The sequence below is a fragment of the Heterocephalus glaber genome, unplaced genomic scaffold, assembly GCF_053883595.1.
Source record: "Heterocephalus glaber isolate CG9 unplaced genomic scaffold, H.glaber_assembly_v1.0 deba00001428, whole genome shotgun sequence".
In the NCBI taxonomy this organism is placed as follows: Eukaryota; Metazoa; Chordata; class Mammalia; order Rodentia; family Bathyergidae; genus Heterocephalus; species Heterocephalus glaber.
In genome coordinates this window covers 21,303,319-21,591,676 of record NW_028258293.1, presented here as the reverse complement: position 1 = coordinate 21,591,676, position 288,358 = coordinate 21,303,319, and the positions used below count along the sequence as shown (strand labels likewise).

Here is a 288,358-nt window from a genome sequence, read left to right as displayed (position 1 = left end):
CAAATTTCCATCCAACAACCTGAGAAGATTCTAATTCTAATGGGCATTGTTTAAGTCATGCTCATATTTGTATGCTAATTATTGTTCCTTGTAGAATGGAGTATTCTTATTGTTCTAGGCATGCACTTAGATTACAGATCTCAATCACTCAGTCATCTTTACTCAAACCACATAGAACTGATCCTCACCTGAGAGAAGAATTCTGTTCCTAGAAATGAGAAGTAACCCCAAGAAGGCAAAAACAACTGAAGCCTACCTGAAGTGTGAGACCACTTTGCATTTGAGAAACTACATCTGTTTGGTGTAACTGGAGGGTATGATGAGGGGAATGTGACCAGAAGGAGGCTGGGGAGGTGACAGAGATGTGAAACATGTGAACAATCAAGTTTTATTTTATCTTAAGCATCCCAGGTGTTTTGCAGTAACTAAAGTAGGCAGTAAAAAGTTCAAATCTTCATTTTAGAAGAATTCTCAAGATAAGGAGGGACTAGAATGCAAAGACTGTTATAATAATCCTGGTGAGGAGCCTGGAATGAAGCAGACAGAAAGGCAACCTTGTGGGGTAGGGGTTAGGGAATGATCATGTAGAAAATTAGGAAGGGAAAAACCATAGAGTGGGGTAACAAAGCGTGGAAAGATGAAAGAGAAGTCACCTGATATCTTCCTGGCTCATCTGGGTATCAGGTATGCGTGTGTGTGGGTAGGGGACATGCTGTTCTCCCTAACTTCCTCTAGCTCTGTGCTGGATACACAATAGGTTCTTGAAAACCCCTTATGGATAGAATAATTAGGAGTCAAACGAAAATGTAAGTGTTATATTTGGCATATGTGTCAAGCTGTGGGTCTCCCTGGGGCACCATTGCCAAGGCCCTGATAGCCCCATTGAAGAAGGCAGGGGCTGGTCCTTCCTGTGTGTGCATGTGTGTTTATGTCAGTCAACTTTGCATCACTGTAACTAAGAGATTAACCAATTTTAAAAGAAGGAAATGGTTATCTTGGTTCACAGTTTTAGAGGTCTCAGTCCATGGTGAGTTGGCTCCATTATTTTTGGGCTTGTGGTAAGGCAGGATTTGTGGCATCATGGTGGAAGGGCATGGCAGAAGAGGCCTATTCACCTCACAGTGGCCAGGAAGCAAAGAGAGCCAGGAAGGAACCAGGGTCCCAATAGCCCCTTCAAGGAAACTCCTCCAATAACCTCCAATGATCTAACTTCCTTCCACTAAGGCCCACCTCTTAAAGCTTCCGTCACTTTCCAATAGCACCATAGTTTGGCAGCCATGTCTTTAATTAGGCCTTTGGAGGGACAGTTCCAAAAGTAGCATCTGTGTGCCTGTTCCTATCCTTTTGTCTGCTCGTGTGGAAAGACTTTCTGCATGTATCCCTTCACCGCTCCATACCTGATACCCATGCTGCCAAGCTGGGCATCCTATTGGCCAGTCCAGATAGGTTCCTTCCCTGGTACCCACCTGGGAATAGGTGAGTTTCCTGAGACAATCTCCTCCCCAAACATTCTAGAGCAAATCCTGGAGAGGTTAGAGTGCCAGAACCCATGTCCTGATACCCTCACCACACACCCCAGATAGCATGTTTCAAAGAAGGACTTGGCCACAGATACTGCGCTTCCTGAGTATCAGGTGCTCTACAATGCCTCACACCCACTCTCCTCACCACACTCTCAGAGCATAAAGCAGCATTACCCCCAGCTTAGAGATGAGGAAAATGAAGTCCAGAGAAGCAAACCGAGTTGTCTTTCCCCCTCATTGGTAAGTATGGACTCCAAGAGTAGGTCTGATCATAATCTTAGAAGTCTCAACCTTCCCAGGAATCTGTCAGGAGGCAGGCAGCCTAAAGACATAGAGTCACAGGCTCTTTGGAAAAGAGGCCCAGAAGCCCAGTCTTGCAGGAAGCCCGCCCTACCGCCTCCTTCCTGGGTTCCCACACAGTTGATGGTGCCTGGCCAGAAAAGGCTGGCAGAAATGGTGAGATTGAAGGAGTGGGTGGCTGGGGTGGGTTAACACTGCTGCCTTATGAAGGACATTTTTCAATTGAGCCAGTAACTGGAGGCCCTGAGAGTGCATTCTGTCTCAGCAACTCTACAATCAGAGGATATGAACTGGCTGTGCGAAAGCCGTCAGGGGCTGGCTATTCCCAAACTCTTGGAAAGTACAGAGCTAGATTTAATAAAAGGGGAAAATGGAACATTTTCATTAGCACCAAATTTTCCATTTAATTTGGACTTTTGCAAAATAAGTGGCCTAATTACTGCCTTGATTTGAGCTTCTCAATAGAGTTTTCCTCTAAGAAGCTGCAGACTCCACTGAGCTCTGCTCTCCAGAGCTTGCCCTCATGCCAACACCCCTCCCAAGCTTTCCCTGCAAGGGACGAGCGCACAAGTCTGTAGTGTCACCTGACCCTGCTCTGTCCCAGCCCCAAGCAGCCAGTGAAGTCACCATTCTGGGACCTGTGCACCCTCCACACTGGCCTAGACTGTGTCTAAGCTCTGGACTGATCTTGTTAAAGTCTCAGTTCAGAGCTAGGAAGTTCGCTGTTCTGAGCAAACCCATACAGCACCTTCTCCGCAGTTGTCTGGCTTTTGCCCTTGGTGTTGCTCACTCCAAAGCTCTTTTCTCAACCTTGTAAAAATAACTGCAGCCCTGCAAGCTTGGCACACAGACGGTTCACACTGACCTCCTATGCTGGAGAGGTTAAGGAGGAGGCCACCTCAGCCCTGGGTCTCACAGCTCCAGTCTGGATCCTCCCAGATCTTTGCTGTCCCCCAGTGCATCAGGCCTCTTGGTGTCTCAGGCTGAGCCACTCCCTCCATTTCTGTTTGCTGCCCACCCCTCACCTTGGGGCTTCTGCTTTTGCCTCTGCCTTCTGCGCTTGAAGAGAATTAGGGATTAAAGAAACGGAGCAAGAAATTGCCAAAAACTAGCCTAGCGGACAATCAGATAGAGTGATGGAGGCAAGGGGCCCTGCCCCCAAGAGGAGCCTGCAAGTGCAGCCCTAAGGGGCCCTGAGACAGGCAGTGGATTCCCATGGGCAGGGTCCATGTCCTGGGTGTGCACAGGGTCCCCCTGGCCTAGGCCCCAAGTTGTCTTCCTTCCAGAGAGCCAGTCCCAGTGAGGGTCTCACTGCTGGGTCTTCCAGCAGCTCAGCTTTTCAACTGCACCTCACCCTGCCAAAGATAGCACAGCCCTCTCTGGCTATCTCCAAGCTAGTCTCCATGCTCAATACCTCCAAGGACTCTAGGCCTTGCCTCAGCCTCTGCACCCCAGTTCTGGCTTCATTCCCCCACCCGCTGTGGAAGAACAGCTGTGAGAGAGACACCAAAATGGGGATTATAACTGGAGTATTGGTAAAACATGGTAAAATGTTTTCCTGGGAAGCAATGAGGTTCCTCAGACCTGCTGCCCCCAAACTGGGGAGAGGAGCCTCTCATATGACCAGTTTTTTGAGCCAGACCCTTAGCAGGAGCCAGGAAGGATTCAGTGGAGAGTCAGACATGGTCCCTATTCCCTTCCAGTGAGTGCTCAGCCCACTGAGGAGAAGGTAGGTGATATCTGCATACAGCAGAGCATGTAAGTAGGTGGTTTGGTATGTCTCCTCATGTAACCATCACCACATCAAGGTCTAGATTTCCAAGCATTCCAAAGGGCTCCTTTGTGCTACTCCCCCAAACTCACCTCTATTTGGCAAATCAGCACTTTCCGTATGTATGATGGGATGTGGAATTTGATGGCCCAGTGGGGCTTACCCTGGTGCTGTGACTCTGCTATTGCCCAAAAGCAACACGGCCCGGGCTCAGCAGCACACAGAAGGAGACCCTGGCACCCTGGGGAGTGAAAAGAGGGGCTGTTGCTAGATAATGCACGGACAACGGAAGTTACCGGGAACTATCCCAATCTCCCTTGTTATGGGGCCCTGCATCCTGGCTAGAGTGCTCAGAGGCTGAGCCAAGATTTGGTGGGAGGTGGGAGGGGCGTGGGCAGGTGGGGCTCACCTAGGCAAGACCCTGACCTGCCCACCGATGCCTTCAACGTGTACATCAACCTGAGGACTCAGTGGGGTGGGGGCTGCTGGAGGGGCTAAGACTCCTTGGAGGCCTGGAACAGGTCACAGGAGACTCCTATCTGCCACTCGCAGTCAGTGGAGACTGTGAGGAGGCCCCCGGGGCCCCAGAACCACCCCCAGCCACCCCCATCCAGACCATGCCCACCCCATCCCACCCAGCATCTCAGATCCTCCCTGCCCTTTGGTCCTGGCCCTGACCCCAGCATGACCTCTTTGTCTCTGAGCTAGGCCAGCCAGTTCAGTGTTCAAGCCTCGGGGAGTGTCCAAGGAGACATAAAGGAAGTTTAGAGACTTTTAATTTGCCAGCACAGCCCTCCCGCCCGGCCAGCAGGTTGAGTGTCTGAGGAGAAGGGCAGCCACAATAAAGGCTCATTGTTCCTCCTCTGAGCCACTGCTGGGGGACTCTTTTCTTAAGTGAGACAAAAGGAACCCAAGGCCCACAGGCTTCCACAGGCCTAGCAGGCCTAGAGAATGGGGCCCACAATTAGCGGGTGTCCCCATAGCCATCCCAGAGCCAGGCCCCGAGGGTGGGGCCCAACTCCTCCACCTCTGTCTGGGCTGCACTTACAGGGGTGGGGGTTCAGTCCTGGGGTTCTTTCTGCTGGGAGGGACCCACACTTCATCAGGGGTCCTGGGGAACCCCAGAGCTCCAGGAGGCAGGCATCTAACAGGGAGGACCCAGAAATCTGCTGCAGGAAGCTGCTCGATGAGTGAAGCAAGAGACCCTGGGGACCCCATGGGAGGCGGGGGACCCTGGAGGAGGGTGCCAACATCCACAGAGGCCACCCCAGGAGACAGCGGGGTCCCCACGCAGGAAGTGTATGAGCACAGGTCAGAAGCCAGGAGGGTGCTCAGAGTGAAGGCTGGGCTCTGGCCAAGGAGGGTACCTTAGGACCCCCAGGCAGGCCTTCTTGGCTGGACAGTGAGGAGGTGGGGCAGAGGGTCCCTGAGGTGGCCCAGGCCCTGGGGGAGTGGGGCTGAAAGGGGGCACTGGGGTCTGAGGTGGCCTCTGCTGGGAGCAGAACTGCATGTCCCACAGGCAGCAGTCCCGGGAGCCCAGAGGGGAGCCTGCACAGTCTCTGCCATCATGTGCTCACCCACCATGAGGCCTGCGCTGATAAATGCATCCTAGCAGATAGTGGTAGGAGAACATCCTTTCCCACTCCTCATAGTCCCCTCTGGAGACCCCCTACTTCATTGCCCAGGACATTAATGGTTTTGGAGACTTTGTCCAGCCAACAAGTTCCTGAAATAATGCTATTTCAGGCCATGAGGCTGCTGGAGGGAGTAGGGCTTACATGTACAGTTGTACACTTGTACAGTTGTATAGGTTGTTCACTTCACAAGGGCTAAGGGGGCCAATGAGGGTTGGAATCCAGACTTTGCTCTGCTCACCAATCCATGGGCTCTGCATGGCCTGCCCCTGCCTAGAGGAAGGGATACCTCCTTCTTATTTAATACTCATAGGGACACTGAAAGGGATGTGGAGTCCCTGGAGGGAAAGAGATATTTTTACTCAGAAGCAGCTACCTGACCCATGAAGATTGGTTTTGTACTGTTCAGCTCTTCCCTCTCCAGGACATGTGGACCACAAATCACGTTTCCATTTTTGTGACAGTCTAAGATTCAGCTCTGATGCCCCTAGGTTGGGCACTGTGCCTTTCTGGGAATGGCTGTGACTTTTAAGTCTGCACAGGAGCCTGCAGCCCTTGTTGCATGGGGAGCTGCGGCCTGGCCTCCCACCTCCTGAGCCTCTCTGCCTTGGGTAATTGGATTGGGGAAAGGGAGTGTTATTTACTAGTCCTGTGGACCTGTTCCTTTCAGGTCCACCCACTCCTCCTCCCATTTCTCTGCCTCACCAGAGAACAAAGATTGGGGATGAAATAAATTTGATAATAACCAATAAGGACCCCCAGAGAAAATAAAACAGCTTTTATTAAACTTCTTCCAAGACCTTTTGCTCTGAGCTTCTGCTGCCTTTCTCTGTGGAGCCCTCGAAGGCCTGGCTCCTTTCCCCACCAGCAGGGGAGTCCCAGGGGTGGCCCTTATGACCAGTCCCCAAAGCACCCTGCCGTTGCTCGGGGCCTGTCCTTCCCGTCATTGTCCTGAGTCAACTTCGATTTGAAAGGCAGCTGGAGCTGCAGAAAAGACGCCTGGCCGTGTAGCATGGGGCTCTGAGGTTTTGGCAGAGTGGCCAGCTTCGGCCAGGTCAGGGCCCCAAGTGGCCAGGGCCGGTGGGCCCTCAGCTCCTAAAAGGACAGACTGGAGGATCGGAGCCTGCTGCCATTCATCCCCCGAGTCATCTCTCCAGGTTGAATATGGCACGATTTAATGCCCCTGTTCCTCTATTCCTGCTCTGCATGACAAATTGTTTTAATAAACATAAACCGGGTAATAATAAAGTCATAATAAGCCCGCGACTCACCTTATATCACTGCAGTTAAATCCTCCCATAAGCCGGCGCTGGTTACAATGACAATTACGGCCGGGCCAATCCGCAGGCAGGCCTGCGTGTGGACAGATTTAATATCGTTTGTAAATATGATTAGTGGGCTGTCATGTTATTGCAGGCTGCTATTTACATTTCTCTCCGGGGTTATACACTCTGCCAAATCAACATTAAGTAGTGGGTCTCTCTTTCCTCCTTAAATCATACATTCCCTCTGCCTGTGCCTATGCCGCGTAATGAAGAAAGGGAACCTGATGGCAGGCGCTGGGCAGAATGGAGCTGAGCCTCGGCATTTTTCCCAAGACAGATGGGCACGGGGAGCCCAAGAAAGCTCCACCCCGCATCTCCGAATCTCCAGTGGGTGCACAGGCCCTGCCCGCCAGCACCCTCCCTCCCACCCACTGCCCCTGCCCCTGGCCCTCTCCCTGCTTGCTGGTTTATGAAAAATGTTCAAATAATGAATGGTTGTTGTTTACAGAAGTAATTTCATGCTACATTTCCATTATTGCCTGGATTTGTTTAGCTTCGCACACTACCCCATTGCCTACGATGAACTTTTAAGGAAATATTGCTTGCACTTCCCGCTCTGCCGTTCTGCTTCTAATGGAAGCCGCTTGCATTTGAGACATATTGTGACACTTCATAACTGTGTGCAAATAAGCATTCTTAAACTGCTAGGGCCAATTAATCATTGTTGTGGGGACACAAGAATCCACCCCTCTGAGGAGCAAGGGTGGGTGGAGAGGGCTGGAAAACGGACGGAAGATGCAGGGGCCACGGGAGAGCAAGGCGCCACACTTGTACCTACAGCTCATCCTAAATCACTGGAGACCACACAGGTGCATCTCTCTCCTGGCTTCCAGATAGTTTAGTGTGGGCCCATAGGCCAGAGTGTGCAGGGATGGGGGCCACTTGGAAGAACTGGATAGAAAATAAATATCACACACTTTCTTAAAGAGAGCACTCCAGATGGCATTTAATCTTCTGGTGACAACCAAGGTGACCACTATGTTTCCAGGTTTAATATATTGGTGCACTTTGAGGCTATCATGGCTACAGAGCTGGTTGTCCCTGGATGGAATCATTACCCCAGCACTAGGGTGTCTGAGCTCCATAGATGGATGCCTATGGGGTCTCTGTCTCCTCTCCTGATACACATCCAGACCACAGTTTTCAGCATCCTGTCCATAGCATCCTCACTTCCTCATGCTATTCCTCATCTTCAGTGAGCTCAGAGTCAACTTTAGAGCATGAAGACTAGAAATCCAAACTTCATGATTTATTTGTGAAAAAGGATCAAACACGCTTTAGCCAAGAGCATGAGAATTCCCCTCAAAGTAAGTTTTGGGTGGGACATGGATATTATTCAGAGCACTCTGTCTTCTTCTAGATTCTCGGCTGAGCTGGAGCCAGAAGAGTGTCTAGAGGCTATGAGAAGTTATATCTTCAGGGAGAAGCACATTTATTAATTTATTCAACAAACACCATATATGTTAGACATCTGCTGTATACCAGGCCTTCTTATGGACACTGGATCAGTTATGAAGCTTGCATTTTAATGAAAGAAGGCAGCAGGGCAGCTGAATGTGGTTACAGAGGTTGCACACTGCACCACTCTGGAGAAAGGGTATACACTGTGCACAAAGACTGATGTGAACAGCAAGGATGAACACCCCCTTCTCAGGCCACAGGGCTCACCCTCATCAAGCCCATGTGTGTGCACACCTGTGTACATGTCCTTCCCCTTCAATGGGTCCTGAATGGCTTCATAATCACCTACAGTTACCACATTTTCACCTTGCAGCTTTATTATTTTAATACAAAGAAATAAAAATACAGATTGTCAAGGGAGATTTGAAAACATTTAGGGAAGATTTTTCCTTTAAAGTGTTAAAATGATAAATAGTTTGTGCTTAAATGGCCACACTTCCACGATCTGGAAAATGTGGGTGACTTGAAAACTCGTGAGAGGTGTGTGCATGTGTGTGTGTGGGGGGGGTGCACGCTCACACACATGTGCAAGCACAGGAAGGACAGGCAGGCACGAGTGTGCCTAAGGGTGGAGCCCAGGTTCGAGGCAGAGTCCAGAAGCTGTGTTAACTAGGGTTACAGGACAGAGCTCAGGTTAGGGCAGGGACCACAGCCAGAGAATCATCTCAGTCCTCAGCAGCATGGAGCAAGCAGGAGGAGGCATAACAGAAGGAGTCACCACACTGACAGTGGAAATCGGTTTTGATTTTCCTGTCAGGAGAGCCAGCAGGTCCAACCTGTCTGGTGCTGCCTCTCCTGGAGGGTCCTGGGTCGGTGGCGCCCCCTGCCTGCTGCCTTGCGTGTCCCCTCCACAGGCTGGCTCTCCAGCCATCTCAGAACACTGTAATGAAATGCCTGGTCCTCTGTCCCCTTTCCCTGTTCAGAGAGTGGAAAGGGAGTTGACAGTGGGTCTAAAAACTTCCAGGCAGGCACAGCCTGGGATGCTGAACAAATTGGTATGTAAACCAAAGTCAGACCACTGCCCGCACAGGTCAGGCTGCTCCCCAGCTCTGGTTCCCCGCCCTAGCCAATCACCAGCTCCCTCCAGGCTTCCACCAGGGTTCCAGGCGAGAGTCCAGCCCTGACCCTGTCCCCACGGGAAGAAGGCCAAGCCACCCAGAAGCAAGGAGTGGAGGACAGAGGTAGAACCCCAGCACGCAGGCACCAAGATGGAGTGGGGAGGGGATTAAAATGCTGTAATGATCGAGGAGACTTGAGTACATACAGTTGCCTATTGATTTCAATTTATATCCTGTTTCTTTTCCAAAACAATTTAAGGCAGCTGAGGAAATGTGATCATATGTAGAGGCAGAGAAAGAACATATAAGTGGAGCCAGACAGTTCTTTCATGACGCCCCGAAGCTCAGTTCACCTCCAAGACAGGCCTGCAGTGACGATGGCCCTCAGCAGGCACAGGGCAAGAGCTTGTGGCCCAAGAGAGGACGAACGCGCAACCAGAGATGCCTGAGGTCAACATAAGGCCAGGAAGCGTGAAGTCAGGATGCGCTACTAGGAGTGGGGAGGTGAGATCAGGATTGATGAAAACAGGATGAGGATGAGACTGGAAGGTAGGGTTGAAGAGGGAGTGAGGTTTGGATGCGTGAAAACCCCGAGGGGACAGGGTGAGGTCAAAATCACGCACTGAGGAGTACGGTCGGGTGGGTCATGGTGGATGGGACCGCAGCAGAAGCAGGGTGGCCGTAGTCACTCTGGGTGGTGGCTGTGATGAGAGCGGCCCTGTCCCTTGCTCCTCCCCTGTGTGTGCATGTTGTACACAGAGTTCGGTGGTGTACAGAGTTGGGTGGCACATGTGACATGTCCTTTAGTGAATGCGTTGTGTATCCACTTGCGTACATGGTACATAGGTACATATTAGATACTGTGTACGCACATATGTAATCTTTTTCTAAAACCCGCAAAATAGATCAAGTATTACAACCAGAAGCCAAATAAATGCCCTGAAAATCTAGAACCAAACATCTCATTTCATGCTGTTACATTTCCTAATAGTTTGTGAAGGTCAGCGAACTTTGGAAGCCACATGGGGAGAGATGAAGCCTGGTCCTCCTTGGTTTTAGAAGGACGCGTTCCCAGTGGCTGGGCACAGGCCAGGGGGAAGTGATAGAGAATGGATCCCCCTGGGTCTGGAATATTCTCCTCAGCTCCCACCCTGCAACTCTCATGCCCTTGCAACTAATCTTGCTGAGCCCAAACTGCTTACTTTCCCTCCTACATCAGTATTGGCATGAATGAATTTCCCCTATCTTTGCCCTGTACCCTTCAACTCATCTTATGGTAGGACCCACATCCACAGCCTAACACAAAGTCAAGTCACAATTACTACCTGAAACCTTCAGTGGCTCCCCATTGCTTCCAAGGCAATACAGACCCTGCCCTCTCTGGTGCCTGCCCACTTTTCCTTCCTCTGCCTCCCAACCTCTGCTGCTTGCCCCAGGTGCTCTACTCAAAGCCCACCTGCCCCAACAGGCCACCACCTTATGCCTCCAAGCCATGGTGACCAGGTGCTGGTCCAAAATGCTGTCTTTAAATATCAGTAGACGTGGGCCTGGAAGAGTAGGGGTGATCTCGGCTAGATATCCATTCATTCACCCTGTAACAAAATATTTATTAGTTGCCTCCAGGCTCTGAGGCTATGAAGATAACTAGAAGTCAGATAGTGACCTGTGGGAGCTGGTTATTTCTCAAGGGAGAGTCAGAATATCAGTAAGGCTATAACCAAATATAGTAGATGCTCAATGAATACATATTGAACAAGTAAGTGACTGAATGTGGAAATGTACGCATAATGTTCAGCAAGAGGAAAGAAATGGAATAGTCACCACCTTCTTAGAGGTCAGGAAAGATATCACAAGGCTGATGACCAACTGGACAAATGCCTTGCAATAGGAGGTGCCGGGGAAGGACACTCGGCAGACGGCAGTGCAGGCAAAAGTAGGGGAGGCAAAAAAGAATGGTGAAGGGCATGTTGGTTGGTTTGGCTGGAGCTCAGGGTGGGGCACAAGGTGGCAGATGGGACTAGGGAGGAGATGATGAAGCAAGAGGCCTGGTGAAGTGGAGGTGCAGATCGAGGACACCCAGTTGTTGAGCAGAGTGCTGCAGCCTGAATGTGGTGGACTAGGCCCAGGCGGGCTCTGTGCTTTGGGTTTCAGGCCCTATGTCTGCTGCCTTGAAATTCTTAGAGTTTTATCTTTGAGTTTATGTTTTGTGTGTGAAGTCTAACAGAACAGTGAAGCATGCACTGGAGACTCGAGGCACAGTTCTGCTTCCACTACCTTCCTGGAACCGTGCTCAGCAGCCTGCTCCCTGCAGCCTTGGGCCTGGGCTGCTCAGGCTTGAACCTTCTGGCCCGCCCTGCACATGCTGCCCCCTCCACACCAGGTGGGGCCATCCCAGGGGCAGGGGAGCTCTCATTCTGCTATTGCTTTCTGTCCTAGCTGGGGTCTGTGCAGCCACAGGGGACCCAGGTGCACATGCTAGCACTTCCAGGGCAGAGCAAGGTGGCAGCCATCCCCATCCTGTTCTGACAGCACCAAGGTGAATCCACAGTCAGTAAATTATTTAGTGGGTCCTGGCTGGACAGGTGGTCCTCTAAGTGGGGTGCTTGTGCTCTGCAGGCTTCAGTGATTCACATTAATAAAACAGTTTGGCCATCACTGATATGAGCAACATCCCACAGACGGAGACCCCAGGGAGAAGGATGTGGTTGAGGACAGAGGTCTGACCCATGACTGAAGAAAGAAACAGTTTGAAACAAGATCCCAGATGGCCATGAATGTCCTAGGCTCAGCCACATGAAATTCTTGCCAGCAGGACAGGCTCCATCCCAAACATCCCCATGCCTGGGTCACCAGATAACACAGGAGTGACAGATGAGGTACATGCGGTTTCAAAACAAGGTGGGCCCTTTCCTGGCTGTCCCACCATTTGTTCTGACTTCTCATTTGCTGTGTGGCCACTGCAGAATGAGTAAGAGAGAGATGTATCATTGCCACTTCTTGCAGATTTTAGGGAGGTCTTGAAGGTTCAATGTCTTTGGATTTGATCATTGAAGAAAAGGCTATTGTAGACAGGCGTAGTGTCGCATACTTATAATCCCAACACTCTAAGAAGCTCAGGCAGGAGGATCACAAGTTTGAGCCCAGCCCAGGGAAACTTAGCAACTTGGTGAGACTCTGTCTCAAAATAGGAAAATAAAAAGGGCCTGGGAACATAGCTCAGTGCAAAGGCACTGGGTTCAATCAATCCCCAGTACCAGATTTTTTTAAAAGTAAAAGAAAATAAAAGAAAAAGACTTTGCATTCTGCCTATGGCTTAGATTGCTACTAGGAACTTCACCTTCACTTCAGGCACCTCCAGAAATCGAGTTCAAGGTTTGTCTCTGCTACTTATGTCTGTGGGACCTAGAGAAAGTCACTTACCCTCTCTGAACTTCAGACTCTGAGTCTATGGACAGGGACTAGTAATAGCACCAACTTCATGGCATTGTTTCAAGGATTAAATTAAATAAACTCCAAAATTTGCTTAGTTGAACGTCTGAGATTGAGTGGACTATTGAACAATGAGAATAATACAGTTGGCCCTCTGTATCTGTGGGTCCAAATCTGCAGAGTCAACCAGTGTGGACCAAAAATATTTGAGGAAAAATTACATAGATACGGAGCAAATGCAGACTTTTTCCACTTGTCATTATTCCCCAAACAATACAGTAGAACAACTACTTACATAGTGTTTACACTGTACAAGTATTGTAAGTGGTATAGAGATGATTAAAAGTGTACAGGAGGATGTGCTGTGCAAATACAACACCATTTTATATAAAGGATTTGAACATCCATGGATTTTGGTATCCTTAGGAGTGGGAGAGCCAATCCTTGCCCCACTCGACTGTAATAGCAACAGCTGACACTGTGTCACACTTCCTTTGTACCAGGTCCTGTTCTTAGAGTTTTAACATGTGCAGCAACTCCTTTAGTCTTTGTCATAACTCTCAAGCAGCTCCTATTCTTATAGACCCATTTTATAGGTGGATAAAATGAGGCTCAGAGACAAAAGGAACTTACCCCGGATCATATAGCTGGTAAATGCAAGAAGCAGGCTATGACCCCAGGCACTCTGGCTTCTGGGTCTCTGTTCATATCCATTGTACTACTCTGCCTCATTTGTTAAAATAAGTGCTCTGTAGAGCATTAGAGACCATTTCTTGAAATTATTTTCCTTTACATCTGTCCACACATTTCTGCATTCATCATCTCCCATGTATCTGTCCTTTAGTGGGCTGTCAGCCAAGAATGTGCCTCGGAGCCAATGCAAGACCAGGTACCTGGGACGGTGCTGGGAAGAGCACCTCCAGGGAGCATGGACCCTGCAGGAAAATTAGGATAGGTGAGGCAGATTAGGCTGCAGCCAAACGCTGCCTGATGTGCACAGCTACCCCCACGTCCAGCTCCTGTGAGGCCCAACTAAGGGCCAGAGACCAGAGGAAGGGCCCTGGCTTTCAGCGACAACTACCTGGGCAGCAGAGTCTCCACCACTGAAAGCTGTTTCCTACTTCCGGAAGCTGAATCAAGAACAACTCAAGGCCTCTATTACTCTGTGATATGATTTGGGGGCAGAAGACCTGAGAGTGGGCTTCCGGGAATGGATTAAGAGAAGGTAGGTATGAACCTCTCCTCAGCTGGCCCTGATCAGACCTCAGTGACAATAAACCCAGCGCCCTTGGGGTGGCTGTAATAATGGTATTTATTTGTTCAGCTCCCAATCTACCTGCCTGTAGCTCCTCCCCTCAGAGCCTACCTGGGCCCTTGAAGCCTCTCAGGGCTTATAGGATCCTCACTGGCTGGGAACTCAGTGACTCCCTCCTCCACAGCAAGTTTAGGCTCCAGGTTAAAACCTTTCCTTGCTTTCCTATCTTCTCAGACCACCTCAGCCAAGTCACTCCCATAGCAGCCAGAACTGGACAGGAAGGCACAGTGTCCTAAAGATAGTGATGCATTCGAGTCAGCAAGAGCCAACTGGTAAGTAGTCAGAAATGTTGTGAGTTGGTTATCAAACTGCTAGTAGCTTAAAAGCTGCCACAGTGTGAGTATCATATCCAGTGTTTGGGAGGGGCGCGTGCATGAGGGACTGCCTGGTTCATGGTGCACAGAGTGTATATGTGCATGTGTGTCTGTTTGTGTGGGTATCTCTGTGTGCATCTATATGTGTGTATGAGTCCATGCATGATGTGTGTGAGCCTCTGTGTGTTCAGCAGAATAGGTTCTCCGATGACCAAAACCATGTGGCAAGAGTTGCCCATGGTAGGGGAACTGTCCCTCTGTCCGAGGCCCTGCACAGAAAGCCTGCCTGTGACTGCAAAGTCTCTCCCCACCCAATCACAGAGGTCCCACCCACAGCTTAATTATATCAGAAAGGGCTGGGGCTTTTGTGCAAAGAAATCCAGAAGCCCCTGAAGTATAGCAGCTGGTCTAAACACTTGCTAACTCTGTTTGTGCACTATGTTCTGATGCATCTGGTTGCCATTATTTTTTTTAACACTCACAGAAAATAAAGCTTGATCTGCTTGGAAAGTCTAAAGTAGGAAACAGTTAAAAATACTGGAAATTAGTTAAGGAATAATCTTAGCTTTTCATGCAAATCCAAAGCAGATCAATGAGAAGGTGGAAATGGAGATGACTGGTTACCATGGCAACAAGCCTGTTTACTAGGAGAGGAGGGGCCATGCCAGGACTCAGTTGGGCCGGGCACTTGTGAAAGAAAGTGAGAACTTTTTTCTCTGTCCGAAGAGGTCATGAGGCACACCTGGGAGCACTCAAACTAGGCAGGCTGATGAGTAACCTGTCATTTCCCCATACACAGTAGGTGCTCAATAAATTTGTTGTTGTGTTGCATTATTTTGTGGATTTTTTATTTTTACTTAGTGAAAAAAGAACTAAAAACCCAGAAATCTGCATATTTTGGGTTCCCTGCACCCAGGTCAGAGCCCAGGATGTGAAGACAATGATGCAGGCCCTTCCTCCCATCTTCCTGAAGAGCCGAGAGGGAGGACTTCATTGCCATGACCCCAGAGGAAAGAAGCCAGGGAAGGCCTCTGCTCCGCAAGAGGGCAAGGCCTATTCACTCTCTAATCCCTAACTGGTGGCTTCTTCCTGGGAATTCCCTGAGAATTTAGTTATAAACTTTCTGAGAAAGAGTAAGGCCAACCCTGACCATCAGCTGGACCAGCCCTCCAGGACATAGCGACTGTCCCGGGCAGCCCTGGATGGACATGGCTTTGCCTCTACTTGTTGCAGCCCTGGTACTTAGCAGCACAGTCAACTGGCTGGACCTATCAATGAGGGGGCCTTTGAGAGGAGAAATCTGGGTACTCAGAGCTAGAGAATCAACTTCCCATCCCAGCCATTATGGGATGCTCCATATGGCTGTTCCATTATGGAATTCTAGGGCTTCCCTGGGAGGTGACTCAGGAGGTGGGAGGCCGGGATGGAAAATTAAGACATTTAACATGGACTTTGCTTTTATTTGCTTTGCATAAAGGCCTTGTACAAGATTTTTTTTTTTTTTCAAAGAAAGGGCTCAATCACTTTTTAAAATGTCAAAGCATTGGTCTAGGAAGAGCAACTTCATTGTGCAGGTTGGCTAATAACCCTTAGAGGATTCCACGTGTCTAGGGGGAGTGTTTTATAAAAGATCACAGCGGGTCCTCATACACCCTGTTTGAGGCCCAGACCTCATAAGTCAGAGAGAGCTGACAGGGCAGGTCCAAAGGTGGGCAGGACACACCCTTTCTGTCCTCCCACACCATCTTCCTCTGCCTGGAAAGTGGGCCCCTGGCCTGCCTGTCTGGCCTCTGTTTATGTGGGGCACTGTGACCTGGGCCAGGCCCTCCTGTGATTCCAACCTCAGTATGTCCAGGTGGGGAGTCATGGTTGGAGCCACCCCCACCTCTCAGGTCGGCCCCATAGGCCAGCAGGTCTTCTTGGCATGGCGTCATTGGGCCGCAGGGAGACCTCTGACAGGAAAGGGAGGAAGCTCTGAAGAGGGCAGGCAGCCCTTGTGCTTCCCAGCTTCCCCCCATCTACCCTCCCTTGGCTTGGGATTTGGCTCAGGAGAGGACCCCTGAGACAAAGGGAGGAAGGCAGCTGCCCCAGAGGAGGCTGTGCCTGAGGCTGGTGCCAGGCTTGGAACTGGCATGCTGAGGGACAGAAGGGTGAGGACCTAGACTGCAGGCCACGACCCAACATCGCCCTCCCTTCTCAGTCTACCAGGTTGATCCGGCTCCCCCAACCTGCAGGCCCCTCTCCCCACAGCACCTTCTTCCTAGGCTGGGCCCATGGTCTGTCATCCCGTTCCACCCTCCGTCCTCTCTGCTGAGCCAGCCTGCTCACTCTTAACGGGGCTCAGCGCCTCTTTCCTTCCTCACTCCTGCCTGTGTCTGCACACTCTGTGCCCTTCCTCAGTGTGAGCCTGTGCTAGAACTCCGTGTCCTCCAGGGGGCAGCAGAGAGAGCACAGGCGGAACAGCCAAGCAGCCCTGTTCTGGATTCATTTCTCTCCCAGAAGGGCTGGGGGCCTTGGGACAGCCCATGGGCCTCTCTGGGCCTCTGTTCCCACATTTGCTTATTGGGGCCATGACTCACCCTGTCAGCTGCACAGCTGTGGGCTGCTTCGGAGAATCAAGGAGGAGAGGGAAGGAATGTAGGGGGGTGAGCCGCAGGGGCCCAGCCCAGCCATGTGTGTGTGCTGGGGTGAGGGCTCCACCAGAAGCTGAATGTGGGCAGCCACATCTCCACAAAAGCAGACCAGTGCCATAGCCAGGCCAGAGTGGCATGGTGGTTAGGGACCTGGCCTGGGTACAAGGGCCCAAGAACTCATAGTGCTCCGAGTACCCCAGGAGCAGGGAGTGGCCACCAGCTGTCTCTCCCTCTTCACCCCTGCCTGGGTTTTCCCAGCACGGTCTGAGTTTGGCACTGATGGACTGGGGATATCTCTCTGCAAAGAAATATACGGCCAGCACATGGGGGCCAGGGTCCCTGGCGACCCCCTATGCCTAAGCCCCATGTCCCCTTCCTTTTCCCCTGGCAGGGCCGTGGTTTGGGCCACAGGAAGTGGCTGGCCCTGCCTGGGAGGGCTGAGAAGCAGAGGAAGCTGAAGGGCTCAGCTCTGGCCTCTGCCAGGCTGCACCAGGAGGCTCAGAGGGGTTTATTTGGATTTTTTAATTATCATTTTTTTACTTTTTTTCTCCTCATGAAAAAGTTTTAATATACACAGTAAATTAGGCCCAGAAAAAGGGAGGGGGCCACATTTCATCTTTAATCTATTTACTTCTGAATATTTAACATACAATTCTGGCACCAATCACCAAATTTAACTGGAAAATTACTCACTAATCTGTTTGCTTATTTGGAATAATTGGGTCGGCTGCCAGCGCGAGGATTTCCCCCCCGTTTAATATCTCAGTTAGTAGTCCAATTTCAGCTTGGCGGCATAATTACACTGACAGAGCTGTAGCCACGGGGCCTGTGAGTGGGGCTGCTTTTAAACCGTAAATTATGAAGGATTAGCATTTATGAATTTTAAATCAGGGCTGGGGTAGGAGACACTAAAGCTGCTTAACGCTGGGGAACAGCAGCCTCCACTCAGCAGCAGAAGCCGTAACCCTTACGCTCCCAGGACAGCCACAGGATGACGGGACAGGAACCTGAGATGTGGAGGGTGGTGACCCTGCGACAGGCACACCTACAAGTGTGTGACACGGAGGGCATGGGGGGAACCTGAAGCAGCGGTGGAGCCCCCGGGGGTTAGAACACCTGGATGTCATGAATTGGGAACAGGCGTCTCTTCTGTCTGTGGGGTGCAGTCCTCTGCTCATCAGCAACAGGCTTCCACTCCTCGCTGCCGCAGAGGAAGCTTGGAGTGACAGCCAGGAGCTGAGGTCAATCCCTGCAGCCCTGTGGCCTCCACACAGGCCTCCCTTCAGCCATAGGCTGGGTCTCTACTTCCCTTTAAAGTCCACATCTGCCTTTAAGTGTGATTTTCTGGCATGCCAGCAATACACCCCCAAGGGATTGTCATCTGAGCTCTCACTGGCCCACTCCTGACCCCGTCCGCCTGTCCCTGACACTTGGTGACAGGGACCCAGCTTTGACACTAGAGAGACCTTGTTGAAACCCAGCTGTGCTCCATATTAGCCATGTGACCTTGGGCAAGTTACTTAACCTCAAGAGTCTCCGTCTTATCAGCTTGGTGAAGGCAGTAGTCCCTACCCTTCGGGGCTGCCACGTTTGTGAACTAATGTAGAAGTGCGGGACATAGTATATGGCACACACAGGCCTTACAGAGTCAGCTCCTTGTTCTCTGGGGTCTCCTCAAACCTGAGTCAATACCCTGTGCCCACTGCCCTCTCCCTGGCCCTATCCCTCATAAAGCAGAGGAAACCGCAATGCCTGCACTCAGGGCCCAATAGGTTGGCCAAAGTGGCTCCTCCTGAGAGAATCCCTCTGCCCAGGCATCTGCCTTTCTGTCCTTGGCCTGGTCTTACAGGGTGGGACAGGAAGGGATGAGCATGGGTCTCTGGACAGCAGCAGCTACGAAAGAACCCAGCCTGGAGTCAGGCTGGGTGGATTTGAACTCTTACTCTGTCATTAGCCTTTTACACCTCAGTTTCCTCATCTGCAAAATGGGAACAATAGCAATAGTATCTCATCATACTACTGTTAAGAGGAGTAGTCAGTTAATCACCACACAGTCCTCAGAAGCACACTTGGCGCACAGTCAGCACCAGCTGCATTGTCATTTATCAGCCATGGAAGGGAAGTGACTGTCGCCCTCTTAGTGGGCGCCCCCTATTCTGAGGTTCCAGGTTAATTTTCCCTGGGTTTGAGGGATTCCTTGGATGCCTACAAAAAAAGGAGGAAAAGAAGCAGGACCAGAGTGGATGGGACATGGCCACACTGGGGACCAATTTGGACCACATCACACTAGGTTTGGGATCACACAGTCCCTCCAGAAGCCAGACCTCTAGCTGTCCCACTGCTGATCTGGGGGCCTTGCTATGACCTGCAGCTCTGGCAAAGGCCCAGTCAGGGACCCAGTGAGACAGATCCCCAGGGTCCAGTGGAGATCAATGGGGCAGAAAAAATGGCACAGGGCCACCACTGCCCAGAGAGGCCTGTGCACGGGCTAGACCTCCTTCCCTAGCTGCCCTGAGTCTCTGTCCTGAGCTAGAGCAGGGCAGCAGGTAACCAGGCAGGGAAGAAGGGGACCCCAGCACGAAGGATGAGCAGGTTGGTTGGGTCCGAAGGCCTGGCCTGTTGGATGGACCCCCTAGACCTTGCTCTTCCTACTGCTCCCTGCTGTCCCCCAGCATCAACCACACTCTGTCCTAGACCATGGTGTACACAGTATGACAAGCTGCCAGGCCTTCACTTGAGTCCTATGGAAATTTGTGTCCCCTTTTGAGACCTCACTGTGAACTTCTGAAGGAGGATTGGGGGATGGTCTATGGGTTTATGATTCACGTTCACAGCCTGCTGTCTCCACATAGTGGACTCTTAGCATGTCACCTGTTCTCTGAAGAGGATACCGTAGGCCTAACCCTAGGTCCAGGTGGAGTTTGTCATCATGGAACACACTGGATGGATTTAACATCATCCCTAACAGGCTTAAGGATGCACCAAGTCATAGCTCAGCAGCCCTGGCACAGACTGGCAGTAGCCATCCTGGGCAAACGTCACCATACACTCATGCTTTAGTGGACCTCACATGATACTAATGCTCTTTTAAAAAACCACCTGCATGATAATTTGCTTCATCAAATAAATCCTTATGTTTCTCCTCTTTTATTTCCACACACCTCACACTACCACCCAGGTCGCCTGGCCCTTAAGAACCACGATTTGGGTGATGGAGCAAAGGGAGCAGGAGGTGGTGGCAGTGGCTGCTGGGGGTGTGCACGTCCAGGCAAAGGCGCGGCTGTGTTCCCAGGGGCCTCACAAGATTTCTGGCCCTGCTGGTCTTCGACCACGCTAGGATGCTTGATGGATGGGAAGTGCCTGGTTTGTAGAGTCCTTGCTGGGCTTTGTGATAACTCATTATATTTCTTTCTTTACAAATTGCCCCATTAGCACTCCTGAATTGAACAGAATCATAAAGCCAGGAGCGTCCCAGCCTGGGCTGAGCCGGAGGCATGAATTACCTGTGGAGCTAAGGCCTGTGTTTTGGGGAGGAGGCTGGGGGCAGCTGGTTGGAGTGGGTCTTAAATTCTGCAAGGGAAGTGGGTTTGTTTTCTTTAAACTTAAGAGAATAAAAGAGTCCTAACCAAGTCCTGCTGGATTTAAATAGCCAGATCTGTCTCCTTGCTCATTGGCTTTCAAGCTGGGGGCTCTGATCCCCGTTTGAGGGGTTAAACTCTAACCCCATTAAGCCATTTATGGAAAGCTGACCACCAGGGAGGGAGACAGCCCTTCTTCCTGCAGTCTCCCTAAACCCCACAGATTCTGAAATTGGTTGTCACTCTCAGTCTGAGGATTCTAAACAAGTAGGCACTAATCCCCTCTGTTAAGGAGATACTTATTTTGTCTGAAAAACTTCAAAGAGCCCATGACAGACACTCAAAATCAAAATTAGCATTCCAATGAGGATTTAAAAAATAATAATTCTTACAGTTCTGCAGAGAGGAGGAGAGGTGAGGTGACTGGCCCGCAGGCTGAGGGAGGGAGGTGGAGGCGAACGCCTTTCATCTGCTCAGGCCAGGAGCTCTTGGGGTTTGCACCCACTGGCCGAGAGGCTCAACTACCTCTCCTCAAAGGGACAAGGCTGGGCCACAGCCTGGACTCTCCAGGGTAGACTCACAGAGGCCCTGACCTCCAAGGATTCTGCAGTTGAGTCCAAGGCTTAGAGAGGGTGGTGGTGTATCGGGCCATGGGCGACCTACCTGCACTGGGGGCCAGGTGTCTGCTGCCCCTAGGGTGGCCACGATGGTGTTCTCTGCTCCCCAGGCTGGTAGGAGTGTGGAGATGTTGACAGGTGTCCCGGGGTAAGTGAGTGGCCGAGCATGGTGCCCAGCTGCTTTGCAAGCACATCTGCCCCATGTCAGAGCCACATCTGTGGCCTGCTCTAGGGGTTCTAACATTTTCCTCGAGTCCCACAGCCTCACTTCCTAGGCCCAGTGAGTCTCTGCCCACACCCAGGGCTGCTCTGTCCCCTTGCTGGACTGCTTCACCCCAGTCTATCATACGACCTAGCCTCCCCAGAGCCTCTCCAGCCCTCTCACCAGTCACTCCACACTCTCATCTCCCAAGTGATCCTGCTGTTTCAGACCCCAGGCTCCAAAGCCATTGGGAGCCACCCATCTCCAGACAGGGCACTCCTCTCTCCCAGTGTCTAGCCATTTCCTTTCTGAAGTAGCCCAGGTGCCGCAGGGCTCCTGGGACTCCTGGGCTCCTGACCCAGCTTCCCCACTTCCTCTGTTGGCTCCTACAGGAAGCCAAGCGGCAGGACGTATTGAGAGGCACAAAGCTCCCTCATGCATCCCTTGGCCAGGCTGCCCCAGCCTGTTTGCGTCACCCCTGCAGGGAGGATCTTGCACCTCAGAGATGGTCAGTGCAAGGGCCAGGGAAGTTTCCTGGACCCTCAGTCTTCCTCCTTTGCCCCTCTCCAACACACACTGCTTTTCTGTGTCATCCTGCTCTGTCCATCCCTGTCTTCTGCCCCCTCCAAGGCTGACCCAAATCTACTGTCTGTTCATTTGCTCCTACAGTGTGGACCTTCTCTGTGCCCAGGCTTGTACTGGGCACAGGGCACAATGTCCAGTCCTACTCTTGGGCTGCTGCTGCCAGGCAAATGGGAGACACAAGCAGGAGGGTAGGGCCACCCCAGCAGAGAGGTGGGAGCCTTTGACAGAGGAGCAGAAAGTTCCACTGGGCAGAGTGACCCCTGAGGAGGTGCCAGTAAGCTGGGCCTCAGAGCTTTAGGAGGATGTCACCACAAAGGGGCAAGGGAACAAAGGGCCTCCCAGTTGGAGAGTTGAATGCAAGTAGAGAGGCCAGAGGAGCCTGGGGCGGAGGGGTCCAGACTTTCAGTCAGACCACTGTGGTATCCCTTCCTGCTTTCTAGTAGGCATCCCCAGGCCCTTATGGAGACCAGGTGGTCCTGGTTACCTGTTCTGGCAACGTATTGGACAGCAGATGAACTTCAGAGAGGAAAGAAGGAAGTGCCGGGAGGATCCACCTCTGCTCACCAGTGACATCCTCAGCCACCAATGAGAGAGCCCTTGCGAGCATTACCTCATCTGGGTCAATGGCCATTGGCTCTTGGTACTAGAAGAGCCTGAAGACTTCCAAAAGGCCCAGTTTTGGGTGTTAACCCTTCCTCAGGCAGCTCTGGCCTCTCTTAGTAGCCAGTGTCATCCCTGTGAAAATGGCTCTGTTCACATCTGCTACCTTGCATCATGGATGCCCAGGACATTCACACACAGAGACTGTGTAGACCAGGGTTGGGCAGAGCTACACTGAGAGCCACATGTGTAATTCTGAAGTTTTCAGTAGCCACATTAAAAAAGATTAAATCAATCTTAATAATTTATTTCACCCGATATTATTATTGGGTTATGAAATCTAAAACATTGTCATTTCAATGTGTGAGCCATGTAATTGTGTGTATATGTGGTGCTGGGAATCTAACTAGCTACCCCCCAAATTTTAATGAAATTTTTTTTTCTGTAGTCAGTCTTAGAAATCTAATGTGTAGTTTACACTTTCATCACATCTGAGCTCCGACTAGCCATGTTGCAAGGGCTGCAAGGCCACATGTGCCTGGTGACTGCTGTACCAGACATAGACAGCACCACACGGGTCCAAGGGCAGGAAACTGGGAAGGGGGAGAAGGGACTTGCTCAGGATCAAGCACAAACTAGGCTCAGGGATGAAATCCCCTGACTCCAGCTCCTGGATCTCCTCTACTGCCCTAGGGGAACTTGAGGGGGCCCAGGTCACTGAGACGGAAGAGCCTCAAGGTGAAGCTAGACCTCATCACATGCTGGGCCTGCAGCTCACCCAACCACGTGTGACTTTGGCAGAACTGGAAGCTCTTTGCGCACACAACCCCATCTGTTCCTGCCCCCTGCCATCCAGACATAACAGCAGCTGTTGTGCTCCACTCTGGAGGAGCCTGTGGTCAGGGCTGAGTCAGTGATAGCACAGTGCGGCAAGGGCTGGGTCAGTGACAGTGTGATAAGGACTGCAGCAGAGGGAGCACAGGGCATGAGGAGGACACTGAAGACCGGGTATTTTTCTTTCATGGTGAGATGAGAAAGATGACACAGAGGGTCTGTGAAGAGGGACAGACTCAAGGTTTTCCTGTCAGGGTGGACAGCCCAGGTGAGAGAGCCCACTCAATAGCACAAAGTGCTGGCCAGCCCTCCCCACAGTCCTGCTAGGCAGGCAAAGCTCTGCCCTCCCACAGATGGCAGCAGAGCCCTCGGAGGCCAGGACTCATCCCTTCTCCTTTCCTGTGGACATTCTAGACTTGATGGCAGAAATCCATGGCAAAAGGGGATGAACTGGGTGTGCTCATTGGCCAAGCTCGGGCAGGAGAGGCAGCCTGAGCCCTGCCTGCCACAGCCTGAGGTTGGAGGCCACTTGCCTCTTGGGCGGAAGTTGGGTGTGGGCTGTCGGCCTGCAGTCTGGGCCCAGATTCTGCAGGCAGAGCCCCACTGCCTCCTGCCCCCACCTGGCCACTGAGTCCCTCGGCCAGTAATGAGCATCTCTCTCACTGCTGTGGCTCAGAGGAGGCCTCCTGGCAGCCTGGCCTTGTTCTCATTGTCCCGCCCCAGCCCAAATGCACCAGGCCCAGGCCTCCATCGTGATCAATGGGCCGAGGATGTGCTGATGCGGCACTTTCATCTTTTCTCAAGGCCGCTGTTTGAACTTCTCCGAGCAAGCGGCCTTCCCAAACGGGCTTGTCTTCTAAGAAGGCGGCCAATCTCCTTTCCTTGCTTCCTAAGCAGGCTGATCCTAAGTTATTGAGGCACAAAAAAGGAGACGTTCAAAGACAAATCTAAATTACCGTCCTCTTCAAACTGGGGGAAAGTCTTATTAAGTCGCCTGCGTGTGAATCCTGGCCTATTTCTGTCTGCAGACCTTTCTTCCTTTGTGCCACATAAATGGACACATCTTATTGATTTTCTTTCAACCTGGATCACCTCCATGGCTGTGAATATGGGCGGACAAGCACTGTTCCTTCTTTTCCTGTGGGGATGAGGAAGAATGGGGGTGGCAGCCGGAGGGGGACAGCTGACTGGGGCTCTGTACCCCTCACCACCTTCTCTGTGCCTCTTTCCCACAGGACTCCATAGAACCGCCTGAGAGCCAGCACCTACCTCAGAGGAGCCAGGGGGCACCACTGCGGGCCTGTGGGGAGGCTTAGGAAGGTGGACAGTGAAGCCACCAGGCCATAAGGCAGCCTGTGGCAGTGTCTAACCTAACAGGGACACCAGAAAACAAAACCCTTGCCCTCAGCTTGTTCCCCCACTTTCTGTGTCCTGCCATCTCTTCCTCTGTGACTCCTGCCCCCAGCCTTCACCGCTTTCCTCACTCCACCAGCCCTGACCTCTGAGCCTAATATACCTCACAGCACTGCTGCCTCAGGGACTTCTGTTCTCAGGCCCAGAAAGCTCTTCCACTTCACCCTCTTAGCTCACCCTCTTCACTACCTTCAAGACTATGGAAATGCCAACTTCCCAGTGAAACTTTCCCTGGCCACACCCTCCATGACTGTGACCCAGCCCTCATGCACCCCAGCCGTTCCCCCATTGCACTTTTCTGGACACTGCTTGTTACAGCTGACACACTGTTTCCTTTGCTTGTGCTGATTGTCTCCCCACACTAAACTCAACACTCACATCAGCAGGGATCTATGTCCCTGTTGTCGTCATGGTGTGACCTGTACTTAGAACGGAATTCAGTGTACAGAGGTGCTCAATGAGTCACTGTTCAATGCAAGAACAGCTATGGTGGGCCAACGTCCTGCTCATCCAGGACTGGCACCCTACTTCCTGTGGTCCAGGCGCCAGTTTCCAAAGGGCACCATACAGGATGCCCAGACGAAGCCACAGGTTCCCAGAAAACAAGTTCAGACCATTGCCGAGGCCGGTGGTTTAGCATAGACACTGTCCGTGGAAAGGAAAGTACCCTCAGAAAAGATGGCTTCTACATCCAGGACAAGGTCTCTGATCCCTTCCTACAGGGACAGGCCCATTGTGCTAGTGTTTCACACCATCAGACCCAGCTGGCCAGAATGGTGCCACAGAAATCCTCTGATCCCTCAGCTGCCCTCCATGAGCCATTCCCAGAGGACTGAGCTTCTTGTGGGGGCCCACAGGGCTGCCACCTACAGTGGTACCTCAGCTTGTGAATTGAATTCTTTCCACCATTCTTGTAGCAAATCGAATTGGACAAGAACCAAGTCAGGTTCAATGTTTTGGGGAAATCTGATTTGGTCTGAGAGTCAATGGACTTTTTATATGTCCTTCTCTCACTGAACTGAGTCATCTCTGAGGGACGGAGCTACGTCTGATTTTTCTCTTCATCCAGCCCAGGGCCTGGTTCAGAGGAAGTTCTCAGTAGGTGTTTGTTGATTGAATGGATGAATGAAAGAACAAACCCATAAGTGCACAGGCTATAAAACAATCGCCCAGTTAGCCCCAGCATAGTGTGCGGGTCCCAGCCGAGAAACCCATGCATCGCTTGCTGGAGAAATTCAGACAGACAGATGGAAGCAAAGCCTAGGAATTCTTTGGGGGAAAGAAGCTCATTTCCAAATGGGAGGCTATAGGCTGTGGGAAGACAAAAAAATTTCTCAAAATTAAACCAAAGGAGGGGCTTGGGGAGCGACGGGGCTCTGAGGGATTTATTAATGCACGCCTCCGAGTGATTCTTCCTTCTGCAATCCAGCCACTGGGTTAGCACTGACTTCCAAATTATATTTAATTGGACAATTATTCAAACTGAAAAACCTGCACAGGAAACGAAGGCGGTCCTTAATAAACACCTTGTCTCCTCAGCCCCAAACAGGCAAGTCGTTTACTGACCCAAGAGGCACAATTTTGTCTTTGGTAAATTTATTTTGAAGTAATTGCCGACTCTGGGAGTAACCATTTTTCAAAGAGAAACTTGGCTCTAGCCAGCAGAATAATAAATTGTTCCCTGACCCGTGTGAAGCCTAATCCCATTAGAAAAGTATGGAGCTTCACGAGGTGGAGGGCGATGTGCAGAGGATGGCAGACTGCCCTGCGTGGAGCAGACTCACCAGCTGGTGGCTGGCGGGAACCTCCCGGGCTGACCAGGCTGGGCCACTGGGACCAGCCAGGCTTTTTCTGCACAAGAGGCTGCAGGGTGGGGAGGGGTGGCTGGAGGTCCTTACCCGGCCTGGATTGGATTGCGGAGCTGAGGGTGAGAGGGCCAGTGCTAGCCCAGCTGCCCCTGGCACTGCCTGGGGTCAGGGCGCAGCCTGGGAGCCCCACCTGCCACCAGGCCTCCAGCGCCCAGCCCCGCTGCCTGGCCCTGCGCCAGGTTAGTCCTCTTTTCATCTCTTGGCCCCTGACCGGCCACCTCATTGCTGCAGCTGGTGAAGTTGTGCAGAACTGGAGGGCGCGAGGCTGGCTCTCCAGCGCAGCCAGCACCTTGTTGAGCAGCTGAGGGCCTTGGGGAAGCTGCTTTAATGAATAGACGTGCGTTTATAAATAGCATATCCGTATGCAAATGAGCACCTCCAACAGCCTGGAAACAGGCTGGTCTCTGATCGTTTTCCTTTAAGCAAATACAATTTATAAAAGCTGGGGTTTCTTTCTCTTTTTTTTTCAGGAAAGAAATGAAGGGGTTTCCCTTGACTTACAAAAGGGATTCCAACGTGGCTGCCTTTGAATAAAGAGCAAGGTACCTGCCTTCCATGATGCACACTGCAATCCAATGCCCCAAATCCTTGCCTGGACTAGGTGACCTTTACCATGACAAGGACCTTCCTTCCTGGGCACTAGTGTGTGTGTCCACATGCCTACCACAGTGCCTGCCTTGAAATGGTGCATGCCAGCTCCCTCACAGCAGAGGCTGGGTGCCCCTCACTTGCTCACATAGCCTGTCTTCCGAGCTCCAGCAGGGTGGATAGGAGGGTTGGGGAACTGGAGCTGTGATTACTTCTCTTCTCTCTTTTATTCTCCACTTTAAAAAATGGAACCCCTGGAGAAACTAAGTAATTTGTCCCACCTACAAAGCAGGAGGAAGCAGGGCAGCAACCCCAGGTCTTCAACTTCCAGGGCCTGATCTCTCTGGTCCAGGCCACTTCTGAACATCAGCCTGGCCTCTTCTGAGTGCAATGTGTTCAAAAGACCCCTAGCAGTGAGCAGGCCCTTGGAGTGTACTTTTGGCTCCACGTCCCTATTTTATAGTCAGGGACACTGAGGCTCCAGGGCTGGGGTCTTGCCCCTGGTCAAACTTTGAGGCACATATTTCCCAGGCTCTAGGCATTGACGTGTAGCCTAGGCACCTGATCACCATCATTGTTGGTCTTCTTGGAGGTCCCTGGGCTTGGGCCCCTTATATCCTGCAAGGCCATTTTGTTGGAGGACAGACACACAGGGCAAGGAGACTGCCTCTGTTGGATTCTAATTCCAGGGCCATTCCACTGTCCCACCCATCCCAGGCAGCTTCTGCACAGTCTAAGGGCACCTGGCCCACAACCTCCTGTTGTCCCTCTGAGCCTCTGCTCCTGCCCTGGGCTTCCAGATCCACTCCCTGCATGTCCTCTGTCACACTCTACCCATTGCTTCCTTCAACCTTCAAAGACTGTGGCCTCACCCGCTTTAGAAAGGAAACACAGTTGGAAACTACCCCCTTGTGTCCTATATCTACCCAAACAAACTGAGGACAACAGCTAGAAGAATTGGTGGTATTTTGCCCAGAGGAGACCAGATTCTGTATGGGGAAGCATTTGATCAGTTAGACCAGTGATGGTGAACCATTCAGAGCTTTCAATGATACAAACAGCCCTCTGCTACATGCATGCCGTGGTTTGCCACCACTGAGTTAGAGGTTAGGAGAACCAGTTGTTTTAAAGGACAAGGAGTCACAAGAAATTCAGGCTGGAATTCAGGGTTTGGAGAGTTATGATGATGTTCCAGAAGATGACACAACTGTATTTGAATAGATGGTTGTAGGTTGTTATACAAGAAAAAAATAAGATATTCCCTGAAATAGGCCCTATTGTGTCTTTTGGTCTTACTTTTGGGGAAAATATGACAACAGGCTTGGCACACTCTAAGTGCTAGATAAATATCATTATGCCTATTGGTTAAGAACTGACTTTCGCTGTACCAGGCCAAAGAGCAGAAGGAGGCCAGGGACTGCGGAATCAAGATAGCAAGGTATGTATCCAGGAAAGTGCAATGGCAGGAGCAAGAGCTGCCTCTGCTCTTCTGCCTGGAGCATCAGAGCCTGCACTAAGCAAACACATGCATTCAAGGGGGGAAGGACTTGAACTTAGACCACAATCATTTCTTATGGGGCTCTGGGGCAGAGTCCAGTGACATGATTCAGGTGAGAGCTCCTGGAGGGCCTATCTAGCCAAGGAGGAGCCCCAGCAAGAACATGGGATGTGGTCTTACAGCTGGAGGGGAAGCCCATGCAGCCAGCCACCCAGGAGCAGAGTGTGCTGTGCCCTGGGAAGGAAACTCTTGCACACTGCAGCACTCCATGTGCACCCTGAAGCCCAAGCCACCTGGCTTCAGGACCTCCAGGAGGGCATTGCATGGAGGGTCAGATGATGGGAGTGGGAGAATGTTTCATTTGCCCATGACTGGCAGCGGGGGCAGAAGCCTGGCACAATGAGCTCCAAGGTGACTATTGTGGTGCCCATGATAGTGAAAGGCTGGCCAGGAGTTTAGCTCAGTCAGCTGCCCTGTGAGCGCTAAATCACATATAGTGCCACTGAAAATCCCCCAAACCACTTAGGGGTGGAAAGTCCCCAGAGACCTGAGCTTTCTGGGGAAGTTCGAGTATTTTGCTAAGACACGTGTCACACAAGGAAGAACTCACTAACTTCCAAGAGTCTAACAGCAAATCAAGTAATCTGAAAAGGATGAGTTTCCCATTCCTGGAAGTCTACAGGTGGAGGCTAAGGCAGCTTGTCAGCATTGCTGCTGAGTGTCTTCTTGTCCAGTCTGAAGAGACTGAGGTGAGCCTTCATCATCCATCCTTTGTTTGTCTTTGCTTTCTCCTCTCTTTCCCCTCTCCCACCCTAGTACACCAAACTCCCAGGCAACGTCTTCGCTACTGGACCAGTCACTACTCACACATGGTCAAGTCTCCATATATCCAGGAGCAGAAAAATAGCACAGTAACAATAGCTAACACTTACACAGGAGTCTCTGTGTACCCAGTGTTGCAGGTACTGCTGACCCATTCAGAGCCAGGTGAGCCAGGGCATGGTTATTCCCACTTTACAGAGGGGGAAATGGAGACCCAGGCAGGCAAGTTCATCATCTCACCGCTAGAAAGTAGTGGCATCAGGAGCAGACCCAGATGGCTAGCCCTGGGTACCTACATGTTGTCCTCATTCTAGGCTGCCTCCTGCCATATAGGATCATGCACGTGGGTGTCCTTCATGGCTGGGCTGAGGCCCCAAGCCTTGGGTGGATCTCACTACAGGGGGGGCTCAGGAATGCTGTCCAGGGTCTAAAAAATCCCTGCTGTACTGGCTGGCTGGCCTCCTGCTGGACATGGTTTGCCTCTATACAGGCAAAATGTGGGTGAATGAGTGCCAGCCACAGGAGGGAAGTGGAGGCCCACGAGCATTCAGTTCCCACACAGCCAGGCACCTCACTGGTCAGGGGGAGTGGAAGGATGGGGGAACCTCATGGCTGCTCTCTCTGTCCCTGCTCCCCACCCCAATGTGAAAATCCCCTTACCCAGCACCACCTCCAGGCTGATCATCCCAGAATACAGTTCTGACCATGTCTGGGCCCTGGCACCAACCTTCAGGAAGCTCCTTACCCCCCTGAGGGAAGTGCCCCCACCCCTCAGCTTAGCCTCATTTCCCACTTGAGCTTCGGTTACCTCACATCCTCCCTGTTCCCCCAAAGGGCAATCTAATTATGAATCTCAGCTCTGTCCTCTGCTTTGAATGTCCTTCCACTCACTCTCTTCTCCTGCATAGGAGATCATATTAATCCTTCAAAGCTTCAATGAAGCCTGGTCCAAGCCCCTTTCTTCCTCTTCCAGATCCAGCTACCTCTGAAAAATCCAACTTATGACCACATGAGGCTTTGGAGGAACATTTCAATACAAGCCATAACAGTCACTTAGTAGCTATCTGAGTTAGCAGACTGACTGTCCTGGTATTGCAGTGCTGTTTGGGTAGCTATTATTTTACTTAACAAGGTCCCCGAAGCACATGGGGAGTGATGCAGAGGGAGTACTAGGGCATAAAACATGGAAGGACAGACTAACACTGGTGTTATGTGACAATATTGCAGGGTATATAAAAGAAAATATGGTACATATATGTGGGGTTTGGTACTATATGAGATTTCAGGCACTTACTAGGGGCCTTAGGATGTATCCTCCACCTGCAGAGGGCCTACTACATTTTATGCTCATAGGGTTTGGATGTTGCTTCCTTCTAGGGTGTGGAAAGGAGCCCTTGAATCTGTATCTGTGTTATTACAAACCTCTTTTCCTAGGAGTGGGGTCAGATCCCATGGTTTCCTGATACCTCTGGAGGTGGGGGGGGGGGCTCTGATCCCTGCCCGCCAAGGCCATGTTGCTCCATAGGAGCATCCTGAAAGGGGCAGGTCCTCCCGGGCACCACCGGCAGCCTCTGACCCTCTCTCAGCTCCTGGGCTTTTCCACTCCCATGTGCCTCTGGGGCTGCCTAGCCCCTGCCTGGCCAAGACCCTCAGGTTGGACCCAACAGCCCCAAGTTAGACTAAAGTCGCTGAAAGGAGAGCTGGGGGTCCCCATGAGCTAGGCTAAGGAGGCTGGGCTCCACCGATGTACTGGAGGGCTGCACATATGTAGGGGTGAGACGGAGCTTCAGACACAGGAGGATCATTCTGAAGGGGAGGAGGGGGAAAGACTAGAGACCAGGAGACCGAGAAGACAAGATGGGCAGAATAAGGCACCAGAGAGCTCTCCCAGGAAAGAGGCAGTGAAAATGGAGAGCAATGGTCCTTGTAGATGGACTTAGGAAGTAAGAGTTAATTACAGCTTCCTCAAAAGCATCAAGGGACAACTGTGCACTAGTGTTTGATCTTCAAGCTTTAGATTTATTATGTTCATTCCCTATTGAAATCCTTCTTCTGTGTGTCACATCCTGGCAGAAAACAGGTGGCACCATCAAACTGAACACTACAAGAGGAGTTTCATCAATGGACTATTTGCCCAGGTGTGACCAGACTTAAGAGGAATGGTAGGGCCGGGGATTTAGCTCAGTAGTTCCACCACCTGCCTATAAGCACAAGGTCCCAAGTTTGATCCCTGGTACCAAAAAGTGAAGAAGAGGAAGGAGAAGGAGAAGGAGAAGAAGAATGGTAAAGATTGACATTGTACTCTAGAGGTAGGAACAGTGTAGAGCCACTACTATTCTAAACCAGAGAGGATATGGGGGGGGAACAGAACCTGGAACCCAAGAGGGGATCAAGTAATATCACACAGATAGTGTTGCCCTTCAGCTGAGGGACACAGTAAACCTCTGGTGACCATGCTGGGGTGGGGAGCTAGGGAAGAATAATGACAACATGAAGGCAGTCCATGGCATCAGCCTCCTGGGGCAGGGAGACACGGTAGCCCTTGGGAGTCAAGTACCTAGTCACAGCCAGAGGGCTGGGGACAAAATGTGGGGACTGTGAGTGGGAAGAGGGATCAAGGGTGACCCAGGTTAGAGGGATGGGCTTTGGTGGCACGTGGTGGTGTGCTATTCTGAGATAGAGTCCAAGAGAAAGGAAGGCAGGATAGTTTCGGGGGAAGCCCTGCATCTACCTTGAGGCTCCGCATGGCCCTTGCTGGCTCTGCGACCCCATGGAACTGTCTCATCTTGTCCTAGGTCTCTTTATTTCTGGAACAAAGGACTTATCACCCACCTGGAAGGGCCTCCTTTTGTCTTGCTACCCCCCCCCCCCCAGCGCTCATCTTTCTTGGCATCATAATTCTCAGCCAGACGCATGCATGGCCCCTTGGAGCCCCATGGGGGCAGCACTTAGGGGGAACAGGAGCTATCTGAGGACAAGATGGAGGCAAGATAGATGGGGAAAGGAAGGGGCAAACAGGCTCAGACTCTGGAATCAGACCCAACTGAGTTTGTCGTGCACAAAGTTGCAAAATTTTATATATTCAGGTCTATGTAAAATCAGACCTTTGTTTTCTATAATTCATCTCATCTTGTTCTTGAGCTTGTGTTCTCCCCGATGACTGGGGAAAGAGTAGAAGAAACACTTTCACTTGCCAATTAAAGAGAGTTCAGCCTTTTCCAGGTGAAAACTGTCTCTTTCAGGTTAACTCAGCATCTTGAGCCTAAATACTCAGTCCTTCAGATTCAAACTCCCCTTGAGGATGGTTTCTCCTTTCAATACAGCTTCATTCTACTTCCTTCTTCCTAGGTTGGCAGCCACCTGCAGGGGCAGCTCGTGTTGCTCATGGTGGTGGGGAAAATGTGTCAGGGCCACAAGTTGTCCTTTGGCCTTCACTGGTCTCGGGCAGTGTAGTTGGACCACTCCTGGTACCCACTGAAGTGCTGAGTCCTGAACCCACTCCAAGCCCAGGTCATGAAGTCTGTATCTGCCACATATCAGCCAGGTTATGCTGTGATGACAACCCCAACCACCACCACTACCATGACATTCGACAAAAGTTTGCTTCTTGTCCACGTTACACCTCAGCATAAGTCAGCTGTGGACTCTGTCCCATGTTGTCATTGTCTTCACTCCAGGCCCCAGGCTGATGCAGCAGAGGGAAGGAGGTGCCTCGGAAGACTTCCTGTCAGCAGTTTGAAATGCTCCACCCTGGAAGTGGCTCGTGTCATTTCTACCCACAGTGCTTTGGCCAGAAACTTGTCATGTGGCCCCATGATGGAGCAGAAGCTTAGCCTTACCCCGTGCCAGGAAGGGGAGAGAAATCATAATCAGTACTTGACAAACAGCACTAACATTCTGCAGCCTCCAGCCCCTGACCAGACCTCAGACCTCTGAATTGATCGTCACTTTCCCTGGGGCCCCTTCAAGGCCCGGGAATACAGTGCTTTCTCCTCCCGTGCCTGAGTGCACAAGTGTGTGGAGGCCGTATGAGGCTGCCCTTTGGCTCACACACCTAGACTACCCCTCCCTCCTACTGCCATTTCCAGACACTGCCTGGGTGGTGCATCCTGCCGGACCCTTGGGGAGCTGGAAGCTTCACTGAGGAGCTGACCTTGTTCCTTGTCTGGGTCCTGAGAGGACAGAGGGCAACTCCACTCGCTGGCAAGGCCCAAACCTATCTGGGCAATGGACTCAACTCCTCCTGGGCTTCTAGCCTTTGCCTCCCTTCCTGCTCCACTTCCTCTTCCTGTCTGAGGGGCTTCCTGTGTGTTTCGCCCTCTACCTTCTGTATGCTATGACTTGTGGTAAAGCTTTAAGACCTGAGTCCAATAAGCCTGACTCAGTTGTGTAAAAGGGGCTCTAGGAACGTAGAAAACCTTTCTCAACTAAGCCTGACTAGTGATGTATCCATCAGGAGTCTGCCTGCCGAGTCTGCCTCAGCCTTGCATCTCACCACCGTGAGCATCCCTCAAACAGCTGGTACCTCTGGTCCAGAGCAGTGGGTGAGCATGGATTGGGGTGGGGTCACAAGAAATAGGAGAAAGCCACATGATTCCATTTAGCACCATCATCCCTTTAATTTACCAGGTGTGTGGCCCTGAGTGAGTCACTTAATCCAGCATCCCAGGGCCTCTACAGACTGAGCTGGGTCCAGGCCAGCTCCCCACCAGCCATAGAGCATGCTCTTGCTACACAGCCACTCGGGGGATTTGACTCTTGCTGCTGATGCCCTCTGTTTTCTCTCTGGTGAGTCTTGCTGCTCGTGTCCCCTTCTACTTGTGTGGCCTCAGGCATGTTGGTTGCTTAGCCAGGTCTCATTTTCTTCATCCGTGAATTGGGGAAAGCAATAGCCTCTACCTCATGGGATTGTTGTACTAAATTACCTCTAATAGTGCCTGGTGTAGGGAGTGATATGCGAGTGTTAGCTACTCTCATTGTTGTTATTTTCCAATTCTCCCTCCTTGGAGAACCATCTGTTCTTTGGAGGCCTGGCTCCCAGTATCTGTGTCTGTCCAGTATGGAGTTAGCTCATTCCTGCCTGAGCTGGCAGCCACCCCAGGCCTCACACACTGGACCCCATAGTCAAAATCATCACAGCAGGCTCTAGGGGTGCTCTTCTCAGGTCTCCTCACATCATCTCCACCATTTCTGTGAGCTCCTTCCGGCTTTGGTGTCCACACTGCTCTGAGCACCTTACAAGCATCTCTGCAACGACCTCTCCACTCTGTAACGACCTCTCCACTCTGTGGAGCCAGGCATCTGGAGCAATGTCCCCAGGGTGGGCCTTGGCCGGTGACTGACGGGGCTTGGAGGGTGAAAGCACAGCTCCCTTGCACCCATGAAGGACGAGTGGGAAGGACAGTTTCACTCCCGACTCCTCTCCACAGGATTAGCCTGCCCCTCCTTCCAGGAACTGTGCTTGCCCACAGGTAAGGGCAAGAGGACAGCTGCCTGGTGAGCGCCTATTGTGTGCGTGGTACTTCACATGCAGTATCTCACTGAATCCTCAAAATTGCACTGCCCCATAGCACTCCCACTTTAGAGATGGGGAAACTGAGGCTTAGTGGAGCCAAGTGACTTACTGAAGGCCATCCAGTGGTTACGTGGTAGAGAAGGATTTGGGTGCAGGCCAGAGAAACTCTGCAGCCTGCGCTCCCACCCCCCTACCGGGATGCACAGTGGACAGGAATGGGGCCCAGACACACGTATATCTCAACTCTGCCCAGGACAGACGTTGGTCTTCTCCGTGCCATGCTCGTCTTGTACTAGAAGCCTCTGAGAATGGCCTGGTGTTCCAAGGGGAAGGGAGAGCCTGGGCCACGCAGTTCAGGAAGGGTGAGCAAAGACAGGAGTATCATGGCTGGTCACAGAAGAACCTCCACCAGAGCCGAGGACAGTTTGCAGCAGAGCTGCTGGCCAGGGCTGGTGTGACTGTGGGCAGAGAGGGGAAGAGAAGAGGGAAGTGACAAGCTGCCCATGCTGGTACAATCAAATGACTGGGGGCCTCTGGGCTCCGGGATTTCCATGGGGTTATCAGCCCCTAGCATCCCTGGCCCAGGAAGTTGTACAGAAGAGGGGCCTGGGACAAGGACAGGGGAGGAGAGCATAGAACAAACACTGGGCTGGAAAGAAGGGGAGGGAACCTAAGGATTCCTGAGCTGACACCTGGGAATAACATTCCCATCTTCTGTGTAGCCCCCCAGACAAGATACTAAGTAAGTATTACCTAAATGAGGAGCCCCATGCCCTGAGGTACACATAACACCCAATTCTACCCCCATCTATCAAAGAATACCTTCCCTCCAAAGCCAAACACCAATTCTATTCTCTCATCATAACCTGTCTCCTAGGTTCAGCTGGCAGCCTCCCTTGACCTCTGACCTGATCCAGCCTTACCCTAAAACATATCCTCACTGACCTCGGACCAAACTGCACCCCTTACTCTGCCCCGGCTCCTACTTTTAATGCTCTCACCCTGAGACCTTGGCCCCGACATCCAGCTTGGCCGGATGTGTGTACAGCTTCATCAGGACCACTCTGGGGATCCAGTGGCCAACAGCCTCTGCCTGCCCTGGCCTGAGGGCTGCGAGAAACCCCTTCGAGCCGCTGGTGCTCTGAACGGTTCTGGCTGTGCCTTCGTGGATGGTGGATGAGCTCAGTGTTATCAGCACCGTGAGAGGGAGTCACCAATTTCCCTGCCTGTCACTTCCTCATCATTTCTAAAGCACAAGAAGCTGGTTCTATCACTCGACACCATTTGACTCTGTCCCTGCCCCTTGGGCTTCCTCGGGGCGAGGTCCAAGCAGGGAAGCCCTAGGTGTGCGATTGCTTTGCAGATGCTGTCAGTGATTCTCTGCTGGTCTCCTGGGTTTATCTCACACTGGGCCTATTGGGCCCTGCATCATCCCTCCACTGAAGGAGACAGGTGGAGCAACACCCCGGGGCTCCCTGCAGCACCATGCCTTCAGCCCCACCCCAAGATGACCAAAATCCTAAATAACCTGCATGCTCAGAGACAGGACTGACACCTGCCCAGACAGGCAGGAAAGATAACAAGCAGGCGCACTGTGGCCTCTGTCCCAGCAGACTGAACATGAGCCACCTCCTGGCTCACAGGACCCAGGGCAGGGCCAAAGCCGGTGGGGAGTGGCTCTGTGACCCATGTAGATCTGGATGCATCTGAGGGAAACATGGTTCAGAAACAGACTTACAGGTGCCAGGGAAGGTGGACGCTGCAGCCGGAGCCCAGCAGGATCACTCCGGGTAACCGCAAAGGTCGAAAGCTCTCCACTCACTACCCAGAAGACTGAGACCACCAAGGAGAGAGCTGCAGGGCATCAGCCTGGAGCTCAGAGGCAGAACCTGCCATGAAGAGAAGAGTGTTGTCAGGCTGGGGAGCTTGGCCTGCAGTACTGTCTGGGGCTGGCAAGCCCAAGGTGCACAGCCTCAGGATGGCCCTCCTCGGCCCCAAAGCTAGGAGACCAGGTGCTCCAGGCAGGCTTAATGGGGAAGGAGGGAAAGGGTGCTGATGGGGAGATTTTTATCTCAATATCAGAAAAACCTTCTAGCCATCACAGCATCCAATTTGAAAGAAGACAACCCATCAACTCTCTGATTGTTTGTGGGCTTTGAAGACTGCCTGTAAAACCTCCTCGGTAATTAAGTAGAACGACTCCATTTTGCCACATAAGTATGGTTATTGCTCCTGGGTGGCTGCAATTAATATAAAAGCAGATTAAGGAAGCCATCATCAAGGCATAATGAGTTTTTAAATATTAATTAATATGTTAATAACCATTCTAGGTTGAGGGTGAGGTTTTGGTGCTATTACAGAGTTTTTCTGCCAGAGACCCAGGAGTGCCCGCATCCCACCCCGCACACCACCACCTTGCCAGCAGGGACCCTAGGGAGCAATAGCAGAATAACAGAGCTCATTTTTTTTTTTTTTTGGTACCGGGGATCGAACTCAGGTCCTTGTGCTTGCACAGCAGGCGGAGAAACCACTGAGCTAAATCCCCGGCCCAATAATTTTGCTAAAGATGTTTATTTAGTTAGTTAGTTTTTTGGTACTGGGGATCGAACTCAGGTCCTTGCGCTTTCAAGGCAAGTGGCAGAACCACTGAGCTAAATCTCCGGCCCTAGCAGAGCTCATTTGATTGACAGCTGGATGAATGCCCAATATCCTCTCCCAGAGTGCTCTTACTGGAACATGGAACTGTCACTCAAGGTCCCTACCAGGGCCTATCACTCCCCTAAATATAAGGGTAGCCTCAGTAGCTCCAGGTGGGCCCCGATGAAAGGGACCCTGGGGGATGTTCTGGGGTCTCTTCACACCAGCCTGGACCCAGAGGGATGAGCAGAGGAGAGATGGCCACAGGACTCAGGGCTCATGACCTGCCTGGGTCACCAAGAGGCCATACACCTGCTAGGGCTGTTCCTCTGGCCCTGCGAGGCCCCCATGGGAGGAGCTGGAAAGACAGGGAGATGTGACTTGGGAAGGCAGAGTGAACCATTTCCTTCTCCAGACCCTCAGGTTCTGTCTCTCTCAGCTTCTGCTCTGTCCAGCAGGGACACAGCTGCCTCCCTCTGGACCAGCAGCAGCCCACCCTACAGCTCTGTCCCCAGCTCCTGAAGGCCCTCTTCTGGACCTGAGGGAGCACTGCTGCACACCCCCATCCCCATAGCCCCCGAAATAGGTTAGGACAGGACAATAATAGACCCAGCCATCTACATCCTTAGGCCAAAAATTCACCATCTCAAGGTACAATCAGCCGCACTGTGCAGGCTAAATCACCTGACGAACCCCACAGAAAAGATGCTGTGGAAGCTTAGCTAAGCAGTGATAGAAAAAGCCCCCCAAATCTGAACTTCACATTCTTCTCCTGAGGTCCTACAGAGCAATTGACAACCAAAATGAAATCCTTCCCATGTGTTAATCTACATCCCAAACTCTCCTTTCCCTATTGCTTTTGGCTGCCTCTGGTGCAGGGGCCTCCTTGGAGGAGTCCTGGGGGTCCCAGGGTACCCTTTTACCCTCGAAGCCGCATGGCATACTTCTGGAGTCATTTTTAAGGTTGCATTGAGATAACTCAAAATCAAATGAGCTAGTTTTCCTACAGTGAAGTACAATATGACCCACAGCCCCAAGTCCAGGTCTACTGAGGCCAAGTGTGACCGCTGTCGCAGTGTCTGTCCTGGAGCAAAGTGAAGCTCTGCACCCCTACCTGCAGCCAGGCACTTCTGCCCGGTGGTGGAGGCCTGTGCAGCAGAGTGAAGAGACAGGGTCAGGCTCCACGAGGTCCGTGACAGTGTGGCACTACACAGATGAGTTCCCTTCTGCACAATGAGAATGACAGTCCTACCCTGCATGTCCACGAAGGTTGTAGAGACAATCAAGAGGAAGCCCCTTTGTAAACCGAAGAGCAACATGCCAAGAGAAGGCAGCTGCAAACCGCCACCACCACCCCACCCCCCACCGCCCACCTTCCAAACACTTTCTCCATGTGGACCAGCTCCAAAGATGAGGTGATATTGGTGAGGAATGGCCCCTGCCAGGCTTTGCCTGTACTGCCTCCGGGAATCCCCACCCCCCGCCCTCCTCCAAGCTCACCTTCATCTTCCTTTCTCATCCCTGTGTGCAGCTGAAGGGAGCATCACATTCTCACACCCAGAGCCAGAAGCCTTCGGTTTTTGGCAGACCCGCACTCTAGAACACATGTCTCTAAAACCTCACAAAGAAGCCAGGTGTGGTGGGACACATCTGTAATGTCAGCACTTTGAGAGGCGGAGGCAGGAGGTTTGCAAATTCAAGACCAGCCTCAGCAACTTAGCAATTTAGCAAGACCCTGTCTCAAAAGGGTTGAGGATGTACCAAAGGCCCTGAATTCAGTCCTCAGGGGGGCCAATCCACACAGAGACACATCCCTGAAACACCCACACTTGAGCATTCTGTGCCAGCAGTCTCCTCCAGGGCTACGAAAAAAGTCTGGACTCCAGATGGTTTCAAACTTGCTGGGGCAAAGGCCTGAGGCCCTTCTGAGGAGCATCACCTGGGGCCAGCAGAATTAAGGGGAGCTCTGCAGAGCATGCTCCGTATCAAATAGTCCCTCATTAGTGGGGAGTGGGTCAGGTGGGCTGCTGGCTGGACGCCGGTCCCTGCGTGCTAAAGCTTCACTTCCATAATTGGAAGCCCACCCTGGCAGGACTGGGCACAGACTTCATGCCTAGGGACGAGCCAGCCGAGAGCAGCCTGAGTGCTTGCTTCTCATCTCTTCTTGCAGGGAAAGGCACAAAGCTGCTGGGAGCTGTGGCTCTCGGAGGAGAGAACTTTGGGCTCCAGGCTCAAGCCTGCTGCAGCAGCTAATTGCAGCTCCTAAGGCTTGAGCGGGAGGCAGCTGTGTGTGTGTGGGTGGGTGGGTAGGGGGGGTCTTTCTGCCACCTTTTGCACAGAGCCCTTGCCCCTGCTCCCCCGAAGGTAGCTAGTGCTCTGAGGCCCCAAGGGCCCTTGAGAGAAGAGTCCTGTAGGTTCTGGGCTGGGCGCTGTACTGCAAGCTTGGCAGGCCACATGTGTTCAGATCCGGCTTATGGCAGCGGCATGTAACTATTGTGCATAAAAACGTGGCTAATGTGAGTGAGGAACCAAACTTGTGATTTTATTTCATTCATTAAATAGCCACATAGGGTCAGTGGCTGTAAGATTGGACAACACAGCTGTAGGCAGAAGAGAGAAAAATCTTGTGTAGATTCACAGTTGGTTGAGCCTCTGAGGAATGACAAGCTGTCCCCTGATCCTGTCCTCTCCACCCACCAATACAGGGATACAGGAGGGACAGGACTAGGGGCCCTAAGCTGCTGAGAGACCCTAACTGGGGAGGGAGGACAGAGGTTTTCCCAAGAGAGAAGGGTGGGATTCCAGACAGATTTAAAGGAGACCCCTGGTGGACGGAAGGGACATCAGAACTGGGAAGGCAGATTTGAACCAGGAGAAGCCCAGGGAGTCAACACTTCCTCTAAAGGACTGAAGACTTGAGGGACACAGGGGAGATTGTGTGGACTGCACTGGAAAGAGCCCTAACCTTGTCTTCTTCCCACCAGCCCCAGTCTGGGGAGCCTGAGGTCCCTCATCTCTGCAGACTCTGAGGAAGAGGGGCATCAGCCGTCAGAGAGCTGGGCCATATCCCATCCACTGTTTAAGGCAGTGTGGCTGTCAGTGACCATCACCCGGCCTATTAGGCCTTCGGTAGAGCTGGAAGCACCTAGCACCCCCAGGATGCCAGGGAAGCCCTCTGGCGCTGAGGCGCCTGACCCCAAATTGGCTTCTGTGGCAGAGGAAGTGGCCCCCTTGGTGGGGGAGGTCACACAGCCGGAAGGCATTAAACAAAATAAAGGTGGAGGCGCAGCCCCACCCCAGCCCGCCCCCCCACTCCAGACCCCCCGCCTGGTGCCCCTGGCCGGCTGCTCCCGCCTTCTCTCCACCCTCCTCCAAGCAGGGCTGTCATCAGACTCATTGGCTCCCAAGTTCTGAAATGAACTCTGCTCCAAGTAATTACAGCTCTTCAAGTTTCCCGTCCTCTGTTTAAAGAATTTGTCCTCTCGCCCTCAATGCCCCATCAGCTCCCTAATTAGCAGCGCACAGCACGATTACACATTCTCTGCAGCTCGCTGGGTCCGGGCCCCCCTAATGAGTGTTTGTGGACAGCTGGGAGCCCGCCCCAGGCCCTCCAGCCAGGAGTCAGGGCCCAGGAGTAAGAGCTGTCAGCACCGTGATGGGGCTGGAGCTGGTCACAGCCCTGCGGGCCTCCAGGAGGAAAGGCCTTGAAATATAAATGAAGATGAATATTCATATTTGGTTCAATAAGTGCCAACTATTAATATACATGTCTGTCGGGAAGAGGAGCCAGTGTGGAGCCAATTGTGGCGGGCATAATTGGGCTCCTAATTCACAATTAGCCTGGAGCTCCAGACCTCTGCACAGCCAAAACCTGGGCTCAGGACTGAGGACGGGGCAAGGGCTGGTGTCCAGGGCCAGCCCGACACCTGAGGGGCCTCCTGCCGAGACCTCTCCCCCAAAGGAGAGGGCTCAAGAAGGAAGAGGAAGCCTGCAACCTTCCTCCAGGAGTTCCACAGGCACTTCGGGGAGTTACAGTCTTCAGAGGGACACCTGCCTAGTCACACCTGAGCCATGCACACTGACCCTGGAAGCTGGGGTCCCGCCAGGTCTGTAACCTCTAAAGGCTTGAAGACTTTAGGGGACACAGAAAATGTCTGCAGATTCATGGGAATGGATGGCAGAAAATGTTAGGCAGTGGGCTCAGCTTCTGAAATCTAGCTTCCCAGGGCCCAGCCTGTATGGCCTTAGGGACATCAGTCCCCTCCTCAGCCAGGCTCTTGATGTCACTCACCCTTTTTTCCTAGATCTGGCTCAAAGAAGCCTTCTCTTGATTCCGCAGACTCTGCTCACAGGTCTTCCATTATGACAGGGCTGCCATCAGATGCAGCCTTCTCCGTTCTCTACAAATCACAGGCGGCCTGCCTGCAAGTGGTCACAAAGCCATGCTGAGCAGGGTCCCCTCCTGAGTCAACAGGGAAGACCCACACCAGCAGACATCAGGGCTGAGCCAAACCCAAGGGAGGGCAGCTCAGCCCCACGGAATGAGCCAGGACCCCACCTGACCACACCTGAAGAAGCTGAGAAACCCTTTGGAGCCAATAGCCCTGTCCTGACTTGGGCGCATTGGTGGGTGGGGCACCGGCAGGCACTGGCTGAGTTCAGGTCGACTCCAGCCAGGTTGCAGGGGCCAAAGTGTGCTCTGCTCATCTCCATCTCACAGACGAGGAGACTGAGCACAAGCAAAGCCACTCACTGGTCTCACACCCCAGGGTCTGCAAAAACCAGTGCCTTGTGGGGCCAGCAGCAAAGAGGGTGGCCTCCCATCCCAGACTGGTGAGGTGGAGTGCAGAAGAGATTTTCACTTTTCCTCTTTTCTTTTCCTTCTTTTTATGAAAAATTTTATCCAAAACTACTGGGGGAAGTCAAGCAAGGTCAGTGTTTGCAGCAGAGGTCAGGGGGCCATGGTGGCCCAGATCCTGAGCTGGACAGGGGTGTCCACCATGGTGGGCAGAGCAGAAGGGGTGAGGAGGGCACCCGTGTGGGTGGCTGGAGCAGCCAGGGGGCTGAGCACACTCAGGGCTTGATCCAATTCATAAATAAAGCTAATAGGGTCCATGTTTCTCTCCATAGAGGAAGGGAGTGACCACAAGGCAAAGAAGACTCTTTTGAATCATGTGATATACACAATCCAAAATCTGATCCTTCCAGAGAAGGAACTCAGGATTATAATTCTAGGTATCAATGTGAACTCGTGGCTTTCAATACACAGACCATCCCCAACTATAACTTTTTCAGCTTTATGGTAATGAAAAAGGGATGAGCACTCAGTAAAAACCATAGTTTGAATTTTGATTCTTTCCCTGCCTGGTAATCTTCAGTACAAGACTCTCTGGAGCTGGGCTGGGCAGAAGCAGGGAACAGGACGTAACCCATCTTAAGTTGAGGCACATCTGCAGAGATAGATTAGGCAGAACAAAAAGATAGATGTGAATGTGATCTCTGGGTCAGGAGATCCACGTTCACACACTCCCTAGCTCAGTCCACTGAGCAGCAACACCCAAAAGCAGAAGCGTACCCCGCCCCCCAGCTCCTGGATTCTAAATGTACTTGTCCACTCAATGACCCAGGGCTTTGAGGAACGGCTGATCCCAGGGCTGGGGCAGAAAAGCAGAAGATGAGCCTGGGACACCTTACTGTCCCCAAAGTGAGTAGGTATGCAAAGAATAATGGGAACATGTCAAAAGGACATGATGCCAGCCTGAAGGGGCTCCCACTGCCCAAGTCTGGGGCAATTTGAACATCAAAATAAATAATAATTTTTAGCCATTTATAACCTGAAAATAATAAGAAGCCATGAATCCAGACTGACATGAATTAATAATTGAAATTTTAATGAGGGATGGTATATTTGCTGTCTCAAAGACCTTCCCAACATAGTTATTAATTACAAAGGAAAAGGTAATTTTACAGTGGGGATGCCTGCAGACAGCACCTTGTACCCTGAGGAGAAGGAGGGAGGCAAGCCACAGCCACAGCCCTGCCCCCAGTGCAACCCGAATCGGATCCTGTGAAAAGTTAGACTGACTCAGATTGAGGACATTCTACCAAACACTGACCTGTCATCTCAAAAGTGCAAGGAAAAGTGTGGTCCCATATTGAAGGAGAATAAAGAAACATGACAACTAAGTGAGACACATCATCCAAAAAGTTGATCCTTTTGCTACACAGGACATCATGGGAATAACCAGAGAAACTTGAGAGGGATCTGAAGGCGACAGTTGTGTATCTATGACACTTTGCAGGTGCTGCTGCCGTATTGAAGGAGAATGTAGTGAAGGGAAAACACTGAAGCATGGATGGGGGGCTATGTGGCTTCCCAAGCCACCTTATTATCAAGTGGCTCAGTGGACAAGACTATTATGTGTACTAGATTTGCCACGTTTCTGTGAAGTTGAGGTTATTTCAAAGTAAATCTTCGAAGAGGAGAGAGATGTCTCTGTCTTGGCTAAGGCTCAAAGCTGGCAAAACAGAAACTCAGATGCTCAAATTCTAAGGGAGACGCTGAGTAGCCTGGGCCTGGCTTGCTAAGAAGATGCCCACACCGGCCCTTCCTGGTCCTGGGCCCTCACCCAGCCACTCGCTCACCATCGGCAGGGGAGCGAAGCCAGAGACCAGTGATTTGGGAGTGAAAGTTTCTCTGGAAAGATCAGGTAGTTCCGTGTTTCTCCTCTGCCCTCCAGTCCCCCAGTGTTGTTAAAGTGTTTCCTGGCAAGCACAGGGGTTCTTGAGGGAACACAGTGAGTTCTAGGACAGGTACTAGAAACTTTCCTGGAAAGTCTGAAGGCCAGAGGCCAGCTGGAGCTGCCTGGGCTGTGGAGAGAAAAGAACCCACCACTTTTGGAATACAGGGTCTGTGCTGGCAGAGTTTGGCTGGGCAGAGGCAAGGATGTCCCTAGCAGCAAGGAAAAGGCCAGAGGGCTCCACTAGAGGAGCCCTCCCCACGGAGACTGCTGGCGGTGCATGGTGACTTCAGGAAGCGATGCTGATACAAGGGGCGTACAGATACCCCGGGTGGCTACGAGAACACTGAATACTCAGACAGGCCTGTGCCTCCCGGGGTCACCCCAGCCAGGGGCTGTTCAGAATCCCTGCACAGATTCCCCTGTCCCAGCCTGCTCCTGGCTGCTGCTCACATGAAGGTGTCTGTAATGCTCCTGCGACATCACCACATGACAAAGCACCCCCAGGGAAAGGCCCAGCAGGGCCTACTGCCACAGTGTTTATTTTCTTGCTGACTCCTCTGCAGGAGGCAGGTCTGCAGCACAGGGCTGCAGGGCTCTGCTGGGTCCAGGACTGCTCCTCCAGACCAGCAAAGGAGTCACATCTCCCTGGGCATGTGCTCTTCAGACTTTCGCCGTTCAAGAGAAGTTCCAGGGTGTATCAGTTTTCTGTTGCTGCGTAAGAAATTACTATCTACTTACTGGTTTCAAAAAACGCCCATGTGCTAGTGCGTAGAAGCCCCATGTAATGGGTTCTCTGCCCAGGCTTAGAATCAAGGTGTCAAAAGGTTGTGTTTCATCTGGAGCTGGGACTCCTTTTCCAAGCTCATTCCTGCCACTGCAGGGCTGCCCATGTCCCCAGAGTACTGAAGCAGGGCCCCCAGCTTCCCGGCCACCCTCATTCCTCGCCCTGTGGTTCCTCCATCTTTAAGCCACAAACACTACCTAAAAAAATCCTTCTTGTGCTTTGAATCTTTCTGACTTTCCTTTCTGCTACTATCCAGAGAAACTACTCTGTTTTTAAAGAGCTCACCCGATGGGCTCAAACCGATGATCTCTGCATCGTAAGCTCAGCTGATGGGGGACTTTAGTTACATGGGCAAGACCTTTCCACAGCAGCACCCAGATTGAAGTTTCACTGAATAACTAGCGTCAGGGATCTTATGGGACATCTGTAGAATTCTGCTTACCACACACAGCCAAGCCCAGTGTCTGTGGATGGGAAAATACACACCTTCTTGAGGGAGAGGGAAACAAAAAGTACTGATGCATTTTCCTATCCATTCTCGAGGCTTGGAAAACCTGAAAATCCATCCACCTATCCTCCAGACAGCAGTGTCTGGCAAGGCCCAAGGGATCCTCATCTGTTCCCCAGAGGCCCTGTTGCTGTCCTCTTCCCGTGATAGCTAGGGCTCTACCTGGTGTCTGAGCCTCACCTGGCCCCAGGTCCCTCCTGAGCCTCCCTCCTTGGGCTCCCTGTTGTGTCTCTCTATGGGCAGTTATCCAGCCTCCAGTCTTCTTTCCCCCTCACAGCCAGCTCCTCCTGGGCAGCCACCGCCTCAGGGCTGACCAGAGCCCTCCAGCCCTCAGATGGCCATAGATACTCACCCTTCTCGGGCTAGAAACTGAGGTCAGGCCCCTTCTCCAGGCCCCATCCCTCCACCCTCCCTCCAGCTTCCTCACTGCCCTCCTCACCCTTGTCCCTGACCGAGTACCAGGCTCCTCCCAACCACCAGGCCCCTCTCACACGGGTCTCCCCTCCTGGTGAATTTCAGGGCTCTCGTCTCATCCCTAGCCCTATCCCTATTCCCAAATCCTCCCAGCCTTTCAAGGCCTGGTTTGTCTGCTCTACTCCTCCAGGGAGCCCCGGCAGACTGCCCTCTGGCCTGTCTCCTCTGCCCCAGGGCTGGGGGATCTCTTCTGGGAGGGGTCAGGACAGTGGCAGCCCACACCCATCATAGCACAGTGGATGTAGGGGTGCTCCAAGGTAGGGAGTGGGCACCCCAAAGTGCTGATGTGCCCCATGTCATGGCTGGATACCTCATTCTATAGGAAGGGGTCAGCAAAGTGGCCACTCATCCCCTGGATGCTAATGCCACCTCTCACATGCTGGCTCCTACGTGTTCTGGGATGCTCTCCCAGGGTGGCTCAATGCTGGGGCAGCCTCTGTCGCCCACCTGTGACATCTTCTGTGGACTGTGCTGCCCAGGGCCCCAGGAGCTGAGTCAACTTGACTCCAGAGGACAACCTGGCATCGGGAGTCTGGTGCTGATGGTTCCCAGCCAGCATAGGCTTGGGCAGGGCAAGGTCACATCTCGGCAAGTGAAAGCCAGTTGAGCTCCTTCCATCAAGATTTTAACTAGAAAAATAGTGTGCCCATTTCTCTGTAATACACCTCTGGGCTTTTTTATTATGACTTCATTTCCCCTTGTAATATTGGAACATCTCTATAATTGTAAAAGTGTAATAGAATCTAATAGAATTTCATTTGGTGCCCGGAATGCTCTGTGCCATGGCTGCTCATTCAGAGTGAAATAATGATGTCTAATGCCCACATGCGGCTCCCCGTGACCTTATTCAATCTTGGGGCTGATCAGGAAATATATTGATTCAATTATACACTGATGACAAATGAACTCAAAGAAAGAGGAAAAAAAGGTCAGCATATATTTGAAAATGTAAATCTTAGCAATGTCTTTGGGGTTCGTCCCAAAAAGAAAGCCATTTCAAAATGCCATTTGAGGCTAATAGTGTGGAGTTTCAGACTCTGTCAGGGAGACGTGTTGGGTGGCTGGGGAGGTGTTAATGCAGTGTCACTTCTCTAGGGCTGGGATCAGGCCTAAATCCTCCCTGAGACCCTCCTGCCCCGCACAATGCCTTCCAAGGCTCCCTCTCTCCCTCCTTTCCACCTTCCCTTTCTTCCTTCCAGGATGAGAGAAGCAGATGGAGTGGCAGAATCAACTACTGACCTCATGTGAGTGACACAGTGAGGGTGCAGGGCTCCAGGTGAGCTTGAGCTCCAAGGTGGCGGACATCCTCAGGTAGGACAAGCCCCGCCAGTGGCAGGAGAGAAGGGGAAGAGCAACACGTAGAAGCCAGGTGCAGGGGACAAAAGAGCAGCCAGAGAGAAAAGAGAAAAGCCAGGAGAGAGGAATTACAGAAGACAGGTGAGGAAAAAGTCTGAAGGAGGAAAAGGCCAGTCATACCTAACAGAGGATTGGGCCATATAACACCCCAAGGCGTTCACAGAATTTTTCCACTTTTAAAAATATATATTAGACTGGGACTGTAGCTCAGCGATAGAGCGCTTGTCTAGCAAGTGAGGCCCTGTATTCAATCCTCATCATTGCGAAACAATTATGCATTTAGGAATATCTTACATACAGTAAAATGTACGTATCTCAAGTATACAGCTTGAAGACTTTTTTTGGGTAATGAATAAATACAAACCTGAAATCTCCACCACCCAAAGCAAGATGTAGAATATATCAGCACCCTAAATAGCCTTCATGAACTTTTTTCCCTCACTTTTTATTGTTGTACTGGTACATGTTTGCAGTACATAATGATAACATCCCTCACAGGGAGTCGGTACATGTATATAACATAACCTGCATAAATTTATTTGTCTGCTTCAGACTTATAAAGTATGTACCTTTGGTGCCTGACTTTTCTCCCTCCGCACTGGGTCGGCGAGATTCATCTATGCTACTGCGGGTACCCGCGGTCCTCATTTTGGGGGGGCAGTGGTGTGGGCTGTGGACGGTTGTGCAGCTTGAAATCACACAGAGTGAACTTCATAATCAGTGGGAGAAATTATGATTGCTTTGTGACTTTTAAATCTTAAAAACACGAAAACTCTGTTCCAGTGGGTTATAAATGTATAATTAAATTTTAAAATGGTAATACGAATACTTCTTTAGTGCTTTGCAATTTGAAACACCAGAATCATTAAGAATTAAAGTGTCTGTATCTTTGTAAAAACAAAACAGAACAAGGTAAGAGCGGCCGGAGCAGTGCTTGTTGTGTGAGTTACGGCGTGGGCTTTTCTGCTTTTCCACGGCAAATTGCCACACTGTGTGCTACGTCTGGGTCAGCTGCCAACATTTTATCCCGCGTGTGTTCGGCGTGGTGAGTTATCTCCAAAAACGCCAGGAAAGTGTTTTGTGAGTGTCATTTTCTGTGGGACAGCTTCTCCCTCTATGTTGCACTCACTCGTGTCTCTCGCTCCTTTGCCACAAGAGTGCAATGAGATGCAGCACCCGCATCCCCACAGCCAGCTGTTCTCTGGCAACTCTGTGTGCCTTTTATTCCAATTTTGCTCCCCGCAATCAGCTCTCATTTCTTTTCCTGGTCACTAATTGCAATCTTATCTTCTATACCTGAAATTCTGTCCTCACACTGGCTCATTCTGCTGTGTAGACTTTCAATGGAGTTTTTCATTTCCTGGAAATCTATTTGCATCTGTTTTATGGATTCCATTTGTTTCTTATGTTGGGATTCCATCATGTCCCTCAGCTCCTCTCTAGATTTATTAATCATGTCTTGCACTAAGGGCACAATTTCTCCTGTTATCTGAGAAATTATTTCTGATTTCATTTTTTCCAGGTCCCCTTTTGTTGCCAGTTCAGTGGGTCCAGGTGGTTGAGTATCAGAGGGTTCCATCTCATTTCCCTTTGGGGTTGCTGTAGGTGATCTGCAAGTCTGGTTTTGAGACTTATTTACGTGTTTTCTCATTTCGACTGGGGCGGGGGGGCTGTTAGCGCCTGCACGGATTACCTCCTCTGAGCTGGGTGAGGTGGGACAGGGGCCGGGAGCAGCGGTAGGGATGGTGACCCAAAAGCCCTTTCCTGTGGGCTGGGAGCAGCGGGAGGGATGGTGGCTGGGAAGCCCCTTCCTCTGGACCAGGAGCAGTGGGAAGGCGGCTCAAAAGCCCCTCCCTCTGGGCCAGGAGCGGTGGGAAGGATGGTGTCCCGGAAGCCCCTTCCTCTGGGCCAGGAGCAGCAGGACAGAAGGTGGCCCAAAAGCCCTTTCCTCTGGGCTGGGAGCAGCGGGAGGGATGGTGACCGGGAAGCCCCTTCTTCTGGACCAGGAGCAGTGGGACGACAGCTCAGAAGCCCCTACCTCTGGGCCGGGAACAGTGGGACTCAGTACCTTGTTCTGGTGGTCTGGTGTCCTCTGCACCTTGGTAATGTGGAATCAGGTGGCTGCCTGCAGTGGGGTGACTCGGTGTCTTCCGTGTGACTCAGGACCTCGGTAGGGCGTGCCCAGCTCTCATTTCTTGACTGCATTTTCATCTCTGTTAACTAAGTCATTCTTTCCATTAGTGAGTTGTTGTAAAAGTCACAAGGGTTTCTAACTTGGAGATAAGGAGGCAGCACAACAACACACTTTGCTGTCGTGTGTGAAACGAAGAGCAGATGCTCAGTGTCCAATCCCTGGCAGACTTCGAACGGAGTGACGTCACTGGTCACAGCTCTTGATGGACATCTGCCATTTACATAAAACCTGTAGACTGAAGATCTGGCAGGGAAGTTTGTGCCTCATCCCATTACTCAGCTTAACAATGCACTGTTGTGACTGACATTTGAATGTCTTCCTGGGGAAGAAGTATTATTTAGCTAAGCTGTAGTAACTGAAATTCATGCTTATTACAACCACATAAACTAAAGACGGCCCATGTAATAATAATCAGTTTCTTTTTCACTGCTGTGTACTACTCCATTGCCTAATGTCACAATTTCTTTATCCCTTCTTCTTCTTCTGTTGAGGGATAGTCTTCTGTTTTCAGTTTAGCTCTATTATGAATAAAACTGCTATGAATATTCTTGCACCTGTCTTTATCAAGACATGCATTCATTTCTGTTGGCCAAAGATTTTTCTACTTGGGCTCACTAGTTATTCCATGTGGCAAGCCCCACCCTCATAGAGCCGGAGCCACTTGAGCCAGTCTGTAAACTGAGTCATGACTGGGCTGAGATGGAGGGCAGGCCTGCAGAGATGGCCTGGTTTGGCCCTTCTCCTCCTCCAGATTCACATTGCAGATAGAAAGACTGACCCTAGACCCCAGGAGACTCTCCCAAGGTCACACAGGGGATCAGACCTCGGCTCCTCAGCCACCCTATGAAGCCAGATTGCCTCCCCGAAGCTGCCCTGGGCACCACACCTCTCCAGACGTGGGGCTGGAGCTCGCCTTTACTCGGGGCTGCTGGAGCTCTCTGAGTGAGTTTGCAGGGCAAAAACCTCCCTCCCACCTGAAGGCAGCTGGTGGGAACCTTTCCTCCTCCTGGTACCCAGAAGCTCTTAGCAAAATCTCGGCTCAGCCTGGCTGCCCCATTCAATTCTCATAATTAGCTGACAGCTCATTAGCAGCTCATTAGAAGCCCTGGAAATGCAGTGACAGTAACAAATTCAGTGCAGCCAGGCAGTCTAGGGGTGTCCCCAGGGGCCCGACCCAGGCCGGGCTTCAGGGGGCTGCTAGGAAAGAGCTCACTTCCGCATCTGTGCCTGGCTCCTTGGTGTCTGGATCCTATCCCTCAGATTCCACAAAAATGTCCCCTCCCTGCCACGCCTGCATGCTGCCACTTCTCAGGCCACCTCACAGCTACCCCTCCTGGGCTCCCCTCTTGAGGGACCAGACAGAGGGGGGAGCCTGGCTCCCAGAGAGGAAGATGGACCCTGAGCTCTCTAGAGGGCCAGGGTGCCGGACTCCCCATCACCGGGAGACAGGCCAAGCCCTTGGGGACTGCGTGACCCCCCTCCCTCAGGCTGGCGCTGGATCTCCCCAACACTCCTGGCCACTTGTCCCTCCAGCTCTGGTCTCTGCCTTTCTGTCCACCTCTCTGTCTCAGTTCATCTCCATCTATTCAACACCCATCAGGCACCGCTATTTGTCTGTTCTGAGCTGAGTCTGAAGTGGCTGCAAAGAGCAGTTGGATGAAGTCCAGCCGCGTGACGGGGAAGCGGACAGACCCCGTGGGAAGGGCTGGGGTGCAGCCAGTGCTGCGGACCACTGGAAGAGGGACCCCAGCAGGGTCTGTGGGAGGCCACCAGGGAGGCTGCTGGGGGCAGGCAGGAGCTTGCTGGCCTGTCTGTCCTCCCCAGACCACTCTGGACTGCATCCTTGTCCCAGCAGCCCAGCAGGCTTCCCACAGCCAAGCTTCTCCACCTCCTGAGAAGCCCCAAGGGACAGAGGACAGAGGTGAACAGTCAGCCCCAGGGAGATGCTTAGTGCCTGGTGGACAAGGAGGGACAGAGTGACTCCCCACAGAAGGGGAAGGGACAGGAAAAAGAGAACAGGAGGAAGAGTGGAGAGGGGCCCAGTGGGAGGTCCAGAGTGCTGGGGATCTCGGCAGGCCAGGTGACCACTGGCAAGTTGCTTATGTCCCCTGGATTTCCACTTCCCTTCCTTCTCTGTGCTCCGTGAAGAAGGCCGAAAGGTGGAGTCTCACCAAGTTTTGCATGGAAGAACAGGGGCTGCTGGTGTGGCCGCCAAAGATCAGGGCACTGTGGGGAGATTGGACCCCAATCCTGAGCTCCCAGCTCCACCTCAGGGCAGCCATACATCTGCCACCGGGATCGATGGGAAGTCATTACCATTGCCACATGTTAATGACACCAATTAATTCCCCATCTGTGGGTCCAATGCAGCCTTCAGCGCTGAAGGTGAAAGGGGGGGGGACTGGCTCAGGGTGATCTCCCCAGGATGACAGTTACAGGCCTGTCTGTGTGGCGTGGGAGAATCTGGGACCTCGAATTTAGGCTGTACGGTGTGTCCACATGTGTGCATGCACGTGTGTTCATTACCCTGCATTGTCTTGTGTATAGAGGACATTACGTGTGTACACATATGTGCCTGCCTTGGATATACATGAAGTATTTATGTGTATAAAGTGTAAATTTTGTGTTTATGTTGAAAGTACTGGATATGTGTCCTACCTGTGTGCCTCATCTGTGTACAAAGCAGGTGTATAGAAGTTATGTCTCTATATTCAGTTTGTTCATGATGGAGAGTTTAAACCAGTGTGTATTGTGTGTGTGAGCAAAGGTCATCGATATGAGTCCTACCTCTGTGAATGCTGAGGACACCCCCTGCAGATTGTGTGGGAACCCGGGGGTGCACTGTTTCTACAACACTGTGCATGTGCACAAGCCTAGAGCGATGTGTGTTTATTTGTATGTATGTGTCTGTGAGTTAGAGGCCCAGAGTCTCCTCTCTGCTTTAGGGACGGAGGTTCTGCCCTTGAGCATAAGATTCTAAAGACATGTTCTTATTCTGCAACATGGACCTGATGACTCCCAACCTTCTGCTGGGTCTTGAAGGATGAATAGGAGTTTAGCAATCAAATGGAGTAGTAGAGGAGGGAAGGAAATTCCAGGAGAAAAAAACTGCTTGAGCAAAATAAGAAAATAAGCACTTCCATTGCACTTACACATGGCTGGGAATGTTCTAAGTACGTCACACACATTTATATCATCTTCACAGATAAGTGGGTACTGTCCTCTTTCCACTGTACAAATGAGGAAAATGAGTTTTAGAGAAGGGAGAGGCTTTGTCCAAAGACACATAGCTTCAGTGCCGGTGCGGTCAGGACTGGAACCAACACTTACATCCACAGCATCCCCAAGCACACATTTGCACACCACGTTTGTAGACCAGACAACTGTGGACACACTCGTCACCACCCAGGCACACCTGCGTACACTCACACATGTACACGCGCGTGCCCACCCACGCCTGCGCTGTCTCCTGGTGTCATCTGTCTGGCTCAGCCCAGCTTCTTAGGGGTGGTGGAGAGGAGGGAAGGGAGCCTGAGGTGAAGCAATTGGAGGGTGGTGCCTGGAGCAGCATGGTCTTGTGATCCTTCTTCCCCTCCAGCCAGCAAGGGGAGACTGGGCTCCCCCTCCCCGTCACCCAGGGAAGTGGACTGCCTTGCAATCCTCTGCTCAGCTGCGTTTTCTCCCTCAGCTATGAGGGAAGGATGCTGTCCACCTGCCCCTCCAACCCAGCCTGTAGAAATGGGAGACCCTAACCCCCCATGCAGGCCTCATGTGTCCCCAGCCTCCTCAAGAGCTTTCAGCTACTGAAGCCTAGAGCTGCTGTCCATCCCTTGCACGATGCTGCCTCCTGGCCAGGGAGGCCCCTTGAGGGCAGGCCGTTCCAGGCCTGTACCCTAAAGGTCAGGCTACGCCCCGGCTTCTCCTTACCCCCAGAAGCTGAAGGATGGGCAGGCACCAGAACGCCTGGTCGGCTGCCTCCCCTGGGCTCTGGCTCTTCTTAATTAACAGAACCTCATTGTGAACACTAAAGGAGAAATTAGCACATGTCAGTCATTTCCAGGTGTTTTTAAATGTCTCAGTCCACTGCAGTTCTGAAGCCCTGCCTGAGGGCCAGGTGGCTGCCCCCGTTGATGGGAGCCCGGCTTGCCCTCAAGGAGCCCAGTCTGGTTGGTCCTGTTTCCCGGCTTGCAAGTGACTTCCCATTCCTCTTGGATGGGGCACATTCCACGCTCCAAGCAAGTCCCAGCCAGCCTAGGATGTGGGGCAGCCAGATCCAGAGGAGAAAGGTATGTGCATGCCCTTTTACCTCAAAGTTCAGGAACTGATGGAAAGGAGGGAATCACTCAAAGGAGCACTGTGCAGAAGATCTATCACAGAGCTGTTTATCCTGAGCCCTGGACAGCCTGTCAGTGCTACTGGGCGGCCCCAGAATACCAGGGGTGTGGACCTGGATTGACTGCCGTGGGAAAACGACACTTACACAGAACTTTGCCAAAACTGCAGGTTACTGAAGGGTATTTATAATATAACATTTCTGTAAAATTATATTCACTGAGAGAGTGAGAAAAAGAAAGCACAAGAAATGGATCTTTTGAAGTCACTGACACAGTAACAGTTATCTCTGCACAGTGACATCTCAGATGATTTTTTAAAGTTTCATTTTACACTTTCTTTGTAGTGTTTGAGTTCTCTCTCTCTCTCCATCTTCCTTCCTTTCTCTCACTCTTCTTCCTCCTTTTCCTCCTCTTCTTCTTCTTCCTCTCTCTCTCTCCTTATTTATTTATAATCAGAAAATCCAGTTGACATACACTAATTAGCACCATGGCAAGCTGAAGCTGACTGGCTCTTCTAACCTAAAGGGGGCTGAGGGGAGCTTCAAGAGGGTGGGAAGCCCAGGGAGGCCTGCTTGGTGACTTGGCTTCTGAATTTTTGTGGAAAGCTAGATTTTTGTAGTCAGGGAGCAAGGGTGGGGAAGGGATGGACCCCTGAATCGTGTCTGCCCCCTGTCCACTTGGAGCCTCAGAATGTGACCTTATTTGGAAGCAGATAACACTTAGCTAAGGATCAAGATGAAATCCTCCTAGATGTAGCGTGATTCCAATATCTAATGACTGGAATCTTTCCAAGAAGACGAGAGAACACACAGAGACACAGGGGAAAGGCTGTGTGATGCCACCACAAGCCAAGGAACACAGGGAGCCCCTGGAACCAGGGGGAGGAAGGAAGAGGCCTGCCCTGAAGGCCTCAGAGAGACAGTGACTCAGCAAGCACCTGGATTGGACCCTGGCCTCCTGAACTGTGAGGGAAACACTTCTGTGGGGCTAAGCTGCTGCAGGTATGGAATCTGTCACCCAGGTTGGCCTGCAGAGTGAATGCTTCCACTGACTGAGAGCCCACTGTCCCTTCCCCGGGGCCCCGTAGAACAGACCCAAATCTGGCGTGTGTGGGTGCCCCTGACCTGGCTGGGTCTTCTCATATAACTGCAGCCTTGGCTGGGACAACTGGGCTCCGTGCCACACGATCCCTCCTCTCCCCCCACAAGCCAGTCTGGCCTGTTCTCACAGCAACACTGAGTGGAGGCCCATGAGACCTCCAGAAGCTTAAGCTCAGACCTGGTCCATGTCCCAGCCACAGGACTCCAGTGGCCACAGTAAGTCACAAGGACAGCCCAGACGCAAGGGCTAGGTCTTAGTGAAAGGGGATGCAAAGTCATACTTTTGATGGGGGAGACTCCATGGAGAGAAAGCTGCCCGGGCAACTTTGTGACACATCACCCCCCCATCCCTTCTAAGAAGCCCTGGATTAAGGCACAGGATGATGCTGGCAGATGGCCTAGGAGCTGAGGGGAGCAGGCCATAAACCATTCACTCAATAAAATGATAAAGGGAAGACATGGAAACAGTGGCAGTGTAAGGGCCGGGCTGGACCCAGGCATGGATGGGAAGAGGATGATGGAAGAAAAGGAGGGAATGGCAGGAGGCAGCCTCCCCTGGGGGTGGGGGGAGGCAGATGACCCTACCACCTTCAGCAGATTAACAGGTGACACTGGCTCTGCTGCCACCAGGACAGACCCACCCATAAGCAGAACTTTCCCAGGAGGCCACAGGACTGAGGCCTCATATTGAGGGCAGAACCCCTAGAAGAGCACGGCTTATACTGAGCTGAAAAATCTGAGCTGAAATCTTCCTGGGGCAGTGGATCCCAAAGAGGGAGCTCTGGTAGCAGCTTTGGGGGCCTGGAGGCTCCCCCTGCCTCTCACTTCCAGTCCTGTTCTTTCCTGTCTTCCTTCTTCTCCAGCCTCCTTCCCAGAACCAGTTAGGGAAACATCGGGAGCAGCTCCTGGGAGAGGCCCTGACTCTCAGTCTAGCTCTGCTGCCTCCAAGCCTGTGGGAGTCCAGAGCTCTGGCTGGTTCCGAGTCCCTGGCTAACTTTCCAGTGCTTCCCTTTGCCTCTGGGCTCCTTCACCCCTCACTGCCCTGAGGTCCTCCTAAGCCCACCCAGGGGCCTCTGAGAGCCACAGCGCTGCCCCCTTTCCTGCCTCAGGCACTTGCTCTGCTAGGAGGTAGAGGATCTGTGGAGACAGGGAATTGTCTTCTGCTCAAGGTGCCATAACAAATTGCCACAGATCAGGCAGCTTAAACAATAGCACTTTAAAAGGGCTGATTGAAACATACAGTGAATGTTTAAATTTTTAAAAATTTATTACTGTAAAAGACACATTGCCAAAAATGAGGGGATGTGTCTGAAGCAAGGGGAAATGTTTTGAGGGGAATCAATGGCAAGGTGTGTTTTACTGTAATTAAAAAAATTTAAGCATCCATCATAGTTTTTGATCACCACTTACTGATCAAATGTTTATGGCAATTTATGTCAAATAAAAGCATTATACAATGTGTCCTCCTCTATCTTATTCACCAGAGCTGGGGCTGTGTGACTTCTGGATCTTCCCCAAAGTCAAAATAACCACAAAAAAATAAACGTTTTGAATCAATTTAGGCAGGGAGGCAGCCATGACAGTGCAACTAAAGACATTCACAAAGGAGGACTTCTAGAATTGCTTCAGAAAGTGGCAAGAATGCTGGGATTACATGTGTTTGAAGCAGGGAGGAGTATTTTGAGAGGCATTACAGACACTCCTGCGACTAGGTCGTTAAATGAATTGGTCATTAAATGAGGAATTGTATATAGTATGTCCATTACAATGTTCAGAACAAAGAAATGGTCAAAGGAAAGTCCATTGGATGACTTTACTTTATTTGTGTAACTTACATGCAGTGCTGTAATGTAAAACAGCACATAAAACTATAGTACTAAGTAGTACAATCAGTAAAATTTATAGTACTGTATAAATAAGGTATACTGTACAAAAAAGACCTTGAGGCTCTATAAACAAGATGAACAGAACTGTACAAAAAAAAATGAGTGGCAAGTCTGAGCAGCTGAGTCGTAAGTCCAAATAGTTGCTAAATAAGCAGTTCAATTAGCAAGGAATATCTGTAATGGCAATGTGTTTTCTGATCAAAACAATATTTTTAACTATCCACTATATTTTTAAATACAATTTAAAATCACATCTTGTATTTTCTCACCGTTCTGTAGGTTAGAAGTCCAAGATCAAGGACCACAGGGTTCTGCTTCTGGTGAGGGGCCTTTTCCTAGTGTGCAGATGGCTGTCTTCTCACTGTGTCTTGACATGGGATGGGGGAACCCATAGGAGAGCTCTTGGTATCTTTTTATAAGGACACTAATCCAACTGAAATAGAGCCTTGAAGGGAGGGCTAGGAATGGGGAAAAAATAAGAACCAAGATGCATCATGTAAAGGTACAATTCCCAATGAGAAATGTAATTGTGTTGTATACCTACAATGTACCAATAAAAGAATTAAAAAAAAAAAAAGAAAGAAAGAAATAGAGCCAGCCCACCCTTAGGACCTCACTTAACCTTAATTACCTCCATAAATGGCTGGCCCCAGTCACAACGGGATTTGAAGCTTCAAAACAGGAATGGGGGGCACAAACATTCAGCCTATAACAGGGACCTTTACACAGAGAGGTCACATTATAAATGGAGGATTTCAGCATCCCAAGTTCTCCTCTTGACTTCTAACCCATTCTCCTACGCCTTTCTCTCCCTCACGCTCCACCCAGATTCAGTCCTGTGGGCCTCTCATCTTTTAGGCCAGGGACCCATCATAAATTATTTTGCAAGCAAGTGTGTTTCCCTTCCTAGGTGGACTTTTAACAAATAACATTTTCAGACAGTAAATTTTTTTCAGTATTAGGAATTGAACCCAGAGTCTTTTCATTGAGCTCCCTTTTTTATTTCTTAGTTTTGAGGCAAGTTCTTGTTAAGTTGTTAAATTGTCTGGCCCGCCCTCAAACTTACAATCCTCCTGCCCCAGCATCCCAGAGTACTGGTATTATACGTTAATTTTAACAATATTGTCCTAGACTAAATTTACTAACACGTTTGCATTGCCAAGCCCTCCTAAGACATCTGGAAGCACTCATTTAGGACAGAGTTCCCTGTGAATGACACTTGAAGAGTCTGAAGGCAGCTATCCTGAGTGGTTGAGGTTTTAATTAGCTGCTATTCTGCCTTTTAACTACAGGCTCCTATTAATGTAGTTTCATCATTATCAATTTAGCTGCTTGTCGGTCAACTCTACCATGTGTAGTAGCACTTATCTGTAACAACAGGATTTCCAAGGTATAACTTTTCTTCTCAGAGCATTTAAGACCAACATTCAAGTCGGTTCACACATAAAACATTTGCATCCTATGCTACCTCTCAGGTACATATTTTTCACCACTCCCCATTGCTTGTACAGAAAGAAACTCATTATTGGTGATGTTCCTCTTGTGTTTGTTACATAAGGAACTAATAATACACCAGCACGGGGAAATAATAGAACTACTAGTTGGTTTTCAAGTTCACAGAGAATTGTTTTATAATGTGTTTAAGCTTTTATTCTTTAATAGCATATAAGCAGCTCCTAAACTGCCAGTAGCATGCTCTCCTCAACTTATTTATTTGCAAACTACTTTTTGACAGTGGTGGAAGCAGATAGGTGAGCTTTGGGGTTCATCAGTTCTTGTCCAGAGAGTTGGGAAACCCAGCTTGGAAAACATGGCCTAATCCCTAGCCACTCGGGCCACTTAGACTTCCACACTTCTGGAAGACAAATGTATTCAGTGCTTCCTTCCCTCCTTCCTGAGACAGCCACTTTCTGCATGTTCCAAAGAGGCAGCACGGGCAGGAGCCCTTGGAGCTGTGCTTCTCACCCTGACCCCACTGTGAGCTCCACCCAGCAGGGTGGGGCCCCGAAGACAGGGATCTTGGTGGAGCCTCGGCATCCTGGGTCCTGGGAAGGAGGAGCAGAAGCAAATGCCAGTTCATGTGAATCTAAGCATGTCAAGTGGACGGGTTGTGATCTGTACCTGCAGCAGTGAGGGTCAGCAGGTGCACATGCACACGTTCACATGTGCATTTGGAGGATGGGGAATATTATTGAGAACCTTCAGCCTGAGCCAGGAGAAAGCAGGAAGCTGGCGACAGAGTTTGACTCTCAGAGCTCTCCTTGCTCCATCTGTCCTGTGCCTTTCTTCATCAGCTCTCATCTCTGCAAGTGGAGCAACACTTGCAGTAAAGCCCTGCCTGGAAGCCTTTGAGTCTGCATTTCTTTCACAGAAGGAGATCACATCTTCTGGCTGTGCCTATTGGCACCTACAGTCCCCGGTGTCACCTGAAACCTGAAGTTCTAACAGTCTGATGGGGCAGAAAGTCTCCTCTGACCTTGGAAGCAGACTCTAAATGGTTTCCCTGGTTCTCTCCTCCTGGTTGTCCCATTTCCTGATTAAATGTATTCATGAATCAACACCAGTGACCTGACTGTGCCCCTTTGCACCTTGTAAAATCCTCCATTTTCCTCCAACCATGTCACATACAAAGCAAAAACTAGAAGTCAGAGGTGGTGTCCTGGTAGACTAAGACTGACCAGTAAGCTGTCCTGGGGTTGATGCTGCTGTCCTTGTTGTCTCGTTGGGGGTAATTGCAGATCTTTATCTCAGACAAACCCCAAACTGGCTAGTTAAAACACACCCCATTTTAAATCCCTGAACACCTGAAGGCAGTGTTGGGGACCTTCACGTGATTGGTGAAGGGTATGCCAAGAAATCCAGCCCGCTGAGGGTCTCCCTGCCCTCCTCTTTCCCTCTTCATGGTAGGTAAGGACTGGGGCTTCTGCTAACAATGTTAGAGAATGGAGGTGCAAAAGTGAAGGGCAAAAACATCAGAAGCAACATTGGGTTTGAGGGTCACCTCTGAGCTTCTGCTCCAAGGACATGGTGAGCACTCCTGGGAAGTCTGAGATGTTTGGGTACAGCTCAGACTCTGCTGAAACACCACTCAGGTTCCTGCTACGCTTGCCGCAGGGCCCGGAGCCATTCCATTCAGGCATAGATGTTAATGTACCTGCAGATGGGAGGCAGGACGCCCAGGACGCACTGACACAGGCAACTCATGTTTGCCCTGTTGGAGGGGGGACAGGTGCCATCCAAGGTGGCTGGGCCCGTCTTCTTCTCACTGCCCCTCCTGCAGTGGCCAGGCCACTAATGCATCCTTTGGCAAGCAGGCCTGTAATTCACTCTGTGTCTTCTCCCCTCTCCGTATAGTTCAGTGCATAATTAGCAAGACAGACACTTAAGGAAAATGAGTCTGTCTTCCTCGGTAATCTCAGGGCTCTAACCCAGGCACATCAACATACTCTGTGTCACTTGTGCAGGCATCACACTGAGAAAGGGCTCTTTAGTGGTCACTGGGAGTTCGCCAGAAGGACATTGATAGGAAAATAAGGATGCTTCAGGGACACATTGTCATTAAAGCCTGTCCTAGTAAACTCAAGCCAAATTGCCACAAATCCTTGTTAATAGGAACATGAGGGGCCACATGACAGAGGCATGGCACTCCATACTGGGGTACAGGGCACCCTTGGAGAAAGACCCAGATGGACTAGTCTGGAGGGCCTGGAAAATGTCTGAGCAGAAACAGCCTTTACATGGCTCCAGAGGGGCCAGGGAGGAGCAGATGTCAGGTAATGTGCAGAATTTTCTAGCATTTGTGAGTTTTAGGAGTGGAATTCACCTGCCCTGAGAGGTGGGCAGCCCTAGACCCAGAAGCATGTCGTGGTGGTGAAAGTTCATTGGGGACCCTGGGGAGCAGGTACCTGAACACACAGTTCTGATGGCCCGTGATCCTGCAAGTTCGCATTTGGAGAAAGTATGTGATCCACCCTCTTCTAATTTATTGCTGATGGGAGGCTGTGGCGTTATGGTTTAGCTCCTGAGGGCTTGTTACCTGTCACCATTCCTGTTCAATTAATCAAACTAGAAGGCAGTTTGGTCACATTTCCCAGAGATATTTCTCCAAAAGGTGTTTCGTGCCATACTCACACTATTCTCCTCTTTGTTCTTGCTGAAGAATAGTCACTGCCAAGCCCTTGAGTGTCTGGTGCTCTGGGAGCCCTGTTAAGTGTCAGAAGCCCCAGCACACCATTTCACTATGGACTTCGGGTCTCTCTTCACACCCCAAGACCTAGCCCTCTTTTCTTTCCATTCATCTCAGCCCACTCCAGCCTTCACATCCATCTCAGGCAGCCATCTCTAATTTGAGGTCAGCTAGGCATCTCAAACTTCATGGGGCCAGGTAGAAGTCTTCATTACCGTGCTGACCTCCGAATTGGTCTTCCCAGCAAGCGAGACTAGCACCAAACTGGTACTGAAGCCAAAAGTTATTCTTAGTCCCTGTCTAATCCATCACTGGATGCCATCAATTCTATCTCCAACAGATATTTCATAGAACCCCATTTCTCTCCATCTTCTCTGCCACCACCTCACTTGATGTCTTCTAACCATCTCCTTCTTCCCCTTTTGCTCCTCTTTAAGTCATTCCTTACACAGAAGACAGAGAAGTGCTTTAAACACATGATCAGATGTCATCCCCAGCTGAGAGCCTGATGATGGCTTCTCAGTGCCATTATTTATTATTAGAATAAATGCAGTCCCTAAGGACCTGCAGGGCCTCCCCACTTCCCCTTCCTGGCCTTTGGTCCAAGTCCTGGAACCCATCAAGCTCTTTCTCTGTTTCCTCTGCCTAAAACATTCCTCCTCTGGTTCTTCACACGATTGGCTCTTCTTTAGTTTTCAAGCTTCCTAAGAAAGGCTCTCCCCAAGTATCTACCTTGGTATTTCTATTACAATGTTATGTACATTTTGTTCCTAGATCTAATCACAACAGAATCTTTTTCACATATTTGTATAGATTGCTATCTTCTGTTCCTGTACCTCTAAGACTACCAGCCCTTTAAGGGCAACCATCTTGACTCTGTTTCACATCATTTTATATCCACTGCCTATCACAATAGATGGTAAATAAGTATTTCTTGAAAGGGTGACTGAGTCTCTCAATCTAATTCTACTTGGTGAACATCATCTGTGCAGCTCTGTCCTTCATGCTGGTGCCCCAGGGCCTGATACCGGTCACCCTGGAGGAAGAGTATGTGGCAGTGGTCACCATGTTGTTTCCCTCCAAGCAACAGGACATAGTGTAGGAAAGACACTCCTGATAAAATTGAACACGGGTCAGGGTACACAGTAATGTTTCACGGTCAGGGACTGGTACAAAACAACAGTGAGTAGAAAGTTGACAAGAATCTGAAGTAGCTGAATGGCTAAGGTCTCGTGCTAAGTTTCTGTACTGCTGGAGAAAAGGAAGCAAAGTTAACACCAAGCACCTGCTTCTGGAAGGATAACAACTCTTGTGAAAAATTACCCATTTCACTGTATTTATTTAGGAGCTTTCCCATTAGAAGCCCTTCCTTCTAAAGTTCCAAACCAGCAACGAGGATCTGAAGTAAGAATGCAGAAGAATTTTTTCTCCCAGCACCAATGAGCCAGTGACAACTGAGAGATAGACAAGTGGGAGGGAGGGTACCACGGTGGTGCTGGATTTGTTCCAGAGCGGAAGTCTCCCCTGTTGGGCACCACGAATGGGCCTGGGCCTGCAGGCACCATGTGTGCTCCTGAGCTGGGAGGATGTCAGTAGGGCAGAGGAAAACATCCCTGAGCTGAACATTATCCTAAAGCAGGAGTGATGGCAAAAGCTAGAGCCACACAAGCAAGAGAACAGAGAACAGCTCCAGCAGTGGACCTCTGAGCTCCACCTCCTCAGCCACACAGCTGCCCATGCCATCTGATGAAGAAACACAGGAAGCCAAAACAGCGATTCTTAACCCCCAGTGCCCTGTGATGGGAATGCAACACCTGGCTCCTGGTAAACATAGTCCACTGGGTCTACACAGGAAGGACTGTCCCTGTGGTCTGAGGAGGCAATGGAGCCTCTTTCTTTGGCCAGAAAACACTGAAAATTATATTTATCATGCTACATCCTTCAGAATGCAGTTTCCCTGTTTACTCAAATTTATCCCAGTACCATTTCAAACTTCAAGCCCCAAACTTGCCAAAATCACCACTTGCTAGAAGAGAGAAATGTGTTCAGGAGCTCCTCAGCCTTTTGGAATTCTGGGATCAAACTTTATCGATGTTTCAGGCCCAAAGAGGAGGAAAGAGAGAGGCGTGCAGTGCCACAGGGACAAACTCAAGCCTGGTAGCTGGGTTTAACTCCTGGTTCTGCTACCACTTGGCTATGTGACTTTGAATTCTTAATCTCTCTGTGCCTCAATTTGTTCCTCTATAGAGATAATAATAGTACCAAGTTCACAGGTTATAAGGATTAAAGAATCAAGACATGTAAAATACTTAGCATGATGTCTGGCACATGGTAAGTGCTGTGTAAATGCTGCTGCTATTATTACATCACAACTCCAGAGAGGGCTTAAATAAAAGACCCCTAACTCTAATAGAGCCTGAAATACAGCTTACAGGAAGACTATGGTGTCAAGTAAACTCAATGTAAACCAATGCCAGGGCCCTGGTATACCAGTTGGCACCTCCCCACCAGGGTTGCTTCCTCAGAGCCCTAGGAAGTCAGTGGCACTGCATCTTTTGTTGCACCCTTGTCCCTTGAGCGGGCTGGAAATGCTGCCTCTCTGAGGTTGCAATTGCTCCTGGGAATGGAAGCAACTTTCTGTGCAGATGAAGAAGACTTTTCCTAAACCATAGCTTGCCTGGAAAGAAAGACTGTGTTTTAGATCCCCAAGGGCAGAGGACCTTTGGAACCCTGGTATCAATAGCATGGATAGGGTGTGAAGTAGCTGCAGAATCTCACCAGGAGAGGGACAGGGGTCACGCTGAAGTCTGTGCAGCAGTGAGGGGGCTGCACTGCATCTGTGGCCCTGTCCTGGAGCCAGGCCAGAGACCTGGGGTGGGGGGGGTACATTAAGGTCTTCTGCACCCTGTGTCCCAGACTGCAGCTAATGTAACTGACAGGCAGCAGTCAGGGGAAGGTCTCTGAGACTGCAACGGTAACCTGCAGTGGACCAATTTGGATTTCCAGGGTCACACTGCCAACTGGGTGCCACTGCTGGGCCAGAGGCTGAAGGGCCACTCCTGCTGGGAATAACTTTTGGTAATTTAGGGAAATGTAGAAGACTGACACAGAACAGAGTTGAGTTGATTATGCTAGTAGCACACACAAAATGCAAGGCGTCCACTGAATAGGGCCTTCCTTTGAAGAACAAAGGCAAAGAGAATTGGTTCATCAAGGAGAATTAAGTGATAACAATACACTGAACAGAAATCAAAATCAGTTCACAGCCAGCTGACTCAGAAAAATACAGGATCCTGAAGAGCAACGCTGAACTATGTGAAACATTCCAATAGTGGGAATTTTACTTTAAAATGTTTCGTAAAGTGATTTGAGTGCTTCTAGAGATGAACAAAGGCGAAGCCCAGGGAGACTCCATGTCTTCAGGCTGCCCAAGCTCCTGTCCTGCACACAGGTCCCCAGGAAGCCTCTCCATGGCCTTCATCGGAAACCGGAAGACAGAGGGGCCGCTCACAACCCAGGCTGTGGGCTTCTAGCCCACTGCTTTCTTTAGGCTCCCAAAGCCAAGGTTGGAATTTAAGACCTACATGGAAAACTTCTGGGTTTAGACCTTTTCCAATTTCAGATTTAGCTGGGCAATGCTGGATTTACCTTGTTCCCTCTGGGTTCCAATGCCAGAGGCTGTCCCTGTACTCCCTCCAGTCCCCAGAGAACACGCAACCAAGCACATCATGTATGCAGGAGGAGCTCATTTAGGTTCTGGGCTCCTCGTTTTCCTGTAATTTGATAGCCTGGCAATCAGAGACCAACTGTCCTGGGTCAAGAACAGTGCAGAGCTCACAAGGGAAGGGTCTGGTCACTTTGAGTGGCAGCAGAAGACATATGTACGTTCAGGTGGGGCAGGAGAGAGTTCAATGAGAGAATTTATAAAGGGACTGAGAGGGCCTAGGGAAACCCACAGCGGAAGATGCAGCACCCCAGGGCATTAACCCTAGTCTTGGCCTGAAGAAGCCAGGGACATAGCTAAGTGAAGAGGTAAGGGGAGCCTGGGCCAGAAAAGGAGGGTACAGCAAAACCCTGGCAGCCCAGAGTGGGAGGCACCGGGGGAACCAATGCCTGGACCTTGCTCTCCCACCCTCTGACCTCCTGTCAGTGCCTCCACTGACAGAATCCCAACAAATCCAGGGGCCAGGGGGCGCCTGATAATACAGTCCCTGTAGATCAGCCTCTGAGTGGAGAGGGCAGAACAGGCAGAGGGGTCCTGGAGGGGCAGATGGAAAACATCCAGCCCAGGGTCATTTCCCAGAGGCCACAGCTTCTTGGTCTCCAGCCAAGCACAGCCATTATAGGACACAACTTCCCTGGCCAATTTCAAAGCCTTGCTTACTGCTGGGAATGCATGTTTGAACAAAGCCTTTATTCTCTATTCCAACAGCAGGGCTGGAATTTAAAAAGCTTCATTTTCAAGACTGGCTGCTTTTGATCTGTCTAACCTGGAACTTACATTTTGGAGTCAAATAGAATTATTTAAACAAAGCATTGCAGTGATAAGCACAAAATGTTTTTATTTTTTTCTCCCACTCCCCCAAACACCATATAACATTCCTACTTGATCAAAATGTAAGGACTGTTCCATGGCCAACTCTTCAAATCACAGCCTCTCCCCGCTTCCCTTTCCCAGGACCTTTGTTTTTAAGCCTGTCTTTAGCTTTGCTTGTGAAGAGGCCACAGAGGGGCTAATTTTACCTCAGACTCGCCTGGAGCGACAAACTGTTTTAGGAGCAACACTTCCGCCCTCTGACTCTGTTTCCAGGTTTGGCAACTGTGCCCTGGCATTCAGTTTTATGGAATACCCTGTGTTTTCATCTTGCTTTCCCAACTCAATCGTTTTCCTTTCTTCTCAAATATCATCGGCTCTGCTCCTCAGAAGAGCTTGTCCCCAAGCTCCAAGCCTGTGTTCCTTTTTTTTCCCCATACTCCTTCTGCCTTGACTTACCTGCTATTCCAGTCGAAGTGTTGATCAGCATTTGTATTCCTTGGAAATAACACCTGCTCTGTACTACCCTAGACAGTGTGTGTCCCTCCACTTCATGGCAAAGCCCAGCTGCGGGGAACAGGAGGCATCAGAAAAATTGGTGTTGGTTGTCAAAAGCCAATCTGAAATGGAAGGGCTGCTTTTTCACAGCCATGGAGTACATGGAGAGAGAAGGCTGCACACTTCCAGCAATTAAAGAGGTGTATCAGCTGGAAAACTTTAGAGATGGCCTGGTCTAAGTGTATTTCATACAAACAAACAGCACACAGAAATAACACGGATATTCTCTCTAGAAACTAAAGTAAGCTAAATTTCTTATCAGAATGATTCTATACAAATAATGTGAAAGTACGTGATAGAATACCTTCTATTATTGGGGAGCTAAGAGAATGCACCTTATAATAGAAACCTTCCCTGGTGTGTGGTAGGAAAATGTGCAACTTTAAAATGTTATAAAATTACGTCGACTCTCAGTAGGTGGCTAGTTCTAGACCTTTGCTCAAGATTAGTGGCAGAATTCTAATTTAGGGCCAAGAGAAATGAGAATAGCACTTGATTTACAAGCGTTAATCACAAAAGAGCCAATCACTGTAAAAGGAAGGGCATTTTGAATACAAGGCATATTCCATTTCAGGCCCAGAATCAAAGCCACTCTTTTGTTTGGCTTTTCTGCACGGAGACCAGCGTCCAGCTCTCCATCTGGCCTTGGGTCCCTTCCTACCAGAGGTGGCCGGACCATGGCCTCAAGACTGTTTCTGGGGACAGCTGCGCTCTGCTTAGACAGTGAGCCAGATTCTCAGCATATGGACTGGACACACTCCTCAGGGACCAGCTCATCACAGCCCGAGAGAATACCTTCAACTCAGGAGATATTGTCTGGGCTACTGATAGGACTGGAAATAATAAAAAAGGAGAAAGATCTTGAAGAAGCTATGGTCAACTCTAATTTTAAAATAAAATTTAGAAAATACACACTAGACATGTTTGGCACGAAGAAAATACTGGCAGAACCCCTCAGCCATGGTGACATAGGTCTCAGTGATATCTCTGACTCATTAAGAATCAACAGTGTCTCCTAAATTAATCACAAGAAGCACACGTACTTCCTCTGGCCACTAAGTGGATTTATGTGCAACTAGTGCTTGCTCAGCTGGCCAGGTGTGGGTCACTCTGGAGGCCTGACTGTCAATCCCATGGGGGATGGGGGTGTGTGACATGAAATGAGGTTATTTTTATAAAAGCAAGTGCAAATTGTTCTTTAAAATTTGTTTAGAAAGTCCACAGAAGCATTAATTTATCCAGTTTAACATCCAATGCAAAACTGCTTAGCTAGGTGGAAAGGAGATACCCACAATACTAAGAGAAATGATGTATTTTTCCTCTATCCAGCCTCAAGCCCTTCCCCAGAGATATGTGCTACCATTGCAGCAATAGGCAGGCCTTGTAATGAATAAGGGCTTAGTGGACCTAAACATATTCATCTCTCATTAACACAAAATGAACATGTATAGGCAACATCTGATCTTTATTGATTGAATCAATACACTGGGAATTTAGCAGCAAGTTAATGGTAAGCAGTTACAAAATGTCTTATTTTTCTATGCTTAAAATAAGTTGTCTTAAACAATCCATAGCAACTTAAAGTTACAAGAACACATGCAAAGGATTGAAGCACTTTCACCATAATGCCTATGGGAAGGTTATTTGTAATTTTCTAACAAAGTCTTCTAGTGCAAAGCACACATAATTATTTGAAACCTCCATTACCATATTTGACCTCTTGTTTTCCCCTATAAATAACTGTGCCTAAACCTAAGAATTTGAAATAAAACTGAGCAGTATTGCCACAGCCTTGCATTAAGGGCATCTGCCCCCTAAACAAGCCTTAGATACATCTTGGGTTGATTTTAGCTGCACAGCCATCCTGCCTGTTGGTGGCTGTGCTTTAATACTCCATACAGTTTATGCTGCTTTGGAGATAACTGGCTTCAATTTTAAACTGGTGCAGACCAAGGCAGGGCTTGGCGGACCTAAAGGCCGAAAGCTCAGTGTAGCACTGTTCTTTCCCCTCCTAAACTCCCCCTTTAGCACTAGAAAGAGCAGTTTGTTTTTGTACTGTTTGTTCAGAACTGGAGGGAACATTAGGGGGTTTTTTTGCTTCGAAACAGGGCAGTGGATTTAGCAGTGGATTTGGTTGCTCCTCCTTGGCTTGGAGTCACAGAACTTTTCTGTACTTCTCCCTTGAGTGCAGGTGGAAGGAGTTTGCTAGATGTGGAACTTGAACAGCACGTGTCAAAGTCATTTGTATCTGCCTTCTTACTGGTTGCAGGCAATTTCTTTTCATAAGCAGTGGGCTAAATATAAAAGAAAAGGCCTAGTTCATTTTCAGACACACAAAAAAACACATGAACTCAAATAAACAAGGAACTACAATGCTGTCCAAGGCTGGCAAGTTGGAACACTCTCTAGACTTGGGATACACACTCATCACACTGTGAAATTATTATTAAATGTGAACACACACACACACACACACACACTCCTCCTTCAGCACCTTGAAAGTACTGACTGATTTAGTGTCTGGAGTGGAACAAACTGTTCAGGCTCAATTTCAACCCTCTGTCATGCAAAACATGACAAGAAGCGTTTCAGTAATGTCTACACAGGAAAGTCCTCTTGGACACAATTGTACTCATTTCATCTTTCAGATTTCCAGATATGCTCAGATATATCGATACCCTGACAGGTACAATGTGAATACTCTAATGTGGGTCTATAGCTGCCGCAAACTGTCCACTCACATTCCTACCATTCTGCATCATTCCAGGGACTGGCTTTTATTCCCAGTCACAACACTCAGCCAGGTCTGTAGACCTATTTGAGCCTGAATCTCTCACTGGTAAAGGGTGCAAAATAGTATGCACATGTTTACTTTAAGGGGTGATTATGAGAATGAACTGAGGGGAAGACCATGAGAGTACAAGCAGAAGGATTTTAACAGAAAACTGTACATTCTCAGGTCTCCCCACTCCACAGGAGAGAAGGGAACGGTCTTGAATCCTGCTGTCATGAGGAAAGCAGGGTCCACTTTGACTTTAGGTTTATTTTTTCTTCTTCTTCTTTTTGTTTTTTTTGGTGCCAGGGCTTGAACTAGGGTCCTTGCACTTGTGCAGCAGGCGGCAAAACCACTGAGCTAAATCCCCGGCCCCTTAGGTTTATTTTTAAAGTGATCACTTTTAACTAAATGAAGGTAAGTGAAGAGTTCTAAAAGAGCATAGAACATCCCAGGCGACCTATGAAACTAGACAGGACCAAGGCACAAAGAATAGACCCAGCCAGCTGTCACTACACAGAATGATCAAGGCAAGGGCTTGCAAATTTAGTACTCTGGTTTACTGAAAGTGTACACTTGAATTAATAATCTGGTTAACAATTTTCAAAGAATGTGAGAAGATTACACATAATGTAAAACTAATCCGGTTTTCTTTGATTCCTCAAGTTCTTGTGATAAAATGAGTATGTTTCATAGACATAGACAATTAATATAGATTTGCTCAATGAATTAATGACTTCCCAGGGCTACAGCAAAGCTTCAGGTCATTTACACTTTTGGTAGCTGTATTTCAAGAAGAAGCTCTACTTGATGCTTGATAGTTACAGACAGCCCTTAAATGTGTGCATGTCAGAGAGGGTCATTCATATCTGACTTTATATTCAGACTTTATAGTCTGACTTTATATTCATTCATATCTGACTTTGTATTCTGATTCTTGAATAGGTTAACAGGCATTTTCTATCTGAAAAATTAATTTAAAATTTAAAAATGTAAAATGATCCATTTGCTACCTTTTCTCCTTGAAGAAAACTGGGTTGTTCCTTTGTGTTCTTTCAAGAAGTGGAAAATATTTAAAATTCTTTACCATTCATTAATACAGGTTGTGTCCTCTTACTGAAAACTTCTATGCTCATCAATAGGGTGAGGATACAAAATCCCTGATGCTCTGATATCTGCCTGAGGACAAGCTGCTTTCTGTAGTACAGTTTTGGTCTCTAAGTCATGGGACCTATTTGGAAATTTTAGTTCATAGAATTTAATGAATTTTACATGCAAATCTTATGAAAGGTTGAATCTAAGTCTGCCTCTCTCTCTCTCCTCTCTCTCTCTCTCTCTCTCTCTCTCTCGATATTTCCATTTGGATTCTGAGTTACTATCCAAGTAGCTGAGAGAATAGTTTTCAACATGTTCACTACAATTCTATAAAATAGGAATAGAGCTTCAGTCATTTTCTTTTTAATGTGCTCATGTTCATGACCGCTTAATTCTTATCCATTGTTCCTTTTGTTAATGTACTTGAGTCCTTAAAGTAGACTCAGAAGTTGCAGTCCCTAGGAAGAAATACTCAGAAATAGTCTTTATGAGTAGGGATAGTAGTGTAGACTTTTTCCCTAAAAAACTCCTAAGGCTCTGATTTTTCTTCTTGGATACAATGTTTTAATTCTCAGAATTTTCTGAAAAAGTGGAAGGAAAAGCCAAGCTAAATCAAGTGTTTCATTACTTTGGTACAGAAACATGATATTTCTTTCATTATGTAGCAAGATGAGAAAATCTAATTCCTCAAGTCACATTTATTTATTTATAAATTTAGCAATTTTAAAAATAGGCTGTACATATCCACAACTTCGTGGTTACAATGTTCAAAATCTCCTTGCCCCTAGTTAACTCAGCTCTCCTCATCACAAGTTGTCAATTTACAGTATTCATTTCTAGAGAGACTTCACATGTCTGCATGCAAACAAGTGCAATCGAATGGAATTAGTTGTCACTGCCATTAGGTACAGGTCAAAAACAGTCTAGTAATGGCAATTTCATAAGGTTCAAGTTAATCCATTTCTCTATATGCTCTCTTTCACTCTTTTTACACAAATGGTAGCCCACTAAGCACCCTTTACACCTTGATTATTTAAATTAATGATCTTCTAGAAGATTAATTCGTAAAAAGAGTGCTCATTCTTCTTTCTGGCTGGGTGGTAATTCCCTTGTTTAACTGTTCTATCTAGCCAGTCCTTTCACGATGGACATTTGAGTTATTTCCAGTCTTGTACTAGTACAAATAATGTCTGTGAATGGTCTTGGACTTGCGTCATTTTGCACATGTGTCACTGTATCTACAGGATATACAAATTTAGAGGTAGGATTTCTGGGTCAAAAGGAATTTATAATTTTGAACGATATCATATTACCTTCCATTGAAGTTGCACCAATTAATATTCTTACCCTCAGCATATAAAGGTGCCTCATTTCTTATTTCTTTGTCAATTTAGTGTTTAATATATGGTAAAACTAATACAGACAACCATATTTTAAGTAAGCCTCAAAATTGGCCTAAAACTAGCTGTAGTGAAACAAATCACAATATTTATTCTTTCACTCTTTAGTAATGTCAACGCAAATACACTTACCTTTATGTAAATGTTAACTGCAAATGCTTAGGAGCTTCTGAGTATATGGATTTAACTTGGGGAACACTGTGTGGATGTGGATGTGTGCGTGTGTGTGCCTTAGCATTTCTCTTTGTTCACTTGCAGATGCATTATAATTAGCATGCCTTTGTTTAAAAACTGAAACTGAATCCTAATAGTTTTCAGAAGAGTCTGAGACTCCCCTTTAGAGCATCCCTCATTGAAACCATTTTCGGGTGCTGGCAGAGCACAGATGCAAAACGGCCACCATGTGCCTTTTAGGTCAAGCGGTAGTTTTCTTGACAAACAGCCAAGCCTCCCACTTCCTTGGAACATAAAATGCCAAGGAAAATTCCAACTTCTAGGTTTTTGCTAAGACTGTGAACAAATCTTAATTTTTCAGGGATTTCTCTTGTTAGGTTATAGATTATCTAAGTTTTGGGTTTCTCCTTTTCCTCTATCATTGCTGGTAGAATTCCTCAGGGATCTGTGCTGTCACTGATGCAATTTTATAGTTTTATAAGTAATAGGACAGAGAAATGAAAGTGAAATTGACAAAGCTATGAGATCTTACAGGTCATGAAAGACAAATAGAATGAGAAGAGCTCCCACAAGACTGTACAAAGGGGGAAAATGATGAAGGAATTTCAGTGCTCAGTTCTGGGGAAAAGATCCTAAATGATCATCATGAGACTATTGACCTTCTATTTGTCAGTCCACAAGAGGACCGAAAAATCACTATGGACTTTAAAGAAGATACTGCACCCGAAGTACCCCTGCACCATGGGCAGGAAAACCTCACTATCATCAGAAAGAAATGTTAGATATCCGGAGAAAGAAATTCTATCCTTACACAAAACCATGAGGAATTCATACCAGAAACACTGCAACTAGCCTGAAAAGATAAAAAGAGACTAGAGAAGATCCACAGACAGGCTACTAATATGATTGCAGGGTGGAGCTTTCTTTATATGAGAGGTCTTCAGTCTAAAAAGATAAAGAATACCAGTATGCACACACGCACGTGCACACATGCATGTGCGCACGTACACACATGCATGTGCGCACGTACACACATGCACACACACACACACTAGAATGAAGGAGGTAGATTCAGTACTATGGAGCTAGATATCATCTCTGAGCGCTGCAGTCTGTCAGAGCATCACTCCAAGGTCTGCCCCAAACAGCATTTCAGATGTTTCTCACTGTTGACAAATTCTTACCATTTGGGACAGCTGAAGTCATCAAGTGGATACAGAATGATGGAGAAGATGACATTACAAAGTTCCCTCCAGTTTTACCTTTTTGTAATTCAGTACTCTTGGCCTGATTTCTTCAGCTCATATTAATAATCTTTAAGAGTGGTTTCCATGTGTGCAAGGGTTGATATGTAACAAGAAGTTGAGCTAAATATATATATTTCATTATTCCCTGGCATAACTTTAACCTGATGAACTAATCTGGTGATAATGGATGCAAAACCTGTAAGCTCTAGGCATATGCCTGCAAGTTAATACCAGTGCATGATTACTAAAACTGTTACCATTTCTCTGAATTTTGAGTAAAATACATGCTATTTAAGTAAAGTGGTTTATCACCATAGCAACCACTTCTAGAGCCACACATTCAAATTACAGGCCTTCACGAGGTCCAAATGAGAAAATTCTGATACAAGTTATCTGCTATAGTTTTGCTCGCAATGCTCACTCACCTTATCTCAGGTTCCTGTAGTTTTCAGAAGGAAGAAGGACAGAAAAGTAAAGGAAGGGGAAGAGAAATCAATTTCCAAATACACAGACTTCTTTTACAATGTTATCCACACAAAGGTCTGGGTCTTGTGTGGAGCAAATGAAAATAAAATCTAACCTGCAAATTAGAGAAAGATGTAAATTTCTCTGTAGCTAGGGTATAATTTATATACAGTAGAATAAACACATCTCAAGTGTACAGTTTAAGGGATTTTGACAAATCCATAGACCTGTATATAATCAACACCACAATCAAGAAACTGAATGACAGAGCTGGGGATGTAGCTTGATCCCTGGCACAAAAGAAAGAAAGAAAGAAAGAAAGAAAGAAAGAAAGAAAGAAAGAAAGAAAGAAAGAAAGAAAGAAAGAAAGAAAGAAAGAAAGAAAGAAAGAAAGAAAGAAAGAAAGGAAGGAAGGAAGGAAGGAAGGAAGGAAGGAAGGAAGGAAGGAAGGAAGGAAGGAAGGAAGGAAGGAAGGAAGGAAGGAAAGAAAGATTCCTCGGAAAGTTCCCTTGTATCATACCCCACTCAATCCTTTTATCCTGAGGCTACTACTGTTCTGATTTTAAAAATATAAATGTTTTGCCTTTCTAAGCTTTATATAAATGAAAAAGAATACAATATGTGATCTTTTATAATTTTTTTGCTTAACATTTTTAATTGAAATTTTTATTGAGATATTCATAGATTCTTATGCTATCATAAGGTTTTTGAGATTCATTCATGTATTGTCAACTCATCTTTTTCGTGACAAATGGTATTCCAGAGTATGAATATACCACTGTTTAATCATTCTTCTGTTAATGGACATTTGGTTTGGTTCTAGTTTTAGGCTGCTTTTATATAAAGCCACTGTAACCACATGCTACAAATCTTTCTGGGAATTTAGGATTGTGGAATAAATAGCAAGTAAATGCTTAATTTTATAAATAACTGCCAACCTGTATTTTGAAAGGATTATACAATTTTACATTCCTACCAGCAGTGTAGGGAAATTTCACTTGTTCTATATCCTTACCAGCATCCTTACCAAAGTATGTAGTGATATCTCATTGTGGCATTAATTTACATTTTTCTAATGACTAATGATGAAGAGCATCTTTTCATATCCTTATCGACTACCTGTATATCCGAAGTACCTGTGTCTTATAAACATATTTAAAATTGAGTTGCCTTATTATTATTAAATGGTAAGAACTCTCTATTAGACTTATTTCTGGGAAATATTTTTCCCTGTGACTTGCTTATTCCTTGCCTCATATGGTTTAAGTGAGCAAATATGTTTAATTTTTATAAAGCCAATTTTATCAGTTTTAAGAAGTGTTTTCTGTGTTCTAAGAAATCTTTGGCTAACCCCTAGATAGAAGATATATTTCTTTCCAAGGAGTTTTACAGTTTAACCTTTAGACTTATGTCTAATTTCAAACTACTGTACATTTTGTGTTCAGTTTTAGCTAGCCGATCAAAGTTCCTTATAGTCTTATTGCTATCCTATTGTTCCAGCACTATTTATGATTTTTTTCCCTTAAATTCTTTTATTGGCACATTTTAGGTATACAATACATTTACATTTATCATTGGGTACTTGTACCTGTACATGATGTATCTTGGTTCTTATTTTTTCCCCATTCCCTGTCCTCCCTTCAGCCCCTCCTCCCTTCCTTAAAAGACTATCATCTCTCCATTGAATTCCTTTGAAATCTGTCAAAAATTAACTGATCACATCAGTAGGGACCTATTTCTAAACTCTAATTTTTGTTCTAGTTATCCATTTGTCTATCTTTATACAAATATATTATATTGATGACTGTACCTATGTAGTTAAACGGGCTAAAATCAGGTCAGGTTAGTCTGTTCTAGATCGTATATATTTCCCAATAAGTTTCAGAATCATCAATCAAGCAAGTATTCTAGATTTCAGTTCAGATTTGTTTACAGATCAATTTGGAGAGAACTGACATCTTAAGAGTACAAAATATTCTAATCCATGAACATAGTATATCTCTCCATAGCTTTCAATCTTCTTTGGTTTCACTCAACAATATTTTGTGGGTCTGGGTATAAATATTTTGTACATATTTTGTTAGATTTATCACTGCTTTTTTGTGATCTTACAGGTGGTGTTTTCAATTTTTGTTTTCTGATTGTTAATTGGTAGTGTATAACAATTTATTTTTTTATTCAGATATTACATCCTGAAATATCCTTAATTCACTTTGGAATTTTCTATATGAACTGTCATGTCACCTGCAAATAAAGAAAGTCTTATTCTTCTTTTCCAATCTATATATTATTTCTTTTATTTGACTTGTTGTATTGGCTATGACCTTTAGTACAGTGTTGGAGAGAAGATAAAAATCCTTGTTTTTTTCTTATCTTTAGGGGGGAAAAACAGTCACTATCTTAACAATTAAGAATGATTATAATGTTAGCTTAGGGTTTGTCTAGTTTGTAAACTCCCTTATTATGTAAAAGAAATTCTCCTCTATTCCTTGTCTGGTAAGGATTTCTCAATTGTTAGAGTATAAAACTTTATCAAGTACTTTCTTTTCAAAATTACTGAGGTAATTATATAGTATTTCTCCTTTATTTATTAATATGCCAAATACTTTGGTTGATTTTTGGAAGTGAATTCAAATTTGCATTCTTGAGATATATTGCATACTTGATTATAATACATTATCCTTTTCATATATTTCTGAATTCAGTTTGCTAATATAGAGTTTGAAATTTTTATGTCTATGTTTATGAAAGATATTGGTCATGTTTTGGTGTTAATGTTATTTTGCTTAATAAATCAGTTTGGAAATATTCTCAAGAGTTTATAAGTTTTCTCTTATTTTTTCTTCAAATATTTTAAAGAACTAGTGAAATCATTAGGGAACAATGCTTTTGTTATAGGGAATTTCTCAATTACTGATCTTATTTCTTAAATAAATATAGAACTATTTCTACTGTTATGTACATGTTTTTGGTGTTTTTTTTAAAAAAGACATTTGATCATTCCATATAGATTTTTCTAATTTATTGATATTGAGTCATTTAGAAGAGTCATAAACTTGAAGCTATATGAATACAAAGTATACATTGTAAAGGATAGTAGAAAAAAACTTAATAGGGGCTATCGAACAATAATAGACTGTCCAAAATTTGAAAAACTGGAATCTCAAAAAAAAATGAAAACAAAAAAGAAAAGAAAATGGCAAAATCTCCCAAACATGGTTAAAAATACAAATTTACAGATTCATGAAACTCAGCAAGCCCCAAATAGGATAAATGTGAAAAAGAACATTTAACCATTATTATCAAAGTGCTGAAAAACAAAGACAAAGAGAAAATCTAACAAGCATCTAGATTGACAAAGGAGCCAATGATCCTCACTGGAGAAAAGATAGCCTCTTTAATAAATGGTGTTGGAAAAACTGGATTTTCAACTTGCCAAAGATTAAACCTAGACCCCTATCTTTTACCACACACTAAACTAAAATTGAAGTGGATTAAAGATCTAAATATTAAGACAGAAACACTAAACTTGCTGGAGGATAAGTTAGGTAGAACTCTTGACATTGGCATAGGAAAAAACTTTATGAACAAATCCTCAGTAGCATGGGAACTAGTACAAAGAATCAACAATTGGGACCCCATCTTATTAAAAAGCTTCTGCACTGCAAGAGAAACCACCAACAGAACTAAGACACAACCTACAATGTGGGAAAAAATTTTTACCAGCTGTTCCTCCAACAAAGGTCAACTATCTAGAATATATAAAGAACTCAAAAAAATCAGACCCCCCAAATATAAAGACCCAATTCAAACACGGGCATCTGAAATGAACAGACATTTCTCAGACAAAGAAGTAAAAGCAGCAAATAAACATATGAAAAAATGTTCAACATCACTGGTCATTTGAGAGATGCAGATGAAAACAATGCTGAGATTCCACCTCACCCCAGAAAGAATGGCTGCTATCAAGAAATCAACCAATAACAAGTGCTGCCGGGGTTGTGGGGAGAAAGGAATCCTTCTCCATTGTTTGTGGGAGTGCAGACTGGTGCGACCACTGTGGAAATCAGTATGGAGATACCTCAAATAACTAGGATTAGAAGTCCCATTTGACCTAACTATTCCTCTGCTAGGTATCTTCCCAAAAGAATTAAAAGAACCATACCACAGTGATATATATGCTCACCATGTTTATAGCGGCACAGTTTGTAATAGCTAAAACTTGGAAACAGCCCAAATGCCCATCAGCTGAAGATTGGATAAAGATGTGGTTTTTCTATAAAATGGAGTACTACTCAGCCATAAAGAACAAGAAACTAGAAACATTTATAGCTAAGTGGATGCACATTGAGGCCATACTCTTAAGTGAAATAAATATGACACACATGTGTAAATACCGAATAGTTTCTCTGGTGTGAAAAAGTAAAAGTGTAAACAAGGATAAAAATGTATAACTGATATTGTGAAATAGGAAGAAAAGGTCTAAAGGAGTAGGGGAAGTGTGAGGGGTAGGAGAAAGAAAAGAAGGGAAAAGAAAAAATACGAGAAAAGGAAAAAAACGGAAACAAAGTCTTTATAAATAGGGAAGGGAGGAGGGATTGAAGGGATGGCAGGGGAATGGGGAAAAAATAAGAACCAAGATACATCATATAATGGTAAAAGACCCCAATAACGAATGTAATTGTATTGTATACCTAAAATGTACCAATAAACTTCATGAAAAAAATTGAAAAATAAAAAGCATCTAGAGAAAAGTAATAATACCTACAAAGAAAAAAGCATTTTGACCCACCATCAGAAAATTAGAAAGTTAAAAGGCACTGGAACATCTTTAATGTGTGGACAAAAAATTCTGTCACACCAGAATCCCATAAACAGAAAAGATATCTTTCAACATTTCAGGCAAAGTAAAGACATTTTCAGATAAAAGAAAACTGAGAAAATTCATCACCAATAGACATTAGGTACAAGAAATGCAAAAGAAGTTCATCAGGCTGAATGGAAATGATAACAGGTGGCAACCTGGATTTCCAGGAAAGAAAGAAGAGCATCATAGGGCCGGGGATTTAGCTCAGTGGTTTCGCCGCCTGCTGCACAAGCGCAAGGACCCGAGTTCAATCCCCGGTACCAAAAAAAAAAAAAAAAAAAAAAGAAGAGCATCATGAATGGTAAATATCCAGATAAATATAATGGCACTTTTTCCTCTTGCTTTCTTCAAAATACACATGGCAGTTTAAAGTGAAAATTATAACACTTTTTGTGGAGTTTATAATTATGTATATATAATACATGTTACAGGATAAACGCAGAGTAAGAGATGAAGGGACCCAAATTAATATGTTTGAAACTGAATTATTTGTTATAATTAGGTCATTCTCTATAGAAAAAGGTTGTGCACAGCATAGCCAAACAGTTATAGGCTCTAAGGAGAGTAAAACAAAAGCCAAGGTCGGGAAGGCATTTAAGGGATCACTAATACATCCCTTCAATTATGAGAATCTGGCTAAGCCAGTGGTGAAACCTTAATCCACAATGAGTGATCAAAATATATGGTGAATGTTTGAATTAGAAAAGGTTATTTCCATTAAAGACACATTGCCATTAATACCTCTCAAAAATTTGCTTCAAACAAACTCATTTCATTGTTCTTACTCTTTTGTAAAGTATCTTTACAAGGCATGATCAAAAGTAGAGTGAATGCTGCTGCCAATTCCCACTTAACAGAAAGGCAGGCTTGTAAAAACATTACAGTGAGTCCTCACCACCTTATTTTCCAGATGGCACTTGCAAACTTCTAGCTCTTCCCCAAAGTCAAAATGACCATGAAAGGTAAGCATTTTGAATCAATTCAAGACATCAAGGCAGGCAAGACAGCATAACTACGGTAAAGGCACTTATAAGAAAGGATCCCCAGAACTGCTTCAGAAAATGGTAAGAATTGCCAGGCACGGTGCTGCATGCCTGGGAGGCTGAGGCAGGAGGATTGCCATGAGTTCAAGGCCAGAACAAACCTTGTCTCACAAAATTCAAAAAGAAAACGGCAGGAATGATTGAGGAGAAATGGCGATGTATCTTTTACTGTTAAGAAATGCCTTTAAATTTTAACACACACTGTATGTTTCAATCATAGTTCCTATAGAGGAAATATAGTCCATGCTAGGCTGGACTTAAGGCTTTGGACTGAGTTTGTGTCTATTCCAAAAATCTTCATAATTCAGGGACCTTAGGCTCTCTGAGGTCATGTTCTTCTCATGGCATGTGGAAGAAATACAGGAGAGCAAGCTAAATCATGCAAACACTTTCAAGGTCTCTGTTTAACATTCCATCAGCCAAAGCACAACACTAGCAGGGTGCAAGAAGAGCCTTCCTCTATAGGGGGAACTGCAAATGCAAATGGCAAAGGGTGTGAATGTACAAATCCCTTTTGGGAACAGATTAAAAAATTTGGACTGATAATCCAATCTACCACAGTACTGAAGGAACCTCACAAGACTCAGGGGTCAAACATGGTTAGAAGCATGACCTTATCACCTTTGAAAATGGTATTTCTTGGCTTGTTTAGTAGTTCATTCTCACATCTACACTCAAAGGAACCTTGATCTAGCCAGGAAAAAATACATAAATTGTAATAATAGTTAATGTTAATATTGTGTGGTAAGAGTGTTACATGCATGACATTATTTAGCCCTATAACATTGCTATTCATATTCAAATGAGAACATGAAGGCCCACAGACTTGCCCAGTATCATAAAGCTTGTAAGTAGTGAAGCCAAAATTTGAATCCAGAGAACCTAGATCCTGAGTTCATGCTTTTTTGTACATCATTATGGTATTTTAAGTGCTTGGGCACATATGCCACATTGGAGGACTTCAATATTTGGAATATAAAAGTATACCAAAATTATATAAGTGCCCTCAAAGTTTCAAATTTTCATTGATTCACATGGACTAAAAAAGTCTAAAACTTAATGGTTCAGTAAAATAAAATTTTATCCTACTCAACTAAAATGCCAAGAAAATTGAACTTTTCCTCATTAAAACATTATCAACGTATCACAGTTCAACTACTTAATTTAAATACTTAAATTTAGAGAGGAAGGGGCTTCTGAGCTGCTGTCCTGCCACTCTCAGGTCAGAGGAAGAGGCTTCCGGGCCGCCATCCATTCTGCTGCTCCTGGTCTAGAGGAAGGAGCTTCCAGGCCGCAGTCAGTCCCACCACTCCTGACCCAGAGGAAGGGGCTTCTGCGCTGGCATACTTCTCCCTGCTGCCGTCCCAGAGGAAGGGGCTTCCGGGCCACCCTCTGACCCACTGCTCCCGGCCCAGAGGAAGGGGCTTCTGAGCCTCCGTCCCAATGCTCCCAGCTCAGAGGAGGTGAGCCCCCCGGGGGGCCAACAGCATCCCCACCCCAGGTCAAACTGAGAAGACACATAAACAAGTCTCAAAACCAGACTTCCAGATCACCTACAGCAACCCCAAAGGGAAATGAGATGGAACACTCTGATATTCAACCACCTGGACTCCCTGAACTGGCAACAAGAGGATCTGGAAAAAATGAAATCAGAAATAATTTCTCAGATAACAGCAGAGATTGTGCTTGTAGTGCAAGACATGATTAATAAATCTAGAGAGGAGCTGAGGAACATGATGGAATCCCAACATAGGAAACAAATGGAATCCATAAAACAGATGCAAATAGAATTCCAGGAGATGAAAAACTCCACTGAAACTCTACATAGCAGAATGAGCCAATGTGAGGACAGAATTTCAGATGTAGAAGATAAGATTGCAATTAGTGACCAGGAAAAGAAAAATTGCTTCAAAATTATAAGGGAACATGAGAAATCAATCCAGCAGCTGCTAGATGATGCAAAGAAGAATAACATAAGACTGATTGGAGTCAAACAAGAAACAGGAGACAGTACAGGTGACATAAAAAAACTGTTCACAGAGTAATGGCAGAAAACTTCCCAAATAGGGGAAAAGAACTTGACATACAGATAAGTGAGGCATATAGGAATCCAAATAGCCTTGATAAAAAAAAATCTACACATAGGCATATAATTGGTAACATTCCAGAAACTCAACAGAAGAACAAAGTTCTACAATCAGAGAAAAGAAACAAATCACATACAAAGGAAAGCCCATCGAATCACAGCAGATTTCTCAACACAAATCATCAAGGCAAGAAATGCTCAGAGTGACGTATTCCAAACCCTAAAGGAAAAGAGCCTCCAACCCAGATTGATGTACGCTACAAAACTATCTTTCAAAATTGATGGCGAAATAAGATACTTTCATGACAAAGTACACCTTAGGAACTTCATGAATACCAAACCAGGACTCCCAAAAATTTTACATAATATCCTCAGAACAGACAATGAGGATCACAACCCCAGGAAGCAGAGCAGAATGAACTCATCGGGCACAACAAGAAATTAAATGTAAAGGGGGAGAACCCAACAAAAAGAAAAAGTCATGGCAATGATAAGTCAATACGTATCAGTTATAACCATCAATATTAATGGTCTCAATTCACCAATCAAAAGAAACAGACTGGCAGAATGGGTCAAGAAAGAAAATCCAACAATATGCTGCATACAAAAAACATACTTAATTCAAAAGGAAACTCATAGACTGCAAGTTAAAGGGTGGAAAACAATACTCCATGTGACAAGAACCCAAAAAAAAGGGGAGTAGCTATCCTCTTTGCAGGTCAAGTAGATTTCAAACCAACACTGATTAAGAGAGACAAAGAAGGACACTACATCCTTGGAAAGGGAAGAATCCAAGAGGAAGAGATGACAATCATAAATATGTATGCACCAAACACAAGTGTGCCCAACTACATAAAACAAAAATGAACAGACATGAAAAGTCATATATGCACTAGTACAATTGTAGTGGGGGACCTCAATACCCCACTGTCACAAATAGATAGATCAACTAGACAGAAAATAAGTAATGAAATACTAGAACTCAATCAAACTCTTCAACAAATGAACTTAATAGATATTTACAGAGTGTTCCACCCAATAAAATCAGAATACACATTCTTCTCAGCTGCACATGGGTCGCTCTCCAAAATAGAACACATACTCACACATAGAACATGTTTAAGTAAGTGCAAAGGAACTGAAGTTATCCCTTGTATATTATCAGACCATAGTGTGATGAAATTGGAGATCCATAGCAAAAGAAACTCAAAAAATTTCATAAACACATGGAAAGTGAACAACACACTTCTAAATAACCAATGGGTCACAGAGGAAATTAAAGAGGAAATCAGACAGTTCCTTCAATTAAATGACAATGACAATACAACATATTGGAATCTATGGGACACAATGAAAGCAGTCTTATGAGGGAAATTCATAGCAGTGAATACTCACACTAGGAAAACAGAGCAAGCCCAATTACACAACCTGGTGCTGAACCTCAAGCTTCTAGAAAAATAAGAACAGGACAAACCCAAACATCATATAAGGGAGGAAAGATCAGGGTAGAAATCAATGCAATGGAGACTAAAAGAATGATACAAAAAGAAAATCAATGAAGCCAATAGTTGGTTTTTCAAAAGAATAAACAAAATTGACAAACCCTTAGCCATCCTTATCAGAAAAAGGAAAGAAAAGGCCCAAATCCATGCAATTAGGGATGAAAAGGATGAAATTACAACAGACCCAGCAGAAATACAGAGGATCATCAATACCTACTTCAAGAACCTATACCCCAGTAAGATGTAAAACACAGAAGAAACGGACAGATTCCTAGATACGTATGAATTACCAAAGTTGAACAAAGAAGACCTAAAAATTCTAAACAACCCAATATCAATTGATGAAATTGAAAATATAGTTAAAAATCTACCAACTAAGAAAAGCCTGGGTCCTGATGGCTTCACTGCTGAATTCTACAAGACATTTAGAGAGGAACTGCTGCCACTACTATTTAAACTCTTCAATGAAATTGAAAGGGAAGCAATACTCCCAAATTCATTCCTGGAAGCAAGCATCACCTTGATCCCCAAAGCAGAGAAAGATCCAACCAAAAAAGAGAACTGTAGGCCAATCTCACTAAAGAACATAGATGCAAAAATCCTTAATAAGATACTGGCAAACAGAATGCAGAAGATCATCAAGAAGATCATACACCCTGATCAAGTGGGATTCATTCCAGGGATGCAGGGATGGTTCAACATACACAAATCAATCAATGTAATACACTGTATCAATAGAGCCAAGGACAAAAATCATATGATTATCTCCATAGACGCAGAAAAAGCATTTGACAAAATCCAACAAGCATTTATGATAAAAAAAAAAAACCCACACAAAATTAGAATAGATGGTCTCTACCTCAAACTGATAGAAGCCATGTATGAAAAACCAACAACCAGTATCACACTAAATGGTCAAAAACTGAAATCCTTCAGACTAAAATCAGGAACAAGCCAAGGATGTTCACTAGCACTACTCCTGTTCAATATAGTTTTGGAATCATTAGCCATGGCAATTAGACAAGAGAAAGAAATAAAAGGAATAAAGATAGGAAATGAAGAAGTCAAATTGTCATTATTTGCAGATGACATGATACTCCACGTAGAAGCCCCCAAGAACTCCACCAAAAGTCTTCTAGACTTAATAACCAAATTCAGTAAAGTACCTGGATACAAGGTCAACACACAAAAGTCAATGGCTTTTCTCTACACGAACAACAAACTCACTGAGAGAGAAATAGGCAAATAATTCCTTTCACAATACCATCCAAAAAACTGAAATATCTAGGAATCAACCTAACGAAAGAAATCAAAGACCTCTTCTCTGAAAACTATAACACTCTGAAAAGAGAGATTGAAGATGATAATCAGAAAATGGACAGACATCCCCTGCTCCTGGGTAGGAAGGATCAATATAGTGAAAATGGCCATACTTCCAAACTGCTATATAGATTCAATGCAATTCCAATTGAGATTCCAAGCAGCATACTTCATGGGCCTTGAGAAAATAATTCAAAAATTCATTTGGAACAAGAAGAGACCCATAATAGCAAAAGCAATTCTAGGTAACAGAGACATGGCAAGGGCATCACAATCCTCAACTTGAAACTATACTACAAAGCTACTGTAATAAAAACAGCATGATACTATGAAAGAAACAGACCTGAGGACCAGTGGAACAGATTACAAGATACAGAAACAACTCCAGACACACTCAGCCATGTCATCTTCAATAAAGGACTGAAACGCCCTCACTGGAGGAAAGATAGCCTCTTTAATAAACGGTGCTGGAAAAATTTGGTTTCAACTTGCCAAAGATTCAAACTAGACCTATATCTCTCACCATGCACTAAACTAAAATTGAAATGGATTAAAGATCTAAATATGAAAACAGAAACGCTGAGCCAGCTGGAAGAGAGGTTAGGTAGAACTCTTGAAGACATCAGTGTAGGAAAAGATTTTATGAACAAAACCTCAGTTGCCCATGAACTAGCACAAACAATCAATAAGTGGGATCTCTTCTTATTAAAAAGCTTCTGCACAGCAAGGGAAACCACCAGCAGTGTGAAAAGACAACCCACAATGTGGGAAAAAATCTTCACCTGCTCTTCCTCAGACAAAGGTCTACTATCTCGAATCTATAAAGAACTTAAAAAGATCAGACCTCCCAAATTTTAAGATCCAATCTGAAAATGGGCATCTGAAATGAACAGACATTTCTCAGACAAAGAAGTAGAAATGGTAAATAAACATATGAAAAAGTGTTCCACATCACTGGTCATTTGAGAGATACAAATGAAAACAATGCTGAGATTCCACCTCACCCCAGAAAGAATGGCTGCTATCATGAAATCAACCAATAACAAATGCTGGCGGGGCTGTGGGCCAAGAGGAACCCTGCTCCACTGCTGGTGGGAGTGTAGACTGGAGCAACCACTGTGGAAATCAGTATGGAGATACCTCAAAGAACTAGGACTGGAAGTTCCATTTGACCCAGCTATTCCCCTGCTGAGTATCTTCCCCAAAGAATTAAAAGAATCATACCACAGTGATATATGTGCACCCATGTTCATAGCAGCACAATTTGTAACAGCTAGAACTTGGAAACAGCCCAAATCCCCATCAACTGGATAAAGAAAATGTAGGTTTTTTATAAAGTGGAGTACTACTCAGCCATAAAAAATGAGAAATTAGAGACATTTATAGCTAAATGGATGCACATTGAGGCAATACTCTTAAGTGAAATAAACAGGACACTCATGTGTAAATACCGAATAGTTTCTCTAGTGTGAGAAACTGAAAGTGTAAATAAGGACTAAAAGTTATAATGGATAATGTGAAATAGGAAGAAAAGGGGCAAAGGGGAAGGGGAAGTGGAAGGGGTACGGGAAAGGAAAGAAGGTAATGTAATTAATATGCGTAAATGAAAAACTGGAAACAAAGTCTTTGTAAATAGGGAGGGATGGAGGGGTTGAAGGGGGCCCAGGGGAAGGTGGAAAAATAAGAACCAAGAGAGATTATGTAAAGGTGCAAAATTTCCAATGATGAATGTCATTATATTGCATACCTATAATGTACCAATGATTAGAATGAATACTTGATAATGTGAAATAGGAAGAAAAGGTCCAAAGGGGTAGGGGAAGTGGGAGAGGCAGGGGAAAGGAAAGAAAGGAAAGAATAAACTATGAGAAATGGAAAAAATGGAAACAAAGTCTTTGTAAATAGGGCAGGGTGGAGGGGGTGAAGGGAGGGCTGGGAATGGGGAAAAAATAAGAACCAAGATACATCATGTAAAGGTACAAGATCCCAATGAGAAATGTAAATGTATCGTATACCTAAAATGTACCAATAAAAGAATTTTTAAAAAATACTTAAATTTAAACATGTCTTGTCTATGAAGAAATGCTGTATGAACATATTATCACTTATGAAAATAATTTTTCAAAGTTTCTAAGGCATCTTGCCCCTCTACTTCTTAGCCTAAAGTATCTTCTATAGGTACTCTGCCTTATGATACTAGAAAGGCACCATTTTCAGGCAAGAGAAAAATAATCACAAAGAAAATAATCACAAAAATATTCCATTTTCACTAAATAAATTCATTCAAGATTATTCAAAAACCAAATTGATAACTAAAAGATTTCTCAATTACGAAGAATTTTGTGATGCAAACATAATTTTATAGGATCCAGAGTTATAGTCCCTTCCTCCTTGGTTACAGAGAGGTACATTACACATATTCATTTATCTCCAATTACTTTCAGAGATTATGAATAATGAAAGTATGTCAGCTCATATCAGAAATTATGAAGGACCTCATGTTGAAAGCATGCTACTGCAATAAGCTTTGGACTATCCAGTGTCTCATCTGAAGATGAGTAAATGGTGTAGGAGTAAAAGTTTGGCCTATCTAATAGAATGGACTAAAACTCTACCTTATGGAATCTGGAGGGTTACTAACAACAAAACTTCACTGTGACGTCCTCATCATGTAAGAAACAAAATATATCTGAGAGAACATTTCTGTTTTCAAAGTATCATTACTTTAAAAAGGTAGAAGTGAAAACACCTAGACAAATGCCACCTATTTGAAAACAAAATTTAAAAATATAATGTAATGCTTTAGTCCAAATATGAACAATAAAATGCAGACTGTATTTTTCACAATGTCCAAGGCATATGAAACTAAAGTACTGTTACCTGGGGAAGGAGAAAGGTGCTTAGTTCAAATGTTTTTGCTTTAAACAGATTTCTACTTACTTTCTTTGCTAGTTTCCCAAGAGCTCTGCCACTTATCTAAATGTGTGATTATCCTGACTGGTGAAAAATAGAAAATCAGAAACTCTACATGGATTTATGAGATTCTCCAGAAGAGAGAATAATGATACAATGGAAAGCTGAAATTGCTGGGAAGCTTCCCTTTAAGTTAAAACCAAATTTCAAATATTCTAGTGGAAAAATAATTATATATTTCATTAGTTTATTAGGCATAAATTATTCATATTCACAATATGAATTCAAAATTCAAATTATTCACACCAAAGTGTCTACATAATTTAATTTTAACAAAATTTTTCCATAATTTTCTAAGATTCATAGAAAAATTTTGATAAAACTAAAATTTTGAATAAAATTAAAATTTGACCTTTAAGAACACTAGGGTCAGGGGTTTAGCTCAGTGGTGCCACTGCTGGCCTTGTAAGCTCAAGGTCCAGAGTTCAATTCCCAGTACCAAAAAAAAAAAAAGAATATTAATTAGTGTTTGGATTTTCTGTAGACTCAAGAGTACATGGTCAACTCTATTTTTGGTTATCATTTCAGAATTTTTTGACTGACATATAATACACTATGTGTATATATTTATAAAGTACAATGGTATGCTTTGACTCACATATTATTGAATAACGGTCAACTCATAGAAATTAGCATATCTAGCACCTTTAACTTTTATCTTTTTTTACAGTGACTATAATCAATATCCCTTCTTCTATTTTATATGTTGACTATGTCTCCTTCAACTCTACTGTATACATGTATTAGTTCCAGCAGAATGTTTAGGGTTTTCTTTACACAAGACCATGCAGTCTGCAAACAAAGAAAGTTTAATTTCCTCTTTTTTTATTTTTGGATGTCCTTTATTTCTTTCCCTTGCATATTTATTTTGCCTATGATTTCTAGTACTATGTTGAACACAGTGGTGAAAGTGGGTGTGACTGTTAATCCTGATATTTCAACTGTCATTGCATTAAGAAGTGCCTCACAGATTAGTAGAGGATGCTCCTGGGTATGTCTGGGTGGGGTCATGGAGGCACGGCCTTGGGTACTATTTATGGTCCTTCTGGCACTGTTCCCTTCCTTTGCTTCTTGGCTGACATAAATTGAGTGGCTTTGCTCCACATACCCTTCTGCCATGATGTTTCTACCTTAGAGCCTATCAACCATGGACTGAATCTCCTGAAATATGAACAAATAAACTTCTCCCTCCTCCTTTAAGTTGAAGATGTTGGGTATTGTGTCCAGCAAGAGGAAAGCTGACTAATATAGTGGACATCTTTGTCTTGTTCCAGATATTAGAAGAAAAGCTGTCAATTTTTCCTTATTCAATATACTACCTATGAGTTTGTTATATATGGCCTTAATTATGCTAAGGTACATTTCTTCTATATCTAACTTACTGAGAATTTTATTAGAAAGGGATGTTGAATTTTATCAAATGCTTTTTCTGTACCTATTGAAATGATCATATGGGTTTTGTGCTTGATTCTTTTAGTGTAGTACACCACATTTATAGATTTGCTTATGTTGAACTATCCTTGCATTGCTGGTATGAATCCTGTTTGATCATAGTGAATGATGTTTTTAATGTGCTGTTGAATTCAGTTTATGAGTATTTTGTTGAGGATGGGTTTTCCTGGATCTATGTTAATCACATATATTGGCCTATAATTTCCTTTTTTATTTTATTCTTATCTGGTTTTGGTATCAAGGCAACGCTGGCTTCACAGAATGAGTCTGGAAAATATTTTATGAAGAATTGATATTAGTTCTTCTCTAAATATTTGGTAGAATTCAGCAATGAAGCCATTAGGTCTTGGGCTTTTCTTAATGGGGACTATTTAAAGTTACTGATAAAATATCATTGCTTGCTATTGATCTGCTCAGGTTTTCTATTTTTTCTTGATTTAATTTTGGTAGTGTATATGGGTCCAGGAGTTTGTCCATTTCTTTTAGGCTTTCCAACTTGTTAGTATGTAGTTGTTCATAGTAACCTTTTAGGATCCTCTGTATTTCTGTGGCATCAGTTGTAATGTAATCAGTTTCATTTCTGATTTTAAGAACTTTCTCTCTCTTTTTTTTTAGTATACCTAAAGCCTTGTTGACTTTATCTTAAAAAAAAAAAAAAAAAAAACAACACTTGGGGCTGGGGTTTTAGCTCAGTGGTTCCATTGCCTGCCTCTTGCAAGCGCAAGGTACAGAGTTCGATCCCTGGTAACAAAAAACAAAACAAAACAAAACTCTTGGCCAGGCACAGTAGCTCATGCCTATAAATCCAGCACCCTGGGAGCAAACGTGAGAGTTGAAGACCTTCATTTTCATTGATATTTCTTTTTCTTTTTTTTTTAGTTTCTATTTTGTTTATTTCTGCTCTGATCTATACAATTTCTTTCCTTTTATTAATTTTGGGTTTCATTTTTCTTGTTTTTTTAGTTTCTTGAGATGCATTGTTAGGATGTTAGGATGTTGAGCTCCTTCTACTTTTTGTGATGTAGGTGTTTATTTGTATGACCTTCCCTCTTGGAACTGGTTTTGATGTATCCTGTAAGTTTGACATTTTCATTTGTTTCAAGAAACTTTAAAATTTTTCTTTTAATATCTTCAGTGACCCATTGGTTATTTAGGAGCATGTTGTTTAATTTCCACATATTCACAAAGTTTCCAGAGTGCCTCCTGTTGTTGATTTCTAGTTTCAGTTCATGGTTGTCAGAAAAGATATTGGATATGATTTCAATTTTTAAAACTTGTTAAGACTTATTTTGTGACCTAATATATGACTTATCCTGGAGAATGTTCCATGTGCAGTTGAAAAAGAGTATGTATTCTGTAGCTATTTGGTAAAATCTTATTTTATTGGCCCCTTATCACTGAACAAAAGCATTGTTTTTCTCTTTTTATAGTTTGTTTTTTTCTATACATGTACATAACACATCTTTTTAAAAATTAATTTTATTGGTGCATTGAAGGTATACAATATAATGACATTCATCATTGGAAATTTGCACTTTAACATAATCCATCTTGATTCTTATTTTTTCCCCATTTCCCTGCCCGGCCTTCAACCCCTCCACCCCTCTATATCTACAAAGACTTTGTTTCCATTTTTTCTTTTTTTCATATTAATTCCATTCCCTTCTTTCCTTTCCTCTACCCCCCCCATTTCCCCCTCCCCTTTGCACCTTTTCTTCCTATTTCACATTATCCATTATAACTTTGAGTCCTTATTTACACTTTCAGTTTCTCACACTAGAGAAACTATTTGTTATTTACATGAGTGTCCTATTTATTTCACTTAAGAGTATCGCCTCAATGTGCATCCATTTAGCTATAAATGTCTCTAGTTTCTCATTCTTCATTGCTGAGTAATACTCCATTTTACTAAAAAAAACACATTTTCTTTATCCAGTCTCCAGTTGTTGGGCAATTAGGTTGCTTCCAAGTTTTAGCTATTACAAACTTTGCTGCTATAAACATGGGTCCACATATATCACTGTGGTATGATTCTTTTAATTCATTGGGGAAGATACCCAGCAGGGGAATAGCTGGGTCAAATGGGACTTCCAATCCTAGTTCTTTGAGATATCTCCATCCTGATTTCCACAATGGTTGCACCAGTCTACACTCCCACCAGCAGTGGAGTAGGGTTCCTCTTGCCCCACAGCCCTGCCAGCATTTCTTATTGATTGATTTAATGATAGTAGCCATTCTTTCTGGAGTGAAGTGGAATCTCAGCCTTGTTTTCATTTGCATCTCTCAAATGACCAATGATGTGGAACATTTTCATATGTTTATTTGCCATGTCCACTCCTTTATGTGAGAAATGTCTGTTCATTTCAGATGCCCATTTTTGGATTGGGTCTTTAAATTTGGGAGGTCTGATTTTTTAAAGTTCTTTATAGATTGTAGATAGTAGATCTTTGTCTGAGGGACAGCTGGTGAAAATTTGTTCCCACATTGTGGGTTGTCTCTTCAAACTGTTGGTGGCTTCTCTTGCTGTGCAGAAGCTTTTTAATAAGAAAAGATCCCACTTGTTGATTGTGCTAGTTCACAGGCAACTGAGATTTTGTTCATAAAATCTTTTCCTACACCAATGTCTTCAAGAGTTCTAACTAACCTCTTCCAGCTGGTTTCTGTTTTAATATTTAGATCTTTAATCTGTTTCGATTTTAGTTTAGTGCATGGTGAGATACAGGTCTAGTTCTAATCTTTGACAGTTGAAACCCACTTTTTCCAGCACTATTTAATTAATTTATTTATTAATTTATTTTTTGGTACCAGAGATCGAACTCAGGTCCTTATGCTTTCGAGACAGGTGGCATAACCACTGAGCTAAATCTCCAGCCCTCCAGCACCATTTATTCCATTTATTAAAGAGGCTATCTTTCCTCCAGTGAGAGTGTTTGGCTCCTTTGTCAAAGATGAGGTGGCTGAGTGTGTCTGGAGTTGTTTCTTCATCTTCTAATCTGTTCCACTGGTCCTCAGGTCTGTTTCTTTGCCAGTACCATGCTGTTTTTTATCACAGTAGCTTTATAGTATAGTTTCAAGTTGGGGACTGTGATACCCCCTACCTTGTCTTTATTGCTTAGAATTGCTTTTGCTATTCTAGGTCTCTTCTTGTTCCAAATGAATTTGTGGATTGTTTTCTCAAGGTCTGTGATGTATGCTGCTGGGATTTCAATTGGGATTGCACTGAATCTATACAGCAGTTTTGGAAGTATGGCCATTTTCACTATGTTGATTCTTCCTACCCAGGAGCAAGGGATGTCTTTCCATTTTATGATATTGCTTCAATCTCTTTATTCAGAATGCTATAGTTTTTGGAGTAGAGGTCTTTATTTCTTTTGTTAGGGTGATTCCTAAGTATTTTAATTTTTTGGATGCTATTGTGAAAGGAATTGATTGTCCCATTTCTCTCTCAGTGAGTCTGTTTTTCTTGTACAGAAAAGCTATTGATTTTTGTGTGTTGACCTTGTATCCAGCTACTTTACTGAATTTGGTTATTAAGTCTAAAAGACTTTTGGTGGCGTTCTTGGGGTCTTCTATATAGAGTATCATGTCATCTGCAAATGATGACAATTTGACTTCTTCATTTCCTATCTTTATTCCTTTTATTTCTTTCTCTTGTCTAATTGCCATGGCTAATGTTTCCAAAACTATATTGAACAGGAGTGGTGATAGTGAACATCCTTGGCTTGTTCCTAATTTTAGTGCGAAGGATTTCAGTTTTTGACCATTTAGTATGATATTGGCTGTTGGTTTTTCATAGATGGCTTTTATCAGATTGAGGTAGAGACTGCCTATTCTAATTTTGTGTAGGGTTTTTATCATAAATGCTTGTTGGATTTTGTCAAATGCTTTTTCTGCGTCTATGGAGATAATCGTATGGTTTTTGTCCTTGGCTCTATTGATACAGTGTATTACATTGATTGATTTGTGTATGTTGAACCATCCCTGCATCCCTGGAATGAATCCCACTTGATCAGGATGTATGATCTTCTTGATGATCTTCTGCATTCTTTTGCCAGTATCTTATTAAGGATTTTTGCATCTATGTTCTTTAGTGAGATTGGCCTACAGTTCTCTTTTTTGGTTGGATCTTTCTCTGCTTTGGGGATCAAGGTGATGCTTGCTTCCAGGAATGAATTTGGGAGTATTGCTTCCCTTTCAATTTCATTGAAGAGTTTAAATAGTAGTGGCAGCAGTTCCTCTCTAAATGTCTTGTAGAATTCAGCAGTGAAGCCATCAGGACCCAGGCTTTTCTTGGTTGGTAGATTTTTAACTATATTTTCAATTTCATCAATTGATATTGGGTTGTTTAGAATTTTTAGGTCTTCTTTGTTCAACTTTGGTATTTCATACATATTTAGGAATCTGTCCATTTCTTCTGTGTTTTCCATCTTATGGGTGTATGGGTTCTCGAAGTAGGTATTGATGATCCTCTGTATTTCTGCTGGGTCTGTTGTAATTTCATCCTTTTCATTCCTAATTGCATGGATTTGGGCCTTTTCTTTCCTTTTTCTGATAAGGATGGCTAAGGGTTTGTCAATTTTGTTTATTCTTTTGAAAAACCAACTATTGGCTTCATTGATATTTTTTTTTTTTGTATCATTCTCTTAGTCTCCATTGCATTGATTTCTACCCTGATCTTTCCTCCCTTATATGAGGTTTGGGTTTGTCCTGTTCTTATTTTTCTAGAAGCTTGAGGTTCAGCACCAGGTTGTGTAATTGGGCTTGCTCTGTTTTCCTAGTGTGAGTATTCACTGCTATGAATTTCCCTCATAAGACTGCTGTGTCCCATAGATTCTGATATGTTGTAATGTCATTGTCATTTAATTGCAGGAACTGTCTGATTTCTTCTTTAATTTCCTCTGTGACCCAGTGGTTATTCAGAAGTGTGTTGTTCAATTTCCATGTGTTTATGAAATGTTTCCAGTTTCTTTTCCTATGGATCTCCAATTTCATCGCACTATGGTCTGATAATATACAGGGGATAACTTCAACTCTTTTGCACTTACTGAAACACATTCTATGAGGTAGTATGAGGTCTATTTTGGAGAACAACACGTGTGTAGCTGAAAAGAATGTGTATTCTGATTTTTGTGGAGTGGAACACTCTGTAAATGTCTGTTAGTTTCATTTGTTCAAGATTTTGATTGAGTTCTAGTATTTTGTTGTTTATTTTTTGTCTAGTTGATCTATCTGTGACAGTGGGGTATTGAGGCCCCCCACTACAACTGTATCAGTGCTTATTTGATTTTTCACATCCCTTAGTATTTGTTTTATATAGTTGGGTGCACTTGTGTTTGGTGCATAGATATTTATGATTGTCATCTCTTCCTATTGAATTGTTCCCTTTACAAGGATGTAGTGTCCCTCTTTGTCTCTCTTAATCAGTGTTGGTTTGAAATCCACTTGATCTGCAAAGAGGATAGTTACTCCTGCTTTTTTTGTGTGTTCCTGTCACATGGAGTATTGTTTTCCACCCTTTAACTTTCAGTTTATGAGCTTCTTTTTGAATTAAGTGGATTTCTTGTGTGTAGCATACTGTTGTATCTTGCTTCCTGACCCATTCTGCCAGTCTATTTCTTTTGATTGGTGAATTGAGACCATTAACATTGATGGTTATAACTGATATGTACTGACTTATCCTTATCGTGACTTTTTTTTTTGTTTGATTCTCCCCCTTTGCTTTTAATTTCTTGTCGTGCCTGATGGATTCATTCTGCAGGGTTTCCTGGGATTGTGATCCTCATTGTCTGTTCCTAGGATATTGTGCAAAATTTTTTGGAGTCCTGGTTTGATATTCATGAAGTTCCTAAGGTGCACTTTGTCACGAAAGTATCTTATTTCTCCATCAATTTTGAAAGACAATTTTACAGGCTACATCAATCTGGGTTGAAGGCTGTTTTCCTTTAGGGCTTGAAATACATCACTCCAGGCTTTTCTTGCCTTGTGGGTTTGTGTAGAGAAGTCTGCTGTGATTCTGATGGGCCTTCCTTTGTATGTGATTTGTTTCTTTTCTCTAAGTGCTTGCAGAATTTTGTTCTTCTGTTGGGTTTCTGGAATCTTAACTATTACATGCCTATGTGTAGATTTTTTTGATCAAGGCTGGTTGGAGTCCTATACGCCTACTTATCTGTATTTCAAGTTCTTTTCCCCTATTTGGGAAGTTTTCTGCCATTACTTCTGTAAACAGTTTTTTTATTTCATCTGCACTCTCTCCTATTTATTCATTGACCCCTATCAGTCTGATGTGATTCTCCTTTGCATCATCTAGCAGTTGCTGGATTGATTTCTTGTGGTCCCTTACTATTTTTATGAAATTTTTCTTTTCCTGGTCACTAATTGCAATCCTATCTTCTATATCTGAATTCTATCCTTGCATTGGCTTATTCTGCTGCATAAACTGTCAATGGAGTTTTTAATCTCCTGGAAATCTGTTTGCAACTGTTTTGTGGATTCCATTTGTTTCCTATGTTGGGATTCCATCATGTTCCTCAGCTCCTCTATTTTTTTTAATCTGTGTCCTCTCTAGATTTATTAATCATGTCTTGTACTATGGGCACAACCTCTGCTGTTGTCTGAGAAATTATTTCTGATTTCACTTTTCCAGGTCCTCTTTTGTTGCCAGTTCAAATATTCCAGGTGGTTGAGTACCAGATTGTTCCATCTTGTTGCCCTTTACAGTTGTCTTAGGTGATCTGGAAGTCTGGTTTTGAGACTTATTTATGTGTCTTCTCATTTCAACAGATGCACCCTGTTACTTTTGTTTGTTTGTTTGATACCGGGGATCAAACTCGGGTCCTTGCGCATGCACAGCAGGCGGCAAAACCACTGAGCTAAATCCCTGGCTCACCCTGTGCCTTTGTTGAGGTAACCTTTTGCTCACCCAGTGGTCTTCAATTCTCAGCAAGCCACTGAGCAGCCTTTACTCTGCTGCTCCCCAGTACACCAATTCCTGGGTTCAGAGTGGTGGCCTTCTGGATCCCTGAGCTAACCTGTTGTCTGGGGGCGCTTTTGGGTGAGGCCTGTGCACACTTGGGATGTTATCTAGGTGTACCTCTCACTGGGGCCCCTATGTAGCTATTATCTGGGAGGGCCTTGGCTGGGAGCTGTATACCCCAGTTCATGTTGTCTGTGCAGGCTTCTGGCTAGGGTCTCCACACACTTATCAATGGTATCGGGACAAGCCTCTGGCTGTTGCTTGCATGCCTGTGTAGCTCTTTTCCAGGCAGGCCCTTGGCGGTGGCTGATGGTATGGAGGGTCTCTGGCTGAACCCTGTGCACCTGTGCAGCTCTTTTCTGGATGGGTCTTTGGCTTGGGCAGGTGTGCCTGAGCCTCTGGGGTCGGGGTGCAGCCCTGGCTGGTATGCAGAGCTGCTCCCTGGGATCTGTGTGCACTTATGGTTGGAATGGCGGGCCTCTGGCTGAAGTTTGTGCACCTGTGCAGCTCCTTTCTGGGTCTCTTTTTATAGTTTTTAACTTGAAGTCTACTTTATCTGCTAGAAATATAGCTACACCTTCTCTGTTTTAGTTCCATTTGCATAGAAGATCTTTCTTCATCCATTTACTTGTAGTCTGTGTGTGTCCTTACTGGTGAAGAGAGCCTCTCACAGTCAAAGTCTTGATTTTTATCCATTCTGCCATCGACCTTTTAATTGGAGATCTTAATCCATTTATATTTAAGGTAATTATTGAAAGGAAGGAACTTATTACTGCCATTTTATTGCTTCATTTGTCCTTTTTGGTAGACCTTTGTACATTTCTTCCACTTTTACTGTCTTCCTAATATACCTATTATCGATTTTTTTGTGTGGTTACTATGGGGCTTACTAAGCATATCTCATAATTGGTAAAGTCCTTAGGCCACCAAAGCTTGCTTTCAGGGTCTCTAGGAAGCTAGGCTGCTTGCCTTTTTTCTCCATTGAGGTGTGGCAACTGGTTTTGTTCCTCTATCTGGCAAGACCACTAGTTGTGCTCTGCTGTTAGGCTGAGCTCCCAGGTAGGCACTGCAATTGCCACTAATCCACTTGGGCCACAAGATGTGCTTCTTAGCGTGGTGTTGGTCTTGTTCCTCCCTGGGTGGGTTCTATAAGTGGTCTCTGAGGCCAGGAGGAACACTGTCTAAACTCCCAGGTATAGCAGAGCCAGTGCCTATTAGTGGTTGTAATTCACAGTTTTGGTAGTATCCCTCCCTGGGCAGTTCTACAGGTGTCTTTGCAGAAAGCCCTAAACTTCCAGGTGTGGCAAAACTGTGCCTCATTATTTGCTGGTCTAATTCCGCTCTAGGCAGGGTCTGGAAGTGTTCTTTGTGGCAACAAGAAACACTATTTAAACTCCAAGGGTGGCATGTTAGTTTTCAGGATTTGCTGTGGGGATGTTCTCCTTCCCTGGGCAGTCTCAGTTTACAGAGTAAGGTTATACTTGGGAAGAGATCATCTAGAGATTCACACTAAGTACCTACCTCTTCTGGGAAGTGCTTCTGAAGCAAGGAGACAGGAAAAGTTAAGCAGATAGGACACAGGTCCTGAATAGTTAACTTAAAGTAAACTAAAAGTCAAGGCCTAAGTGAGTTAACATACCAGAGGGCCAGAATAATTAACTTAAGCAAACTGACTAGTGGACATCAAAGGTCTACCCAGAGCATCCCTGCTTTGTGTCACATTAACTGATCTCTAAAACTGTATAAAAGGCCAATGTACTTAAACATCTATAGTTTTCCACTATGGAAACCCCTCCCCAACAAGCAAGGACCTTTTTCTAATAAACATGTTTGGTCATTCCCCACCCCTTGCTGCTTGCTGTTTTGTTGGCTTCAATCTTTTTTGCCCCAAAACCAGAACCCAAGAGCTAGGAGAGAGGTGGTCACACTTCTTTCAGATCAGCTTTGCCAATGGGTTATATTTGTAGCTAGTAGCTCATCAAGGGCCACTGCTGGCAGGTGTGCTGTGTTTTCACTAAACATGATGTGCTGGTCTCTGTGGTCTCTACCTCTTTCTTTGTTTCTATCTGGCCCTGGGTAGTTTAGCTGTGCAGTTTTCCCTAAATTCCTCATAAGTTGAGAAGAGAATGGGCTCCTCAAGAACATTTCAGAAGGCTAGAGAAGCCAGGTAACTGCTTCCAGTGTTCTCTTTTCCTCTGTAGAAGCTGTGGGCCTTGAGATTTCTCTCTATGTGATACTTTGTCCCCTTGGAAGAGGAAGAGGGGTGATGTAGTCCAAAGCAAGACTGTTTTTCTTACCCTATCAATGCAAATCTTTATTCAGTTCTGTGGAGCACACAGGTCTTATTCCCATGTTTTGAGGATTTAATCAAGGTATTATTTTTGATGGATAGGTGCTAGCTGATCTATGTGTATTGGGGAGGGGGTGGCTGGGACCATCTATTCAGCCACCTTAGTGATACTATTGCATTCATTTCAGAAATTTTATATTCCACAGTTTATTGTTAATGAAGACTAAAACACCAGAACTAATTTAACATAAACTTAATCCAATACAATTATTAAAATAATATATTAAAAATTATTAGAATCCATGTGTTTAGACACATGGGAAATGTTTTTTTTAAAGGGTCAACACTTTTCAGAAAAATTCCCCAACAATTCAAAATATTCCCCCAAGATACCATGGCCCAAATCTAAGCAAGGCAAAATTCTTTAGAGAACAATGAACGCAAATTCCTACTCATCTTGCAGGAATTCCCACTTTAGCATTTGCAACAAGCAGCTTTCCAAAGCCTCCTTGAATACTTTCAGTGACTGGCAGTAGGGGTTTGGTACCCTTAGCCCAGCCTTTTCCATTGCTAGTAAGCCCTGATTATAGACAAAATCCTTCCTGTGGGTAAAAAAATATATTCTTAAGATCTGTATTCTAAAGTTTTCAACCTATATTCTTAAAATTTTTATATTCTTACATTTTCAAGCCACTGGCTATAGTTATAGCATCCATAAATAATTCAAATTCTAATTTTTCTGTTTCCTAGTTGAAGTAATTAAGAACAGTGTAAGTCACATTACTTTGTAATTTGCAGGAAGTCTGGGAAGATGGGGAAGGGATAACAGCAATGGAAGACCTTTGGTTCACAGGGGTATTTTATGTCAGATTCCATGACAAACATAGATATAATCCAGGACTACAAAAAAGAATGTGTATACCCAAGCATTTTTGTGTGTTTGTACATACATATATCTGTGTAGATGCTTGTGTAAAATGAGTGCAGTGTGTTTAATGTATATGTGGATGTATATGTGTATATTCATGTGCTTATGTAGATGTATGTTGCCAAGTCGGTAACAAAAATCTGCCAACTATGTTCAACAAGAAACGCAAACATAGGGCTGGGGATTTAGCTCAATGGTGCCGTGCCTGCCTGGCAAATGCAAGGTCCTGAGTTCGATCCCTGCCTGGTACAGGGAAATAAAATGCGAACATGGAGTTTTAGGATACTGTTTTTAAAGAAAATATAAATTACACACAACTAAGTAATACAGAAGTTGTTACCAGACTAGACAATAAGAAGGGAATTCAAGAAGCTTACACTTGTGTTATGGTAAAAGTACAATTATTTTAAAATATATAAATCATGTTAAGCTTATTATCTAGACATTTACTATCTAGTGATGAAAAAACTCCCAAACAGTAAGTCAAAATCAGCCAATAGACTACCAGGTCCCCTTCTGCAAATTTCAGACAAGGTTTGTAGCATGCGCTACACTTTGCTGGGCCTGCTTCAGGGTTCGCCCTGTCAGTATCTCTTCACACTGCCTGTCTCCAGGCTGCAGGCAATTGACAAGGAGCCACTCTTCAAAGCAGTCTGGGATGTCTTGAGGAGAACACAACCTACTGGCAGGACACTTATTTTAAATAAAAGCTAAAATATATTCATTAAATTTCAGGACCCAAGGAGAAAAACTACCAAATTAATTTCTACAAACAGAAAAAATGGAGGTGTGGTAATTTGGGCAAACTTTACCAGGATATCCAGTTAATAGACCATAATCTAGGATTAATGCTAATAAAAATGTTAACAAAATTATATTTATCAAAAAAATAGAACTATACTCAGGTCTAATAAAGTAAAATAGTAAACCTATATAAAGAGTTTTGATTGTCATAAAATTAGAAATAATTAGGCAATGTAATAATTATCTTTTTCTAGGTAAGCAATTCCAAATTCTAAAGCCTGGTAAAGTACAGAACTGATTCATTTGGACCCATGAGCCAAATCTGGCATGCCATCTGTTTATATATATTTTTTAAAGTTTACTCGGAACATGGTCATGCTCATTTGTTGTCTATGGCAGTTTTCATACTATGCCATCAGAGGTGAGCAGTTATAACAAAGGCTATTATAGCCCACAAGCTTTACAGATTAAGTATCCCATAGTGATGTTCAACCTGTATTTGTGCCCTTACAAAAAAAGTTTTCACACCCCTGCTCTCCATGATAACTGATTTTAAACATTCAGGCCATGTTTCTAAACTATGACAACCTATGAGGCAAAAAGAACTTTATTTGCTTCTATGATGCAGGTCTTTTGTTACAAATTAACAACAAAAAGAGCTGCAAAAAATGTTCCCAATGTCGTGAAGGGTATTTTAGGGTTTGGATAAGTGAAACAATTGTTTTTCCTACTTGTTTTGCTGGGTTTTCCTCCTTTTCACCTGAAGTGTCATTGACAGCAGGGACATTTCTGCGTTGCTGGTGATATTCCAACTTTTCTTGACGGAACTGATTATTCTTCTCCTCTTTCTTGTTTTCCTCGTCACTTTCTGGGTTATTTTTCCATTCTTTCATCATTTCTAATACATTTGTTGGTCTCACTGAAGAAAGTGTATTGCCCTAATGTTAACAATAGATTTTGGTGTTATAAATGGCTTAGATAATTGAAAAGACTCTTACTCTTTTAGCAATATAGTCTTCAAAATTCAGTGATAGCCATATGGAAAAATTACAGTGCCAAATAATGCAAAACTGATGCCCACTGGAGCACATTCCCCATCCTGACATGGGTCACACCTCTTGCACAACATCACTTACACAATGTCAAAGTTCAGAGGGGGAATAGTCAGTCTTGAAAGAACTATATAGTATGCTTTCTTAAAGGACACCGCATTGAGTGATACTCTGGCAAATACTTCATGACCCTGGAAGCCAAAGACCTCTTATGGTATTTTTCTTAGAAACTGATAGGGAGGCTGGAATAGAGGAAGTTGTCCAAAGGCTAGTGGGTCTAATGTTAACGGTAAGTCTAGATGAAAACATTTAAATTCAGTTGATTAAACAACATGTTTAAGAACGTCAGTATTTGATTTCAAAGCCCTTGTAATGTGGTCATCTGATTATAATCAAGCCAGTATACTGTTCTTATCCCAGATATGACTATATCAGACCAAATTTACTCATTTTGTATTAACCTTGTGACTAGTCCTACATGACTAAATATGTCTTAAATATTTTTGTTCACATCTCAGCCTATTAGAGAAAATTAGGCAAGAAATTTGGATCATGTTTAGATTAAAATGAAAAGTTTAAGTTTAGGCACATCAATGAAGTAATTCTAAATTAATCTTGTATGTAGGTAGATTGGTGTTAAGCATAAATGATGCAGAAATCTATGAGACAAGGTACTATAAGTACAGCTACCCTAATACACCTTTGAGGGTTTATAGAGTTAAATATGTTGGATAGTTAAAGACAGACACACATTAGGTATGGGATGGTAATAACAAATGAGAATCATGATGTGATTAATTCCCTTTGGTTCTTCTATCTTACCCTATTTTAAGATGGTCAATATTCTTGACACTTTCATAGCATCTGAGTCTCCCTTAAACTGACTGCACTCATTCATCCTCTGTGCCCTTACTTCAGAATGCCTTTGCCATTCCCTTCTGCCAAGCCACAGCCTACATTCCCTTCAAGGCTCAAATTAAGAATCATCTGTGTCACAGACCTCAGAACTGCCAAAGATACATTCAACTTAAACTCAAGTAAAGCACAGATGGAGGCTCAGAGACAGCAACCAGAAGAGGGTTGAAGTCATCTAGAATAGCAGACAGTCTCAGAGCTCTCATCTGAATGAGCACAGCTTGACCCACTTCTTAGCTTCACCATAACTTCTAAATCTAATGTCATAAACTCCCAGTATCCAGGCTTCTAGAATGCAGACACACACAGTTTTCCCTCAACTTGATTATCTTTTACTAGCAGAGAGATAATCTGACATATCTATGCCTGCAATCTCAGTCCTCAGTGGCCTTGCGTGCCCTGATATGCTTTTCCCAGGTAAACTCTTAGATACTACAGTCATCACTAATGCTACTCATCCAACATTTCTTCCTTCTAGGCAAATGATAGAATTTCACTTCTCTGCCGCTTTGGGACATGACCATGTGACTTACTTTAGCCAGTGAAATATGATTGGAAATGCTATATATCACTTCTAGATAGAAACTTTAAGAGATAGTGTCCAATTCATTGTGTTCCCAATTCCTACTTTGGTAATTACAAAATCGAAGAGACGGTGCCTCCTGTAGCCTGGGTTCCTGAATAAGGATAAAGTGAAACAGAGCCCCACTCCTCCTCGTAGCCAATTTACAATGGAAGGTACTAGGAACACTGAGATTTGGGGGGGGGGGCATTTGTTGCCACTGTACAGTCTAACTTATCCTGACATAAAAAGCAAAGTTATGCTTATGTTCTGTAAGTTTCCTCTAAGAAGCTTTAGTAATGAGTTAAACCTGCAATTATCATGCCCAACAAAATTATACCTCCTACAGAACTCCTATGCAATCAGTTCAATGTAAATGCCTATTTATTTAGATAGTCCTTGCTTTGCAAAGTCTTGATGTGCATAAATTTCAGTTATCTTGATTTAGTTAAATAAGCATAAATTCCCCAATAGCAGAATTCAAATTTCAGTCACCATGGTATATTAACTATCACTGCATAAAGTTCAAACGTCATTGCTAGTCTTTCAGTTCACAAATCAAACAGATATGTATGATCAACGACCAATCATGTTAATTCTTTCAGTTTGCTGGTCACTGGAGACACTGGGCATCTGTTGCTCAGTTCTCACAGAGATAACTAGCTAGGTATGCAGTGTGTTGCCTCTTTGACTCCCAGAGAATTGGTCAACAAAGATGAAAGTTCAGCAAAGAAATAAAAATGATAATGCTAGCAGTGAAATGTGAATCAAAGGTAAAGAGAATACCAGAAGAAATGGCTGGCTGTGGGAATGTTAACAATGCTGCTATTACAAAGTCTAGATATGCAGCCACAGGAGCTTAGTAGAGGCAGACTTGTCAATATAATTGAAAAAAGTATTTCTTCCAGAAAAAATGAAGATGCTCCAGAGGAAGTGATGCCCACAAACACACCCTTTTATGTTTAAAGAACTTTCACAAATACTTCATGACATTGGAAGTGGAAAGAATAAAATATTGGAAGCTGATCCAAACCTATAAAGTAGTATGAAAATCTGCCAAGGCATAAAACAGATGCTTCCTCTATATGGTAAGCTATATGACAAGAATAAAGCAACCATTATTTACACTAATCTTGATACATTTTTTTAAAAAAATAGAATTTAATTCATAAGGTTTCTGATATTCTAGATTATGGTATACTATTTACTTTTGTTTTATTTTCCTATATATTTACAACCAATAGTTTTTAATATAGATTTTCCCACTATTAAGATCATATTGCACAGTTTCAGCCTGCACTATCATTTTTACTCTCCAGCAATATCATGCCAAGTAAGGGTTGCCTATATCATCTGGAGTCTGCATCTCTAGTAGTCTTTCATATGCCTGGATCATATATACACATACAGTGCCCCAGAGTTAGGTGTTTGACACTCTACATAGTAAACTATAATGCCTTTGACCTCAGGGAAATTGCCCTATTTCTCATTTCAAAGAGATTGTGGGAAAAGAGCAAAAAATAGGAGTATGATCACCACAAAAACACTTTACTATTTGGAAATTTTAACTCTCTGCCTCCTTTATTCACTTGTGATATCAGTCTGGATCTGGACTCTGCAGTACTGAGTCTCCACTGTCCTTGTTGCCTAAAATGCTTTAATACACCACCAACTTCTTGCTTGCTAGAGGCTGGAAGAGGAATCACACCAGATACTTGGACTAACCAAAAAATTAATGGCCAACAGCCATGTGTCGTGAGTTCTCTAGTTTAACAGAAATTATAAATTAACCAAACAAACAAAAAAAATAGGGAAAAATTGTTGGGGAAGTCACTGGGCTTATATGGCACCTAACCATTAAAACACTACACTCTGATCTCCTTTTGTTGGCTGCAGTAACAATATGGTAATCTGAGGCTGTCACAAGTAGACACTCAGACTTTTAATTAATACATTCAAATTTATTTTACCAACAGATAGTTGAGACAATTTTAATTTGAAAAATTAGAAAAACCACTCATGGAGAAACATTGGTCAAATACTAAGATTTGGATTTAATTCCTTAGTAGACAGGCTCCATAAATGCAGACCCATCTAACAAAATCTGACTTTTAAAGAGACTGCCATCAGTGTTTTATAAATAATACATATTTAGTAAGGATTTTTAATGTGTGAATGAGTGATATGCATGAGTGGGAGTGAGAAGGTATGAAACAAGCAAAATTAAAGGGAACATTTTGGATCTTTAGCTTATAGTCATTTTCTATTTTTGTAAAGAGCTATAATACTTCACTTTGTAATATTAGTAGGAGTAAATTTTTCAATAAAAAGGGAACACTTTGGGAAAACATATAAAAGGATATTCAACTTCACAAAATAAAATCCAAACAATGAGGTGCCAATTTTCACAAAATAGGTGGACATAAATTTAAATTTGATAATACCAAGTATTATAAGGGTGTGGGGGAAACAAGCAGTTTTATTTACTAGCTGCTTATGAGAGAAAAAATTAGCAATAATTTAATAAAATGCATAATGCATATTCTCTCTGACTAGTAATTTCATTATTTAGAATTTATCCTATAGATAATGTTGACACAGGATGCAAACATATATTTATAAGAACATTTGCTGATTATAATAGAAAAAGTCTTAATTTAAATGTTCCATATTCACAGAGGACTATTTACAAAATAATATTGTATCTATAGTTTGGGATACAATGTTGCTCTTTTTAAAAAAGACAATCTTTCCTATATATTAGGTGAAAAAAAATAGTTTACATAATGTGAACCTATTTGTGTAATATGTATACATAAAACTTTATAGAATGTATTTGAAAAGATATATAAGATACTTAGTGATTATCTTTAGTGAGAAGGAATGCAGTAAAAGTATTTTTCCTATTTTGTTTATCATTTAAATCATCTACCATGCATAATGTCAACTATTACCTTTATCAGATTAATAATGCAAGTTACAGTAAGAAAAGGTATAATGTAAACTTCAGACAAAAAACTGAAAGCATTCAATGAAATCATCAAACATGCCCTGACAACCTCTACGAGCCAAGGCAACAGCATATCAAGGTAGTAGCAAACACAAAAGGAAGCAACTGTAGCGGGGCCTTTTTAAAGTTTTTCCTAACAAAGTCATCCCAGTGATTTTTTTTTTCACAAGTGTGGCAACAACATGAGTAGATAAGCCTGGTGTTGACACTCCTATAAGAGCCTAAGAAATTCAATTACCTTATTCCAGAAGTGCATTTCCAACTGCCTGCCAAAAATTTCTAGTTAGGGATGTAGCTGAGCTTTCAAACTCAATACATTTCAAAGCAACATTCGTCAAACTGGAGTATATGAACACCTGGCTGTACATGAAGATTTTCCAAGGGATGTGTGGGCAGAGATAGCTTGCAGGGAATCGGTTTCAAGACCCTCAATTTCTCTCATCTTCTTGAGCAAGGATTTATAGTAATACTTTCCATGTTTTATTTTAAAGTAAGCTTTTCCACTTCACAATAAAACAAACAAACAAAACATAGCTCTCACCCACCTTGAATTTTACTTAAATGTAAAAAAAAAAAAAAAACAACCTCTGGAGGACCAAGGACAACCACAATTCTTGTTTTGGTGTTCAGAAGCAAATGAACTTAGTGACTAGGTAAAAAAATCCTTTAGAAGTGAGATGTTTTGTTTCTCTGTTTACAACAGACTAGCAGAGACCTAATTAAATTTTCAGACAGAAGAGTGTTAAAAATCAATTTTATGATTTATTTCATTATAAGAATTTAAATATATTTCATTGAACCTCAAGTGCATAGGGACTGAAGTGATATCCTTGTCACCTCATGACATATTTTATCATTAATACATGCAAAGATTCATTATTTTATTTTTTCATTTGTAATTTATTAAACACCTATGAAATAATTGCACAATAAGAAAACTAGAAAACACATAATACTCACACTCATCTATCTGGTGCAATGTTTTTGACCTGTTCTGTCCTCCTACCTTCTACCACCTGAGGTGACTGCTGTCCAAAATCTTGCTATTTTATTTCGCTTGCTCTCCTTTTATATTTTTATCACATTTTATAAGTATTCAAAAAGAAATATTTCTTTAGGTGTTTTAACTTCATAAAATGAGCATCAGGCCTTGGTACTTTTTTTCCACTCAAAACTGCACTGCTAGAACTATGGCATATACTTGCAGAGCAAAAAATGAACCTAGACGTCTATGTTACAACAGGCATAAAAATTAATTCATGAATGTAACAAAGATTTAAATTTGAAAATACAAAAAGCTTCTGAAGGGAAACAGAAAATTTCTTTCATTACCTTGGGAATTTAAGGGATCAGAAATGTTCTACATATTTCTCTGGATGATAGTTACCAAAAGTTCATCACACTAAACACTTAAAATCTATGTATTTTACAGTAAGTAAATTACATCTTCACAAAACTATAATTTTAAAACATTTCATAGTTTTGTAGATATTATTAGCATAATCAGGTTCACTGCTATATAATACTCTAGTATTAGACTATTCTACAGTGTATTCATTCTCCAGAGGGTAGTTGAGTTGATTCTGGAGTTTTGCTCCTTTATATACTTCTACAAACTGAGCATCCCTAATCCAGAAGCCCAAACCCTAACATGTTCCAAAATCTGAAACTTTTTAAGTGTCAACATGATGCCCCAAGTAGAAAATTTCATACTTGACCTCATGTGACAGGTTGCAGTCAAACTGCAGGTACACTAAAAATATTATATAAAGCTGTCTTCAAACTGTGTGCATAAGGTATGGATTTCATGTTTAGACGTGGGTCCCATCCCTAAGCTATTTTATTGGGTATATGTAAATATTCTAAAATGTGAGGAAAAATTCCAAATGTGAAACACATCTGGACCCAATGATTTCAGATAAAGAATACTCCACTTGTATTAATCTTGCATCTGTCTTATGACATGCATGTGGTGGGAGTGATGGCCATACCCTTCATCTCAGCACTCTGGGAGGCTGAGGCATGAGTTCAAGCCCAACCTGGGCAACTTAGAGACTTAACCAGACCCTCTCTCAACATTATAGATAGACAAATAGATAGGTGATAGATAGATTGATAAATAGGTAAATAGATAGAGGCTAAGGATGAAGTTCAGTGCAAAAAAGGCAAGAGTTTGAGCCCAGCCTGACTCTGTATCAAGACAGACAGAAAGAGAGAGAGAGAGAGAGAGAGAGAGAGAGAGAGAGAGAGAGAGAAAGGAAGAGAGGGAGGGAGAGAGCGAGGAAGAGAGGGAGGGAGAGAGAGGAGAGAAAGAAGGAAGGAAGGAAGGAAGGAAAGAAAGAAAGGAAGGAAGGAAGGAAGAGAGAGAGAAAGAAAGAAAGGAAGGAAGGAAGGAAGGAAGAAAGAAAGGGCTGAGGTTGTAGCTCAATATGAAGGCCTAGGGCTCAATCCCCAGGACAAAAGAAAAAAGAAAAAAAAATAAGAGTTCTTTGGAGTATTCTTGGAAGTAAAATTCCTTCTGTAGAGTGTGAGAATTGTTAACATTACCTGACAATGCCAAATCCCAAAAGCACTTGCACCATTAATACTCTCACCAGCAATGACTAGAAGATATTTCTTATCCACATTGTTTCCAATATTTGGTATTGTTAGATGACTTTGCTTATTGTTTAACTCACTGCGGTCTTGATTTGTATTTCCCTGATCATTAATGAAGTCAAACATTTCATCTTATGTTCATTAGCCAAATGTTTGTCCTCTTTTGTGAAATGTCTAGTCCTTTCTTTGCCCTTTTGTACTAGGTTGTTTGTCCTCTTTGTATTGACTGGCAATAGTTACATAAATTCCATTACATTACTCCCTTGTTGGTTATTTGTGTTAAAGCCTTCTCCTGGTTTATAAACTATCAGATTTCCCTAATGTGTTGTTTTACAAATAAAAGTTCTCAAAATTAATATAGCCAAGTTAACCTATCACTTCTTTTATGTTAGTTAATACCTCTGGTATCTTATCAATGAAATCTTTTCCTACATATCTCAGAAGATATTCACCACTCTTTTCCATTGAAGGTTTCAAAGTTTTTGTTTTTAAGTTGTCTATGATTCCTCTGGAATTGATTGTTGTCTATGGTGTGAGATTAGAATCCAGTTTCATTTTTTCCATATAGATAAACAATTTACTCCCACTCCATTTATTGAATAGACTCATTCCACTGATCTTCAGTATCACCACTGTCATAAAAGTTCTAGATATACACTAATGTGTCTGTACCCTCTTATTCTATTAGCCAATGTGCTTACTAGCACCATTACCACATTCTCATTCATAGCTTCAGAATTCTTAATTTATATCTGGTACAGCAAGACCTTCAGAAATGTCTTGGCTATTGTTGACCCTTTTCTCTTCCATATAAATTGTATGGTCAGGGAACTTTATGGAGTTTGATCGGATTTACATAAGTTTATACAATGTTATGGGGGAATTTTTTATATTAAGTCTTCTGATCCATGTTGTAGCATATCTTTAAATTTATTTTAAATGCTTTTTGATAAAATTTTATAACTTTCCCCAAAGAGGTTGTGCAATCTTATGTTGTATTATTCCTAGATTTATATATTCTTTGAGACTGTTTTACATGATAGCTTCATTTTTATTACATCTTCTATGCTATTTGGTAGCAATCAGAAATACAATTGCCTTCTGTATATTAATCTTATCTATCTTTCTTAGTCTTTCTTATTCCTAATAAATTACCTGAAGATTATTACAAGTAAAAAAATTTATTTCTTCTTTTCAAATCTCACATCTTTAATTTCTTTTCCTTGCTTAATTTGACTAAGATTAACAAAGATGGGGGAAAATATTGAAAGCTGACTTCCTTGACTATTCTTTCTTTCAAAGGAAATTCTTCTTACATTTCCTATTCAGAATATTTGCTGTAATTAATCAAGAAAGTTTCCTTCTATTTCTGATTATGAATTAATTTAGTTTTATTACAAGTTGTTTCCTTTGAAACTATCACATGCCTTTTCTTCTTTAATGTTTCACATTAATTCTTGAGGATTAAAAGTTATAGATTTTTCTCTGAAATTAAACCATCATTGTATTTTTGGTGGGAACTCACCTTGGTTATGATATATTATCTGTTCATATAAATAACTGGATCCAATGTGCTAATATTTTGTTTAAGGTTTTATACCTATATTAGTAACTAAATAGTTCTCCTTTCTATAATGTTTTGGTCTAGTTTTGTTATATTACATTATACAGAGAATGTTAGTCATTTTTCTCATTTCCAGAACAAATACTCAAACCAACAACTTGAAGGGAAGAGGGGTTTATTTTGGCTCAGGCTTACAGTCCATAGTCAGCTGGCTCCAGTGCAAAAATGGTATGGTGGAAGTGTCTGGGCAGAGGAAAGCTGCTCATGACATGGCAGCCAGGAAGCAGAGGGAAAAGAGAAGAGCCAGGGAGAGACCTATACCCTTCTAGATCACACCTCCAGTGGCCTGCCTACTCCAACCAGGCCCCACTTCCCAGTAGCTTACTCAGCCACTAACCTCACCAGTATGAGTCCACTGGTGAGTATAGTACCCCAATCATCCAATCACCTTCCAAAAGATATGCATCTGAACACAGAAGAATTTTGGGGGATATCTAGATCTAAACCATAATATAATGCCCTGGCCCTCAAAAGTCTCATCCACATCTATTTATGCAAAATGCACTTAGTCCATCTCTAAGAGTCACCAAAGTTTTAATAGTTCCCGGATTGCTGAAAAATCCAAGTCCAAAGTCTCCTCTGAGACTCAAGACAGCTTCTTAGCTGTTAGCCCCTAAAAAAATCAAACAGAAGGTTAAACACTTTCAACATACAAAGGCACAAGGTAAACATTCCCATTCCAAAAGGGAGAAATAGAGAGATAGAAAGGAATGAGACCAAACCAAGCTGAAACCTAGCAGGGCAAACAGTAACTCCAGTAGCCTCGTGTCCAGCACCTGGGGCAAGTTGTGGTAAGATGTGAACTCTAAAGGTCTTCAACACCCCTAGGGCATTGCTGGTTGCAGCCTTTGTGGCCTGTTTTGTAGAGTGGCTTTGCTCACTGCATGTACTTTTCCTCAGATATTCCACATTCATGATTTTTCCATGTCCCTGGGACCACTACTGTACTTTTGGCTTCACTTTCACAATTTTATTCATTGTGCTTTCAGGGGCACATTGTGTAAGCTCCCAGGCCTTCTGAAATCTGGGTGGAAGCCTCCCTGAGCCCACAACTCTTGGATTCTTCATACAGCACCATGTAGATGACACCAAAGTCTGCTACCAGCTTGAGTAGTAGCTGGACTCTCTTAGATCTTGGCTGCTGAAGCCTCTGAGGGCCCGGATAGCTGAGCATTGTGAAATGAATCTCAGAGAATCAATGTCCTTGGCAACTCTTCTCAAGCAGGAGAGGCCTAGCAGCTCTTTACTCAAATGAAAGCTTCACAGTTTTGCACCCTTGAGCCTGTGATCAGTGGAGTCCTGCAGGTTTCTGAGATGCTCTCAAGATATCTTTCATATTGTCCTGATGCAAAGTATTTGGGTTCTTTTTAATGCTAATCTTTTAGTAACCATACTATCCTCTACTCAAACTTTCAAGCACTTCCTTTATGGTATAACTGAAGACTTTTTAAATGGGTTTTTCCATCCCACTTCTCACTGTAGATCTTGCTAAAAGCAGCAAGCAGTACTCATGTTACAACCTGAATGAACATTGAGCTGCCTTGAAATTTCTCCCACCAAAATAGTCTGTCACCCTTCACCTCAGTCTCCCATAAAATGTCAGGATATGAATAAAATGTAGAGAAAGTTTTTTGCAGAGGACAACACACATGGTCTGAAGTCCTACTGCAAATACAGTTCTTGTTCCAAATGAATCCTACTCAGTCTGGTATTTACTGTTTGCATTTCTCTCAGCATTCTGGTCTTCTGAGTTGTGACCAGAATATTCCACTGTCCACAGCTTGTAGCATTCTAGGGCTTCTCTACTCAGCATCTCCAAACTTTAGTACAGGGTGGAATATATAGATCTAGAGTCATTCTTTAGCACATGGATAACCTGTTTTCCCAGCACCATTTTTTAAAGAGGTTATCTTTTCTCCAGCATTTGTTATTGGCCCCTTTGTCAAAAATCAGATGGGTGAATGTGCCTGGAGTTGTTTTGGCATCTACCATTCTATTCCACTGATCTGCATGTCTGTTTTGATGGCAGTAACATGCTGTTTTTATTACTGTAGCTTTGTAGTATAACTTGAAGTCCAGGATTGTAATGTCTCCTACTTTGCTTTTGTTGCTCCAGATGGCTTTTGCTATTCTGGTTCTCTTCTAGTTCCATATACATTTTAGAATTCTTTTTTTTAAATCTGTGAAAAATTCCATTGATATTTTGATTAGGATTGTATTAAATCAATATGTCATTTTTGGTAATATGGCCATTTGGACAATATTCGTTCTGCCAATCCGAGAACAGGAACTGTCTTTCAGTTTTCTGATGTCCTCTTCAATCTCTTTTTTAGAGCACTGTAGTGTTAATTATAGAGGTCTGTTACTTACTTGGCTAGATTAATTCCCAGATATTTAATTTTTTTGAACTTTTTATGAATGAGATTTATTTCCTGATTTCTTTCTAAGTGGGTTCATTGTTGCTATACAGGAATGCTATTGATTTTTTTTGTGTTTTGTATCCTGCCATTTTGCTGAAGTTAAATCTTCTGGTAGAATTTTTTAGATCATCTGTGCAAATGATAATGCAAATAAGGATAGTTTAACTTCTTCCTTTCCTATTCAAATTCTCTTTATTTCTTTCTATAATCTAATTGCTCTGATTAAAGTTGTGAGTACTATATTGAACAGGAGTTGTGAGAGTGAATACTCTTGTCTTGTTCTTGATCTTAGAGATAATGTTTCAGTTTTTCTCCATTTAATAGGATGGGTTTGTCCAGAATGGCTTTTGTCAGTTTAAAGTAAGGTCACACCTCCATGACCCTCCCAGACACACCCAAAAGTGTACTGCCCTAGGCAGCTCCTCCCAGGCCAATCATGTTGACAATTAATCTTAACCTTCATAGTATCTAAATCCACTCACGTCATCTACAAGGGTAAGAAGGACAAAAGAGATCATTCACAGAAGCCCAGCTGTGATCATGGCACTTTACTGACTTTCAGTAGTAACCCACTGGCAAATGAGTCTAATGTATTCTTAGTCGAGATCCAGAGCAAAATAGCTCCCACATGCTTTTTCAGCTTAGTTCCCCACTATTCCTATACATAACTTTAATGGATCTAGAAAAAGAAAACTACTAACTAGTCTCTGAATATACTTCATATTTTTGTCTTTATTTAAGCTTTTGTGATTTTTTCTTACCTAGAATTATCCTCCTTTTTACCCTAGCTCCAACACTAATTTGTTTACCCCTTCTTTTATAGATCATGTATTACTTCTGAGACAGGAGATTAGGGTATGGCAAAGCTGGCTGGGGAAGTAGGCATGACCTATTAATTATAAAATCCCCAGGGCACATGTGCAAAACAGTTCTTACAGCCTTGCACATGGGCTTCTCATAAGAACTCGAGCAGGTTTTCAATAGGATGGCCTAAGCCTGACATCACCCTGAGTAGTAGGTGATACAAAAAGGACTGTCTACATTGAGTCTTTGCCACTGTGTTCTCTCTTGCATGGTGGCCCACTCTTACACTGTAGGGTGTACTTTTTTCCCTACTTTTACTTGGCCCAAACTAATTCTGCAAGGCTTGTTTCTATTCCCCCCCCACCATTAACTTTTTTGGTACATTTTAGGTATAAAATACAGTTACATTCATCATTGGGATTTTGCACCATTACATGAGTCTCTTGGTTCTTATTTTTTTCCCCTTCCCTTGCCCTCCCTTCACCCCCTCCACCCTTCCCTATTTGCAAAGACTCTATTTCCATTTTTTTCCTCTTCTCATAATTTTTCCTTTCCCTTTTTTCCCTTCCCCTACCCCTCCCAATTCCCCTGCTCTTTTAGACCTTTTCTTCCTGTTATACAATATCAGTTATACATTTTTAAAATTACAATATTAAGATCTAGGAGACATAACCACAGATTTTACAGAATTTAAAAGGATAAAGAAAGCATATTTCAAAAATCTGTTTTGAAATAAATTTGACAACTTCTAAGAAGTACCTTGGAAGACAAATTAATGAAACTAACTCTGGAGGAAATATATAATTTGAATAGCACCTATTAAAGAAAGTATATTCCTAGTTTGAAAACCTACCTATATGACAACAGCAGGCTCATAAACATTTTAACTGATAAATTATATCAAACAATTAAAGCAGAAAAAAGAAGGAACACTTCTCCCCTCATTTTAGGAACTCAACATTGTGCTAATCCTAAAATTGGATAAAGATAATAGAAGAAAAAGTATAAAGACAGATAGAAATTTGTTTAACAAAACAAACTATTAGAAGTCAGATCTGGCAGGATGTAGAAAGTGGTTTTGTTATAGGGATGGCAGTGTTGGTTCAGCACTGGAAGATCCACCCCCAAAAGTCATCATTTTAACAGAGGAAAGGGAAAAGCCATATGATCCTGTCACTAGTTGGAGAAAAAATATTGGACCAAATTCTACAGCTGTTCATGGTAAAAGCTATCAGGAGACTAGAAGTAAAACAGAATCTTCTCAACAAATTAAAGACATGTGCTTCATACTTCCAGCAAGAACACCTTGTATGAATGGAGAAGATACAATGCTTTCTCCTTAAGGTGGGGAACAAGGGCAGATATGCTTACCCTTTATCTGTCCATTAAACTTTGAAACTTAGTCCCCACCAAAATAGTCTGGCAATAAAATGACACAACTAGGACAGGATTGGCACAGCAGAAGCAAAATCTTTATATGTAGATGAAATGATCATCTACAGAGAAAATACTAAGAAATCTCTAGGAGCCCCTAGAACTTGTACTTGAATTTAGCAGGATTAGAAAACACAAGGTATATATAAAAATTCAGGTCTGTGTATACTTGCTATAAATGAAGAACTGGATATTGAAATTTAAAAGTTATGTAGGAGTACAAAGGACCCAGAAAAGCCAAAAACAAAAACAAAAACAAAAACAGTGTTGGAAGACGTTTAGCACCCAATTTTAAGACTTCTTCTAAAGCTACAGTAATCAAGGTAGTGTTGGTGTAAGGAAAGACATATAGATCATTGGAATAAAACAGAGAATCTAGAAATAGAACCACACATATATGGTCCACTGAGTTTTGAAAGATTATTTAACATTAGCATTTTATACAATATAAACTCGATTCAAGAGCCAAGGAAGCAATAGTGTCTTCAGCACATGGCACTAGAACATCTGGTATCCGTATATAAAAAATTAACCTCAACCCTTTTTTTCCATACATGAAAATAATTTGAAGGGATCTATGAACCTAAATAAGAAAGCCTAAAAGTATAAAACTTTAAGAAGAAATTATGAGGGAAAATATTTATGAATTCAGGGTAGGCAAGAACTACCTAGGATACAAAAAACATGATGTATAAAAGAAAAAAATTGATAAATGAGATTCCATCAAAATTTAGAACTTTAAATGAATCATTAAAACGAAAAGTAGTCCTTAAACAGACCATATTTACAATACATATAACCTATGAGCAGAATATATAAAGAATTCTTAGAGCTCATTAATAGACAACCCAATTAAAATGTAGACATAAGCAGATGATAAATAGCCAGTATAGGACAAGGAATGGTGTGCAATTCTAGAATCAGAAAAATACTAATCAGTACAATAATAAGATTGAATTATACACTCATTAGGGAGATGAAGTCAAAAGTTTTAAAAGCCTTGTCATGACTTTTTCTTTTTGTTGGATTCTCCCCTTTTGCGTTTAATTTGTCACGCCCAATGGATTCATTCTGCTGGGTTTCCTGGGGTTGTGATCCTCATTGTCTTTTCCTAGGGTATTGTCTAAAATTTTTTGGAGTGCCGGTTTGGTATTCATGAAGTTCCTGAGGTGCTCTTTATCATGAAAGTATCTTATTTCTCCATCCATTTTGAAAGATAGTTTTGCAGGGTACATCAATCTGGGTTGGAGGTTGTTTTCCTTTAGGGCTTGAAATACATCACTCCAAGCTCTTCTTGCCTTGAGGGTTTGCATTGAGAAGTCTGCTGTGATTCTGATGGGCTTTCCTTTGTATGTGATTTGTTTCTTTTCTCTCACTGCTTGTAGAATTTTATTCTTCTGTTGGATTTCTGGAATCCTAACTATTATATGCCTATGTGTAGATTTTTTTGATTAAGGCTAGCTGGAGTCCTATATGCCTCACTTATCTGTATGTCAAGTTCTTTTCCCCTCCTTGGAAAGTTTTCTGCCATCACTTCTGTGAAGAGTTTTTTTTATGTCATCTGCACACTCTCCTCTTTCTTCATTGACTACAATCAGTCTTATGTTATTCTTCTTTGCATCCTCTAGCAGCTGCTGGATTGATTTCTCATGTTCCCTTACAATTTTAAAGCAATTCTTCTTTTCCTCCTCACTAATTGCAATCTTATCTTCTATATGTGAAATTCTATCCTCACATTGGTTCATTCTGCTGCGCAGACTTTCAATGGAGTTTTTAATCTCTTGGAAATCTGTTTGTATCTGTTTTATGGATTCCATTTGTTTCTTATGTTGGGATTCCATCATGTTCCTCAGCTCCTCTATTTTTTTATCTGTGTCCTCTCTAGATTTATTAATCATGTCTTATACCATGAGCAAAATCTTTGCTGTTATGAGTAATTATTTCTGATTTCATTTTTCCCAGATCCTCTTTTGTTGCCAGTTCAGAGAGTCCAGGTGGTTCCATCTCATTTCCCTTTGGAGTTGCCGTAGGTGATCTGGAAGTCTGTTTTTGAGGCTTGTTTATGTGTCTTCTCATTTCCACGGGGTGGGGGGGTGGGAGGGTGCTTCTGGTGCCCACGCAGCTCACCTTCTCTGCTCTAGGAGCTTGGGATGGCAGCGGGGGAGCTTCCTTCTGGGTGCTGGGACTGGCTCAGCTTCTCTGCCCTAGGATCCTGGGATGGAGGCAGGGTGCTTCCTTCCAGGTGCTGGGACCTGCTGAGCTTCACTTGGGCCTGTTTCTTTTCCTGCCTTCAATAACACTTTGCTACTTTTTGTACTTGTCTTGACCAATTAATTCTTTGTTCAGGACAGAAAGAACCTAGAAACCACCTCTACAAGGAGACTCCATCACTCCAAAACCTGGTAACACTTCCACCTTTAATCACCTCTTGTTATCTTCTAAGGAGAATAATAAGAGCTCTTTCTTGGAAACTTAGTAGTACTACTATATAGATATTCTTAGATTTATCATCTTCTTTTTTTGTTTTAAACTCTCTACTAAGCTGTGCACAACCTGTGTTACTGTATCAGACCGACCTTTGTGTTCCTCCATAGCACACAATATTTATTCAATAAACATTTGTTGCATTTTTAGTATATATACATAATTTAATATTGAACAGATTCTCAAGTGTCCTGGCTAATAATGGGCTTCTTCCTAACTATTTTATTAAAAGCTTCATTAAATAGGGACTCCTCATGTTCTTATATATACATGAGATAATTCAGAGTTTAATAATAATTTATAGTAAAATAAAGTTGAGAGTCTTAGCATATGAGGATGAAAATATACAGAAGGAAAACAATAATGGCCAACAATTAGTTAGGCAGCAGAAAATTCCCATCTTTTTCTGTAGGTGTGTATGTCAAGGTTAAAGGTCAAAAGCTAATGACCAAAACCTGAACAATTTGTAAATTAATGAACAAGGGCCCTGTTCAAATATTAGGAAATGCTGTTCTGAAATTTGACCCTACACTTTGATTACAAGTGTCTTGCAAATTGTGACTATAAAACAAACTGCAGACTGTAACTGCGGCAAGCATGGGGAGGGTCTGTGTTTTATTCATCTTTGTACCCCTATAATCTGATGTATCACAGTCAAAAGGTATTTGTTAAAATCAATAATTTTTTTTTTTTTTTGGTGCCGGCGATTGAACTCAGGACCTTGCACTTGCGAGGCAGATGACGGAACCACTGAGCTAAATCTCCAGCAAAATCAATACATATTTAAATGACTATTTCATCTTTTAAAATAAGACACCTTGCAAGATCGACACACTATAAGAATAATTCTTTCATTTCAAAGAGCATAGAAGAGTTCTTTACGTGGAATAAAGTTAAAACTCTTTAACTGAAGATTTAAATCCTCTCACAATTTTCTTTCCTTTCCTAGTCTCATTTCCCACTCTTTTTCTTCAAGTATATTATCTGACAGTCAATTGAACTTCCTGATTTTCACCTTGCTTGCCTCTGTACCTTTGGTCATTTGGCAATTTCTCACAACACCTGTCATTTTTTCCCCTGTATTTGCTATCTTATATATAGCTTGTTTCCCTTACTATAATGTAAGTTCTTTTTTTTCTTTACATTTTAAATTCTTTATGTCAGAGACTATGTCTAATATGACTTTAACTATATTTTATTACCTAGCATAGGTCCTAGAACATGGTAGGCATTAAAAAAATGTGTTGAAGGAATTACTTAATGTATAAATAATACCAATAAAGCTCAAAACTGGGAGCTACATTTTAACAAGCTGTAGAAGTAAAACAATTTTCTTAATTTATACTACTGATTTTAAAATATAAGTGGGTATAAGAAATTCCTCAGAAACTTGTTCAAAAATGTAAATTTTTGATGTTACTTGTCACCAGGGGACTTAAAGCAATACCAAGAAGCTACTGCAATTATCTAATCGGAAGCAATTATCTTCTCAGACACTGTGATAGTAAACAGGTAAAAAAATAAAAAAATAGATGCAAGAAAATAATAGGCACAATTCTGACATTGGGAGTCATCAAATTTTCTTTTCAGAAGACTCATTTTTCTTGGATATTTTTTCCTTATATCTAACATTTAACTTTTGAATTCAGGATAGCAATATGTATTTATCTAACATTCCATTCACTTAAATGTACATAGAGAAATAATTATTTTTCTCAGAATACTTTTTAAATACAGTATGTGCCATGATTCAAAATGTATAACACATAGGCTAAACCACAGATACTTTTTGTCTAATAAAGCTCTTTGAACAATATCGTTACTAGGGGTTAGGAACTGCAAAAGATTTTCTTTAGAGTATTTCATGGACAGCCTATGAATTATAAGTAAGACTTCAAGTGGTTAAGAAGAAAAGAGTTTTGTCTTTCAGAAGTTTGTAAAATGCCAGTATTCTAAATTTCATACAGTGTACTCCTTAGGATAGTCCAATATAGTACACATATCTGTCACTTCTTTATCCATTTGGCAAAGACTTCGTAGAGACAAATGTTACAGAGGATCAAAAATGGAGACTTCTGGAAAAATGACCAAAGCCAGAAATAAAGTTGTACTAATTAGAAAACAAATAATTAAATGGCCAAACCCGAATGTTGTGTGATGCTGAAAAGAGATAAATTTCTAAGGCACACCATCTGCTTTACAATTTTTCATTTTCCTGTACTACAAATCTACTCAGTACATTTTTGCAATGATCTAGCTGCTAACTCATTTGCACAATTACTGTAGGCCAGAAATAACTGCTGCACAGAATCCTATGAGAGATCAAGATATTCACAGAAGAGGGCAGATATAATCCATTCTCTAGTGAAGACTATGTTTTCAGCCCTTAAAGGAAAAAAATGTTATTCAAAGCAATTATTAGAAATTGCCGAAGGAAAACCAGAGATTTTAGAAGAGTGACACCTCTATGTTTATGGCATCTAAACTTATCTTCGCCTCTTCTAAATGTCATAATACTTTAGAGTGCGTTGCTGGGGCTGCTTCTCCCTCTCTGTATTTTCTTCCTAATTTTTCTTTTTAGTTAAATGACTTTACAAGGCATCTCCACATTCAGGATTCTCAAATTTATATCTCCCGCTCAGAATTCTCCAGTTCCAGACTCATATATTCAATTACCTACTCGATATCTTCACTTGGAAGCTACACAAGTATTTCAAACTTATCACATATAAGTTGGTTTACCAAACTCACCTTAGAAAAAAAATCTATTCTCTTCTAGTCTTCCACATTTCACTAAATGGCACCACTGTCCAAGGAGTCGTTATACCAAAATCTAGATATCACACTACTTCCTCCATTATCCTTACTTCTCATCTAATTCATCACCAAATTCTGTCATTTACACTCCTAAAAAATATATTTCACACATATTTCTCTTCATCTCTATTGCTACCACACTGTTGAAGCCACTATCATCTCTCAATACTACTTCAATATATATCTAACTCTCTATTTCTAAGATATTGTTCACCCAACAGTCAGAGTGATCTTTTAAGACTATAATTATATGCTCATTTACATTTCAAATGTAATTATATAATGTATCCTCAGTACTAATTCAGTGTCTAGCAAATAATATTTGTATAATTTTGTCATAGACTAATATTGCTTAGTGCCAGGCATGGTGGCACATGCCTGTAATCCCAGCACTCAGGAGGCCAAGGCAGGAGGATCACCCTGCTTTTGAGCCTGGGCTACATCGTAGGTTCAAGGCCAGCCTGAACTGTACAGTGAGACCCTGTCTCAAAAAAATCCCAAAATAATAATAATAAAAATATTATTTAGTAATATTTCTATGTGTCTCTAGTAATCTCTAGTCTCCGTTTTTAAACTTTTGCTGACATATCTACAGACCTATTCATTTACCAAATCATACACTACTTTGGCAACTGTTTATTTAGTGTTGTATTAACTGGGATAAGGTTCAGTTGGATGTTTTACAGTGTCTTAAAGATGAGAGAACTCTGTTATTTATATTTTTTGCAAGTCTGGATATGTGCAGTCAAAGGTTCATGTGGCAACTGTATGAGCTATAAGCCCTGGGTTCTTGCATCATGTTCTCTCCCTTGCCCAGTTTGTAGGTTCCACTTTATGGTCTAAAACAGAAAACCAAACTCCAGCCATTACATCTGCATTTTAGTCACCAGGAAAGAGGAAGGGCATGAAAAACGCCATACCCCCTCCATTTAAGAGAAAACTCTGCCGACTTCCATTCACATCTCATTGAACACCATGATGATTAGCAGACAAGACCAGGGTATAAAGGCTTTTAACTGGATAATAATATTTCCAGTTTAAAGCCTGAATCCTTATTACCACAGAAAATAGAGAATAAATACTGAGAAGTAAGTAGCAGTCCCTTTCAAAGTTCCTTCTGTGACATGGTATTGTTCTGAGAAGAAGGATATAGAGGTCAGTAAGACACAGGGTCTATTTAGTCCAATTGTGGAAACCAACATGTAAATAAGTAACTGTTTAAGATTTAAAGCCAGGCAACAGACACTGTTTGAAGATTTTGGCTCTTCTGAGTCCCCAAAGATTCGCTGCATTCAAAGAGGTGGATGGTTCCAGTGGTTTGTATCACTGAACTACTGTATACAGACTACTTCAGTATGTTATAGCTTTAAAAAAAGACATCTTTCAGCTCTGTTCTATTGGATATGATACCTTCAAGACTAAGAACAAAGCAAAATTCATTTAAAATTCTATAAATATATGTAAACAACTGTAGTATCAGTTGTACCAGTTTGAAAATGCCCAGAGTATAAGACATAAACCAAAAAGATTCTTACAAAAAAAAGCAACAGATAATAATACACAATTTTCTTTGTGTAATCTAAGATAAACTAGTAGTGTGAATGAAACAAATGATAAACAGTGTATTAACTATTGTTATTCTCTTATTATTTTGTTATGAAATTTTGCTTTATTTTTTCATAAAAGATAAAAAGGAAAATGCCCATTAATCTTTTTTAACTTGTCAAGAGATGAAATTAATTTGATTGTTTTAAGAAGACTATCTACAAAGGCTATAAAGCCAAGTGCAAAGAAATAAGCAATGGCAGCATGTTGGAAAGGAAGGGAAAAAAATATTATTGTAACTTACTGTTAACCACTGGTTATCTAGTAGTTCCTTAGCTGTGATTCTGTGAGCAGGATCTACTTTCAAAAGCTGTTTCAAAACACTTTTAGCTGCATATAAGAGAAAAATCTTGAAAATCTTTGTTTCTCTTAACTATGATTACTATCACATACTTTATAATTTATTTAGGATTAAGTCTATACTACAAGAAGGAAAGACACCAAATATCATTATTATGAATGCCTAATAAATAAGGTTTAAAGTGAAGTGTTATTGCATGGATTATCTAATTAATGGTCTATAGTAAAAATTAGCTAAATAATGATTAAATTTCCTCTTTAATTTCTACCTCATATTTTCTGGTTTTGTTGAATTTTGGCTATTAACAATCACAGTGAAGACATTGCTATTTCCACAAATAAATAGTGCCTGTTTCCAAAGTAAATTTAATGACTGTGGTAGTTATGCTTGATTGTTTCAACTTCTTGGCCTGGAACCCACCAGGAGGTTGGTGGTACACACTTGTGGACAAATCTGGTTAGTTCATGGAGGCATGACCTTGAGTACTATATCCCTTGCCCCTTTCTCTGGTGTTGCTCCCTGTTCTGCTTCCTGGCCTCCATGAACTAAGTAGCTTTGCTTCGCCACACACATTCACCATGGTGTTCCTGCCTTGGAGCCTGCCAACCATGTACTGAATCTCCTGAAACCATGAACTAAATTAAAGCCCTCCTTTAAATTGTGGATGTTGGGTATTGTGCTCCAGCAACAGGAAAGCTGACTGATACAATGACTAAACAGATATTTAAAATGGTCTTATTATTGGCCAACTTTCTTGAATTTGGCTTAGTAAATAATAGTCAAGCTACACTTACCACTATCACTTATGGAATTCCAGATTGGATCCTCAAAATGTAGTTCTCCCTTTCTTATTAACTCAAAAAGCTTCTCTTCTGAGTTTGCCAAAAAGGGTGGTTCTCCACATAATCTAGATAAAGACAATGATTTTTGTTTAAATGTTTAAAAACTAATCAAAATAAGGCTATTAAAATTAATTTTCTGCAATATTTGGAGTAGTAATACTTCATATTTAAATGAAGGATTGGAAAAAAGGATACCTCTCTACATGTAAGAATGGAAGCAATGGGGTTTCTAAGATCCATGCTAGTTTCTTCTCTCAAAACAGAGAAATGACCTAGTAGACGAAGTATACATGTATATATTGACTCCTTTAGATTTGCAAATGACAAAACTCTTACAAATAGGGAAACACTAAGCTAAATTGAGTTAAAATACAAGAAGGTATATGAGTTCAAGTCCACAATATAAGTGGTGTAAACAAGGATAAGACAATAGCTTAAGATAAAACGCATAATGCAAACCAGAATTCTGGAAACATGGACACCCTACCGAGGTCCCCAGTTGCACAGAACACACGCCGAATCAGCTCGCTGCAGACAGGCAGGTCCTGAGTCACACAGAACACACCGAATCAGCCCGCTGCAGACAGGCAGGTCTGTGCACGCCCTACCGAGGTTCTGAGTCATGAGGAAGACACCAAATCACCCCGCTGCAGACAGGCAGCCACCTGATTCCACACTACAAAGACTCAGAGGACACCAGACCACCAGACCAAGGTACTGAGTCCCACTGTTCCGAGCCCAGAGGTAGGGGCTTCTGAGCCGCCTTCCCACTGCTCCTGGTCCAGAGGAAGGGGCTTCCCGGTCACCATCCCTCCCGCTGCTCCCAGCCCAGAGAAAAGCGCTTTTGGGCCACCTTCTGTCCCACTGCTATTGACCCAGAGGAAGGGGCTTCCCAGCCACCATCCCTCCCGCTGCTCCCAGCCCACAGGAAAGGGCTTTTGGGTCACCATCCCTACCGCTGCTCCCGGCCCCTGTCCCACCTCACCCAACTCAGAGGAGGTAATCCGTGCAGGCACAAACAGCACCCCGCCCCAGTTGAAATGAGAAAACACGTAAATAAGTCTCAAAACCAGACTTCCAGATCACCTACAGCAACCCCAAAGGGAAATGAGATGGAACCCTCTGATACTCAACCACCTGGACCCAATGAACTGGCAACAAAAGGGGATCTGGAAAAAATGAAATCAGAAATAATTTCTCAGATAACAGGAGAAATTGTGCCCCTAGTGCAAGACATGATTAATAAATCTAGAGAGGAGCTCAGGTACATGATGGAATCCCAACATAAGAAACAAATGGAATCCATAAAACAGATGCAAATAGATTTCCAGGACATGAAAAACTCCATTGAAAGTCTACACAGCAGAATGAGCCAATGTGAGGACAGAATATCAGATATAGAACATAAGATTGCAATTAGTGACCAGGAAAAGAAAAATTGCTTCAAAATTATAAGGGAACATGAGAAGTCAATCCAGCAGCTGCTAGATGATGCAAAGAAGAATAACGTAAGACTGATTTGGCTCAATGAAGAAACAGGAGAGAGTGGAGATGACATAAAAAAATCTCTTCACAGAAATAATGGCAGAAAACTTCCCAAGCAGGGAAAAGGAGTTTGACATACAGATAAGTGAGGCATATAGGACTCCAAATAGCCTTGATCAAAAAAAATCGACACATAGGCATATAATTGTTAAGATTCCAGAAACACAACAGAAGAACAAAGTTCTCCAAGCTGTCAGAGAAAAGAAACAAATCACATACAAAGGAAAGCCCATCAGAATCACAGCAGACTTCTCAACACAAATCATCAAGGCAAGAAGAGCTTGGAGTGACATATTCCAAGCCCTAAAAGCAAGCAGTCTCCAACCCAGATTGATGTACCCTGCAAAACTATCTTTCAAAATGGATGGAGAAATAAGATACTTTCATGACAAAGAGCACCTTAGGAACTTCATGAATACCAAACCAGCACTCTAAAGAATTTTACACAATATCCTAGGAACAGACATTGAGGATCACAACCCCAGGAAGCAAAGCAGAATGAACCCATCTGGCATGACAAGAAATTAAATGAAAAGGGGGAGAACCCAACAAAAAGAAAAAGTCATGGCAATGACAACTCAATACGTTTCACTTATAACCATCAATGTTAATGGTCTCAATTCAACAATCAAAAGAAATAAACTGGATGGGTCAAGAAGCAAAACCCAACAATATGCTGCATACAAGAAACACACTTAATTCAAAAGGAAACTCATAGACTGAAAATTAAAGGGTGGAAAACAATACTGCATGCGACAGGAACCAAAAAAAAAAAGCAGGAGTAGCTATCCTCTTTGCAGATCAAGTAGATTTCAAACCAACACTGATTAAGAGAGATGAAGAAGGACACTACATCCTTGTAAAGGGAAGAATCCAAGAGGAAGAGATGACAATCATAAATATCTATGCACCAAACACTAGTGCACCCAACTATATAAAACAAATACTAATGGACATGAAAAGTCATAAATGCACTAATACAATTGTAGTGGGGGACCTCAACACCCCACTGTCACAAATAGATAGATCAACTAGACTAAAAATAAGTAAGGAAATACTAGAACTCAATCAAACTCTTCAACAAATGAACTTAACAGATGTTTACAGAGTGTTCCACCCCACAAAATCAGAATACACATTCTTCTCAGCTGCACATGGGTCATTCTCCAAAATAGACCACATACTCACACACAGAACATGTTTAAGTAAGTGCAAAGGAATTGAAGTCATCCCCTGTACATTATCAGACCATAGTGCGATGAAACTGGAGATCCATAGCAAAAGAAACTCAAAAAATTTCATAAACACGTGGAAATTGAACAACAGACTTCTGGATAATCAATGGGTCACAGAGGAAATTAAAGAAGAAATCAGACAGTTGCTTCAATTAAATGACAATGACAATACAACATATCGGAATCTATGGGACACAATGAAAGCAGTTTTATGAGGGAAATTCATAGCAGTGAACATGCATATTAGGAAAACAGAATGAGCCCAATTAAACAACCTGATGCTGAACCTCAAGCTTCTAGAAAAAGAAGAGCAGGACAAACCAAAACCTCATACAAGGGAGGAAATTATAAAGATCAGAGGAGAAATCAATGCAATGGAGACTAAGAGAACGATACAAAAAATCAATGAAGCCAAGAGTTGGTTCTTCAAAAGAATCAACAAAATTGACAAACCTTTAGCCAACCTTGTCAGAAAAAGGAAAGAAAAGGCCCAAATCCATGCAATTAGGAATGAAAAGGGTGAAATGACAACAGACCCAGCAGAAATCCAGAGGGTCATCAATACCTACTTCCAGAACCTATACGCCAATAAGATGGACAACACAGAAGAAATGGACAGATTCCTAGATACATATGAATTACCAAAGTTGAACAAAGAAGACCTAAAAATTCTGAACAACCCAATATCAACCAATGAAATTGAAAATGTAATTAAAAACTTATCAACTAAGAAAAGCCCAGGCCCTGATGGCTTCACTGCTGAATTCTACAAGACATTTAGAGAGGAACTGCTGCCACTACTGTTTAAACTCTTCAGTGAAATTGAAAGGGAAGCAATACTCCCAAATTCATTCCTGGAAGCAAGCAACACCTTGATCCCCAAAGCAGAGAAAGACCCAACTGAAAAAGAGAACTATAGGCCAATCTCACTAATGAACATAGATGCAAAAATCCTTAATAAGATAATGGCAAACAGAATGCAGAAGATCATCAAGAAGATCATACACCCTGATCAAGTGGGATTCATCCCAGGAATGCAGAGATGGTTCAATATACGAAAATCAATTAATGTAATACACTATATCAATAGAGCCAAGGACAAAAACCATATGATTATCTCCATAGATGCAGAAAAAGCATTTGACAAAATCCAACATGCATTTATGATAAAAACCGTACAAAAAATTGGAATAGATGGTCTCTACCTCAAACTGATAGAAGCCATCTATGAAAAACCAACAGCCAATATCATACTAAATGGTCAAAAACTGAAATCCTTCACACTCAAATCAGGAACAAGACAAGGATGTCCACTATCACCACTCTTGTTCAATATAGTTCTGGAAACATTAGCCACAGCAATTAGACAAGAGCAAGAAATAAAAGGAATAAAGATAGGTAATGAAGGAGTCAACTTGTCATTATTTGCAGATGACATGATACTCTATATAGAAGCCCCCAAGAACTCCACCAAAAGTCTTCTACACTTAATAACCAAATTCAGTAAAGTACCTGGATACAAGGTCAACACACAAAAATCAATAGCTTTCCTCTACACGAATGACAGACTCACTGAGAGAAATAGGGCAAAGAATTTCTTTCACAATAGCATCCAAAAAACTGAAATACCTAGGAATCATCCTAATGAAAGAAATCAAAGACCTCGTCTCTGAAAACTATGGCGCTCTGAAAAGAGAGATTGAAGATGATATCAGAAAATAGACAGACATCCCCTGCTCCTGGGTAGGAAGGATTAATATAGTGAAAATGGTCATACTTCCAAAACTGCTATATAGATTTAATGCAATTCCAATTGAGATCCCAGCAGCATACCTCATAGACCTTGAGAAAACAATCCAGAAATTCATTTGGAACAAGAAGAGACCCAGAATAGCAAAAGCAATTCTAGGTAACAGAGATATGGCAGGGGGTATCACAATCGCCAACCTGCAACTATACTACAAAGCTACTGTGATAAAAACAGCATGGTACTGGCAAAGAAACAGACCTGAGGACCAGTGGAACAGATTAGAAGATGCAGAAACAACGCCAGGCACACTCAGCCATCTCATCTTCGACAAAGGAGCCAAACACCCTCACTGGAGGAAAGATAGCCTCTGTAATAAATGGTGCTGGAAAAACTGGGTTTCAACTTGCCAAAGATTAAAACTAGACCTGTATCTCTCACCATGCACTAAACTAAAATCAAAATGGATTAAAGATCTAAATATGAAAATAGAAACTCTAAACCAGTTGGAACAGAGGTTAGGTAGAACTCTTGAAGACATTGGTGTAGGAACAGATTTTATGAACAAAACCTCAGTTGCCCGTGAACTAGCACAAACAATCAACAAGTGGGATCTCTTCCTATTAAAAGGCTTCTGCACAGCAAGAGAAACCACCAGCAGTGTGAAGAGACAACCCACGATGTGGGAAAAAATCTTCACCTGCTCTTCCTCAGACAAAGGTCTACTATCTTGAATCTATAAAGAACTTAAAAAGATCAGACCTCCCAAATTTAAAGACCCAATCCAAAAGTGGGCATCTGAAATGAACAGACCTTTCTCAGACAAAGAAGCAGAAATAGCAAATAAATACACGAAAAAATGTTCAACATCACTGGTCATTTGAGAGATGCAAATGAAAACAAGGCTGAAATTCCACCTTACTCCAGAAAGAATGGCTGCTATTATGAAATCAACCAATAACAAATGCTGGCGGGGCTGTGGGGAAAGAGGAACCCTGCTCCACTGCTGGCAGGAGTGTAGACTGGTGCAACCACTGTGGAAATCAGTATGGAGATACCTCAAAGAACTAGGACTGGAAGTCCCATTTGACCCCGCTATTCCACTGCTGGGGATCTTCCCCAAAGAATTAAAAAAATCATACCACAGTGATATATGTGTGCCCATGTTCATAGCAGCGCAGTTTCTAATAGCTAAAACTTGGAAACAGCCCAAATGCCCATCAACTGGGACTGGATCAAGAAAATGTGGGGTTTTTTATAAAATGGAGTACTACTCAGCCATAAAAAATGAGAAATTAGAGACATTTATAGCTAAATGGATGCACATTGAGCTGATACTCTTAAGTGAAATAAATAGGACACACCTGAATAAATACCAAATAGTTTCTCTGGTGTGAGAAACTGAAAGTGTAAATAAGGACTAAATGTATAATAGGTCATGTGAAATAGGAAGAAAAGGGGCAAAGGGGAAGGAAGTGGGAGGGCTAGGGGAAAGGAAAGAAGGGAATGGGATTAATATGAGAAAATGGAAAAATAGGAACAAAATCTTTGTAAATAGGGAGGACTGGAGGGGTTGAAGGGAGGGCTGGGCAAGGGTGAAAAATAAGAACCAAAAGAGACTATGTAAAGGTGCAAATTTCCAATGATGAATGTCATTATATTGTATACCTAAAATGCACCAATGATTAGAATGAATAATCGATAATGCAAAATAGGAAGAAAATGTCCAAAGGGGTAGGGGTAGTGGGAGGGGCAGGGGAAAGGAAAGAAGGGAAAGGAAAAAATGATGAGAAATGGAAAAAATGGAAATAAAGTCTTTGTAAATAGGGAAGGGTGGAGGGCGTGAAGGGAGGGCTAGGAATGGGGAAAAAATAAGAACCAAGATGCATTATATAAAGGTACAATTCCCAATGAGAAATGTAATTGTGTTGCATACCTACAATGTACCAATAAAAGAATTTAATCCAAAAAAAAAGAATTATGGAAACATGTAAGAGTTGTCAGAGTCTAATGAGAATTATCAGACTCAAATGACCACATGAGACTTTTATCCATGGTAAAATTCTACATAAATGTAACTAATCATAAAAACAAAATAAGAATAACCCTGGAAATTTCTATATGCTTTGAGTGAAAGCCAAAAAACCATTAAAGTGGCATCAACCTTTTAACAGCGGTATACAAAATGAAAGTTAGGATAAGGAAAGTGAGATGATGATTTGATCCCTCCGTCCAAAAGGGTGAAAGCTGAGAATACACACAACCAATATCAACAAAACTATGAGCAGTGGGCACAAGCGCAAGGACCCAAGTTCGATCCCCAGCACCAAAAAAACCTCAAAAAAACAAAAAACTATGACCAGTGTGTATAAATGGGCCTGTTTGTAATTCTGTAATAAGACGCTACCTATATTTTAACAGAACATGGCAAGCCTATGAAACTAGTGCCTCAACAAGTGATCTAAGCCCAAACTACAAGAATATGCTTAAAAGCTGAGTTAAATTCTCAGTAGATGTTAACCCCATCATCATCATTGTTAACCTCCATATCTGAGGGCACCCAACCAGACAGAAGCTGGAGCTGGACTCATCACAGAGGCAACCCTATATGTCTACTCTTCAACTCTTGGGATACTTTTGCACTCTATTATTAAAAGAATGAAGTGGCATAATTCCATTCCACTTCCTAATCTGCTGTCTATTCTTAGTATGATGACTTCCAACTGTTTTAACATATTTTTTATTGATTTTCCTTAGTTATATTTTTCACGTTGTCTAAAAACCTAACTCAGGAACATTTTCTCAATAAGTCAACATTTCATAAATAATTTTTCATGGTCATGATGATGATGATGATGATTTCCCAGGGAATAAAGTTACTTTCATCCTAGCGGTTCATCAAAGTAGGCTGGACAACAAAGTTTTTCATTTACCCATAGGTTCTTATGAGGAGATCATTATTTATCAAATTGTTAAGCAAACTCTTAACACTTTTTATTTCTCCAGCACATTCTGATATTCCCTTCTCTCATCTTACATTCCCAATGCTTAGTTTAAAACTGCAATTTAAAAAGCCATAGAAAACAAAAAGCTAGAAAAATGGCCTTATGAACAATTACTATCTATTATAAAAAGTGCAGTCCAGCAAAAGCCCAGCTCATTGAGCCTGTTATCAACCAGTGATATGCACATCTACCAATTTCTTAGCTGCCCCTGCATTGCCTGATGATCATGCAACTATAGCTTAAGGGCTATATTTTTAAATTCCACTTTTTTTTCTGTCCTTTGCAATTTTATTTACACAAAATGTATCTAATGGTTGGTCAATCAGCAGAATACAGAATTTTATGACAGCAATTTTCTCTCACATCCAGGAAAAGGAATCCAAGACATGAAAAATACCTCTTAAAACTTTCCTATTATTTTCTGATACATGCATAGGAATCTAAACAGCAGAGGACAGTAACCATAAAGAATATTTATTTATTTTAATTTCACCTTGAGAAAGTATATTATCACTGTCCAATTAAGTAGAAATGAATTCAACATAACTGATAAACAAGAAAATAGCCCCCCTAGAGAAAGTAATATGCTTGTGCTCTTGGTGAAGGAAATTATCTATAACACCACTGGGCTCAGATAGATAAATGAATACACACTGATTAGCTAAGTTAACAGTCTACTGTAAAGAAAAGGAGATGCCGTTATCATGATATGGAACCACACACTATGGAGCAGAAAAATTTGAATTACATCTTTAAGAGAAAGATTTTAAAGTTGTAATTCACTTACTTTCCTTAACACCATATTCAAACTAAGATGACATCAAATACCACATGAATTTTGCAATATTTGATTATATATATTATATTAGACTTGTATTGTCTATAAAGTCTTACAAATATAAAAGAGCAGTTCCAGAGTTATTTTAAAGATGGATACTCAGAATTTTTGTACTGTGATTCTAATCAGCAAAAAACAATGATAAAAAATATTGTGACTACATTTATATTTTATGCTATCTAAGCAATGATGTATGTTGACCAGTTGAGTTACAGCAACAATCACATCATCCAATTTCTACTGCCTGTGTATTCCATTTCACAGAACTGTGAAAATTTAAGTACTATGATGTCAATATTTAGAAACCAATGATATGAGGTAGTGCATCATGAAATCTTCAATATAACCATAAAACCAATGTTGCATCAACATAAAAATATTCATATTTACCAAGAGGCAGAACAATGGTCACTAACTTTTCAGAATGCTTCTTAGGCAATTCACTTAATTCAATTTAACAAACCTACTGAGCACTGAATATCCACCTATTAGTGTATCAAATACCAGGGATGCAAAGGTGAATAACCTAAGATATCTGTTTTGCAGGAACTTAGAATAGGAAACTAGACATAGTATATATACTATTATAATAGTATAACATAAACTCATTTTACAATGTGTTATCATTCACACATCAAAGTCTGAACATATGCAGACCTTCCTGACTAAATATTCCCATGTTATCATTTTTATTTAAATATGACTGTTTTCCATGCATTTTTCTATGATGCCTTAAATCCTGCGTGGAATGTAGGAAGGCAAATATATAGTAAATGTAGTAACTCTGCTGAGGTAGGACAGGAGTTAGGCAAATAAAAAGCTTTAATATTTGAGTTGGGTCCACCCAGGAAGGAGGTTTGTAGAGCACAAAAGTGCACACACATGCACACGCGCACACGCGCGCGCACACACACCAATAGCATGCAATTCAGGGTATGTCTGGATAATGAAGAGTGGAGTGGCCTAGGGTTGTCACAGAATGAAGTAAGGTATACAGAAAGACACACCTAGCCCAAGGCTGGTAAGTCACATTAGAGTCAGGTCATGAAAGCTAAGCTGTGCCATGCTGGATTCCTCCGATAGTTTTCTGTAAGAAAAAGTAATTATTCAAGAAGTAGTATGATCAGATTTGTGATTTAGAAAGGTAACCCTGACAGCACTGTAAACAATGAGCTGGGGAGGGTAACCAGAGACAGGGAGAATAGTCAAAAAGACCATGGAATAGTTTAGAAAAGGTTTACAAAGAGAAATGAAAGAATAGGTCAGAACATTTCAAAGGAAAAAATGTACAAGACTTGGGATTTGATTGATCATAAGAGTGAAAGAGAAGGAAAAACAAGAATTGCTGTGGTTTTTAGTAGCATTAAGAGAACTGGGAAGTAGAAAACACTCCCCAGACCCTGAATAAGCCCCTCTCTAGTTAGTGCCTACTCCCCACATGTGTCCTGTTAATATGGGCAGCTGTAGGGCCAGGTGGCAGTACCTGATGGGCTACAAATGAATATCATGGGAAAATACAAAGGAGCTTTTAGATTGTAACAAAGAATCAGGAAGGTGCTAAGGACAGTTTTTCACTTTGCTCTGACCATACAGTATATTGTTGCATTTATAGATCAATGAAAAGCAAAGCTGAAGCTATAAATTTATAGTATTAAAAATACCTAAGGGATGAATCTGACAACTAATAACAGAACTCTAGAATGACTTCCCAGTTGGTTTTTAAATCACTTTAAAAAATATATTACTTAGTTTTAATCTAAAATCCATGTCTTTCTAGTATTAGCAACTATCCATTCATTTTCCACTGTACATTTAGCAGACTACTTACAAAATGTACATTATGACACCTACGCTCCAAATGTCACATTGCTGGCTGTAGTCGTGGGCATTGATAACTTCAGGTGCTGCCAAATAAGTAGAAATAAAATAATATTAATAATACAATAAATGACTTTTAAATGCTTAAATACAAAGCATGAAAAATGTGCTGGTGTGTTGTAATTTATTCCCCCATAGGGAAAAAAGAACCAACAGCAGATGTTAAATGAATAATGTACAGGCCTTAACAACTGATGTCACTGTATCCTCACTCCTCTCATTTAGCTTCTAATGGAACAATGGCATAAACTGTATAACTAAATGTCTACCCTTTATTCCTGTGAAATTGCTAAGAAATGATTTTGCAAAGATTATGTAGTTATAGTAGAAGACAATATCTCAGCCCTTTTCCCCAAATAGAATTGAATATATGCCTTAAGTAGATGTAACTTAAAACAAGCCCAACATGTAAAAATCTGAATTCACAGAGAAACTAAGATAAATGGTTATATATTTCTTTAGTGAAAGAATAATAATAATAACATCACAACACTCCTTTGGCAGAATAGAAATTATTTTCCACATTTTCTAAATGAAAACTCCAAGACAGAGAGAGAGCCTTGACAAGACCAGATCAAAAAGCCAAGAAATGGGGTGGGACTAGGTCCCAAGTGTTTGTGCTCCCCTCTGAGCTCCTTGATTTATGAAAGTATTCATAATAGGGTTCCCAGAAACAACCTTCTCAATGGGGCACCATTCTTTCAACTTTAAGGTAGCACATTTTGTAAAGATTAGATCTTTTCACAATGGCTAACTTTTTTTTAAAAGTCACATAAGATACTGTAAAAACATGCCTATTACTTTTATAACTAAGGATCAGATATCTTTCTTTATAAAGAAGAAAACAGTTATAAACAAAGTATATGTACATATTTCAATAGAACTTTAAAATTCCCAAAGTACTTTTACATAAATTTTTATTTGTATGAATTTAGTAACCCTGTAAGTTGGGTACATAGGCATTTGACTACCTCTGTCATTAAAAAAACTAAGTTTATATAAATATTATATATTTGGGGGGGTTACCGGGGATCAAACTTGGGACTGCGCACTTGCGAAGCAGGTGGCAGAACCATTTAGGCGGCTAAATCCCTGGCCCTTAAGTTTGATATATATTAAGTGACTGCCTAAAGTCACACAGCTACAGGATACCTCCCATGAAAAATGTATGCATTTATCTTTTTAAAAAAAGTTTCAATCCCCCCACATGTACACACACCCCCTTTTTATAATAACTAGAAAAGGCAAATATAATTTTATTTCCCCCTTTTTTCTGTACCTGTTAAAGGAATAAAGAGGCAACAAAAAGAAGTCAAAGGATAAGCGTAAGAAAAGACTAAGCTATAATTAACAACAATTTGTCTCCAAACAATTGAAAATTTTCTAATTAATAGTTTCCTTTAAATAACCGCTATACTTGTATTCTTTAACTCCACTAAAAAATCTTTAAATATTGAATCATTAAAGTGCAGGCTATTTCATGGCCTAGTGTCTATCACAAGGGTAAATTCTGTGATTAGAATCAATGAAACCTTGCCATATTGATGCATCACACAGCAGGGGCCAGGAATTCCCGGTCTGCACTTTTTCAGAGTGTTCTTAATTATCAGGGGCATTTCTACTTGCACTGTCATCCCAGCCCTCAGGGAGGCAGAAGCCAGAATAACTGTGCCAAGGAGCCATTTAGGAAGTCAGCAAAGCTCCACAAACCATCTGTCTTCTCTCTTGTTCTCTCACTTGTTATCAGTGTAGACAACTAATAAGCAGGCATAAAACTCAGAGTGCTTGGATATATTTTCCCCATGTAACTACAGACCAGATGTCTTTTGCCAACAAGAAGATATGAACAGAATCTAAAGTAGCCTTTTCCCAAATAAGATAACACAATTTAAAAACTTTATCCATCAACTAGGCAAAAAAAAAAAAAGAACTATGTATACTCTTCAGCAATAAAAATGAATACACTACTTATATGACAACTTGCATAAAGTCTTAAAATCATTATGTGGGACAGAAAAAGAACATAGACACAAAAGAGTATATGCTGTATGGTTCAATTTATATAACCTTCCAGAGAAGCAAAACTGAGTTTGGTGATAGAAATCATCAGTAGTTACTAGGACCCGTGCACGGAATTGACTGAAAGGGTCAAAAAGGAATTTTCTGTGCTGATAAAAATGCTCTTTATTTTCACTGGGGTGGTGATCACATAAGTGTATATATTTATCAAACCCACTGAACACTACATTTAATATGTGTACATTTTATTTTATGTAAATTACATTTACATAAAGCCCTATGATGGTACATGATTTTAGTAACTATTTCTTAAAGGTGAATGGAAGCAGGCTAGGAAAACCAGCACTCGTGCATTTGCATACCAAACACATCCCAATCACCTGGAAAAATTCTAAATTTACTTCGAATTAATTACTGGATTAAAAAAGACTAAAACTAAAATTATAATGTAGTAAGAGATAAACAAGAATTAGAACACTATATGGCAAAGGAAAGTCAAAGAAAGGCTCATAGATATATACACAGCCTTAGATTGCATTCATAAGAACATAAGAAAACTGAAAATTGAGCTGGTTATTGAAAAGGCCTATAAATTGTCTTAACAAGTAGCAAATTGGATTTAAAAAATTGTTAGTATTATTACAAGAACTAAAATTGATCACTAAGTACCAGGCACTGTGTTAAGCCCTATACACACATTTTTTTCTCAATTTAATTCTCATCAACCAATAAGAAAGATATTATCATCATAAGTATTTCATGTCCTCTTCTTTGTTTTATTTTTTGTCCTCAGCAGGTTTTTTTAACATTAGACATTTTATTCTTTTATCTTGTTTACTATTTATACCACTAGAATATTAAGCTCCATGAAGGCAAAATATTGTTATGTTTCATTAACTATTGTATTCCAAAACCTACAAAAGTGTTGGGCATAACATAGATCCTCAAAATTTTTGATAAATGAATGACTTAATCCCCATTATACAGAAATAGAAACTGACAAAACCATATAGTAACTACAGACAGAGCTCGACTTCTAGGTTGCCCAGGTGACTTCAGAGGCTATATTGTTAATGCTACATCATATTAACTTCTTACAAAATATTAGGAATTAATAACTATAACCAGGCTATAACCAGGACATACAGAAAAATCTTAAAAAATATAAATAAATACAATATGAATATTTATGCCCCCAAAATGTAAAATCTCAATGAAATGGATACTTTCTAGAGAAACAAATTATCAGAATTATTGATGTAGAAAACCTGAATAATCTAAATAAAACAGAAACATACCCTCCAAAGGGTAAAGGGACCAAAAATTTTAAGGAAAAATGTCAAACAATAGGTAATAGCTATTATTTAAAGGTTCATGAGCATATAGTGAAATTTTTGAAAACTTTAAATGAGGTTAATATAACTCTAACATTGAAAAAGACAAGGGCAGCACAAAACAAAGAAAACTATAGTCAAAGCTCCTAAATAAAGTGGTTGTGAACTGAATAAAGCAGTATATTAAACCACCTGGGGTTTAATCCAAAAATTTAAGGATGGCTTAACACTTAAAACTCTATTAATGTAATTATTTTATTAATAAATTTAAAGAGAAATATAATTTCAATAAGTACAATAAATATGCATTCACTGAGGAAGTTAAAAAGACAGTTAATATCAAGGATGTGAAGAAAATGGAACCCTCATTTTGCAAGAATGTAAAAAAATTGGAACCTGAACATATTGTTGATGGAATGGTTAACAGTTACTTTGGAAAATAAGCTTGATAGTTCCTTAAAAACTTAAATATAGGTTTACTACTGTACTTACTAAACATATGACTCAACAATTTCACTCTTAAATAGCTACCCAAGAAAAATGAAACCACATATCCACACAAAGACTTGTGCACAAATGTTCACAGCAGCATTTTTTACAATAGTCCCAAACTGGAGACAATCCACATGTCCATCAGACAATAAGTGGATAAATAAAATAAAGCATATTCACAAAATGGATAACTATTCAGAAATATAAAGGAACAAACTACAGATAAATGCTGCAACATGAATATACCTCAAAAGCATTATGCTAAGTGATAGTAAGCCAGACATAAAAGACTACATATTGTAAGATTCCATCTATAAGAAATGTCAAAAAAAGAGGAAAATCTAATGAGGCCAAAACAACAACAACAACAAAACCTCCTTCAAAACTCAAAAAAAGGCAAATCTAGAAAGATTAATGGCTCCTTGGGGCTGGGATAGGAATGAGATTGAGTACAAATGAGCATGAGGGAACTTTTTAGGCTAAGATTATTTTAAAACTGGATTGTGGTAATGGTTGTACACCTCTGTAATTATATGAAAAAAATCAGTGAATTGAACATCTTTTATAGTATTTAAATAAACTTTAATAAAAGCTTCTAAAAGTCATTTTTAGAAAAATGTAATATAGTGGTTTATAAAATATATTTAATCAGCAGTCTTTATGAAAACTGTTTGATGACAATGAAATTAAATAAAAATTGAAAAGAACCAAAATACACACATGACTTTGGAATGATTCAACTAAAACAATGTTTGGGGTATGATCACCTAAGAATTATAAATAACCTAAGACGAGCCTTGAGAAACAACAAAATTTACAAAAATCCTTGAAAGTAGGAACCATAGAAAAATGCTAAAACAACTGAAATTATTTGACCTAAGTTAAAAAAAAAAAACTCATCAACAGCCATTAAGTCATAATGGCAAAATCAAATTGTTCAATTATAATACTTTATTAGTTTGACTTTTTTTAATACATACAAAACAATCTTTTTAAGTATATTAACTTACCCATATAGATAGGAGTCCCACAGGTGGCCTGCAGCATGGCTTCACTCCTACCATGCTTCTGCACTGCTAAGCCAAAATCAGTCACCTAGGGGAAGAAATGCAGTCACCCATTTTCCTGTCCTGAGCTCAGTCATTCTGAAGACAGAACTGTCACCCATTGCAACTGCATTTACTCAGATGTTCTTGGAATGGGGACTTTCCTTGTGTTACAAGCAAGAACCTTGACTTTCCCTCCCTACTCCCTCTCTGTGTGGAGAAGAAACTCAATACAGAGAAGCTTGGCTTCTCAAATCTTGAGAGAACACCCTTGCTTGTAGACTGTTCATGCCCTCTAATTAAATTCATCCATTCAAAATAGGAAGTTGTATCTTGAAAGAAGGCATTTACCATTTTTTACATAAAATTTTTTTAAAAAATTCTTTCATTACAAAATGTATTCTAACCTTAGTGTGTTTATTATCTATTTTTCTGATATTCAAGTTATGTTCCAGTTTAAAGAGCCATTATAAATGTAAAATAATTATCCTTTATCAGTACTCACTGAAACTCCTCTTTTTTTTAATAATTATTTGTAATTGGTAAATACTATCTGTTTTTGACTGTTACTTCCTTTGTGATCCTACAGCACACTAATTAAAACAATTACTTCACTATTAAAAACTATGAGAAGCAAGTTAACAAGAAAAACCCCACAATTCCACAGTATAAGTACAAATACACTGGAGGTCTGCTGCTGCAACTGCAGCCTCTCTGCTCCATTTTAAATCTTGGTAATTAAACACTTGGTTATTAAATATTTAGAGTGTGCCCTTGGTTGTCTCTCCCAAGGTAGAACACCCTTGGGCTGAAAGCAGGAATACAGGCACATTTATTGATCCTACAAACAAATACAGTCTCTGGGTCCACACTGACTGCAAAATTTCTGATATCTTATAGTATCAGAAAATGTTCCTAGCTAACGTGTGATATCAATATTTTTCTAAATAGATGGATCAATTTCTCCATGATTTTTCATAATATCCCACTTGAAGCATTATGATGCATATATTTCTCTACAGAAAATCTATACTGATATCAAATATACAAAAAGTTTCACAATCCAATTTAATTCTTTGGAGATCACTCGATTTCTTCACTTGGCAAATATTAATTAAGGATATTCTATGTCTCAAGCACTACTCCAGGTCCCAAGAGTGAATAAGACAAACACGATTCCTCTCCTCATGGAGTTTACCACGGACCTACTCAAGGACATTCACTTGTGTGAACCAACAATGCTCTTGAGCCTGTTTACATTACATCATGACTCAGCTTCTGCAACAGGAAATTATTAACCGGCAACATTTCATTCCAAAATTAACACATTCACATATTTTGAAAGCAGTCATTATTAAAGTGCTGAATAATAAATAATGACTCCTATCATTTATTAGACATTAAGGAACAGTTAATTTGAATAAAATCTTCAAGAATAAACACTTGGCACATTAATTGTGCTTAAGACATAAATATTAATACCCAGGAAAATTTTCAATGAGAAATACAGACTGTAGCATTAATTAGCAAAAGCACAGCCAAGGTGTGTTTTTCTCTAAATCTGTAACACATTTACATTAAATTACCAGGCATAATTTTGAAATTAATTAGAATTCAGAGCATCTGTTTGCTTGCTATTAACTAATGATTTAGAACCATCCAAATGAATACGTACTTTAAAAAATACATTCAGTTGCACCACTTAACGTGTAAAATTATTTTTGTCAGTTAAAACATCCTTTGTGACATTTTTATTTTTAGCACAAACCACTCATTTTCTGCCTGCTCAAAATCCACCAAAATGTATCTAAAAAGATACATTTTGCTACTTTGCCATTAAACTGTGTAAAGACAAATATTTACCATCATTTCTAATATCTTACCTTTATATTTAAGTTCATTTCATTGTTTGCATCAATAAAGCTGCTTTTAACCATTATGTTTTCCAGTTTTAGATCTCTATGTACTATATCTACCAAGAAAATAAACAATAAATCAAATGAAATGAGTAATGGAAAATAAAGGGGACAAAAATAGGATAGTAAATATATTTAACAGATTAATACTTGCTGCTGAAAAATTTGAGTGGGACCAAGCATTAATTCTTCCTTGTTCTGTTCTCTTAAACACTCTTTCCTGCATTTCTAACCTTAAGGAGCCATTTTCTTTGCCTCCCTCATTTCCCCCTTTCCCTTATGGCCCAACCAATGCTCTCCGTGAAGAGCGGCCTGATGGTGTGGAGGAGGAGCCTGGCCATGGCTGGGCGTTCCCAGGAGGAAGGAGGTGGTCTTAGTCAGGAGCCTAGTAAGGTTTCCCAGATCCTCAGTACTTCAAAAGGGGGATTAGTTCTTTACTTCTATGCATATGTTACTGTTAACATAAGAATTATAACATAATTTGACTACATATATACAAACTATGTTTCAGTATATTTTTCTATAATATCAGCATACATTTTCCTATTGTTTATATGTTAAAAAATTTTTTTCTAAATCCTAACACATAAAATCTCCAGTTGAACAAGGCAAAAGCTAAGGTAAGATTTTGATGTTCATGCAAATAATCATGTGCCAAACGCGATTCAGTTCATATGCCTAGCAATCTTATCTCTAGATAAGTTAGAAAAGTTAGCTGAATGAGCTTTGGACTGACAATTATATCTAATAATTTATAGTTTCCTTACTCAATTCTAGGGTTCGTTTTTAGAATTACTGCATCTATTGCTCTGCTTCTTTTCATACATAAATTCCATACATTTCAATTAATACATCTTTATAATATGCTTTGATCCTAGGCAGAGCAAGACCTCCGCTCCTTCCACTGTTGTTCTTTTTCACTGTTGTCTGGCTATTCTAACCCATTTTAGAATACTCTTATCAAAGTTCCATGGAAATGCTATTAAGATGTTGTTTGGAATTATACTAAATTGATAGTTTACTATGGATTTAATGAGCACAATATTAAGCCTTTGCAAAAATTATTTCCTTCTGACTAGAAAGCCCTCCCTTTTTTTCACTGTGTTTGTATTCTTCCGATCAAATATTACTTCCTCTGATTATTTTTCCTGACTTTGCAAATCAACTGAGTACTTATAACACTGTGCTCCTTACACTTTAGATGGTTCTCCATTAGAGAAATTAGCATATTGGATTAGAAGTTGTTTTTCATACTCATTAGCTTGAATTCCTTCAGGAGTGAGGACCTTATAGTTTGATCTTTGTAATTCAAGAACCAGTCACAGTGCAGTAGGTACTTAGCAAGTATCTGCTGAAGGAACCACAGGGTTCCAGTACCAGCTCTGCCACATCAAACTATGTCACAGTACCTTTCTGGAACAAAAATTTCCCTCATCTGTAAAGTGAGAAAATCCTAAAGTCACATGTAATCCAAAATAATCTGAAGAAAAAAGCCAATAGCAGTTAGTCCAGAATAGTAAAGATATTAGAATAATAGAATCAATTGTAAATGTGGATTTTAGAGTACTGTGAAACTACTCTGTATGATACCATAATGGTAGATAAATGTCATCATATATTTGTCAAAAACCCATTGAATATTTATCACCAAGAGTGAATCCTAATGTAAACCATGGACTTTGGGTGATAGTGATGTATGAATGTGGGTTCATCAGTAACAATAAATGTACCACTCTGGTGTGCAACTTTGATAGTGGGGAAGGCTCTGCATATGGTCGAACAGGCAGTATAGAGAAAGCTTGTATTTTCTGCTCAATTTTGCTGTGAACATAAAACTTCTTTAAAAAATAAAGTATAAAATTACTAAAAACAAAAAATGTCTAGACTATTGGTGGCAAACATATGGTACATGTACCACAGCAGGCTACTTGTACCATTGAAAGCTCTAAAAGGTCAAGAAGTTTTCCATCATTGTCCTAGATTTATATTTTAATACTGTTAATATCCAAGTGTTTTCACCTTTATTATTTATTTGTCTAATTTTTAACTTAAATAGAAAGTGAATTTATTGGGAATAATAATCAAGTTAAAGAAAACTTGCCATTTCTTTAAAGTCTGGAGACTGGTTTGGAGACTGGGTTCAATTACTATATTCTAAAGAAAACTTTAAAAAATTAGGATTAACACCTAGAAATGTCTTAATTTCAAACACAGAAAGAGGATCTACTATGCAATTTAAGAAACAAATGAACAAACAAAATTTAAAAAGCTCCTTACAAAAGAAATAAGAATGTTGTCAACTTCCCCCAATCCTAAACACTATAGAAGATAATGGAAAAACATAAGCAGGATTTTTAAGGAGGAGACCGCTGGGTCCAAGAATTCTGTAATGGGAAAAGCCGCGTATCAATATGTGAGGGAGCAAAAGGAGAATCTTGTTCTGATTTCTGTTATTTTTGAATTTTTATTTTTATTATTACATGTTTGTACCAACTCCAAACAAAGAGTATAAATGTTATTTGTCTAATTTTGATTTAATACTATTAGCTGCTTTTCAAACTTCCAGTAAAAATGTTCACAACTTGTCCATATACAATGTAACTTTATACCTGCCTTGTTTCTAATTAAAATATATCTAAAAATAAAAGGAAAATATAAAATAAATAATAAATAAATCTTCTTTATTACCAAGTACTATTTATATAACTATGACTCCTAAACACAATTACCTTTAAACAAAAGTGCTATCTGCATTCATAGAATCAGTTAGTGTGATGGTCCTTTCTTACCCTTATTGTGAAGATATACAATAGCTGATGCAAGACTTTGAATGATCCACCTCGTCTCATTCTCTGAGAAATGCCTTTTCCTATCCAAAATTTCTTTGAGTTCTCCATCCTCACAAAGTTCCATCACAAGGTACATTTTCTGACATTATATATTTAAAAGTGAGAAAAAAAATCATATATCTGAGAATCTTCAAAGTGTTATATATTACATATATGATCACAATCTTAGCACTAATTTATTCATTTAAAAATGACAGTATCTGCAAGATACGGTCCTGTATACTAGAGGAACAAAGAAGTATGCAACATAGCCTTTACCCTCAAGAAACTCACAGTATAGTCACAATGACAATATCATGTGCCAAATGCTAATGACCCAAAATGCCATGGGATTATGGAGGAGGAGCAGCCTCTGCCTAAAGAACGCTCACTGAGGAGAGACATTAAAGCCAGGGCCAATATCTGAACAGAGATTTACAGGTAGAGAATGTAAAAGAAAAGGCAGAGTACATGGAATGGACTGTAAAACTTGAAACAGCACTGGTTAAAAGAATGACGAACATCTCAGGAGCACTGGAAGCTCAGTAGAGTAAGGAAGAGTAGAGTGGTGAGGGGTGAAGCTAAGAACAGGTTGGTGCCAGCTTGTAAAGGGTCTTGGATATCATGCTAAAGCGTATGGATTTCTTTTCCCATATGCAACAAGTCACTGGAGACTTTTAAGCTATCAAATTGGGAGACAGGAAGTTATACAGTATTACCAGTTTTGCATTTCTCAATGAATACTCTAATGGTAATGTATAGCAGGGATCAGCAAAATTTTTCTATGAAGGCCAAACCCAAGAGTAAATATTATGAGCTTTGCAGGACATACAATCTCTTTCACAACTACTCAGCTCTGCTGCCACAGCACGAAAGGAGCCATAAACAAGACAACAACACTTTATTTATGGACTTGGAAATTTGAGTTTCATATAACTTTCACATGTCATGAAATATTACTCTTTTACACTTTTTTCAAAGATTTGAAAATGTACAGCTTATGGGCCATACAAAAATGTGCAGCAGCCAGATTTAGCTCACAAGCTGTCATATACCGACTTCTGTTTATAGGAGTAGATGTGAGGCTCAGAATGGAGACGAAAAAGGGAACAAGAAAAAAGATGTGAAAACACCTAGGAGAGGTAAACAGTGGGACTCACTGGCTAACTGGGTATTCTGGTGAGAAGGCATGGATGAAATGCCTCTTTCACATTTGCCGTTTCTTTTGAGGCATATTAAGATCTCTTTAGGTATTAAAACAGTCAAGTCACCTATTCAGTCAAAAAGATTCAGGTAACTAAAATGCAAGTCTTCTTCATATGTGTTGCTGTCAGGCACAGACTAACTCCTATATCCCCATTCTAACCTCTGCTGCTAGGTTTTTGTGATTAATATTTTGAGATCCATTTCTGTTCTTATAACTACTGTTAATACAATTTCTGTATTCAATCAGTAAGCTTTAAAGCAGAAATAGGAGGTTAACAGCCTCTCTTCCTATACTCACAATCCTGATTCATTGAAATGCAGGCCATTTTAGAATTACAAAAGTATCTGCAAAAGTCTAACACACACATAAGATTTTGAACTGAGCCATATTTTTTCATTGGCAGCACTATAAGATCATTGGTACATGAAATGGTAAGCGAACTCTTTGAAAGGAAAAGTTGCATTAACAGTGGTTATAATATAAATTGATGCCAATTTTAAATATGTAAGTTGATCAAAATTATAGCATAAAACCTATAAAACAAAGTTTATAATTACTAAGAACAATCATATAGATCTGGAGAATATTTAGATTCACAAGAAACCTTAGCATAGCCAGACTAAATGATCTGTATTAAAATAATCAATTGGGCAGCAATTTCCTTAAGATGGCTTTAATGAAAAGACTAGATATTTGTTTGCATTTAATAGAGTAAAAGGGGCATATCTGACCTATATGAAAAGGATAAGCAATACACACAAAAAGACAATCACAGGTAATGGTTTCCTTTGCATTCAAACTCTTCTAGACTGGGATTTCCACTTGTATCCATGCTGGAGTAACAGATTAGATTTATCCTTCTGCTGAAAACAACTAAGAACTGGACAAAATATCTAAAACAATGTTCACACATTGGATATCAGACTACATAGTGATCAGAGTGGGTGGGGGGAGGTGGAGGGAGGGAGGGAGAGAAACCCTGTGATTATCCTAGCTTCCTATCTGGAGAAAATTTCTAAACCACAGGCAGGGAAGGAGAATCCACGCAGACCCCAGAAGCCTCCATGAATTTGAGGAAGTGGAATTGGGAGTCCAACAAAGCCAGGACAACTAAAATTCACATGACAGTGTCAAAGAGGGAAAACTCCAGATTTACTTCAAGTCTTAGCAGAGTATTAATCAGCACATGGTCTTTTTCCAAAGCTGTGAAAAGAACCACACAAAAAGAACAGAGAGAACATGTCCAGGAACAGACTAGCCAGAATGAAAAACCTCATAATTCATGGAACTTTAGGTAGAGTATGTGTACGCAGCAGGGTCATACCTCAGTAGCAGGGAAAAATTAGTTCTAGAATAATCAAGATTGTACCACCTAACAGAAATTATAGCAAGCTTTGAAAGTACCAAAGTGTTTACCAGTGACTTAACTACTGTATATGCCTAAAATAAACCTCAAGAATACTTAGAATATAAAAAATGCAACACCAAAAATAATAAAATTCACAATCTCTAACATCCAATAAAAAAATCAACAAGTATATAAAGCAGGAAAATAATGAAGAGGACAATTTAGTCAATTTAAACTGACTTAGAAATGACATACATGATAAAATCAGAAGAAATACATTAAATGCTGTAGTTATAATTATATTCAGGAAGTAGGAAGGATTGAGTATATTGATAGATACATGTAATATATATTTAATAAATATAAAATTTTATAAAATATATAAATATATGTATATAACTTTCACTGGAAGAGATTAATAGCACATGTAATATTATGGAAGATTACTAAATCTGATGACACAGCAATAGAAATCATACACAATGAAAGAAGGAAAAAAACCAGTGAAAAAAGTGAACAGAGCAGCATCATACTATGGACACTATCACACAATCTTCCATATGTACTTGGAGTCCCCAAAGGGGAACAGAGAAACAAAAAGTATTTGAGGAAATAATGGTCAAAAATTTCCTAAATTAAAAAAAAAAAAAAAACTTTCCTAAATTTGATGAATATCATAAATTCACAGATTTAAAAGGCTCCATGAACCCCAAGCACAAGAAACATGAGGAAGATTATATCAAGACACATCATAATCAAATTGCTTAAAACAGAGACAAAGAACAAAACTATTCAAAGAATATTTGGAGACAAAAGAAATCACAACTCAGGCTTCCGGGCTACCATACCACCACTCCCAGCACAGAGGAAGGGACTTCTGGGCCACCATACCACTGCTCCCAGCACACAGGAAGAGGCTTCCAGGCCACTGTACCACCACTCCCAGCACAGAGGTAGGGGCTTCCAGGCTGCCATACCACTGCTCCCAGCTCAGAGGAGGTGAGCCACACAAGCACCAACAGCACACACACACCCCTGCCCTCACACTCATGAAAATGATAAGACACAAAAACAAGTCTCAAAACCAGACTTCCAGATCACCTAAAGCACACCCAAAGGGAAATGACATGGAACAATGATACTCAATCACCTGGACTCCATGAACTGGCAACAAAAGAGGATCTCGAAAAAGAGAAATCAGAAATAATTTCTCAGATAACAGCAGAGATTGTGCTCACAGTGAAAGACATGATTAATAAATCTAGAGAGGAGCCGAGGTAAATGATGGAATTTCAAAATGGGAAACAAATGGAATCCATAAAACAGATTTCAAGGAGATTAAAAACTCCACTGAAAGTCTAGAAAGCAGAATGAGCCATTGTGAGGACAGAATTTCAGATAAAAAATATAAGATTGCAATTAGTGACCAGGAAAAGAAAAATTTCTTAAAAATTGTGAGGGAACATAAGAAATCAATCCAGCAGCTGCTAGATGATGCAAAGAAGAATGACATAAGACTGATCGGAGGGAATGAAGAAACAGGAGAGAGTGCAGACAAATAAAAAAACTCTTCACAGAAGTGAAAGCAGAAAACTTCCCAAGTAGGGGAAAAGAACTTGACATACAGATAAGTGAGGCATATAGGATTCCAACTAGCCTTGATCAAAAAAAATCTACACATAGTCATATAATTGTTAAGATTCCAGAAACCCAACAGAAGAACAAAGTTCTACAAGCAGTGAGAGAAAAGAAACAAATCACATACAGAGGAAAGCCCATCAGAATAACAGTAGACTTCTCAACACAGACCCACAAGGCAAGAAAAGTGTGGAGTGATGTATTTCAAGCCTTAAAGGAAAACAACCTCAAACCCAGATTGATGTACCCTGCAAAACTATCTTTCAAAATGGATGGAGAAATAAGATACTTTCATGACAAAGAGCACCGTAGGAACTTCGTGAATACCAAACCAGCACTCTAAAGAATTTTACACAATATCCTAGAAACAGACATTGAGGATCACAACCCCAGGAAGCAAAGCAGAATGAACCCATCTGGCATGACAAGAAATTAAATGTAAAGGGGGAGAACCCAACAAAAAGAAAAAGTCATAGCAAAGATAAGTCAATACGTTTCAGTTATAACCATCAATGTTAATGATCTCAATTCACCAGTCAAAAGAAACAGGCTGGCAGAATTGGTCAAGAAGCAAAATCCAACAATATGCTGCATACAAGAAACATACTTAATTCAAAAGGAAACTCACAGACTGAAAGTTAAACGGTGGAAAACAATACTCCATGTGACAGGAACCCGAAAAAAAGGGGAGTAGCTATCCTCTTTGCAGATCAAGTAGATTTCAAACCAACACTGATTAAGAGAGACAAAGAAGGACACGACATCCTTGTAAAGGGAAGAATCCAAGAGGAAGAGATGACAATCATAAATATCTATGCACCAAACACTAGTGCACCCAACTATATAAAATAAATACTAACGGACATGAAAAGTCATATATGCATTAATACAATAGTAGTGGGGGAAGTCAATACCCCACTGTCACAAATAGATATATCAACTAGACAAAAAATAAGTAAGGAAATACTAGCACTCAATCAAACACTTGGAAAAATGAACTTAACAGATGTTTACAGAGTGTTTCACCACATAAAATCAGAATACACATTCTTTTCAGCTGCACACAGGTCATTCTCCAAAACAGACCACATACTCACTCATAGAACATGTTTAAGTAAGTACAAAGGAATGGAAGCTATCCCCTGTATATTATCAGACCATAGTGCAATGAAATTGGAGATCAATACCAAAAGAAACCACAAGAATTTCATAAACACATGGAAATTGAACAACACAATTCTGAATAACCAATGGGTCACACAGGAAATTAAGGAAGAAATCAGACATTTCCTTCAATTAAATGACAATGACAATACAACATATCGGAATCTATGGGATACAACGAAAGCCGTATTATGAGGGAAATTCATAGCAGTGAATACGCATATTAGGAAAACAGAGCAAGCCCAATTAAATAACCTGGTGCTAAACCTCAAGCTTTGAGAAAAAGAAGAGCAGGACAAACCAAAACTTTATACAGGGGAGGAAATTATAAAGATCAAGGCAGAAATCAATTCAATGGATATGAAGAGAATGATACAAAAAATTAATGAAGCCAAGGGTTGGTTTTTCGAAAGAATAAACAAAATTGACAAACCCTTAGCCAACCTTATCAGAAAAAGGAAAGAAAAGGCCCAATACAATCAGGAATGAAAAGGGTGAAATTACAATGGACCCACCAGAAATCCAGAGGATCAACAATACCTATTTTCAGAACCTATATGCCAATAAAATGTAAAACACAGAAGAAATGAACAGATTCCTAGATACATATGAATTACCAAAGTTGAATGAAGAAGACCTAAAAATTCTAAACAACCCAATATCAATCAATGAAATTGAAAATGTAATTAAAAACTTACCAACTAAGAAAAGCCTGGGTCCTGATGGCTTCAGTACTGAATTGTACAAGACATTTAGAGAAGAACTGCTGCCACTACTGTTTAAACTCTTCAAAATTGAAAGGGAAGCAATACTCCCAAATTCATTCCTGGAAGCAAGCATCACCTTGATCCCCAAAGCAGAGAAAGACCCAACTGAAAAAGAGAACTATAGGGCAATCTCACTAATGAACATAGATGCAAAAATCCTTAATAAGATACTGGCAAATAGAATGCAAAAGATCATCAAGAAGATCATACACCTTGACCAAGTGGGATTCATCCCAGGGATGTAGGAAAGGTTCAACATATGCAAATCAATCAATGTAATATACTATATCAATAGAGCCAAGGACAGAAACCATATGATCATCTCAATAGATGCAGAAAAAGCATTTGACAAAATCCAACAAGCATCGGTCATGATAAAAACCCTTCAAAAAATTGGAATAGAAGGTCCTTACTTCAATCTGATAAAAGCCATCTATGAAAAACCAACAGCCAGTATCATACTAAATGGTCAAAAACTAAAATCCTTCACACTAAAATCAGGAACAAAACAAGGATGTCCACTATCACCACTCCTGTTCAATATAGTTTTGGAAATATTAGCCATGGCAATTAGACAAGAGAAAGAAATAAAAGGAATAAAGATAGGAAATGAAGAAAGCAAATTGTCATTATTTGCAGATGACATGATACTCTATATAGAAGACCCCAAGAATGCCACCAAAAGTCTTCTAGACTTTTTCTTTCTTAATTCTTTTATTGGTACATTTTAGGTATACAACACAATTACATTTCTCATTGGGAACTTGTACCTTTACATGATGCATCCTGGTTCTTATTTTTCTCCCATTCCTAGCCCTCCCTTCATGCCCTCCACCCTTCCCTAATTATAAAGACTTTATTTCCATTTTTTCCATTTCTCAGCATTTTTCATTTCCTTTCTTTCCTTTCCCCTGCCGCTCCCACTACCCCTACCCCTTTGGACATTTTCTTCCTATTTTGCATTATCAATTATTCATTCTAATCATTGGTACATTTTAGGTAGACAATATAATGACATTCATCATTGGAAATTTGCACCTTTACATAATCTCTCTTGGTTCTTATTTTTCACCCTTGCCCAGCCCTCCCTTCAACCCCTCCAGTCCTCCCTATTTACAAAGATTTTGTTCCTATTTTTCCATTTTCTCGTATTAATTCCATTCCCTTCTTTCCTTTCCCCTACCCCTCCCACTTCCTTTCCCTTTGCCCCTTTTCTTCCTATTTCACATTACCTATTATACATTTTAGCCCTTATTCACACTTTCAGTTTCTCACATCAGAGAAACTATTTGGTATTTATACATGTGTGTCCCATTTATTTCACTTAAGAGTATCAGCTCAATGTGCATCCATTTAGCTATAAATGTCTCTAATTTCTCATTTTTTATGGCTGAGTAATATTCCATTTTATTTTAAAAAACCACATTTTCTTGATCCAGTCTCTAGTTGATGGGCATTTGGGCTGTTTCCAAGTTTCAGCTATTACAAACTGTGATGCTATGAACATGGGTGCACATATATCACTGTGGTATGATTCTTTTAATTCTTTGGGGAAGATCCCCAGCAGGGGAATAGCTGGGTCAAATGGGACTTCCAGTCCTAGCTCTTTGAGGTATGTCCATACTGATTTCCACAGTGGTTGCAACAGTCTACACTCCCACCAGCAATGGAGCAGGGTTCCTCTTTCCCCACAGCCCCGCCAGCATTTGTTATTGGTTGATTTCTTGATAGCAGCCATTCTTTCTGGTGTGAGGTGGAATCTCAGCGTTGTTTTCATTTGCATCTCTCAAATGACCAGTGATGTTGAACATTTTTTCATGTATTTATTTGCCATTTCTACTTCCTTGTCTGAGAAATATCTGTTCATTTTAGATGCCCATTTTCAGATTGGGTCTTTAAATTTGGGAGGTCTGATCTTTTTAAGTTCTTTATAGATTTGAGATAGTAGACCTTTGTCTGAGGAAGAGCAGGTGAAGATTTTTTCCCACATTGTGGGTTGTCTCTTCACACTGCTGGTGGTTTCTCTTGCTGTGCACAAGCCTTTTAATAAGAAGAGATCCCATTTGTTGATTGTTTGTGCTAGTCCATGGGCAACTGAGGTTTTGTTCATAAAATCTTTTCCTACACCAATGTCTTCAAGAGTTTTACCTAACCTCTGTTCCAACTGGTTCAGAATTTCTATTTTCATATTTAGATCTTTAATCCATTTCGATTTTAGTTCAGTGTATGGCAAGAGATATAGGTCTAGTTTGAATCTTTGGCAAGTTGAAACCCAATTTTTCCAGCACCATTTATTAAAGAGGCTATCTTTCCTCCAGTGAGGGTGTTTGGCTCCTTTGTCAAAGATGAGATGGCTGAGTGTGTCTGGCATTCTTTCTGCATCTTCTAATCTGTTCCACTGGTCCTCAGGTCTGTTTCTTTGCCAGTACCATGCTGTTTTTATCACAGTAGCTTTGTATAGTATAGTTGCAAGTTGGGGATGGTGATACCCGCTGCCATGTCTCTGTTACCTAGAATTGCTTTTGCTATTCTGGGTCTCTTCTTGTTCCAAATGAATTTTTAGATTGTTTTCTCAAGGTCCGTGAAGTATGCTGCTGGGATCTCAGTTGGAATTGCATTAAATCTATATAGCAGTTTTGGAAGTATGGCCATTTTCACTCTATTAATCCTTCCTACCCAGGAGCAGGGGATGTCTGTCCATTTTCTGATCTCATCTTCAATCTCTCTTTTCAGAGTGCTATAGTTTTCAGAGACGAGGTCTTTGATATTTTTCATTAGGTTGATTCGTAGGTATTTCAATTTTTTGGATGCTATTGTGAAAGGAATTCTTTGCCCTATTTCTCTCTCAGTGAGTCTGTCATTCGTGTAGAGGAAAGCTATTGATTTTTGTGTGTTGACCTATATCCAGCTACTTGACTGAATTTGGTTATTAAGTGTAGAAGACTTTTGGTGGAGTTCTTGGGGTCTTCTATATAGAGTATCATGTCATCTGCAAATAATGACAATTTGACTTCTTCATTATCTATCTTTATTCCTTTTATTTCTTTCTCTTGTCTAATTGCTGTGGCTAATGTTTCCAAAAGTATATTGAACAAGAGTGGTGATAGTGGATATCCTTGTCTTGTTCCTGATTTTAGTGTGAAGGATTTCAGTTTTTGACCATTTAGTATGATATTGGCTGTTGGTTTTTCACAGATGGCTTTTATCAGATTGCGGTAGAGACCATCTATTCCAATTTTTTGTACTGTTTTTATCATACATGCATGTTGGATTTTGTCAAATGCTTTTTCTGCGTCTGTGGAGATAATCATGGTTTTTGTCCTTGGTTCTATTGACATAGTGCATTACATTGATTGATTTTCATATATTGAACCATCCCTGCATTCCTGGGATGAATCCCACTTGATCAGGGTGTATGATCTTCTTGATGATCTTCTGCATTCTATTTGCCAGTATCTTATTAAGGATTTTTGCATCTATATTCATTAGTGAGATTGGCCTATAGTTCTCTTTTTCAGTTGGGTCTTTCTCTGCTTTGGGGATCAAGGTGTTGCTTGCTTCCAGGAATGAATTTGGGAGTATTGCTTCCCTTTCAATTTCACTGAAGAGTTTAAACAGTAGTGGCAGCAGTTCCTCTCTAAATGTCTTGTAGAATTCAGCAGTGAAGCCATCAGGGCCCGGGCTTTTCTTAGTTGATAAGTTTTTAATTACATTTTCAATTTCATTGATTGATATTGGGTTGTTTAGAATTTTTAGGTCTTCTTCATTCAACTTTGGTAATTCAAATGTATCTAGGAATCTGTCCATGTCTTCTGTGTTTTCTATCTTATTGGCGTATAGGTTCTGGAAGTAGGTATTGATGATCCTCTGGATTTCTGCTGGGTCTGTTGTCATTTCACCCTTTTCATTCCTAATTGCATGGATTTGGGCCTTTTCTTTCCTTTTTCTGATAAGGTTGGCTAAAGGTTTGTCAATTTTGTTGATTCTTTTGAAGAACCAACTCTTGGCTTCATTGATTTTTTGTATCATTCTCTTAGTCTCCATTGCATTGATTTCTCCTCTGATCTTTATAATTTCTTCCCTTGTATGAGCTTTGTGGTTGTCCTGCTCTTCTTTTTCTAGAAGCTTGAGGTTCAGCATCGGGTTCTTTAACTGGGCTCGTTCTGTTTTCCTAATATGCATATTCACTGCTATGAATTTCCCTCCTAAGACTGCTTTTATTGTGTCCCATAGATTCCAATATGTTGTATTGTCATTGTCATTTAATTGAAGGAACTGTCTGATTTCTTCTTTAATTTCCTCTGTGACCCGTTGGTTATTCAGAAGTGTGTTGTTCAATTTCCATGTGTTTACGAAATTTTTCCAGTTTCTTTTCCTATGGATCTCCAATTTCATCACACTATGGTCTGATAATATACAGAGGATAACTTCAATTCCCTTTGCACTTACTTAAACATGTTCTCTGTGTGAGTATGTGGTCTATTTTGGAGAATGACCCATGTACAGCTGAGAAGAATGTGTATTCTGATTTTGTGGGGTGGAACACTCTGTAAACATCTGTTAAGTTCATTTGTTCAAGAGTTTGATTGAGTTCTAGTATTTCCTTACTTATTTTTTGTCTAGTTGATCTAACTATTTGTGACAGTGGGGTGTTGATGCCCCCCACTACTATTGTATTAGTGCATATATGACTTTTCATGTCTGTTAGTATTTATTTTATATAGTTGGGTGTACTAGTGTTTGGTGCATATATATTTAAGATTGTCATCTTTTCCTGTTGGATTGTTTCCTTTACAAGGATGTAGTGTCCTTCTTTGTCTCTCTTAATTAGTGTTGGTTTAAATCCACTTTATTTGCAAAGAGGATAGCTACTCCTGCTTTTTGGGGGGTTTCTGTCACATGGAGTATTGTTTTCCACCCTTTAACTTTCAGTCTATGAGTTTCATTTTGAATTACGTATGTTTCTTGTATGCAGCATATTGTTGGATTTTGCTTCTTGACCGATTCTGCCAGCCTGTTTCTTTTGACTGGTGAATTGAGACCATTAACATTGATGGTTATAACTGAAACGTATTGACTTATCTTTGCTATGACTTTTTCTTTTTGTTGGGTTCTCCCCCTTTACATTTAATTTCTTGTCATGCCAGATGGGTTCATTCTGCTTTGCTTCCTGGGGTTGTGATCCTCAATGTCTGTTTCTAGGATATTGTGTAAAATTCTTTAGAGTGCTGGTTTGGTATTCACGAAGTTCCTACGGTGCTCTTTGTCATGAAAGTATCTTATTTCTCCATCAATTTTGAAAGATAATTTTGTGGGGTACATCAATCTGGGTTGCAGGCTGTTTTCCTTTAGGGCTTGGAATATGTCACTCTAAGGTCTTCTTGCCTTGATGGTTTGTGTTGAGAAGTCTGCTGTGATTCTGATGGGCTTTCCTTTGTATGTGATTTGTTTCTTTTGTCTAACTGTTTGTAGAACTTTGTTCTTCTGTTGAGCTTCTGGAATCTTAACAATTATATGCCTATGTGTAGATGTTTTTTGATCAAGGCTATTTGGAGTCCTATATGCCTCATTTATCTGTACGTCAAGTTCTTTTCCCCTGCTTGGGAAGTTTTCTGCCATTATTTCTGTGAAGAATTTTTTCGTTATCTGCACTCTCTCCTGTTTCTTCATTGATTCCAATCAGTCTTATGTTATTTTTCTTTGCATTGTCTAGCAGTTGCTGGATTGATTTCTCATGTTCCCTTATAATTTTGAAACAATTTTTCTTTTCCTGGTCATTAATTGCAATCTTATCTTCTTTATGTGAAATTCTGCCCTCATATTGGCTCATTCTGCTGTGTAGACCTTCAGTGGAGTTTTTCATCTCCTGGAAATCTATTTGTATCTGTTTTATGGATTCCATTTGTTTCCTATGTTGGGATTCCATCAAGTTCTTCAGCTCCTCTCTAGATTTATTAATCATGTCTTGCACTAGGAGCATAATTGCTCCTGTTACCTGAGAAATTATTTCTGATTTCATTTTTTCCAGATCCCCTTTTGTTGCCAGTTCAGTGGGTCCAGGTTGTTGAGTATCAGAGTGTTCCATCTCATTTCCCTTTGGGGTTGCTGTAGGTGATCTGGAAGTCTGGTTTTGAGACTTATTTACGTGCTTTCTCATTCCGACTGGGCCGGGGGGCTGTTAGTGCCTGCACGGATTACCTCTTCTGAGCTGGAGAGGTGGGACAGGGGCCGGGCGCAGCAGTAGGGATGGTGGCCCAAAAGCCCCTTCCTCTCGGTTGGGAGCAGTGGGATGTTTGGAGGCCCAGAAGCCCCTTCCTCTGGACCAGGAGAAGTGGGACGGTGGCTCAGAAGCCCGTACCTCTGGGCAGGAGTTCTTTAAATGCTGAGAACTTGATTAGCTCCAGTACAATGGTCTGGTGGTCCAGTGTCCTCTGCGTCTTTGTAGTATGGAACCAGGTGGCTGTACAGAGAAGAGGCTAAAGGATTGGATGGGGGGGGTCCATTGGATTGCTGCCGGGGCATGGGCTGATTCAGTGTTTTCAGCATGACTGGCAACCTCAGGACCAAGTCCACAGACCTGCCTATGTGCAGTGGGCTGATTCAGTGTTTTCCACGCAACTGGCAACCTCGGAACTGCATCCACAGACCTGCCTGTCTGCAGCAGGTTGATTCAGTGTCTTCAGTGTGACTCAAGTCTTCTAGACTTAATAACCAAATTCAGTAAAGTACCTGGATACAAAGTCAATACACAAAAATCCGTAACTTTCCTGTTTTTACACGAACAATGGACTCAATGAGAAAGAAATAGGACAAACAATTCCTTTCACAATAGCATCCAGAAAACTGAAATACCTAGGAATCAATCTAATAAAAGAAATCAAAGACCTCTTCTCTGAAAACTATAGCACTTTGAAAAGAGAGATTGAAGATGATATCAGAAAATGGAAAGACATCCTTTGCTCCTAGGCAGGAAGGATCAACATAGTGAAAATGGCCATACTTCCAAAATTGCTATATAGATTCAATGCAATCCCAATTGAAATCCCAGCAGCATACTTCACAGACCTTGAGAAAACAATCCAAAAATGCATTTGGAACAAGAAGAGACCCAGAATAGCAAAAGCAATTCTAGGGAACAGAGACATGGCAGGGGGTATTACAACCCCCAACTTGAAACTATACTACAAAGCTACTGTGATAAAAACAGCATGGTACTGGCAAAGAGCCAGACCTAAGGACCAGTGGAACAGATTAGAAGATGCAGAAACAACACCAGACACATTCAGCCACCTCATCTTTGACAAAGGAGCCAAACACCCTCACTGGAGGAAAGATAGCCTCTTTAATAAGTGGTGCTGGAAAAATTAGGTTTCAACTTGCCAAAGACTAAAACTAGACCTATATCTTTCACCATGCACTCAGCTAAAATCGAGATGGATTAAAGACCTAAATATTAAAACAGAAGCACTGAACCAACTGGAACAGAAGTTAGGTCGAACTCTTGAAGACATTGGTGTAGGAAAAGATTTTATGAACAAAACCTCAGCTGCCCGTGAACTAGCACAAATAATCAACAAGTGGGATCCCTTCTTACTAAAAGGATCTGCACAGCAAGAGAAACCTCCAGCAGTGTGAAGAGACAACCCACAATATGGGAAAAAATTTTCACCAGCAGTCCCTCAGATGAAGGTCTACTATCTCAAATCTATAAAGAACTTTAAAAAATCAGACCTCCCAAATTTAAAGACCCAATCCAAAAATGAATATGTGAAATGAAGAGACATTTCTCAGACAAAGAAGTAGAAATGGCAAATAAACATATGAAAAAATGTTCAACATCACTGGTCATTGGAGAGATGCAAATGAAAACAATGCTGAGATTCCACCTCACCCCAGAAAGAATGGTTGCTATCAAGAAATCAACCAATAACAAATGCTGGTGGGGCTATGGGAAAAGAGGAACCCTGGTCCACTGCTGGTGCGAGTGTAGACTGGTGCAACCACTGTGGAAATCAGTATGGACATACCTCAAAGAACTAGGACTGGAAGTCCCATTTGACCCAGCTATTTCCCTGCTGGGGATCTTCCCCAAAGAATTAAAAGAATCATACCACAGTGATATTTGTGTACCCATGATTATAGCAGCACAATTTGCAATAGCTACAACTTAGAAACAGTCCAATTGTCCATCAACTGGAGACTGGATAAAGAAAATGTGGGGTTTTTAAAAATAAAATGGAGTACTACTCAGCCATAAAAAATGAGAAAGTAGAGACATTTATAGCTAAATGGATGCACATTGAGGCAATACTCTTAAGTGAAATAAATAGGACATGCATGTGTAAATACTGAATAGTTTCTCTAGTGTAAGAAACTGAAAGTGTAAATAAGGACTAAAAGGTATAATAGATAATGTGAAATAGGAAGAAAAGGGACAAAGAGGAAGGGGAAGTGGGAGGAGTAGGGGAAAGGAAAGAAGGGAATGGAATTAATAAGAGAAAATGAAAAAATGGAAAGAAAGTCTTTAGAGAGGGAGGGATGGAGGAGTTGAAGGGAGGGCAGGGGAAGGTGGAAAAATAAGAACCAAGAGAGACTATGTTAAGGTGCAAATTTCCAATGATGAATGTCATTATACTGTATACCTAAAATGTACCAATAAAATAATATTAAAAAAAAGAAATCACAATTCAAGGTTGGGGTGTAGCACAGTGGTTCAGCTCACACTTAGTATGCACAAGGCCTTGAGTTTGATCCCCAGCACTGAAAAAAGAGGATGAAGGGAAGATGGAGGATGGGCATAATCACAATCTAGACTGAAAAGGTAGAGAAGACTTGATATTTTGGTATCATTTCCATATAGTACTCCATGAAGGACAATTATGATTTTTAACTGTTATCAAGTACTCTTAATAAATCAAAGAGCACATAACCCAAATTGACTATTACTACCTTAAAGGCTGTCAAAGAAAACAAACAACATTAACATTTAATAAGACAAATGCTTTAACTTTGTCCCATTCAATGCTTCAACAACCAAAGTGAAGTAAACAGTATTATTAAATCAATTTTACAGATGAGGAATGAAGTATAGAGAGGTTGAGTAACTTGTTTATGCTCTCATGGATAATGGGTGGTGGAATCTGGACTCAAATGCACAGGCAACCTGACTCCAGAGTCCACATGGCTAACTACTCCATTATACCTGCTCCCAATCACAGAAACACCTAAATCTACACAATCTAGAGGCAGAATGAAAAATAAACCAGGCATCTGAATTACTCTAGATAAAAATTACAAGCATTTAAAGAGAAGAATGATAACACCTAGAGAGGAAAAAAGATCAAATATATTGAAATGATACATAATGCCAAGTATATAATGCAGATTTGATCATCAAGCTAAACTTGCAAAAGTCTGAAATGTTCCAATAGACTCTAATTGAGAGACTGAGAACTAAAGCAAAAAGGAAGGCCATCTCTAAGGAAGCTCTAATCACTATTGGTTGTGTATGAAGTTGTTCTAATTTTAAACATTTGTTTCCAATGTGCCACCAGAGCATATTACAAAAGCCATCAATCTAATCATCAGACACCTAATTATACAATCAATAATAAAAGTCCTCCAAAATGTTGTCATCAATCTCCAGTGACAGACTCATGCCAAGGACATGAGCACTGTGCCCCAGAGGGATTGTTTCAGAATGGAATGATATTCATTTTGTAATAACAACAACTTCCAAAATGTAGCACCTGATGGAACTTTACCTTAGGCGTCTCAAATATTTGTTCCAAATGTATGATGTGCTCATGTTTTACACTTTTTAGGATGTTCACCTCCCGTTCAAGTAACTTCACAGCAGAACTTCCAGCCTTAATCGATGAAGAAACACAGATTTCACATGGGAATGTTACCCTTACATTCCTCATTACAAAAGTTAGTTATTTTATACTGTTTCCTACATTTCTTGAGAAGTTTCTTTTGCAAATGATACCAGGCAGTTTATCCTATGATCAGATTAAATTCTGCCCCTTCCTTCCTTTGTCCAATTTCAAATTCTATTTAATTTGGCCTCATACCATATCTATCTCATGGGCTCTTTTTGTAAATTAGCTACAACATGTCATCTTCCCTTCGCAAAATTATTCCAATTTTTAATATGCTTTTTGATATTTCCTTAAAAGTCACACTGACTCTTTCATGTTAGCATAATAAAAACAAAATAATTTTTAAAGTCTAAATTAATTTTATTGGTACAATTTAAAAATACATAACAGTCACATTCATCAAAGGGAATCTGTACCTGTATAAGGCATATTTTGATTCTTCTTTTTCTCCCAATCCCCTCTCCTCCCTCCCACCACCCTCACCTCCCTATTTACAAAAAACTTTGTTTCCATTTTTGCCTTCTTTTCTCATTTTTTTCTTTTCCCTTCCTTTTATCCCCCCCCCCAGTTTCCCTTTCTTTTTGAACAATTTCTTCCTATTTCACATTATCTGTTATACATTTTGGTCCTTATTTACCATTTCAATTTCTCACACCAGAAAGACAATGTGATATAAAAACAAAATCTTCCAGGGACATCTATTGGAAATGTTTTCTTATGAGAAAATGTTTTTATTTTGTCTTACTGTCTTCTTTTGATCAAAAGAAACAATAGACAGATCATCTAATTAAAATTTTAGCTAGGATCACTCCTGCTTCTAATTACCTTTATTCTTCAACCTTTAGTGTCTTAGGATGAGTAGAATACTGACCTATGATGAGTAGAATACCTTATCTGTGTAGGATCCAAGCATATTTTAAGTTTTATCTTGATGTTTAGAAATAATGACCACAAGGAGCGAATTCTTGTCTAGAATAGACATGGAAAGTTGCCATAATTTCTTCTAATATCCATCCCGAGTCTGTTCCTATGTCCCTCCCCTAATATCTTGACTGCAATAATATATTGTCCAACTCATATACTGACTATAATAATTTCATTTTACTACTCTAGTTTCTTATAAACTCTCTTTCACCTTTTTTTTTTTTTTGGTACCGGGGATTGAACTCGGGTCCTTGTGCTTGCGCAGCAGGCGGCAAAACCACTGGGCTAAATCCCCGGCCCTCTTATAAACTCTCAACATCAAGATATGTGTGAAAGATTAATTACTAAAGTTGCAAGTAGTTATCTTGTCTATACTATAAAACTGAGCCTCTAACCTACCTGACACCAAGAAAGCAACAGAAATAGCATTCTAGCTAGCACTGAAGAATGCTACCTACAGTTCTAAAGAATTCTAAAAATTCTAGAAAGGTTCTTAAATGCTTTGTGAAGATTGATATGTTATTGTACTAAAATTTAGGAAGAAATTTGCTATAGTTTGGGGGGTTTTTTGTTTTGTTTCAGTTTGGTTTTTTTGAGACAGAGACTTACTTTGTAGTGCAGGCTGGCCTTGAACTCACTATATAGCCCAGGCTGCCCTTGAACTCAAGGCAGTCCTCCTGCTTCAGCCTCCCAAGTTCTGGGATTATACGCATGCAGCACCACACCCAGCACTATAGTTTGTTTTAAAGAATACATAAAACCTATTGTTTAGTTTTATAAATATAATATTTATCATCACAAACTTGAGAGAAAAGCACTATAATGTTGTTGTTTTGTTTTTTCCCAGGCATAGAAATTTTTAAAGCTGATAAAATGATCCAGTACAAGGGTGGAGGGTGTGAAGGGAGGGCAGGGGACTGGAGAAAAAATAGGAACCAAGATACATCATGTAAAGGTACAAGATCCCAATAATGAATGTAACTGTATTGTATACCTAAAATGTACCAATAAACTTAATTAAAAAATGATCTAAGTATGATCAAATTATCCAAGTATGATCAAATGATCTCAGGCCTTGGACTCTACCTTAAAGAGAAGCCCAGTTTTTGTCCACTCCAATAGGAAATGCAGCAAGGAATACAGTGGTTATAAGTAAACAGTATACAAGATAGTCATGGGAGAAACCGGCTCAAACTGAAGGAGCAGGCAGGATAAAGAAACAAAGAATTACCCAACGGTGAAGAATGAGGAAACAGAATGAAAGGGAAGGATAGGAGAAACACCTACCTTAGAAGAGTGCATTAGAACGCCCTTCTATCTAAGACATCTGTAGCCCATGGCCCTACTCCTATACATACTGAGAACCAGCCTTTACTTTCAACTCACTCTGGCAAAATTTACCAATTTGATTACAATGGTTATGTTAATCCTTCCATTGGTTTTTTTCCAGACAGCACTTATCGACTGAGTTCATGAACTAGTCCCTCTCCAGGATGGCAGAGAATGCCCACACTGCTCAGTAGGTCAGTCCAGGTCCTGGCCCCCAGCATCAGACAGAGCTGGTGTTAGTGTGAAAGCAGTGCTCCCCCAATTTACCCTGCATTGGCACTGTGTCCTTAACATACGCTCTTGTAATGACCCTTACCTTTTCTTTATTTACTTTTTTAATTGCCCACTTAGTGTCTGTTTCCTTGTCTATAGCTTCAAAGACCATTCCAAAACTTCCTTGTCCCAGCGTTCTTCCAAAAGTATAGAATTCCTAGAAACAGAATAAAGAGTTCCTTTATCTGTCTCTGCCATTCATCTGGTATTTAACATGAGCACATAATACTGACAGATATTGGGCTCTGGGCCCAAAGGAAGAGATTCTTCTCTAGGGTAAAATCAAATAGAAGACATTGCTACATATTTGCTTCAGTGTTAATAAATACATCTTAATTAACTCAAAATAAGTTTTGATTAACTTTTTGATTAATATCCTCCTTTGGAGGGAAACTATAAAAGTCTTAAGGGTGAAATGAGGAAAAGCTTTAAAGTATAAAAATGAATCTTTTTCAACCTATAATGTTAATGAAATATCTTTGTGAGACAGAGGACAAGTAGAATATTAATACATACACATATATATGTTTGCCTGTGTGCATGTATATAAATAATACATTTACTCAAAAATTGTCCCAAAGCTCTGGAAGCTATACCATAAAATCAATACATACAACAATTGAACAAGTGCTTCCTTGTTTAAGAAGTAACACTTTTTCCTTATCTCTACTAGATCTTATTTTTATTGCTTTATTCACTTTGTTTAGGAAAAGCAATGTGTGACAGAAGTTTTAATATAAATCAGAACGGAGAAGGAAATAAACACCACCCATAATTGTATAATCCAGGCCAAGAATCTTTCTGCTTATCATTTACCTTCTACTTAAAAAAGAGAAAATGTGTTGGATTTTCCAACAGCAGAATTCTGGTTCACATTGTAAAATTAAACACAGGTAACTCCTTCATACTTTCATTCTTGTGAATAGTTTGAGGGGAGTCAATTTCCCCCATCCAAATCACTCCAGAGTACCGAGAAGAGTTTCTGGACCCACAAGGCATGGGGACTAGCACATGAGAGAGCAGCTGAGCCTAGTGCCACTAGGTGAAGCCTCTGCCGGGTCTGGCAGCCAAGGCCTCCCTATGGATACCACTCTACCTTTCTGTGGCCACTTGCACCTTTGTCATGAAGCAGAGGAATAAGCCATTCACATTTCCTACTGCTCACACTCTTTTCTTATTTTCCTAAAAGAAGATTCAATGCCCAACAACTCACCTCCTTCCTGTAGGGCTTCCCTGTTTAACTCTGCACCATGGTGATTATTCCTTCATTTTTATTTCTTCAGCATGCACACATTGGTCCTCAAAAACTATTACTCTCTTGCTTATTTTGGCTCATTTTTCTTTTCCAAGATGGTATGAAGGTCCTTAAGGAACCGTTCCTTTTGTGTCCCTTAAAAGACCTATTTCCTCCCTCTTCCCTGATACCACATAATAGCATAACAGTAAAATCAAAGTCAGAAAACTTAGATGATTATTAAGAACATAAGACAAAACATAATTTTATTTCATTGTATTTATATGCAACTTCTATCGATATATTATGTAAAATGAATTGTGAATTAAATCTCAATTAAAATGTTCATTTATTTTTCCCCCACAGGAAAAAAAAAAAACTTTTCATACTTCTTTCCTGCACTTTCTTGTCCTTTAAAAATTAAACTTTTACTAATTTCTAAATGTACAGAATCACAATTTAGATACAGATTAAAATACTATATAAATAGGATCTTTAAAATGAGAAGTTCCCAAAGTCTTTCTAAATAGGGAGGGACAGAGCAGTTAAAGGGAGGGCAGGGAAGGGGGAAAAAATAAGAACCAAGAGAGATTATGTAAAGGTGCAAATTTCCAGTGATGAATGTCATTATATTGTATACCTAAAATGTACCAATAAAATAAAATTTTTTTAAAATGAGAAGTTCCCAGTTAGTTTTTTTATAATTTAATCTTTTTTTTCACTGCTTTGATATCACCACATACTGGTAAATAAGGGGAAAATGATTTCTTGTCTCTAATAATTTTCAGAAGATGCTATTAATAATGATAGTGTAAGTATATTTTTATTGACATAGAAAGCATTCATGATATAGTATGAAGCATGAAAAGCATGTGTAGGTGCTTACATTGATGTTCAAAAAGCTGTTCATCTAAATATTAAGAGAAGTTAACTATGGGTAGCAGAATGTGGATGACTGTAACTTCCGTCTCCACACCCTTCTAAATGCCTAAAATATTTAAAATGGGTCTATTCATGTTAGGTGGGAAAGAAGTGTGAACTTCAACTCTATCAGTTAAAGTTATTTCTTTCAAAACATGCATATATTTCATAATTTAAATAGGAAAATTTTTAAGAAAAATAGAATAAAACTGACAAACTCTTAGAAAAATATGTAATAAATGTTAAATTTGCTATAGCTGGCTGATGATTTTTATTTTCTTCACTTCTCTATCCACATTTTCATAATTTTTTAAATTAACACATTTAGCTTTTAGAAAAATTCTTATGAGTAGATTTAAAACTTAGTAAATTTGTGAAGTTTTAAAGTACATGGTTTTTATTTAAAAGGAGGAAATGTAAACTTCTTAAGTCAAAATTTCTCAAGAATTTTCCTGAACTCTTCAAGTCAATTGCCAAATAGCTCCAAAACTATTTTTAAAGTTACTTAGCATTACTGCAATTTTCTTCTTGTAACTTTTCCTTTAATCATATTTTAAAGGGAAAAATTTTTAATTTGTTAAATAGTTCTAATATTTAATTCATATTTTACATATTAATTGGAATTCTGGAAAGAATAATGCTGATATTGAAGCAATCTGGAAAAGATGGAGGGGTTCACAAGAAAAACTATGGATTCAGTACCAATTGCCATGGGAGAGAACAACTGAACTATTTAAAATCACCTGGCCTCCCTGTTTTCCAGAAATCTACACAAAGATTTCACAATTGTCTTTAAGACTAGCCAAGATGCTTGGATCAAGATGTTCTCCTTTTGTCTAAATAAAATACTCTCTACTTGAATCAAAGTCTATTTAGTCCTCCATAAACAGAATATAGTCTGCATTTTCTTTATTAAAAACTTTGACATACTTGAAAATGTTAAAATTTTCTCCTTTCTTTACTTCTCTAGAGACTGATTTTAAAATCATTAACCACCGGTTTCCATTAACCACTGGTTTAGAAAAAAAAAACCTGAAAGTTCCTAATAGCTTTATCTTGTTTCCCCTGCATACCTCAATAGCTGCTCCACTCTCCATCCTTATGTGAGGAACTTTTCCTTCCATAACATTGCTTCGACCCCACTGCTGGTGAGATGTTTTTCTCTCTATGATTGAGGTTCCTAATAGCTAGGACAAAAAGGGAATTTGGAAAAATAATTTTAAGACACAATATTCTTGTTGATAAAGAACTCTAGATACATCTGATAAATTTTTAATATGTGTGATGATATTTATATTACAAAACAGTCTACTGGTTTTTTTCAAATTCTAAGTCCTATGTGATTCATTGGCTCATGAACCTACATAAGACCTTAAGAAGTCACTCAGTCCAATCTTCCCAACCCAGGTAGGTGTACATGATACCTGCATAACAGATACATCAGAATTTACTTGATAATTCTTTAAAAACACCAGAGAAGGTAACTTCACAGAGTTAACAATCAGCCTTGTTTCAAAACATAAATTTCTAATCCCTTATATATAGATTGGTCAGACACTCACAAAATATGCTCTAAATGAAAATAACAACTCACTCAGAGACACCTATAATAAAGAAACTATACTACAATACAAATCACAATAGGTGAGAGTAAAATGTGAAAAAGTTTCAACTTTGATGAATTAAAACCTGATTTTTCTTAAACTGATTGCTTTGTCTTCCAAGTCATGTCATAACAGCTATAATTTTCCATACTGATTCTTTTTTATATACATGAATATAGACAAATCACTTCAATTGATTATCTAAAAGTTGTTTATAACTAATGCAAACTGATTTGTAAAATATATTTGGTATTCTAGCTAGATAACCATAAACTACAAATCTTATTAACCACAACCACAAATCTCAGTCTACATCAGTTGACAAAAGTGCTCAAAAATTCAGATTTAATTCAACTATAAAAACCAATTCTTTTCTGTATAACCCAAGATTCTGTGTAACTCAGGACCCTGAGAAATATTTAACTTGGACAGTGATTGGAAATATCAAACATCTAACCAACAACCAACTTTGTTCACCTGTCCTGTGTGAAAGAAATGTTCTTTTAAGAGTTAAGAAGGCAATGAATTAGCTGACAGGACTCAAGGAATATAGAAGAAGCAAGGAATGAGATAAGAGAATGGGTTGTCAAATTGTGCTGACATGCTGAATCTTCAATATTTACCAAATCATTCCCAGAAACATCTCTGCTGGTAATTTTTTCTTTTTTTCTATCTGGCGGAAATAAAAATTCTGTACTATCAGTACTTGATGTCTGTGACATTTCCACCACCAAAACTGGAGAAATGCTTGCATCACAATAAAGTCCATCTTTCTGAGAACTACTGGGGCAATTTGTGGAGTTTTTATTTAAACTGCTGTCAGCCATTTTCTTAATTCTGCAACAAAAATAACTTGAAAGATGATTCCACTTTTCAAGGAAAAAAACCAGATCAGAAAGGATATGGTAGGTTGATTTTGACAATTGCAAACTCTAATTGATGAGGTCCTTAGGTTTATAATGCTCTCGACTTATATTCACACAGGAGAGAGAGCTGCAGAAAGAAAAGAAATCACCACTGAGAAAATTCATATCCTAGAAATCAGTGAAAAGCTAGCAATTTGAATCAAAAGCATTTCCTATAAATATGAAAAACTAATATTAACAAAAAATTTGACCACAAACCTGCTGAAAAACGTGGTCTAAAATAGGGTCTTATTAAGCTGAAGTAATGGGTTATGAAATCATCTTTGATGAATATCATTTTTTAATAAAGTAGAACAAAATAGATAATATCACAGTATTTTGCATAAATTCTTGGTAAGTTCTATGAAACTTTTAATTATCCAAATATATATTATAGAATGTTACTGTGGATTGTGGTAAACAAAAATCTAAAAATACTGGTGTAAAACATACATTACAGGCTGTACCACTGTCCCCAGCACAGAAGAGGTGAGCCACATGGCCACCAGCAACATACACACACAAACACATACAAACACACACACACACTGTCGAAATGAGAAGACATATAAAGAAGTCTCAAAACCAGACTTCCAGATCACCTACAGCAACCCCAAAGGGAAATGAGATGAAATAATCCGATACTCAATCACCTGGACTCCCTGAACTGGCAACAAAAGAGGATCTGGAAAAAATGAAATCTGAAATAACTTCTCAGGTAACAGCAGAGATTGTGCCCATAGTGCAAGACATGATTAATAAATATAGAGAGGACACAGATAAAAAAAATAGAGGAGCTGAGGAACATGATGGAATCCCAACATAGGAAACAAATGGAATCCATAAAACAGATACAAATAGATTTCCAGGAGATTAAAAACTCCACTGAAAGTCTACACAGCAGAATGAGCCAATGTGAGGATAGAATTTCAGATATAGAAGGCAGGATTGCAATTAGTGACCAGGAAACGAAAAATTTCTTAAAAATAGTAAGGGACCACAAAAAAATCAATCCAGCAGCTGTTAGACTATGCAAAGAATACCATTAGACTGATCAGAGTCAATGAAGAAATAGGACAGAGTGCAGACGACATAAAAAAACTCTTCACAGAGGGATGGCAGAAAACTTCCCAAGCAGGGAAAAAGAACTCTACATACAGAAAAGTGAGACATACAGGACTCCAACTAGCCTTGATCAAAAAAAATCTACACCTAGGCATATAATAGTTAAGATTCCAGAAACCAAAGAGAACAAAATTCTGCAAGCAGTTAGAGAAAAGAAACAAATAACATACAAAGGAAAGCTCATCAGAATCACAGCAGACTTCTCAATGCAAACCCTCAAAGCAAGAAGAGCTTGGAGTGATGTATTTCAAGCCCTAAAGGAAAACAACCTCCAACCCAGATCGATGTACCCTGCAAAACTATCTTTCAAAATTGATGGAGAAATAAGATACTTTCATGACAAAGAGCACCTTAGGAACTTCATGAATACCAAACCAGCACTCCAAAAAATTTTAGACAATATCCTAGGAAAAGACAATGAGGATCACAACCCCAGGAAGCCCAGCAGAATGAATCCATGGGGCAGAACAAGAAATTAAATGCAAAGGAAGAGAATCCAACAAACATACATTACAATTGGGTGTGGTGGCACATGCCCATAATCCCAGCATTCTGGATGGCTGAGGCAAGACAATTACAATCTCAAACCCAGCCTAGGCAATTTAGTAATTTAGTGAGACCCTGTCTCAAATAAAAAATAACAAAAAGGGCCGGAGATGTAGCTCATTGCAAGGGTCAGCATTTCAATCCTCCATATTGCCCCTCTCCCCACAAAATGCTGTGGTTTCAGAATTTAAAGCCTTAATCTATTTATTATCAGAGTACATTCTTATTACACACTTCACAAAGGAATAAGATTTCATGAAACCACCCAATTCTAAAAGTTTAAAGGCAATATTAGAAGTAATCTCATTTTTATACTTACATTGCAAAAATAGGAATAAGGGGATGCTATTTTACCCTGGGTCTAGAACAGGATGCCCAGAATTCTACCAAACTAGTGGCATTCTGGGATGATCTGAGCTGGGGAAGGAAGAAGGAATGTACTCTTCAGTACTGAGAAGGGAATACCTTGAGAAACTTGCAGAAGTAACTAGGAGCACATTATTATGGTTTTATGGCATGCTATTTCAGACACTCTTTAAAGCTATTATTCTAGTCAAAGAGTTAGAAGGTTTGAGATATCTGGACTAAACTTCTATTCTTTAAACTGGGATAAACCTGGCCAGAATAGGATGTTAAATATCTTTATTTCATTAAAGAAATATATTTCTGGTCTTAATTGTCTTAAGATCGGTCTTTTAATCAAACAATATTTTACCAAGACCTTATCTATTTTGATTATCACATTTTATTGGATCTTCTGATATGTCGTATTGTATTGAAATATTTCCTAATATTAAAGTATTCTTGCATTTATACTATGAAACTTATGCACTTATAATGGATGGTTCCATTAAGGTACTGAAAAATTGGCATGTTTGTATTTTGAGTTTTCACAGTTATATTCATACATTAACTTGGTCTATAATTTTCCTGTTCAGCCATCTTTGTTGGGTTTTGATATGAGATGCTGGAAAATTTCATAAAATACACTGGATACCTTTCAATTTTGTAATATTTGGTGACAACATATATAACACATGAGTCCCCCGGAAAGCCTGCCAGGCCCATAGGATTTTATGAGAGATATTGCTAGTAGCTTATCCAATATTTACTATCCCATTCTTCCCTACTGCGAGAATCCTGATTTTGTTTGGGGCAGCAATGTGCTCATTAATAACTTATGCTTGTTGAGTTCCCTTACAGATATAGGGATACCATATGATTTACATCCTAGAAAGTTAAGGCATGTAGCAAAACTGTACTTAAAAGAAAACTTATGTTCCTAAACTTTTATTAAAATCATGACAAAGTAGAAAAATATGCTAAGAGGGCAGTCAAATAAAAAAGATAGAAAAAGTTAAGGAACAAAATTTAAGATGTACAGAAATGACAAAAATGCAAGTTTTGTTGAATTTTGTCTATAAGGCCCTACATAACTTGACTCCTCATGACCTCTCAGATTTCATATCTTACCACTTGCCCCCCAATATCTAGTCTCCTTACTGTTCCTTGACTCTGCCAAGCAAGAAGATTTTTGCCCTCTGCTTCTTCTGCCTATGTTGCTTTTCTCTCAAACATGACCTGCTCCCTCACTTCACTGTGGTCTCTTCTCATTTAAGATGCCCTTTCTATACACTTGATCCAAAAGAGTGTGTTCACTCAATTCTTTCACCTTACTTTCTCTTCAGAGCACTTATTATTTCACTCAGCAAGTTTTATAGCGGAGCTCTTTTCCACTTTCAGTGAACAGATGATTTCCGTATAAACTTGCAGAGCAATGCAAAGCCATGTAGCTCACTTTATTCAGTTAGCTAACATGGCAGGGTTCCCAAAAAGGGGGAGAAATTTTATTGGCCAATTTCATTTGTGAATAAATGCAAAAATCCTAAATGTCAAATGTGTATTTATCCCAGGTGATGGGTACTGGGTATTCCAGGGTTATTTAGACAGAAATAATAGGCAAGTCATCTCAATACGTATGATCTTTCATCAAAGTAGTGGGGAGAACTTTTCTGTTAAAATTCATAATGGCAAGCATTAGGAAAGGTGCATAAAAAGTACCTTTCAAACAGGCAGAGGGAGAAAATAATGTGTCTGATGCCACTGAACAAACACATGCGCACATATACACACCTCTTACAAATGGTTTCCCTTGTTTTTAAAGTAAATGTAGCAGGACAAAGACAACTCAGAATGTACCCATATACACTTTACAACATGATTTAACTTCAAGCCTAGAAGAAAATGCTTTGCATTTCCAGTTAAATATAAAGCCTGTAACCATCACTGACTCAGAGCAGTGGAATAGATCTGCAAATAATAGCCTTTATGTTTAGGAAAAATACTACTTTCTCACTGCAGGTTTAGAAATGTTTCACATCAGATGTGTAAGGTATCATTCTATGTATGCATTAAGTATACTTATTTTATGGCACTTTTTATAAGAAACTGTAAGAACTGTTAATAATGTAAAGGTTTATTTAAACTGTACTGAGTTCCCACACTGTAAACAATACTCCTAAAAGCATACTTACCATATCCTTCCAGTTTTACACACACACACACATACACACACACACACATACAAATTTCAACAGGATTTTTTAACAAGATTTTAGATATTTGATTTCTGTTTTTCTGCTATTGAGTTAATATAACATGTGTATATATATATATATATTAACCACTTATCAGATGTGTAGTTTATAATTATTTTTCCCAGTCCATAGGTTGCCTTTTCATTTTGTTGTTTCCTTTGTTATGCAGAAAGTTTTTGGTTTCAGGTAGTCCTATTTGTTTATTTTTGTAGCCTGAGTTTCTGGTGTATTCAGAAATTCCCTGTCAACAACCTTTTCTTCTCTGTTCTCTGCTGTAAGCTTCATGGTTTGGGATCTTACATTTAGATCTGTCATACATTTTGAGATGATATCATATATCAGATCTTATACTGTAAGATCGGGCCAAATTTCATTTTTCTGCAAATGGAAATCCAGTTTTTTCAAGACCATTTGTTGAGAAGTCTACCCATTCCTCATTGTGTTATCTTGGTGTTCTTGTCCAAAATTAGTTCACCATATTTGTTTGGATTTATTTCTGGGTTCTATTCTGTTCCATTGGTCCATATGCCTTTTTTCATGTGACTATGATACTATTTTAATTACTAATTACTATAGCTTTGTGATACAATTTTAAATCAGGAATTGTGATGACTCTGACTTTGCTTTTCTTTCTCCTAGTATTTTGGTTACTTGAGGATTTTTTTCTTGATAGTTCCATATAAACTTTAGAAACTTTCTATTTCTGTGAAGAATGGCATTGGAATTTTGACAGGAATTGTGATAAATCTGTATACTGCTTTGGATAGCATGGACATTTTTAACAGTATTAATTCTGCCCTTCCATGAACATGGGATATCTTTCCATTTACAGTAGTTTTTGCCTCTTTAATTTCTTTCATCAAGTTTTTTAGTTTTCAATGTACAAATCTTTTGTCTAAATTTATTCATGTTTTTTCTTTTTTAATGCTATTATAAATGAAGCTGTTGTCTTCATTTTTTTCTAGCTAGAGAGAGAGACAGAGAGAGAGAGAGAGACAGAGAGGAGAGAGTGAGTCACGACCTGCTAAAGATAGCTTCACTTCCTTGTTCACTGTGGCATTACTTACAGTAGCCAAGATGTGAAACAATCTAAATCCCCATTGACAAAAGCATGGATAAAGAAAATGTGATATGTGAATATAATTCAGTCTCTAAAAAGGAGATACTGCCATTTGCTATGGATCTAAGGAACATTATGCTAAGTGAAATACCCAAACACAGAAAGGAAACGTGCATAATTTCATTTACATGTGAGGGGTTTTTTTTAAAGCTCAAATACACAAGACAGAGAATGAAATGGTGGTTAACATAGGGGAGAGGGGAAAGGAAATGGAAAAACGTAAGTCAAAGGATACGAAACAGCAGCTGTGTAGAATGAACAAGCCTAGAGATCTATTGTACAACAACATGAAGGCTAAAGTTAATAAAAATGCTATTGTATTAGGGACTTTTATTAAACAGGTATGTTGGTTTTTTGGGTTTTTGTGGGGTTTTTTGGCACTGGGGATCAAACTCAGGACCTTGTACTTGTGAGCAGTGCCACTGAGCTAAATCCCCAGCCCTAAACAGGTAGGTTTTAGTTACTCTTGTCCCAAAAGAAGTAACTATGTTAGATAATAAATACATTAATCTGCTTCACTATACTAACTACTTCCTATATAAATTCTATAACTATATTGTAAACCTCAAAGATATATAATAAAATTTATTAAATAAGTGAATAAATTTTCCATTTAAAATGGCTTTTGAAGGATCTAAAAGCAGTTCTTTTTTCCTTAGCTTTGTTCAGAAAGCATTTCCTTTATTTTTTCAACAATTCTCAATAAATCATCATCATGACATCACTGACACTGACATAAACTTCTAAACACTTTCTTGTTCCCATTTTCTGATTTATCCATTGCCTTAGAGGTATTTTCAGTAGCTATATTCAGAAAGCATAGGAGTTCCTATTACTCACTAAGGAGTTTCATTTCTGTTCTCCAGCCTGCCAACTACCACATTTGCCAAAGTAATGTTCTACTTTCTTACCGCAGCAATTCTAAAACAATAGGTTGAATAGTTACATGCAAAATTTCTTGACAAGAATTAGATTTCAAATTTAACTTCTTTTTGGCTGGCTGAATTCTAATTATTTTAGCTTAAGAAAAAAACAAAATAGAACAAATGTTTACTCACATTTATTTCTTTCTCATTAATGAATTAATTTAAAAGATTTATTGCTAAAATAAATCTACTATCTAACAAGCCAAAGGATGCCATTCATAGTTTAGAGGCATAAAATTAATCAAGTATTGCAAACCTATCTTTATATAAGCACAAAGATTAATAGCTCTTCTTCTATAAAACCATGGAATTATGTTTAAACAGGGCTTTAGATATAAAAATATGTATTAGAAAACCAAAAACCTTTCTGATGTAATGTTTCTTTGTGTCCCCAAAGACTTGACATACATAGATATTAGACATAATGTAAGCAAATAAAATAAGTTCAAATCACATCAGTATTTAATGCATGAGCTTTCCTTTGGCTAACGATTTCCATTTTATTTTCAGAACTAAGGCAAGTCAATGGAACAATTCTGATACTGAAAATCTCTGAGCTTTTATTTAATCATAAAAAGGTCTCTTACATATTGGTCCTAGAAAATATACTTATAGCAATTTCCTCAAGAAAATAAACACAAGAATGGTTTTATGAGATAAAACTAGATACAATTTTTTTCCACAAAAACAATTTTTTAGTTTTCTTTGCTAAGACTATGTCTACAAGGAACCCAAACAGTCAGTCAATTCAGTCAAAAATGTGTTCTATTCAAGTGAAGAAAAAAAAAAACTTATGGATTGTCTGACATTAGATAATCAGACCACGCTGAATACTGAATATTCACTTTTTAACTATATGTGCTCATAACTGTTTACTAAGCTTAAAGAGAAACCAAATGAGCTTTCTAGGTCATAGTCTTATATTTTAAAGGCCAATATTTGTTTATAATTTCCATTAAGGACACAATTAGGAGAATCAGTCTGTATTATCTTATTAAATGATTTACAGCATATTTTAAATTTACATTATTTCAGAAATTTTTAAAAATGTTTAATAGTTGATATGTGCTATTAGTTTTGTTTCCTATTTTAATTTGCATAACATTCCCACTGATTAAGCTGCAATATAAAGGGACAATCTTATGTGTGTCACTATACTAACAGTTTAACCTAAGAACAAAAGTGTTATAAAGAAAATTTAGTTCAAAGAAGCTTGATAAGACCAAGAAGCTCTCTGATTCTTTAATGTTGTTATCCAATGTCTTTTCCTATATATAACTAAACCTGGAGAGCTTTATACCAGTACAGGCCTTTCCTGGTACATAGAAGGTCAGTTGGCAAGGAAGCCATAGAAGAGATTTAGCATTGACCAGGACATCTTGAGGTCTCTTTTGGCCCTAAAAGTCTATGAAAATGAATCACTGCTTTCCTAACATAAAAGATTAGGTCAAACAAGTTGAAGGCCCCAAATTTACCTCAACTAACAGAGTTTCACTTGTAAGGAAGCCCTCATCAAAATTTACCAGGAGGTCTGTGGTAGTGAGGAGTAAATGGAGCAAAGAGATGAAGTGAAGGCTGGATGTACTAAGGAGAAGTGGCCCTGGCTATAAAAGAAACAGTTAAACAGGAGATATTGTAAGAAATAAAGCCTACTTTCCCCTTATGAAATTAGAGGATAATAGATTTAAGAGAATGTGAAAATATATTAATATAAAAATTGCCATTCAGAGTACCTGTTCTCTATGTCAGATTGTCCAAGAGTATTGAAAGAAACTTTCCAAAGCCAGAAATTGTCCATTAGTTAGGAAATTTGTGATATAGTGTGTATTAGTTAGCTTTCCTATTGCAGTGACACAATACTGAACATCTACAATTTAAAAGAAGAAAGGTTTAATTTGGCTCAAAGTTTCAGGAGAATTAGTCCATAACTGGCTGGGTTGAAGACAGAAACATCATGGTAGAAAGACATGGCAGAGCAAAGCTGCTTAGTTGATAGCTTTTAGGAAGCGTAAAAAGAAAACAGCACCAGAGAGGGAGGGGCCAAGGATCATATACAAGATCACACCTCCATAACCCACCCAGACACATCAGAAGCATACTTAATGAATCCTCAGGGCATTTCTCAATTTAGTCAAGTTGACATTAATGATCACATAAGGCTCCAACTCAGATGTTTCGTATCTTATGAGAAAATTCATTCTTACCCTCAAGGTCATATTCAAAGACTAAAGCACAAACAGAGGAATCCAGTCAACTTCCCCTTGTGGTCAGACCTCTGCAAATTAGGGAACACCAAACAGTCTACAACAACACACCATCAGATTCAAGCTTCAGAGAAATTAATTTAATAAAACAGAAAACAATAGCAAAACCTATTTGTCTATGAGGCCCCTCCAAGCTGTGAACCATGTCCTGTTCAGTTTGTTATTATGTCCAGCAAAAGACCTAAATTAAATAAGGATTATTGACTTAAAATGACTCATCAATTGATAAAAACAGTACTTTGGAACTTAAAAAAATAATGTGCCACACAGGTGGTTAGATAGCCAATGGCCTCACATGCAAATACAGTCAGAATGTATTTGTGAATCTTCTGGACAAAACAACTGCACCAAAATCCAACCCCTACTCTATTTTGTAGCAAAACACCAAAATCTCTACACCAAGGTGGACTCAAACCAGGCTAAATTTCTACCTGATGCTGGAAATTTTCTTTTTGACTAGATGTTATAACCGCACTACCATATTTATCTTCTAGTCAAGATGTTTGGTTTTCAGGAATCTAGAAGAATATGAACACAAGTATTTATTTCAGTGATGGACCATACTGTCAAATCCCAAACGTTTCTGCTTGCCTTACTAAGGCCCCCACAACTATAGACTTTGGTCATAATTCTTACTACTCAACAAAATATCATTATTTTTGCAGTGTGCAACTAGCAATAATTGGTTCATATTTCTTTCATGATAAAACATGTATGTCATAACCAAGACCAAAAAAGAATTATGGGAAGTTGGGCATAGTGGCACATGCCTGTAATCGCAACTCTTGGGAGGGTGAGGCAAGAGGATCACCATGAGTTTGAGGCCATCCTGAACTACATAGTGAGACCATGTATTAAGAAGAAGAAGAAAGGGGAGAAGGAGGAGGAGGAGGAAGAGGAGGGGGAGAATCACGTGAGACATAGGCTCCCTACCTACATCATGTCAAGTAAGGATGGCTCTTTTCTGGAAGAGCCTATTTCTTTTCATCCTAGTAATGAGCCATTTACCCAGAGCACTCAAACCTAAAACTTGCAGAAAAATAAAATCACTTAGAACATCATACCTGGGGAATCAATATGACATGGCTGCTAATGTTTGCAGAATAGGAGAGAAAAAGAGTCTGACTCTAGCACCAGCATTACCCAAAAACGTGTTAAGAGGTACTTCCTGACAAGGGCTCTGTAAGCTGGTCAGGAAGACTGTCCAGAGGGCAAATGGGAATTAAGCAGAAAGTATACCAGAGGTCCAAGCAGGACAACAGGCCAAGAGAGAATCTAACTTTCTGATAGCAGGTGTCTAGCAAATATTTTAATACCTATTATATATCAAGGGTTATCCTGGGTGCTAGGGTTAAAGAGATTATCGAGACATGACCCTTAGTAATAAGGATTACGATGTCAATAAGTATGTGCAAAGCACAGAAATGATACAAAAGAGGGAGTGACTAGGGAAGGCACATGATTTAGTGGGAAACATAATTTTTGGAATGAAAGGGACAAGGATTTTAATTCCACCTGTACCACTTACTGGCTCTGTTTTCTCATATAGAACGTAAAGATAATACAGTAATAGCAACTGTCTTTTACAGCTGTTGTAAGATTACCTAGATAAGACTTGTAAAATGTCTAATATTTTGTCTGGCACATATTATTGTTTTAAATATCAATATTACTCACTTGCTCAGGAAACGGCCAAAGAAGATTCCATAGGGCAAGTGACAGTCAAACTAAGTCTTAAAGAATGGGCTGGAGTTCACAAGATACACAAATCATGAAAAGGCCCTCTAGCAACACTACCACCAACTAGGGCTAGTGCCTGGGGATCCAGAGGAAGAAGGTGGTTCTCGGCAAAAACAAAGAAGGAAGAAAGCTACGTCTCAGTTAAAAATGAGAAAAGGGAAGAAGCTCTTCTAGAAAGATTACAGTTAAACAACAGTATCTTTGCTAAAATAGAAACAGTGATTCAACCAGGCACAAAGGACAAGTGGAGTAAGGCAGGTCATAAGAAAGCTGCCAGAAAGAAAGGTCCTCTACACCGCAATATTCTTAGGTGGGCATGTCCAACCCTGACACTAGTCAGCCACATATGTGAGTGAACAAGAGTGACCAGCAAACAGCAAACACTAAATCTTCTAGTAAGTATGTTGAAACTCAGAATGAGGAGGAACACAGAGTATCAATGTCTGCTGAAAATACAAACTAAAAATTTCAAAAGTATAAAAAATAGGCTCTAGCCAGTAAATTAATTCAAATTTAATGCCATATGAGTATACTATACTTTAATGAGAAACTCACTTAGTCAGTGTTTCAATACCATAAAATATATGGCTTAGAAATAATTTATACCAAAGTTACAAAAGTTCCAAAGGAAGCTTCCCACTCTAACTTTCATAAAATAAAATATTAATTTTTACACACACAAATACACACCTATTTCAAATGCAGCACCATTACCAATAAAACTGTATCAGTCCAAAGAAACAGAAATGTTCTACCATTTGAGAGTCTAAAGATACCAAAATTATAAACAATATATGAGCACTAAACTCCCAGAACTGATCTGAAACAATTACTCACCTTTATGTGTACAGAAACTTAAAAATAAAATCCATATACTCTTGCTAAGGCAAGAAGAACCCAAGCTTTGGTGTTAGCCCAAGGCTCAAATTCCTCACTAGTCACTTAAACTATCTGACCTCAGCTTTCTCATACACAATGTATGTATATGGCATGACAGGAGTGTTATAGAGAAGGGATATAAGGTATGTGAGGTCTTGATATATTTGAAGCTCTTAATAAACGGAGGCTTTTATTATTGTTGCACAGTTCTGCCAAAACCCAATGGATAGTTGCATCAGAAAATTATTTTATCAGTGACAATCTCTCAACCTAGTGATCCAAATATTGTTCTGCATGGATTCCAAAATACAAATTGCCATCTAATTAGTTCACTGCTAGCTTAGAATACAACCATATGGGAGTTTGTTCTAGATGCATGCAGATGAATTATAACAGAAGAGGGTTGGTGAAGTACCCCACAAGCAACTAATTTTATGTAGATTCTGAATGCTACCAGACACATAACTATCACATTTATAATAACCTTAATTTTCAAATATGTAAGTACTCAACCTCAAGGAGAACATTTTAGCTTAGCCAAGCCCACAGAAATAAATACATAATCTTATTAGTCTATATTATATCTTAACAACTGATTGAGAAGGAATAATATGTAAATGATTAGATTTTCAAAGAAAGGAGGCATCTGTAGCCACAGATTTATTTGATGAGTTTCTGAAACCTTGCAATGGAACTGTAAAAGCAATGTGATTAAAATCAATACAGCACATCATTTGCTGATACTGTTACCCAAGAAAAGGCAATAAGCCTTAGGCATGTTATTAGTAGACTATATGATTTCACTGACAGGTTCAAGATTTTTAAAGGCAACTCAGAATAGAAGGATTTCTCTTTTGGACCCAAGGGATTTTTCTCTTCAATTAAAATGAAATCATATGTCCCATTTTTATTATGATTATTTAAAATGTCCTCTATAACATTTGAAAAAGATTAATATTAAATTTTCCTTTTTTACTAAAATAAAAATAGTTGCTGAGTACAATGGTAAGCACTTATAATCCCAGTCACTAAGGAGACTGAGGCAGGAGGATTGCTTAAACCCAGAAGTTCTAGGCCAACCTGGGTAACATAGTAAAATCCTGTCTAAAAAAAAAAAATGATGATCTTTATTAAATTAAACTGAAAGACACTTTTGTTTAACAGTACTGTATCCAACCACATGTTCAGTCAACAAATACCAGAATAGTTTGGGGAGTAGTGGTTGTAAGTGTATTATTTTTTAAAAGTCCATGCAGAAGAATATGAAAGTCCAAAGATATGAGTTTCAATACCTCTTCCACAAAAATGATCAATGACTCTTTTCATGACCTATTGATGAAATAATAAACTTTTAAACCAGTCTTCAAATTCAAAGAACACTATGTTTCAGAGTGTGCTTTTAGGAGGCACAGTGACACACACCTATAATGCCAGCTACTCATGAGTTTGAGGCCAGACTGGGCAACACGACTTTAAAAAAAATGGGCCAGGGATTTAGCTCAGTGGTTTCGCCACCTGCTGCACAAGCGCAAGGACCCGAGTTCGATCCCCAGTACCAAAAAAAAAAAAAAAGTGTTCTTTTCAATCACGTAGCAAAAGTTAGTCATGAAGACATTAAATTTGTATGATTAAAAAGTGACCAAATCAAACTGAATCTAAATTCAACAAGGCTTTGCCCTAGAGATCCTTCACTACCCTACAGATAGAAAATTATAAAAGTTTTAAATAAGTTGCTTTACAGTAAAAATGCCAGTATAGAAACTACCTTATATAGCCTAGGAAAGTTAATGAAATCAACTCTATAAAATACAGTTTTATGCTTTCAGTTGAAAAAAATATTGATCAAAACAGTGACCAGATTTTAATTTCTGAATCTTGATTTTAAATACAAGATTAGGTTCACAGAAATTAATATGTTAACCCAAGCATTAGGCTCACAGTTAGTAATTTACCATGTGAATAGGCATTTATTTAGGGAGCTTGGTTCTTTAGACTTACATTGGGCATAGGTCCTTTTAAAAAGAAAACTACAAAATACCATCTACTTTCTTGCCTCTAATATACATACATACTTACTTATAAACATATATATATATATATATATATCTATGTTCTAAATAGGTAGCTATCAAAATAGCTTAAATGAATAATGCAAATAATTTTCTTTAGCTTCTCCTTCTTCTTCAACCTCCATATTCAACATAACAAGTCAATTTTATTTCCAAAACACTTCTCAAATCACTTTTCTCCATTCCATATGTTATATCATATACTAGTCCATATCAATGTCATCTTTTGCCCAGATTACTGCAAGAGCTTCCTAACTGGTCACACTGATTCCAATTCAGCCCTCTGATTCAAAGCATTTTATTTCTCCACTCTAGCAAGGGTACTCTTGATAATATGCAAATCCAATCATATTTCTTCCCAACAACAAAAAAATCACTTCAATAGCTCCCAATAGCCCTGAGATTAAAATAGAGTCCTCAATATGACATACAAGAGCCATACATCCATGTGATATGGCCTTAGCTTACCTACTCAGGTTATTTCATACTACTCTCCTAAAGTTTTCTGGCAAACAGAACTTCTTTCATTCACTGCAATCCTATTCTTTCTCTAGACCTTCTTACATGTGCTCACAGCCTGGAATACTCTATATTGTTTCTCTCTTCATCTGAATAATTCCTATTCTTTCTGTACTTCTCACCTTACATATCATCTCCTTGAAATTCTTTTGAAATTTTTGAGTCTTAGTTGAGTATCTGCCTCCACCTCTCCTATATGCATTACACTGGTTATCTCAGATTCAGAATTGTATTTGGTCAATTCAATGTGATAGTTAACTGATTGTGTCAACTTGGGTAAGAAACAACCATCTAAATTGGATCCCCATAGTTTTGGGTATGGAAGACCCATCCTAAGGTCGTACCACCAGAATGGTATAAAAGGGAAACAAAGAAGGAAGGCTCACTTCTGTTTCGTCAGGGGAGTCTCAGTCTTTACCTTCCCCTTGAACGTTGTCTCCTGATTTCCAGCACAGACTCTTCATCCTCCAGCACAGATGCTTCAGCCTTCTGGCTCAGACTCTTTGCCCTCCTGATACAGATTTGCATGGGACACTACACTGAGCTCCAGACCTTTGACCGGATCCTTCAGATCTCCAGTGCACAGACAGGCCTTTTGCACTCTTCCACACCTGACTCTGTGGGTGGCCACTGTAAGCCAGTCTTGTGAATTTTTATATATTTCTATATCTTGCATTAAATTTGTTTTTCTAGTAAGCACTGACTGATAGTCACTTATTTATCTGTATTTCTCACTATACCCAAAGCTCCCCGAGCTGAAGGTAGAGATGGTTTTATATCTATTATTAAAGCAACTCTTTACCCAGTGAAGGAGTAATATAATGAAATATGCTTTTTAGAAAGCACATTATACCTGCAGTATAGAGAATGTGCTCAAGCAGGACAAGACTAGAGATGGGAAGACAAAAAATTATTACAATAGTTTAAGCAAGAATGAATTGGGATCTTAACTAGGAAAGCAGCTTTAGGGACAGGGAAGGAAAAGTAGCCAAATTTTAGAGATATTTATGAAATAGAGTAATAGAATTTGACAATGATGACTATTACTGGGTGAGAGAAAGAGAAAAATTAAAAATATACTGAATATTGATGAATACTTACTGAGAAAAGATAGGAAGAAGAATTGATCTTGAATAAGATAATCAGTTCAGTTTGGGATGTGCTGAGTTTGCTTTGCCTTTAGGACACTGAAATAGAGATCTCTGAGAAACAGTGAATATTCAGGTCCAGAGATAAAGACAGATTTAGGTTGGAAATTTTGATTTAACAATTGTGTCCTAGAAAGGGCAACTGAAGTCATGGGTATAGGTGAGATTATCCAGAAAGGATATGTGGAATGAAACCATAAGAGAGCCAATGACAGAGCTCTCAGGAACACCAGCTTCTAAAGAATAATGAGAAGTCAGTTCACTGTGGAACGGAAAAGGGTGTCCATAGAGGCAGCAAAGAAGGCATTTCATGAAGGGAAGATTGGTCAAAAGCTGAGTGGCTCAAAATTTTCAAGTAAAATGAGGAGTTAAAACTTAAGCTAGGAATATGAGCGGCAAAAATGGCAGATTAGAGACCTCCAAAATCATGCCCATGAAAGTAATGTAAAAATGAAAAACATCAGAATGAACTTTCAGAACGCTGGAAAATAGACAAAGGTGTGCAGCAACCCAGGGAGTATGTACATGTGAATGTGAATGAATGGATGGATGAATAAAAATTTCAGTAAAAACAGCAAGCTTGGTGGCATTTTAACTTGCCCATCTCCTGCTCTTCATTTTAACATTACTTTGAAAAATGATAGCTTACAATTCTATGCAGCCTAGCACCCACTGGGAAGAACGGCGTGATACTGAAACTTCCAAATCCTCGTTCTCAAAATAATGTCATGGGGTAACTGTTGTCTAGTAGTTACCTGGAAGATCTCACTGACAAGTTAGGTGTATTTGACCTGACTCAGGACTCACTGCTACAAAAGAGGCTTCTCTGGGATGGGTTTGTTTTTGGGCTTTTGTTTTGTTTTGTTTTTGTTTTGGTACGGGGGATCCAACTCAACTGGGGACTTTGCACTTGCAAGGCAGGTGGCAGCACCACTGAGCTAAATCCCCAGCCCTAGGTTGGGTTTGTTGCAAACAATTACAAGCAAGTGTTTTAACTTTATAGCTGCCTGAGGCAATGGATAATACTGAGAGAAGCAATAAACATACTAACTAAAGGTATAAAAGTAAAAGTTAGAAAGTAAGATATCCATATGAGGTTTTTAAAAGCTCTAGTATTTTCCTGGGAATGTAAGAAGCTATGCACACAAACATAGGGCTGTATACATGCAAGGAAAGACTTTAAAAGCCACTAACCTTCCATGTCAGGCTGATGTTAAGGCTCTGCACATGCAGGAAGTAAAGACTAAGGTAGAGCATCCAACTATGTACTGAGTGTTGAACGTGTATCCCAAAACACACAGAGTCTCATAGCAAAGACTGAATGATTTATTGGTTACAAGCATTTAAGGAAATCTCTTCAAATCATTAGTTGGCAACTAAAATAAACAGACACTTCAGTGGCCACATAACACAAATAGTTTCAAATAATTAGTTAGTAAAAGTCACCAAACAACAACAAATACTATAACCAGCAGCAACATAAAAAAGGGGAGGGAAGATTATCTGATTTATAGAATTACCACATTTAAAATGTCTAGTTTTCAATTAAAAATTATAACGCACATGAAAGGAAAAAAGAAAAAAAGCATGACTCCATAGAGAATGCAAAAAAGTAATCAGCAGAAACAGTCATGAAGAGATCCAGATGTTGGGCTTACTAGACAAAGTAATCTATTGAGCTATTTTAAATATGTTTGAAGAGTTGAAGGACACTATGTCTAAAAACATAAGAATGCCAAATCAAATGCAGATTATCAATAGATACATAAGTTATTTTTTAAAAATCAAATTGAAATGTTGGAGTTGAATAGTACAATAACAGAAATAAAATTTTTGCTAAAAAAGCTCAAGAGCAAATGAGAACAGACAGAAGAAAAACATCAATAAATTTTAAGATTGATAATTGAAATTATCTAGTTTGAGGGACAGAAAGTAAAAATATTGAAGAAAAATACTTTCTCAGAGACCTGTGAGATACCATTGAGTATAACAACATATGGATAATGGTGGTCCCAAATGGAGAGGAAAAATATAAGGGAGTACAAAGGATATTTGAAGAAAAAAATGGCTAAAACTTTCAAATTTAATTAAAAACATTATACATCCTAGAAACTCAACAAATTCAAAAAGATCACACCTAGACACATATCAACTAAACTGCCAAAAGATAAAGAAGAAAACTGAAAAGTAGCAGGAGAGAAGCAACTCATCACATACAAGGGCTCCTCAATATCCTCAATAAGTTAACAGCTGAATTCTCAACAGAAATTATGGAGACCAGAAGGAAGAAAGATGATATATTTGAAGTTTTGAAAAGAAAAAAAATCAACCTGCCTATCAACCAAGAATTCTACATCTAGCAAAACTATCATTGAAAAATTAAGTAACTAGACTGAGGTTAGTATTACAATAATACCCAAACCAGTCAAAGACACACACACACACACACACACACACACACACACACACACACACACTGACATCCTTTATAAATACAAATGTAAAAATCTTCAACATAATATTCTCAAACTGAACCCAGCAGCATTTTAAAAGGATCACATATTTTGATGTGAGACTTAACTTGGGAATACAAGATTATTTCCACATATAAAAATCAATGTGATACACCATATTAATGCAATATAATACAGAAAAGAGTAAAACAAGCATATAAACATCTTGACAGATGCAGAGAAAATATTTGGTAAAACACCAATACCGTCTCATAACAATAACACTCAACAAACTGGTAATAGAAGGAATTTCCTCCCTCTGATAAAAGGCATCTATAGAAAACTCATAGATAACATTATACTTACTGATGAAAGGCTGAAAACTTTCTCCTCCAAGATGAGGAATAAGACTAGAATATCTACTCTCACCACTTCCACTTCTATTTAACACTGGAGAACCTATACTTTGTGACTTCGGAGCTTATTTCAAAAATATAGTAATTAAGCTGGGCACAGTGGCATGTACCTGTAGTCCCTGCTACTCCAGATGCTGAGAAGGGAGGATCACTTGAGGCCAGCCTGCACAAAACAGTGGGACCACATTTCTTTAAAAGCAAAAGCTATAATAATTAAAACAGCAGTTTTGTACTGGACACTGGCCTTGGGTAGACATACTCATTGATTAACAGAATAAAAATGACAGTCCAGAAATAAGCCTATGCATTTATATTCACTAGATTTTCCACCAGGGTACCAAGACAATTCAACAAGGAAAGAATACTATTTTCAACAAATGGTGCTAGGACAACTTGTTATCTACACATGAAAAAGAATGAATGTGGACCCCTACAAGATATAAACCAACTCAAAATAGACTCATATATAAACTATATATATATATATATATATATATATATATATATATCATATATAAACCAACTCAAAATAGACAAAAGACCTAATGTAAGAACTAAAAATATAAGATTCTTGGATTAGGCAACAGTTTATCAGACATGACATTTAAAGGACAAGTAACCAATGAAAACATAGAGAAATGGACTTCATAAAAATTAAAAACATCTGTACCTCAAAGGCCACTATCTAGAAAGTAAAAATCACTACTAATATAACATTGAGTTGGATAAAATATTTGCAAATAATATAGCTTATTAGGGTCTAGTATTCAGAATAAAAAATGTAAAGAACTCTTACAACACAATAATATAAAGACAATCCAATTTTTAAATGGCCAAGGATTTGAATAGACATTTTTCCAAGAAAATATATAAGTGCCAATAAGCACATGAAAGGATTCTCAATATTTGTATTCACTAGGGTAATGCAAATCAAAGCCATAATGACATACCACTTTATAACTCACTAGGATTATTAACAAAAAACTCTAATAACAATGCTGGAGGAGAGGTAGAGAAACTGGAACCTGCTATAATGCTATTGGGAATGTAAACTGATGTTGTTGATATGGAAAATCCATTGACAGGTCCCTAAAAATGTGAAACATAGAGTTATTATATGTAGTAATAACACTCCTAGTATAGAGCCAAGAAAATTGAAAATTATGTTCACAGAAAAACTTACATGTGAACGTTCATACAGCATTATTTGTAACTGGGCTGGAGATTTAGCTCAGTGGTTCCGTCACCTGCCTCACAAGTGGAAGGACCCAAGTTTGATGCCCGGTACCAAAAAAGAAAAAAAAAGAAATCAGCATTATTTGTAACTGCCAAAAAGTTGGAACAGCTGTCCCACCACTCCCTTACCCAGAGGTAGGGGCTTCTGAGCCACCAAAACACTGATCCTGGTGCAGAGGAAGGGGCTTCTGGGCCACCATCCAGCCCAGGACTCCCAGCCCAAAGGAAGGGGCTTCCCAGCCACCATCCGTCCCACCACTCCCAGCCCAGAGGAAAGGGCTTTTGGGCCACCTTCTGTCCCACCACTCCTGGCCCAGAGGAAGGGGCTTCTGGGCCACCGACCCTCCCACCACTCCTGGCCCCTGTCCCACCTCTCCCAGCTCAGAGGAGGTGATCCACGCAGGTGCCAACAGCACCCCGACCCGCATCAAAATGAGAAGACACATAAATAAGTCTCAAAACCAGGCTTCCAGATCACCTGCAGCAACCCCAAAGGGAAATGAGATGGAACACTCTGATACTCAACCACCTGGACCCACTGAACTGGCAACAAAACAGGATTTGGAAAAAATGAAATTAGAAATAATTTCTCAGATAACAGCAGAGATTGTACTCCTAACATAAGACATGATTAATAAATTTAGAGAGGAGCTGAGGAACATGATGGAACCCCAACATAGGAAAGAAATAGAATCCATAAAACAGATGCAAATAGATTTTCAGGAGATGAAAAACTACACTGAAAGTCTACACAGCAGAATGAGCCAATATGAAGGCAGAATTTCAGATATAGAAGATAAGATTGCAATTAGTGACCAGGAAAAGAAAAATTGCTTCAAAATTATAAGAGAACATGAGAAATCAATCCAGCAGCTGCTAGACAAAGCAAAGAAGAATAACATAAGACTGACTGGAGTCAAAGAAGAAACAGGTGAGAGTGCAGATGACATAAAAAACTCTTCACAGAAGTAATGGCAGAAAACTTCCCAAGCAGGGGAAAAGAATTTGATATACAAATAAGTGAGGCATATAGGACTTCAAATAGCCTTGATCAAAAAAAATCTACACATAGGCATATAATTGGTAAGACTCCAGAAACTCAACAGAAGAACAAAGTTCTACAAACAGTTAGACAAAAGAAACAAATCACATACAAAAGAAACACATCAGAATCACAGCAGACTTCTCAATGCAAACCATCAAGGCAAGAAGAGCTTGGACTGACATATTCCAAGCCCTAAAAGAAAACAGCCTCCAACCCAGATTGACGTACCCTGCAAAACTATCTTTCAAAATGGATGGAGAAATAAGATACTTTCATGACAAAGGGCACCTTAGGAACTTCATGAATACCAAACCAGCACTCCAAAAAATTTTACACAATATCCTAGGAACAGACATTGAGGATCACAACCCCAGGAAGCAAAGCAGAATGAACCCATCTGGCATGACAAGAAATTAAATGTAAAGGGGGAGAATCCAACAAAAAGAAAAAGTCATGGCAATAATAAGTCAATACGTTTTAGTTACAACCATCAATGTTAATGGTCTCATTTCACGAATCAAAAGAAATAGACTGGCAGAATGGGTCAAGAAGCAAAATCCAACAATATGCTGCATACAAGAAACACATTTAATTCAAAATGAAACTCATAGACTGAAAGTTAAAGGGTGAAAAACAATACTCCATGCAACAGGAACCTGAAAAAAAGCAGAAGTAGCTATCCTCTTTGCAGATCAAGTAGATTTCAAACCAATACTGATTAAGAGAGACAAAGAAGGACACTACATCCTTGTAAAGGGAACAATTTAACAGGAAGAGATGACAATCATAAATATCTATGCACCAAACACTAGTGCACCCAACTATATAAAACAAATATTAACGGACATGAAAAATCAAACAAGCACTGATACAATTGTAGTGGAGGACCTCAACACCCCACTGTCACAAATAGATACATCAACTAGACAAAAAATAAGTAATGAAATACTACCACTCAATCAAACTCTTTAACAAATGAACTTAACAGAGTGTTCCACCCCACAAAATCAGAATACACATTCTTCTCAGCTGTACATGGGTCATTCTCCAAAATAGACCACATACTCACACAGAGAACATGTTTATATAAGTGCAAAGGAATTGAAATTATCCCCTGTATATTATCAGACCATAGTGCGATGAAATTGGAGATCCATAGGAAAAGAAACTGGAAAAATTTCATAAACATGTGGAAATTGAACAACACACTTCTGAATAACCAATGGGTCATAGAGGAAATTAAAGAAGAAATCAGACAGTTCCTTCAATTAAATGACAATGACAATACAACATATTGGAATCTATGGGACACAATGAAAGCAGTATTATGAGGGAAATTCATAGCAGTGAATACATATATTAGGAAAACAGAATGAACCCAATTAAACAACCTGATGCTGAACCTCAAGCTTCTAGAAAAAGAAGAGCAAGACAAACCCAAAGCTCATACAAGGGAGGAAATTATAAAGATCAAAGGAGAAATCAATGCAATGGAGACTAAGAACGATACAAAAAATCAATGAAGCCAAGAGTTGGTTCTTCAAAAGAATCAACAAAATTGACAAACCCTTAGCCAACCTTACCAGAAAAAGGAAAGAAAAGGCCCAAATCCATGCAATTAGGAATGAAAAGGGTGAAATGACAACAGACCCAGCAGATATCCGGAGGATCATCAATACCTACTTCAAGAACCTATACGCCAATAAGATGGACAACACAGAATAAATGGACAGATTCCTAGATACATATGAATTACCAAAGTTGAACAAAGAAGACGTAAAACTTCTAAATAACCCAATATCAACCAATGAAATTGAAAACGTAATAAAAAACTTATCAACTAAGAAAAGCCCGGGCCCTAATGGCTTCACTGCTGAATTCTACACGACATTTAGAGTGGAACTACTGCCACTACTGTTTAAACTCTTCAATGAAATTGAAAGGGAAGCAATACTCCCAAATTCATTCCTGGAAGCAAGCATCACCTTGATCCCCAAAGCAGAGAAAGACCCAACTGAAAAGGAGAACTATAGGCCAATCTCACTAATGAACATAGATGCAAAAATCCTTAATAAGATACTGGCAAATAGAATGCAGAAGATCATCAAGAAGATCATACACCCTGATCAAGTGAGATTCATGCCAGGGATGCCGGGATGGTTCAACATACACAAACCAATCAATGTAATACACCGTATCAATAGAGCCAAGGACAAAAACCATATGATCATCTCCATAGATGCAGAAAAAGCATTTGACAAAATTCAACAAGCATTTATGATAAAAACCCTACAAAAAATTGGAATAGATGGTCTCTACCTCAATCTGATAAAAGCCATCTGTGAAAAACCAACAGCCAGTATCACACTAAATGGTCAAAAACTGAAATCCTTCACACTAAAATCAGGAACAAGACAAGGATATCCACTATCACCACTCTTGTTCAATATAGTTCTGGAAACATTAGCCACAGCAATTAGACAAGAGAAAGAAATAAAAGGAATAAAGATAGGAAATGAAGAAGTCAACTTGTCATTATTTGCAGATGACATGATACTCTATATAGAAGACCCCAAGAACTCCACCAAAAGTCTTCTAGACTTAATAACCAAATTCAGTAAAGTATCTGGATACAGGTCAACACACAAAAATCAATAGCTTTCCTCTACACGAATGACAGACTCAGTGAGAGAGAAATAGGGCAAAGAATTCCTTTCACAATAGCATCCAAAAAACTGAAATACCTAGGAATCAACCTAGCAAAAGAAATCAAAGACCTCTTCTGCGAAAACTGTAGCACTCTGAAAAGAGAGATTGAAGATGAGATCAGAAAATGGACAGACATCCCCTGCTCCTGGGTAGGAAGGATTAATAGAGTGAAAATGGCCATACTTCCAAAACTGCTATATAGATTTAATGCAATTCCAACTGAGATCCCAGCAGCATACTTCACGGACCTTGAGAAAACAATCTAAAAATTCATTTGGAACAAGAAGAGACCCAGAATAGCAAAAGCAATTCTAGGTAACAGAGACATGGCAGCGGGTATCACCATCCCCAACTTGCAACTATACTATACAAAGCTACTGTGATAAAAACAGCATGGTATTGGCAAAGAAACAGACCTGAGGACCAGTGGAACAGATTAGAAGACGCAGAATCAACACCAGACACACTCAGCCATCTCATCTTTGATAAAGGAGCCAAACACCCTCACTGGAGGAAAGATAGCCTCTTTAATAAATGGTACTGGAAAAATTGGGTTTCAACTTGCCAAAGATTCAAACTAGACCTATATCTCTCACCATGCACTAAACTAAAATCAAAATGGATTAAAGATCTAAATATTAAAATAGAAACACTAAACCGGCTGGAACAGAGGTTAGGTAGAACTCTTGAAGACACTGGTGTAGGAAAAGATTTTATGAACAAAACCTCAGTTGCCCATGAACTAGCACAAACAATCAACAAGTGGGATCTCTTCTTATTAAAAAGTTTCTGCACAGCAAGGGAACCACCAGCAGTGTGAAGAGACAACCCACAATGTGGGAAAAAATTTTCACCAGCAGTCCCTCAGACAAAGGTCTACTATCTCGAATCTATAAAGAACTTAAAAAGATCAGACCTCCCAAATTTAAAGACCCAATCCGAAAATGGGCATCTGAAATGAACAGACATTTCTCAGACAAAGAAGTAGAAACAGCAAATAAATACATGAAATAATGTTCCACATCACTGGTCATTCAAGAGATGGAAATGAAAACAACGCTGAGATTCCACCTCACTTGAGAAAGAATGGCTACTATCATGAAATCAACCAATAACAAATGCTGGTGGGGCTGTGGGGAAAGAGGAACCCTGCTCCACTGCTGGTGGGAGTGTAGACTGGTGCAATCACTATGGAAATCAGTATGGAGATACCTCAAAGAATAAGGACTAGCAGTCCCATTTGACCCTGCTATTCCCCTGCTGGGGATCTTCCCCAAAGAATTAAAAGAATCATACCACAGTGATATATGTGCACCCATGTTCATAGCAGCACAGTTTTTGATAGCTAAAACTTGGAAACAGCCCAAATGCCCATCAACTGGAGACTGGATAAAGAAAATGTGGGTTTTTTATAAAATGGAGTACTACTCAGCCATAAAAAATGAGAAATTAGAGACATTTATAGCTAAATGGATGCACTTTGAGGCCATACTCTTAAGTGAAATAAATAGGACACACATGTATAAATACCAAATAGTTTCTCTGGTGTGAGAAATTGAAAGTGTAAATAAGGACTAAAACATATAATAGGTCATGTGAAATAGGAAGAAAAGGGGCAAAGGGGAGGGGGAAGTGGGAGGGCTAGGGGAAAGGATAGAAGGGAATGGTATTAATATGAGAAAAATGGAAAAATAGGAACAAAATCTTTGTAAATAGGGAGGAATGGAGGGGTTGAAGGGAGGGCTGGGCAAGGGTGAAAAATAAGAACCAAGAGAGATTATGTAAAGGTTCAAATTTCCAATGATGAATGTCATTATATTGTATACCTAAAATGTACCAATGATTAGAATGCATAATTGATAATGCAAAATAGGAAGAAAAGGTCCAAAGGGGTAGGGGTAGTGGGAGGGGCAGGGGAAAAAAATGAAGGGAAAGGAAAAATGCTGAGAAATGGAAAAAATGGAAATAAAGTCTTTGTAAATAGGGAAGGGTGGAGGGGATGAAGGGAGGGCTAGGAATGGGGAAAAAATAAGAACCAAGATGCATCATGTAAAGGTACAAGTTCCCAATGAGAAATGTAAATGTGTTGTATACCTAAAATGTACCAAAAAAAGAATTTTTTAAAAAGTTGGAACAGCCAGGGGTGGTGCTACATACCTGCAATCCCAGCCCTTGGGAGGCTAATGCAGGAGGATCATGAATTCAAGCTCAACTTGGGCTACCTGGGGGATACAAGGCCAACCTGGACTATATAAGGAGAACCTACCTTAAAAAATGAAAACAATACAAATATCCACTAGCTGATGAATGAAAAACAAAATGCAGTAATACGCATACCATAGAATATTATTTGGCCACTGATATAGGTACAACATGAATTAGCATTAAAAATGTTAAGTAAAAGAGACAAATACACAGGCCACATATTGTATAAGTCAATTTACACAACATGTGCAAGAATAGGCAAATTCACCAAGACAGAAAATTGATAGATGAAGGACCACAACATGGTGCTGTTGAATGTCCTGTTCTGTTCCCTGTACTTACTTTTGGAAGGTGGGGTGGAGGGCAGGCAATGGATGTCAGGGCCTAAGAAAAGGGGAGTGACTGCTAGTGGGTACAAGGTTTCCTTTGGGGAAGGTGAAAATGTTATTGAATTAAACAGTGATGATGGTTGTATAACCACAAAGTTGTATACTTTAAACAGGTACATTTTATAGTATGTAAGTTATATCTAAATTTCAAAATTTTAAAATTTGCCAGATCAATGTAAGTGAAGTGGTAGAGGTCAGGCATCAATTGGAATGGAATAAGAATACGATGAGAGATAATTCTTCCAAGAAGCCTACCTTTAAAGGAAGGAACAGAACAAGAGTTTTGCACTAGGGTAAAGAGAGCTTTGTATTATAAGAAAATTTGTGTATATTCATAGACTGAATTATTTTTCAAGATACATAAGAGAGGGGAAGCAGGGAGAGACTATGAGTAAGAATGGATCAAAGGAACCAAAGGAAAGAGAGGGCATGACTTCAGTACAAAAATATTAAAAATAAGAATCTTTGGCCCTACCTCTTCTTAGGTTCATGTACAGCAGAAAGGAACAAGTTCTGTTTTCTAGTAGAGCTCCCAGAAGTCCCTGGGTTCACTTTAACTGGATCAAGTAGGGGTTTGTGCCTTTTCTGAAACAATTACTGTGACCAGAAGAAAGAATTACATTGATTTGCCAAGCTTTTTGCCTATTCTAGAACCACTTACTTGGGTATATAGAATTGGTGTTCAAAATGTAGGTATGAGTCACATACGTGTTCTACTTCTTTTTTTTTTTTTAAGTATTTTATTTTATTTTATTTATTTATTTTTGTATTAAATTCTTTTATTGGTACATTGTAGGTATACAACACAATTACATTTCTCATTGGGAATTGTACCTCTATATAATGCATCTTGGTTCTTATTTTTTCCCCATTCCTAGCCCTCCCTTCACCCCCTCCACCCTTCACCCCCTCCACCCTTCTCTATTTACAAAGACTTTATTTCCATTTTTTCCATTTCTCAGCATTTTTCCTTTCCCTTCTTTCCTTTCCCCTGCCCCTCCCACTACCCCTACCCCTTTGGACCTTTTATTCTTATTTTACATTATCGATTATTCATTCTAATCATTGGTACATTTTAGGTATACAATATAATGACATTCATCATTGGAAATTTGCACCTTTACATAGTCTCTCTTGGTTCTTATTTTTCACCCTTGCCCAGCCCTCCCTTCAACTCCTCCAGTCCTCCCTATTTACAAAAATTTTGTTCCTATTTTTCCATTTTCTCATATTAATACCATTCCCTTCTATCCTTTCCCTTAGCCCTCCCACTTCCTTCCCCTTTGCCCCTTTTCTTCCTATTTCACATGACCTATTATACATTTAGTCCTTATTTACACTTTCAGTTTCTCACACCAGAGAAATTATTCGGTATTTACACATCTGTGTCCTATTTATTTCACTTAAGAGTATTGCCTCAATGTGCATCCACTTAGCTATAAATGTCTCTAATTTCTCATTTTTTATGGCTGAGTAGTACTCCATTTTATAAAAAAACCACATTTTCTTTATGCAGTCACCAGTTGATGGGCATTTGGGCTGTTTCCAAGTTTTAGCTATTACAAACTGCGCTGCTATGAACATGTTCTACTTCTGCAGCCGAGTGGAGTCATTAATTCACAGGATGATGGTGGCCCCAAAGGAAATCAGAGAACTATTATCAGAAAAAAGGAAGTCAATACCAGGAAGGTAAAAACAATAAATGTGGTCTAAATTTCTATCTATAAATGAAGTTCCACTACTGGTAGAAGGGAAAAGTTATATATTATTTTTGGAGAGCAAATATAAAGCTTTTATAGAGATACACTACAACTAGCAATTCTATTCGTTGGAATCAACACAAAAGAAATGTTCACAAATGTATACAAAGACATGAATTATTGCTTCTAATGGTAAAAAAAAGTAGGGGGGACTGACTAGATGCTCACCCATAGGAGATGGGTTAAGTAAGTTTTAGTAATTTATTCATACTATAGAATATTGTACAGCTGTTTAAAAGATGGTCATATCAAAAGATCTGTAAGACATTAATTTGTTAAAATTAAATATGAATATAATATGATAATATTTATACTCTATATATAAATATTTATGTTGGTAGATGTATAAGAAAATGTCTAATGCAATGCATCCCAATGGCTACCCCTAGGAAGGGAAATGGACTTTGGGCTATAGAATATATGAAGAAGAAATTTCATTTTTAAATTCATACTTATTTTTACCTATTTGCAATGAGGAATTCATGTATTTTTGTGTTTTTAACTCTTTTTAAAAAATAAAAGGATCGATTTAATCCACTTTCTTTGTATTACTGTGAACCGTCTGCACTAGGTCCTCAGGCCACAGTGATGAAGGAGCCAGAGGCCGCATTCTGAATCTATTAATCCTAGATGCTTTCCCAGCTCACCTCTTCCCAGTTCTGCATCAGTGCTGGTACCTGAAAATAAGCCAAGGTGGGAGTATTTTTACCATGGAATTGGCAAATGCTACAAATCAGGGCTTATTTTTCTGGAAAGCTGGTTGTTACACATTTACCAACATACCACTGTATAGCCGTAAACTGTAGTCTGTTTTCTCCTGGAAATCTACTATCTCTAGTCCAAAACATTTTTGTTCAGTGCTTAACATCCTGATTTGTATCAATATGTCCCTGTATATAATATTGGCTAAGGAAAAAATTCAAATGAAGCCATTCAGTTTGTTACCTATAAATATTTTTTCATGGAAGTAATGAATTATAAAGTTGGAAGGAGCCTACAAGGCATCTACCCAGTCTCGTAATGCAAGGAAGGAATGAGGGAAGTAGGAAAAGTACTGACCTCTTATTCCCAAAATAAAACTCAACTTCCAATCCAGATCTTTATTAGCTGAGGACCCATCATTAAGTTACACAAAGCTATCTTAGCCTCCATTTGCTTACGCATAAAACAAGAAAACTGATGCTAACTCACTGAATTGTTAAGAATTAAATGGGATGATTTATGAATTCAAAGTTCTTGGTAAACTGCAAAATATTTCACAAATACATGTTACTTTTGGACATCTCCAGAGAAAAGGAGCTCATATTCTGCAAAACTATCCAGTCTGATTTTGACAGCTGTAATTTTCACTCTCCATAACTTCAACTCTTGACCTAAATTCATCTAACTCAACATAATAATCTTATCTTTTTTCCATATGACAGCCATTCAAATATTGAAAACTAGATTTCAAGCATCCTCATTAGCTCTATCTTCTCAAGGCTAAAAAAGTTTAGTTTCTTCAAGCATGTGGAAGAAACCCTTATCTTCCTAGACTCTCTCTTCTTGATAATTGGGGAGGTACTACAGAGCTTTGTATTCATTTTCTATTGCTCCTGTAACAAATCATCACAATTCAGTGGCTTAAACAATACAAACATTATCTCACAGTTCTGTAGGTTAGAAATACAAGAATCTCATTAAGCTGTAAAGACTAGGCAGAGCTAAGTTCCTTTTCTGGAAGCTTTAGGTGAGAACCTATTTCCTTGCTGGATTCTCTACAACTAGAAAATGTTCTCCAATTTTAAGGACTCATGTGATTATACTGAACCCACCCAAAGGTAATCCAGAAAATTCTCCCCATCTCAATATTTTTAACTTTAATCAGTTGTACAACATCTTTTTTGTGCAACATGTACAAGTTCTAGGGATTAGGGCCTGAACATCTTTTGGGGTTCCATTACTCTGCTTACAATAAGCTCCTTCAAGACTTTCACTGTATCATTTTCCCTGATACATTTGTCAATATGATTTACCCATGTCCATAATTTTATTTTAAAATATATATAAATATATTTTTTACATATAAACTTAATAAATAATACATACACACCTACACAGTTATGCACTCCATAAAAAAGAAAGTTTGCCCAATAATGGACCATATATACAATGATGGTCCCATAAGATTATAAAGGAACTTAAAATTTCCTATTGCCTAATAGCATATATCAAAGCAATTGTAACATCATAGCACAATTCTTTGCTCAGGTGTTTGTGGAGACTGTGATATAAACAAATCTACTGCATTGCCAGTCATAAAAAATATAGCACATATATGTACAGTACATAATAATATTTGATAATAAATCACCATGTCACTGATTTACGTACTTACTCTTTTACATTTTTTGTCATTACCGTATATTCCTTTTACTTTAAAAAACAAAAAGTTAACTACAAAGCAGTATGCCATATTACACCAGCAGCACATCCACACATCTCTTGTTTGCCATGTCTCTAGACTGTATCAAGAAGTTATGTCAAGTGATTGAGCTACTTATATCATGTAGGTTTGTGAAATTACACTCTATGATGTTAACACAATGACAAAATGCATTTCTCAGAATGCTCCTCCCAACATTAAGGTACACATGACTGTACATATAAGTATAAATACATGTATATGTATACCTTAATTATTCCTCTCTTCTTGGATTATTCTGCCTGAACTTTTTCAGTATATCCATTCCTGTGGTAGCCACAGGATATGTTATACAATGAATTATACTTCAAATTTCCAACTCAAATTATGAACTTGTCTTAAATGACAAGGTACTTATCTCAAGTTTTGCCCATAGACCATCAAAATATTAAGAAAAAAGCAAGCATTCAATAAATCTTCCACCTTACATAGTTTCAGGGGTCTGCTATACAGACTATGTGAGGCTGTTTGTCTTGAAGTCTTGCCAGAAGAAGGAGCCTTGACTGAGCAAAACTGAGCCAAACTCCCTCTCACTAGCTCTCTGCCCTTGAAAAGGGCTGTGTTCTATTCTACTTGCAGACTGCCTAAGTTCAAATCCTGTCTACTTATTAAGTTTGTTATCTTAATATATTTAAATCTAGTTCGGTGCTTTAGTTTCCTCATCAGTAATTTGGAGATAACAGAGCATCTCCCAAATGGCTATGATGGGGAGCAAATGAATTAATGCATATAAAATGCTTAGAGTAGTTCTCAATAAATTATAAAAATTCAATATACATTATGGGCAGATGAAAGGGGAAATAAGTCTAACTCATGACCATACCCCTTACATTATGCCCTAGAAAAGATTCTTTAATGAGTCTTGTGTTGAAAGTAAAGGAGAGGAAGAAATAGTGCATGTCCACATCAATCCCATTTAACTTTCTGAATACTAAATAATGGATGGGATACTCTTAACACACTCCTGATGAAAAATCTCTATATCCACATAAGCCAAATGAGAAATGCCTTGGATAAATAAACCCCTTCTTTTTTTAATATACAGTGACAATTGAGAAAAATATTATAATTCTTTTTTTGGGGGGGGTACCGGGGATCGAACTCAGGACCTTGCGCTTGTGAGGCAGGTGGCAGAACCACTGAGCTAAATCCCCAGCCCGAGAAAAATATTATAATTCTATGAGAATTTAATAAGTACTTATACTATGAAATTCATCTTTTTACCATTATCATTAATACATTGTACAAATTAATGAGCTTCACTGTGATATTTCCATATATGCTCACATCATGCATTGCATATGTCCATCCACTCTCCTTCTACCTTTAACCCTTGTCCCATCCGAGCACCTTTCCCAGTCCCTCTTAATTTCTATCCCCTTTCTTCTTATACTTCCTTATCTCTAGTACCCATTATTCCATTCCATACTTCTACAAGGTTGACTTATTGGTTTCCATGAATAAGTAAGAACTGGTGATATTGCCTTTCTGTATCTGGCTTGTTTCATGCAGCATAATGATCTCCAGATCCATCTATGGTGCTGTAAATGATGTGACTTCATTCTTCTGTGTGGCTGAATAGTAGTCCATTCTGTAAATATACCATGTTTTCTTTACCCATTTATTTACTGATGGGCATCTGGGTTGATCCCATATTTTGATGAAATTGATCTTTGAATAAATTAGACTCCTATCACAAGGATCTTTCCATCAAGTTGACTATCTCTCAAACATTTTTTACCTGATCCACAATAATAAATGCAAATCTGCTCTATGCCCCAATATTTCATGAAAAAAATGTAATATACTGTACATTGCACTCTTGTTTATTCTATTCCCTTTTTCAAAATTCATGTTAAAACATTTCTGACCTCACTAAATTGATTTTACTTCCCAGCAATGGTCATGGTCCAAAGTTTGACCAAAGTACTGTTGAAAAATATCAATCTGGATATATGACCAATTAACTCCAAAATAAAGGAAAATTAAGTATTTAAGAGAAGTTGATATCATGGGAACATAGATCATGTGAATAATTTTAACTGTAGCATCCAGGGTCCACTCTATATAACTATGGACATGAATGGAAATTCAACCAATAAAATTAAAATTGGGTCTCTCTAGCCTAAGTGGAAGACAAGCTACTAAAATATGTGATACACAGAGTATTGGCAAAGGTTAGTTATAAACTTAGTAGTTAAAGAAAGCTTCATAGTTACCTGATTTGTGGCTTAGATGCTATCATTTATATTGTACTTGTCACTTGTCCCTCTTGGATGAGCAATCAACCCATACGATCCTAATGCCCAGTCACTAAAACCACTAACTGTCTAAATTGGTTTCCTCTGCCTTTGTTGATTTCCAGGGCTCCCAAGTGGTGCTGCAGTTTGCAGTTTTGTCCCAAGTTTGGCACACAATTTCCCCATTTTTCCAACACTACATGACACTCATAAACATAATCAAAACTTGCTCAAAATCTGATTTAAATGGTTTAGGGGTAAAAGGAGAACTACTATTACACATATGCATGTTTCATCTGCATTTAATACATAAAGTACTGTCTAATTCATTAATGTTATCAAACCCAGATCTTACCATACCCACTGACCTCACCAGAGAAAAGAAAAAATCAAGCATCTAAAGATTTTGAGATCCACAGATAAATAAGCTACTAAGAATTTATCTATCTATTCTATGTACTATATACTATATTTTTATTGTATCTAGAAAATAATTTTGCTTTAATAGGACAGTCCATATAACAACAAAAAAACTTACCATGGTAAATTTGTGGAACCATTACTAAAGTCATTTTATTATTATCACAATAGCATAACATCTATTTATCCCTCTTGCTGCACCCCTTCCAGCACAAAATTCAGTGGTCTATTTGCTTTTGCCACTCTCTTATGTGTTTGAGAATAGGCTTCTGCTTGGATGTTTGTCATAAACTGGCTGCATGGGATGGGGAGGGCCCCTCTGGAACAAGTAGGGCACCTTGACAGCCCATATGCCACAAAACTAGTTGGGAATAGCAGTAACTCCAACTGCACAGAAAGAAACAAATACTAAAACTCTCTGGAGTGAATATAGCCCTGGGGTATATAAAAAACCATTGACTGAACTAACCCAGTGGGAAAGGCAGGGCAAGGCTCAGCATTCATACAGCACCTTGGAGAGAAAATATAACTGATGCCAGGTGTGACTACTACCTCTCCCCTAAAGTTGGTTCAAACACCTTAGCACAGAGGAATCTGGGGGACTCATTTCTCTTTTCTGTTCTTTGATTCTTTTACTTTCTTTCATTTTCTTTCCTTGTTGTTTTTGTTGTTATTTTCCTCTTATTTGTATTTACTTTTTTATTCTTTAATTGGATTTTTTATCTCCTCCTCCTTTCTCCTATCTTCCTTTTGTTAATACTGTTTCTTATTCCACTTTTTCCTTCTCATCCTATTTTTATTATTACTTTGTTATTACTTTTAACCTTTACGAATTTTTGCCCTTTAGTTTATATTATAACTGTCCCTTTCTTTTCTATTGTTAATGGTAGTATAGTTGTTACTTTTAATTGGTTTTTGCTGTATGCACAAATATTGACATAAAAACACAAGAAAAAAACACAAGAAATAGAAAAAAACAAGGAAACATGACTCCTCCAAATGTCCGTAACTCATCAGTAACTAATTGCAAAGATATAAAAATAGATGAAATGCTGGACAAAGAATTCAAAAGATTACTTTTTTAAATGATCAGTGACTTCCAAAGGATACAAATAGGGGCCAGGGATTTAGCTCAGTGGTTCCACTGCTTGTCTCACAAGCGCAAGGTCCTGAGTTTGATCTCCAGTACCAAAAATAAAAAAGGATACAAATAAACAGCTGGCTAAATTAAGGAAGACAATGCAGGCTATGAAAGAGCAGTCCAACACAGAAAGAGTTTGAGAAGCATCCAAACAGAAATTTTGGAAATAGAAAACTCAATAAGTCACATCAAACTTGGTGGAAAGCCTTCCCAACAGACTGGATCAAGGAGAAGACAAAATTTCAGGGCTTGAAAACAAAGTTGAGGAATTATCACACTCAATAGTAAAAAACTGAAATTAAGAACAAAACATCCAAGAACTCTGAAACACAGTTAAAAGATAAAACTTAAAGATATTTTTGTTTAAAACAAGGTGCTGAGGTACAGACTAAAGGCATATAAAATTTATTCAGTTAAATTATATTAAAAATTTCCTAAATCTTGGGAAATATATGGACATCTAAGTATAGGAGGCATTTAAAACCCTAAACAGGCATGACCAGAAAAGAACTGCCCATATTATATTATAGTTACAATGCCAAAAACAAAGAAAGGATATTGGCAGCTGCAAAAGAAAAATGCCACTTCACTTACAAAGGAAAACCCATTAGAATAACTACAGATTTTTCAACAGAAACTCTAAAGGCCAGAAAGGCATGAAAGGATGTATTTCAATCCCTGAAAGAAAATAATTGCTAACCTAGATTATTATATCCAGTAAAGCTATCCTTCAGAAACAAAGGAGAACTGAAGACCTTCTAAGATAAGCATGAAATAAAGGAATTAATGACCACTAAGCCAGGACTGCAAAAGATAAAGAACCCTACACAAAGAAGAATAGATAAGTACACGAAAATAATATTCCTTGCAAATGAAATCAAAAAGCAAGGAGTATCTATACTAATATCTAACAAAGCAGACTTCAAAACAGCCTGAAAATTACAAGGAAGGCCACTGCATATTAGTAAAGGGGGATAATCCACTAAGAAGATATAGCACTAAGCTATACCACTAAGAAGATATAGTTTTACAAATTAACACACCCAATTTCATAAAACAACCACTATTTGATATAAAAGGACACACAGGCCCCAATACAATAATAGTGAGTGACTTCAGTATTCCTTTCTTACCCATACATAGTTCATCCAGATGAGAAGAATCAATAAAGAAACATCAGTTAAACTACAACATAGATCAAAAGGACTTAACAGACATCTATAGAACATTCTACCCAACAACTGCAGAATACACATTCTTTTCAGCAGCTTGTAGAACTTTCTCCAAAACAGATCACATCTTATGCTATAAGGCAGGTCTTAACAAATACAAAAAATAGAAATAATTTCCTGTACCTTATCAGATAATAATGGAACAAAGATAGAAATCAATAGCAAGAGAAACTACAGAAAATATACAAATTAAGATGCATGAAGATTGAAAACATTCACTTTTGAATTATCATTTTGTCATTGAAGAAATCAAGAGTGAATTTTTAAAAATCTTAGGCTCAAATGAAATTAAAAACACAACATACCAGAATCTCTAGGACACAGGAAAGGCAGTTCAAAGAGGGAGGTTTATAGCTATGAGTACCCACATAAAAAAATCATATCTCAAATAAATAACCAAATGATATATCTGAAGGTCTTAGAAAAATAAGAACAAACTAACCTCACATCCTCAAACCCAGTAGAAGGAAAAAAAACAGAGCTTAAAAAGAACAATACAAAAGATCAATGAAAAAAGAAAAGTTTGAAACAATAAACAAGATTGATACATTCTTAGCCAAACTAACTCAAAGAAACTGAGAAGAGAACTAAACCAATACAACTAGGAGTGTAAAAAGGGATGTTACAACAGATATCACTAAAATCCAGAGGATAATTACAGACTATTTTGAAAACTTATATCCAATAAATGAGAATCTAGATGAAAAAGATAAAATTTTAGACACATATGACTGATCACCAAATGAACCAGGAGTTTATAAAAAGCTAAACAGATCAAATAAAAGCAATGAGACTGAAGCAGTATAAAAAGTCCCCCAAGAAAGAAAAGCCCAGGACTAGATAGATTTGCTGAATTTTACGAAACCTTTAAAGAAGATCTAACACTAAAAAAACTTAAAACCCTAGAGGAAAACTCAAGAATAATTACTTGGAGGATGCCAGACTCAGAATTAAAAAGCAGACTGCATCCTCCTGGCCCCAACACAAGCAAGCAGGTCCATGCCAGAGCTTGCAGGCCTGCACTAGATGTGCAGTGATCCTCCCTTGAGATGAGCAAACAGACGCATGCAGAATGTGTGGTGACCCTCACATCCAAGCAAACAGGCCCACACCAGATGCTGGCACGGCCCTTTGACACAAGAGCAAGACTATCCATCAACTCCAAGCCTGCTCTACATTTTGCTTCCCTTGGTCATGGGCAGCAGAGGATCAACAGACTTGATCCTAGATAAGAACAACATACAGGGAGAAAAGCGAGCAACCGGACCCCAATCCTATTGGTATTAAGTCCAACAGTCCACTTGGATCGCCACAGTGTAGCATACATCCAGCAGAGACCAGAGGCCTCACATTCCCCATCTACCAATGGGACCAGGGACACACCTTGGCTTGAATGGTAACTACAGTCTGGAATGAACAGACAGAGGGGCCTCTGGTACAGGGAGGGTACACCAAAAACCCACAGGCCCTAAGGTTAAGTGGGAAAAATCATGATCGGCTAAATCCCAGGACTGTGGATCTTGGAAAAAAATGACTCATTCAAAACACAGGAATTTTATTTTTACTCAATTTTTTCTTTGATTTGTCTATTTTTTATTATTTCTGTCTTTCCTTCATTGGTACTTGAGGGGTTGGGATTTTTTCCTCCCCCATTTTTCTTTTTCTGCTTTTACTTTCTCTCCTTATCTCTTTTCCCCTTTTGACTTTGTTCTGTTCCTTCATATCTTTGTCTTATAACCTGTATTTTGCTCTCTGTTTATCTTTTGTCATCTTTTTCTTGTTCATGCTTTCCTGCAACTTTTATCACTATTAATTTCCTTTTACTCCTCAACAGGACCCCCATCTCACTCTGATCTTTTTTTTTTTTTTTTCTTTTTTGATACCGGGGATCAAACTTGGGTCCCTGCACTTGCATAGCAGGCAATGAAATCACTGAGCTAAATCCCCGGCTCTCTCACTTTTCTCAATTTTGCTTTTTGCGTTTTGCAGTTCCACACTCCCTCTACCTTTACTAATATAACTATTAAGGGTGATGAATCTCTAGACAGCTAGTTAAATTTGCACCATTTCTATTGAATGTTGTTCTATTGTTAGTAGCAGTACAGTTGTTCTATTTCGTAAATATTTTACTGTAGGTCAATAGTAGATCAATATTTGGTTTGGCTTAGTGTTCATACTATAATGATGTTGCTTTAATCTGCATTTATCTAATTTGCCCCACTTTTTATTTTTAATTTTGAGACAGGGTCTCAGTGAATCACAAAATTGTTCAAACTGAGCTCAAACTTGTGATCCACCTGCCTCAGTTTCCCAAAGTGCTGGTTTTACAGGCATGTGACCTTATGCCCAACTTATTCTATAACTTTTTATATGTAGCAATGTTATTTTTATGATTCAAAATGAAATCAAACACTTTAAACTGCATTTGGGCCATAAAAATATACTGAAATAAAATTGGGATAAAGTTTAAACATTTTTCAATAGGTCTGGAGAACTAATAATGAATATGCTTTAATGATCCCATAATCTTCAATTATTATTAAGTAATAATATTTCAGATATTGTCCTCAACATAAATAAATATATAAGAATTCTAGGCCAGGGATTTAGCTCAGTGGTTTGGCCGCCTGCTGTGCAAGTGCAAGGACCTGAGTTCAATCCCCGGTACAAAAAAAAAAAAAAAGAAGAATTCTAACATATAAAATGGAAATTATATAAAATGATCAAACAAGCTGTTTATAAGGGATTAAATGTGTACATACTTCCTTCTGCATCAACTATTATTACAAATAAAGTTTCAGATTAAATTGCAGGTCTTCTTTCTTCTAAGTAGATAATGCTCACAGATAAGACAAAATAATTAAGTTCACAATAAAACAGTTTTTAGATTCTCTTATTTCTACTGATTATTAAAGTTCACCTTACTACTTACGCTTTTCTCTGAAGCTCAGAGAAATTCACATACCCATATATAATTTCTTCATATTTCATATTTATTGGGCATTAATTTATGTAATAATCTGTGTTTGGCCATGTGGGAAAAGGATAAGGATACAAAAATATCAGCTATTATCTTTATTGAATGTAATCAAAGGTAGAATTTGATAAATACACAGGGAACACAAAATGCTACTGACTCTCCCAGAAGGGAAAGATGATTTACAGAAAGGTAAAAAGGAAAAGTTCACAAAAGATAGTGGCATTTGACTTAATCTTGAAGAGGGGTATGGCTTTAACTGGCAGAAGCTGAAGGGAAAAGCATTTCTGGAACACATACTGAGAGTAATAAGGCGAGAACACTTATGGAGATAGCCAAATGTTCAGAATTTTGTCCAAAGTTCACTTTTTATGAGCTCCTTAAACCTGTAATTGTTATTTTTTAATAACTTTAACACATAAAATACTCACTAAATATTTAAGCCTAGTCTCTCCACCTGACCCTACTCTCATTCTTAGGTACTTTCCTATATTCTGATTCAAAATTTTTTCTTGCACAAGTTTGTTCCCTCAGAGTCAGTATGACTTCACTAAGTAAGTGTCAAACCACTTTCAGTCTGTGACTAAATTTGTCTGTGGCCTGCCTTGGGTATACCACCATCTATTTCCTTATTTTTCTTTCTTTTTACTGTGTCTCATAACTTTGCATTATGTTTAATGTACTCAGCATCCCCAAATTTAGGAATAAGTTGCTTTTCACATCATATTTTTCAAGAACCTACAATTATACCCCAAACTGGGAAAAAATTAAACACATGACAGAATTCACATATTTATACATTCCTTAATTCTTTAAGTGATAATTGATCCTTAGTTATAAGGAGCAGCTTTATGAATAATAGGTATTAGTTGCTAATATATACTATTTTCTTTTGCCACTTTTTTGCCACTTACCCAACACTATTTATCAAAGTGAGCAAGGAGTCCTATGCATAATGGAGAGTCAGTGGGACTAACAATCCTAGAGCTCATCAAAGAAGCCAAAACTTGGTGGCTTTATCCTGCCCACCCAACACCTGATTCCTCTTTATCAGTACAGTACAGTTAACTCTACCTACTAAAACCCCTTATAATTGTGCATATATGTATTCTTACATCTAAATGCTGACTGATACCTCAAGAAGCTTTCTCTCTCTACATATTTCATTGGTAGCCAAAATAAGGAATTATTCGTGAGTACTGTCTTTATCTATAGTGCTACTAATACTGCTACATTAACCAAAAGTAGAACTATAGTTCTGACTATAGATTCCAAATATATCCAGTGCTATAACCCTCTATAATGGTTGTACACATAAGTTATCCCCTCAAAATCCTTATAACATTATCAATTTACTTATTTTTCCCCTTGCAATCAAGGTTGCTTTTTAAAATCAAAGGTACTCATGATTTTTAAATGTTTTAGTTATGGTACTCTTAATTTTTGATTAATTACTATAACCACTGCTTATATATGTTTCTAACTTTTAAAAATTCATTTCAGTTCAATGGTAGATTAAATCATCTTTCAAAGTTTGCCTGGAAGCCTAGTCACCATGAATAAAACTTTTCTATAGAGGAAAAATCTGAGTTTTAAAAAATTAGACTATAACTAATTTATAGATTCTGTTTAGAAATGTGGAATTGCCTCTAAAGAAATAATGACCTCATGACTTAGAGGCAAAAAAAGAAAAGAGAAGAGCAAAAGGCCTGGATTTTTTTTTTGAAATATCAAATTCAATGAAGAAGATCACAAACTTGGAAGTCGTTTTGTAGAGGCAGAATAAAGAAGAAAGTATAACTGAAGTGCACATCACATTGGCATAAATGCTATAAAATGACCAAAAGACCATGGTGAAAGGAATTAATTCAGCCTAAGGATATTATAATATTTCACAAAGAAAGTGACATTTGGATAGTGTACCACTGGGTAATTCAAACCAACCAGTCTGCTGCGGATAACTAAAAAGTTTAGACCAAAAAAAAAAAAAAGAAAAGTGTTTGAAGGCATCAAAGAGCTAACATAAAAGGGCAGAATCACCAGGCTAAAACGGGGAAAAGAATGGCAATTCAGGGAAGAGAGTGTTTGCCAATTCCGGAGGAAACAAGTAACAGAGTGAATGAGACGTTTCTGATAGCATCCTGTAGTTATGAGTCTGAAAATCAGAGTCTAAAGCCCCACTACACTGAGGTAGAACTCTGAAGGATTCACAACATACAGCAATAGACATCAAATCCTCTCAGTCACTAAAATTGATCCTGAACTATTTATGTCCCCAGGTGTTAACAGAAATAAATATCTTTCTTTGAAGGAAGATTACATCATTCTGGACCTCAGATTGTTTCTACAAAGAACTTTGCAAATATAATTTCTGGCACACAATTTAATTTTTTTAAAAAAGACATGTGAGTAGATAAGTAAACATGAATAAAACCAGGAACATAAACTCACCACCTGAGGCTACAGACATTAAAGCTATCAACATAGATTTTAAATCAAGAAGACAAAAACAAGAACATTTTGGCAGAAAACTGGGAACTATTTTTAAAAAGGAACTCAAGACCTGTAAAAATCCAATGATGAAAATTAAAAACTATTTTTAAAAAGAAAGAAAATTTAATGCTGGTGGGGCTGTGGGGAAAGAGGAACCCTGCTCCACTGCTGGTGGGAGTGTAGACTGGTGCAACCACTGTGGAAATCAGTATGGAGATACCTCAAAGAACTAGGACTGGAAGTCCCATTTGACTCCGCTATTCCACTGCTGGGGATCTTCCCCAAAGAATTAAAAGAATCATACCACAGTGATATATGTGTGCCCATGTTCATATCAGTGCAGTTTCTAATAGCTAAAGCTTGGAAACAGCCCAAATGCCCATCAACTGGAGACTGGATCAAGAAAATGTGGTTTTTTTTATAAAATGGAGTACTACTCAGCCATAAAAAATGAGAAATTAGAGACATTTATAGCTAAGTGGATGCACATTGAGGCAATACTCTTAAGTGAAATAAATAGGACACACATGTGTAAATACCGAATAGTTTCTCTGGTGTGAGAAACTGAAAGTGTAAATAAGGACTAAATGTATAATAGGTCATGTGAAATAGGAAGAAAAGGGGCAAAGGGGAAGGAAGTGGGAGGGCTAGGGGAAAGGATAGAAGGGAATGGGATTAATATGAGAAAATGGAAAAATAGGAACAAAATCTTTGTAAATAGGGAGGACTGGAGGGGTTGAAGGGAGGGCTGGGCAAGGGTGAAAAATAAGAACCAAGAGAGACTATGTAAAGGTGCAAATTTCCAATGATGAATGTCATTATATTGTATACCTAAAATGTACCAATGATTAGAATGAATAATCGATAATGTAAAATAGGAATAAAAGGTCCAAAGGGGTAGGGGTAATGGGAGGGGCAGGGGAAAGAAATGAAGGGAAAGGAAAAATGCTGAGAAATGGAAAAAATGGAAATAAAGTCTTTATAATTAGGGAAGTGTGGAGGGCATGAAGGGAGGGCTAGGAATGGGGGATAAATAAGAACCAAGATGCATTATATAAAGGTACAATTCCCAATGAGAATCTAATTGTGTTGTATACCTACAATGTACCAATAAAAGAGTTTAATACAAAAAAAAGAAAGAAAATTTAAAACTAAAGGAATGGGTATTATAGCACATCAAACTATGCTGAGCTGAGAACTCAGAAAAACAAAAAACAAGCAAAAAAATGCATCCAGATTGAATCAAGGAGAAAACAATGGGTATTTAAAAGAATTTAAGAGACACATGGAATACACAAAATTGACAAACTCTTACCTAAACTAAGAAAAGAATACTAAAATAAAATCAGAAATAAAAGACAAATATATAACTGAAATAAAAAGAATCATAAGAGATTACTAGGAACAACTAATATGCCAACAAACTGGATAACCTGGATGAAATGGAACAATTCTTAAATACAATCTACCAAGAATAAATCATGAAGAAATAAAAAGTCAAAACATTTATAACTAATACGGAGACTGAATCACTAATCAAAATTCCCTCAATGAAGAAAAGCTCAAGGCCAAAGGCTTCACTAGTGAATTATACCAACCATTAGAGAATTAATCCCAATATCTTTCAAACTTTTCCCAAAAAATGAAGAGAAGGGAAACTTCCAAATTCATTTTATGAATTCAACATTGATCGGATACCAAAGCCAGACAAAGACACTACAAGAAAAAAAAAACTATTGGCCAATATCCCTGATGAAAATAGATGCCAAAATCCTCTACAAAATACTATCAAAATGAATTCAACATCACATTAAAAGAGTCACACAGGCCTGGGGATGTAGCTCAGTGACAGAGTATTTTCCTAGCATGCAATCCCCAGTACTGAAAAAAACAAAAATATGCCAGCAAAGGAAATCACCAACAGAATGAAGATACAACCCACAGAATGGGAAAAATTTTGCCATCTACTTTTCAAAGGACTAATATCTAGAATATCTAAAGAACTAAAAAATTAGACACCCCAGCTTTACAGACCCAGTTAAAAATGGGCATCTGAAATGAATACACATTTCTTCGATGAAGATTAAATATATATGGCCAATAAATACATTAAAAATGTTCAACATCACTGGTCATTTGAGAAATGCAAATTAAAATAACACTGACAATTCCATCTCACTCCAGAAAGAGTTCCGTCTCACTGCAGAAAGAATGGCTACCATCAAGAAATCAACAAATAAATTCTGGAGAGGCTATGGGGAGGAAAGAACTCCTCTCCATTGCTGGTGGGACTGTAAACTGATACAACCACTATGGAAATTAGTATGGAGAATTCTCAAAAAACTAAAACTAGAGGTTCCATTTGACCCAGCTATTCCCCTTCTAGGTATCTTCCCAAAAGAGTTTTAAAAATTATACCACAGTGATGTGTGCATATCCACATTTATAGCAGTGCAGGGCCGGGGATTTAGCTCAGTGGTTTCGCCACCTGCTGCACATTTACAGCGGTGCAATTCATAATAGCTAAATTTTAGAAACAGCCTATTTATCCATCAACTGATGAATGGATAAAGAAAATGTTTTATTAATACACAATGAAATAGTACTCTACCATAAAGAAGGATAAACTTGAGTCATTTGTAGGAAAATGGATGGACCTCAAGATCATAATGTTAAGTGAAGTAACTCCAGACACACAAGCTTAAATATCACATGGTTTCTCTTATATAGACACCTTAATATATATAAATTTCAAAATAAAAGACAGATAACAGGAACAAGGAGAGGGAGAGAAAAAAAGGTATTTGTAATCCAATACTGACAATGTATCTCAACATGGTAAAGCCCATAAATGAAAAGACCAGTGGTGAAAAACTGAAAGCTTTTCCTCTAAGATTCAGAAAAAGGCAAGATACCCATTCTCACTACTTCTATTTGCCATAGTTTTGTGATGGTTAATCTTGACTGTCAACTTGACTGGCCTTGAGAAATGCCTAGGAAATTAACAAAGCACATGTCTAAGTATGTCTGGGTAGGTCATGAGTGTTTGACATTGGGGATTATATTTGGTCCCTGGTCTCCTCCTCTCAGGCTATATTCCCCTGTGCTCTGCTTCCTGGCTGCCAAGAGGTAGCCATATCCATTTTTTCACCATATCCTTCTGCCATGATGTTCCTGCCTCAGAGCCAGTCAACCATGGACTGAAACCTCTGAGACTGTGATCCAAAATAAACTCTTCCTTCTTTAAATTGTATTTGTCAGATATTATGTCCCATAAATGGAAAAGTAATAGATATGGAAGTCCTAAACACAATTAGGTGAAAAAAAGAAATAAAAGGCATCAAAATTGGAAGGAAAAAGTATAAATGTCCCTACTCACAAACAGTATAATAGAGAAAAATACATCCTAAAATCTACACACACACACACACACACACACACACACACACACACAGACATAATGTTCAAAACTAATAAATGAGGGGCCAGGGATTTAGCTCAGTGGTTCCAGCACCTGCCTTGCAAACACAAGGTCCCAAGTTCGAGGTCCAGTAACAACGACAACAACAAAACTCAAAACTAATCAATGAATTCAGTAAAGTTGCAGAACACAAAGCCAACATATAAAAATCAATACATTTCCATATACCTTAGCACTGAATTACCTGAAAAGGAAATTAAGGAAACCATCTCATTTACAATAGAATCTAAAATAAATAAAATCCCAGGAATGAGCATGACCAAAATGCTTTGATAAAAAGAAAATTAAAACTGAAATTTAAAATTCTCAAGAAGACAGTGAAGAAGAACATGTCTTAGCAAACTGATGGGGCACAATGAGATGGGGCTGTACAGAGAGGAAACCTTATAGTTTCCAAAGCATTTTTTACAAAGGAAGAAAGATAAAAAAGGAAATTAACTTAGTACTTACCTTTAGCATGTAGAAAAGAATAATACACAGAAAGTAGAAAGAAAAAAATGAATAAAAGTAAAGCTTTTAGCAATTAAACTAAAATACCTGAAACAGTAAAATGAACAAATCTAAAAACTGATTCTTTAAAATGGTTGAACCTCCCTCAACTCTGACTAAAGAAAACTGAGAGGAAGATAAATAAAAGATTAAACAGCATGAAAGAAGTCATAAGTGCAGATAGGAAAGACATTATGACAATCATAAAACAATACTACTTGCAATTTGGGGTCCCAGTTACAATTGCTGCATAACACTTAGCGGCTTAAGACAACAATTATTATGTCCACAGATTTCACAGGTCAGGAACTTGGGCTCATCTAGGCTAGGGTCTTTCATGTAATTGCACTGAGATGACAAAGGGGTGGCAGTTATCTGAAAGTCAAGTCAGGTAGCTTGTCCAAGATGGCTCACTCAACTGGCTGGCCATAAATGTTGCTATCGACAGAGAAACTTCTATGTACCCTCTCCAACACGGTGAAGTCAGAGAAATCAGACTTTTTAAATGGCAGCAGACTTCCCCAGAGTAAGCATTCCCTGAATGAGGTCAAAGCTGCATGACCTTTTCTGAACTAGACTTGGAAATTACATAGCATCACTTCTGCCATATTCTATTAGTTGAATCATAAGCCTGCCTAGATTCAGAGGGTAGACATGAACCCACATCTTGATACCAGTATCAAAATGTGCAAAAATGTTTACCAACCTTATTACAGATACAAATTTGAAGTTTAGAAGAAATAATTTTCTAGCGAAATCTAAATTCTAAAATATAAAGCAATAAAAGATAGCAGACAAATAGATGGATCAAATGTCATAGAAGAGATAGGAAAAGTGATTAAAGATAAAATAAATGCACTGAGTAGCTGCACTGCTGAGTTCTATGTAATATCCAAAGGGTGAAAAAAGTGCAATATTATTAAAATCAGGGGCTCTCAAACTTTAGCGAGCATCAGAATCACCTTATCAGCTAGTAAACAGAGTTCTAGGCCCCACCCCCAGATTCTGACAATTTTAAAGTGTAGACCAAGGATGTGCGTTCCTAACAAGCATAAAGATGATGCTGATAACACTGTCCACAGAATTGAGTAGCAGTCATTTAAACCAAGGGTTAGCAAACTATGCCCCAGTGGCTAAACCTGGCGGTCACCTATTTTTACCAACCAAGTTTTACTGGAATACACCCATGTTCATTCATTTACAGCCTGTCTATGTTCACTTTTGCACTAAAAAGGCAGAAGTAGAGATACAATTAGCCTGTATGGCCCACAAAACCTAAATCAATAGCACTGGACATTTTACCGAGAAAAGTTTGCCACCACGTGCCAAAACCACTACCTTATTCTACCTCATATTTTTCCTCTTCCCAACTTCAGCAGGCTTTTGGGATATTCTACTAATATTCTAATGGTTGAAGTACAAAATTAATACAATAAACAGCTTTCATTTCATATGCTACTTGCATTCAGCAACAACTTGGATTACTATTCATGAAGTGTAACACTAATTTTGTCATAAAGGTGCATAAACATGGGTGTCTCACACTCACATTTATTCTTTAGAATATTTCTATTTATGAATTATCAATTTTAATTTTGAGCTTTATTATATTAATCAATGAGTACTTAACAGGAAAAAAAATCAAAAAAATAAAGTACTGTAACTTTAATATTTATTGTTTATAAAAAAGCATCAAAATTTTCAACATTGACTTTTTTGTGTGTACAAAGTCTGAAAAAGAACAACAGAAATAAATTCCTATATGAACTACAATGAAAATACCAATAATACTCTACCAAAAAAATCTTTACTTCAATTATCACACCTAAGACAATCTTCACACATGATGCAACAGCAAATCCCATGCACATGTATTACTTACACTGACAGCACATGTGTTTTCCTTTCCTGGCCTTTTTGTAGGACATACTTGACATATCACTGATCTCCCTGTTTTTATTATGTTATACAATGTGTAGTTGACAGAACATAAAAAAATCAATAAAATAAAGTATAAAATTCCTAATTTTATTGTGTGTTTAGAATAAACATCAACATGTTCATATCAGCTGTGTACTTGCTCACAAAACCTAACAGATAACATCCGAAATAAAAACTTATGTGAACTAAAATGTAAACACAAACAGAAGTCTACCATGGAAATAATCTTTGCTTCAACTGTCACACCCAAGGCAGGCTTCACACCTGACAACTGCATGTTCTGTGCACATGTCTCACTTACAGACAGCACATGTACTTAGCTTTCCTTTCCCATGTGTCAAGCCATTCTTGTCATTTCTCTTCTCTTCCTACTATGATGTAGAATGTGTACTTATCAGTAAAATAAGATATCAATAAAATAAAATACCAAATGCGTAATGAATTCTTTGAATAGACATCAACATTTTCATATCATCAGTTTACTTGCTTACAAAACCTAAGAGATAACATCAGATATAAAAACTTATGTGAACTACAATGAAAGTACCAATAGAACTCTACAAGACCAATAATCTTTGCTTCAATTGTCACACTTAAGGTAGTCTTTACACATTAATATTGCATTTTCCATACACAAGTATCACTTACACTGATAACACATATATTTTGTTCTCCTGTCCCTTCTTGTAGGGCATAGTTGATATCTTTTTCGTTTTCTTGTTATTGTAGTAGGTCTTCGGGATGCTGTGCTTGCCTGTTCACTTTTCAACTCACTAAAATTGTTTTAGATAGTTCCCTGTAAATGATCTGCTGTAAATGATCTCTTATGAGTTCTAGTCCCAATTCTCTTAGAAAATTTCTCGGTGGTATTTTGTACTTGTTATTTTCTTTGTAAACTATCAAACTATTTATGCCACACATGTTTAGGATTGAGTAAAATGCACATGTTTAGGATTGCCCAATGCTTTGTGTTTTGAGTGACATCACAGTTACTGCATAACTCATCAACATCTACCCTGCCTTTGGTTTCACTGTAGAAAGTTTCCATCTCAGGCTTCTGTTTTGTTGAGGTTTCCCTATCAATATTTCCATCATGGTGCAATGTTGACATCAGCAACACCAGTTTGTTTTTCTTTGCCATATATGAGGTCAATGTAAATCTTTCTGAAATCCAAAGTTTATATTATACAATTCTTTGTTTTGAAATTGCAACATTTCATTTGGAATTTCTGCTTTGTTCCTGTGTACAGTTCCTGTGCTGGTCAACTTGTGCTCTGTTAGCAATGTCACATCAATTGGAAACTGATAAACCAATTGTCGAATGTCACATTCCAATTTGTTTGAGAGGTGGGAGCAATGTCTAACGTTCACAACATCATTTGGCTTGTTACTATATGAATAATAACCTGATGTCTGAGTTCCAGGATAAATTTCTAAACTGAAGGCATAAGTCTTTGGATCTACAAGGGCATAGATTTTTATGCCATATTTTGACCCATCACTTTTCCACAAGTCTTTTACATTCCTTCAATTACCATGAAAAATCCCTGCTAAGTACAGCAGCCCTATGAATGCTTTCAGTTCAGCTAGTGAGATGTCATAATAAATACATTTTTAATATGGCTAGTGGTGCATACAGAATGTTTTAGTTGTACTTCAGCCTTTATGTACTTTACAGCATCTTGTAGCATATCGTCTGTTATAATTTCCAACATTGAATGGCAATGCTGGCATTCTGCCCAATATGTTTCACCCCTGCCAAGACCTTCACTATATGTTTGGACCTAGTTTTAACATTGGATCATTTCATTTGGTTGCATGACCATTTTGCAACATTTTGACTCATCAAATATGTAGTCACATTGCTGTTTTCTTTGTCCTCTGAATCAAGGAGGTCAGCATTTCCTGTATCTATATTTGTCAATTCTTGCTTCATTTCACTGTCATGGGAACTTGGCCAATGTCAAAGTCATCATCATCATACATCCACACCACTCTTCTGCTATAAAAACACATATTTTATCATAATGAATCATCTTCATCATCCATGTATGAATAATCTTATGATTCACTTTTGACCTCCTCCAAAACTTGCAAATCTAGTTTTTCTTACGTCACTGTACTGAATTGGGCTACTTCTACAAAAAAAATCAAAAGAAAAAAATTTTAAAAACAAATCCTACCAGAGATTTAGCTCAGTGACACTGTGCCTGGCTGGCAAGCGCAAGATTCTGAGTTCGATCCCTGGTACAAAACAAAACAAAACAAAACAAAATCCTAGAGTGGTATGGGTGTATCACACCCTCTGTGATGCTCAGGTAAACATAACACAAAACATGTTAGGTGGACCATAATGTGGGTGCATATCCTGGTTTGACACTTTTGCACACATGTACACACCTTGCTGTTTGTCATACCAAGTGGGTAAACACAAAGGCTGCTTTCTGTGTCCCTTGGGGAAAGGTACTGAGACACACAGCTGGCTATTATTACACTATAGTAAAAATTTACAGTAGAAAAGTAAGGGATAGGTTTTTGAAACCCAGTGTTATGCTCTGGGAGTAAATGATGTGAGACTGCCCAAGCTCAAAGGGAAAGAATGTTGCAATAGATTAAAGATGTCTACCATGAGCATGCCAAGGGGTAACTTGCAGCATGTCTGCTGTGTATTTTCTGAGCCCAACTGTAAAATATGCAAGATTTAAAATTCTTTTCAAAAAACTGTTGGATAACTGCAACAAAATATAGATGTAATGCACCAATTTTTAACTGCACCATTAACACTAGATCAGCTTTTGTTCCAATGGCTGTGGAAGTTATTGTAATAATATGCAAATATTTCACATTCATAAAAATGTAGAGAAAATAAAACCATTTTATGATTTTATTGGAGTGTAATATAGACCAATTTTGTCATGTTTGTACACAGATTTCTAAGATTGATGTCTGCTCTTGAAAGAATACTAATAACATTTCAAATGCTATAAGCCTGTATTTTATCAGTTGAAAATGTCCCATTATTAAGACATCTTTCAACGATCCTAACTCTAAACTTTGGGAGTGTTTTTTGCACATAAACACTATTTTCCCATGATGTTAGTTTCAAAATAGTGGCCCAGAACACATCAACAACAGAAATTATATTTTAAGATTTGCATATTTATGTTATTATTTAGAAGAAAAAATGTTGTTTTAGGCAAAAGAAAAATTGCACAAGAAAATTTATGTATATGCTTGTAGTTCTAGACAGAAGAAAAATTGTAGAGAAAAGTTTTCCATGGGGGTAAAAAACAGTTAAATACAGAACCCAGTAGAGCAGGAATCAAGCAGCAGGGCTGCCACTGAGAGCACTGGTAGTGCCACAGAACTAGCCACAGAGAATGGTCCCAGAAGAATAAGGGTCAGCCAGGCATAGCCATACATGTGTCTCTCACATGAACAGCCTGGCACATAGAAAGAACTCAATATTTATGGAAGGAAAGATGAGCATGAAAGCTGAAGGGAGGACAGCTGAAGGGAGGAAAGCAGTTCACAACAAAAAGCCAGCGTTTTCTAAGTGAATCCAACAAAGCTGTGGCTCCAGTCTAACTATAGATAGTGTTTGTACAGAACAGTTGGGAAAGGTGCCTGGCAATAAATGATGTTCTCCACGAGAAATTGAGGTGGCTGGGGAATCAGCCTGAAATTGCTAAGGGAACAACTTGCTAAGAAATGGGGCAGCCCTGCAAAAGACGTGATAGTTCATGACACATCAGAAATAGGTAGTTGTTTCTCCCAGTCCCATATGCACTGACCCTAAATATTATAAAGACAACTAAATACCCAGGAAGAATGAAGGATATATGAGACTTTTAACCATGATATACAAGAGGAAATTGTATTTATTTCATGATTTTATTTATTTATAGTTTTATTTATTACATAGCTTCTCTGGTAATCCTGTATTAATAATGCTGAGTAAGAGGAAGGGAGAAAGGGCAGAATATCTGCTGTGCAGTTGATGATATTTGTCCAAGCATGCTGGGTGAAATATATCAGCAAAGCAAGATAATTCTAAATTTTATCTAGTATAAAAACTTTTAGAACTAAGAAGTCCATGTTTATGACTACCAACTGTGAATCTCCTGAAAAATATGCAAAAAATGTGTATGTAAGTACTTTTCTCAGAAGAGAACCCAGTAATTTTATCAGAATCCCAAACATGTTCAAAATACACTCCCACCCCCAAAATATTAAGAATAACACTACAGTGTTTCAAAAATTATTGGTCACTTGTAAGGCACATGTTTTAAAATTAAATAGAACAGAAAGTATAAGAGTGTAACACTGGTCATAAAAGCATTATTTCTTCAAACTTGCTTCAGTGTGTGTGTGTGTGTGTGTGTGTCAGTGTGTGTGTGTCTGTGTGTAGCAAGGTATATTTTTCATAATAAAGTCTAAGAAGTCACTGCTCTAAGGCATGAAAATGGTTATATTCAGTGGATTGCCAAGAATTCAACTTTGTAACATTTAAATCATCATCCATTGAAAACAATTAGGCCATCTGTGATTCGAGTGGACATTACAGTATTTCGTTTTGAGTGGCCACTCCTCTTCCCTTGTTTGGCTCCCAGAATACTCCATTAGGACAAACTACCTGACACAAGAAAAAAGATGTACAGAGACTAATGCACAGGGATTTTTTCCCTAGAGCCCCCAGAAAAAGAGCTTAGATTCCTCACCAGGCCACCGTCACTATTTGACACAGAGTTCTGATGGAATTTTATTGCCTGGTTTTTAAATGGAAAAGATAGGTCAGGATACCTCAACATTTTAGGAAAGACTCAAAAATGAAAGACAACAAAAAAATCAGGAAAAAGAAATCAGCACAGAGAGGCAGCCAGGTACAGAACTATGCATGTATTTAAAATATCTTCTGACAGTTAAAAGATGATGTCATATCTAAGAAATGAGAAGCTACAACAATAAAAAATTCAGAAATAAGAAAGAAACCCTAAAACATTCATATATTTTAATTGACATTTAAAATTGTACACATTTATGGAGTGGTAAGTGATATTTTATTTTATTTTTCCCCCCGGCCCTATAAAGTAACATTTTAAACAACATGCTTCATGTTTTTTTTTTCTTAAATTCTTTTATTGGTACATTTTAGGTATACAACACAATTACATTTCTCATTGCGAACTTGTACCTTTACATGATGCATCTTGGTTCTTATTTTTCTCCCATTCCTAGCACTCCCTTCACCCCCTCCACCCTTCCCTATTTACAAAGACTTTATTTCCATTTTTTCCATTTCTCAGCATTTTTCCTTTCCCTTCTTTCCTTTCCCCTGTCCCTCCCACTACCCCTACCCCTTTGGACCTTTTCTTCCTATTTTGCATTATCGATTATTCATTCTAATCATTGGTACATTTTAGGTATACAATATAATGACATTCATCATTGGAAATTTGCACCTTTATATAATCTCTCTTGGTTCTTATTTTTCACTCTTGCCCAGCCCTCCCTTCAACCCCTCCATTGCTCCCTATTTACAAAGATTTTGTTCCTATTTTTCCATTTTCTCATATTAATTCCATTCCCTTCTTTCCTTTCCCCTACCCCTCCCATTTCTCCCTCCCCTTTGCCCCTTTTCTTCCTATTTCACATTACCTATTATACATTTTAGTCCTTATTTACACTTTCAGTTTCTCACACCAGAGAAACGTGATATTTTAATACATGTGTACATTTTGTAATGTTCAAAACAGAATAAGCATATCTGTCTCCCCATTTATCATTTATGATAAAAACATTCAAAATCGTTTCTTTTAGTTGCTTTGAAATATACAATACATTACCACTTTCTATAGCTACCCTAGTGGCAACAGAAGACATGTAGGTAGTTCTCCCATCTAACTGCAATGAACGATTAAAATTTAAAAACAAAAGACTAAACAAAAAATTAGGAGATAATTTCAGAAATGTCTTGGAAAATTGTTCAAATGATACAAAGATGGAAAAAGGGAGTGAACAGATGAGAAAATTTAAAAGAATTGGTCCAGAAGGTCTAATATTTGTATAACAGGAGTCAAAGAAAAAAATAGAGAAAATGAAAAAAGGAAGCATACAGATAAACCTTCCTAGGAGTGAGGAACATGAATTTCCAAAATGAAAGAACTCATAGATTTCACAGCAAACTTAATGAAAAGGATGTACATCAATAATCACTGCATAATTTAAGAATACTAAGAAGAGGAAAATGGCGTCCTCCTCGCAGAACAGGACTTCTGCAGCGCAGCACCTGAGAAAAATGAATTTCGCAGCCAGAAACCAAAGCCAGAGAACCGAGCACATTAATGCCACCCTGGACCTGATTGAGGGCAACATGACTGTTTGTACTACAAAGAAGACTTTTGATCCATACATCATCATCAGGGCCAGAGATCTAATAAAACTGTTGCATGTGACATCATTAAAATAGATTCTTTAGTAAGAAATAAAGAAAGATTTGTAAAAAGAAGACAACGACTTAGTGGTCCCAAAGGATCTACTCTGAAGGCATTTTAACTCTTAACAAACTGTTAGATTATGGTTCAGGGAAACACAGTTTCAGCCATTGGATCTTTTAGTAGCTTAAAAGAGGTTCGAAAAGTAGTTCTAGATACCATGAAGAATATTCATCTAATTTATAATATCAAAACCTTAAGGATTAAACAAGAGTTGGCAAAAGATTCTGAATTATGATCATAAAGTTGGGAAATATTTTTGCCACAGTTCACACACAAAAATGTGAATAAAAGCAAAGAATCAAAGAAGAAAACTGTTAAGAAAGAGTATACACCATTCCCACCACCACAGCCAGAAAGTCAGGATGACAAAGAATTGGCTAGTGGTGAATACTTTTTGAAGGCAAATCAGAAGAAGCGACAGTAAATGGAAGCAATAAAGGCTAAACAAGCAGAAGCTCTCAGTAAGAGACAAGAGGAAAGAAATAAAGCATTTATTCCACCTAAAGAAAAGCCAGTCGCAAAACCTAAGGAAGTGTCTACTGAAACTAAAATTGATGTGGCTACCATCAAGAAAAAGGTTAAGAAAGCAAAGAGTAAGAAACTTGGAGCCCTTACAACTTAAGAAGTTATTAAGCTTAAACTGGAAGCAGATGAAAAGAAAAAGAAGAAAAACAAGTAACATTAAAATACCAGACCTTGAACTGTTAATTTATGAATCTACCTCCTTTTGTAAAGGATTTTGAGAAACAGGGCATTAGTTGTCCTATAATATTCTGATCACTTTTTTCTGAGTTTCAGTTGTTTTGTTCATAAAATAGTACTTTTTATAAATATAAATTATTCTATTTTTCATGTGTGTTCTGAGAAATTTTGTGCTACAAAGTAGTACACATGTCATGTATATTGTATAACCAGTTCCAGGCAAGTTTTACTGACACATGATTTTAGGAATAACTTTTTACTTTTTAGTTTTAAGATGTGCATGTAACTATTGTAATTTTGCATTAAATCCAAAGAATGTCTGAGCTGTTGGTTAGTCTTTAAATATGCTACCCCAGCATTTGGTTTTAAGAAAAATAAATGCAAAATTTTCAGTGGAAAAAAAAAAGAGAATACTAAGAAGAAAGTTTGGTGAAGGAACTTCACAATGTAGGGATCAGGTTGATACCACCTAAATCCACTGATCAATACTAACTACACTAAAAGTAAAACAAGCAGACACAAACACATGCTCAAGATATGATGCAAGAGGAAATACACAGTATCAACTACTATTATTTAGCTATTAAACTAGAATTTAATCAATCCTAAGTCTAAATGCTGGTAAGCTTTTTATGGGTTTTTTTGGCTAAAATTTCATTTAGTACCTCTTTATATTTTATATTTCTCTGTTGACATATTGTGATTTTTTTCTTTTGTCTCAAGTGTATTCATAGCTTGCTGAGCTTTTCTATCATTGTTGACTTAAAATTCTTATCAGATAATTCTGATATCTGTGTTATCCCAGTGTTGGTGTCTGTACCATCTTTTATCATTCAAGTTGAGAGTCTCCTGGTTCTTGGTATAATGAGTGATTTTTTTATTGTATACTGCTAGATTAAAATTTAAAAATCTGGATATGCAAATGGTGAATTAAGGGTAGTTTTCTTGAGATTGAAATATATATATAATAACAAAGCTAATTCTTAAATATTGTTTACTATATGGCAGGCAGTATAATGAGTATTTTATACATATTCACCTATTTAATACTTACAACAACCTTATGAAGTAACCACTATAATTATCTGCATTTTACAAATGAGAAAACTAATGTTTAAGTAACTTACCAATGTCACACCACTAGCAAATGATAAAACTAAAACATGAATTCAAATAATCTGCCTCCAAAGTCCATGCTTTTGAAATCATTATGCCATAATGCCCTTAATAATTTATTGCTGTATTTTTATTTGTGTAAACATGTCATTTCCCTAGGCAGAAATGGGAACAATAGATGATGAATCTTGTCATTTTAGTAGTTATAAGTATAATAACTGTGGAATATTTTATTGCTACAAACTAAAATAAAAACCCAAAAGCAGGATATTTTCTAGAAACATAAAGCACTCAGGATAATAAGCAATTTCACATGAATTTTGCATAGTGTCCCAACCTGACAAAATGTATTCGCTCCTGTACTATTGTCTGATGCCTGACAAATTATTGTTGAACGAACAAATGAATGAATGCACACATATATGCCTGTCTCTACAGACTTTTAAAAAGGAGCTGGATGTCAACTCCTCTTAAAAGAGGCTAAAAAGGGAAAGAATATAGAAATATAATCTAAAAGGGAAAGAATATAGAAATATAATCTCCTAACAGGAAGAATACCTAAAAGTCAGAGGTCAGGAACTTTTCTGATGAAAATTATAGGCCCATGAACCACTGCTGTCTACCCCATTAACCATTCTGACAACAGAATGGCATCTAAAAACTAAGAGAAAAGTTTCCAGAAATCCTGAAGATATAAACTGGGGTGTGTAAGTTTAAGACTTGTCTAGACTCTTCTTCCCTTAATATGCAACCACATCCAAGAAACATCAAATCCAGTAGACATATTTTACTATTGCTTGACTTGGAAATTTTACAGAAAAGGCCTTTTGGGATAAAAATCATTAATGACCTTCTGAACAAATAAAATTTTAGATATTTTTAAGATGTAAATCTAGGCAAAAATTAAGATTCACCAAGCCCACATCAGAGAGACTGACACTGCTATCAAGCCCAATCCCCCCAGGGCTCAGTGGCAATCTTTGGAAACTGTGCTGTATCTCAAAAGCTGTTCTCTCAGCGGAGATGATAGATCTCTCTTGCCCTGCCTGGTCTGATGAGGCAATGAGTAATCATTTGGGAGACAGAATGTGAATGAATAATATGGTAAGGCCAACATGGAGATTATAATCTGACCTGGAGACTCTGCAACCAAATTCACACCAGAAACAGGTTATATTCTGCAAATAGGTGGGAATGTTTTCATTTTTAGCAAGAAGCAAAAGAGCACCCCAAAACATTAATAGTAATAAGAGTAAACTACTCAATATTTTTGCATTGCGAAAGGATAGCAAAAGTTTTGGAGAATATGCCTATAATTACTTCTTTATGTTAAAGAGTGCCCTTTAGCAACACATGGAATAATTATTTGGTATTAAGAAGCATGCAATCTACGTGGCATTGAACTAACATTAATATGGTGAGGTTAAAATATGTCCTTATAGCTAACTCATAATTAAAATAATGTACAAATAAAGACTAATATAAATTTAAGCTTTTATAGATTAACAAATAATATTTGATGCATCATCCTTCTATGAGCTACAAACTAAAGAAAAGATCTCATGATCAATTTAGGTTCTAAATATTTTACAATAGAAAACAGGAAAAGTAATTAAAGGCCCCTAAAGAATTCAGTTCAGTTATTCTATCTTCAAGATATGAATTGAATTATCTCAATTACTTGAGAAATCTTTACATTTTCAATGAGCAGACTATTTTAAAACTGACCTAATTTACTAATGAAAGAACAAGAGGCTTTTCATCTCTCCTTTTCTACAGAGGGTTTAAAAAAATAGCTCTCATTTTTTTAATCAGTGCTACAATAAAGTTTTATATTTCCTGTTTTATCTGCTGAAGCAAGATAACTCAGTAGCTATTGTGCAGGTAGATTTTCATTTCACCCAGACCATAGTTTTATACAAAAGTAAATTTCCTAACTTCAGAGAGCTTAACAACTACTCCTAATCAGAAATTCTCTAGGCAATGCAAAGAAAAAAAAGCAATGAAAGAAATTTTGTTCAAGTATAGTATGAACAACTCCTTATTAAATATCTTTTCTCACCAACTCCAGTGTACTAAGTATTTTCATGCATATCTTTATATCACTGTATATTTTGAAATAAAAAATGTCCTAAGTCAGTTGCCATTTTACTTTTCATCTGTTTCAAATGTTTCACAACTAAAGTCTGTGATATTCCAAGCTCCTCCAAAAGACTTAAATAGTATTAAAACACTTCTTTCAATTTAAAGGGCAAAATATCTGGAAAATTAAGGTCACAATGTTAGAGTGTCTAATGGAGTATGGATTTCTGGTTGAAGTACTTCAACCAGAAATCCTAGCAATCTTAAATCTGTCTCTCCTGGATATAATAAGTTTTAAAGCTTTGAATGAATTTTCAGAATATGTTTCACATCTCTCATAACTTCAGAAAAGGATGCAGCAGAGAAGCAGAGAGAATAGTCTTATGATAATGGAATTTTTATGCAGTACCAATAAGTTACAGAGCTTTTAAAACAAAAGATGAATAGGATCATTCTAAAAGAAGGAAAAATAACAAGCGTTCAAAGGCTTCTTTGTAAGAATTTGTTCTTAGGTACAAAGTACTTTTCAAAAGATCAAGAAATGGTAATTTCTTTGATTCAGGATGTCATACGTGTTACAGAATCATTAAATCAACTATTAATTTTAAAATGTAAGGTTTTTATTTCAGTATGTCTATGGTAAATATGGCTAGTTTCATACACTATTATAAAAGCTAAGTCATTTTTCAAATAGGCCACTATCCAGGAAATATTGACAGACTAAACTACATGGAACATGCACAAATTTGAAATAGAGAAGCAATGCAAACTATATTTCAAACTTTTTTCTTCTAAAATGTCTGTCATATGAAACAGTGGTTTACAACCAGAGGTGACTTTGCCTTCTGGGGAACATGTGGCAATATCTGAGGACATTTTTAGCTGTTACAGCTGGGGGAATGCTACTGGCATCTAGAAGACAGAGACCAAAGATGTTGAACACCTATGATGCCCAGGACAACCACAAAACAAAGAATTATAAAGTCCAAAATGTAGACAATGCCAAGACTGGGGAGCCCTGGCCTAAAATAATACCAAGCACATGAACAAATGTATTGAACAATGAACAAATATTTGCTAAGTGAATTAATGAATTTAATAAATAAAAATATATAGTTTCCACTTGTTACAGCTTTGTGCTACTTATATCAAGTTGATATTCCTTAGTATTGTTTCTGTCCTCAAGGTCTTTCTTAATCTACTCATTACCAGATTCCTCTATGATTAAATAGAGCCACACAAATGAAAAACTACATGCCAATTAACAAAGTGGCCCATGGTATGATTCCCAGGAATCCAAAAGAAGAACACTGTCACCATTTAATTTTTATTCAAAATAGCAGGTGAAAGCATTTCAAATGCCTTCAATTTAATAATTAAACACTCAAAATATATATATTTGTAAACTATGGGAATTAAAATACCATTATTTTATTTGGTCATATTTATTGATAAGCTAAGGGTTTTCTCAGTTTATAAGTTAAGATCAAATAACTAAAGCTGAAATACTCTTTAACAAATATTCATTTGTGTAAACAATGCAACTAGAAAAAGTTAAAAGGCCCATGTGGGGCCTTTATTTCTTTCTAAATAGTAATTCATAATTTCCAGTTCAAAATCATCTTAAATTGTTTAAACTCTGGTATCCTCAAAACAATCTAATATGAAGACTGCTCACAAAGTGAAAATTTGATTTTTATGTTTTTATTTTCCAGATTTACATGCATCCTTAACTATCCTATCTATCCTTAACTTATCTATCTAGAGATTGATTTTATTAACAAATAACTAGAATGATGATTCTCTCAAAAGTATAATTATGGATACTTTTAATTGTTTCTTTATAGCTTTTTAAATTTTTTCAATTGTGTACAGTACATGATTTTTAAAGAAAGTGAATATTCTTCTATATTCAAAAAGCTTCTGATAACTCACATATATTCATTAACTTACATAGAACCATACACTGTTTCAGAGTTAAATTTTAAGAACAGAGTTAATCACAAAGATTTGGAATTCTAACATAATTTCCCTTTAAAGAATCCACCACTTATATAAAGAGGAAATTGAATATAACTGAGATTTAACTGAAGAAAAGCATCTAACCAAAATAATGTTCATTATAAATACTAAATCAATCATAAATGTTTACATATTATTCTGCTACTGTACTTTGTCCTAGGAGATGAATATTGCTATGAGAAATATATCATTGCCCTATGTATTTAAATATTCCCCCAAGATAATGTTATTCCAATAAGAAACACCCCAAGAATTGCATCAGCTAAAGCCACGACCTCGTCATACCTACCTCTTTTAAATTGTAAAGCAACCTAAGTCATTTGAACATTTATTCAGATAGAAGTGAAAGGCACAACTTCTCAAAGGGAAATGGTTTTTAATAAAAATTTATAAATAGGAAGTTGTCTATCAGAACCGTAAGTCCAACTGAACCAATGAATAAGAAAATTCTACGCGAGATTATTCTGAGCCCATTTACATCCACTTGGAAAACCCAAAACAATCAAAATAAGTACATTACCTAGATGTGCTTTCAAATCTTTTTCTCCCTACTGGGAATTAACAACCACGAAGAATGCTGATACGTTCTTTTCATTCTTTTTTTTACAGCTAAATGAGCATGTAAGTTTTTAAAAGAAAAGCAAAAAATGGAAATGGCAGCACCATTTATAAACCTAATCTGTGTGAATCTGTGTCGCTGAAATGGGCTAACAGACATATAAATAACCCAATCCAAGAGTAGCCCTTTGTAAGGAAATAAGAATTTAGGATCATTGACATTAGAGAAAATTTATGTACATACCAATCCCCTGTTGTATTTGTTTAAAGATCACTAATTTTTAATGGACAATCTAACAACTAACAATTAGCTTATAAAATTCCTTCAACAAATTTTACTGAGAGCCTACCACATGCAAGGGATTGTATGAGGCACAGTAAAAGAAGCAAAGATTCATCCCACAAGGCTTTGATTTTAAGAATTTGACTAATCTAGTTAGGGCAATAAGACATTTCCAGAAACAACTTCAAAACAAAAAGGGAAATACCCAAAGCTGTGGTGGTTGTGGTGGGGGATGGTTAATATTTCCTGACTTCAAAATATATTATAAAGCCATTGGAACTAAACAACATGTTACGGACAAAAACAAATACCTCAGCCAATGAAAGTCACTCCCTGACTTCAAAATACATTATAAAGTGACTGTAACTAAACAATATGTTACTGTCATAAAATCAGATACCTTAGCCAATGAAAGAGGGTAAAAAGGCCAAAAATAAACCCATGAATTTATGGTGAAATGACTCAACAAATGTGCTAAAATATACAATGAGAGAAAGGCAGCATCTTCGATAAACAGTACTGGTGCTAGATATCCACATACATTAAAAATGAAATTCTATACTTACTACTACATTCTTAAAACCTCAAAATGGATTAAAGATTTAAATATAAGACCTGAAATTATAAAAAAAAAAATACAGGGAAGCCCCACAGTGACTTTTTAAAATATAACCCCAAAACCACAGGCAACAAGTTAAAAAGTAAAGAGACAACACAGAGTAGAAAGTATTTGCAAATCACACATCTGATAATGGGTTAATATAAAATATAAAGGAATTCCAACAACTTATTAGCAAGAAAACAAACCAATTCAAAAAAAGGGGCAAAAGACCTGAACAAACATTTCTTAAAAGAAAACATACAAATGGTCAATAGGGGGTCAGGGATGTAGCTCAGTGGTTCCGCTGCCTGCCTCGCAAGCGCAAGGTCCTGAGTTCGATCTGCAGGACCAAAAAAAAAAAAAAAAAAACCTTTGGGATACAAATGGTCAATAGATTGTGAAAAAATGCTCAACATTATTAATTATGAGTGAAATACAAATTAAAACCACAATAAACTATCATCTCAACCTGCTAGAATGGCTATTAAGAAAAAGACAAAAGGCCTCGCAAGCGCAAGGTCCTAAGTTTGATCCCCAGTACCAAAAAACAAACAAACAAAAAAACAAACAAGAAAAAGACAAAAGATAAGTTCTGGCAAGGATATGAAGAAAAGGTAATTCTCTTCTCCATTGTTGATGGGAGTGCAGACTGGTGCAACCACTGCAGAAATTAGTATGGCGATACCTCAAAGAACTAGGATTAGAGGTCCCATTTGACCCAGCTATTCCTCTGCTGGGGATCTTTCCAAAAGAATTAAAAGACTCATACCACAGCGATATATGTGTACCCATGTTCATAGCAGCACAGTTTGTAATAGCTAAAGCTTGGAAGCAGCACAAGTGCCCATCAACTGGAAACTGGATAAAGAAGATGTGGGTTTTTTTATAAAATGGAGTACTACTCAGCCATAAAGAACAAGAAACTAGAGACATTTATAGCTAAATGGATGCACATTGAGGCCATACTCTTAAGTGAAATAAATAGGACACACGTGTAAATACCGAATAGTTTCTCTAGTGTGAGAAACTGAAAGTGTAAATAACGATTAAAATGATTAAAATGAATAACTACAAGCACTCAATGATAAATGTAAATGTACTGTATAACTAAAATGTACCAATAAAAGAATTTAAGCGAAAAAAAGAAAAGGTAATCCTTCTATATTGTTTTGGGAATGTAAACTAAGATAGTCACTTTGAGAAATAATAGGAATTTTCTGTAAAAAAAAAAACTGAAAATACAATCACCAAATGATTCAGCCATCCCATTGCTAGGTATATCCAAAGTTGAAATCAATATGTCAAAGGGATATCTGAACTCCCATATTTACTCCACAATTCATCACAATATGCAAGATATTGTGATAGGCACCTCAACAAATGAATGGACAAAACATGATATGTGAACAGTTCTCAGCCTAATATGATTCCACTAATTAGCTTTATGATGACATGAAAGTTATATGCATCTAGTAGAAACCATACTTTGAATTTTGAATTTGATTTTTTCCCAGACTTATAATATGAAGTATGATATTCTCTCCAAATTCTAGATAATGGCAGTGGGTCACAACTGATAGTCTTCAAAACACTGTCTTGCCAGTGTTTTTTAGATGTACTTCATTACAAGAGTTTTTTATGATTTTATCCAACTGTATGGAAACTAGTGTGAGTTGGGCATATAGGTTAAGTAACGATGTTCGACAGGTTAAGTGTATTAAATACACTTTCAACTTAACAATATTTTCAACTCTCATCCTAAGTCAAGGAGCATTTGTATATACACAATGGAATACTATTCAACCTTTAAAGAAAAAAATTATGTCATTTGTAACAACATGGTTATACCAAGGAGATATTATTCTAAGTGAAATAATCAAGGCACAGGAAAATTAAACTGCATGATCTCACTTATTCATAGAATCTAAAAAAGCCAAGCACACAGAAGTAGAAAGTAAAATGATGGATACCAGAGGTTAAGGAGTGGGGAGAGAGAAAAGGAATGGAGACTTAGCTGTTGGTCAAAGCTTATAGTTTCAGTGAGAAAGGAGGAATAAGTTCAGAGATCTATTCCATACCTGGGTAACTATAGCCAATAAAAATAGATTGTATATTTCAAAAGAACCAGGAGCATATATTTCAAAGGTTTCACCCCAAAAAGATAAATAATTGAGATGATATATGGTTTAATTAGCATGATTTAATCATTTCACAATGTATTCATGTATCAAAATGTCACATTGTATATCATAAATGCATATAACTGATTTGTCAATTTAAAATATTTTTTAAAAGGAAGAAGTATCTAAAAATAGTAAAAATAAAATGTTGTAAGAAATCAGGAGAAAAAGAAGTGATTCCAGCTGGGGTGATCAGAAAAAATATTGAGACTGGATGATAACATCTAAGATGGGTCTGGATATATACACAGGATTTGGACACTCTTAGAAGTAGGCAAACAAATTGGAAGGGAAGAGAAACAATGTGAGGAAAAGTGGGCCTATGAGAAAGCAGCCATGCACATCCAGAAGTTCTGGTGGCTAACAGACAGCACCGCAGCAAGAGGAGTAATTAAAGTTGAAGTAGGACATTGAAGCTTGGACCAATTTGGGCGGGCTTGGCTATGAGGCTGAGAAGTCGGGATTTTACTGCATAATTGGGGAGCTGGTAAAGATTTCTGAGCAGGAAAAAGCATCATCAAAGTTGTGCTTTAGAAAGATCAATCTAGCAGTAATTGAAGTAACTGAACATCAATCAAATGCAGATGATATAGCACAGTGAATATAATGTAAGCCTGCAGGAATTCAGGAATTCATTTATAAAAATGTAATTTATATGCATCTTTTCAGTAACAGCTCTATAAACTGTCTTGCTCATAGACTAGTACCTAATTATATAAGCATCTAAAAAGGTCATAAGTACTATAAAATGATATCACAAAACCTCTGCCTTTGCCTGGAAATCTTTCCACCCCCTTTCCCTTCCGGTAAACTCCTTATCCTGTAGGTCTCAGTTTAAATGTCACTTCCTCAGACAGGCCTTTTGTTAATCACTTATTCAAATTGAGTACCCCTGTTTTTCTCTTTCAAAGGAATTTACATGTTTTCTTCATAGTATGCATCACAATTTATAATTAGATATTTTGGTCACTAATTAATTAGACTATCTCCTCAAGTAAATCTGTCAGGGGAAGGACTGTACTTTTGTTCATAACTATATTTGCTAAAGCCTAAATGTACTATTGGCTAAGTTACCTTATTTCAAAGAGAAAATTTAAAGAAATTTTAAATTTCATGTTAAGTCCAAATTTCTTTGTCCTAAAATCAAAATAAAAATCTGTTTCTACTCAAAAGACCTTAAAGCAAATATTCAAGTCAAAATGTACATTCTAATCTCCATATTTTTACAGAATTCATATTGCAACTACTATGTAAACTGAAATAAGGAACACAATCTGAGTAGAAGGTAAGCATTGTAACTTAGATGTCAAGAGTGCAATTATAGACTTGGTGTAACTCTTTGATTTATGCACATCATATCAGAATCTCAAAAAGAACTCATCATCAAATATGAAAGGATTTTGTTGAATGTCTAGTCTAGTTTTGTTTGGTTTTTGATACAGAGTCCTGCTATCTTGCCCAGGCTGTCCTCGAGCTTGCCTCTCTCCCCTCTTACTCTGGTTCCCGTATCACCATTTTCATACTTGTTGATATTATTTGTCTTAGCTCTCTTGTTATGGAATATAATCTTCACATTGACTGGAATTATTAGGATCCTGTACATGGCACATATCTTTATTCCTCTCATTTCCCCATCCCCTCCTCTTCGTGCCTCTCCTCATTCCTTTGGACCACTTCCCTATTGGATGAGATCTGTCCCCTTGTCTCTTTCCATACATCCTTTATCATTTTCTTTGTTTGTACTCTGCCTCACTCAAATGGGAGACATCATATGGTATTTAAACTGTGTATCTGATTTATTTCACTCAACATTATATTTTCCAGGTGCATCCTCCTGCCTCAGCCACTCAAGTTTCTGGGATTACAAGAAAGCTCAACTAGAATATAGAATTTTATTGGACTAATATGTGATATTTATATGTACCAACTCCCCATGATAAATGTATTCATTATGTACCACAAACATGCACTAATAAAAAAAATTTTTTTAAAGTATATAGTGCCATAAAATCTAATCATCACTGGTAAACACAAATCTAATTATTGCTCAGGAATACCATATTGTCTATTCCTGTTAATATCAGCCCTATCTTCGCCACATCTTCTGACACATCCCCAACATCCTTCAGCAGCCATTATTATAATAAGCCAAGCACAAGACTAATGAATTACAGAGCTGAATTCACAAACCTTAACAGCATTTTCCCTTCCCTTGGTGCTAGTTTCTAGGTGGCTAACACAACAGTGGTAATGTTGTGAAAATACTGTTCACTAACATCTCATTTCATCTAGTTTTAATTAGGAAAATCCAAACTCCAGGAGAAATATCTGAACCTCTATTATATCACTTACCAAACATAATCTATGTTCCTTAAGCATTAAGAACTCTTAAGTTTAGTAGTTCATGCAAAGTGGGATCTTACTAAATTTTTTTTTTTTTTTTTTTGGTACCAGGGATCAAACTTGGGTCCTTGAGCTTGCGCAGCAGGCAGCGAAACCACTGAGCTAAATCCCCGGCCCTACTAAATTTTTGAAGAAGTGTTAGCTTAATTTACTTGTTTTGCCATTTACCCAAAATAATTTTATTCCCAAAGAAAGTCTATTTCAAAAGCCACATGGTTGTCACCAACTGGAATATTATTTTTGCTTTTAGTTAATATAAAATTAGAAGATAATTGCTATGATAAAAGTTGAAAGAGTCCAGAGCATGTCAAATGAAAATAAAAGTCAATAGCATCTCCATTTCCTTCCCCACTTCCCCACCTTTCAATGGTTCTTGCATAACATTCTAAAAGCTTTTTATGCATATATGTGTAAATTATCCATTTTATTAGTAAATAAGTTCACACTATACTTATTCTCATGTAACTTACTTTTTTTCCTAAATATCTTAAGCTGAATATCTTTTCTAAACATCTTAAACCATTTTACCATTCATTATCAGTATACAATCATCCCTCAGTATCCATGGAGGATTGGTTCTGCCTCCGCACCATAACAAAAATCTGTGATGTCTAAGTCCCTTACAGAAAATGCTGTAGTATTTTCATACAACTACCCACACTCTCCAATACACTTTAAATCATCTCTAGACTATGATACCTAGTACAAAATAAATGGTACGCAAATGGTTGCTACACTACATTATATATAGAATAATGATAAGGGGAAATGTGTGTACATGTTTGGTACAGATACAATTGTTTTCTCAAATATTTTCTATCCATATTTCATTGAATCCACAGGTACAGAGGGCCAGGGCTGTAGCTCAGTGGCATTGCACCTGCCTGGCAAACACAAGGTCCTGAGTGTAATCCTCGGTACCAAAAAAAAAAAAAAGAATCCACAGGTACAGAATACACAGATATAAAGGACCAACAGCACATATTAAACATCTTCTGTTTTAATGGCTATTCAGTATTCCAAGAAACACAAGCATTCTAAATTCATATAGTCAAGTAAATTGTATCCAATTTGTTTCTATTATAAACAATGCGATAAACATCCTCTTATCTATATTTTTGTACACTAAAATTAATATATTTTTAGAATTTACTTTTAATAGTGTTGCAGAGATAAATGTCACATTGCACTCAAGAAAGGATATGAGTGTCTATTTCACTTCATCCTTTCTCTCATTAGATATTTTAAACTCTATTCATCTTTGTCAATTTGACAACTGAAAAAAGTATCTCATCTTAATTTCTACCTCCTTCATTATAAGTGAGGCTAAGTATCTTCAAATTTTTAATTATCTTTATTTTTCTGTGAAATATCTGCTCATATTGATCTTGTCTTTTTCTTGACTTATAAGTTACCTCTGAATATTAATGATATCAATCCTTCTGCCAAATATGTCACAAGTATTCTTCTCTACTTGAGTACTTGTTCATTGATTTCTATCATGGTAATTTTGTCATGCAAAAGCTCTTAATTTTTATGAAGCCAAATTAGTAATATTTATGGTCATTGGGTTTAGTTCTGCTTTAAAATGTCTTCTCTGTTCCAAGATTATAAAATTACCCATATTTTCTCCCTAAAATAATAGTATTAATAGGTAATTTTTATTGGACTACTACTCTAGGCCAGGCACTATTTTAACCATCTCACATACATTATTTGCATTTAGTCCTTACAAAACCATAGTAGGTAGGTAGACTCGGTTCCACGATACAGATTTAGATTCTGTAACTACATATGAGATTTAAACTTAACTGAGGTTGCACAAGCTGGTACGTGGTAATGCCAAGATTTCTATTCAGACCAGCAAATTCATTATCAATTCAGGCTCTTTCTATTGACTCTTTCTCCATTAAGATAAATGAAAAATTCCCACACATATCTCTACTTGTTCTCTTCCCCCCCACACACTTTATATTCTGCTATGTAAATCACCTACTGATTAATATTTGAGACTTTACATTTTCTTCTGTTTCACAGTATACACAGTTACTTCATACTTGATTTAGTCTATATTTAAATACATGCCACATGCCCTACAAATCATTTCATGTCTTCTCTGTGCCTAAGTTCTTATCTTCAGATGATTCATTTCACTTTATGAAGCAATTTTTCAGGGAGTAGGTCCTTGAATGCTTGAGATTATTGTTTGTTACCTTTATGTATAAACAATAGCTTGGCTAGATATCAAATCTGTAGGTCACCTATTCTGCCCACATACACACCCACAAAAGCTCTAGAGACACTGCCTCCTAGCTTTAGCTATTACCATAATGAATGAGGCCAGTCTAATTTGTCCCCTTTGAGGAATGTCACTTTTCTTCCTGAATACCTGTAGAATTCTTTTTTTAAAGTAAAACTAACTACTTTAATATGTTAATATTGATCAGCCTGTTTTAGTTTTTCTACAGCTATTCTTTTGATCTGCAGATTACTAATTTCTTTAATCTGTGAAAGACCTAAAATTTTTCTGTACATTTATTCTGTCATCTTAATCAGGCACACCATAACACATATGTTGGATCTTCTCTGCCTATCTTTATCTATGTTGTATTAGATAGAACTCTTGGTTGCAAGCTTATGGCAGAAGCCTACCTTCAACTAGCTTAAAGGAATCTATTGAAGGAGACTGGAGTCCTTCATATAACTCTAGGGGAAACACAGAAAGAACAACTTGGCCTCAGGGATAACAAGAACCAGAGACTTGAAAACCACCAGAACTATCTCAAGGAGGAGTATTTATCTCTAATCTTGCATTTCTGTATCAATGTGTTGCCTTAGATTTCACTATCAGATCCAGACCAACTTCCTACAGAAGGCGTGGAACCTGGCTGCCAGTCACTCTAAAGTTTCACATTCTATGAGTCTCCCATCTTGCTTTCCTTAATTCCAGTTTTTTTTAATCTTATGTTCTCCTTCAATTTCTTTGAGTGAATATAAATGTGTATTTCTGGAATCTGCTTCCCAAAATAATACTTAACCTAAAATATATTTTATTTGCATGATTAAAATAAAACCGTTTAGCCAACTTTGGTTTGCTAATTTTTCATTCTTTCATTTGTATTCATTTGAATCTAGTCAAGTTCTGCAAAGCTTGTTGTCATTTTTTTCTTCTTCTTTCCTCTTCACTTCACTGTAAGTTAGAAATATAAAAAGATACTGTTGCCATGGCCTCACTGCTCTCTCTCATTCTCTGTTCTAGGATATAGCACTGACTACATTGAGGACTTTCCAGTTTTTCCCCTGGCTTACCCTAACTGTTAAACCATACAGGATGGTACAGGCAAGGCCCTCTCATTTTCAGTGAAATTTACAATGTATCCACAGTCTAAAGAAGTATGTTTTAGCTTTTAGCATCCTGCTTTGATATGATCCATATTTTACCATAAATCTTTAGATACTACTCCATAGCTTGTAATTGGAACTGAGCCATTTCCTCTTGTAATTGGAACTGAGCCATTTCCTAGTTTTATGGAATTTTTTTTTTAATTGGGGATTGAACCCAGGGCCTGCACACTGAGGAGTTACCAGAGACCCCTGAAGTAGTTCTGATCTCCTGCTTGGTGCTACTGTGAAAGGTGAGAAGAAAAACTCAAAGACAGAATTAAAGAGAGAAATGGGGAGCGAGGGTGGTCAGTGGTGAGCAACCAGCAAAAGATCCTGGCCAGCCAAAGCTGCTGATATTTATTGGTGACATCATAGTTAGATTAAGGTAAAGGGGCTATGTGGAGTTGCTATGGATACATTGCTGATGCAGGCAAAACAGAGACAAAGCACTTTTGAATTAGGAACAGAACAGACAAAATATAGGTTGTGGTGAATAATTAACCCTGTCTCCCCTTGTTGTTTCCACTGTCTTCCGCTGCCATAAACTGTTGCCCCTCTTCCACCTTGCCTAGGAGCCAGCTAATTATGGACTGAAACCTGTAAGAATTAATGTTGAGTATGCCTCAGCTCCCAGCGAAGAGGAGGCTACCAGGTCAGCATGCCAAAGCTTCCAGCACAGAGGAGGCTTCCAGGTAAATGTGCCACAGGTCCCAGTGCAGAGTAGGAGGCTTCCAAGCCAACCTACAACTGCTCCCAGCACAGAGGAGGTGAGCCACACAGGCACCAGCAGCACCCCACACACCTGTTGAAATGAGAAGATAGGTAAACAAGCCTCAGAACCAGACTTTCAGATCTCCTAAAGCAACCCCAAAGGGAAATGAGATGGAACACGCTGATACTCAACCACCTGGAATCCCTGAACTAGCAACAAAAGAGGATCTGGAAAAAATGAAATGAGAAATAATTTCCCACATAACAGCAGAGATTGTGCCCATAGTGCAAGACATGATTAATAAATATAGAGAGGACACAGATAAAAAAATAGAGGAGCTGAGGAACATGATGGAATCCCAACAAAGGAAGCAAATGGAATCCATAAAACAGATGCAAACAGATTTCCAGGAGATTAAAAACTCCATTGAAAGAGGTAAGCTGGTCCCAGCACCCGGAAGGAAGCTCCCCCGCCTCCATCCCAGGCTCCTAGGGCAGTGAAGCTCAGCCAGTCCCAGTACCCAGAGGGAAGCTTCCTGCCTCAATCCCAGGCTCCAAGGGCAGAGAAGCTCAGCTGGTCCCAGCACCCAGAAGGAAGCTCTCTGCTTCCATCCCAGGCTCCTAGGGCAGTGAAGCTCAGCCGGTCCCAGCACCCGGAAGGAAGCTCCCCCACTGCTATCCCAAGCTCCTAGGGCAGAGAAAGTGAGCCGTGTGGGTGCCAGAAGCACCCCCCACCCCAGTGAAATGAGAAGACACATAAATAAGCCTCAAAAACAGATTTCCAGATCACCTACAGCAACCCCAAAGGGAAATGAGATGGAACCATCTGATATTCAACCACCTGGACTCTCTGAACTGGCAACAAAAGAAGATCTAGGAAAAATGAAATCAGAAATAATTACTCATAACAGCAAAGATTTTGCTCATGGTGCAAGACATGATTAATAAATCTAGAGAGGACACAGATAAAAAAATAGAGGAGCTGAGGAACATGATGGAATCCCAACATAGGAAACAAATGGAATTCATAAAACAGATACAAACAGATTTCCAAGAGATTAAAAACTCCATCGAAAATCTGCACAGCAGAATGAACCAATGTGAGGACAGAATTTCACATATAGAAGATACGATTGCAATTAGTGAGGAGGAAAAGAAAAATTGCTTTAAAATTGTAAGGGAACATGAGAAATCAATCCAGCAGCTGCTAGAGGATGCAAAGAAGAATAACGTAAGACTGATTGGAGTCAATGAAGAAAGAGGAGAGAGTGCAGATGACATAAAAAAACTCTTCACAGAAGTGATGGCAGAAAACTTCCCAAGCAGGGGAAAAGAACCTGACATACAGATAAGTGAGGCATATAGGACTCCAGCTAGCTATAATCAAAAAAAATCTACACATAGGCATATAATAGTTAGGATTCCAGAAATCCAACAGAAGAATAAAATTCTACAAGCAGTGAGAGAAAAGAAACAAATCACATACAAAGGAAAGCCCATCAGAATCACAGCAGACTTCTCAATGCAAACCCTCAAGGCAAGAAGAGCTTGGAGTGATGTATTTCAAGCCCTAAAGGAAAACAGCCTCCAACCCAGATTGATGTACCCTGAAAAACTATCTTTCAAAATGGATGGAGAAATAAGATACTTTCATGATAAAGAGCACCTCAGGAACTTCATGAATACCAAACCGGCACTCCAAAAAATTTTAGACAATACCCTAGGAAAAGACAATGAGGATCACAACCCCAGGAAACCCAGCAGAATGAATCCATTGGGCGTGACAAATTAAACGCAAAAGGGGAGAATCCAACAAAAAGAAAAAGTCATGACAAGGCTTTTAAAACTTTTGACTTCATCTCCCTAATGAGTGTATAATTCAATCTTATTATTGTACTGATTAGTATTTTTCTGATTCTAGAATTGCACACCATTCCTTGTCCTATACTGGCTATTTATCATCTGCTTATGTCTACATTTTAATTGGGTTGTCTATTAATGAGCTCTAAGAATTCTTTATATATTCTGCTCATAGGTTATATACATGGTAAATATGGTCTGTTTAAGGACTACTTTTCATTTTAATGATGTCATTTAAAGTTCTAAATTTTGATGGAATCTCATTTATCAATTTTTTTCTTTTATACATCATGTTTTTTGTATCCTAGGTAGTTCTTGCCTACCCTGAATTCATAAATATTTTCCCTCATAATTTCTTCTTAAAGTTTTATACTTTTAGGCTTTCTTATTTAGGTTCATAGATCCCTTCAAGTTATTTTCATGTATGGAAAAAAAGGGTTGAGGTTAATTTTTTATATACAGATACCAGGTGTTCTAGTGCCATGTGCTGAAGACACTATTGCTTCCTTGGCTCTTGAATCGAGTTTATATTCTATAAAATGCTAATGTTAAATAATCTTTCAAAACTCAGTGGACCATATATGTGTGGTTCTATTTCTAGATTCTCTGTTTTATTCCAATGATCTATATGTCTTTCCTTACACCAACACTACCTTGATTACTGTAGCTTTAAAAGAAGTCTTAAAATTGGGTGCTAAACATCTTCCAACACTGTTTTTGCTTTTGTTTTTGTTTTTGGCTTTTCTGGGTCCTTTGTACTCCTACATAACTTTTAAATTTCAATATCCAGTTCTTCATTTATAGCAAGTATACACAGACCTGAATTTTTATATATACCTTGTGTTTTCTAATCCTGCTAAATTCAAGTACAAGTTCTAGGGGCTCCTAGAGATTTCTTAGTATTTTCTCTGTAGATGATCATTTCATCTACATATAAAGATTTTGCTTCTGCTGTGCCAATCCTATCCTAGTTGTGTCATTTTATTGCCAGACTATTTTCATTTAGACCTATGTTTCCAAGTCTAATGGGCAGATGAAAAGTAGGCATATATGCCCTTGTTCCCCACTTTAGGGAGAAAGGATTGTATCGTCTCCATTCATAGGAGTTCTTGTTAGAAGTATGGCGTACATGTCTTTGATCTGTTGAGAACGTTCTGTTCTACTTCTAGTCTCCTGATAGCTTTTACCTTGAACAGCTGTAGAATTTAGTCCAATACTCTTTCACCAACTAGTGACAGGATCATGTGGCTTTCTCCTTCCCTCTGATAAAATGATTACTTTTGGGGGTGGATCTTCCAATGCTGATCCAACACTGCCATCCCTATAATAAAACCACTTTCTACACACTGCCAGATCTGACTTCTAAGAGTTTGTTTTGTTAAACAAATTTCTATCTATGTTCATACTTTTTTCTTCTATTATCTTTATCCAGTTTTAGGATTAGCACAATGTTGATTTCCTAAAATGAGGGGAGAAGTGTTCCTTCTTTTTTCCTGCTTTAAATGTTTGATATAATTTATCAGTTAAAATGTTTATGAGCCTGCTGTTGTCATATAGGTAGGTTTTCAAACTAGGAATATACTTTCTTTAATAGGTGCTGTTTCAATTTTATATATCCTCCAGAGTTAGTTGCATTAATTTGTCTTCTAAGTTACTTCTTAGAAGTTGTCAAATTTATTTCAAAACAGATTTTTGTAATATGCTTTCTATATCCTTTTAAATTCTGTAAAATCTGTGGTAATGTCTCCTAGATCTTGATATTGTCATTTTAAAAATGTATAACTGATGTTGTGTAACAGGAAGGAAAGGTCTAGAAGAGCAGGGGAATTGGGAGGGGTAAGGGAAGGGAAAAAAGGGAAAGGAAAAAATATGAGAAGAGGAAAAAAATGGAAACAAGGTCTTTGCAAATAGGGAAGGGTGGAGGAGGTGAAGGGAGGGCAAGGGAAGGGGAAAAAAATAAGAACCAAGAGACTCATGTAATGGTACAAGATCCCAATGATGAATGTAACTGTATTTTATACCTAAAATGTACCAATAAAGTTAATGGGGGGGAAAAAAACTCCATTGAAAGTCTATGCAACAGAATGAGCCATTGTGAAGACAGAATTTCAGATACAGAACATAAGATTGCAATTAGTGACCAGGAAAAGAAAAATTTCTTTAAAATTGTAAGGAACCACGAGAAATCAATCCAGCAGCTCCTAGATGATGCAAAGAAGAATAACATCAGACTGATTGGAGTCAGTGAAGAAACATGAGAGAGTGCAGATGACATAAAAAACTGTTCACAGAAGTGATAGCAGAAAACTTCCCAACCAGGTGAAAAGAACTTGACATACAGATAAGTGAGGCATGTAGGAGTCCAGCTAGCCTTGATCAAAAAAAGTCTATACATAGGCATATAATTGTTAAGATTCCAGAAACCCAACAGAAGAACAAAATCCTACAAGCAGTTAGAGAAAAGAAACAAATCACATACAGAGGAAAGCCCATCACAATCACAGCAGACTTCTCAACGTAAACCCTCAAGGCAAGAACAGCTTGGAGTGATGTATTTCAGGCCCTAAAGGAAAACAACCTCCAACCCAGATTGATGTGCCCTGCAAAACTATCTTTCACGGGCCGGGGATTTAGCTCAGTGGTTTTGCCACCTGCTGTGCAAGCACAAGGACCCGAGTACGATCCCCAGTACCAAAAAAACCCAAAAAAACAAAAAAAACTATCTTTCAAAATTGATGGAGAAATAAGATACTTCCATGACAAAGAGCACCTTAGGAACTTCATGAATACCAAAGCAGCACTCTAAAACATTTTAGACAAAATGTGAGTAAAATGAGTATCACAACCCCAGGAAGCCCAGAAGAATGAATCCATCAGGCACTACAAGAAATTGAAAGCAAAGGGGGAGAATCCAACAAAAAGAAAAAGTCATGACAGTGATAGCTCAATACGTATCAGTTATAACCATCAATGTTAATGGTCTCAACTCACCAATCAAAAGAAATACACTGGCAGGATGGGTCAAGAAGCAAAATCCAACAATATTCTGCATACAAGAAACACACTTAATTCAAAAAGAAACTCATAGACTGAAAGTTAAAGGGTGGAAAACAATACTCCATGTGATGGGGACCCAAAAAAAAGCAGGAGTAGCTATTCTCATTGCAGATCAAGTGGATTTCAAACCAACTGATTAAGAGAGACAAAGAAATGCACTACATCCTTGTAAAGGAAACAATCCAAGAAGAAGAGATAACAATCATAAATATCTATGCACCAAACACCAGTGCACCCAACTATATAAAACAAATACTAACAGACATGAAAAATCATATAAGTACTAACACAATAGTGGTGGGGGAACTCAATACCCCATTGTTACAAATAGATAGATCAACTAGACAAAAAACAAGCAATGAAATACTAGAACTCAATCAAACTCTTGAACAAATGAACTTAACAGATGTTTACAGAGTGCTCCACTCCACAAAATCAGAATACACATTCTTCTCAGCTGCACACAGGTTGTTCTCCAAAATAGAACACACACTCGCTCATAGAACATATTTAGGTAAGGGCAAAGGAATTGAAGTTATCCCCTGTATATTATCAGACCATAGTGCAATGAAATTGGAGATCAATAGCAAAAGAAACTGCAAAAATTTCATAAACACATGGAAATTGAACAACACACCTCTGAATAACCAATGGGTCACAGAGGAAATTAAAGAAGAAATCAAACAGCTCCTTCAATTAAATGACAATGACAACACAACATATCAGAATCTATGGGACACAATGAAAGTAGTCTTATGAGGGAAATTTATAGCAGTGAATATTCATATTAGGAAAACAGACCGAGCTCAATTACACAAACTGATGCTGAACCTCAAGCTTCTAGAAAAAGAAGAGCAAGACAAACCCAAAGCTCATACAAGGGAGGAAATTATAAAGATCACAGCAGAAATCAATGCAATGGAGACTAAGAAAACAATACAAAAAAACAATGAAGCCAAGAGTTGGTTCTTCGAAAGAATAAACGAAATTGACAAACCCTCAGCCAACCTTCAGAAAAAGGAAAGAAAAGGCCCAAATCCATGCAATTAGGAATGAAAAGGATGAAATTACAACAGACCCAGCAAAAAACCAGAGTATCATTAATACCTACTTAGAGATCCTATGTGCCAGTAAGATGGAAAATACAGAGGAAATGGACAGATTCCTAGATACAAATGAATTACCAAAGTTGAACGAAGAAGACCTAAAAATTCTGAACAACCCAATATCAATCAATGAAATTGAAAATGTAATTAAAAACTTACCAACTAAGAAAAGCCCAGGTCCTGATGGCTTCACTGTTGAATTCTACAAGACTTTTAGAGTGGAACTACTGCCACTACTGTTTAAACTCTTCAATGAAATTGAAAGGGAAGCAATACTCCCAAATTCATTCCTGGAAGCAAGCATCACCTTGATCCCCAAAGCAGAGAAAGACCCAACTGAAAAAGAGAACTATAGGCCAATCTCACTAATGAACATAGATGCCAAACTCCTTAATAAGATACTAGCAAATAGAACGCAGAAGATCATACACCCTGACCAAGTGGGATTCATCCCAGGGATGCAGGGATGGTTCAACATACACAAATCATTCAATGTAATGCACTATATTAATAGTGCCAAGAACAAAAACCATATGATCATCTCCATAGATACAGAAAAAGCATTTGACAAAATCCAGCAAGTATTTATGATAAAAACCCTACAAAAAATTGGAATAGATGGTCTCTACCTCAATCTGATAAAAGCCATCTATGAAAAATCAACAGCCAGTATCATACTAAATAGTCAAAAACTGAAATCCTTCACACTAAAATCAGGAAAAAGACAAAGATGCCCACTATCACCACTCCTGTTTAATATAGTTATGGAAACATTACCCATGGCAATTAGACAAGGGAAAGAAACAAAAGGAATAAAGATAGGAAATGAAGAAGTCAAATGGTCATTATTTGCAGATGACATGATACTCTATATAGAAGACCCCAAGAATGCCACCAAAAGTCTTCTAGACTTAATAACCAAATTCAGTAAAGTACCTGGATACAAGGTCAACACACAAAAATTAATAACTTTCCTTTACAAGAGCAACAGACTCACTGAGAGAGAAACAGGGCAAACAATTCCTTTCACAATAGCATCCAAAAAACTGAAATACCTAGGAATCAACCTAACAAAAGAAATCAAAGACCTCTTCTCTGAAAACTACAGCACTTTGAAAAGAGAGATTGAAGACGATATCAGAAAATGGAAAGACATCCTTTGCTCCTGGGTAGGAAGGTTCAACATAGTGAAAATGGCCATGCTTCCAAAACTGCTATATAGATTCAATGTAATCCCAATTGAAATCCCAGCAGCATACATCACAGACCTTGAGAAAACAATCCAAAAATTCATTTGGAACAAGAAGAGACCCAGAATAGCAAAAGCAATTCTAGGTAACAGAGTCATGGCAGTGAGTATTACAACCCCCAACTTGAAACTATACTACAAAGCTACTATGATAAAAAACAGCATGGTACTGGCAAAGAAACAGACCTGAGGACCAGTGGAACAGATTAGAAGACGCAGAATCAACACCAGACACACTCAGCCATCTCATCTTTGATAAAGGAGCCAAACACCCTCACTGGAGGAAAGATAGCCTCTTTAATAAATGGTGCTGGAAAAATTGGGTTTCAACTTGCCAAAGATTCAAACTAGACCTATATCTCTCACCATGCACTAAACTAAAATCAAAATGGATTAAAGATCTAAATATTAAAATAGAAACACTAAACCGGCTGGAACAGAGGTTAGGTAGAACTCTTGAAGACACTGGTGTAGGAAAAGATTTTATGAACAAAATCTCAGTTGCCCGTGAACGAGCACAAACAATCAACAAGTGGGATCTCTTCTTATTAAAAAGTTTCTGCACAGCAAGAGAAACCACCAGCAGTGTGAAGAGACAACCCACAATGTGGGAAAAAATTTTCACCAGCAGTCCCTTAGACAAAGGTCTACTATCTCGAATCTATAAAGAACTTAAAAAGATCAGACCTCCCAAATTTAAAGACCCAATCCGAAAATGGGCATCTGAAATGAACAGACATTTCTCAGACAAAGAAGTAGAAACAGCAAATACATGAAATAATGTTCCACATCACTGGTCATTCAAGAGATGCAAATGAAAACAATGCTGAGATTCCACCTCACCCCAGAAAGAATGGCTGCTATCAAGAAATCAACCAATAACAAATGCTGGTGGGGCTATGGGGAAAGAGGAGCCCTGCTCCACTGCTGGTGCGAGTGTAGACTGGTGCCACCACTGTGGAAATCAGTATGGACATACCTCAAACAACTAGGACTGGAAGTCCCATTTGATCCAGCTATTCCCCTGCTGGGTATCTTCCCCAAAGAATTAAAAGAATCATACCACAGTGATATATGTGCACCGTGTTCATAGCAGCACAATTTGTAATAGCTAAAGCTTGGAAACAGTCTAAGTGCCCATCAACTGGAAACTAGATAAAGAAAATGTGGTTTTTTTAATAAAATGGAGTACTACTCAGCCATAAAAAATGAGAAATTAGAGACATTTATAGCTAAATGGATACACATGGAGGCGATACTCTTAAGTGAGATAAACAGGACAAACATGTAAATACTCAGTTGTTTCTCTAGTGTGAGAAACTGAAAGTGTATATAAGGATTAAAAGGTATAATAATGTGAAATAGGAAGAAAAGGGGCAAAGGGGAAGGGGAAGTGGGAGGGTAGGGAAAAAGAAAGAAGGGAATGGGATTAATATGAGAAAATGGAAAATGGAAACAAAGTCTTTGTAAATAGGGAGGGATGCAAGGGTTGAAGGGAGAACAGGGGAAGGGGGAAAAAATAAGAACCAAGAGAGTATGTAAAGGTGCAAATTTCCAGTGATGAATGTCATCATATTGTGTACCTAAACTGTACCAATAAAAGGATATACAGTTAAAAAAATAATTAACCAAGTCTTTTTAGTAAAGAAGATCTTAATTTTGGGGATGGAATTTGGGTGGGAGTCACCCTGACTTTGGCTGCTAAATTACCTCACATTGAACCCCACAGCTTCAGAGTCTGTCTCTCTGGTCTCTGCTGTGACCGCTGGTGGAGAGGTTGTGCTAACTTGTACCCCACTGCAAAGCTCCTGTGAGTCACGTCGGCTTCAGATGGGCTCACTTCTTAAAATAAGCCAATTACAAGGTAACTCGTTTTTTATTATTAATTTTATTGGTACGTTTTACGTATACAACATAATGACATTCATCATTGGGAGTTTGCACCTTTACATACTCTATTTTGCTTCTTATTTTTTACCCCCATTCCCCTGCCCTCCCTTCAACCCCTCCACCCCCTACCTATTTACAAAGACTTTGTTTCCATTTTTTTCATTTTCTTATATTAATTCCATTCCCGAGTTCGATCCCTGGTTCAAAAGAAAAAAAAATGGGTAACTCTTTACAGCCTGCACTGCTTCTAGGCTGCTTTGGGTATAATCAATAGGGTGGTCCCCCACACTGAGGTACTTTTTTAAAGTATTTTTTATTTTGAAACAGGGTCTCATTAAGTTGCTAAGTTGCCCAGGCTGAGCTTGAACTGGGGATCCTCTTGCTTCAGTCTCTTAGAGCGCTGAGATTTCAGGGATGTGCCATCATGCCCAGTGGAATATTTCCTTTGATTTTCATTATATTTTTTATTTTCAATTAGTTCTATGACAGAGAATATGGTTAATATGTCTTAACCTTCTGAATTCTTAAAAATGATAGTCACTATTAAAGTTGTACTTCAGAAAACTTAAAATTCACTCACTCATTAAATATTCATGCCATGTTAACCATGCACAAGGCACTTTGAGAGGCACTGAAGATACAGCAATGGAGAAAATATGGTTCTGCCCTTTTAGAGCTTATATCATAGTATGGAATACATATTATTATTATAAACAATCACAGGGATAGCAGATCAATAAATGAGTGAAAGGGTGGTTGTGCAAGCAAAGATTAAACAGAGTACCCACGAGGTAAAGATTAAATTCTTTGGTAGAGTCCCTGATTTGTTTCTCAGTTCAAGTAGAAGTAAAAGTCTCCTAGAAGTACATTTTCTTTATTTTGTAAAAAGTCACTTAACTTGCCTCCCCAAGTGAAAGACTGTAAAATTAGTAAGTACTGTGCATCTGGGTATAACAGGAGCTTTCTTAGGTGTACAACCTAGCAAGAACTACCTCTTTCCTAGGAATACAAAACCCACAAGACTTCTGGAAATATTCCTTGAGGTTCAAAGTTAGGGAAAACTGTTAAGATAAACTTGACATGACCTTGACCAAAGTCTTCTGGCAAAAGGGGATACAAATGGCACAAAAGGAGTATTCCCTAGGCAACAGCTGTCTGGGTTGGTGAGTCAAGCTCAGTTTAGCAAATGGGGTAATGAGGAAAGTGGAATCTAGCCCAGTCTATAACTACCATGACACAAGAGTATGCTTTGTAAATAATGACTAACAATATGAATGTAAAGCTGTACATGTACAGGTCTAAAATGTACATTCTTGGCTTAGGCAAGTCATCACAAATACAGTGGGTGATCTATCCTTTTGGACTATGCTGAATCATTCTTCAACAACAGCAGTCTTTATCACCAGCAGCTTTATTGTACCTACCAGATTTCCAATCACTCTTCACATGGAACTAACTCTACTTTGGAATGCCCTAGTTCTTAGACAACACAGTAAGTAAAAGGAGAGTCCTCAAGAGAGAAATATGAACTTACCAGCAATAAAAACACATAAGAAGTAATGCAATCAACTTGATTATTAAGAGAAATGATTACACTGGAATTTCCCAGAAAGTTATACAGCAGAGATATAAAGAATAATGATCAGTTAATTAGGAAAGGAAAAAATGCATTCCAAAATGAGGATCCAGGAAAGAACTTGGCAGATTTGAGGAGTCTACAGCTGGACTATGAAGAAGAGCTACACTGTTTTCAGCCAAATAAGGTGAGGCTCATAAGATACACTGAAGATATGAGGCAGGGCCAGGGATGTAGCTCAGTGGCACCTTGCCTGTCTGGTAAGCACAAGGTCCTGAGTTCAATCCCCGGTACTGGGGGAAAAAAAAGATTTGAGGCTCTATCCTGAGGGCAAAGCAATGTAAGTTCAAGGTAAAGGAGTTATATGATCAGATTTACATTTGTAAATATGGTTGTAGCTATAGCTTGTAAGAATATAAAGAGTGGAAACTTATAGGTAGGCCAATTGGAAATCAGGCATGATGGTGCATACCTGTCATCCTAGCACTTGAGAAGCCGAGGCAAAAAGATCACAACTTTGAGGCCAGCCTGGGCTACATAACAAGTTTGAGGCTAGCCTGAGCTACATAGTGAGATCCTATCTCAAAGCATTAATTAATTAATTAATTTGAAAATTTTAAAAGGAAGACTAACTGGAAAGCTATTTGAGGAAGAATAGGTAGAGGTACAAATGGGTTTAGAGATTAGGTTGTATGGAATTCCTATCAAGTGGTGGCTTCCTTCCCTATGAAATAGGAAGTAGGAGAGAGACGCTTTGGGCACTAATGGATTAAAACAGAGAAAAGTAAATTTAATTTTAAAAAAATTCTCATGCAATACAGCAGGCACTCTGGCCTTACACCATCCTGCTGGGCATTCTGCTGAAAGAGTTCTGGCATTTGTGGATCCAGGGCTAGGTTAAGAATTCTGTAATATTTTATCAAAATAAATCAAAGTTTTATCCATGAGATTAAAAGGTATTTAAAAAGAAGAACTTTCCATTTGCTTGCCCTTGTACAATGTGTGGATGTACTCTTCCTAAGGATCACCTTCAAGCAACTGTAGGGGAAAAAGTGAAGGAACTTGGAACATACTTTTTGAAAACAACTGTAGACAGACCTTGTCTCAACCACAAAAAAGAGGGACTTATTAAAAGCATTCTCAGCTGATGGACCTTTCACCATTAACCAGCCATTTGGGTCAAAAAACAAAAGATAAAGGCTGTTCTCCAGGTTTAGTGCTACCATCAACATGGAAGAAATGATGAAAGTCCTAGATTATAGGGAAAACTCAGCAATGGGTGCCTTTGGGAGAAGAAAGCTGACATTCTGTCCTCATCTCTTCAAAAACATATCCCAAGCAGAAAGAGATCTGGGATCAAAGCTGTCTTTAAAGGACTAAAAGGTCTCAGAAGCACTGCTGCCTGCAGGTGTAAAAATAAAGTGACAAAAGTACACTGACAGACCAAATTAGTGATCCCTAAACTTCCTTTTAGGTTGGCCCACTGCTCTTCCTATTAAGACTCTAAAAAGTCCTTGAGAGCCCACCTCCAGGTGTATCATTTATGAAAAATCAAACTAACAGAGAGAACACCTAGTAAGATAATTAGTGGATTTTAGGAGAGGGGAAAAAAACAACAAAGTAGTGAGAAAGCACAACAGATTCACCAGCACCTAATCACTGTCACATGGAGACTTGTATCAAAGGTTACAAACTTCACATTTTTAACAAAAATATTCCCACCTCGATCTCCCTGGAAGTTATAATCCTCTGCTTTTGTTGTAATTGGGGTTTTCCTATGGGGTTAATTTCACACTGGATGTAAGTCTTTAGCAACTCCTACACTACAGGAAGCATAAAAGTGGGGCAGAAAAGAAATACCTTCTACATCAGAAAGTAGAGTTTCGTAGCTAGCATCACAAAGCCCTGGGTTCCAATCTCAGTTCTACTATTTATTTTTTCTTTTTATTTCTGGAACTAGGGATCAAACTCAGGACCTTGAGCTTGCGAAGCAGGGGTGGTGCCACTGAGCTACATCCCTGGCCTTCAGTTCTACTATTTAAAAGTGGTAAGGGGCCCGGGATGTAGCTCAGTGGTTTCACCGCCCGCTGCGCAGGCGCAAGGACCCGAGTTCGATCGATCCTCGGTACCCAAAAAAAAAAAGTGGTAAGACACCAGAAAGTTATTAAAACTCTGAGTCTTAGTTTTTTTTTCTTGTTTTTTTTTTGTGGTACCAGGGATTGAACTCAAGCCCTTGCGCTTGCAAGGCAGGCGGCGGAACCACTGAGCTAAATCCCCGGCCCTGAGCCTTAGTCATCTTGTCTGTAAAAAGCAATTAGAACCTGCCTCACAAGAGTATTTTAAGAAGAAAATGTGATAATGCATTAAACCACTTAACACAGTACCTGACACATAGTAAGTGCACAATAAGGAAAAAGTCCTACTAAAATCATTAACTCTTGCCTTCCTGTTCATTTGTTCCTTACTGCTGCCTTCAAAGACTTTCAGTCAAAGATACAACTTGTTTATCCACTAACCTTTCTGCTTTTGCCCATTTCTATTTCACTCTCACACCTTACTATATCAGTTAGCCCCTAGATTTAACTTATTACCTATCCAAACCTACAAACTGTGCTGACCCACCCCTCCTGTGTAACTTCCTTCTTGTCCTGGCCTCTTCTGCAGGGTGCCATCATTTCCAGTGTGACAAATCTGAAGTCAAGTCAGATTGTGTCAGTTAGTTTGAAGGCTGCCTAAAAGGTTTTATTTTGCCTACAGTAGCCAGAACCATTACTTACGTATAACTAACACCACTGGTCAACTGATTAATTACTCTGTACTCAGGACTATGCTAGACTCTCCAAATAACTATATTTAACTTCTCCAAAATAAGATTCTCCTCTTTCACAAGCACAGAATTTACCTCAAAATGTTACTTCTAAATGAAGTCTCTTGGTTTCTGCATTTTAATTCAATACCTTGTTATTTTTAAAATTTGAGTGCAGAGAAATAAGTCTCTAGACTACTTTTAAGAAAAATTCTTAGACCCATATGGCCTTAAAATTATCAGAGTGTTGCTTACTGAGCACTAAATCATTTCACTATTTCATTACTCTCCGGGTATATCCTAAATCCACGACTGAATTCAGTTAGCCAAGAAAAGGAATTTAAAACCCTAGTAAGACAAAATTGGTTTAATGTTTAATGTGTGATTAATTTAGAGGAAACAAATAAAAAAGCAAGGTCATTACCCTTTTCTGTGCCAGACATCATCTCACAGCATATCCATGTTTTGACTAAATTCTACCAACTACTGAACCAATATTGGATCTGGTAACGGTATACGTTTTATGACTATATAAAATAAATAATAATTCTTTGATGATGTTTCTAATTCAAAAATTATTCCACTACTCAAATCTCTTCCATAGCATAATTCTTTACTAAAGAAAATTTTGCACTTTCAAGCAATATTTATATTGTCAGGTGATAGACTGACCTCTAGTGGAAATTATAAAAATTACTAAACAAGCTTCCTGGAGAGATCTTTAATAATAGAACTAACATATGGCATTATTAAAATAATGTTTAAAACACATAACAAAATTTGCTTGTTAATTTCAACTGAGGTAAAATATCATATGGTTAAGAGAAGAGGTTCTGGTCCGTAGCTAGCTCATCTCTGTCATTTTCTAGTTGTGTAGCATTTGTTTCTCCATCTGTGAAATGGGAAAATTATTACATACCTCATGGAGTCAGACATGAAGAGCAAATGAGTCAAAATATGAAAACTATCTAGAATACTGTGTGGTATGCAGTTTAGTGCTATTATTTATGGCTAGAAGAAATTATGGCTAGAAATAAACCATAATTTCAGATATGAAAAAAGCAAGAGTTCTTATATAGGAGCACATTTCTTTAGGGACTCAGCTATAATAAAACAACATAGCTCTAATTTATTTAGTTTTCTCATTTCAACATCTGAGCTATACCTGTATATAACAGAACAAGGCAGGGAATCCAAAGCAAGTAACTATACCTACATAATATTTTGTGGGACATATTGAGAAGTCTTTTATTGTCACAATATGGACATAATGAAGAACACCAGACATTAGCTTTTAAACCAAAAATGAGCTTATAGATCCAGCCCATGTGGTTTTTTCTGGGCTAAGGACTCCTTTTTATGCTTCATGTCTTCAGCACATACAATTAGCACCTAGCCATGCATGACAAGTTTTCAGTCTCAGATTATCTGAATCACACAAGGTACTATTTTTCTATCTTTACTTTTATTGAGCTTATGTTAGAGGGCTCTAAATGTTTTTAACAATATCCTGCTACTTATAAAGCAATATATCTGATTAATGACTAAAAAAATGCCTCCCAACTAAGTTAATAATAAAATCCCCACCTCTTTTTCCATAGAAAACCCAAATTAGCAATTATTTTCAGCTGACAGAAATGTGCATAAAATTGAAAAATGATCTATAATTCTAGCATACTTCTTCACTACCAAATAATTGTCATCTAGAGTAAAATGGCCTGTTTTTATCATAAAACAATATGAACACTCCAATAAAATGAATATAGAGTCCTTAGTTCTTTCTATCACTGTCCTGAGATACCCTGATTCATTTCAGTATTTAAATTTTTTATTCTGGGTATACTCCAAGCTGAAATTAAAAGTTGCAATTCAGATATTCAATATATACATGAGCCCATTAAAATGACATAAAATTTCCTCTAAAATCTTATTCATAACATATACATCTATTTAGTACAAGAGAATAAAAGGAGAGATTTATGTAACTGGAATCATAAATTGTAGATAACATTACATTTATAAAACTAAAATTCAAAAATAATTACAAAAATGAATACCAATTCCAAAAAACATACACATTATAACATAATTCTCTCTGCCATTAAAAGTCACTAACAAACACAGCCTTACTAAACCATGTAATTTGTGATAACAACAAAAACAAGACTGAAGGGAAAATGCATCTTTACTTGGAAATATAAAAGCAATAAATCTACCTACTGTACTATTTGATACTTTTTTAAGTACAATGCCAAAAACTATATCTCTATTTCTTTAATACCTGTCTAAAAAATATAATGCAGCAGCAGATCAGTGCTGATACAGCAGAAGAAAAATACCATTCTCCTACTCATCCTTTATAGACAGACTTTAATCAATGATGTGCTATGTTACCTTCTTGTTTTTCTTATAGTAAATCAACACGTATATGCTTAATATTGAAACAGTAACAATAAAGTTATACAAAAGACATGAAAGCAAACAAAGAAAACATATTCTCAGACAAAGATTTAAAAGAAAAATATTTACTCTTCTAAATTTCCTTTTTTGGAAGTTACAGGCACAGAAATTCAAACAAAATAAAGCTCAGTGTTCCTAAGGAATATCATCAAGAGAAGGCCTCCAAAATGACTTTCAAGAAACATCACCAAGAATGAATTTACCAAGCTCTCTTTTATTTTTATGTCACTCAGCCAAGCTGCACATTTTATAGAAATTGGCAAACGGGTTCTAGAATGTATCGGTAAAGACAAGGTTCCAGAAATACCAAAACAACCTTGAAAAAGAACAAAGTTAGAAGATTCACACTATCTTGTTTTAACGTTTACTACAAAATTACAGTAATGGAGACATTTGATATTGGGGTAAGGATAGACAAATAAATGCAAGAGAAGAGGGGTCATCTGATTTTTGACAGGCTGGCAAACTCACTCAACAAGGTAAGAAAAGACTTCAACAAATTGTGCTGAAGCAACTGGATATCCATATGGAAAAAGAAATTGAACTTTAATTCTTATCTCACACCATACACAAATATTAACCTGAAATGGACCACAAATGCACAAACTGAAATGAGAATCCTTCTAGTAGAAAAGTGAATATTTTCACGACTCTCAGATAAGTTAAAGATTTCTTACAAAGAACATAGAAAGCATTAGCAATAGGGCTTGGGATTTAGCTCAGTGGTTTCGCCACCTGCTGCGCAAGCTCAAGGACCCGAGTTCGATCCCCGGTACCAAAAAAAAAAAAAAAAGCATTAGCAATAAAAGTTGATAAGACCTCATCAAAATTAAAAATGTATGCTCTTCAAAAGACACCATTAAAAAATTAAAGAGCCAAGCCACAGACTGGAAGAAAATATTCATAATACAAATATCTAGAAAGGGCTTACATGCAGAATTAGATCTCTTACAACTCAATAATAAAAAGAAAAGCATCCCATTTCAAAAAACAGACAAGAGAACAGATGCTTTGGAAAGGATATGTGAATATTCCACAGACCTATGAAAAACTCACAAAATCATTAATCATTAGATAAATGTTAAGTTAAAACCACAATGAAATATTCACACACGGGCCGGGGATTTAGCTCAGTGGTTTCAACGCCTGCTAAGCAAGCGCAAGCACCCAAGTTCAATCCCTGGTACCAATAAAAAAAAAAGAAAAAGAAATATTCATACACACCCCACCCTGAGGAAAAAATTTTAAAGACTGACAAAATCAAGGATTTAGGAAGGTGTGGAGCAATAATAACCTTCATGTGTTCGTAGAGTGTAAAATGGTATAGACATTTTTTAAAATAGTTTTACACTGTTTCATGAAGTTAAACGTAGAGCTATTGTATGAACAAGGAATTCCAATCCTAAGTATTTAGCAAATAAAAATGAAAACATACAGCTTTTTGTAGTAAAAGCCTTACAGAAATATTTTCATAGCAGCTTTATTTATAATTGTTAAAAACCGAAATACATGTCCATCAGCAAATGAATGGATAGATTGTGGTATATCCACACAGTGCTGTACAACTCAGTAATAAAATGGAGTTAATTATTAATGCATACAACAACACTGTACTAGATGCTTCTATTTATAAAATATTCTAGAAAATGCAAATAATCTATAGTGACAGAAAAGTGACTTAAGGGTTGACTGAGAAGGGTTATGGGGGCAAGGAGAAGTAGAAAGGAGGTATTAAAAGGGGTGTGAGAGATCTTCTGAGGGTGATAAATATGTTCATTATCTTGATTTAAGTGATTGCTTCATGATTGTGCAAATATATCAAAATCAATCAAATTGTATACTTTAAGCATAGTTTATTGCATGTTAATTATGTCTCATGAAGCTGTTATACACAGAGATTTCTGCTTCCAATCAAGATGGAAAATAACAAGGGTCACATTTACTTTTCTGCCCTAAATTTCTACAAAACTTGACAAAACATAATATACAATGGTTTTCAGATACCACACAACAGGTAACAAGAAAGATAAGGAGAAAGGGAAAACAAGTATGGTGTGTTCTTCCATTATACCAGCTTACTGCCTAGAAGCACTTTTCAGGATACAGAGCGGGAGTGAGAAGGTTCCCCACCCCAAACAAACAAACACACAAACAAAATAGCAGTTAGCTTACTTAAGGGAAAGAACTGCCCAAAACAGAGCTCCAGAAATCTGCAGAAAGGTCCATGTGGCTAGGAGACATGTGCATGTGTGAGATCAAAGCTACTCAAGATGGAAAAACCTTGAAAACATGCAAGTGAAATACTCTAGATACAAAAGGACCTTATTTGTTTAATGTCCCTTAAATAAAATATCTATAGTAGGCAAATTTATCAAGATAGATAATAGAGGGCTGGGGATTTAACTCAATGGTTTCACCGCCTGCGGCTGCTGCACAAGTGCAAGGACCTGAGTTAGATCCCCAGTACAAAAAAAAAAAAAAGATAGATAACAGATTAGCAGTTCCCAAGGCCAGAGGTAGAGAGAAATAGGGAGTTACCACTTAATGGTTAAGAGTTTTTGTTTGCATTGGAAAAACTGGATTTCAACCTGTCAGAGATTAAAACTAGACCCATATCTATCACCATGCACTAAGCTAAGATCGAAGTGGATTAAAGATCTAAATATTAAGACAGAAACACTAAACTTGCTGGAAGATAAGTTAGGTAGAACTCTTGAAGATATTGGCATAGGAAAAGACTTTATGAACAAAACCTCAGTAGCACAGGAACTAGCAGAAAGAATCAACAACTGGGATCTCATTAAAAAACCTTCTGCACTGCAAGAGAAACCACCAACAGAGCTAAGAGACAACCTACAATGTGGGAAAAAAATTTTTAGCAGCTGTAACTCAGAAAAAGGGCTACTGTCTTGAATCTATAAAGAACTGAAAAAAAATTAGACCCTCCAAATTCAACGACCCAATTCAAAAATGGGCACCTGAAATGAACAGACATTTCTCAGACAAAGAAGTAAAAGCAGCAAATAAATATATGAAAAAATGTTCAACATCACTGGTCTTTTGAGAGATGCAGATGAAAACAACACTGAGATTCCACCTCACACCACAAAGAATGGATGCTATCAAGAAATCAACCAATAACAAATGCTGGCAGGGGTGTGGAGAGAAAGGAACCATTCTCCATTGTTGGTGGGAGTGCAGACTGGTGCAACCACTGTGGAAATCAGTATGGAGATACCTCAAAGAACTAGGATTAGAGGTCCCATTTGACCCAGGTATTCCCCTCCTGGGTATTTTCCCAAAAGAATTAAAAGAATCATACCACAGAGATATATGTGTACCCATGTTTATAGCAGCACAGTTTGTAACAGCTAAAGCTTGAAAGCAGCACAAGTGCCCATCAATTGGAAACTGGATAAAGATGTGGGTTTTTTTTATAAAATGGAGTACTACTCAGCCATAAAGAACGAGAAACTAGAGACATTTATAGCTAAATGGATGCATATTGAGGCCATACTCTTAAGTGAAATAAATGACACACATGTACAAATACAGAATAGTTTCTCTAGTGTGAGAAACTGAGAGTGTAAATAAGGATTAAAAGGATTAATAACTAATAATTGATAGTTTGAAATAAGAAAAGGTCCTACGGCGTAGGGGTGGTGGGAGGAGACAGGGAAAGGAAAGAATGGAAAGGAAAAATTATGAGGAACAGGAAAAAAAAATGGAAATGAAGTATGTAAATAGGGAAGGATGGAGGGGGTGAAGGGCACACAGGTAATGGGGAAAAAATAAGAACCAAGATACATTATGTACAGGTACAAGCACCCAATGATAAATGTAAATGTATTGTATACCTAAAATGTACCAATAAAACAATTTAAGCAAAAAAAAAAAGAGTTTCTGTTTGCAATAATGAAAACAGTTTTAGAAGTACAGTATATAGTGATGATGGTTGCACAAAATTATGCATGTAATTAATGTCATTTGCTGTATGCCTTATATGGTTAACATGGTACATTTTCTGTTGTATGTATTTTACTACAATAAAAAATTTAATCAATTTTTAAAAGAAAACTACTCAAAGCTGAGGGCAGGGGTCCCTAAGGGAAGAGCCTTCAAGAAAAATAACAACTCCCAGAGCTCAGATAGGACTGGGACAAGGAACTACTCCCATCAGCCAGAGAGGAAGGACCTCATAATACATAAAGCAGCAAGCAGAATCCTCAGAAGAGTTTCACCTCAGTAATACAGAAATATTTCCTCTAAAGAATCCTCCAGACTCACCCTCATGGAGCTTAAGACCAAGTTTCAAAAGCCTTCTACTGTCTCCAACTAAGGCTTCAACTGCATTCCAAAACAAATCCAATAGCATGTAAAGAAAGTCAACTTAATCCGTCAACTAACAGCATAAAATTCACCATGTTTGACAATCAATTAAAAGTTAGTAGACATGCAAAGATTCAGGAAAATAAGGCCCAGAAATGACAGAGATGATGCAACTAGAAGATAAGAATGTTTTTAAAAAATTATCCTAAGTATATTCTACATGCTTGGGAGAGTAAAGAAACTTAAGAACATGATGAAGAAAAATTTGAGAGATATTTTTAAATAATCCAAATAGGACATCTACAGATAAAAAATACAGTACCTGAAATGAAAAATGCAATGGGTAGGACTAACAGTAGACCAGATACTTCTAAAAGAAAGATCAGTGGAGTCACAACAATGGAAACTTCCAAATTATAAAATAAAAGGGGCCAAGGAAAAACTGCATAAAGCTTCAGTGAGCTGTGAGACAATATTCAGCATCCAGAATGCTAATACACATATAAATGGAAGACCACAAGGAGAGAAAAGAGCACAGAAAAAATGTTTCAAGAAATAATAGCTGGAATTTATCTAAAAGTGACAAAAATTACAAACTCACAGATCAAAGAAGTTCAACAAACTCCAAACTCATTCAAAAAAGATAAAAAGAAAAACTATGAGACAGGCTTCGTTAAAAATTAAAAACTTTTGGGCTGGGGATTTAGCTCAGTAGTTCCACTGCCTGCTTTGCTGGCACAAGGTCCTGAGTTCAATCTCTGATACCAAAAAATAAAATAAAATAAAATAAAAACATTTAGCTAGAATGGCAGTGCTGGAGGCTAAGGCAAGAGGATCAGAAGCTCAAGGTAGAATTTTTACCATATTATTGGTAGATAATAAAAATAAAAAGTTAAAAGAAAGGAAAAAGATAACCCGAATAATCATAAATACTAAACAAATTAAATTTGTAGTTAAAACTTTTCAATTCCAGGCCGAGAGTGTTGATGGTGAATTTTGCCTAAGACTGGGCAACTTAGCAAGCCCCTCTCTCAAATAAAAAGGCTGAGGTAGAGTGGCCAAGTGGCCCTGGATTCAATCTCCACTGTCACATGCACCCAAAAAAAGACCCTGTTAAAGATTCAATAGATAGCGTACAGGCTGAGGGGGGGAAATTCACAAATCACAATCTGACAAGGGATTTGTACCTACAATATCAAAGAATTTTCAAAACTCAACATTTAAAAGATGGTAGCTGCACATGGAGGCACATGCCTATAATCCCAGCACTCTGGGAGGCTGAGGCAAGAGGTCTCAAGTTCAAGCCCATCTTGGGCAACTCAGCAACTTAGCAAGTCCCTGGCTCAAAATTTTAAAAATAAAACAAAACAAAAAAAACTTAAAAGGCTGGGGAGGTCATTCAGTATGACAGCCCTGGGTTCAATCCCCAGCACTGTCAAAAAAAAATCCAATTAGAAAATGGGCAAAATACATAATAGAAATTTCACAGAGAAAACATATAATGACAAAGAAGCACAGGAAAAGATGATCAACATTATTATCCATTAGGAAAATGGGAATTAATATCCCAATGAGATGCAGTGTCATTCGAATGATTACAATAAAGATTGTGACAACATCAAATGCTAATAATATGATGTGGGAAGTTGGATCACTCATACATTCTTGGTGGGCAGGTACAATGGTACATTCAGTCTGAAAAATAGCTTGGCAGTTTTGTTTAAAACAAAAAATGGACTTACCATTTGACCCAGTAATTGTACTCTTAGGCATTTATTCCAAAGAAATGATAATTTATGTTCATACAGAAACTTGTACACAAATGTTCATAGAAGCTTTATTAGTAACAATCAAAAACTGTCAAAATGTCCTTCAGCAAATGAATAGTTAAGCAAGAAGTGGTACATCCAGACCATAGAATATTACTCAGCAATAAAAATGGAAAACTGACACATACAATGTACTTTAATGAACTTCAAGAGAATTAAGTTAATTTTTTAAAAAGCTAATCTCATAAGGTTACATTTGTAAAATACAATATTCTTGAAATTAAAAAATTACAGAGATGGAAAACAGATTGGCAGTTGCCAGGGATTTTGGATGGCAGAGGAAGGTGTGGCTATAAATGAGCAGCACAAGGAGCCTTGTGGTGATGATACAGTCCTGGTCCTGACTGTGGAGATGGCCACACAAAGCCACAATATGATAAAATTGCATAGAACTATACAAACAACACACACACATGAGTATATAACTAGAGAAGTCTGAATAAACTTAGTGGATTGTACAAATGTCAGTTTCCTGATACTGATACTATACTACAGTCCTGCAAGATGTTAGTATGCAGGAGATGGGTGAAGGGAACATGGGACCTCCCTGTACATTTCTTTGAAAATCCTGTTAATCTATAACTATTTCAAAATAAAAAAGTTAAAAGAAAAAGATAACCTGAATAACCATAAATACTGAAAAAAATAAATGAATAAATTTGTAGTTAAAATTTTTCAACTAAAAATACTCCAAGTCTAGACAGCCTTGATGGTGAATTCTATCAAACATTTAAAGAAGAATAGTTAAAGAAGAAATAAACCAATTCTATACAAACTCTTTCAAAAAATAAAAAGGAACACTTCTCAATACAATACTATGTGTTACCCAGCCAAAGACACCACGAGAAACTACACACCAATATCTCTCATGAACCTAGATGCAAAAATTCTTAACAAAATTTTAGTAAATTAAATCCTCTAATATGTAAAAGGATAATTAAATGGCTTTAATTTTTTAAATGAGAAATGACAAATGTTGGTGTGGCTATGGAAAAACCAACCCTCATAAATTAAAATGGTACCCTGCTGTGGAAGAAAGTTTGGCAGTGCCTTGGAAAACTAAACATAAAATTACCATGTGACCATCAATTCCTCCCCTACATAGAGATATAGGAATTGAAAGCAGGGACTTAAACACATATACATATACCAATATTCACTGCAATATTATTCACAATATCCAAATGGTGGAAAAACCCAAGTGTGAATAAATAAACAAATGTGGTATATATACACAATGGAATATGATTCAGCTACAAAAAGGAAGGAAGCTCTGAGACAACATAGATAAACCTTGAAAATATAAGTGAAGTAGGTCAGACACAAAAGGACAAATATCAGATGATTCTACTAATCTGAAATACTTAGAATAGGCAAATTCATGTGATGGTAGACTGGAGGCTACAGGGGCTGGAGGAGAGGGGAGTGAGGAATTACTGATTAATTCTACAGAATTTCTGTTTGAGGTGTTGAAAATGTTTGACAATAATGGTAATAGCTGCCCAAAATTGTGAATGCAATCAATGCCCCTGAATTTATGGCTGACAATGGTTAAAATGGCAAAAAAATTTTATAGGTAGATAGAGCGTTTATGTAAGTATTAGCACAATGAAAAGCAAGATAATGCATCTTTGTGACCAAGTAGGGCCTTCCTAGGAATTCATGGTTAGTTTAACATTGCAAGTCAAACAGTGTAATTTACCATAGTGACAGAGTCAAATAGAAAAGCCATGTGATCATTTTAATAGATGCAGGCTGAAGAGGTTGGCAGATGCCAGACATGGAATGCTTTGCAGGCTTTAGGAAGTGTGACTGTCTTCTAAAGATGGGAGAGAGATATTAAGGGTCTAACTCAATCTAGTCGATCAGTAACACCCTATATTTCCAGATGCTTGTAAAATGGTTGCCTGAGGGAAGCAAGCAGAAACCAGACATTTGAGATGGGAGAAACAGAACTCTAAAAGAAGACTGAAGGGAGCTAAAACAAACAAAACCCCAAATACTAGCTTCCTAATCCTTCACCAATGTCTAGGAAATTCATTTAGCCAATGTCATATCAGCGGTCATTATTCACATGGACAACAAAAGAACAGTCTACGTTCTGAGATGATCCTTCTCATTCAAAGCAAGAATTACAACCAACAAGCAAGAAATTGTGTTCCTGGGCCTTTAATATTTCATTTCCTTCTAGCACTTTCCAAACTATTTGACGTTCATGAAGCCAAGGGAAAATAAACAAGCCTGAAATCCACTTTCAGATTATAGATAAAATTCTTATCTGTTTTTCTGGATAAGTGTATGCCATAAATTTTGTTAAACTATTTTGATACATGAATATACCAGATATTAACTTTCTCATACTGAAATAGTAGCCAACATTTACCAAATATTTTATATGCCAGTATTATAGACAGCTAAGACAGAAATATTACAGGCAGTCAGATAGGGCTAGGTCCTCGAGAGAGTTGGGGCAAAGGTAAAAATACATCACACCTGTGGCTGGAGACACATCTGTTGGAGACCATGCCTCAAGGTAAAGACAAGATAACCAGGCCTGCATACTTCTCAAAGAACAAACACTGGGCCTAATGAAGCCTAAACAGACATCAGTCACCCCAGTGAGTGACCTGGACCTCTGGACCCATCATTTCCTAGAAGAAGTCTTTGTTCTTTCCATCCACACTTATTATGTGACTTGTTTGCCAATTGGATCACTATTACTTAGGCAACTATGCTTGTAACCTTATTGGTTAATCATAGCTGTACCCCACATTGTACCCACGTGCTCTATAAAGCTCTCCTGTAAAGTAGGGTCCCTGCCTACCCATTCAGGACCCCTCCTAACTCTCAGGAGCTATCCTATCAATAATTATCTTCCTACTCTTAACTTCCATTGTTCCTAGAATTCATTCTTTGATTTGTAGAGAACACAAGCTCAGTGTATCAGACATCTAACAGGTTGGCAGATATAATATTTTCATATTTCATCTCCTATATCATATCCTGTATCACCAGGAACTTGTATAAGTACTTTTGGATCTCACTTAATTCTTATAACAACTCAATAAAATGGGTTCTGTCATTACCTCTACTTTACAAATTATGAAGCCAAAACACAAAAAGGTTAGGACATTTACACAAGGCCACACAATTAATAAATGATGTAGATAGGGTTAAAAAAGAAAATCTGCTACCAGACCAAACTCCTAACAGCAATGCTGTAAAATGAAGTGAGTGACACATATTACAGAGTTTTGTCAGTTTTCAAGACTATTATTTAAGGGGTCAAAGGGAGGGAAGGATGGGGAAAAAAGAAGAAGAAAGCTATATCACATGCAGGTGCAAATTCCACATGATTAATGTTATCACTGTGTATATCTAAAATGTACCAATAAATGTTTTTCCTAAAAAAAAGACTATTATATGACTTAACCCTGAGTAAGATACAAAAGAAATGCTCTAACTCCCTGGGATTTAATATTCCAAACAAGATGGTGGGTGACTAAATTATAGTAAAATGATTCTAAACATTATTTCAGCATTACATACCAAATGTACCTATCAGGGCACTAGAGAAAAATTAAAATTAGAAGATATGTTTTCAGATCCTTCCCTATGCTATGACATGGACATTCTATAACAACATTTTATGTAGTGATACTATGGGCATCAGAAATACAAAGTGAACACAAAAATAAAGCCCTACTCTCATAAAACATATTCTAAGAGGGTGAAGATAGAGAGATGGGCAAATAAATAAGAAAATGTGCTATGATGAAAATATGAGGACAATGAGGTCAGGAATAACTTGAGGGCTACTTCAATTTCAATAATCAAAAATGTCTCTGAAAAGATATTTATGTATCTAAATTACAAGCATTTCTGAGTGAGTCAAATACACAGATTTAATAAATCAGCATTTTAATATAAGAAAACCAGTTTATACCAAGGAATATAATTTACTGATGGAACATTATAGGTTCTATTAGAGAACCTTAAAATACCTAATCATGCAGAAATAAATATTAAAATATTTCCCTTTTTCCGTGTAGTTTTTCTATTTTCACTTAGGATAAACATTTTTTTTTTTTTCTGGAACCGGAGATCGAACTTGGGACCTTCCACTTGTGAGGCAGGAGGCGGAACCACTGAGCTAAATCCCCAGCCCAGTTTTTCCACTTTCAGATACTATGCATATGAAGGAAAATAATAAGGTGAATGTATATAACATTCATGAAATGGCAATACTACAGAGATGGAAAGATCCATGGATTTTCAGCGTTAGGAACGTGAGGAGAGTAGGCAGTGGTTGTGGCACAAGGGATCATGCACACATGTGATTACAAAACTGGTGAAATCTAAATGAGTGGATTATATTTATGTCAACTTCCTGGTTGTGACATTATACTATAGTTATCTAAGATGTTACTATTAGAGGAAATTGGTTAAGGAATCTCTTCATTATTTCTTACAAAATGCATGAATCTCTACAATGTAAAAGAAAAAATGGTGAAAATCACATACTTATTTAGGAACTATCACAACGTTGAAAAAAGGGACTGCTTTCAACAAATTTCATCCACTTATCCATTTTAAGAACTAATCCCAGAGCCAGGACCAGTGGCACATGCCTGTAATCCCAGCACTCAGGGAGGCTGAGGCAGGAGAACCACAAGTTCAAGCCCATCCTTAGTAATTTAATGACTTAACAGGAATTTATCTTAAAGTAAAATATAAAAAGAACTAGTCTTGATCAAAAAGAATAAAATAAGACTCTGGTTTATCAAAAGAGAACTAGGTAATATATATTTATATGTGAGACACATATAATCCATATCTTAATTATAAATATACTTCAACTTTCATCATTTTATAACTAGGACTCAAGAAGTAAATGTATACTATTGAAAAGAAGCAAGACAAATGCACTAATATAGACAAAGAAATTTCAGGCTTTCAGTAGGTATTTTACAATTAAACAAAATGTTAATCTATTCTTTGGGGGAAAATAATTTTTAAAGTAGAAATTAAAGATATTAATTTAAAGTGAAAAGTGACTCCCAGGTCTCAGAATTTAAAGGCCATCACTCTACACTCTTTGTAAAGTATAATAGAAAAATTATTCTGGATAAAAGCAGAAATTATATAAGCTTGCAATCTCCTTTTGTAGAGGATTGTTATGATATCACTTTGACAAATTGATAAGAAACAACCAAACTAGAATGTATCATGCAGCAAAATTTTAAGTAAATAATCAATATTTTTATACAAATCACTATAGTTCTTTCCTACTTCTTGATTAATAATAAATGAGTAAGAACTAGGAACAGACTGATACAGCATTAATAAAACTACTTAATCAGAGCAACTCAGGGAAGTCTAATCCCATGGGCAGAGTCATATTCAGACCCCACTCCCACTATGCTATTATTGAACATTCAGTGTTCCTGAACATGCTAGCTAACCTCTGTGCCCCGCTCTTCTGAGCTGTAAAATGAGAATCATGATACCTGCCAACTAATACACAGTGATGCTGAAGCTTAACATAAAATAACACATTCATGCTACCACAACCAAATAGATTCCAGCAGTTCCTGCTCAAGCAAACTTTTCACAGTGCCAAAGTGAACCCTCAAATCTTGTTACTCTCCATTTAATTTCCAAATAGCTGTATGAACATCATCAGAAGCTGAATTACTACTAGAACACTGAAAAAACTAATGACTGAGAGACATGGTAACTTTGTAACAACAGTTGATTTGATGGTGTTTTATAAATGAACTAATTTGATAATCAGATAAAATGTAAATAAAAGCATTCCATAAGAATACCACAATCCATAAAAGAATGAAATACTAATAAGCTATAGGTATGATGATATCCTAGAAATATGTACTAATTAATTTTGTTTCCTCCCCCTCCAGCAACGAGTACACAGCGCATACAAAGTAAAAGATGAAGATGCAGAACGATCAAGCAAGAGAGGGAAAGGACAGAACCTCTACAGGCCCAAATGCTAAAGAAAGTTTCTGCTATAACCTCAGGACAAAACAGTAAACAGTGAGAAATTGTGGCAAATAAGAGGAGTTTCTAGGACACTGATAACTAAATGTTACACAAATCAAAGTATCTAATCATTTCACTCGTATAAGCCAAACAACACGAGTCACAAACTGCTGAAAGTCTCATGCATCAATTAGACAATGTGGTCTAATCTGACTTTCTGAGGGTAAGCAGTTAGTAGAGGCAAGAGCTAGGAGGTAGCAGAAAATAGGCTGTGGGACAGAAGAAAATTTGGGAGAATAAAAGCCCCAAAACATGTCTAGAACCTCAGGAAACTCAGCCAGGAGGATTATGAGTTCAAGGCCGTCCTGGGACACTTCATGAGACCCTGTTTCAAATGTCTAATAAAGGCTTAATGGAGAGCACTCTAATAGCTAATATGGTAGCACCAATATGTACTTCTGGAAAAAAGATTTTTAAATCTTCATTAGTAAAGTGACTTAGTCTGCATTCTAGAATTCATTTACCTTAGATTCTAGAAGTACAGTAATTACTAAGAAACAAAATAGCCAGATATTTTAAGAATGCATCATTAATCAATTAGAATATTACAAGAGCAAATCAAACTCCATCTTAACTCAAATTTTAAAAGTCTACATGACTTTTCACAAATTTCACTGATAAGCAATAAGCAGAATAATTTTAGATATTTTTATTGATTCTGCCATGTTACCTTTCTTGTGCTCATTTAGCTGGACATATTACAGTACTTAATTTAAGCATGTTTTTAAAATAAATATTTGGACTCACTCTTAGACATAGTAATTGCCCACTCAACAGGACAGAAAAATGCAAAGTATTATGCAGTATTAACACTTACCTTCATATTCACTTTATATTCTACCAGTGCAGAAGCTATGAACATGTACATATAAATATCATTTGTAATCTATTTCATCTTATAGCTCTGTGGCTCTTTATAAAAGAGTTTACTCTGGTTTTCTTAATTTCACATATAAATACTAAAAAACTCCCTTTTCCCCATTTTCTGGATACACTCTATGGCAACAAAACCATTATAAGCATTTTTACATGGTAACTTTGTTGAGCAAAAATTGTACCTTAATTCTAATAAAGGTCAAATGCATCAGTGCCTCTCCAGGGAAGTTCTTTGATGCAGTAATGAGTCATTTTTCTTTAGGAATAAAAGTTTCAGTCTGCTGAGTAAATGTCTTCTCAAATGCAGACATCTCTCACTCTAACTCAGTCAACTATGCCCTAGCCTTCTCTTTTGTCATTTTTGAAAACTACAGGCCTTACATATATATGATTACAGTGGCTGGTATGGAGCCCTGCTAGTAGAAAAACATTCACATATTTATGACTTACTGCAAATTTGTCCTTGAAATAAAAACTTCCATATTAGTAATAAAATATAACTCTTCCTACAATGAATTTCAGCATGCTCACAGCAATTCCCTAGTTTCTTGTTTAGCATATACAGTAAACTTACATATGCATAGTTATTTGTTATAACATCATTTGTAATAGCAAAATATTGGAAAATATTCAAATGCCTTTCAATAGGGGACTAGTTAAGTAAATTGCACATCTATACAGTAGAATACTATGCAACAATTAAAAATGAATAGGCTTTTATTTAACCAGAACAATCTCCAATATATATTTTAGGTAGGGAAAAAATTAAAGTACAAAGAAGTACCTACAGCACTCTATTGTTTATGCAAAATGGGTAAATTTTATTTACATACAATATACTATAGGTATAGATGTATGTTTTATATATTTAATTTATACACATATATATAGAACATCTCTGAAAGGGATTATCATTTACCTCTAGGTAAGGGCAAAGGATGTTGAAAAACCAAAAGAAAAACTTTCTCATTATATTCCCTTCTAATTTAAAATTCTTCATTAAGTGGAGTTATCATCTATTCAAAACATAATTAAACTTTAAAACAATTGATAGGCTAATAGTTACATGCAAAGGTTCTGTGGATAAGATCTGGGTTTAAGTACTAGCTCTGATATTTACTAGTATTTAACTTTATGTAAGTTCTCTAAGCTCCAGATTCCTTATCTGTAAAATGGGGGTAATAATAGTTACTTTGAAAATTAAACCAAATCAAGTATATAAAACAATACAGTGCCTGGAAATAATTGTTATTTAATGCTGTCTTTTATGTAATGCTACAGACTTGGAAGTCACAAAATTATGGCCAATTCCTTTTCCTCTTTCTTGTTATATTCTTGCTATTTTCTCTTAGTTATTTTCACTAGTAATTTTGCTAATTCTTCGAAAAACGTATGGCACTCAGCCATTTCCACCAATTTTATAACCACTAGAGATTGGCCTAGACCCCCCAAAATCAGCTATCTTCTCCATTAGACTGTAAGCTTTTTCATCCCAGGGCTGAACACATGGCAGGTGCTTTATTAAATATTTGTCAACTAAGTAACTGAATATCACAAAAATGACTTCAAAAGATTTATGAATATTTTGCAAATAACATTAAGTGTAAGGATTTTTAAAATTAAAAGTAAACCAAGTAAACAGCATAAGTATAAAGTCAAAACCTCTAGGAAGGCACTCTACAGGACACGGAATCTAATCGTTGTGAATATCCAGAGATGAGGTCAAAATAGTTCAGAAATGGCCAAATAAGCATCTCCAACAAACAAGCAGAAACAGTTTCTGAAAATACATGTGTAAGAAGTGATAAGCAGTGCTATATTTTCAGCTAAACCTCTGGAAGCAAGAAAACAAAATCAATCATAGGACAACTTTTAAAGATATGAAATACATACCTCAGTCTCCTGGCTGACTATAAGTTCTACCACATTGAAATGAAAAAGCAATGCCTGAAATTCATGCACACAGAACAACATTGACAAGTATACAAAATTAATAAATATTTTAACAATCAATTCTCAGTTCTCTTATCTCCCCTACCATATATACAAATAAGTTTCTCTAGCCTCCATACTTTGTAGCACTTTATACATAGCTCTGATAGTACATTTATCGCACCCTATCATAATTACTTATGTACAAGTCCTCCATTACATTCTCATGAAGACAGAGGTGGTGCCATTAATCATCATTATAACTTGAGGGCTATCACAGTATGTGTAATAGGTATTCATTGCCTGTGGAAAGGAGAAAAGGATGGAGGAAAGAAGGGAAAAGAAGACTAAGAATAATCTAATTATACAAATACACTAAAAATTATCAGGTAAACTCACAGAGAACTCTCACAGACATGAGGGAAAGAAGTCCCCAAAGAGTTAAATCATTCAGAGAATTTGATAATTTTTACATTAATAAGAGTTACTAACAGATAATGACTACCCAGCCTCATTCCTACTGCTACTCTACAAATAAGCTTATATGACAAGGACTTCCATAAGTTTTTTATGCATTCTGTATAAAGCCACAGAGACAATAAAAAAGAAGGGGTGTGAATGGGAAGAGGAAAAGAAATGAACTTCTATGTTCCAGCTAGATGTTTAAAAATCCCAAATACATCAAAAATAGTAGTTCCATGGCAAATATTAATAATATTTTGAAAAAGATACATGCAGTTGTTTTACTATAAAGGGGAAAAAAGAAAATGTTGGATATTCTCAACAGAAAACCTTTGTCATACTTTCGCTTCACAATGTGACTCTAAAATTCTCAGATATAACTCCATATTTGGAAAAAATCATCTTGACATTAAAAGTCACTATTCATATTACACAATATTCAGGCTGGAGTTAGAAGAAAAGATTGGAAGATTTGTTTTTACCAGAGACAGAGAATCTGTTCATTCTCCAAGATTCCCAAGGATTTATGTCACTCTCCGATGAACTTAAAAGTTATTCCTCATATTCTCTAATACCAATAGCTGGAGCTGCAAAGGAGTCCATGGAAAAGGATATAATCCATCATAATCATAAATGCTTTGGGCTCTTTATATGAAAAGTATTTTATAATCCTAAAGGCCCTATAAAACTTGTGTCTTTGTCACCAGGAAAATTCTTCCAACATCATGACTTTCTTGTTCCCCATACCATATAAAAGCTCCCCCACACTTAGCTCAGGTTCATCCTGGAAAACAGATTTCTCCACTGACTTAGGAAAAGAGATCAAGCACTCAGAGCCTTGCCACTTCAGAAGAAAATCTTTCCTGAAAGAGAACTCTATCCCTGATGGATAGGTCCACATTAAAGAGGAGATACAAAACTATTCCTATTTTATTAACTTATTGGCTTAATAACCTGCATCAATTTAAAGCATTTCATCTATAATGAGCAAACTGTTTGAAAGCTAATTGCACTAAATCTTTCATGGGACCTGTAAGGATTTTTTGAACTCTTAGTGGTTTGAACTTAATGCTTTATTTTAAAATCAGATTCAATCATTTCATATAACTAGTGGCTCTTCAGAAAAATGGATTTCATTTGACCTGTACATCTATTAACCCAGATCAGAATGCCAATGAATTGTGATGCCATTTAAAGCACTAATACAGGACTCTACAATCCAATTAGTAGGTGACTCTGTGAACACAATTTTCCAAAATGACTATAGTGCTCCCACTTCCTACTCTTAAATATCTAAGGCACTAATTGAATGTCCATACTATTTTATTTATAGATCTTTCTCAAACAACTTACCAATAAAACCACCAGTTATCAATTCCTACTTCCCACAAAAGCTCTTTTTGGTTCTATTTTGAAGATTTAACAGAGCTGTATATTTAAAAATCAGTCAATAAAATAAAAATCTTTTTTTTTTTTTGGTACCGGGGATCGAACTCGGGTCCTTACGCTTGCTAGGCAGGCGGCAGAACCACTGAGCTAAACCCCTAGCCCAAAAATCATTTTCTAAGATAGTCAGAGATATCTATAGCATATAGCAACTAGATATTACTTTATAATAATTGGAATAAAAAACAAAGCTTAAAAAGTATAACTCAATTATACAAAAATATGTGTATAAGTATGTATGTGCTCATGTATATATGTACTTTGTGAACTACCTAAAAAAATATTTAACATTAGTTTTTACCTACCACATCGCAGCCTTTTGGATGATAGTACTAAGACTATAAAGCCAATCATATAAATCACTAAAGCAAAACCTGAAGTAGAGAAGAAGCCACATTATAGCATCAGTAGTAGAGAGGCAGACACAGAATCCAGGAATTCAAAAGAATATCTGAAGACACCTGATACAGCATAGAATTTCTTTCACAGAAGATTGGATGGATGCTAACATAGACACTGTTTAAAGTTTTCCAATGATAAGCAACCCATTCCTTACTTTCCCCAAGAAGTTCATTTCATTGGACACCAATGACAGACTGTCTCTCTTTATATTGAACCAAAATAATCACCTGTAAATCTTCCTATAAGCCATGCCTAATTGTGCCCTTACAAAATATGCCTAGTCCTTCTTTAACAGCCCTTACCCTTCTAGATAAGATGAAAAGGGATATAAATCCCTTGGTCATATTTGCTGCAGGCTAACCATCCTTTCTACAACCCCAAGACCATCAGTTATCCTTCATATCATTTAAAGATCATCATCCCAGTCTTTTCACTCTGGGTGAATTCAGTTGGCCAATATATCTATTGAAAAATGGCACCTAAAACTAAAAGACATATTCCACAAATTATTACCAATATTTACTACTAGGAAGAAAGTTTGCTTGCTTGCTTGCTTGCTTTCTTGCTTGCTTGCTTGCTTGTTTGAGACAGGGTCTCACTATATAGTTCAGGTTGGCCTTGAACTCACCATGTAGCCCAGGGTGGCCTCAAACTCATATTGATCTTCCTCCTTTAGCCTCCTAATGTCCTGGGATCACAGGTGTGCACTGCCACACTTAACAAGGAAGCAAGTATGTGAGAAAGGGTCAAATTCAAGTCTCCTCTGCTTCCTAGGGAGCATGTCTTGATGTGTACTATAGAAATGGCCAGAAGAACAAAAAAAGTCAATCAGCATTATGATAAGAGTCAGACCTAGTGGCACATGCCTGTAATCCCACTAGTCCACTACCTAAATTATCTGAGATAATGGTAATGTTGTAATATAATATGACCAAAACTTTCTAAATTTGCAATAAGTATAGTTATATGAAAAGTAGTCATATCCTTGAAAATATGTTACTTTTTATCTCATCTAAAGAATCAAATGAAACAAAAAAATAATAGATGTAATTAAGACTTTAGTTTCCCTGGAGATTATTGCAATGGGACAGTATAAGCATTCTAGGATGAAACATTTGATACAATTAAGGGAATTCTATTGAAAAAATAGTCTGTAAAAGAGAGGTAATATGGGACTAGGGAACGGCTTATTAATAACTCATTCAATTCTGAGTATAATAAATACAGCTATTACAATTTCAATTCACTGGTGGCTGAGCTCAAAAAGCTAAAATGCTGCCACTCAATCCGCCTCAAGAATCCAGATCTAATCAGTATAGTCACTGCCTGTTACATTGTTTGAATTACAGAATTATTTTAGGCCAAAAAGAATTTAGATGGGGAAAAAAGCTAATAAGTCGCATAGGCAGAATTTGAGTACAAAATACGCAACTTTGTACTCTACTTTAACAAACCCTTCAAACATTGAAAACAGCTGCTTTACCCTGCCTTCCCACTCTAACCAATCTTCTTTTCAAGACAAATTCCTTCAATGATTCAATTCAGGGACAATTCCAGAATAAAGTCCTGCATAAGTGACCTTGGGAACTTCAGAAATGGTCTTTCATGTCTCAAGGGCTGTGACTTGAGGAAAGAAATAATTGGATGGATACATGAAGGCAGGCTTCCCCCAAGAAGATGAGAGGGAGGAGCTATAAATTAAAATTAAAATGGAAAGCTTTTGTGATTCAAAGGATACTATCAAGTGAAAAAAAATACAGCACAGGAGAAAATATTTGCAAATCTAATATATGAAAAAGGTCTAAGATTGAGAATATATAAAGAAATCTTACTAGTGAGAACTTAAATAAAAAATAGATAAGGGATTTGAATAGATATTTCTGCAAAGAAGATACACAAATGGCTTCACAAACCCATATCACATTAAAAGAGATGCTACACCTCATCCCTCATCAGGATTTTTTTTTTGATAGTGCTGGTGAACAAACTCAGTCTTGTACATGCCAGGCAAGGGCTCTGTCACTGAACTTCACCCCTAGCCCATCATCAGGAAGATGTAAATCACAACCACAGACACCAATTTATACAAACTAAGACAGCTATAGTCAAAAAGGTAGGTAATAATAAGTTTTGGTGAAGATGTAAAGAAATAGGGAGTCTCACACACTCCTGGCAGGAATATAAAATGGTGCAATTATTTTGGAAGAGTTTGGCAGTTTCTTCAAAAGTTAAACATAGAGTCATCATATGACCAGCAACTTCACTCATAGGTATAGTATGTATCCAAGAGAACAACAAATATATGTTCACATAAAAATGTGTACACATATATTCATAGAAGCATTATTCATAATATCAAAAAAGGAAACAACTGAAGTGACCATCCACTAGTGAATGGATAAGTAAAATGTGGTATAGCCACAGAATTAAATTTTACATGGTTATAAAAAGAAATGAAGTACTATTACATACTACAACAGAAATGAACCTTGAAAATATCATGCTAAATTAAATCAGCCACACACAAGGAGCCATACATTATGTGATTCCATTTATATGAATTTTCAATACAAGACAAATACACAAAGGGAGAAAGTAGATTCATGTTTGCCAGGGACTGAGGGAAGAGGGGAACAAGGAGTGACTGCTAGTGAGTGTGGAGTTTCTTTCTATGGTGATGAAAATGTTCTAGGGTTGGGAGGCCAGCTCAGAGGCAAAGTGTTTGTCTAACATGTACCAGATCCTGGGAGAGAGAGTGAGAAAGAAGAGGAAAGAAATGAAAAGAAATAAAGACAAAAAGGAAAAGGAAGGGGAAAATGGAGGTGAAAACAGGAAAAAGAAAAAGAGAGGAAGGAAGAAAAAAGGGAGGGAGAGAGACATGAAGAGAAAAAAAGAAAGAAAGAAAGGAAGGAAGAGAAGGGTAAAAGAAAGAAAGGAAAAGAAAGAAAAAAGGAGAGAAGAAAAGGAAAGAAAGAGAGAAGGAGGGAGAAAAAAGAAAAAGGAAGGAAGGAAAAGTGTTCTAGAATTAGGTAATAGAGCTGGGCATGGTGGCATGTGCTTGCTACACAGGAAGCTGAGGCAAAAGGATCACCTGAAACCATGAGTTTAAGACCAGCCTGGGAAGCATAGTAAGACTGTCTCACATTTAAAAAGTATCTCCACCCCCACCCATTCAAAGAAGAAGAAAGAAAAATACTGAATTTTATTGTCATAAACTGAACACTAAAATTTTCAAAAGATTGAAAGGAAAGTGAATTGGATTTCCACAAAAAATATCCAAAGAAAAATATTTGCCTTCTTCCCAAAATCTCAGCTAGTTAGAAACTGAATTCCCTAGAACAGGTGTAAGAGCCCTTATGTTAGATTTACTAACAGCCAACAAACCTGAGAGAATGCAAATGATGTAAGACTAAGGCTCAGATGTGTTGCCTTGGGTAAGTGGAGAGCGGGTTCTCCCCCTGCAAGCTCTTTCACTGTAGAGAGAGCATTGCACTATGATCCCAACAAATCAATTACCAACACCTCAGCCTTGGAGACTGGATGAACATTTTCTGTAAGACTTTTTTACAAGCCCTGAATTAATACATGTGGGTCCAAAAGACCAGTTTTTCCAAATCACCATCAGCTTGTGTTAAAAATATTGACTCACAGGTAAACTTTACACATACAATGTGAAAATGAAGATGTAATTCAGTATTCTACAGCTGTGCCTAGCACATCATAGGCACCCTATAAATATTTGTTGAATAAATGTTTAAATAGTTAATATTGTTAACTAAAGAGTTAATATTGTTAACTAAAAGTTAATATTGTTTACTAAGTTTAGATTAAAAAGTAAAACAATTGGAGCTGGGTATGGTGTTGCATCCCTGTAATCCCAGCACTCTAGGAGGCTGGGGCAAGAGGACTCAAGTTCAAGCCTGGCTTGGGCAAGGCGGTGATTTAATGAGACTCTGTCTTAAAAATAAAAATAAAAGAGTCCTGGCTATGTAGCTCAGTGTGAAAGCCCTGGGTTTACAATTGGTAACAGGATTTTTTGGGGGGAGTACTGTACTGAGGATTGAACTCAAAGGTGCTCTACCACTGAGCTATATCCCATATATATATATATATATATATATATATTTTTTTTTTTTTTAAATGAGACAGGGTCTTGCTAAGTTGCTAAGTTGTCCAGGCTGGCCTCAAACTTGTGATCTTCCTGCCTTGGCCTTCTGAGGAACTGAGATTACAGATGTGCACTACCACACCTGGCTTATTAACAGTATTTTTAAATTAAATTTTTTAATCAACTTACCTTCATCAATAGCAAATTTATTTTCTCTTTGTTCCTAATGTAACATCATATCCTGATTGACAGTCACACTGACATTAGTGGTTATTAAGAAAGATAATTTTATGCAGTCAATTATATGTAGAAAAGGTATTTTAATTAATTATTAAGGTCACTGTCCCTCACCTTACAAACCTTTCTTCAATAAAACAACTTCAGGTCAATAAAGCTGCAAGAACTTGTGAGGTAATTAGTTTCTTATGTACTCTATAATTTATTTTAGTTAATAAACCAAGAGTGGATATATTAATATAATTTAACAGTTAGTTTCCCATTCTTTATATTCTAGAGCCCTAAGACAGATCCAAGCAAAACACAATTAGCCTCACTAATACATACTGGAGTTCAGCAGAAAGAAAACCACATTTGAAAGCATACCAATTTATCAATGCCAAAAAAGGCAGCAATTAATTTTATGTCACATTTTCAATTTTTAAGTCTCTATTACAACCAGGGAAATTATTTCTCAGTATCTAGCAACTATGAGCATTTGAAATACTATATAGGATCCTCAGATGAATAAGAGTAGAAAATATCTGAAGATCACATCTCTTTCAGAAGACACTTTCCAAAGTCTTTCCAAGGATAAGACTTGACAGATTCACAAAATAAGGTGGACACCATCAGAAAAAAGCATTTTTCAATCTCCTCTGCAGCAGCATAAACTCCTTTCTTCCATCTTCAAGGGGCACAAAGATGTCATAGACATCTTTTTATAATCATCTTTTAGAGTTTTTCTTAGAAATCACATTAATTTTAACTAGTGTCACTACGTCTTCATTTGCTGACATCACAAAATAACATTTGTAGAGAAAATGTTGATGGTTTCTATATGGAAAGGACTTTCTAAGCATAAAAGCAATGACTTATAAAGGCAAATATTAAATCTAGAATTGTTTTAATTTCTATAAATCAAAAATCATCACAGGGGCTTGGGTGTAGCTCAGTAGAAGAAAACATAGCACAAGGCCCTGAGTTCAGTCCCCAACACCACCAAAAAAATTACATAAATCAATAAAACAAAACAAAAAGCCATCATAAATTAAATGAAAAGGCTATTCCGGGGGAAATGCCCCATCTGACAAGCAAAATGTTAATATTTTTACTGGCCAATGTGTGGCTAAGACAGCCCTCCAACTCCCCTCCCCGTGTAGAAGAATTTGCAGTGTGCCCACAGAAAGTTAGTTTCCAGGCCCAGCTTTGCGCCTCTCACTATTGTCTACTTTAGTCCTTTGCTCCCTACCTGTTTGTCCTTTTTTCCAAGCCCTGTTTGACTGAAGGTTTAGGTAAACAGGCACTTAGCCTTTTCTAGGTCTCAAATTTTCCCCAAGACCCAGCCTCTGAACATGGCTTTCTACCTTATGTGGTAGCCTACAGGCAAGTAATAACCTGCCCCAGGCTCCAGGGATACCTCATCCAACTGATCCGAGCCAAAGCCCAGCACACTGGCTCCCGCTTGGGCTAGGAAGACAGAAATCAAGCAACTAACACTGATGTGAAAAAAACAGAGAGGATGCTGAGCGGGTACAAGGGTGTAGTTGCATAGGAGAAATAACTTCTATTGTTCTGGTAGAGAGAATTTTCAAATGTCCCAAACATAAAGAAGTGGTGTATAAGTGAAGTGTAAATATAATAATTACTATTATTTGATCATTACACATTGTACACATGTACTGAAATGTCACACTGTATCACATATATATGTATAATAACTATGGGTCAATTAAAAATAAAAATATTTTTTAAAGTTGAGTCCAGTGAAAAAGAGTTTATACAGAAAATTCACAGAGAAGAAATGATAATAAATACAGTTTGATGTTTAAACACATAATGATGGATGAGAGTTAAAATAAGGAAGTATCATTTTTATCTGCAAAGTTAGCAATTTAAAAAATAATACCAACATGGGCATAAAATTAATAAGGGGATTGTAAACTGCATAGTCTTTCTGAAAAGCAGTATGGCAATATAGTATAAGAACATTCACAACATTCCTGTCTTTGGTTCTGTAATTTCATTTTTAGGAATTGATCTTAAATAATCAAAACTGTAATAGAAAAGATCTAAGTATAAAGACATTTATTGTTACATTTGGTACTTTAAGTATAAATATCCAACAATAAGTAAACAGCAGATAAATTATTTCATCCATAGTGTTAATTATTATGGAGCTAATAAAAATGATACGCGATCTGACCCTTATATAATCCTAAGGACTAGTCAGTGTTGTAAGACAGTGGTGGGGAACCTATGGCATGTGTGCTGCAGCGAGATGTTTGTATCATTGAAAGGCTTGCCATCAGTGTTCTAAGAGATTCACATGTATTAACTCAATCTTCTCAGAACAATTCAGCATGGAACCTACAAAGGAGACAGGTGCTAGTATCATGTCTATCCTACAGATGTGAGATCTGAGGCATAGAGAAACTAAGTGATTAGCTCAAGGATACACTAAGACAGACTCTAACATCCTTAGCTAAATTTCAAAACTCCAGAAAGCTGTGAAAACAGTGTTTTCATAAATTTGTGGCAAATTCATTTGTTAGCAAACCCTGACCTGAACTGTTGGGAAACTATCTATACATGGTCTTTATCCCAATTTGAGTGGATTTGTTCTACAAAGAAAAGCTAATGTGTTTAATGACATTTTGGACATTATCAGACTCCACTAGATGCAATACAGTATCCATATCATGTTCTTTCTATAAGCTGAAAAATTAACCAGCCCCATAAGTTTCAGCTAAGGAATTGTAGTGGAGATAGAATTCAAATCTAAGTCATCTGTCTGGCTCTAGAGTCTGTGCTCCTAACCACTGCGTGATATTTTCAGACTGTTTAATGACATGAGACAATGCTTATAATTCAAATATTCACATATTAGTAACTACATACTATTCACCAGACACATGGACAAATTTTAAATTGCAATTGTGACAAATGCCACAAAGGAAGGATATCTGTCTATTATACTGAGGTTTGTCCTAGACAGACTAGTCAGAGGCAGACTTCCTGGGAAAACACTTGACCTGAGATACAAAGGACAAGCAAGACTTACTAAAGAGAAGATGACAAACCCAGTAGGTAGAACAGCATGGGCAAAGTCCCTGTGGTAGGAGGAAAAATGGTGAGAAAAGACTGAAAAAGAGCCAATGTAGAATAAACATTTGCCCAGCTTGCCTGAGAAACAGTTCCAGGTTAAGACTTTTGTCCCAGGATAAATAATACCACACTCACTTTTATTATCAAAAGTATCTTGTTCTGAATGATAAAATAAATGGTCACCAAACTTTTAGGTGATAAATTAGATGACTAACTAGACACAACTAAAACCTGTTCCTGGGATTTGTCATTGATCTGTCAGGAGCCTCAGTGCTTCTATGGAGACAAACACCCTCCCCTCCCCCTTTATTCTAAGAATTATGGGAAGCCATGATGGGTCTTAATCCAGTAGGACAGTGGATAGCATAATCAAAGTTTAATTTTTGAAACATAACTCCTGCTGCAGTGCAGCAAATGGATGGGAATATTTAAAGGACAAGAAGAATACCTTTAGGCCAGTTGGGAAGCTACTACACGAATCTGAGGAAGAAATACTGATTGCCTGTTTGAGAATGACAGAGGTAGAGACAGAAATAAGTGCTTGGATTTGATATTTGGTGTGAAAACAAAATGAACACAAATTGAAGATTATTTGTATACAGAAGGAAGAGTGATAGGTCCCATGGATGAGGCCAAGATTTCTTCTTTGCAACGTGGATAGAGGGCGGTATGATTCACTGAACTACAAACACGAAGGACTTTCACGGGCTAAAGTTTTAGAAGTGTGTTATATCTGCATATCGGTCCCAAATAGAAGGCATGAACATGAAGAACAAATTGTGGAAAGCTTTAGGTGCAAAACCTGTTGATGGCTCTTTACATTCAGAGAGCACTCCTCCTATGCGTAGCCTCCAATATCCTGGTTGGACACTGGAGTTGAGGAGAGGCCAAACAAAAAAGCTCCTCCTCGGCTGATGATGTGAGCCCAGAAGCATGGAAACAGTTTAAGCATGCAGCTGTCCCCTACAACTAACTCTCAAGGGCTTCACATTTACCGTTCATAAGACTTTTCACATATAAATGGCTCATTTAAACCCACAATTTGGTCAGAAATTATAATCTGCATTAGGAAATTGAGGCAGAGGGCTTTAATTACCTACAGAGCCAGTAGGGGATCTATGTCATCCTATCTCTTCTCAACGCGCACTCACGGTATGCAAGGGACTATAGTAAGTGCTAGAAGAAATAGTTCCCATATAATGAGGGCCTACTATGGGCCAGGAAATTTAAAAAGAAAAGAGGAAAAAAAAAAAAACCCTCACATTCTGAACTCCTAATACTGTGTTACTTTTCCCACACACTTACCCTACAGTAAGTTCGCTTTCAAACTTGCAAAAAAGTTCACAAGCATGGGGTGGAGGTGAGATGTGTATGAGCCGGGGCAGCCAGGGCCCACCCCAAGCACTAGACAGGAGAAAGTGGGGTCCCAACGGCCGGGCCCCGGGACACCCGACGAGGGAACCCGCCGGCCCTGGCCCGTTTGACCTGTGTGTTGCCATAGCAACGGCCCGGACCACCCACCGCTTGGGAGGCCGCACCCTTCGATGGGGCGGAACCTGAGCGGCGACCCAAGTGGCCACTCACCCCGAGCAGCGGGCCGAGCTTGTCCTCGAAGGGACTCACACTTCGCGTCCGATGTCGCCGAGCCCGGAACCTGGAGAAACTAACTTTTTGACCGGCAAGCGGCTCCAGGGAGGACGGACGGGGGCCGCGCGGGGACAAAGCGCTGGGACTGGAGGGAAACCCCTTTTCCTTGCTGCGTAGCTCATGAGCAGTCACCCGCTGCACAACGGTGTCCAAGTGCCTTGGGTGTGGTCCAAGGCGTCCGGATCGGCAGCTCCTTTTAGGGACCAAATTGAAAATCCTGACTGTAGTGCAGAGAAGGAGCCGTATGTTGCATGAAATTAAAGCTTTATAACAAAAGTGAGGTGATATCCAGGCCAATAGTCTCATTTAGGGCCAAGGCCTGGGCACTACCGTGGGTGCCGAGATGGCCTGAAAAGACAAACAATGGTGAGAGTATCACTCCTCAGGCTTATGGTGTTTGTCTCTTCAGAAGCCCTGAAAGACTCCTGACGGATCAAATGACAAACCCTGGAACAGGCATTAGCCGAAAACTTACGTAGGACCATCTGAATCCATGTAGCCTGCAAAGGAGGCTAAAAATACGGGCACCAGCTGTATGCTAATACAGCTATTGATTGACCTGAATTAGGAATGGCTTCTGTGGACTGGGGTCCTGCTCTCTAACAGCTGTGGGGAAGATATTCAACTCTCCTTATACTAACTAGCCTAATTATTTGAGACAGGTGTTCTCTAAAATTAATTTGAATGATAGTCAATAACTTGGTAAAGCGGATCGATCCATTTGTTTAAAAATAGGTGTACATTTGGCAATTAATTCATCCTGCCTTTATCAAAAGCTAAAAATGGCTAATTTGGTAACTTCAGTTTTGAACATTTTTTTCAAGCACAAATTATCTCCACCGATTTCTTATGCTGTAAAAATTTGGAATCTTGGCCAGACATTGTTCTAGAGAAATATAGTACAGAATTATTGTCTAACAAGGTTCCGGAACAGCCTGCAAAAATTTTTTCTCTGCCACGTATCCAACCGTGAATGTTCCACGGTGTCTAAAAGAGAAGATAAACTACCATTTGCTTCACTGAACTTTGAAGTGTATGGATCTACCTTCAACATGCAGCTCTGAAGCCTCTTACGTTCCAGACTCTTTCCAAGAAGTAACTTTCAACTGTTTACTTTTTGATACCTAACAAAAGCCTGGGTAAAAGAAACTATAGTTATGGAGAATTATTTGAAGGACAAGCAGATAACCCCTCCTCAGTCTGCCAAACCTGGCTACATATTACCAAAACTGGCTACATATGAGAGACATCTAAGGAGTTATTTTTGTTTTGCTTTATTTTGTGTTTAAATGCAGATTGACAGGCTACACGTCCAGAAATTTGATTAAACAGATTCCATTAAGCCATTTTAAAAGGAATTCAGGTGAATTAGATACAAGCCAAGTTGAGAACCACTGGACTAGGCTTTAATCTAGGTTAAGCCAGACCATCAAAAAGCTACATGTTTTGGGCCAGGGATTTAGCTCAGTGGTTTCACCACCTGCTGCGCAAGCACAAGGACCGGAGTTCGATCCCCGATACCAAAAAAAAAAAAAGCTACATATTTGTACCACTTTGTCTTCATTCTTGCAACACTGCCTTATGAAGCCATGCTTTAGCCTTTGTTATAGTGTAAATATGAAGCGTCCTCCACAGACTCATGTATTGAGAGAAATTTTGATTTCCAATGCAGTAATGTTCAGAGGTGGGGCCAGAAAGGTGCTAACCTCATCAATGGATTAGTCCTGAATGAGTTCATGGTTGAATGGGCTATTTGGAGCTGAGGCCAACTGGAGGAAGTAGGTCATTAGGGGTGTGCCTTTAAAAGGTTATATTTTGTTCCTGGCCCCTTTCTGTCTGGCTCTTGCTCTATTTCCGAGCTGTCATGAAGAGAACAGTTTTCCTTTACCATGCTCTTCCATTGTCATGTTTCTGCCTTAGAGCCAACTAACCATGGACTGAAACCTCTGAAACTGTGAGCAAAAGTAAGCCTTTCTTCCTTAAAATTGTTTTTCTTGGTTATTTGGTCATAGCAACAAAAATCTAACTAATACAGCCTTATATCATTGGATTATATTAGGAAAAGCTGTTTGGGGGTTAAAAATGCTGTTTTTAAAAAATACTCATGACACCTCTGCATTTACTAGAGGAATTATTTTAAGAATTATGTTTATATTCTGTAGTGTAATCCTACCAGATTGTCTTCCCCAGGGTTTTTCAGACTTTATGGGCTATCGTCCATCGAAAAAGGAATGTAATTATTATGTGTCACAAACATATATAATAAAAAAGAAATATGCTTTACATCATCACTCACTACCCATGTACCTATGTATTCAATAACTGAATCGTTTTATAAAACATTACTAAAACTATGTCATGTAGAGTTTTTATCTTTTTTTTAAGGTTATTTTCCACTCTTTAAATGGCTTCTTCACCACCAGCTGAGTTGCAAGTTGCATTTAAAAAACAGCACTATAGGCTTATATCTTTTCCTGGAAACTAGCCCTGCGCCCTCAGACAAGGTAACCAGGCCACCTGGCTACAGATAATTGCTCCAACAGTAGGTTACCTGACTCATAGCAAGGCAATAACATTACTCTCTCAGGAATTTGGAATTAGGACTGAGAGATTTCAATCTCTCTCAAGGTAGCTAACATGGAAACATACAACATCATTAACATAGTAAACCCGGAGCTCTCCACAGACATTTTTTTAACCATGTGGCCTGGAGAATTGTAAAAGGCAGACTGCTAGAAAAATGGAAAAGAACAGGAAGGATGAAAACATCTAAAGAGAGAAGAAAAAGAGGGGCTAAAATTATTCAGCTTCCTGTCCCTGGTCATAGCATATATTTTCTAAAATAAATTGCATTCCTGCCTTCAAAATCCATGTAGTATTTCCAGATCTTTATAATAAAATGCACTATTTTGCTTAGCTAGTTTAAGTAGATGAATTTCTGTTATTACAAACAAAATAAATCTAACTGTATTAGATTTATATGCCTATATATTTTTTAAACCCAAAACTTATTAACTCGAACAATACAATATTGCAATTCTTTAACTCAGAAGTCCCAACACAGGGCTCACAGGGCTACATCTGTTTCTTTGTCTTTTACAGCTTCTACAGGTTCCCACAGTCCTTGGCTCAAAGCCCTCTTCCTTCATCTTTAAAGTCAACAACATTGCATCGTTTTGACTCTGCTTTGACATTACAACTTCTAATTCTAATTGGAAAGGTTCTAGGCTTTAAAGGACCCATGTGGTTAGACAGGGCCCACCCACAAAATGCAAGATATTCTCCCAATCTCAAAGTCCTTAACTTACTCATATCTGTAAAGTGCCTTTTGTGTACAAAGTAACATGTTCACAGGTTCCAGGAATTGGGATTTGAACATCTATAGGGCGAGAGGCCTATCACACTAATATATAATCATTCTATGGCCCTTATAGGAAAGTCCATGCAAGAAAACTTACTTCAAGTCTGACTGTCAGAAAAAGATTCTTTCTCCTTGAGAAACTGACATACTTTTTCCCTATGAAGAAAGCAAACTGTACGATTGATCAAGTTTCCCTTTATAACAAGGATTCCACGAAGATGGGATTCAAATTTACAGCTGAACTTTAATAACTTTTCCAAACTTTGGTTTGCATATCTGGCTTGTATCTTGCATTGTAACTTTCTCCTGTTCTCTCATTTTCCTTCATTCCTTTATCTTTTTTCATTGTATTGATTACTATTATAAGCTGCCTCAGTATTTGGCACTTGCTGTTTCCTCTGCCTATTAAGGCTCTACCCTGCCCCAGCTCCACAAGGCTGACTCCTTGTCATCACTCAGACTTAGCTAACTTGCCTTCTTCTCAGAGAACCTTTCCCTATTCTCCTTATCTACAGAATTCCCACCCCACCCCCAGTCTATCACTTCACACTGCTTTGGTGCTTTGGAACCTTTAACATCATCTAAAACAATCCTGTTTATTCCTTTCCTTAGGTTCCTCTTAGGAACCTGGTCTCTTTGTTCAGCTTCTTTCCAGTGACTGGGAGAGAGTCTGACTAGAGGCTGTTTACTAAAAACTGTGGCATTAGTAAATGAAAGAAATGTAATGTAAGGAAGGAAGGAAGGAAGGAAGCAAAGGAGAGAGGGAAAGAAGGAGGGGAGATTTTATAGAACATGCTGATATGGGTAGACAGGTAAATAAGTGGATAGATTAGACTGAAAATAGACAAATACTCATTTCCAATGTGCAACTGTCACTAACATTTATACAGAAGAACCAGAGAAACTACACAAGAAAGTGAAACATATTCATCTCCCTAAAATCTATACATGGAGATCCTGAGTTTTCTAAGGGAACTTTTGATGTTATGCCTTACATTTTTTTTTCAAAGTATTCAAGTGGCTCGAGGCAGATACATTAAATATTATGGTTAGTTGCCATAGCTGAAGTCATCAATTCTTATTGAAATGATGGATTGTAACACTATGACCACTGAAATGTCACAATCTAGACATTGCCAAGGAACTCAGTCTATTTCAGGGGTCATTACTATATAACAATCATTCTATTCCTGTAATTGTTAACAGTAACCACTGGCAACAAGTATTATATGTTGTTTACTTAAACACTCTATGGTAACGTCATGGTTACAATGCAGTATCAAATTGCTTCACATTTCAGGAAGAGAAGTCAGAACTGAAGTTTGTCAGTGTAAGAAAACACAGAAGCAATTAGTACAGTTTGTTCAGGGTTGGTTGACCTTGTTGGTGAAAATGCCAGATTATGGGAGGGGAAGAATTCAGTTCCTTAAGTCAAGAAGTAATTGACTTATACATTAATTTTAAATTTATATATTAATTTTAATTTTTAAATTTCATCTATGTTATTCAAAAGATTTTAAAGGGGTACGGCTCAGATTTTTAACTTGCCTAGAATTGGTAAGGCCCTGGGTTCAATTCTCAGCATTGCAAAAAAAAAGAAAAAAATTTTAAGAGACTCTACATCACACACACATACACACACACACAAAATGCCATAATATTTCTGTTCTATAAAACAAATTCAGACATGTCTACATTATTATGTGTTATTAAGATTTCTTAAATGGGCACTTGTCTTTGTGAAGTGTATAATGTAAAAGAATAATGACATTTTTGACTACTGGTAGGCTCTAACAATTTACATAAGTCTACTTTTCTACTTTCACAAAATAAAACTGTACTTTATCCCATAGCTTTAAAAATGAAATAAGTATTTGGCAATTAACCCAGTTTGTCTAATTTTGAATGTCTGACCCAGCCTCCTTTGTCAGATATAACTAGTTAGAGTCTAAGTTTGTACACACCCAGTTCATGGACTTGAAATACTGAGAAGTCAGTGTTCCCCAATTAACCTACAAATTCAATGTAATCTTTATCAAAATTTCAGGTCTTCTTTTTTCCTGAAATTGATATTCTGATCCTAAAATTCATATAGAAATGAAAAGAACTAAGAGCAGGCAAAGCAATCTTAAAAAGAAGAATGAAGTTGAAAGATTCACTCTTCATAGTTTCAAAACTTACTGGAAATCTACAGTAATAAGACTGGGTCATACTGGCTTAAAAACAGACATACAGATGGACGGGATAGAACTGAGAGTGAAAAATACATCCATACATCTATGGTTAAGGGTGCCAAGACAATTCAGTGGGGTAAAGAATAGTCTTTTCAGGCCCAGGGATGTAGCTCAGTGGCACAGCACCTGCCTGGCAAGTGCAAGGTCCTGAGTTCAATCCCTTGTAACAAAAAAAAAAAAAAAAGAATAATCTTTTCAACAAATAGTGGTGGGAAATCTCCACATCCATATGTAAAGAAATATATCTGTACTTGTACCTCACATCATATACAAAAATTAGCTAAAAATAGACAAAGTCCTAAATATGAGCTAATCCTACAAAACTCTCAGAAGAAACATAGGTATAAATCACCATGACTTTGAATTAGGCAATGGTTTCTTAGAGACAGCATCTAAAGCAACAGCAACCAAAGGGAAAAATATATTGGACTTCATTAAAATGAAAACTTTTGTACTTAAAAGGACCCTGTCAAGAAGGTGAAAAGATAACCAACAGAATATGAGAAAATCCTGGCAAATCATGTATCTGATAATGGTCTAGTACCTAGATATATTATTAAAACTATTAATAACTCAATAGTAAAGAAGATAACTCAATTTTAAAATGTACAAATGATTTAAATAAATATTTTTCCAAAGAAGATATACAAGTTAACATCATTAATTATCAGGGAAATACAAATCAAAACCATTAAGTTACTACTTTACACCCAATAAGATGGTTATAATAACAAAGACAATAAGTGTTTGGTGAGGATATGGAGAAACTGGAATGCTCACACATTGCTGGTAGGAATGTAAAACAGCTCCTTGGAAAATAGTTTCAAATCATCAAATGATTAAAAATAGAGTTGTCACATGACCATTCCTTAATATATATCCAAGAATCAAAAACATTTGTCCACACAAATATTTATATATGACTGTTTACAGTAGCATTATTCATTCTACAAAAAGAGAAAGAAAAAAACAATAAAAATGGCCATCAAATGGTGTAAACAAAAGATGGAAAATCCTTCTATGGCCAAACATTATTTGGCCATAGAAAGGATGAAATACTGATACATGCTACAATATGCATGAACCTTAACAATATTATGCTAAATGAAAGAAGTCAGATACAAAAAACCATATTTTATATGACTATGTGAAATTTCCAGAATAAGCAAAACTGTACATACAAGCAGTGACCAGGGACTAGGAGAACATGGAGACGGGGAGAAGTTGCTAACAGGTGTGCAGTTTCTCTTTGGGGCAATGAGAAAGATTAGATGGCGATGATGTTTGCACACCTTTGTGAATACAGTAAAGAGACACTAAATTGTAGCCTTTAAGAGGGTCAATCCCATATTAGTTATGTCTCAATAAGAATTTAAACACATAGTAGTTCTTCTTTCATGGATTTAAAAACCTCAGTTAAGGGGCTGGGGATGTAGCTCAATGGTAAAGTATCTGCTTAGTAAGTACAAGGCTCTGGGTTCGATCCTTAATGCCTGAACAAACAAAAATGATAAAACCACACTTACTTTCGCTTTTTACCTTCTTTGAAATTGGGTTGCATCTTCTAAGTGAATACACATTACTATTGCTGTCATCCAGCAGCAGCCCTGATATGGTTGTAAGAAAGCATGTGTTGACAGGACCAAGGAAAGTGCATGCATCTGTGTCTTTGTTTTAATAAAACACAAGTATTTTTAATTCACCTAATAGCACCAGCTCCGTGCCAGGCACCTGTTCCAAATACTTTATGTATTTTAACTTAATCCTACTGTTATTATTCCATTTCATAGACAAAAAAGATACAATATTCTGGAGCGACTCGTCCATGACCACACAGCTACAGAGTATATTAGTGCCATTCCGGCTGTCTGATCGAGTCTATCCTCCTAAATCGCTCGGTATCACTGTCTCTGTTGCCTGTAAAATCCTGTGAGTGCAATTCAGTCATTACCTTAAACACCCTTAGGGTTTCCTGATGCAAAGTTGGCCAAGAGATTAACTAAAGTTAACATCCTGGCAATAGTTTGGTAATAAAACTCTATTCATTAAAATGTCCACCTAGTGTTACCCCTTACCAGCTTTCCCCAGGAGCTAAGAGAGTGGCACTGGCGCCACCTATAGGACCGCCTGTACACTGCAGTAAGGCGATTGAATTGTGAACCGCTTGTTTGATATCTAGGAGCTCTATCAGCCTCTACCAGGCCAAGACATTTTGAAAAGGCCTGAGTCACAGGCCTGAGTTCTAGACCTGATACCACTGCTAACTCATGAAGAACCTTGGACATATTCTTTTCCAGACTTCAGAGTATCAAAACCAATCCCTGAGGGCAGGGAACCTCAACAACAGACTTTGGAGTATCCAGTACAATAGAAGATTGGAGGACAATGAGCTAAATTCAGCAAATATTTGCTGAACAGCTATAGGCACTGTTCTAGAATCTAGGTACGATTTCTGTGCTCAGGGAAGCTTTAAACCTTATGAGATGTAACATAGACACTGAGCAAGAAATAAAGGAGAAGGATAAATATCCATAGTACCAAATGCTATGATGACAATTAAACAGGATTGTGTGTGACAGAGAGAGTGCTTGGGGACCACTCTAAATTGTGAAAAGGCTCTCTGAAGAGGATGTTTGAGCTAAGATAAAAGGGATGATATGGAGCCAATCTCAACCTTGAGAAGTTTGGGGGATAGAACTTTCTGGTGAGAGAAAAAGGAGTCAAGGATGGTTAGGTGTTTGGTACTTCCTGTTCCATATTTATGGTTCTTTGGGGGAATTAGGGCAAGGCCAAGAGATTTCCAGGTGTCCCTGAAGCAAAGCAAGAGAAAGATGAGAGAGGGATGTGTTCTCTAGCATGACAGGGAGAGATTCTAGAAGGGAAAACAAACTGGCTTTCAAAGGATGAGTTAAAAATTTGAAAGGTGTATTATAGAATAGAGAAAGACCTCACATACAAGAAAGGGGAGGAGTGGGATGCATGCAGGAGTCATTGGCTATGGCAATTCTGAAATCCAACTGGGCAAATATTTTGAGATCTTCATAATCTGGGGTAGGAATTATTATTCTCTGATTCTGGTCCCTGCAAGTAATTTCCTCACCCACTGTTCTCCTGAGCCCTTGGTTGTGTCTTCTAAAAATTTCTGCCATTTCAGTGTGCCAGGTGATATGGGGATTTATGAATAACCCCCCCTGGGGGGGGTTAGTGAGAAGCTTTCACAACCCATTCTCTATCATAGATGGTTGGAGGTCCAAGAGCCACTTTTGAAGTCTTGAACAGTCATTGATCCTGTTAGTCTAGACTCATAGTTCCTCTGGAACCAAAACACTGTTTTTTAAAAAAAAAAAAAAAAAACCTTGTGTTTCCATCTACTTGAATGCAGGAAGTATCATGTGCCAAAAGCTATACCTCACTTAATTTGAGAACTAGCTCTCAGGCCCATGCCTCTCTTTCCTCTTTCTCCTTCTCCATGGGATTTTCTTGAAAAGCCACATCCTTAGAATCTTTTCTCTGAATTTTATCCATCCAAAAGATTTTACTAGGCACCATACTCTTAATTTTACATTGTCCCTGAAGCACATCAATCCATTCAAGGTTTTAACAATGAATGATTTGTGCCCATATTTTTAATTTGATCCTTGTCTCAAGGCTGAATTTTAATAATTTTAAAGACTTTCTCAATTTATCTTTCAATCTGCAAGACCAAAAAGAAATTATCTCGCAAACTCCCAATTTTCTGAATATTTTGTATACTTCCTATTTTCTTTCACTCCTGTTTAAAAGCAGGGCAATTCTTTTCTGAATTCATTTCTTCAAATATCTTGATAAAGAGAATGTCAACAAACATATTTTACCAATGTTGTTTTCTTAGTATTCCCCACTACTGAAGTTCATATTACTTGCCTCCCAAGTTATTATTGACTATAGTTTTATCAAATATTTTCCACTGCCTTAATGAATCACCATCTTCAAACCACCAATATCAACTTCTTTGCTATACACCTAAGCCATGCCTTGAATATTAAGATTTTGTTATTGTTTGCTTTTTTTTCCCAAAGAAAATCAATTTCTTTGTAATATAAGCTAGTTTATGCTGCAGTAATGAGTAACTTACAATTCTCACTGGCTTAACACTACAAATGTTTTCACTAAAGCAAAGTCTCCCGTAAATATGGGCAATAGTCCAAAGCATATTCTCTCCATATATCAGTAGAGCCTACCACACTGCCTCAGTTTTAAGGACCTTATCAATACACCTCAGTAGGGAAAAAGAGAAAACAAAAAATCAGAAAATCAAGCACCAGCTCTTAAAATGCTCAACCTAGAAAAGACCTACATCGCTTTTACTCACATTTCAGTGGCCAAGTCTTATAAGCACATCTAAAATAAAGGGTGTGAGGTAGTCCAATCCTCCCATACTCTTGAAAAGGAAATGGCACTTGAAATATTGAAAGGAAAAACTCCTATCTGCTCCTGTAGGATCTTCTCTTTGCCTTTGTTGTTGTGCAGCTGCACAACAATATATTTCAGTTTCTATTTATTTTTCCTAGTTAGTATAATTTGTTGTACAGCTTGTATCTATGAATTCATATCACTGATCACTTCTAGACAGTTCTTAGCCATTATCTCTTCAAATATTTCCCTCTTTGGTTCTCCATCTGTCTAAATGTATGTTAAGAGATAGCATCCATCCTCTGCATCTCTTAATCCCTACTTTCCACTCTATAAAGGCTCTCATCTATGGCTTATTATTGCTTCTAATTCTCAGTCATAGTAGCTTATTTCATTTTTCATGTTAGTCATTTGGTTGAAATTAATGTGTGGGAAACCTGAGCATTGTAATGCTTTCCTCCTGCGAAGATTCAGATTCATTTCTGCCAAGAACAGGTGTTATCATCTTGAGATGACTATGTTCAGGGTTGTGACAACACAGAGGTCTTGGGACTGAAGTGATATGACCAGTGTGTTCCTGTCTAAAGGAAGGGGTAAAGAGAGGACCTAGAGGACAATTTCACATAAAACATATCCTGGAATGTATACATCATTGCTTCCCATAATAAATTGGGTAGAACTTATTTAAAAGAGAACATCCAATTGTAGAAGAGGCTGGGGGAAGTAAGGGAAAGGGCTTTTACTAAGTCTAAGAAGACAATGGATACTAGCAAAAATTAATGGTCTAGAGACTGGTGACAGTCTTTCATTTCCCAAACCATATCCTATATACATGGCCCTCAGGAGTTGTGTCTATAGGACAAGGTCTTCCCCTCTGCATAGCTCCAGGGCCCATGGACCTGGAGGTCTTCCACAAACCAGGACTTCTTATTCTAGAAAGTCACACAACACACATCAAAGATGAAAATGTACCTACAGCCTATACACTGTAACTGTAACTGTAGTTTTTATTGAAATTTTTAATATATTTTTATAATTTTGCTTCATAAATTATTTGGGTAAGAGTAATTCATTTAATTTACATTGAGCTCAGGATTCTTAATAATTAATGGGTTTAACAGTGCTATTGCTTATAGACATTTAATTAGAAATTTTTTTGTGTATGTTTTACCTTTTTTAATGCTTTTCAGGACTTACTTTTGTAGGCCTCTGAAAAGCTCTTATTCCCCAGATACTATGCCTATACTACTGAGGGTATAAAAAAATCTGCAGGCCAGGTGTGAAAGACGAAGAGCTCATTCTGCAGACCTACCTTGGAGGGTAAGACTTTCTCTCCAAAAGGGTCCAGCTACCAGCTTGCCATGGAATCTGAGGAGTGGGGAGTAGAGAGGCTCTGTGTCCTGAAGGACCTGGGTAACAACTAGTACTAATGAAATAAGTTAAGGACAAGACACAGCAGAGAGTTACAGCAGGTGAGGGTGGGTGCCAGGTGCATGAGTTGGTCTGGGAGTGGTTGGGATGGTCAGAGAAAATTTCTGGGTCTAATTTCAACCATAAAATGATGATTATTCATCCTTAAAATACAAATTTCTTTCAAATTTCTTCTCTGATACCATAGCCTCTGGTTTCCTTCCTCTGTGTCTAGCTGCTGAGATGGGAAACACGAGAGGAAGGATATGTTAAGGGGATCTGGGGATGGCTACTGTATCAGGTGGCACTGAGACATCCCAGGGGAGGCATCTAGTAGATGTGTGAGTCTGGAGCTCAGGAGAGGGGGCCATGACTCATCAAATTCTCCAACATTCTGCATTAGGATGTTTAGTTGCAAGTAACAGACATCAATTCTGACTAAGCAGGAAATGAATTTATTAAAAGATTCTTTAAGTAGTTCACAGAATTTTCAGGACGGCTGGAAAATTAAGCTCAGAGTTAGGCATCCAGGAACATTCCCTGAAATCACATTCAGAACTGGTCTGCTGAAGAAACTATCACTGCCATCAGGCACCAGGTGCTTTACCTTGTACTGCTGCTACTGCTGCCATGGAAACCCCACCTCCTCACAACCAACCTGTCACCAGAGAGAAGACTCTGTGCTTTTTTTTTTTAATCACTACCACTAGAACTGCACCCTGGTTTCAAGGGACACTGGGAAAGGAAGATTCTAGTATATTTCGCTTCTGTAGCAAGGAATTAACTATGCCACCCAAGATTTCTGAAGTGCGGAAGTCAACAAAAATAGAAAATGAGTTCAGACTCTATGCAGCCCAACTGAATAACAAATTTTCTTTATAATCCTAACAAACTGACTCCCCAAAATTGCTAGAA

The 288,358-nt window shown here is 39.2% G+C and overlaps 1 protein-coding gene and 1 pseudogene across 9 annotated transcripts; one reads left to right on the top strand and one right to left on the bottom strand.

The window, feature by feature from the left end:
- Positions 1 to 67,623: 67,623 nt before the first annotated feature.
- On the bottom strand, positions 67,624 to 282,278 carry Stk33 (serine/threonine kinase 33). Of its 9 annotated transcripts, XM_087211743.1 has the most exons (14): positions 275,984 to 276,077; positions 184,044 to 184,107; positions 164,777 to 165,146; positions 163,623 to 163,736; positions 160,438 to 160,551; positions 157,749 to 157,853; positions 141,822 to 141,960; positions 139,000 to 139,088; positions 137,081 to 137,165; positions 132,176 to 132,251; positions 121,930 to 122,042; positions 121,079 to 121,164; positions 100,241 to 100,447; positions 67,624 to 68,471 (listed from the first exon to the last, which is right to left on the bottom strand). In XM_087211743.1, the coding sequence occupies exons 3-14, from the start codon at positions 164,978 to 164,980 to the stop codon at positions 68,259 to 68,261; spliced, it is 1,545 nt and encodes a 514-aa protein (XP_087067869.1). In that variant the 5' UTR covers positions 164,981 to 165,146; positions 184,044 to 184,107; positions 275,984 to 276,077; the 3' UTR covers positions 67,624 to 68,258. The 9 variants fall into 9 exon arrangements, with proteins under 9 accessions (XP_087067869.1, XP_004851437.1, XP_004851438.1 ...); XM_004851380.3 differs by lacking the exon at positions 184,044 to 184,107 and having other exon boundaries at positions 275,984 to 276,102; XM_004851381.3 differs by lacking the exons at positions 184,044 to 184,107; positions 275,984 to 276,077 and adding an exon at positions 275,705 to 275,951.
- Positions 217,330 to 218,438, top strand: LOC101702659 (KRR1 small subunit processome component homolog pseudogene; annotated as a pseudogene).
- Positions 282,279 to 288,358: the final 6,080 nt, after the last annotated feature.

Coding starts and splice junctions, on each gene's coding strand:
- Stk33 (XM_013074710.3), bottom strand. CDS start 276,352: ATGAGACTATTGGCCTGGATATCACCTCACTTTTGTTATAAAGCTTTA. Junction 160,552..163,622: donor AGAGTGGAGCAGCTATTGAG/GTATGCAGGGGA, acceptor TTCTGTTTCTAG/GAATTCTATACTTTTGGAAG. Junction 137,166..138,999: donor AAATGAACTTAAATATAAAG/GTAAGATATTAG, acceptor TTCTTCCCCTAG/GTGACTGATTTTGGCTTAGC.